At 38.9% G+C, this 246,617-nt stretch overlaps 8 protein-coding genes and 1 long non-coding RNA gene across 25 annotated transcripts in view; 5 read left to right on the forward strand and 4 right to left on the reverse strand.

The window, feature by feature from the left end:
* LOC121864177 overlaps positions 1–4,492 on the forward strand; it is a 10,990-nt gene extending 6,498 nt beyond the window's left edge. The window contains exon 2 of one of the 2 annotated variants that reach the window (XR_006088559.1): positions 3,943–4,492. This is a non-coding gene — a long non-coding RNA (uncharacterized LOC121864177). Of the gene's footprint in view, positions 1–998; positions 1,358–3,942 lie in introns of those variants that run through there. The other variant, XR_006088558.1, reaches the window with a different exon arrangement.
* On the reverse strand, positions 407–29,951 carry LOC121864176 (cationic amino acid transporter 4-like). 5 transcript variants are annotated; one of them, XM_042363173.1, is made up of 9 exons: positions 29,876–29,951; positions 6,521–6,715; positions 5,972–6,220; positions 4,520–5,226; positions 3,965–4,125; positions 2,758–2,848; positions 1,978–2,203; positions 1,402–1,563; positions 407–1,163 (listed from the first exon to the last, which is right to left on the reverse strand). In XM_042363173.1, exons 2-9 carry the CDS (start codon positions 6,660–6,662, stop codon positions 943–945), a joined length of 1,959 nt encoding a protein of 652 aa, XP_042219107.1. In that variant the 5' UTR covers positions 6,663–6,715; positions 29,876–29,951; the 3' UTR covers positions 407–942. The 5 variants fall into 5 exon arrangements, with proteins under 5 accessions (XP_042219107.1, XP_042219105.1, XP_042219106.1 ...); XM_042363171.1 differs by lacking the exon at positions 29,876–29,951 and adding an exon at positions 28,330–28,445; XM_042363172.1 differs by lacking the exon at positions 29,876–29,951 and adding an exon at positions 18,232–18,448.
* Positions 29,952–32,172: 2,221 nt separating this feature from the next.
* Positions 32,173–40,452, forward strand: LOC121864178 (mitochondrial chaperone BCS1-like). Of its 3 annotated transcripts, none has more exons than XM_042363178.1 (10): positions 32,173–32,285; positions 33,090–33,237; positions 33,349–33,560; positions 36,108–36,247; positions 36,793–36,987; positions 37,588–37,757; positions 38,258–38,321; positions 39,219–39,336; positions 39,608–39,743; positions 40,248–40,452. In XM_042363178.1, exons 2-10 carry the CDS (start codon positions 33,127–33,129, stop codon positions 40,431–40,433), a joined length of 1,332 nt encoding a protein of 443 aa, XP_042219112.1. In that variant the 5' UTR covers positions 32,173–32,285; positions 33,090–33,126; the 3' UTR covers positions 40,434–40,452. The 3 variants fall into 3 exon arrangements, with proteins under 3 accessions (XP_042219112.1, XP_042219111.1, XP_042219110.1); XM_042363177.1 differs by lacking the exons at positions 32,173–32,285; positions 36,108–36,247 and adding exons at positions 32,627–32,872; positions 34,207–34,346; XM_042363176.1 differs by lacking the exon at positions 32,173–32,285 and adding an exon at positions 32,627–32,872.
* Positions 40,453–45,319: 4,867 nt separating this feature from the next.
* On the reverse strand, positions 45,320–57,588 carry LOC121864179 (telomerase Cajal body protein 1-like). Its single transcript, XM_042363179.1, has 11 exons — positions 57,552–57,588; positions 54,970–55,511; positions 54,658–54,752; positions 53,823–53,949; positions 53,501–53,587; positions 51,760–51,890; positions 50,408–50,491; positions 49,852–49,967; positions 49,361–49,490; positions 48,710–48,848; positions 45,320–46,013 (listed from the first exon to the last, which is right to left on the reverse strand). Exons 2-11 carry the CDS (start codon positions 55,509–55,511, stop codon positions 45,836–45,838), a joined length of 1,629 nt encoding a protein of 542 aa, XP_042219113.1. The 5' UTR covers positions 57,552–57,588; the 3' UTR covers positions 45,320–45,835.
* Positions 57,589–64,830: 7,242 nt separating this feature from the next.
* LOC121864180 (diacylglycerol kinase eta-like) lies at positions 64,831–133,618 on the forward strand. 6 transcript variants are annotated; one of them, XM_042363182.1, is made up of 29 exons: positions 65,810–67,382; positions 68,198–68,685; positions 69,320–69,430; positions 104,684–104,764; positions 106,314–106,421; positions 106,781–106,883; positions 107,675–107,811; positions 108,496–108,587; positions 108,871–109,001; positions 109,272–109,440; positions 109,527–109,629; positions 110,032–110,177; positions 110,432–110,605; positions 110,840–111,074; positions 111,293–111,394; positions 111,750–111,962; positions 112,686–113,787; positions 120,630–120,854; positions 123,784–123,895; positions 124,138–124,306; positions 124,838–124,938; positions 126,667–126,863; positions 127,083–127,189; positions 127,772–127,891; positions 128,417–128,551; positions 128,939–129,028; positions 129,418–129,531; positions 129,920–130,125; positions 130,707–133,618. In XM_042363182.1, the coding sequence occupies exons 2-29, from the start codon at positions 68,626–68,628 to the stop codon at positions 130,798–130,800; spliced, it is 4,737 nt and encodes a 1,578-aa protein (XP_042219116.1). In that variant the 5' UTR covers positions 65,810–67,382; positions 68,198–68,625; the 3' UTR covers positions 130,801–133,618. The 6 variants fall into 6 exon arrangements, with proteins under 6 accessions (XP_042219114.1, XP_042219115.1, XP_042219117.1 ...); XM_042363180.1 differs by lacking the exons at positions 65,810–67,382; positions 68,198–68,685 and adding an exon at positions 64,831–64,992; XM_042363181.1 differs by lacking the exons at positions 65,810–67,382; positions 68,198–68,685 and adding an exon at positions 64,831–64,992 and having other exon boundaries at positions 112,686–113,778.
* A 17,841-nt stretch (positions 133,619–151,459) lies between these two features.
* Positions 151,460–161,630, reverse strand: LOC121864182 (secretion-regulating guanine nucleotide exchange factor-like). Of its 2 annotated transcripts, none has more exons than XM_042363186.1 (8): positions 161,140–161,630; positions 159,512–159,600; positions 158,967–159,110; positions 158,398–158,577; positions 157,695–157,904; positions 157,038–157,144; positions 156,333–156,560; positions 151,460–154,831 (listed from the first exon to the last, which is right to left on the reverse strand). In XM_042363186.1, exons 1-8 carry the CDS (start codon positions 161,162–161,164, stop codon positions 154,579–154,581), a joined length of 1,236 nt encoding a protein of 411 aa, XP_042219120.1. In that variant the 5' UTR covers positions 161,165–161,630; the 3' UTR covers positions 151,460–154,578. The 2 variants fall into 2 exon arrangements, with proteins under 2 accessions (XP_042219120.1, XP_042219121.1); XM_042363187.1 differs by having other exon boundaries at positions 161,211–161,446.
* Positions 161,631–168,377: 6,747 nt separating this feature from the next.
* On the forward strand, positions 168,378–200,633 carry LOC121864183 (histone-lysine N-methyltransferase NSD2-like). 3 transcript variants are annotated; one of them, XM_042363188.1, is made up of 19 exons: positions 168,378–168,443; positions 175,122–177,250; positions 178,038–178,175; positions 178,292–178,451; positions 178,806–178,960; positions 179,701–179,846; positions 180,649–181,573; positions 182,687–182,810; positions 183,380–183,507; positions 184,346–184,503; positions 184,826–184,976; positions 185,692–185,832; positions 187,437–187,582; positions 188,802–188,953; positions 189,347–189,503; positions 191,416–191,626; positions 196,804–196,993; positions 198,041–198,216; positions 199,354–200,633. In XM_042363188.1, exons 2-19 carry the CDS (start codon positions 175,154–175,156, stop codon positions 199,858–199,860), a joined length of 5,862 nt encoding a protein of 1,953 aa, XP_042219122.1. In that variant the 5' UTR covers positions 168,378–168,443; positions 175,122–175,153; the 3' UTR covers positions 199,861–200,633. The 3 variants fall into 3 exon arrangements, 2 of the variants coding, with proteins under 2 accessions (XP_042219122.1, XP_042219123.1); XM_042363189.1 differs by having other exon boundaries at positions 199,359–199,531; XR_006088560.1 differs by lacking the exons at positions 198,041–198,216; positions 199,354–200,633 and adding an exon at positions 193,574–193,699 and having other exon boundaries at positions 196,804–196,939.
* A 5,168-nt stretch (positions 200,634–205,801) lies between these two features.
* LOC121864184 lies at positions 205,802–216,601 on the reverse strand. Its single transcript, XM_042363190.1, has 4 exons — positions 216,159–216,601; positions 210,094–210,282; positions 209,043–209,147; positions 205,802–206,500 (listed from the first exon to the last, which is right to left on the reverse strand). The coding sequence occupies exons 1-4, from the start codon at positions 216,222–216,224 to the stop codon at positions 206,357–206,359; spliced, it is 504 nt and encodes a 167-aa protein (XP_042219124.1). The 5' UTR covers positions 216,225–216,601; the 3' UTR covers positions 205,802–206,356.
* Positions 216,602–221,826: 5,225 nt separating this feature from the next.
* On the forward strand, positions 221,827–244,534 carry LOC121864186 (cystathionine gamma-lyase-like). 2 transcript variants are annotated; one of them, XM_042363192.1, is made up of 9 exons: positions 221,827–221,851; positions 226,039–226,209; positions 232,016–232,097; positions 234,967–235,096; positions 235,272–235,577; positions 236,225–236,441; positions 237,910–238,061; positions 238,609–238,747; positions 244,363–244,534. In XM_042363192.1, the coding sequence occupies exons 2-9, from the start codon at positions 226,057–226,059 to the stop codon at positions 244,372–244,374; spliced, it is 1,191 nt and encodes a 396-aa protein (XP_042219126.1). In that variant the 5' UTR covers positions 221,827–221,851; positions 226,039–226,056; the 3' UTR covers positions 244,375–244,534. The 2 variants fall into 2 exon arrangements, with proteins under 2 accessions (XP_042219126.1, XP_042219125.1); XM_042363191.1 differs by lacking the exon at positions 221,827–221,851 and adding an exon at positions 222,019–222,138.
* Positions 244,535–246,617: the final 2,083 nt, after the last annotated feature.

The raw sequence follows: 246,617 nt of genomic DNA on the forward strand, positions 1-246,617 counted from the left end.
GTCCGATCAGAAATGTTAGGTAACGTTGGGTCTGGTTAGTGCTTGGATGGGTGACCAACTGGCCCTAACAACACCAGATGCTGCTGGCATCAGGACTCTACTGGAAACAAGCATCTCATGGCTTTGTCAGCTGTCCTTGGTCAAACTGAGTGAATATCAACTATTATAATTGTATATGAATCATGACTTGACACAACTGTTGACAGTTCTCTCAACCACTGAACTATTAAGTTGAGTATTGGTACATTCTTAAGACTCTGACAAATATATTTAAAATATAAACATTTTATTTCTATATCTTTACTCATTATGACTTTGTTTTTGATATCACATTTTCTTAATATCTGGCTATGAATTTTCATAAAATTACTACAGATCAAAAGGTCTATTAAATGTAAAATACATGTACAGACAAACAATATAAAGGAGAGAATATACAATACAAGGAATATCTTCTTCATATCACAACTAAACCTGACAATTTATCAACAACATTTATGATTTACATCAATTGCGTACTTTTGGTTATTAAGGGCAACAATACAGCTCAACATTTGGGTTAGGTTAAGAGACAAATTATTTAAATGATTTTGTTGTCACCTGAGAGAACTACATTCTCCTAGCTGATGACAAACTTAAAAGACCTTGTGATCAAATGAGAGACTTAAATCTTGGTGGAGCCATGTTATAGCAAGATGGTCAATGTTAAAATATATTACCATACACTGGACTGCCAAATTAATAATTTTTCAGGTGCTGTACAACATATCAAATTTACTCAAACAACCAAGACTAATCTATTATCCTCAGGTCTGGTGAGGTTCAGGTTATATGCTTAAAGAGAAGAAAGAAAGATTTTGCAGTCCAGTTTGTTGACCATCTAGCCTATTTACAAGTCTTCATCCTATACCTGTACCTCATATTATTAACAAAAGGGGCTATTTACAAGTCATTGTCCCCTAACTCTTCTTGATCAACAATCGGTTTCTTGTCTTCAGTGGCAGCAGAAGCGATCTTGGCGGTGACGTGGGAGAGCGTGTGCTGGACAGAGCCAAAGACGGTATTGCCTGCGGGTGTTGGTTCTGTCAGTAAGGTGGAGTAGCTGCTGACTGGCTCAGCCTCACATGAATGATGCTGACCATATATGAAGTACACCAGAAGACCTGTAGGGGAGGAGACCAGGGTTTTGATCATCACTTTTATTTATTTATTTAATATATTATCTGATAGGTTACAGGCCATACAGAACCATTAAGACATTCTAAAGTACCAATAACCATGATGACTGAGGTTCATTTGATGAGCTATAACTTATATCCATCCAAACATCAGTCCTTAACTATAACCATCCAGACAAGATCAGTTCTTACCTATAACCATCCAGACAAGACCAGTTCTTACCTATAACCATCCAGACAACAAACCGGATCCAGGTCATGGGGTTGAGGTGGACCATAAGAGCCACATTGAAGAAGATCGAGACGAGGGGAACGAGAGGGACCAGCGGCACACTGAAGCTCAAAATAATGTGATTCTGGCGATGGGCTACAATTAACACCACACCTGCCGAGTACAGTACAGTATTAGGGTGAGGGCATGAACATATACAGTATACAGCAGTTTTGTGTGTGAATCCTCTCTCATCAGTGATTCCCAAAAGGAAATAAATATACGACTTCAAATCTATGAGTGATTGCATTACAAATTCTATTTACCCTGTACAGTAATTTTTTCTAGAAATTTGAATCAAGAATATGAAACTTTAAAGTATACGTACTGTGTATTTATCACAAATCACAAACCTAACTTTTATTTACTAATGAAACCTTTATCCTCTCAAGAAAAAACTGAAGAGACTTACAATATTTAAATTTTGTTCACAATTAATACTGTACATCAGGTTGGTTTTGATTTCAGTCCAATGATCAAAAGAATGTAAGAGAGAAAAAAGTAATTGTTATACAGTACTGTACTCACTGAAGATCAATAAAAAGGTTATCAAAACAGCAAGTATAATTGCCCAGGCAGATGGGTATGGCAAAGCAAGGAAGTTGCCACCAAACTGCCACAGACAAGAGAGAGCAGAACTGGACATGGTAAAGATGACCACCGCCCAGGTCACCACCACTCCCTCCTCCCGCTGCCCCACCAGTGGTAGCAACCAGCGGCATGATGACCTTAACTCTCCTCCCTCACCATCAGCCTGGACAAAAAGGAAGGCATCATGATTCTACTACAATATTATATCACATTTTTAAGCTGCCTATTCTGGGACCTTACTTTAGTCACATATGTTCATTCAGGATAAAGGCTTCAGGTTTGTACATACACGTATATCCAGATCTTCATTTGTTAAAAAAAAAATGATATTATACTGCACCATGGAGGCTGATGATGTAAAACTTAAGTGTACTAAAAGTACTGGTTATATATAATTAGGTCTCCAAGTATTGTACCGTACTGTACTGTCGTAGGTTAAATATTTTTGCAGTTATTTATTTTGATGTGTACTATGTGTGAGAGTATAGTACCAATAAATTAAGACCTCTTTGCCATTTACCAAACTACTAAGGAAAATATGGGGGGATTTATGGAACTGTACTTCAGATCGACTGTCACTTTATAGTGATAAGGTGATCATAGATGGTCAATCAAAGTATCTGACATTTTACCATTGGTACACCACATGTACAGTATGGTCTAAAGAAATGACATTGTGACTGTTTTAGGTGGTGAAGGCCTTACAATACAACTCACTTTGCCCAGGTCATCCATGGGTGTGGTAGGTGTGGGCAGAGCTCCAGGAGTAGGTGTGGCCTGCTTGTGTGAGGGACTCTTTATGTTACATCTGCAAGAAATTATTGAATCACATTAACTATTACAAGTTGTGTGTTGTAGAAACTATGAATAAATGAAGAATAATCATCCACAGCAGATGAATCACCTACAGCAACGATAACCACCAACAATAAATCAGTCAAGCTCAAAGTATATTGTACCAAAAATCCTATTACTTGACAGATTTATTCAGATGTGTACAGTCATACCATAAATTACTATTCTCTCTTGGTTCGATGGATTTCAAAATGAACACTACCTCTCCTGTCGTCTCGATAGGGTTGGTAAGGGTGACTGCGACGTCATTTGCCTTATCCCTGTTTTTTTTTTTTAAATCCCATTTCGAAACACTAGTTTGTCATATTGTTAAGACACTGAAGGGGTAAAAGTACAGTAATTTCTGGTCTTGACTGTACATATAGTAAAAAGAGCTTTGGGATAATTTCACATGCTAGAAATTAAACTCCATTTGGATATACAGCACAGTACTGTAGACTCGTGGAGAGACTACTATTGAAAAGAATTCATTTGAAACCCTCCAACAATATTCAAACTAAATACCAATATGTATCAACCACAGGAGATGGATAATTGACATTCCCAAGCATCCTACAATGACACAATAGATAATGAAGAGGATGAAGAGGACTGTGTTGGAAGTGACAATAGACAACTTCTCACTGTCAGGATGTCTTCCCTCATACAACTGATCAACAACCACATTTTACTTCCTTACAAAATAACACAACAAAATAACATCCATAGCCTGGGACCAACTTCTTATCAGATGTAAAGCAAACTAGTAAATTGCATAAAATATTGTTCTTTAAATACAATCTATACCAATATGATTCCTTTCCAGCTTTTCCGTACATATTTCAATACAGTAGATCTTATTTACTCTCTTATTAAAATAATGTTTTCATTCAGTTGGATCTGTCCAGTGTTTGTACAGGAGGAAACCAATGTGCTGTATTATGCCTGGAGGAAGCCTGTGGTGTTTGGCTGGGTCACACTAGATAACACCTTTCTCATGTGTGTCCAAGGCCAAGTAGGACTCAAACCCTTGACACAATCTACCTACTACTCCTGTTACAATTTCAGTGCATCTTTAATCAAGGATCACCTGGAGGCGGGCTGGTAACGCAGGATGATGACGGAGGCACTGACGATGGTATATGCCATGAGGGTACCGATGCTCATGAACTCCACCAGCTTCTCAATGTCAAAGAGAAGAGCGATGAGTGCTGAGAAAAAGCCACACAGCATAAGGGTGATGATGGGCACCTGGGCAAAAAATGAAACAAGTTAACACATACCAGTACAATATAGTCAATATATTAATGTTTTTACTTAATTTTATAATGTGTGTATCCTTGCTGTAAAATTGAAGTACAGTACAGTATCAATAATTAAAGTGTAAAATAAAGTGTTACCTGACACTGTGCAAGTATTAGCCAACAAAACTGTAGTGCCATCAATAACTTTCCATAACCTTTGGCTCCAGAATGTTTTACTGTACCTCAATTGGTAATATTGTTTTGTAATTCACCAATGGACAAATAGGTACCTGTATAGGAAATTGTGACTTAATACTGTACATAAGTTCAACTTCTAAAATTATAAGTACTACACAATAAACTCCATAACTGTTGTCGATAGTTTTATACGTAATTCATACCTTTGTTTTATCCGAGACACGAGCCAACCAGGAGAAAAGGAGACCATCTACAGCCATGGCGTACACACAGCGTGGAAGACTGAAGAGCGAGCCAAAGAGTGTGGTGGTCATGCCACAAAGGGCACCCACACTCACCACATACTTGGCCCAGTTAGCACCATGGACAGCAAAGGCATCAGGGAGGGCAGCAGCAGGGTTTAGGTTGTAGTAAGGCACCATAAGGGTGAGTGTGCCACCCACCAAGACGTAACCGACCGTCACTACACTCATGGATACAAGTGTGGCTCTGGGAATAGACCTGGCTGGGTTCTTGGCCTCTTCACCTGCTGTGGCTATGCTGTCAAAGCCAACAAAGGCATAGAAGCAGGTAGCAGCTCCAGAAATTACTCCCGAGACTCCATATGCCATAAACCCATCCCCTGCTGACCAGTTGGCAATGTCTGCATATGTCATACCAACCACAATTACAAATGCCATGACACAAAGATTGATGAGGGTAAAAACTGAATTAAAGTAAGCTGAACCCTTGACACCCATAGTGAGAAAACCACAGTAGGCCAGTGTCACAGCGAAGGCCAGGAAGTCCGGGTAGGGTGCGAGGAGGCCAGCGTGCAGCACACCAATGTGGGTCATTGTTGCATTGCTCAGAGCACCATCAAAAAGAGAATCCACATAGCCTGACCAAGCCCGGGCCACTGATGCTGCACCTGTGATGATGATATAACTATTACTGTACTTCATCCATACACAGTCATAGTAACATAAGTAGTTATGGAATTCTTCATACCAGTGGTACAATTTTACATAAATCCAATATGGTCTATATAAAACACAAGTGATTGTAAGCATCTCATCAAATTTACATACCTACCTGATTTACCAACTTGCCACCCCAACTACAGGTACTGTAGTGTTAATAAACAAGTTAGCAAACCAATACTGCCAAAGATTATAGAAACTTGCAGAATTACACTTATACTATGTAGGTACTGTACAGGTATGACACTGGGGGAGTGTGAACATTAAAGAGTAAACAGGGACATACTGTAGTACAGTAGTTTAAATGATAGTGAATAACTGATTAAAGTAAGTGTATCAGGAGAAAATAAGATTATACTGTATACATGTACTGTAATATGCATAAATGTGCAAAAATTATATAATGCAAGGAGTAAATTTTATACAGGTGAGTCTGGTGATACATAAATATTAAATAAAATGTAAATTTCAGATACGTACTGTACAAAATATTTTTACCTTTATAAACACACAGTTCAGACACCTACAACGCATTATTTACACAGATTTATAGGCACAAATTTACACACATACTGAACACACACACACACACACACACACACACACACACACACACAAAACCCCTTAAACAAAAAGTAATATACTGTAATTAATAGATATACAACAGAGCCCCAAAACAGAGAAGAAACATACCTATCATATGTTCGAGGACAATGTTCCAGCCAATGACGAAGGCCCAGAACTCGCCGATGGTAACGTAGGTGTAGACGTAGGCAGACCCGGCCTTAGGCACCCTGGCCCCGAACTCGGCATAGCACAGGGCGGAGAGTAGTGAAGCAAACCCCGCCAGGAGGAAGGAGAGGATAATGGCGGGCCCGGCCGTGTCCTTGGCCACTGTGCCCGTCAGGACATAGATTCCCGCCCCCACCATGTGCCCAATACCTGCCACAGCAACAACAGGTTCAGTATATCGCTCCTCCACAACTGACAATTCTACTTGTAATTATTCATACTGTGATCTAAAATCCATAACATCCATTTCTGAACAATTCCTGACAGTGTAATATTCTTTACCTAAATTTTGGCTTAATTCCTGTTGGATATTAGTCAAAGCTCCATGTCTGGCTTATCTGAGGAAAACTTAAAATACATTCTAACCTTTTAAGGATACAAACAGTAACAAACTTACAATAAATGGGATTATCTACCAGAAATCTTACGTGAGAGTGATGCGACACGGACCTAAGAGTGTGATGTCGAGGGTGGAGAGGCACCTATTGAGTGGCGTCTCCATGACATCGGTGGCCACTTTCTTGGTGCGGGACATGCGGTTCCAAGTGCCGCTCCACCCCTCCACCAGCAGCCTCTGTCGTAGCCCCGTCATCGCCTCTCCTTCACCGTCGCTGCCGCCGTACTCGTCCGCCTCAAAACTTCCACCTGCCAGAGGAACAAGACGCGACCCGTCAACAAGAATGGCAGTCATCAGTGTTCATGTTGACAAGATAACAAACAAATGAGGTTATCAGGGGTGGGTCCAGCATTTTCATCAGAAAATTCCAACGCTTTTTCTTTAATGCAGTATTGTACTCAGACGTTTTTGTAAAGTAAAAAATAATTACCGTTGACTTCCAAAATATCTCCTAATATTAAGTGCACATGGTTTCAAAATGGCCTCAAAATGCCAATGATATTGGTCAGATTAAAAAAAAAAATCGTGGGGGCTTACATCGTCCCCCCCCCCCTTAAACCCCCCAGCTGGGTGGGCTCGCTGTGTTCGCCATGTTCCCCCTCCCACAACTTTTTGGACCCCCCTATTTATACTCCTGGATCCGCCCCTGATTATGTCTTCCCGTGTCGTCTTGTCCTAACAAACATCTTTAAATTTTATTCTAATTACAATCCATAAACATAATACGCCAGTGACTTTATAAATAACGTATTATAATTGTATAATTACCTGTATCGTACTGTACCTTCAGTAGCTTGATATTAATCAGCTGTAACCAGCAGGAAAGGTTTATTGATATAAAATTTCTCTTATGAAGAACCAAGTACAAATGGAGTACCGGGGTATCAGTTTTGTCATACAAACCACTAAAGATACAGGAGGTAACCGGCCTGGAAACACCCTGTGACATTCAGAGGGTCACATTAGACAACGTCCTAATGATCCTACCCTACTCACATCTCACCAAAGGGGATATCACGAATTACAATGGTGAAAGACACTCGCGCAACCGCTGTACCACCGTCAACCTCATAAGCTTAAAAGCCTTTTCGTGTTACAATGCAGGGTGGCCAGACAAGTGTTGATAAATCTCTTAGATTCAGCAGCTAGTAGGTTACCCTACGTTTTTGCAGGATGCTGATCCACCTTAGGGTTGGTCCACCATCGACAAGCGTTCCCAAGTGTATAGATGTACATTAATGCCAAGTGTAGAAGGGCGAGTGCTCATGGAGGGTCTAGTTTAAAACAAGTACTGTATTATGGGCTTGGGTGAGTGGAAGAGAGATTTATGGCCTGTGCTGTGGATGAGATCAGCAGAATATTCCAAAATTTTAGGCACTATATATTATGAAGATTACGAACACACTGTTAATATGAATTGGAACAAAATCTTGGAAAATATCAGCATTACTGATTGTTTATCAAACATAAAATTATCCTTGTACCAAAAAGCAATTATTGTGAACTCAAAAGTTTTGTCCAAGGTATGGTACCTATCCCATACATTTCCATTAAATAAAATTTACTCACAGAAAATTGAATCATGTATTTTTAAATACATATGGAGTGGTATGTACCAGCCAATTAAAAGACAAACTCTGTATTTACCTGTCAAACAAGGTGGTATTGGCGTAGTTAATGTGTTTTGTAAAGCAGCTGCTATATTATGTACAACTTTCATAAAAATTGCTTCAGACCATGAAAAGAGGAAATCTTTAACTCCATATTATACAAGTATAAGGACCAGCTATCTATTAGAAATGAAACCTACGGATAATGTTTCCTACTTGTCTCCACCTTATTATAGTATTGCGATCAATACTCTAAGAAGGTTAGCAAGGCATCATAACTTTCCAAATGTCAAGAATAAAGATGTATACAATATGTTAATATGGACAAAACCTGCAGTTGAAGAAAAGTATCCGCTGTTTAAATGGCCTTTTATTTGGGAAAATATTACTTGTAAATATATGGATCCTCACCAGAGAGGCTTCATATATAGGTTTATTCATGAAACTCTACCAACAAATCAGAGACTAAAAATGTTAAACATAAAACAAGATGATAGTTGTGTAAGATGTGGTGAGGTAGAATATCCATTACATGTATTTTACTTCTGTTTCCATAACAAAGAGATAATTAAATGGTTTAAAAATCTCCTGAATACAGTCTGCAATGTCAATAGCAAATTATTTCTACATTTCTTAATGTTTAATATTAACTGTAGTGATAATAAGGATAAGAATACAATGATCATGCTAATGTCAGATTACATTTACTGTATGTGGTTAAGTAGGAAAGAAAATTATAATGTTAAGGAGACTATAGCCTTTATTAAAGGCAGGATATATTATAATAAATAGATGATCAGGTGTATTTTAAAAGAAAAGTCATCCAAATATTTCACTTACAAATATGTTAATATGTAATAATATGTATACAGTATATATGTAAATTGTAAAATTTATAAAAAAAAAAAATTTCATTATTGTCTCTACAACTGGGAACTACAGTTTGCACGTGTACCCAAAGATAAACACACAAGTTTCGTTGCGGGTGTTCCTGCCTCGCGTTTTTGTGCCTGATATGATGTGTGGTCAATGTGTATGGCATGACTTTTTGTGTATGCATGCATGTGTGGATGCATGCGTCTGCGCGCCAGTGCGTGTCTAATGTAAGTACAGTATACGTGTGTAGCATGTGTACAATGAAAGACAAGTCGTGTCGTGAAATTTGGTGAAAACATATGCCGAAAGGCTAAACTTTTGGTGCGCTCTGCCTTGTGGTAGGGCTCTCATAATGTTTCAAGAGTTATATTTAATCTTCGGACAAAACCACGACACGACTTTTGTCTTTGATTGTACATTTGTGTGGGAATGTGTGTGATGATGTATATGAGTGAATGTAAGCGCATGAGTGTGGATGTACGTGGGATTGGGTATGTGTACGTGTGGGTGAGCGAGTATGTGTATAGGTGTCAAAGTGAGTACACTTGTGTGGCTGGATGTATGAGGGTGCATGTGTACTGTGCACTAAAATTAGCCTCTAAAAGCCTTATTGATCCGCGAGGGACGATCACCACCACGACCACACACCCCCCCCCTACACACACACACATGGAAGTTACCATAAATAATAGGTGAACCAGGACGGTCTTCAGCTGTTGCAGAATCACAACTAAAACCCAGGTGAAAGAAACGGTCCCGGCCCCTCAAACATTCGTGACCTAGACTTTATTAATATTTTAAATCAAACAAAATTCCTGAAATGTATCGTATCATCCTTAACTGTTATTTATCAGGATACTACAATAGCCCGAAGAAAACTAATGCACGAATATTTGAGATTTCGCAGCCCATGTCTAGAGATGGCATCCCTCCAGAAGCTGCGGGAAGGATGACGCCTCACCAGTAGCATAGTCAAGTCGACGGAGGTAGCATCGTGCTCTCGTTAAAATTTACCGCAAACCTTGAACACAACATACCTGTGGCGGCTCGGGATAGTTCGTAAATATATCTGTGAGTAATAATGTTTTAGACACTAAAAAAAAGTTGCATTCTTACCACAAGCACCACCTGTAAATACTTAAATAGAGGAACAACAAATTAATTACCAATACCCCAAGTTGAGAAAAGGTTGAATACTCGCAAAAAATTCAGTGCAAAAATTAAATACAAAATTAAATAAAACCAGGAATTTCCACACACGGTAAACCTCAATGACAGCCCAACACGAGGCAGTTCCAAACACACACACACACACACACTAGCGGTATCAAGTAAATAATGTTACCTGGCGCCACTAACATGAAGGACACAGTAAGCCTCCAGGAGAAAGTTATCTTAACAATTATTGAGGCCAGGTTTCAGGACAAACTAAAGGAAAAAAATTGCCTCATATAGTATTCTGATACTGCCAAGAAAATGTGTACCTGTATGTATGTGTGTGCGTCTCTGTAACTGTCTGTCTGTGTATAAGTAAACAGAATAATTACAAATCACTGACAGCAGCAGCAAACACTAATATAAACAAGCTCTAATACGAAGCAAGTACTTCACCACCACAAAATCAAAATCACTTGCTGAAAATTTGAGTGGAATCCAGCACACACACACACACACACACACGCCCCTACCCAAGCTGTCTCGCCGCCGAACACCCGCCTTGCCATGCTCACTGTCCTTCACTCGCCACACTCGTCCTTACCACACTCGTCTGCTTCTGGAGCGAGGAGTCTTCTGGTCTCGTACATAGCGCAGACCGAGTTACCCGTCTTAAAGTGTTGTCAATGCCTCAAGGTTGTAGCCAGACTCAACTTGCTGTCTGCACTTGAGGCGAGCACTTTATATTCCACAACTACACCTGTGACCTCTGTACACTACTAAGTTTATGATGGAGACAAAAATAAAGTATAAGTTATTAATTAAAGTTATATCGACCACTATAACTGGTTCTGAATGTCGAATGGTTCAAGGCAAGATCAGGAGGGACGAATGGTGTTTAAACCGGTAACCATAACCTGCGATGGATCAAACACGAATACTGACACGACTATGGAGCAATGTTGATAGGTTAGGTTTATTCACTCGTGTCTGAAGAATGTTTTATACGACTGAGCGGTCATGTTCGTGGTATTTTTCAAGATCGACTAATTTCCCGTCATCACCCTATGAAAACATTTACATTTTCTTTTCATGTCACCTAGGATCCACACACACACATTTCCTACAACCCACAGACTTCTTGCTATAAATAGGAAAGTGAAGGAAAACATGTTTGGTTCCTCTGAAATGTCAACAGTGTGTGGCCCCGTGAAAAAGAAAAACGTTTTAGTTTAGTTTCCCCGACAGTCCAACACGGCAGTTGAGCCTCGACATCCACATAAAACATTTCTCATCGTCACACACACACGTAGAAATTTTTGCCAGAGGACGAATTAGGGACACAAGACAAAATATAATAACCACATCCTTGAATGAGCCACGCCCGTCGTCATGTCGCGGTCCGCCGCAACCGTATCTGCCGCAACTGTATCTACCGCATCCGTATCTATACCGTGTTCTTGGCGTCCGCTGCCGATCCCTCTTGTAAAAGATTATAAGTTTTTTGGGGGAAGGAGTTAACACGTCCTTCCCCTCTTCAACTCGGCAGGGAAGTTCATCCTCCCGACAACTCCAACAAGTTCCGTGATAAACTGTCCAACAAGTTCTGTGATAAACTGAAGCCGATTATGATTTGGCAGCCATTTTCCCATCACGAGGGTCTTCGGGGACAGATTGCGTGCTCGACTTCACTTACGCAATCACGCATACCCTTAGCGTTTGAGGTTAGGAAATGTAGAATGAATTAAAAATAAAACGAAAATAATGAATATCAATAATAAAAACATGAAATCAGTTAACAAAAGAGAAGGAAATGAGCATGAAGAGTTAACGGAAGATAACAATTTAAAATATAATAAAAAAGTAGGAAAATAGTGATAAAATAGACCTAATTAGCGAGATAAATAATCAAGACTGATTTAGTTACATTTTTTACTCGTAAACTAACATGGCTTCATTAACTATAAACTAAATATTAAATAGCTCACCAGTTAAGTTTGTCATAACATAGCGAAGATGAAAACATTAGATACATTATTAATATACCGTAACAGAAAAAAAGGAATGCCCAGATTTTAAATAGCTACATATTACAATTTGTACAGATTTTGAAGTTATATTAAAAAACTGCCCCGATTTCAAGTGGGTTAAATTGTTTGTATACTGTACAGTATTAAAATTGGGACATTTGGAATAGTTACATAATATACGGCCCAGATTTTAAACAGTTTTGTAATAGAATGTTTTTATTTGTGATGGTTAATACGGTTTATATATTAAAATCTGAATGACGGCCAAGTGAGGACTAAAAGATGGGAGCTTCGGCGGCGAGGTGACGGAGAAGGATTTACCAGAGACCTAATCAACCAGATAGTGATAAAGCCTCTCTCTTTCTTTCTCTCTCTCACGCTTAAGACTGAGGTGTTTACTTGTTTCCAGATACGTGAAATCAACTAAGCTCTCAATGTTTACTGTACACTCGCCACCATTTACCCCTTCCTCCTCCTCCTCCTCCTCTCCCCCCCCCCTGTTTTCTCACCAATCAGAATCTGTCTCTCTTCCTCCCTGATGCCTCTCACTTCCTGGCAAAGGGGGAGAATGTGGAAAAGCGAAAGGGGGGGGGGGGATTTTTCGTTCACCCCACCAACACTACCAGAAGAATGTGAAACTCAGGGAATGTTGGGTTATTATATTTCTCATGAGGGGAGAGGGGAGATGCGGTCTAGATCCCTTTCCTTCCCTCCCCATCCACTCCCCCCCCCTCTCTATCTCGCTTCTAACCCAGCACTTCAATGTATATCAAGGGAACACACCATCCAATTACACTAACATTACTACCATAACCATATCCTCCCTAACATCACCACTAACACTACCATCACTTCTACCACCATTACCATACTCTCCTGAACACTACCACCATCACCACTACTACTAGATATCGCTACTATATCCTCCTCACACCACCACCATCACCGCATACGCCTTTATGATTCCCACTTTTTTCACAGATGTTTGGACACGCACGCGCACACACACACACACACACCGAAATACCCCGGTTTTAACGAGCAATTCCGGGGTCTGAGAAACAGCATTAAAACTGTTTGCACCGTACTGAGACTTAACAAACAAACGTAACACAAATTTCACTTACATCTGCTAATACTGTATTGAACCAATAGACACAGATGTTTAAGGGGGACATCTAGTTCCAAGCCTTTAATACCTGCGACTGTAGCTGATATAACATGTGTAAGCTACGAGAGAGAGAGAGAGGAAGTAAACAAACCGGTGAAGGTTTTTTTTTCGGGCAGTTTTTAAATATTCCTTTACAACGAAATCTTAAAAAGCACATTGAATTTTTTGTCCTTCTCGTTTTGGCGTCAATGGCAAAGCACAGCTACTAAACCCCTCTGGACAAAGGCGAGAGGCGGGAACTACGAGCGTCAACACAGTATACGTAAACAACTCGGCGATGCTATCAGTACGCCTGGGTGACGAGATCAATAAAGCCACTCCTCTACCCTATCTTTCTCCATGAGCAAAAAATGTTCACATGTGCGTTTTGAGAACTTTTCGCGATACTGGAAATGGGGAAAATTAGTTAATTCCGTATTAATGTGGCATGTGATTCGTGCTTGACCTGTTCGACTTTTCATTTCTAAACTTCAACCAACCTATGCTAGTTGAACCTAACCTAACTTAACATAATCTAACCTATGTTAGTCGAACCTAACCAATCCTATGCCGATGTATTGGTAGCTTGCGTTAACCTAGTTATGAAATATCCCGAAAACGCCCATAACATTCAAACTGCTGAAACTCAAGTCTGTCTATGAAGTGTCAAACTCCAAATCCAGCCTTTAAAACTTAATAACAAAATTGTATACATCAGTTATTCTTGAGGGAAAGATTAGTTCAATAAATCTGCAAGTGACTGAGAAAACATCACGTTCTTGGCCAGACATAACATAGCGATGGTTGTAACGGTCTGTACGCTGTCGACATGAACTTTTAAAAGGCTGGGTTAGACATTTAAAAAATTAGTACGATGAATAAGCTAGTTTCAATGGCCCACAATTATAGTGGGAGGATAGAGTAAGTAAGGTAGGATAGGCTGAGGTTCATTTAATAAGGAATTCTGAAACTAGGCGTCGCCACTAGTAAAAGGCGCGGCAACCCACCTTGCTCCCTCACACTTCTCAACTCTGTCTAACTTTGATGAGTTCGCGATGCTCTTATGATTGACAATTATTTAAAGGTGTACGGCAGGGAACCTTGTATACTACAACAGAACACCTGTGCTCACCGATCAGATGCTGGCAGAAAGGCAGTATACGCTCCTATAATGTGTCACTGTGGGGTGGAGTGGTCAGGCGCTCCTATGTGACACTGAGGGGTGGAAGGTGTGTGCTAAACGTGACTGATCGCTCGTGCTGTTTCTTACCGGCCTTCAAGTTCCACAACACAGTCACCAGGAACACGATAGCTATTACACATTTTCTGACCAACAGTGACCCGAAAATGGTGTATATACTACAAGTTACCCCAAAACTCACTGTCATTATGAGTTTTGTTTATAGTGTCAAGTTAAAAGTAAATAAAAATCGGATGATTGGACTCCTATTTAACGTTTCAGATACAAGCTAAATATTTACATAAGCTTGATCTGTTTATCCATCTAACTATAGCTTTGGATACAAGATAAAATGCATATCTTTTTTTTATTTGAGGATTGATCGATTTTAATAAACTAAGTGTGTGTGTATGTGTGTGTGAGAGAAAGGGGGGGAGGCAAGAGGTGGCAGGTGCGCCTAAATTAGGGAGGACTACCACCCGCAGGTGTGTGTGTTGGGAAGGAGGGAGGGGGGGGGGTGTGAAGGGGGAGTGGAACCGAGGGCAATTTTGTTTTATCTACACTCTTTTGTAACTTTACTATATTATCCTTTCACACACACACACACACGCACACAGTGACGAATACATTTTTGAAGATGGACTGAGTATTGCTTTTTGGGAGGGGAGAAGATTGATTTATATTCAGCGTCCAGTAGTGACTAAGTGGTTAACAAATACACCTTGTTAAACATTGTATGTACTTTAGGCATGTGTTTTGGTCCCTTGGTAATTGCTTAACATGGGCACCACGCAACACCCGTTCTATAAATAAAACATTCTAAATTACTTTCCGACTCGCACCCTAACTAAAAAAAAGATAACAGTATCGACATGCAATCTTTATACATTTCGTTATTCAATGTTCATTATATTAACTTTCCTAAAAAAAATTACGTAACGCCAAAACACTGAAAACGTGACCACCAAGTAAATATTTTAAGTTATAGAAAAAGCTTGTAAAACATACAACCCCAGCTAAGTGTAAAACTATTACTGCAGGACACACCAACACGGTGTGCCTCGAACGGTGGAAACGAAGGCTTTTTAAAAAAAAAAAAAAAATATATCGGATGACTGAAAACATTTACTAACATTTCAAACTCAATGTTAACTTCCACAATAATATTAAGTAACAAATATTCTGCCAATCAAAATGACATTTAGTCGCAAAATGAAAGGGCAGACCTGGTCCCCAGTTGCCATAAATACAGATAACAGATATGCACTAGCAAAACGATGGCGTCTGATTGGCTGATCCGCTGCTCAGTGAGAGACCAGAAGCAGTAAAGCCAAACATGGCGAGTGAAATAGTTTTTGTGCAAGAAACAAAATGTTTTTCGGTTATATTAAAAATAAACATACCTGTATTGCGTTTCTCGTCACTCGTGGTCCATTTGTTTTCATTGCAACTGGCCATGTTTATTACAAGGGCGAGTTTAACAGGTGTAATATCATTAAACGTGTTATTTTAACTTCAAACAATTCGTTTAAGATGTATAGCTATGCAGCTACCATAAATAAAACTAAGCCGCAAGAATTAATGGTCACCTAAAAAAAAAATACCTCTCGATAACTCCCGGGCTGTGGTAACCCAGCTTGGGGAAAGCAGGTGGCTGGTCTGGCTGGTTAGTGACGTGTCAACTGGTACTGCTACAGGTGTGTATGCCTGAGGTTAATACGCACTTATTTTTTTAATCTATTTTCAAATTTTAATATGCTGTACAGTTTAACTCCCATACAGCTTTAACGCCACACCAAATTATTGACAAATATTTTAACCTGTAACCATGCAGAAAAACGCTTGACCAAGATTTTTAATACTGTTTGAAGTTTTCCCAACTGACGTCATACCCAGGGCCGTGTGAGTGTGGCATATAGCTATTATTTCAGTGTTAAAACTATCCCTCGAATTATTATTTTTCTTTAAAGTGTCGATCTGTGGAGAATTTTAACACTAATACTATAAACATGAGACGAGAGGTTAATTTTAAACCAAACGCGGATACATGGAGAGGTTCAAGCGGTAGATGCGAATCGCGATTTTTTAGTCCTTACAAATTTAGTACAACTCAAGGGTTTAGACACACTTTCATCTTCTCAGGAAGTTTACAATGGAAACACCTGCATTGTGTGTGTACGTGCCCATATCGGTGCGTTATTCTCTCCTCTAGTGCAGCTGTTTACAGGATTACGATGTAAATAATTATGCTCACTATGGAGAATTTCATCATCAAAATGTTCAATCATAAGCGGGGTATATACACTTCACACAGCCCTACTGAAAAAAACATCATTACAAGAACATATAGTAACAATAATGTGGTATGTCAGCTTAGAAAAACAAGCAAGGTTTGACTATTACTCCATTGGTAATGATTTGTTTTCTTCGGTGGTTTTCAAAAGAAGTTTGTAATGCATCGCTGAGGAATGTTATGACTTTGAATATTATTTACTCAAGTGTAAGTGGGCCATGGTTAGGCATGCTCACACGCTTCGTCGATTAAAAACAAACAAAAATAACCGTGATTTTAACAGGGAAGAATCATTGCACACTTGTAGCTCAGCGATTTGTTCCTGTTAAAATAATCCCCCAATAAAAAAATCTACCAATCAGATCGCGAAAGTAAACCTTGAAATAAACGAAGGTAGTCAACGGTAAAGAGAAGCATTTCGATCACGTAGTTAAAATATCTACCTTATCAAATGAGAGGGTATGAGTGTAAAATACGGCGGTCGTCCTTATCACTGAATATTCTGACGGTATCTATATTAATATGTCTGCTTTAATGCAAGTTCACTGAGAGAAAAAGCTAGATTGAATACGAGTCTAAGAAAATAAAGGCGAAATGTATCAAGTACTCCATCTTCTCTTTACAATGAGCTGGGAGACCAAAGGGCTCTTCACACACCAGTCTAAACAAACTAACGTAACCTATATTTTGTACTTCGTCTGTAAAATTTTCATCATAAACCTCGTATATCATAACATCAATGTTCTATGGTGATATTTATACATTATGTAGTTATGGCGCTCAACTCGTCTGCACCATTACCATTCTTTTGTTTAAAGTAGAAATTTACACACATACACACGCTTGCACGTTATATATTTATACATCACCTAACTGCATAAGCTTCTACGTTAACAGGAAATTTTGACACTTTTATATACTCTACTTATATGTCGGATTTTGTTCAATATTCCCAGGAGAGTCGAAACCCCAGTGAACTAAGATATACCAAGCAATATTTGGTAAGGTTTAGGTGTGAAATATTTTATATTATAATCAGCTTGTTCTCCTACATTACTAAAAGCTGTCAGAATCATTCCGACGTTCAGGCAAACTACAAGTGTGCCAACAGGTGATAACGGAGTGCTTTATTGGTCGAATTAACATAACTTTAATTTTCCAAGTCTCTCGTTGCCATGATTTCACAGTGTTGCGATCTCCTACAACTTAATCCCGGGGAAGGTAAATATACAGAGAAACAACAATGAGAGTTCAGTGTTATATCTTATCCCCCATTGGCAAAACGTCTACCATTTGGTGAAAATAATTTAACTCACAATAACAACCGGATATAATATGAATACCGGTATTATATCGGCATTTCTCGCGTAGACCTAGAGCAAGGGGTTTGTCTTTGAGTTTGATACTACAGTTCTCAGCGAAGACCAGTTGCTCTCATACAAAATTTATACAATCACTTACGACACTTACCTACACTCTTCCTACAACAATAATCAACGTCTTGCCCATCTGGTCTTGTTAAACCTGTCTTCGTATGAACTAAATTTCACATCTAATTGCAGTCACTCTTTCTATAACCGCCATATCTTTGCTGATAGAATTTCTAACCACAATGATGATATAGAGGTGATTATTTACACTGAGGTAGCCGGATAGCGACAGTTACTCGCCCAAGAGCCCCGCGCACTGACTGAAACCGAGTGACATTCAACAGGAAACGAAAGCCCGATCAGATGTATACACGTGGATAGTATCGTGATAAACTAGTTCATAAAAAAAAAACTTATATCTGAAAAACTTAAATATTTCGTACGTTATCAGTTCTTTTCATGGAGTATTATTTATCTGTACCTTAAAAAAGTTTATATTTTCCTTACTATTTTTGTCCAGCTTGGTGAAAGTTTGACTCGTACGTCAGACAGCGGTGCATGGTATCGCAATCTGTAAAATGCCAAACTGCGATTGACAATATACAAATAGTCTTTTTTTTTTTTACAATTGTTTAACTGTTTATTTGTTATTAGACCTTAAAAAATAAAACTCGTGCTTTGTTTTAGGTTATCGAGCACACCTAGGATTAGCTCCTTTATACATATACACATATTCATAAAACCATACAGACACTTTATACATTAAAATTGGTCGCGCGCGCACGTAAACAAATTTTTTTCTCAACCTTACACACCTAAGTTCACTGTAAGGTTGGTGTTAGATAGCCTACTCGTACCCCATTCTCCCCCCTCCTTGATGCAACCCTCTCCACCCCCCCCCGAAAATACCCGTCTAAAATATAACGGCCATACGTTCAACTGAGAAGACTTGATCTGGAATTATGACCATTGACTGGAGTTGGTGAGGAACAATGGAACTTTTGCGAGAATTCAGCCCAGGTTATGGACGCTTTTGAAAGGGCTCGGCCAAGGATAATGAACTTGTTTCTTTCCCCGTTTCCCTTTTTTGAGGACTTCATCTGGAGTATTGTGGACATATTGAGGACATTTTATCCGGGAAGAAATAATTGTAACGGGAATTCGTCTGATACAAAGAAAGACACTTAGAAAAGATGGATTACCTAGTGAATCACCATCCCAGTTTATTTCACCATAAGATTAACCCACCTCACTGCTATTTTGGGGGATGAGCTTAGGTTAGGTTGGTTAATTTTTAGGTGAAATAAGATGGGGTAGTGATTCTTCAGGTGATCCTCATATGGACCTATGGGCCTTCAGGGTAAGACCAGGGCGTGGTCATGAACCACACCTACGAGAAGGGCGTGGCCAGAAAACCAGAGCAATGGCGAGTCATTGGTGGATGTTATAGTGAGAGCAGGGAAGGGTGTGGGCGTGGGTGTAGGTGAAGGCAGCCAAGAAGTATGGAGGTGACGCAAGGTGAAGGTGAGGCCATAGCACGGTGACACCCAGGTGATGGCAGCCAGGCGAGTGTTCTATATGACAGATATACACAGGTAATGAAGATCCCGGTAAGGCCACAACAGTTGCTACCACCTGGTGCTCACTCAAAGAATCGCCCCTTAATATTATGTAACTGCAGATATTAAAACATGTCACTGTTAAATTCGATGTACGACAATAATGAAGACCTTTAAATCTCATCAAACTCATGCTGTATAGGGACACTCATCCACAGTCACAAACAAGACACCTATTGCATGTGTGTATGAGAATCCGAACCTAGGTAGTGCTAGTCAGGGAAGCACTATAATACCTGTGTAAACGTGTCCTTGGATTATGTCACGGTAAGCCTGGCCGCCCGAGCCTTCATGGCGTGTGCGGTGGCTGAACACTTGCTGGTGCTGATGACATAGGGTGAATGTTGATAGAATTATTGACAAGTTATTTAGATACAAACCACTTGTCACTGATATCATCCAAAGGGAAACAAAATTGTAAGGTGAATTTCCTATATTTAGGTAATTCGTAGCAGTGCTGTAATTTTAAATATTCTTAACGCACACACACACACACTTCTTTTTGCCAAGTAGCTAAGATGGATGGATTGATGCACATGACAGAACTACAAAACCCACATGGTGATGATGGTGACGATGCAGACATACACACTACCATTCATTCAAACAAAACGTCCCGCGCGAGTACATCTGGCACAAGGGGAGAACATCGGTCTTATTGTCAGGCGAGTGTATACCTGTCAAGATATCTGTCAGAAATATGAAGAAAATATAACGACTGGTAATGAAGTCTGAGAGAAAGAGGTGTTATTATGGTATCACTCCCAAAAATGGTTAACAGGGGGGACTGGAGTATTCTCTATCTTAACCCATTAAAATGTCTAGATTCCTAAACTTGGTCAGATAAAATGAATGGGGAGAATCTTGTGTCAGTAGCGAAGAGGATATAGAAAATTATGGGATGTGGTGTGGGTCATGTAGCGAGGTTGGTGGCGCCAAAGGGGTCTCGCTTGCTTGACTGGTTTGACTCCCGAGGCTGCCAGGTAATGATCATCTGTTCCTCGCTACTGACCAAGAGTTCCTTCAAGGTCTAAGACTCTAATTTGTATATAGTTGACATCAGATGGATAAATGGTTGGAGTGGAGGGACGTAGGCACCAACCCTCAAGAAATTACGTCATCTCCATCGATTACCTGTAAATATTTTTTTTTATGTTGTGGTGGTGTTGTGGGTGGTTGTGTTGTGGATGCTTGTGTTGTTGTGGGTATTTGTGGTAGTGCAGTGGATGGGTGAGTCCAGTTAAATGTCAGGGTGTTATTAACGTAACGAGGCAAGTGGGTGATGCTCCCTGAGGATGGGTGAGGGTGGGTTGGTAGGGGTGTTGGGGGGGGGGGGAGGACTGGCTGCCTCTCTCACTGTATACCTGCCTCTCACAGGTCGATGGCGTGGTGCCTCTCCCACGCACCACCGCCCTCTCCTCACCTCTCCCAGCTATGGTAAACAGGTTAAAAAAGAGCAAGAAAAGTCCTATTAATTTTTCACCCTACGTTAATTATTGGTTTACGTCGGGACTCCAGGTGTGAAGATAATTAGGTTTCGTCTCAGGTAATCTCATGGAAGAATTCGCAGACTTCGGCCATGTTGAGGAGGAATAATTGATTTTCGTTATGACTGGTCCTGTGAAGGCGTTATATATTTTGGCCTCCGTTATCAAACACCTTTACCCTCACTACATCAAACGTATCACCCCGCCACACACACACACCAAAAAAATAAATAAATACAAAAAATCGCGGGACAATATGTGGCAAAACTGTCCAAAAAATTCGTTCAAGTTTTATGAAAATTATTGGAACCTTCACGTATATGTTTAATGTTGTATTTTAAAGCAGCCAAGATATCATCATGGTTATTGTAACACAGTTTTGGAAGACTGGAAGTAACACAATAATTGACTGTGCCTGAACGTGACCAGCAGGAAAATTTTATAATTAAATTTGATACAAAAATACTATGTGATATTTTGAGACGAACTGAAGTTTTCACAACGCTTTCTGCATTTGATGTTATCTTTTCTTTCTTTCTTTCCATTATCAAAAGCTCCAGGGATGATGATGATGATGACAAAATAAATAATGATAATGATACTACTACTACTAATAATAATAATAATAATAATAACAATAATAATACTAAGAACAGACAAACGCAGTTGAGAAGTGAACTTATACACTGTACCAGGACTGCGAATTTCCTCTAAGTAGAACCCCCCCCCCCCCACGGAGGATTAGAACCCAAACACTTATCGTCTTAGTCTACCTTTCACCCTTTGAGAACATAAGCACACTTGCTTCACACATGTTCATGGAATTTCACAGCGGCGTCGTACCTAGAGAGAATAAGGTAGGCAGGTCCTTTGCACTGCACAGTCAAGCACGGAGCAAAGTTTGTCATAGCAGCGCCCAACACACCTGTGCTATCGTGAACACACAAAGTTTTCCCGGAACCTCTGACCTAGGCTGTGTTGATAATGGTCGTCTCTGGCCTGAACTAAAGACTATTTGGTATATAACTGTAAAACCCGCAATTACTCTCGTTAGGTTTTATTCTCAGAGCAAACGCAGTGTAGCGACGACTGACCAATTTCCAACAATTTCTTATTTTACTCGTAGCTGAGGTGAGATGGGCTCTGCTTTGTTGTGTCCAGGGTACTCCCAGGCAACCCAGCTGTGAATTGGTATCTTACTTTACAACTGAGGAAGCGGCAGAGGTCGAGTGCAGTGCCGGACACGCTTGTCTCTGTACCTTCAGGCCCATGGGATTCACTTCATTTTAGTGTCTCTTGGGGAAAAAAATATAACAATAATATCCACATTTCTGATCTTGTGTGTCTTGATTAAAAACTTGCTCCCTAACTTTCTTTAAGGCGTCATATTACCTGTGAGATAGTTAATAACTAAATATGATGAGGTTGACGTCATAATGTTATTACTACGCTTTAACAACTTGGGTGTTTCAAGGCGTAACAAAATAATTACAGCACACTCGACCATCAACAAATAAAAATTAAGAGAGACAAAATTAAGATGAAAATATAACACAATGGCGCGTCAGCAGGTGCAGGGCCAAACAATGAAGGGATAAAATCAGTTTTTCCCTTGATAAAATCTGGGTTAAAAATATTTCCCACAAAATTCTACGTCAAGATACAATAATAAGCGTCCAACTATCGAGAGCTTTAATTATCTAATCTATCTATCTATCTGTATGTTTATCTATCTAATCTATCTATCTATCTGTATGTTTATCTATCTATCTATCTATCTGTATGTTTATCTATCTATCTATCTATCTATCAGAGTCACAGGTCAAGGCCACAGGAAGGTTAAAAGCAAAAGTCTTTTCTGGGTCCAAATTCCCTTATCGATACAGATATGTCCATGAAACTCAACATAAGTACCATCACCAGGCACGACGCTCACCACCACCATAGTTGCATACCCGCGTCAGACAACAGTCACAGGTGAAGCTCAACGCTCAAAACATAACCTATATCCTAATCTAACCTCACCTAACCTAAAGTATATATCCTAACCTAACCTCTAGCCTAACCAAATCTAACGTAACCTATATCCTAATTTGACCTAACCTAACTTAATCTAACCTAACATAACCTAACCTACATTCTAATATAATCTAGCCTAACCTAACCTAGCCTAACCCATATCCTAATGCAGCCTAACCTAACCTATCCTATGCTATCCTAATGCAGCCTAACCTAAACCCACCTTGGCCAAGCCTAACCAATATCGTAATGTAGCTTGAACTAACCTAACCTAACCTAACCTATCGACATATTCTCACCCAACCATAACAAAGATGTCCGTACATCACCACTACACAAAGCCAATCACTAAATTCATATAGGTCAAGGATCAAGGTCTTATGAATCTCAAAGGTCAAACTGTTAGCTAGAGCGTGACCCCTTGTGCCAGAGTAGATTTATTAATGGAATGCGCGTGACTTGTGTATTGTCCCTTGCTGAAAGATACACAATGGCAAAGGTCACTACTGTAGGTGTACTTATGGTTCAAACATTGCTTGGATGGATCACCTGAAGAATATCCACCCCAGCAACTTATTTCACCTAAAGATTAACCATCCTAACCTAACTTAATCCCCCCCCCTCCAGTAGTGTTAGGATGGTTAATCTTAAGGTGAAATAAGCTGGGGTAGAGATTATCCAAGTGACTTCATAAAAATATTTGACAGTTCACTTTAAGACCTACGTATGTACAGCGGTTTTTCTTAGTTCAACTTGTTTTGGTATACAAGTTGTGGTCCTCCTGCAACTCTCTGTTTTGAAACTAGGAAAACAAACTTTTCCATTTCTTTTTTCCTCCATTCTGTGACCAGTATCAATAAGTGAGGAGATGGAGGAGCGGCATCGTATTTCAACGGAACTGTAGACCAAGACGCGCTATCTTGAGAAGTTATGACTATTCTATTTATAAAAGACGACTGGCAAGTGACACTATATATTTTCGTTGTTTTCCGTCGTTTAAACATTAGGGAAGTCAGATAAACGAGGCTACGAAGATTAATAACGTTAAGTAATACCAAGAAGGATACTTAAATCCCTAGAAACAAAGAATATAATAAAGAATTCTGAAATAAAAGAATGTTTTAATGCCTGGCACAGTTGATATCCCATACGGCCTAAATCCAGGTTATTGTTACAACTATTTTCTGCGTTGTGTGAGTTTGTGATCCAAGATGATATTAAATGTTCAGAAACACAACTGGTTGAATATATTACAAATATTATCCTCGTAATTATCATAAGAATCTGGTAGTTTTCCTTGACATACCTTTATTATTGTTGATGAAGGTGAGTGAAATAAAATTCTTACAGTTTCGCTTCAATATACTGTACTAATAGCACCGCCCACGACGGTTCAGTAATACGAGAACTTTCTGCTATAAAATTAGACTATAAACCTTTATGATATATTTACGGAAATGATTACATCCGATTTTTTTAAGGCTGGATCACTTGGATTTTCTTATACAACTAAAATCCTTTGATAATATTTGATACAGAATTAATGATATTCTAGTCGACTGGATAAACAACAGCAACGAGCCTATGTGGACCTATTTGTGTGTGTGCGTCAGTTTTCCCTGTACTGTATACAATCAACATGTCCAGGTTAGAGGCGACGCTAACACTGAACTACACTAGGCTCTCTGCCACACTTGTCCACTCATCATTACCAAACTTTAGGGCAGGCCGAAGGTTTGAAGGGTCGGGCACATCTGTTACCCTAAACTACTTCTGTTAGGGCTGTGGTCTGCTGAATATGTTATCAAGGTTTAGTATTTTGGGGGAGTATTTATATATAAACTCAACTTCTCAAACCCTCTTCTCTCTCTCAACTTCTCAAGCACTTTTCTGTTAGTGCTGAGTTTTATTGGGAAATAGCCATTGTGTACAGATGTATTCAAGTACAGTATTGTAATGACTGGACACGGACCTCATCATAAGGCGAGGGTCGATGCAACCCTCTGTAGTGCAGAGGGTTGCATCGACACTAGAATGTTTGCGGTGTATACTATACACAGCAAACATTCTAGTGTGGACACAGCGCAAAAGTTTCTTTGTACACGGTAATGGCTTTCACATCACTTTAATCTCATCTAACCAACTTACAAGTTAAGTAACCTAACTTAACTAACCTTTCCTAAACTACCCTAACCTAACCACCCTATTATAAATTCAACATAACCTAGATTTATTCCCGCTCGACTCCTTCGATATTTGCCCAAGTGCTACTCAGATGCGCACGATCAGTATAACTTTTCAACACTTTTTTCCCACCAAAATCTGTACATATTCCTATTGCACTTTTTTTCTTTAACTGTTCACAACTTCTGTGTTCGATCGACAATAAAACCATTGAATCTCACCAAGTTTTCGAGTGTACCCCATCATTGTGAAAGTTTTATCTGATCAACACACACTGGTGCCATCTAGTATGTGTGTTTTTTTTTACGATTTTATGGTTTGTCTCGTCAAGTCCAAGGTTCCATTTCATAATATACAACAAGATGCGTTATTTTCGGCATGATAGGTACAGTATGTGTCAGCACCAACATGCCGATAACGCCGCCGCTGATAGAGACACCTGGCAACCATCTCATATTTACTACAGTTGGTGACCGAAGTCTCTCCCCCCCCCCACAAAAAAAGTATCTTGACTAGGTTAGGTTAGATTTAGGCAAGGTTTGATTAGGTTAGGCAAGGTTCGGTTAGGGTTTTTTCTGTGATTTTTTCCGAGATTCCTTGGGTTACAAACGAATTCTTTCTCTTCCTCTCGAAACTAACAAGTAGCAGGTTTAGAGGAGGTACAGAGGCTTGCATCGACCCTCGCCTTATGATGGGGTCCGTGTTCAGTCATTACAATGCTTGAATACATCTGAACACAATGGCTATTTCCCAATAAAACTCAGCACTGACATAGAAAAGTGCTTGAGAAGTTGAGAGAGAGAAGAGGGTTTGAGAAGTTGAATTTATATATAAATACTCCCCCAAAATACTAAACCTTGATAACATATTCAGCAGACCACAGCCCTAACAGAAGTAGTTTAGGGTAACAGATGTGCCCGACCCTTCAAACCTTCGGCCTGCCCTAAAGTTTGGTAATGATGAGTGGACAAGTGTGGCAGAGAGCCTAGTGTAGTTCAGTGTTAGCGTCGCCTCTAACCTGGACATGTTGCTCCCCTCTAAATCTATTATGATTTTGAATTTAACTTTTCCATTTATTTTTTATTACGTTGTAATAATATTAGTGCGTTTATTAATGAGTTTCATCGTAATAATTAATAACATAATTGCTTCACATTTTCTAAATTGTAAGTCTTCAAATTTTACGAAAATATATCACTAATTACTGATGACTAGTTTATATGTTAGGAAATTCTGATCAAATTAAGACTTTATTAATTCGTATGTGAGCATTATTAATTGCAGCATTGACAAGTATCTAATTTAAAAAAAAAAATAAAATAGTGGAAATTGTTGAAGCTATTAACGTCCTCGGGTTACACAAGCTATTAAGTTGATAAGACTACTGACATGCTTTAAATAAACGAAACTTGTGTCGCTACACCAAATTCACTTTCTCAGAATACAGGAGAGAGACCAAGGAGGGTAAAACACACGCTGTATCGCTCTCTGGTGGCTCGAAATCCAGATTTCCAAGTAATCCCTCCGCTCATTCACGACTCACAGCGTTCACACCATACATAAAGGCACCACATGACACGATTGACAAACAGACGATAGGAACAACTTCACACCATATGATTTTTTTACTCTGGTATAATCGCACGCATTTAAGTCATCATGTACACAAGAATTACAAAATAATAATTAAAAAAACATGGAACCTCATAAAATTATATATTAATTACATTTGTTTACAGTGTGTTGAGAGCACCTGTAATTAGTGGCAGACGAGAGGATTTAAAATTGTAGTGTCTGGTATTTCCACCTGGGTTGTACCTGTACCTGCATTTATACCTGTACTGTAACTATATGTATTGTACCCGTACTTAGCCTAATACTTATAAATGCACCGACACTGTACCACATCTAAACCTATACTTGTATCTTCACTGTATTTTTAATATAAATATATATATATATATTTTTTTTTTATTTGAGTAAACACTTATGAACAAAAATTACAAGTGAAATATTACCTCCCATGACCCAGCTGGCACTGTAAGATCAACTCCCAGGATGGTACAATACTTAATTGAGATGAATTGGTAAAAAAATCCCATTTCTGATAAACCCAAACCCAGCATATAGCCCAACCTAACCTATCAGATCACTTGAAGATCAAACACCCTAGTTTATTTCACCTGAAGATTAACCACCCTAAACGCTGCCTCGGGGGAGTAGAGTAGTCTAGGTTAGGATGAAATAGGTTAGGTTAAGTCAGGGTAAGTTAGATTAGGTTAGGTTAAATTACGTTAAGTTGGGTGGGTTATTAAGTTAGGTTAAAATTGGTTGGAGTGGTTAATCTTCAAGTAAAACACGCTGGGGGTGTTTAATAGTCAAGTGACTCAAACACCAAAGCAAATACATTTAGGTGGAAGCAATTATGACCTCGAGTACCCCTACATAGTACACACATCTTGCACGCACACAAAGCTACCCATACTCTAAGATATCTCCATTACTGTGCTCATCCTCTGCATCTTATTTAATAATTACCGTAATAAAGTGTTCGTTTTGTTTAATGTCAAAATTGTGGAGGGAAAATGTGGTAGGATAAGTTACGTCACTGGTATATCCCCCGAGTCACTCTGTTATGACGTGTTTATTATTGCAAAAAAAAAACGACGCCATAAATGTTATTTTTAGCTTCAATGAATGTCATGATCGATGACGTCACGGGAGATGTTTATTGTTATTATTTCACCCCTTTGCAAAATTAAGGTATACTTGGCCAGCTGGACCTCTCCATATGGTTGAATGGCTAGGGTTGTGGCAGCCAGGCGTGGGGAGGCTAGCATCAATGGCAATATATGAGGGTCACTAAGCTGCCAACACAAGAGTACTAACCGCTGGAGAAGAGTGAGGTGTGTTATCTACCACTACCACCACCACCAGGAGACCGGGGAAACACAAGCAGCAGAAGGTACAGCTGGAGAAGCACAGTGAGAAGGCGTCTCTCCCAGACCGCCACTGACACTGGCTCGCTGGGAGAGGCAGAGAGAGTGGGGGAGAAGAGCAAGAATGAGAGTTCCAGCGAGATAGAGAGAGAGAGAGAGCGCGGTGGGTGTAGGTGAACGAGGAGGGGGGAAGGAAGTAAGAGAGGAGAGGTGAGAAGTCTTTGTGGCGACAGGTTCGTACTCTTCTCTCTACTGAACCGAAAATGTTTATATGTGTGTTTATATATCTCACTGGGTGTCCCTACTGCTTCTTAGCGAATGGCGTGGCTCACACCCAGCCCTGGGGCCTCGCGATCGATTAGTTTGGCCTCGATAGGGAGGGAACCACCTGTTGAAGCCAGCCTCCTGGTGCTTGTCCTAGACGTGAGAGGTCAAATGGGCTCATTTAGAGGAAAGACAATATTTGCTCGACAAACACCCATCGTCCACATGTTAGTTCCGTGTGGGCGTCGTTGTATAAACTGCGCATTGAGAGAGACTTTACTGTTGTGCATGGGTGTTGAACATACAGTACGTCTACGTAGTTGCTTTGATGGTGTCATATTCGCATTGTGCAAATGTAGTCGTTTGAGTACACTGATTGAGGTGTGTGGGCGAGAGAGCGTGTGCTTTGTATGTACAGTACAGGGGTATGTATGCATGGGGTTTATTGTTTCACCTGCATCTACAGCCAGGTAATACTGACGTACTTGTAAGTGAAAGAACTTCTTTATATTTCCCAGAAAGCATTTTTCAATGTGAAAAATAAATAAAATTTGTACTAAGAACTTTAAGCATTAAGACAACCTAGGTATATAAGTGTAAAACCTGAATGAGCGAATATTGTTTTCGCGTAGTTACATATACAACACTGAAACCAATAATCCTTCAACAGATACCAATTAAAATTTCCATGCGTTGTCCTAAACTCTAGAACCAGCGTGATAACCTCAACTGTGTAGCTCAAACCATTCACAAAGTGGCAGCAGAGAATGACGTCACCAACTCGCCCAGTACCCGGCACTCATGCCGCCATCCTTTACAACCATAACAACAACTAAAACATGAGCCCCCAACACACCGTTCTTTGTCATCGCCGCCAACAACACCCAGACATGCAGCTCCTTCACCTATTCCTCCCGCGAAAAAACATGGGTGCAAACACAGCCAAATAACATCTCCTGATTTATAATCGATTATGTTCCTTTGTACATTATCTTCTTCAGATACCAGTGTCCTCAAGTCTGAAGCTCAAAAGAATATTGGGTGAAGTTCTATTGTGTGGGCGACTCACGTTAAGCCTCTCGTCAACATCGTCTAGTTGAGACACCGCGAGCAAATCAATGCGCTCCCCTGGGAACATCCACCAGAGCAGACTAATATCTTTCCCCACACTTCATCGGCGTCACATATAAAACAAAGTCCGTGAATGTTCTTCTCCTTAACTCCAACTTTACCTTTGGCATTGGTGGTTCTGGTTCCTTCAGATAGTATTATGGGATGAAGTGGAGCAGCAAACCTGTGTTATTGTAGGCAGGGGTGAGAGTAGTGCCACCACGGGGTCATTCATTTCACGCACGATTAAGTGTGTGAATTAAGCTTTTGTCTAACTTAAGGATAAAGGTCATTGGACATTTGGGGAAACAGACACTGGTTTCCTCAGTCATTACCAAACTCCTCACTCGCCTGGATATGTAATGTAACCACTGTGTGTGTGTGTGTGTATGTTTTTATAAGACTTTATGGCACTAATTCAAGTCCCTCTGCGCTGTACTTCGTCCAGTGATATGATGTGTTTTTGTAGGTTGTATACCGTACAGCAGTCATGGTAGGGACCGACATTCTTTCACCTCTGCTGCCACTTGCTGTGATTATGTGGTCAACTACTGTACGACGCAGTGTCTTATCTGGTGTACTGCCCAGAGGAGGAGGTAGTGGTTATAATATAAATGGGTGTTAATTCAACTTGGATTAACATGACGTAAGTAACACAAATATACACCATACAATAATATATTTTTTTCTGGTAACGGAATCATAACAAACCAACGAATATAGTATAGAAATTAACACTAGAAGAATGCAGTTTAATAATAATTTTAAGTACGAAGGCGTCCTCCATGTGGCTCCTATCTTCTAATTTAAACGTACCGAGTGCATCTAAACTTACTGATAAAATCTATGTAAGATTTGGTCACTTTGTGGGTCTTTTTTTTATCCAATTAAGAAAATCTGCGGCCTACCTTTTTCAACATGATCTGCCCACTGCCATTCAAAAAAGTATCTTGTAATAATATCTTACTCTTTGGCCGGGATCTTAGCCAATCGTATGTACTCGTGTTTTATTATTTTGGCTGCTAAGATATTATGGAATCAGAAATAAAACGTGAGACCAAATGAGGGATATGTTAGTTTACTTGGTGAATGGTATCACTTTAATTGAAAATAATTTATATAATATTTCAGTTATAATTAAGGGCTAACTATTTCATACATTTTCAAGAGTTCTGTATTAAATATATATTTAACAACTATTTTTATTTATTGCCTTGTCTGTTGTGTGGGTTCAGTACTGTATTCAACTCTTTGTTTCATTATATACAGTGACTTACGGGGTCCCGGTGTGCTTTGACACTTGTACCAGCCGCTACCCTGACCAACAACCCCAGACCAGCCACCGTTTTAACAATAGGATTATTCAAACTGGCACTTTCCTTTGTATAAACGCATTTTGTTGATAGTTGTGCAAAAGCTTTAGAATTTTCCTCTTGGGTTTATATCATACATACATTCACCGGTATATACAAGTACACACATTATATATATATATATATATATATATATATATATATATATATATATATATATATATATATATATATATATATATATATATATGCGTGTTGCAAAGCAGAAAGGTACAAGCTGACCCAACCGAGCATTTCAGGTTGACTCCTACACTAGCACTGGACCAACCTGGCTACGCCCTTAACTCGTGAGACATAAAGGCAAGCATGAACTTAGCATGCTTCCCTGTTGGGCGCTGTAAACGCTTCACCTTACACAAGGATGTAGGGGAGGTGCCCAATAAATGAAAAAAAAAACCTGGCCAAGGAATATTACAAGGACCTAACACTCCCTTGTATTTTCTTACGACCCCGAGACATGCGCCATCTATTGGACAAGCCGGAAATCATAAAAAATGGTCCTTACTGTTGCGCGAAATTTTTTATTAACGGTAACACAAGTATTTTCCTCTTGTTTTAATTTCGATACCATCGGCATTCATTTAATTATCTAATTTTATTATTTATTATTTCACCACTTATCACCTCATTAAGCGTTCGGACGGTTTGTCTCTTTCTTTGTTAGTATTGTTATGAACAATATTGTCCAATGTTAGTACAGGAGGAAAGTGGAGTACCCAGAAGAAACTTGATATAAGTATGCTACGTTCAGCTTAGCCAGTCTATACATCTATACAGTAATGGTAAATATGAGCATCAGCTATCAAGGAAATGAAATTTAAAGGTGGCTCATTCAGCCAGGCTGAATGGAAAGGACCTGGAAAGTGCCACTAAATTACTGACTTTTTTACTCACGGATATATGGTGAAATGATAAATTAAATTGCAATTTAAGTCACTGCTTCTGAATTAACCACATAACTATAAACTTACCTTTTCCTGTCTTTTGAGAAGAAATTAAACCTTAGCTCTCTATCATATCCCTTTCTTTTCCCACAAACAACACACCGGTGGCGAGCGTTTGGAGCCATCTTTATATCTGCCGCCACCGACCCGGCCAACAGTGAGGCACAAACACCAGCCATCCAACGCCACCTCTACGACAAGCATCCAACTAATAGGTATTTATTTTATCTTTTAAGTCTAATAGTTCTTTATAATAATCGTTACACTGGACCCATGGGTAATAGCCGTTACTGGCCTTCCATTCAATATAGATATAATCATCATTATGAATCAGTGAGCGTAACAACAGTGAACACTTGTAACTGTTCAATGTCTATTTGTTTACCTCCATGTTGGTACTAATTCCTTCTACGGCTAGTCTCACAGTTAAAGTACAATTTATAGTCAAATTAAGTTATCATAGCTATTTTTATATTATATTTTGTCATTTTTATCAAATTCAGTTCCTGTCTTATAATTAAATCAAGTTAAATATATTATATATTAGTTTACACGAGTTTGTCTCCACCTCATGGGTAACTAATGCCGACGTCCTTAAAGATCCGGCGAAGGAACATTTATGTGAGAAATTGTAACTGTGATACATTATGAAGTTTATTTACATCTATCCCTGACGAAAACCTCAGTAGTAATCATATAAGGTCAAGAGCTACCTGGGATGTATTAAAAAACAAGATGAGTGAACAAGAGGCAGGAAGTAATATCTACACAGACAACTAGTGCTGACCTGTATGTTCTATTGGTAAGTTTACAGATATTGGTTATAATTGATGGAGCCATTCAGGCTATCACTGGAGGGCAGTTGCATGGATGAACCATTAACTGGAAATATAGTAATACTAGACGTGAGCAGTCTGACCTTGATACCCTGTTAATGATATTGTGTAATGGATAACATGTACCACAACGCCAGTGAAGATTATAGTGCAATATACTATTCATGAATTATTATCTTTCAGAATTATCGAAATAATTGTGAAAATTTGGTGCACAACAATGGGTTTTCAAGACTTAATATCGTCACTCTCAGATAATCCTTACTTTGGTGCTGGCTTTGGGTTGTTTGGAGTTGGAGCTGGAGCAGCAGTTTTAAGAAAAGGATATATGGTAAGAACATTAATAAGTTAAACAGTACATTAATGGTGATATTGCTTTGTAACCATAACAGAAAAAGTTGTGCACAATCAGTAAAATCTTTTATAATTTCTGTTACAATAGATGGGGATGATCCTGTTCCGGCGGCACTACATGACAACTCTAGAGGTTCCGTGCCGTGATAAATCGTATCATTGGCTGCTTCAGTGGATCACCTTAAGAGGTGCAAGAAAGACACAACATCTTAGTGTAGAGACAAAATTTCAAGAAATTGAAACTGGTAAAATTACCACTCGTCATGATTTTATACCCAGCGTTGGTGAACACTTTTTTTGGTGAGTAGGAAATTTTTGTTTCAGTCTCATGAGTAACTTATTGAGAGATGAAAGAATATAATAAAATTATGTTCCATGTGGATTTATAGGTTGTTACCTGGCAGTCTGTTTACATTGATGACCTGAAATGGTTTAAGGTGCTTAGTTTTGACAAGAAGCTTCAGATGACTATGAATTGATTTAAAAGATCTATTAGCAAAATCTTATTCATAGAGGCTTTATAAGGTTTTTAACCTTTAATTTGAAAAAGTAAAAATCCTACTCAAGTCTGCCCTTTCAGTTTGAAGTTAGCTCTGAGGGTCTTTGTAAAATTGTTAGGAGTTATTTTGGATTTCATTTGTAAAGGGATTTCGTTTCATCTATCTTCACAAATGGCCATTTGGGGTCTTTCTGAGGAAGCAGTGCACTGTTTTACTCTAGCACTGTATCGAGTATCTTTCCCAAGCAGAACAGGGAGAAGGCCAGAACACTGTATTGTTCTCACAGTTGTAGGCTTTGTTTACAGTACTATACTGCACTGTATACTGAATGGTTACTGAAGTAATTATATTTTTCTAATTGTTAAAATACTGTTGTTGAACCTATCAGTTTACCGGGTAATTTAGATTTATAAAGTTTGAAGACTGTGATAGGGTGTCACCACCAGGTATGGCGGGACATGGCTGAAAGTGGAACGTACAAGAGAACAGCACACACTAGACCTCCAGCATGGTACCCCTTGGGAGAATGTAACTTTTACTGCATTTGGAAATCAAAGAAAACTCTTTCTTGATATCATTTATGAAGGTGTGTATGCATAGAGACCTTATAAATTATTGCATTGACTATCTTGTTCATAAATACACAACTTGTGAAGGCATATTGTAGAAATAGGTTTACACCCGTGTATATTGTTTTCCTTTACTCTACTGTACCTTTTTACAGTTCTGCATACAGTGCTTATCACAAATATTTCTACTTATGTCCAAAATCCAGACAACTCATGTCATATAGGCTGCTGATAGAGGAATTAAGGTATAATGCCCCTCCTTCATTTATGTAAGCGTGATTTCATTGACACACTTGGTTATGCCAATCACTGTCCACTTGCCTCCACATTACACCATCCCCTTATTTTGGGTGGCACGGTGTAGCAATTGTTACTCTGAGCAAGCCTTAAGTGGGCCAACCCTTCTCATTCATCATGCTCCACACACCAAGGTCTATCTCTGCCAGTTAGATTCCATCCTCTCATGGGTGTTCGTCAACTGACCAACTATCACCGCCATCTATACTGTACCTATTTTTACCGCTCTTATGACATTAACCCCTTAGGTACGAGGGGTTTCTTAGTGTTGAGTAAAGTCATCGGGTGTTACCCAAATAAAATTAAGTGGCATCCAGTATTGAAGAGGTTAAAACAATAAACATAATATATAACAGTTCATAAAAATATGATCTAAGCTATAGTAATGAATGATTTATGGGGGTCTGTGTGCCTCTTGAAGGTTTTTGCCTGTGGTTTGAATTTTTTCTTTTAAAATAGCATTGTGAAAAACAAAATTTGCTGTAAGAATCAAATATTTTGGTAATACTGTACATATTAAATTGCTTTACCCTCAAAATCCAAACTACAAATGTACAGTAAACGAGGACTTCCTGCACTTAAAAACCTTAATTGGTGAAGTACATAATACATTAAGAAAAGACAGGTATGGATATGAGGATGAAATACATTAATATACCTGTACAGTATAAGGTTATTCAAAGAAAAACTGGCATGTTACAGGGTTCTCAAGAGGTCAGAGAATATCTTGACCAAGGTGGTTGAACAGGTCTTTTACTCATACTGTAATAGTTTGGGTTTGCTACACAGCTTCAAATGAGCTTTGCTTTAAGAGAAGAAAGTGTTGTGTCTGTGGATTCCTGGGCCATCTTAAATGGTCTCCTCTTTATTCAAGTTTCTCTACTAAGAGATGCTTCCAGTTTATAGGTCTTCCTTTATGCTTAAAAGTATCAGTAGCTCAGGAGACTATAACACAAAACAAACAGGAGTAGTGTGAAACATCATTACATATGAAAGCTCAGGTTAACATGTGAGAGATTTAATGGCACACTACTAAATTGTGGTGTACTGAACTGGCTCTCTGATCATCAGTCTTCCATCTGGATACATAAAGCTGTTATTGTTTATTCTATAAACTCTTTATACAGTACAGTATTTAGTTGTATTTGATAAGGTTTGGGGAGACTGGTGTTAGCTTAAAAGTAAATAATATACCAATTCTAATGCTGTTTCCAACCCATATGTAATTAACTTATGCAGTAATGATAGGGTTTTTCTCTGTTGATTTATAACTGTCTTCATGTCCTTGGTTATTTAAGGTAAGTTTTAAATGTAGTGTAATGCCATACCATTCATACACATATTCCTTCCATATTTTTCAGAGGACCTTAGTGAAGTTGACAGTTTAACTTATAAATATACTGTACAGTATAAATTTAATTAAAGAATTTATTTTCTTTCAGGTAGTTGTCAGTGAAGAGATATTAATTTATGTATTTCAGGTATAAGAGAACTTGGATCCGAGTAGAACGTTCAAGATCACAACAAACTTTAGACCTCCACATGGGTGTACCATTTGAAACTGTTAAACTTACAGCCTTTGGCAAGAATAAGGACCTGTTCATTGATATTTTGGAAGAGGGTTAGTGTTGGACTTGCTTTTTTTCTCCTTAAATTAAAGAATTATCTGAATGACTGACTGTTTAGAGCTGACTGTCATGGGAATTCATGTGTTGAACCTGAACAAATGCCTCAGATTACAATCACGATCTGCACAGTAAGGAGGTTGTTCCAGCTCTGATCTTGGAGACAAATAAGTCTTCTCCTTGTGGTAAACACTTACATTGAGCATTCTGTGGACATCCAGTCCTTGGTAGTTCTGTAGGTTTTAGATGGTGTTGTGAGGATTACTGTGTTAACCACTAAAGTGTTTGGTTAGCTACCCATTTTATTTCAGGGCCACCACCTCCAGTTTGTCAATCAGCTTATCTTTGTGAAAATATACGTTTCATAATTACAGTACAGTATTTAAGACTATAAATTGATTTATCAGTGGCATTTTAGTCTCTATATCGATACCTGTTCTTCTTTATTATTTGTCAGTGACTCTTCCATGGTTACTCATTCCTTCCAAGAGGAAACTTCCAGTAGGTGTGGTTTATATTGAAATTTTCCATTTCTTGACAGCTCGTGATTTGGCAGTAAAGCAAAATGAAGGGAAGACCATAATGTACACTGCCTATGGCTCAGAGTGGCGGCAGTTTGGCAATCCTCGAAAACCTCGCCCACTCACCTCTGTTGTACTTGATGAGGGAGTCTCTAATAAGATTGTAAAAGATGTTAAGGAGTTTATGGATAATCCTAAATGGTACTCTGACAGAGGTAAGACAAACATAGTTCTTCAATTTCCCATTTCTCACACACAGTACTGTACACACAATACTGTAACTTAGTACTTGTTCTGGCACAAACACAACAAACTCCCAACTATTTACTCTTACTAAGAGTACATATTTTGACACAAGTATATACACAGTCATGTATTGGGACAGCTTTAAACCTTGCTTCAAATTTCCCTGGTGGCATCCAGGGGTAGTATGCCATCAGGTAATCACAGCTAACCCACACGGTTGGAAAATGGCCATAAAATAGTAAAGATGATGCTGATGATCTTTCATTGTTATTAAGTTAAACACCCAGTACATTTAAAATTCACAGAGTAGAGTAATATTATTGATAGCACAAGGTGTGTAGGGAGGGAGAGAATAAATGAGTAAAAACAACAGTAACAGCAAAAACAAGAAAACAAAAATGAAAATAGCTATTGTATATGTGTATGTACAAGTATGCATGCTGCATGTACACTGTACAGTCATTCATTTCTTTATGCTATAATTTTATAAATGAGTAAGCAAATTTTTAATAGTTAACATCTAGAGCTTACTAAATATGACCTTCTTAAACGATATTGTGTTTCCTCAGGAATCCCCTATAGGCGTGGTTATTTACTTCATGGTCCTCCTGGGTGTGGCAAGAGCTCTTTTATAACTGCTCTGGCTGGAGAATTACAACTTGGCATTTGTGTTCTAAACCTCAGTGAGCGAGGCCTTACTGATGACAGACTTAACCATTTGTTGGCTCTGGCACCTGAGGTTTGTGGATTAAATTACTGTATTTACTGACATGCTGCTTTCATCTAGTTACCAAGAGTAATTCATTGTTTATCTAGATTTCACTTATCCAGATTTTATCTCAATGTTAGTACAGTACTGTAGTACAATACTTTATTTTTATGCCAGTCATCTGCATCCCCTTCAATCTGTTCCCTTACTGTATTGTACAGTGTTAATGATACAAGTTGTACAATTTGTTATGTATTTCAAGCCAGTAAGTGATAATTTTTAGGAGTTTTATCATATGACCAGGTTCAAGTAAAACTTCAGTGACCTCTATCTCATCAGCCAGAACTCCCGGTGACCTCTCATTCCCATATATTCCTACATATCTCCTAAATTCTATCAGAATAAAAAAAGATCACTGGGATTTTTTCCTCCACGAACCTGCCATATGAATAGATAGATGTCACTTGTCAGATTAAAGTTCTTATATTTATGCCGAGATGTGAAAGATTGAAGATATTTCGTCTTTACAGAACACTATCATTCTACTGGAGGATGTTGATTCAGCTTTTGCTAGCAGAGAAGAAACTGCAGATAGTAAGTAATGACTCTGTGTGAAATACAGTCTCTCCTCGACTTACGACGGGGGTCCGTCCCGACGACCAGGTCGAAAGGCGAAAATAATACATAGAAATTCTAAAACGGGTGTCTCTTTTTCTTCTCAGCACCACGAGAACTCTCACTTTTATGCTTGCCAGCCATTTTAAAGGGAATTACAAATGAAAATTTTGTCAGTACACAGCGCGATCACTAACGTCGGGACTCAAAAATATGTAATGTGAAAAATATTTTATACGACCATGGTCGTCGAATGTCCGGGTTGTCGTAAGTCAAGGAGAGACTGTATAGTAACACCATCTTTGCCCCTTCATATATTGTTTATTGTCTTGTGAGAAAGATGGCATTAAGAATTACTTTATCACTGAACTACTGTACATTCCCTAAAGTAAATGTCATTTATAACATAAGCAGATCAGTTTGTTTCGATACACTTATGCATGTACAGTTTATTTCTATACAAGAACTGAGTAGCTGATCAGTACTCACTAATGTAGACCTCTACACTCATTTCTACTGTTATTTCTGTAATTATTACCATTGTTTTTACCCCATTTAGGCCTACACTCCTCAAACTTACTTGATCAAACTGGCATTCATCATTCACCACCTTAAAAATGTTTTTATTACATACCTTTTCCTTTAAATTCCAGCGCTCTGGTTAGTAGCCAGTCACTCGCTCGGCTCCCGCCAAGTTGCCAGACACCACTATTTGAACGAATCATACTGAAAACAGTGATATCGCTTCTTAGGCCGATTGTACTTCACCAAAGTCCATCACATACTTTAACTAGCTACTGACGACTTGACACTAATGCATTGTAATTTTCTTGTAAATATCACATGGTTATTAATGAGAACCAAATCTTCTCTCAGTGAAAGCTGCATACGCTGGCCTCAATCGGTTGACCTTTAGTGGACTTCTGAACTGTCTTGATGGTGTTGCATCAACAGAAGCAAGAATGATGTTCCTGACAACAAATTATCCTGAAAGGTGAGCTGTTCATAAGTTGTTATAAGACATAAACCTATATTCAGCTGATATACAAACCATACTATGATTTAAATGTCATAGAGCTGCAAGGAAATACCCTGAGTTGAACAAAGTCCAGGACAGTACTCGAAAAATGTCTGATTAACCATTTACGTTGGATGAGTAAAGCTTTCTATCGCCTTCTTGAATATCCCAGAAAACTTCAGCAATAGATCTAGTCAGAATTCTAAGCTTAGACATTAAAAGTACAACTACTGCACGTTTGTTTCAGACTTGACCCAGCATTGATACGCCCAGGCCGAGTAGACATGAAGGAGTATATTGGATACTGCACAACTCACCAGTTGGAGACAATGTTCTGCAACTTTTATCCTGATGTTTCTGGTCTAGCTTCAACCTTCTCACAAGTTAGTAACCCTGTAGTTCTTAATATTAGTTTTACACAACCAAGTTAACTCTGATATCCACTAAGAATTTAGATGTCAGTAGCAAATTATGTGAGTTTGGATATACAGTAGACTGGAATGTGAATGGAATTAGTAAAGTAACAGGAAGAAACTAATATTCATCTCATTCTTTGTGGCAGGAAACAGATTTGTTAAGTGTGTGTGAACCAAAGATAAAAATTATTAAAAAGTACTTTTAAATGGAGCAAGAAATGTAGATTTAGACCTTGTAGATGATAATGGCTGTGTAAGAGAAAGTTTTAGACTCCGGAAGATGACGAGAAAGTGGCGAGAGAGAATAACTGTGTGTGCCCGAAGCAAAGATAGAGATGTACGAGGGAATCTTTTTGGGTGTGAAACTTGACTTGGGATGCAAGAGGCAGAAGCAAATAAGAATGGAGTGAAAGATACACTAGAGAAAGTCATCAGAACTCAATGAACTGTTATTTATGTTACTTCTTCCAGGCTTCAGGAAACTTGGGAGTTCCACTGAGTGCAGCAGCAGTCCAAGGTCACTTTATGATTTACAAAGAAGATCCTTTAGGAGCTGTACACAACGTTATTCATATGGCCACTGAAAATGTCATCAGGAGAGATACCATACCCATGAATAGAGAGAATAGTGTATTTGATATAAAGAAAAACTTGTAAAAAAAAAAAAAAAAAATTATATATATATATATATATATATATATATATATATATATATATATATATATATATATATATATATATATATATATATATATATATATATATATATATATATATATATATATATTCTACAGATTGGGTTTTCAACAGTGTTTTTTACAACTCATTGTTGAATTTCCTTGTGTTCTTTATGAAATAAAACATTTTTAAATACTTCTTCCTTCAAACCAGTATATATTTTCATTGTTAGAAATAATAAGGCTCAATATACTGTATATATATTTCAGAAGCCATTATATTGTAAGCCAAAACAATGTCTCCCCCATTCAGTTCTACTTTTTTCTTTAATAGTGACCACTGACCCCTGTAAAATGCTCAAAAAGATAAAAACTATAAATCAATTTATGCCGCTGTCTGTAGACAGTAACAAAGCATCTTTGTATGGAGTCAAGTAAATTAATGGAGGTATAGTTGGCATAAAATCCCTAATTTGTGCAATTCTGAGGACCTTCAAAAACAGTAAAATGATAAAAACCTCCCCCCAAAATTAGGGTCAGTAATCTGCCCATTAACCAGAATAATTGGTGTGGAATGCTTCCGGTTATGGAGATGACGCTTCTTATCCCCTGAAAAAATTGCACATCTACGGAATTTTCTGAGCTTTGGCTAAAGTTTCCACATCTAAACTACACATCTGGCACAGAGTACCATTGTCATGGAGACTTAACTGCAGTTGGACAGCCACAAAGTAATATTTATTTATGCAGGCTGCCAGTCCCTCCTCCCTCCATTGTCTGGCCTTGGTGAATGTTGTTTTTAATAAAATATAATTATCAATAAGTCATTTTTATTTAAAAAAAAATATACAGTACTGAAAATAAATTTTTTATCTTTTCCTATAATTATGACTGAGCACGGAGTAGCTATGTTGTGATGCAGGCTGGCCTGATGGAACCACAACAATAATAAATGACACTCATGAGAGCAAGATACTTTTGTTCTTAAAATTTTTAAATAATTTATTCCCAAGATTTGTGTCACATTACAGTAGTAACCAATCACAGCTCTGAACCTACCCACCCCTGTGCTCAGCATGATAAAATTGCTCCGAAATTCGATGAAAAGCACGGGACGGAGATTTTTCTCAGATTTTCTTGGAATGCTAAAATTTTATTTTCCAGGTAGTGGGGTATGCTATAACGAATCTAATTGGTTCTAGAACCTTGTTCGTTATAGGATTAATCCGTCCCAGGCCCCCAAATACAACCACTTAACACTGAAAATTTTCTGTGGAAAATGTAAAAAATACGGTACCTTATCTCACCTTAGTGTTGTTCAGCATGCAGGACAGGAGGCATAGGGGGAGGAGAGAATTACGGAGAAGAGGTGGAAGGAGAGGAGTCATCCTTCCTAGCCCTCTTTGGTGACTGTCTTACAGGCATTTTGTCTGTAGGGTCTTTGCAACTTTTTTTAAGAAAGAATCCAGGGTTGGCTGCTTCAACCTTGATTTCTGGACCTTCCAAAAGTGGTTCATCACATTGTCATTAAACACACTGATGGCCTTTTCCACAGAACCAACATCAGGATGATAATCCTCAGCAAGCTTAGACAGTTTGCTCCAGCAAAAGAACACATCCTTGAGATCTTTGGCTGGAATGATGCAGCTTTCCTCCTTGTCCTCATCCTCCCCTGACTCCTCAGAAGTTAAGCTCCGCTTCAGTGTCTCATTTTCCCCTTTGTGAAGCTCAAGCAGCTCCTCAGTGGACAGCTCCTTACTGTGCTCTTCCACCAACTCCTCAACATCATCATCATCCACTTCCAGGCCCATGGAATTGCCCAGAGACACAATTTCATGTACAACAGCCTCTTCCTCTAACTCTTCGAAGCCTTCAAAGTCTCTTTGAAACACTCATTCAGGCCACAATGGCCTCCAAGCAGCACAAAGACACCTCATAGTAACCTCTTTCCAGGCTGACGAAATTAAAAACACAGCGTCTGCTATATTGAAGTGACTCTTCCAAAATTCCTTCAAACTAACATCACTGGAAGAAGTGGACGCAAAACATTTTCTAAATAGTGCCTTTGTGTACAGCTTCTTAAAGTTAGAAATTACCTGTTGATCCATGGGCTGGATGAGAGGTGTTGTGTTGGGTGGCAAGAAGTGCACAGTGATGAAGTTGAACTCCTCTGGCAATTCAACCATCAAATTAGGAGGGTGGGCTGGTGCATTGTCCATCACCAACAAAGCTTTCAGTGGAAGATTATTCTCCCTGAGGTATTCCTGAACACTGGGTCCAAACACCTCAATCACCCACTCAGAGAAAAGATTCCTGGTCACCCAAGCCTTTGGATTTGACCGCCACTTAACACCAAGGCGGTTCTTCCTCATGTTTTTGAAAGCTCTGGGATTTTCTGCATGGTACACAAGGAGTGGTTTTATTTTGCAGTCACCAGAAGCACTAGAACAAAGAAGGAGGGTAAGCCTGTCTTTCATTGGCCTATGGCCAGGGACAGAAGTTTCCTCCCTTGTAATGTATGTACGGCGAGGCATTTTTTTCCAAAAAAGTCCAGTTTCATCACAGTTGAATACCTGCTGAGAAACAAAGCCTCCCTTTTTAATCACATTCAAAAAAATTTCATGGTGTTCCTTAACTGCTTGCTTATCTGCGCTAGCAGCGTCACCATGTCTCACAACACTATGTAATTTATTTCTCCTGAAACCAGTAAACCACCCCTTGGTACCGCTAAACACTGGCACATCACTATCACTTCCACTGGGAGTCTTGGCTTTAAGGTCCTCAAACAATTGTCTGGCCTTCTCACAAATTATAGCTTCACTAATGCTATCACCTGCCATTTCTTTCTCCTTTATCCACACTAAGAGTAAATTTTCCGTCTCCTCAATCACATTACACCTTGCTTTGCTAAGTCTAGAGATTCCCTTAGCCACTTGCACAGTTTTCAACTCCTCTTTATTCTTCAAAATCGTACATATAGTCGATTTAGCCATCCCATACTCATCACTAAGTTTCGCAATGCTTGTTCCATTCTCATGTTTCTTTATGATTTCTTTCTTAGTTTCAAGGGTTATGAGCTTTCTCACTCGCTTTGGACGATTCATTGTTACAATTGTACACTTGTATAACAAAATATTTATACAAATAACTCGTATTTCTACATCAAAAGACGAAATTTCAACAATAACAGTGGTGCACTGGCTACACAATGAGACAAAGATGGCACCTGATGCTCTTGTTGTGGGTCGCGGTGCAACAATATTCATGCGCCAGACAAAATAGTCCCGTATTCATCCGCGTTTGTTGTAGGAGTTGCGTTCGTTATAACATTCTCAATTTTATAGGTAAAACCGTTCGTTATAGGAATATTCGTAGTAGGATCCGTTCGTTATAGCATACCCCACTGTAATGGAAGATTCCGGCTAACAGGGAGATTACTGCAGTCTACCATGGTTGACTTATGGCAAAACAACATACCAAAACCCACAAAATTTTGCAATTTGAGGATTACTGTTCCTAAAGAAAAATTTTAAAATGCATTAATCTCGCTTTTTTTTAAAATCATTGTGTGGGGTTCTGTATATAACAAGGTACACTGGTGGATCCACATTTCCTCAATGAAGGGGGCCACTCAAGTCCAGGAGGCAACAGGGTGATCACTGAAGAAGTAATGCCGTACAGGTGCCCTCTGAACTGACTAAAAGCATCTGGTGTTAGCCAAATAAAATATTAAGTGGCTATCCCATAGTGTAGGGGTTAAATATCTCGCCCTCTTACACAAGTAGAATACAAAATATATACTTTGCACACCTTTGGATAACAGTTCAGCAAACATGAGAATCTTAAAAACTAAAGAATGACATCACATGGGTGGCACTGGACCGTTAGGATCATGAACCATAAGTTTTATGTATGTTCTGTACAATACAATATTTATGTCTGGACTCCCATAAACACAAATTATCTCATACACAAAACATTTTGTTACAACCAAGGTACCAATGACCCTATTCTGTATTAATAAGTTAGACTACACAATGAAATACAATGTATGTGTATAATATGTACTCACCATCCCCAAACCTGGTTCATTAGCCTACAGGGCCCTTGATATTCCACCCAAGAACCTCTGCTTACCAAAATTTATTTATACCCAGGACTAAGACTCAGAAACATAGCAACAAAATGTTTTTCCAATAGCATATAACCTCCACCAGTTCAAATCATCCATGTTAGAGGAGGAGGGGACGCCAACAACAGTATACAGTGGTCCCTCGGTTAACGAACACAATTCGTTCCAGAAGGTTGTTCGTTAACCGAAACCATTGTTTCAATGGGTTTTTGGTTAATTGGTTCCAGCTCACGGAAAATTACCTAAAGTACAAAAAAAAAAATGCAGTAAAGTACACTTACTTTTCGGTGTGTATGTAGAAGGCTCCTGGATGATGATGCTGATGTGAATTTGAAGTGGGAGGTGGAGGAGGAGAAGGGAGAAGAGAAGGAAATGGGGGTGGAGGAGAAGGATTTTACCGTTTCTTGGAAGGTGAGTCACCTTCCATGAAAAAGAGTTTATGTTCAAGAGTCTCAAACAAGATGTTCCCTCCACTGAACGGATACACAAACTGACGCTAAGCTTGGTGTGTTGAGTGACTGCTTGGCGAGCTAAAAACTAGTTTCCCGTACTTCAATTATATTCAATAATTGTTAAAATGACTAAAAAATTTAATATAAAACTTTTAAAATTATTGAATAGTACAACCTTCTTGATATTTACTCAAATGGTAACGAATTTAAGCCCTAGAACCGATTACTGTATTGGCGGACTAATACTACAGCTGGTGAGCAGCCGAAAGCAAGCGAAAACATGTTGGGAAAAATTCGTAAGGAATTCGTTAACCTAAGTGAAGATTCTTATGGAAGGTAATTCGTTAACCGAGGGACCACTGTACAGTATATATACACATGTATAAATGTTACCAAAAAAATTTGTGTAACCAGTGATTTCAAGAAATCCCTAAAAATTTTAGTAAGTTCATGTAATTACGTGAAATCCCCGGCCCTTCAAACCAGGGATTTATTGAAATCCCTAGGAATTTTAGGGATTGCGTGAAATCACTGGTTACGTAAATTCCCGGTAACATCTAAAGAAAGAAATTTTATTCTTATTATTAAACCAAAAAAATAATGAAACTCCTTTGTAAGTTGACTAGGAGCAAATTTTAGCTTGGCTACTCTGAAATTAGAAGTATTTGAACTTTTCATAATTTAGTGCAGTAGCAACTGCTTTACAGGCTGGCACGAATTACAACATAAGTCATTACCTGTACAGTATATGAGTTTCTCCTTAGCCTGGGAATTTCATAACGTAGGGTCACTTATACATCAAAATCCTCGAATCCACCACAACTTGACTGTACTCTCTCGGACTATCTTTTGACGGGTAAACAATGGTTTTGGGACATCACTTTCAGAACTGGAATCCGATTCATATTCTGATACTGGTTCTGGAAAATGTCGCTGTCCAGAACTAGTGGCTATGATGGGACAATATGGATTTATGCTGCAAGAGGGGAAAAAAATCACTAAATTAATGACAAAAATAAAATTAACAAGATATCATGAGAAAATACTTATTTATAATGTACAGTCAACCCTCACTTTACGCAGTTAATTCAACCCACAGGGTACCGCGGAAAGTGAGAAACACGTAAAGTGAACAACATAACATATGGGATTAATTGAAATAGAGACCGGGCCGACCCCCAAACTCCACTTTTTGACAACACACAACTATGTTGTAGTAAAAATATTATCCTAACTTTATGATGGTATGCACACACAATTAATAATTAAGAGAAATATCAATAATATTAGGTTTTTTAACACTTACATTAGTAGAAAAGATGGCTGGGCACACGGGGATGGGCGGTTGGTTCCGAGGCAGAGGGCAGATTAATTGGCCCTCACCTGTATCACTTGTATCACTATCCACCACAGAGGCTTGCAGGGCCTCTTTGTCAAACCCCTCAAAGTCCATATAAGTCCATATCCTCACTATAATTATCACTATCACTGACTTGGGCCGGCTGTGGTGGGTGGCGGGTGAAGAACTCGGTAATGTTTTGACGACTGGGCGACCTTGTGCACACCATGCTCGCGCCGCTTACACAACATGGCGGATGACGGGAGAGGGAGGGAGAGATGGCGGGAGGTTTGGATCAAAAAATGGCGCGGCTTGCCAGCCGCTCTCCGCGTAAAGGGGTACATGCACCGCGGAATGTGAGCATTCCTGTTTCGGCAGGGGACCGCGTAAAGTGAGGGTTGACTGTATGCCTCTCCTATTTCTAATAGCAGCATACAATCCTTTTTTTCTTCACATAACCTAACCTAACCTGATAATAAGACCTGCCAAAAATTTTAAATTGCCAATTAATTGTTTCGCTGACTTTAATTGACTTTAATCATCCAGTTACATTATCATAGTTTTTGGTAGTTAGTTGGAAAATAATATAATAAACATCTGATTATCTTAAAAGCCAAATATGTCTACCGGTACTGTTACCACCACAGTAAGATAAACAGGAGAGAGAGAGAGAGGGTGAGAAGAGAGGCAGTGCTGACAACGTGTTTGTTGACGTGTCTAATATGAAACAGATGGCCCTCGCCTCGGGCTGCGATTGGGTGGCAATTGCTCACAGTAGTCTACCAATTCTTGCAGAAAAAACAACAAGCTGGTCAAACCCAAGACCCTAAAACGTAAATACAAACTCTAAATAACTTTAATAAGTATATTTATGTGCTGTAATTTGATATTATACAACTTGTCTCCTGATGTATTGTAATTATTGATTGTCAGACCAAAGCTTACAGCCCAGAATTATGTCACATATAACAGCAAGTACACTACAGACCTCATGGTACCACCACATTCCGGGTTGACACACCTCAGGTCGACCCTAGGGACTTGACCTCGCCCGCTAATGACTGAGTTAGCCGGGTGACCTACAACCTCACCTAACCAAGACACCTGGGCAGGACCACACCTGCACACAGCTATCCAGATCAAACCAGTTTAGTGATAATTGGTTAGAGGTCAGAAGCCAGCTGGGCCGACCCCATATAAAGGCCCTACAGTCCCGTCCACGGGCATTATCATCATAATTATCATTCCATTGGGATTATCATTCTGATTCTGGTTGCCATTCGAACATTCGAACATTACTCTGGAGATTCTCAGAGTCATGCTTGTCCTCTCCCCAGGTCGGGAGGGGGACTTCCCGACCAGACCCCAGCTAAGCAGAAGCCTCCCATAGGAGGCAGCCCAGCCAAGCATCCACTGGGCCTACGTCAGGGTACACGTGAGTCTTATCAGAACGATTCCTAGAGTGAGTTACCTACTGTGGGAAGTGTATTCATTCAGGTGTGTCCGAGAGTCAGTGTCGAGTAACGTAAAACATAATGTGTTAGTACCCCGATATAATAGTGATATTAATGTGTCCATGTCACTGAGTGAATTAATAAATAGTTGTATCGAAGAGGTGTTTAACAAGTTGTCCCTTTAAGAAGTAATATATGTGTATTGACATACGAGATAAGATAAGCTTATTGACGCTGAGTAAATAACATCCTGGCCACGCTACCAAGTTTCCTATCTTTACTCTCTATTCTTACTTATATGTGTAATCATCTCCTCTCATTGTGTTCTGTCTCATTATAGTATCAACAGATGTAACATGAGTTATATTTAAGATATTAACAGGCTATGTACTGTATATTGATTGTATTATTCATACTGTGTCCTGAGATAACAGCATTTGTTATATGTGAATTGTTCTTTGACAGGTTTTGACCGAATTATATGGTACGAGTCAACGTTGAGGGTTTATTTCTCCAGCAACAAACCAATAACGCTCCTATGAGCGTTAACAGATATTTTATAACCTATTTCCTGACAATTCGACACATCATATACAGCATGCAAACGCCTTTCTTGTTCATACACTCCTCTAAGACATTTTACTTATCTTTTGTCTCTAGTCAAGGCTGAGGGTGATTGTAACAAACACATTTCTGATATAGATGATGAAGATCTACCAACATAGACTTAAGTTTCAATGTCTTATTCAAGCTGATGATTGTTGGAATGTGGATTAGGATTCCATAAGTTTCAATGTGATGGCTGGACAAAAATCTGACAATGACTTTACTGAATCTATCCTTGTACAATTTGTGTTAACTTATCCAGCCATTACATACCTTATTCCATTGGTGCAGTCTCTGTGGGCAGTGAAAGATGATGAAGGCTGATGGACAATATGGGTGTATCCATACTTCGTAGTTTCATTGATACCGTGTTCCTCCAGATCCCATTTTAACACTTCACCTTTGGTATTTCCTGTCACAAGTTAATCCCAACTTAATTTTGTAAATATTCTCAAACACTGAATAATAATAATAATAATAATAATAATAATAATAATAATAATAATAATAATAATATAAGGATTTCCAAAAAAGCAAATGTGGGGAACCATAATATACTATAATTTTAAATTATTGGATACCTTGTACCTACACAACTAGAACTGTTATGATAGGTCATCACAAAGCACTACTGCAGACACGATTGTTCAAATGGTGAAATAGCCACTAAGGCCTTTTCCCTCAATGCCAGTAGATTATGGTAAATTGTAAGAGAGAAAAATGAGGAACTAATCCTATCTTAAACTGAGCATGGTTAGTTTAGGTTAGGTTCATACTCTCTCTGTATCAATGGTGCAGATGACTATGGACAGCTATGCAGTATGCAGCTAGAGAGAGAATGATAACCCACTTGCTCTACAAATAGTGCACATTATGGGAAAAATAGCATATTGTCTTTTTCTAAGAGATAAACTTAATGCTTACCTGATATTAGAAATCTACTATGCTGTGGTTCCAAGTCAAAATATATTCTTTGGTTAGTTGAAACTTCTCGTTCATAGGCACATAATAGCTTTCCAGGATTTCTCATGTCCCAGCACCAAATTTCATTATTCTAGAAGGAAAAATAAAACAAGAGAATATCAGCACAACACAGCTACCCAGACTTTTGAAATAAAAAATTGCATGATTAAATTTATAATTAACTAAATCATAAAATGGAGGTGAACAAACAAGTTAATACAGTAATCTCTCTGCAGTCTGAGGCAGCACCAGCTTCTAATCTCCCTTTTAGAATGTTCTGGGTATTGTGGGGGAGTGAGCTAATGCTCTCATTAAATGCTAGCTACCTTACTTTAATATTTCTAGAGGCTAAATGTGGACATTGTGAATATGGATTATATAAAAATCATCACAAGTTTGCATCAGCTAAAAAAAATCACACATGCCTGAACTCACACACAAATATAAGTTACCTTTCGGGTTCCTGAGAAAAGTTTTGTACCATCTGCAGAAAACTGGACATGGGTAACCCCAGATGGGCATCCCTCTAACTGGCAAAAATGATTATTGCCATTTAGATTATAAAGGCCTGCCAATTATGAGAGAAAATATTCACATTACTAATGGTAGCTGTCAGGTATAGAGAAGCCTGCTTAATTCAATCAATTTACAAACAAAATTCTTTTACAAAGTCTTATTTACATAAATTAATTTCCAAAATAGATATAATTTATCATTGTAAATGAAGTCTTATTTAGAATCCTGAAAATATCCGCCTTATTCTACAGCATGATGGGGATGTCTAAAAGTATTGCATGTAAAACATTTGTGGTGTCTAAAAATGTAAACATTTTGTGGCCTAAAAGCTTGTAACATACAGGTATTCTTGGTGGCCTGAAAACATGTGAATAATCTTCAGTATCAGAAAACTTGTAAAAATCTGTGGTGTCTGAACACCTGTGATAAATGTGTGGTAACTGAAAACACATCTGTAAAATTTAAAAACCCTTGAAAACACTGTTCACTGACCTATAGTGCCGAGGTAAGTGCCAGCAGCAAAGACACTTGGCAACGGTGGGTTAAAGGCCAAGCATGAGATTATACCTGACTGACCTGGAATAAAAATAACAAAAGTTAGTTCTTGTCAAAGTGGGTTGGCAATAGCAAGGGTATCGAGCTGTAAAACCTGCTTTAAATTTGCCAGATGGTAACTGGAACACTATGCCACAAGGAAATCATGACTAACACACAACAATGATGATGATGTCTCTCATGTGGGAGTAAATTTCAACAGTTGACCTTCCTTGTTTTGATAAAGATATTTTTGTTCTTAGTTTTAGATTGGCAAGTGAGGTATCAATAGAAAGGTTACTTCTTGTAAAATACAATGAAAATACAAAGAAAAGCATCTTTAGAAGAGAATTGGAATGATGGGGGACATTTATCTATACTGTCATATGTTATGTCTACATATATTAACCACCTAATAACACCAACCTTTCCTGTAGTCAGCCATGAGGACCAAACGAGTCTGAAACCGACCCCCCTATTTCCCATGTAACCAAGGTACAGTAGTATTCTGTTTACATGGATTTACTTTGTGCAGAGTTTTCCAGGAGCCTAACCACTATCAATCAAGGGTTTATTGTACAGTACAGTATTTAGTTCTATCTTATATACTTTCCTGGTGTATTGTTTAAAAGATGCTCCATCAGTGTGAGTATTTTAATTTCTAGTTTTCTTTGCAATAAGCATCAATTCATTGTCTGTGGACCGATCTTCATGATTTATCTCAGGGTTAAACGTGAAAGGTATGAGATGAAATGATTTATAAAAAGAAGGGCTGCATTTATACAATCAGTGAAAGAAATATTTGTGGCAAGTTAATCCATGCAAGGTACAGAAATTACTGCATTTAGAAAACTCTCTCAAAATCAGTTACTTTATACAATATTTTTACTTAAAAGACAAAAATATAATTGAAAACTGAGAACAGGAGATTATGACTGAAATGAGCATGCTGTCTGAGGTACAATAGCAGCTCTAAATAATGCCAAAGGAAATCTGACTGCGAGAGATCAGATGATATAAAATTCTACACTAGACACAAAGCGTACTCCATAAAATATCCATTACTAGTTACCAGGATAAACTATTCACAAGTCAACCACAGTAAGATGATTCATGATATAAAAGTTAACCAAAAATTACTATGACATTATATTACACAAGTCAACCAAACTGAAGGTACTGTGAAGAAATTAAACATAATTAAATTTACTAAAGTGAAACATTACACAGGACAACCACAAACAAATGAGATAGTTACATATTTATAGTACACAGAATTATACAGAGCTTATTCCAGGCTACCCACGCACTTTCTATTTTGCTAAAGTATCTGCCGGGCCGATTGGTGTCGAAAACACGAATACACTTGTTGAAGCCACAGAGAAGTTGTGATCCATCCTCATTAAACCCAACACAGTAAGCTGCTACCACCTGGTCAAGACTGTTAAATACAAATCGAACATAAGTAAGTCAATGTAATCTTAAGAGAATAATTTGACACACTATACTGTACCGTAAATTATATTTATTCTCCCTACACACCTAACATGATGACCCCAGAACAATATTATTCTTACATCACAATCTTTGCACATCTCTGTAAATTTCATCTTTTCTTTCTTCTTCTTGGTGAATCACATCAACAATGCACACATGTACACAAAATGACATCAGACCTTGAGCCTTAAACTGGTACAATAGGGGCAATGAAGCAGAGCAAGTCTTGTGCCTTATTAGGGAATAAAAAGTGCAGTACAAGAAAGCTGCTAACATCTTAACCTGCCATCTCACATTTACTCTTACTGTTTATTTCAACCTTTTCTGACAAAGTTACTACAGTAAATCTTCATTTCTACATGGGTGTTATGTCCCACTGGGAATCTATTAAGCAATAGGAAAATGAAAGTTAGGGTACAGGAAACACCAGGACTAAATAATACTGTAGCTTCCACCATAATACTGTACTGCCCTTATATGCCAGTTATGAAATGAAATTTCTGTGTCAAGTTAACGAAACTTAAAAAAAATAAAAAAAGGTTGACAGGGTGTGAAATAAGGAATTTAAAATACAGGAGTCACCCTGTTTACTGTTCTTTCATAATTAAGTTGCTAATGAACTAGAGACGATATCCGTTTGGCATCAAGAAGTTTGCTTTTTATGTCATTGGCCATCTTCGGTCAGCATGTACCTACTTTGTGACACAGAGTGCACAAACATGCAGTGTTTCCACCTAAGTCCTTGTTTACACATCCATGCTTATGCTTGTGCTTAAAGGCAAAACATAAGATTCTTTGCTGTTCAGTGCATCTAAAGCATTAAACAGTATACCCCAACATCATGTCTCCAAAATGTGTAGTTCAAGTTTCAGTACAATGCCTAGTATCAAGAAGACAAGAAAAATAATTAGAAAAGAAACAAAACTGGAATTCCTAAGATGGTATGATGCTGCTTGAGAAAAAACAAACAAAACAGAAGCACATTCCCCTATTCTATTACAGGAAAAATTATTTATGTTCTGTAAAAGAATCAGTTTCCAATGATAAGCTGGGACATCTTGTAACACGAGGAGGATCAAGGTACAATACTGTACATGTAATGGTTTTAATCAGTAAAAGTGGAGTAATGCAATGAAGCATTAACACCAAGATGGTTTACACACAACATACAATTAGCATCAAATTAAAATCATTCTTGCCCCAGTTAAAATGGCTGAAGTTTGGAGTTTTCTTAACCTTAGACACACACATAATTGTTATAGTCCCAAAATTGAACTAAATAATATGATAAATGAGTTTCCCAAATGTACAGTCACCCACAATAGTCCTATCGTCTCTCCTGCCATTTCGCGAATCCCGAGATTTAGACTTGTGAACCCTAAGCAGTAGACACTGATGCATCATTCTGTCCATAAATGCTTCAGATTCACGAGTCTCGTTCTCAGGATTTGTGGTTCGGGAGGAGACACAAAAAGACTCTTATGGGTGACTGTACATCCATATAAAAAGCATTTAATAATGGACTAAATCTTGCTAATCTAGTACTGTACTTACTGGTCATATGAATGATAACTACAGATGAGGCAACCAGTCCATGCATCCCATAAGTGGACTGGTTGATCTCTACACGTCGAGGCAAAACTGAAATATAAGCACGAAGAATATCCAGTGTTTCAATCATTTTTACAAATCTCAATAAAGACTGAGAAGAACAGCCAGAACATAATATAATCCCTGAATTAATGCAAGTGTTGTGTATTGTATATAATAATAATAATAATAATAATAATAATAATAATAATAATAATAATAATAATACTGTAATAATAATAATATCAATAAAAGGATGTAAGCAAGAGAGGGTCATTACACCTACCAGCATGTGCGAGAATCACTGGACTGCATGAGAGGATACCATGTGTAATCGTATAATAATTCCTTCTCTTGGATGGTGATAGCAGCCTTTGAGTATTGTTCACACTCCCCCATAAACCATGATTCTCCTGTAACCATAAATCCAGTTTTAAAATTATAAACAAGACAGACCATCAAGAAATGTTAAAAGATTCATTCTACAGCTGAACCATCAAACAAGAGAGGTACCTTATCCTGCCCCTCTAAAGCTCTGGCATGACCTATACATATTCTACTCAGCTTAACTTAACACCAATCCTGTCCTTGACACTCACAACAAACAAACATAAAGAAAGGCAGACATTTAGAGAAGAACATCCCATTAATACAGTAAAAGTAACAATAAACTGCATGGCTGGTTTTAGATCCAAGATAAAATAAGAAAGATGAATTATACCAGTGAAACAAGTTGAATGATAACATGATTTCCAATATTTCTCACAATTTTATGAAGTAAAGATTCAGTAAATAGTACAGTTTGGAGAACACTACAGAGAGAGGTGAGAATCTCAAGAAGACATGATACAGTAATTTCCAGAAATGGTATATACCGTACTGTACTAGCCATAATGTATTGTACAAGAAAATACATGTATTGAGGGAGCATTAACTGATACAGTCATTAGAATGTAGCAGTTCTGTATATACAGTACTATAATAATAAAAGGACTTGTCTGTTGGTCTGTGTTCCAACCATTGTGTAAAATTCTCTTTACTATATACAGCTCAATACTTTGTCATCACTGCTATAAATAATCTATATCACTCGTACAATATATCAGACAAAAAATCCTTACTCTGAAAGTCTCCCTGAATGACTGGTGTTGGTAGATTCAGAAGGCGCAATTTTTTATCATCACTCCCAACCAGGAGACAGGAGCCATCTGGTGACCTTTAAAGAAAACACGACAACAGATTGTAAGTACTGTACTATGATTTTTTAATTTATTCACATCAAGGAGGATTAAAGGACTGAACCTGGATATTTCACTTCATAAGCGAGTTGGGACTAGGCAACTCACTTTAGACACCAACAAATCTATAAGCTTTAAAACAATAATAAAACTCACTTCAACTGATCGTGTATAAAATCAATGTTTAAAACTAACCATTTACAACCTTTAGTGAAGTTATCCTCTGGGATACTGAACTCCTCTTCATAATTTAGTGCCATCATCGGAGAAGTAAAGTTATATGTCATTAATGGCTGGTGGCTGTAGCCTTCCTCTTCTTGCACCGCCTCTTCATTACCGGCTTCTATCTCTATTCCTGTATTTCTTCCTTTATCATATTCTAAATAGGTAACTTTAGAAGGACTTGTTTCAGCTGCCTTTAAACTGCTACTATTTCCTACACCTTTCTGCAACTTTTCCCCGGGTATCATTGAAGAGCTAATCTCTAAACTCCTTTCTTTTTCATCAAATAGTTCATTTTTGCTATTAGAACCTGAACTCCTCTCCAGTTTCAGTTTCACCAATTGTTGTGCAGATTGATCCTCCTCCTCAGCCAACACTATATCACAGGAACTGGGTGGCGGCAATCCTAACACCTCATCAAGTTGTGCTAGAAGTTGGAACTTCTGTTTCTCCAGTTCCACATTGACTTCAACATTCAAAGAGTCAGCCTCATTGGTGCTGCATGTGTCATCCATCTGGAATACAAACGTTATAGCGCATAAAGTCCCTTGACACTTCACTGCATGATGGAGGTTTTCAAATTTAGCATTCACCATTGTATATCACTTTATACTCTCATTCATAATTCAGTACAGGAGAGCATAAATGGTTACAAGACTGTACAAAACTATCCATAGTTGCCCTCACTTGTTGATACCTGAGCTATTAAAACAACGAAAATAATATAGCAGACAGAGTAAAGGATATTTGTGAGCCTTACAGTCAAAAAGGGCATTTATCAGAATACCTGTACTGTACCTGTATATGAATCGCAAACCACTGACCCCAACCTGTACTGTTTGTGTATTGCTTAAGACCATTAATTCACGATATCATGATGGAGTATTTAAATGGAACAACTTGGTACAGAATAACCAGCGGGCAGAATGACCAGACAGGGGTACTTGTGGACCAGCTATATAGGGAGACAAATTGACGGTTATACTATAATATACTGTGCTGTGCTGTGCCCTAAGAGCCCTGCAACTTTACAATAATTTCTACAGGTGAAGGATTTCCAACTTTCTTAACTTTCATTTTTGTAATTTTTAACAGGATTTTGTTCATAGCAAACACTTTCCATCACCTGAAGACACTACATTTGTGCTTCATCTGTTGACAATTATTTCCCAATGACCAACTGACACTACCCAGAGACCCTTCCATATACTGTTACCTTGGTATTATTGCGTTTACACACCGTTCATTCCTACCACTAATCTATTATCATATTCGAATAAGACGTCTAATTATAAGATAATTTTCATCGATTACATTACCGGCGGAAATGTATAATAACGGAGATAGCATATCTAAAATTTTCTCTATTTTCTTCCATTAATCTTCCTCCATTATCGCCTGCCTCACCTCCAACACTGCGTGTGTCCTTCATAAATCATCATGAGCATGCGTTCCCATACATGTCACGCAGCCAATCAAAAGTGTTTTTGCTTTTGGAACCAATTAAAATGATTTTGGGTTTAATTTGCGGTACTGTATATTTGGCCCAGTCAAATTCGAATTTTATTTTGGGTCTCTCATATTTTGATATTCAAGTTCAGTTCCAACCATAGAAGTCTGTGATGGGTGTCACTTAAAGTATATGGAACTGATTGCGAGTTTTTGGAAAAAAAACCTAGAAACAATTGCATTTTTTCGATCGCATGGTGTTCTTCCAACCTCAGTAAAGTGTACTAAGAGCAAGACTGAATGTAAATATCGCAAAGACCAACATATGTGGCGTCGAGTAAGAATCCCAGAATGCAACGACGAACAAGAACCAGGCCAATAAGGTCAGAAATAGGTGATTCCATCATATGGTGAGAGTAGGTTCGGTTAGGTTAGGTTGTTGTTGTTTTTTTCTAGTGTTTTTTGGTGCATTTTACCATGATTTTTTTCGGAAAACGTCCAATGGAAAAAAATCGAAAAAAAAGGCTAATTTCTGCCAGAAATGAAGGTAATATTCGGTCTAAACACACACAAATACACTAGAAAAATATATTTTTGACTTTCTAACAGAGAACGGTGTGACAATGCAAATAATAATGAACAAATTTTGAATTTCTCAACTTCTTTCAGAATATTCTTTAGGTAAGAAATAAATTATCTAATGTATTTTTTTTCATAATGTTGCTGCTTCTTGAGGGAGTGTCCTCGAGTATTACCCACATCGACTTGGGGACACTTGGGCAGGGGACACATGGATTGGGGGAGGGTGACACATTATCCTGTATCCCAAAGTTCATAAGACGGACAAGAACAGCACAGACAAAATACATCACACAGAACCACAAAACTTTGAACAGATGTACAACCATTGGCCAGTTCACTACACTACCAACTAACAATATATATATATCTATAAAACACCCATCCATCCTATGACCTCTCTATCCAGTTTAACTACACCCACGTGTGATATTTTAGCTATGATATCAAATAAATTAAAATTGCAATATTATTCCTCATAAAATTAGGGAATGATTATGAAAACAAATAGGAAAAGTTTGTTCCACCTTGGCGACAAACTCAAATGTTGTTGATAATGGTGGCCGACCGAGACAAGACAATGTTACGCAAATTACCTCGAAGAACATAAAATTTTTATTTCAGTTTAGTTAGGTTTATTTACCATAAAAATAAATTAATTTGGGATTATATTATAAATTACAGTAAATTAGTATTATTTTAAGTAGATTTTGTTCTTAGGTTTCATCTAAAACTTATTTAGTTCAGAGGTTCCGTTTGTTGTATAATTTTAACACTGGCTTTCTTTATTATTAAATTGTTGATAAAGTAAATCACAAAATGAAACTAAACTTATTACATCAAACTATTATTAGATCATATCAAATGATTGACATATTATTTAATTTGGATCAATTGGTTTTGGTTTGCAAAATACAGTGTACTTAGCAAATGCTGCAGCTTCTGAGAATGGGGTACTACTTGGAGCAGAGACGCGACCGAGAACAAATTCTGGCTTGAATGTACTGTAATGTACAGTAATACTGACACATTCCTTGATAAGAGAGAGGAGTTTGAAACACTACTGAAGGTACACCAACCAGATATTGTAGGGGTTGTAGAACTGTTGTACAAGAACAGAAGAATCGACCCAGAGGAATGTGTGTTCAGTATTGCTGGATATGGCTGATTTACAAACCTTTCTCAAGAGACTTACAAGAGGGGTGTGGTTATCTATGCTAGGCAAGACCTTAGAGCCAGCCAGGCGAGGGTACAGGGAGAGGATGTTTTTGAAGAGTCCAAGTGGTGTAAAATTAAATTAAAGGGGGGGGGGGGGACCCTCTCGTCGAGTGTCTCTACAGATCCCCAAACTGTGGCCCACTAAATCAAAGGAACTTAAGAGCCTTAATAGACAACGTTTCCATTAAATAAAATGTACTCACAGAAAATTGACTCGATGTATTTTTAAATACATATGGAGTGGTATGTACCAGCAAATTAAAAGACAAACTCTGTATATACCTGTCAAACAAGGTGGTATTGGCGTAGTTAATGTGTTTTGTAAAGCAGCTGCTATATTATGTACAACTTTCATAAAAATTGCTTCAGACCATGAAAAGAGGAAATCTTTAACTCCATATTATACAAGTATAAGGACCAGCTATCTATTAGAAATGAAACCTACGGATAATGTTTCCTACTTGTCTCCACCTTATTATAGTATTGCGATCAATACTCTAAGAAGGTTAGCAAGGCATCATAACTTTCCAAATGTCAAGAATAAAGATGTATACAATATGTTAATATGGACAAAACCTGCAGTTGAAGAAAAGTATCCGCTGTTTAAATGGCCTTTTATTTGGGAAAATATTACTTGTAAATATATGGATCCTCACCAGAGAGGCTTCATATATAGGTTTATTCATGAAACTCTACCAACAAATCAGAGACTAAAAATGTTAAACATAAAACAAGATGATAGTTGTGTAAGATGTGGTGAGGTAGAATATCCATTACATGTATTTTACTTCTGTTTCCATAACAAAGAGATAATTAAATGGTTTAAAAATCTCCTGAATACAGTCTGCAATGTCAATAGCAAATTATTTCTACATTTCTTAATGTTTAATATTAACTGTAGTGATAATAAGGATAAGAATACAATGATCATGCTAATGTCAGATTACATTTACTGTATGTGGTTAAGTAGGAAAGAAAATTATAATGTTAAGGAGACTATAGCCTTTATTAAAGGCAGGATATATTATAATAAATAGATGATCAGGTGTATTTTAAAAGAAAAGTCATCCAAATATTTCACTTACAAATATGTTAATATGTAATATGTATACAGTATATATGTAAATTGTAAAATTTGTAAATAATAATAAAAAAAATAGACAACGCGGCGATGCTCAACCCTAGCCACCTCCTTATCATGGGGGACTTTAACTTTGGCGACATCGACTGGAGAAACGAGTTCACCCCCAAATGACTTGAATAACCCTGCTACTCTTTTTGTTGAAACTCTGAGAGATAATTTTCTGTTCCAACATGTTAGAGACCCGACACATACTACAGAGGGGAGCAAACACCCAAGCCACTAGACCTCATTATTACAAACGAGGAGGGTATGGTTTCCAACACGGTTTTATGCCGGGGTGCTCCTGCTTAACACATTGCTCAAGGTATTGGATATTTGGTCCCATATTCTGGAACGGGGTGGTAATATCGACAATATATACCTAGATTTTGCCAAGGCTTTCGACAGTGTACCCCATGAAAGGCTGAAAATCAAACTGGAAGGGTACGAAATTCGGGGAAATGTCCTCTCCTGGATAGAAGACTTTCTACATGACCACAAGCAGTGTGTGGCACGAAATCATCATCTATACCTGTCACAAGCAGGGTACCACAGGGCAGTGTATTGGGCCCACTGCTGTCTGTTTGTTTCACAAATGACATGCCTGGTGTTGTACACTCCTCCATAGAAATGTTTGTCGATGACGCCAAGTTATTTCGGGAAATCAACAACTATGCGGACTGTGAAGAGCTGCAGAAGGACCTCTGTGAGCTCCAAGAATGGTCGAAGAAATGGCTGCTGAGATTCAATGTCACGAAGTGTAAGAGGATGCACCTGGGGCGTACCAACGGTAAGGAGGCGTATCATATGTCCCATCGGGATGAAGAAACTGCACTATTTGAGACTAAATGTGAGAAGGACCTAGGTGTGTATATTGACAATGAGCTGAAGTTCTCGGGCCATTGCGAGAAGGTAAATCAGGCAAATAAATGGTCTTATAAGAAGGTCGTTAAGATATCTAAACGGTCCTATGAGGGCTTGAAGTGCCACCATTTATGAGGGCTGCTACTGCCACCCTTCATGAGGGCCTGTGTGCCAGTAACAATTCCTTTTACTCTTATATATCACCATTGGTAGCGTGACGATAGGAGGCTCGTGGGTAGGTGTAATGATAGTATCAAGCAATAGGGAAGAAATAACGGTAAATACTGTAGGTAAATAATATACACAATTATACAAATACAAAGTTTATTTAAACATGAATATGAAATTAGAAGAAAGAATTGGTTTGTACTAACAGACGAAATCTATTACTAGGCCCTCAGGCTCAACATACTCACACCATTACTGGGTGGACATATTCAATACCCTTCCAACCCTACTGGGTGGACATACTCAATAGCACAACTAGGATAGTCACTTAGCACCATACATACTAGAGCAACTGCCACTACAACACTCAGTCGTCAGGAGTGATACTCAAGCAACAGCCATGGGGTCCAGCCACCATGGAGTACTATCCGACGAACTCTGGAGATCCCAGTGGGTTAATTCCACCACACAAATATAGCCCTACTGAGGTAGACACTCATCCACCAATGATGGGGGCTGGTAGTGGTGTGTGGCTTGGTGGTCCGGGGTCACCTCGTGGACCGAGCGTTAGGGCCAGACGAGCCAGCTATGGGGGCTATAGGTGGTCTGAAGTGTCTGACGGCCGGGTCTCACGAAGGTAACTGATCCTACTGGACCTCGGACATGTCCCCAGACATAGTGGATACAACATCCACCCTACAGACACGGCCTAGGCTGCGTTAGGGACCTGTATGGATGAAGGGACGGGCACTTACTAACTGGTGACAACAACAACACGTTTCAGGGGACGTTAAAGACGTAAATATGACTTTACTCAGAGCATATCAACTACGTTACTGTAACACTTGCACAATCAACTATTAATTGGGTCAAATCACTTAAAGAAGGGCAAATTACAACACAGCGTGGAATGGCATACCTGTATGGATGAAGGGACGGGCACTTACTAACGGTTAAAATGCCCGCGGCGCCCTCACTCAAACTAGGCCAGGGAGTCCAGCTACTCCTATTCCAATGAATTAATTTACGGTACCCTCTGACGTTGAAATTGAGACTATGAACTCATTTTCATTCTCTACTATTATCTTCACTAACAATGCTCTGACTCAGCTATCGAAAGCAAAATTAAATTGATTACAAAGGAATGGATGGCAACAGGTCCCAGCATACAGCGTCTGCTCCCATAGACAAAGGCGGGGGAAACAGAGAAAACGGGGGACGTTTCCACTGGGGGACTCGGAAGGTTTTGTGGACGTTTGAGCGTAATATGAATCCTTAAGGTTTTCAGGTTAGCTCTTATCATGACCATTACAGTCCGTCCTCGTAACGATCTTCAAGAGTGAAGTGCTTCCCCATCTGGAGTACTGTCACCCCGTCTGGTCCCCAAGATATGCTAGGGACTGTCAGTTGGTTGAAAATGTTCAAAGGAGGGCCACCAGACTGGTGCCTGCACTTCGGCACCTCGACTACCCTGAGAGATTGGAGCGCCTGAACTTGCCTAGCTTATACTGCAGACGGGCAAGGGGCGACCTAATTGAGGTGTAATTAGCATCTCAGGGGGCACTACTCAGTCGAGTGTCCTTACTTGAAGCTGGCGGACGCTCGCCCCACAATGGGTCACAATTCAAGATTGAAGAAACCGCAGGTCCAGAAAACTGTGAGGGCAAACTTTTTCGGAGTGAGAGTTGTGAACTCTTGGAACAATCTACCAGAAGGTGTTATGACGGCACCGAGTGTGAGGTCTTTCAAGACCAGACTTGACCAACACTGGAGCAGGTTCAGGTACATTCAGGAGCCGGTGCATGCCCAGTACTTGCCAACATTGCGTAACAGAGACGTGATCGATCGCCCATGCGGCTAACGAGCCGATTAGTGGTGAAGAGGATAAAGAAGAAAAGATTGCGCCATCACTCGTGAATATGTCCTGGGTTCAATCCCCAGCCCGGGTCACACGATAGAAGGGTGTTATTCAGTGTGACTACCAAAAACGTCACAGGTTTTCTCCTGGTACTCCGATTTTCTGCTGTACTGACACTGAACGATAAACGTTAAGTAACAAATAATAGACCAACTACCCGGGCAAGTAAGCTGATCATTGGTGAGGGTCACCTGATATTTAGGCACCTAGGGTTTGGTTACGTTAGGTTAGATTATTAACTAAAGTCAGTCTGTGGCGCCTTTCCAAAGGAGACAATAATAAGCCAGTTAAAATTCAGAATATTAGGTGGCCAGGGGTTGTAAATTGGCCTGTTACACCGGAAATGAGTTGGCCCTTAATTAAATGAACCACAAGACCCCGGTTACTGGCTTCTGTATCTCGCGTTCGTTCTTTCCCTGACTGACTGGTACCCTTCAGTCACTTCAGGATAGAGAAAGAGTCTCCCAGTCATATATTTCAAGGAGATGACATCTACATAGAAGCCCCTCCCACAAATGGAAGCAATGAAATGAAGCCGGACAAAGGTAACTTACTGTAAAATGGTACTGTGACTTGTATTTTGTCCTATCTACATTGGGGTTTCCTGCATCCTCTATATTCCCCACTGTTAGTTTTGTTAGTGTAGAATCACCCTCGGGCGCTTTCGGAGGTGTGCCGTAATCGATAACTTGATATTAAATAAGGCCTAAAGTCAAAGCCATTAGCAAAGATTTCTTACCAGAACTAAAGTGTAGTGCTGACAGTGATGATAAATACAGTTTATGGTCAATATGCAAATACTCTAACGGAATTCACATAACCCTGGATTTAACTACAAGCGTTTAGTTTTTAATTTGGCCGAAAAAATACGTTCCTTAGCAAAAGCGATTCGTGTAGTTTTTTCAACCGTGAACTGCCATGGTAAGTACTGTAGACATGTGGATTCTTTAATGTATCTGAGCTAGTGGGGGACTATCACTGAGGCATTAGTAGATATGATGGCTCACGTCCACTGGCTGGCTAACTGGAAAGGAAAAGTTTCGATTTGAAATTGTCATAACTATTAATGATCAGCTGAATTGAGCACTACTGGACTTAAACGAAGATCCTTCAGATGGTCCGCGTTACACAAGACTACCATTTGATTTCGAACGTCCAGAGAGCCACCAAATTAAGTACTGTATTAGCACTCAGGCGCCTTTACTTGTATGGACATAAAAATATCTTCACTTACCTAGTTTATACTGTAGGTGGATAGAGGGCGATCTAACAAGAATGTATAAGCACTTCAAACGACACTACTCACTCAGATTACATACATACCGGTATCTGGAGTTGGATGCCCTTTAGAGATTATTTGATTTTACTTCTCTTCGTCACTAATAGGAAGTTAAAGAAACTGTCAGTACTGAAAACTGGCAGGGGTAACTTTTTGGAGAATGTTGAAATAGCACGAAATGCGAGTTCAAATCAAGACTTGATTAACACTGGCACATAAATTATTATTATCATTATTATTATTATTATTTTTATTATTATTATTATTATTATTATTATTACATTTTCGCCCTCCAGGACCCGATGTGGGTCAGTAACCGGGTGGGCTAATCCCAGCGAAAAAAAAAACCCACACATTTAAGAGCTCGTAGTCTTGCCCAATATTTGTCAAGAGTAATAACGATCAAAACAGACTGACCACCCTACTAGCTATTAGACTGTCAGGTGGCGAAGAGGAGAAAGTAATGTAAAGATCAGTCTAAAAACTAAACACCTTCTCTTAGTCATTTTTTCAGCAACCTCATCGATTTAGTGACTGATTTTTATTCGGATTATTTCTGCCCTTCTTATCCCTCAAAAACATAAATTTTCCGGCCCATTGCCTTCGGCTTTATTATTAAGACCATAACCTTAACACAATTGCCTCTTGATCAATAACATCAACTGCCCCACCATTGAAGAATCTTGCCGATCAATGGCGAAGAGGATAAAAGTAAACTGCTGTTCCTAGAGAGAAAAGATATCAATAATGATTACCATATTCTGGCGAGTTCCTGAAAGGGGAAACAAAATTACGCACCCCCAGTGTTATATACCCGGAAATGTCTCCTTTTGTGATAAGGCATCACATCACACTCAGTATTCTGGACTGGCTTGTATGACACTAATTACATGCATCGGGAAAAATCATGGTGTTTCTGTCAAGACTCACGAACAAACACTTTGCTTGATAAAGAAGTGGTACACACAGTATATTATTTTCTTATGCATTTGTGCAGTAGTATTTTGCGTAACTGCAAAAGTATTTCCAGTTATTTTAATTCACAATAGTTTACTCAAACATTCAACTTCGGTATTATCCATTTATCGTCTTAGTTCGATAATATCCACTATACTGTGGTCTAACTACCCGGAAACCACCTGTCAGTTACAGTAAAAAGACAGAGCTTCCGGGAGACTCATATTATTGCCAGACACTCTCGCGTGGCTACTATGGCAACACCACCACTAACTTGACAGTGTAAATATGGCGACGGGGGGAAGTGAGCTTCATGCTAGTGTGCCGGGAAAACCTACAGGGGCTTACGCCGAGGGGGATTCCTCTGAGAGTGAGGGTGAAACTGAACCTGCTAAATCTTTCCACAGGAGAATTTCAACTAACAAAGAAATAAAATGTAGTGTAAGTAGACTGGGATAAGCGTGAGTGAGAGGGTGTCGCCAATCGCTTATGTTCCGTTCTCTTATTGTTATGTATGAACATCTTACTGAATGATTAACTGATTTAACAAACTAACATACAATTAACCAAAGAATTACCAATAGTGAGGTTGTAATGGATACAAAAATCAAATAAAAACAATGGAATCCCTTGAGGTAGAAACATGGTTGGTCGTGTTTAAATACTCAACTATTCACGAGTTAAAGTAAGTGTGGCAACTGTTAGGATGTCTGTAAGAAGTGGTAACGTTATTTCATATAGTCTTTCAGGAGTGTATTCCAGTGGGGTAACGAAATATTAACTGTTGCTACATGACAAGATAATGGTGATATAGTCTGGGTGTTTGATGATGGTGATATAGTCTGGGTGTTTGATGATATAGTCTGGGTGTTTGGTGAGGGTGATATAGTCTGGGTGTTTGATGAGGGTGATATAGTCTGGGTGTTTGATGATATAGTCTGGGTGTTTGGTGAGGGTGATATAGTCTGGGTGTTTGATGAGGGTGATATAGTCTGGGTGTTTGGTGATATAGTCTGGGTGTTTGGTGATATAGTCTGGGTGTTTGATGTGATATAGTCTGGGTGTTTGATGAGGGTGATATAGTCTGGGTGTTTGATGATATAGTCTGGAGTGTTTGATGAGGGTGATATAGTCTGGGTGTTTGATGAGGGTATTATAGTCTGGGTGTTTGATATATAGTCTGGGTGTTTGTTGATATAGTCTGGGTGTTTGATGACATGAGGGGTGGTATAGTCTGGGTGTTTGATGATATAGTCTGGGTGTTTGGTGATATAGTCTGGGTGTTTGGTGATATAGTCTGGGTGTTTGATGAGGGTGATATAGTCTGGGTGTTTGATGAGGGTGATATAGTCTAGGTGTTTGATGAGGGTGATATAGTCTGGGTGTTTGATGAGGGTGATATAGTCTGGGTGTTTGATGATGGTGATATAGTCTGGGTGTTTGATGAGGGTGATATAGTCTGGGTGTTTGATAATAGTTTATGTCATATATGATACACTGAGTACTACCAGGACTCACTGAGTACTACACAAGACTTACTAAATACTGCCAGGAACCACAGAGTACTGCCAGGACACACTGAGTACTACCCAGGATCTACTAAATACTGCCAGGACCCACAGAATACTACTAGAATATACTGAGTAATACCAGGACACACTATGTACTGCCAGGACCCACTGAGAACTGGCAGGACCCACTGAGAACTGCCAGGACCCACTGAGAACTGCCAGGACCCACTGAGAACTGCCAGGACCCCCATGTTTATTCCTACCAAAGTCAGATATATACTGCATTTTATTTCAGTGATGGTTTGGTGTCATTCACCCAAGGCATGGAGGACACTTGAAGTTGTTTTTCAATGCTCCATCATTAGATTTACTCTCCATACATTAAAGCAAACAATTTGGTAAATTTCTCATGGAAAAGCATAAATGAATAAGTGTAAATTCTTCTTGTGTATTGTCTTTGAAGTGTCACCACCAGTAAACAGTGATACCTTAGGGTGACTCGAGGGCTACTAGCCATTGTTAATGACTATAAAAACAACCTAACATGAACGTAAGAATGGTTACTATAGGAAAACTTGACATACAGTAGGTACTGTACTGTGCTGTACTGGTGATAACTTTTGTGGTAATTAAGTATTTATTCTTTTTTCGTAGAAGAAAAAAATATGATAACATTTTGGTTTTGGCTGAAAAAAAGTTAGGCTCACAGAGAAGTTAAAATATATGATCCTCTGTTAATGTTTACATGTTCCGTGACTTCTAGTAAATAACAGTAACTACAGTACTGTATCTCTAAATGTCTGATTTTTATCAGTAAAGGAGCACTGCCACATGATGCTAAACTTGAATATTACTGATACACTGTACTGTACTACGAGTGCTCAGGCCTATAGTTGAGAGACTCCTTTTCTTCTTTGCAGTTTCTGTGAAAAGTACTGAAGCTATGTAGTTTACCCATGAGAACTGTGTCAAGTGCAGTACACTATTATAGTACTGTACTGTAGTTTAAGTTTTTTAGATTTAGTTGGTTGTGCTATAGTCCATCATTAATGTTAAGCCACCATAGTAAACAGGAATTGAAAGCTTGACGTGGTGTGATACAGTATTGTCTATGGATGTGTAGAATGAGGTCCAGGTGCCCAACCCACCTTGTCTGGGATATATTCAGCAATTTTTTTTATTCATTTTTTTAACCAGGGCATAATTCTTTCTGTTTTTTCACTTTGGAGAGAGACTTCAAAACCTTGCCCGTTCTCCAAAGATGCTGATTGCAGGTGCTCACCACACACACAGGTTCAGCTTGTGAGCTGCACAGTGGAAGTAAGTGTCCAGGGGTTGATATACCTTGTACAGTACAGTACTTAAATCAGGGTAGCAGCACCTTTGCAGGGTTTAGCCTGCTGCATCATTGCTTTTTCCAATGCACTTTCATAAGTCAGACACCGCAACCTTCATAATGCCAGTATTGGCTTCTCTAAGCAAGTTAGCATTGAGTTGTACTCATAGAATGCTGCCAAGTCTTTCATGATCTGCTTATCAGCATCCACAAACCTCTGAATCGGGGACAGTGCGGTACCTGCTTACCGTGCCGTAGTATTGCTGATGTCTTTGGCATCATCTGTCAGAAGTGCCATAACTGTTGAAACTTATTTACAGTTCTTTTATGAAAGGTCTGGCCGCAGACATGGAAGTTAGTTTAACGGTTTCCTTTTTTATTTATTTTTTGTATAAAAAATTTGTGATCTCATCTTTTTGAGAACTAATCTATGGTTGAAAGTTTACTTGCAAACATGGTAGTTAATACAGTAAATGGAAATTGGTAAAAAACTGTGAAGCACACCAATTTCTTATTCTTTGTCCTGTGAATATATTATAACAAGTGAAGTTCATCTTGGTGTGAACTGTTTCTCTATTGTATGGAGTTCACATCATCGTTATATTAAGTGGGGAAAGTGTGTGCTCCTCAACATTATGTACCTAACCTTCATGAGGTCAACTGTTAGTATACAGTACAGTAATCTTGACAGTAGGACTCATGAGGATGGTGCTGCCACTACACAAAGGCAGTTAAATGTGTTTCCCTTTCCTTCCTTAGCTGGGAGTAAATTTTTATAGGGCTCAATGTTCTTCCTCAGATCTACCCTTTAAACTGAGCTGTTGGTGATATAAACAGCACCACTTCTGGGACTCTTGTTTCCTTCAACTAAGCTAAGCTATTTTGATGTGTTTTAGCTTCATTATCTTAGTGTATAATTACTGTACTTTGACTTAAATATATTGTTTGAATGGAAAGGGTTGATTTTTTGGATAATTTTTTATGCAAGATTTTCAGAACACTGTTTTAAAGTACTGTACCCCTGTACATTAATCTGTAAATTAATGTGTTTGCAATATAGTTTTAGAGTTTACTGTAGAGAGTTTGTAGGTTGTTTGAGGTAAAGAGTACTGTAGGGATATACTGATGGGAGAAAATAAACTTAAGGACACATCTGACCCATGGGATGGGTAATGAGCTAATGTTGACCAGGGTACATGTGTGTTTACCCAGTCTCTAGGGACACCAATGAATTTGTTGTGCCGCCAAGCAATGGGTCCTTGTAGGTGGAGGCAACAATGGATAAAGGTGAGTGGAGAGCTCAGTCCTTCAGAATAGCTTGGTGCATAGAAAGTAGACTAGATCCAGGGATACAGTATTGTCATTCATTTCCTGTCTTTTCTTATTGCTCTATGTATATATATTACTGTACTACTTGTGTATTATTTTTAGACACTGTATCCCTATTCACTCCTGTAGAATGTATTTGTGGTTGCCGGTAGTAGCTCATGTTTTTGTGAGCAAAATGTATATGTATAAAGTGTACAAAAGTAATCCTTGCAGAGTACTGTATAGAGGTTGGAGACAGTACGACTGGATTAGAAATATGCATGGGAGACTCTCCTACACTGTTCCTAAGGTTTAAGCACATGGGCTACAGGCTGGCTCTATGTTCACATGTTCGATTACGTCATAATTTTGTAGTTCTCTATCCTAGAAAAATTCTTCAGATTAGAAAGACTATGGAGATGAAAGATCTGTACCTTCTGTATATTGAATTCATCGTTTAAAATTTAATTGTTGTGATTTTGTGATTTTACTTCATTTTAAGATACAGTATGATTTTTCTCTCTTTCTCGTTCTCTCCTTCTCTTATTCTCTTCTCTCTCTTTCTCTTTCCCACACCAACCTCTGAGTACATTATATCCTTTCTCTTTTGCAGGTTTCCATTAAAGAAGGCTTCCTGATGAAACAGACCTCGTCATTTCAGCGGTGGCGTAAACGATATTTTAAACTCAAGGGACACAAGCTGTACTATGCAAAAGATACTAAGGTGAGTACTGTAGCTACCTGTTACTTGATTTGTTGTACCTGTATCTAATTTAGCCGAATGTTATGAGGCAGGTTAGTATGTTGGAGAGTGTTATCATGGGGCAATTTACAGTAGTATGTTGGAGAGTTATGAGGCTGGGTAGTATGTTGGATGTAAGTTATCAGAAAATATCACCGACTATTGCTTCACGTCATTAGCTAATCGGTTGTGAAGATATGGCAGGAGTCTCTTTTGCATTCATCATTACGTGCGACCGTGTTCATGGGGAAATACTGTAGCTAAGACTAGTAACGTTAATTGTACGATTTGTCCTTTCCTATGAGGTGTTTAGTTCATACAGGTGTTGTAGATGGTGTACAACATGGTAATCTCCCCCTTAGTCTCTTCAATAGGGGGGGTCCTCTTTATGTAAACCACCTGTACTGTAATGTGTTGTTTACCTGTGATTGAAAATTTTGATTCTTTGGGTTGGAAGAGATTGATTCTTGGAGGCCATTGATGTGATTGGAAAAAAGATGTTATTTATTTCTTATTATTATTCAAAGTAAAATGCTTTGGCTTTGATTCTGTTTTCTGGCATACACTGAGAGCAATTTGATAGCTAAATACTGTACCATATACTGTACTGTATTTTGCTATATGAACACTAAAAATGAATACCTCCCATAAGCTCTTGAGTTGATTTAGAAATACATGTAATATCAATACAGTGATTTAGACACCTCTAACACACCTGCAGCAGCTCTCTCTTCTTACCAAGGAAATGATCTTAGCATAAAGGGAATACTGGACAAGAGGTCTCACCCCATCACTATCTTGTCCCAAGGAAACAAGACCTCTAAGCAAGATCTGATGTGTCCTAAGTAACACAGCTTGGATACAATGAAGCACATAATCAATATCAGAACAGGGTGTTTCACAAGTGCAATAATGTTTGTACAATAGATGTGCCACATAAAATGGAATTAAAGATTTAACCCTTAAACAGCAGCCATCATCATTGGAAGTTAGTTGAACGGATGGTGGTCTTCATCCTTGGCCATTTTTGGGGCAAAATAGGAATCCTTAGCCACCGAATAAGGATGAACAACCAAGTCCATCATTAGATTTGGTGAATACAATATTGAAACACAGGCTTAATCCATGTCACCCTCCTGGCTGTGGTAATGACCTGGGATCTTCAAATACATTGTTGTAGATATACAGTATTAACGGAGGGAATCTGAGGTAATGAAAATAACAAGAAGGTTTCAAAGGTCACTCATGTTGCATTTGTACTCATTGAGCAGACAACATATCTAGACCTACTTGCAGATTCTCTGAAAAGTGTGCAATTGATCTAACCATGAAAACTACAACCTCTCAGGTACAATTCTTCTGGCTAAAGAAACAAGGATTATTATAGGCATCTCTGCTGAAAATCTATGTAAGAGTGGTCAGTACCTCAATCACTAAAGGATTATACAGGTTGTACCTCTGTAGTCCGGCATTCTGTGGTCCGGAAACTCCCGTGGTCCGGAACGATTTTAGTTTGTCCAATAGGTAGATAGGTTTTTGCCCCACAGGCCCCAATGTGGGTCAGTGACCTTTTGCCCCAGTGGGCTAATCCCCTTAAAAAAAAAAAACAGCCGCGGGAAATTAAGGTTTGTTTACATCCGGCAGTTCGGCTGCTCTCTCTCTCTCTGCTTGTCTGTACAGAGTACAACATTTAACCCTTCAATATATATGAGCAGTAAATAAGTGTTGCTTTCATATTCTTATGTAGAGTAATGACGATATATTTTCACATGTGCGCACTTACATACGCGCAGTCTCACATTTTTTTTACCATTAATGGTTAGCTACTTATATTGTTCCATTTATTAACATTAAATAACATTACAGGTACTTCAAACAATCATATTATTTTTTTACATTAATTTTACTACAGCTAAAATCAGGGTCTTATTTTCTTCAGTTTTATATGTAGAACCAATCAGTCACTGGTTTCGTAAGCTTTAACATAAACAATGCCGGCAGCTGTCTTGTCTCCTCTAATATTCCACGTATTATTAATAAATTGTATTGTTAATTTTGCACACGCATACATTAATTCAATAAAAACAAATTCAGAAACATTAATTAAAATATATATGAATAGTAAATAAGTGTTGCTTTCATATTCTTATGTAAAGTAATGACGATATGTTTTCACGTGTGCGCATGCGCACTTACATACGCGATCTCTCTTTTTTCTTTACCATTATCGTTAGCTACTTACTATTGTTCCATTTATTAACATTAAATAACATTACTTAAAACAACCATATTAATTTTACTGCAGCTACAACCAAGGTCTTATTTTCTTCAGTTTTATATGTAGAACCAGTCAGTCACTGGCTTTGTAATCAACGAAAACAATGCTGTGTCATTTCCTCGTGTGTTTTAATATTCTACGTATTATTAATGAATTGCATTGCTCATTTTGCACACAAACATTAATTCAATAAAAAAGACATTCAGTAATAAACAATAATGAATCTTTTGTACATAAGAGAAATGACGCTGTTTACACGATTATGCACGTCGTCTGTACGTTGGCGGGCCGTTCAAACCCGTCGAAATTCAAGTTTCCGCCGTCAAAATTTGTATTTATTTATTTTTTGGTGTGTTCCAATAAAATACGTTAAGAATTAAAAACTCGCGAAATTTGAGAAGCTACTATATGACATTTAACCCTTCAATATGTCTTCAAAGAGACCATGATGCAGAGAAAGTGGTGCTAGTGCTTCCAAGCATAAGCACAAGTCACTATCTATCCAGGAAAAGGGTGAATTTCCATGGTCCGGCACCGGTCAGGTCCCGAGGTTGCCGGACTAGATAGGTACAACCTGTATATATATATGGCTTTCCTGAAACACAATCTGGTTTTTGGCAACCTTTATATGATGGGTCCTGGGCCTCACAACAGAAAATACCTGCATTAAGGTAGAGCATCAGTGTAAACCTCCCTGATAACTCCTAGAGCTGCAGTAAGCCCTACTATGTACTCCTTGAAGCATTATCTAGATGGGGCATGACACTTAACATTAGTAGGCAGATTTTTTTTTACAAATAAACACTGCAAAGAGAGACCAGACACGTGTCATTATCAAACTAATTATCAATATAACCCCTGATTTGGTGGCTTTTTTCTGTACTGTATAAGATTAAGGAGATGAAGTGCCGCAACACAACAGATGACAACAGTGTTCCATCAGGGAGTACACATGACTTCCTTGTATACATGGTGGCCAACCCTGCAGTATTACAGTAGGAGCTGGCTCTTACCATGAATCCAAACTTCATTAAATAAGTTTTTGTTTAGTGATCTGATGAAATCTTAGGAGGGCGGTATGAAGACTGTAAATATGAGGACTAGGACAGTAAATAGTCTTCCAGCCTTAATCTTGTGACAGAAAAGATGGACTAACAAGAGTGAAAGAAACCAGATGCTGCCAGGACAGAAAGCAGTTTACAGTACAGTATTTCTAAGAAAAATCAGGAGCTTTCTTGTAGCTTAAAAATTGTGAAAAATGAAGGAAACAAATAATGCAACCCCAAGTGTTCCAGCCTAAGGAGAAAGAGTCCACATCATAAGCACTCCTGAACAATACTTAGAACAAACGCTAGTCACTTGGTATTGTCTGCCATAATAAACAGATCCACTAAAGGAGAACAAACAAACCACTTTCAGAAAACAATTCCATGAAAAGGATTCTTAAACTAACCTCATTCAGAAGGTACCACCTTATACCTTCTTATTCCTCAACAAATTATCTGCTTAAATTTTCCAAGTACAAGCAATATCCTCGCCTGCAAAATAGCCTGACATTGCACTCACTGCATTGTTCATTATGAAAAATACAAAGCTCTCTCTTTGTGATGCATGTCACAGCCAACATGGTTTTTATAAAGAATACTGTTCAATAGTCTCTTACTAATGGATTCTATATTACATAGTAACAAGAAAAGAAGGACCCATAGCTCCCTCAAGTTAATGCAGGGATTTTTTTTAATTTTGACTGACACTTCCCCACCATTTCAGCTCTGTTTGAGGAATACTGAATACTGTACAGCTCCCAGTCCAAACCAAAGAGGGCTCTAGCCATTTTAACTGGCTAAGTTTAACTCTGGATTTTGTTTCTGTTCCTCTACTCTATTGAGATTAATCAGATCCAGCTTGGTAACTTTACAAGCTGCAGATCTTGATGAAATGAGAATAAACCAATAATGTAGATACGTGAAGCAGACTCTGGACACAGTGATCTTGTGACTACAGGTATTTTCCTCAGGCTTACCACCAACACATCCTGGAACTGTTTACAAAAAGTTCCTGAAATCTTATACCTGTATACAGTATATTTATACAGTATTTGTTTGTACAAGATGTTCAATAACATCAAATGTGCAAAAAAAAAAATGTACTGTAATGTACTACAGTACTGGTATACGATTTATGGTGATTTATAACAATTGTGTAAATCAGTTAAATATAAATCAATGGTTTACTGTATTCTGTCTTTTCTAAAGTTGTATTTTAACAGTTCAAAAGAACTGTGGGATACTTTGTATAATTACAATTACAGTACTGTATCTATCACATTGATTCTCCATCATGTACCCATGGATTCAGTGACTGAGGGGAAGTAGTGAAACTGCTGGAGGGGTTGGCACTAGGCCATTTAACCATCTGGGGACACTGTTTGGGTTGGTGAGAGTTTGGGAAGTGTTGTGTTGTTGTGGTCAAACAGAATGGGAAGTACAGCAGGTAATGATTGACACCATCCTCTTGCCCTGTGAAAAAAAGATGATAAACTAAGAATGAGTTGTGTACCAGTATGAGTCAGGCTTTAATAAGGTCTTCTTATCATTTATGACATCAACTCCAGTGATTTATGACTTAAGAGATGCCGTGGATGACACCTGAGTCACCCCAACACATTTTTTTAATTGCTCCTGCTTGGGATTCACCCTGGCCTTAGGGCAGTTATAGAAAAGTTATTGGAGAACAATGCTTGAGTCTAAAGCAACAACAAATAGTAATTAGTTCAATACTTCATAATCTTCACTTATATTAGCCTGTGTTTATACTGTACTGTTTGATTTTAAATTATGAAAAAAAATCAAGTCCCAGGTTGCTGATCTGACTTTCTGCCTCATTTACACACAATTGCAGGGTCTCAATTGTTTCTCTTACTATTGACAACACAACATACATATATTGTTCCTCACTTTTGTTTTTTCATTTTGTATTTCTTTGTGGTTCTTTATTATTATTATTATTATTATTATTATTATTATTATTATTATTATTATTATTATTATTATTATTATTATTATTATTATTATTATTATTATTATTATTATTATTATTATTACATTTTCGTCCCTCAGGCCCCGATGTGGGTCAGTGACCTGTGCCTGGGTGGGCTAATTCCCATAAAAAAAAAAAAATCTGAAATGCATATACAGTGGGGTATGCTATAATGAACAGATTCTACTACGAATATTCCTATAACGAACGGTTTTACCTATAAAATTGAGAATGCTATAACGAACGAAACTCCTACAACTAACATTATTATTATTTATTTATTTATTTTTATTTATTTTTATTACAAGTATTAATGATATTCTTTATTTCAGGGGTTTAGATGCATATTTATGCACTTTTTTACAATTTCTACAATTTTATATTATTTTTCAGTGTTAAGTGGTTGTATTTGGGGGCCTGGAACGGATTAATCCTATAACGAATGAATGCTATAACGAACAAGGTTCTAGAACCAATTAGATTCGTTATGGCATACATATATTTATTGAACCACTTTATACTGGATGCTGCTTTTACTTTATAATTTGCTCATGTCAGCCAAATTTATTCAGCACAGAGAGACTCCTTGTACCCAAGTGGTTCAATAACTACAGTACTTCTACCATCCACTTTACTCCAGACGGTGCTTTTATTCTTTTACGTATTTGGCTGATACCAGTCGATTTTATTCAACACTGAGACCCCTCAAATTGAAGGAGTTAAAAAATCCTTTTTTATATTGAGAACCACGGGGAAGTGTTGGTATCATAACCATTCACCGAGTGTACCGTTGCTAAAGATTAAACTTAATGAATCAGATTATTTGACCTGAAGGAGGTATAGTATAATCTACAGTACAGTATAGCCAAGCACTTCAATGGTAAGAAAAACATTTAAAAAGAGTTTGTATATTTATATTTACTACGTAGGGGGAAAATGTTTGAAGTCTTCAGAAAGCTACATTTTTGGAACCGTTTGAGCTCAGTCCAGTGGCACCATGCCCGTCCACACACAGACTAAAAGCTCAATGTTCATATAATCAATAGTTTTTTATTATGTCTTGCACCATAAAACAGGACATATTATCCTCTTTAATAGTTGTGTGTCTGTTGTCTGTGTGTCTGTTGTCTGACATAGCTGCCACTAGAACACCTCTCACTGGGTTAGATCATCTTGACCCTTGTGTCCTCGATCACTTGGGGCGGGAACCTCGTGTCAGGGAATAGCTAGTGGGTTTAAATAGTGCCCTGATGGGAGGCAGGTGAAAGAGAAGGCCAGGTAAGCTTTCAGTACAGGTAATCCCTACTGTTTTTATCCCCTCGTCCCTATATTGACTGGCTCTGGCTGCTAGTCCTAGAAGGATAAATATGTTGGTGTGGGAATAATGGTGTTGCTGTGGGTGATGGGGAGGTGTGGGTGTGTGGGTGATGGGGAGGTATGGGTGTGTGGGTGATGGGGAGGTGTGGGTAATGGGGAGGTGTTTGTGTGTGGGTGATGAGGAGGTGTTGGTGTGTGGGTGATGGGAGGTGTGGGGGAGGTTTTGGTGTGTGGGTGATGGGGAGGTGTTGGTGTGTGGGTGATGGGAGGTGTGGGGGAGGTTTTGGTGTGTGGGTAATGGGGAGGTGTTTGTGTGTGGGTGATGTGTGGGGAGGTTTTGTGTGGGTAATGGGGAGGTGTTTGTGTGTGAATGGGAGGTGTTTGTGTGTGGGTGATGAGGAGGTGTGGGGGAGGTGTTGGTGTGTGGGTGATGGGGAGGTATTGGTTTGTGGGTGGAGGGTGTTGGTGTGGGGGTAATGGGGAGGTGTTGGCGTGGGTGATGGGGAGGTGTTGGTGTGTGGGTGATTGGGAGGAGTTGGTTTGTGGATGATGGGGAGGTGTGTGGATGATGGGGAGGTGTGTGGATGATGGTGTGGTGTGGGGGTGATGGGGTGGATGTGGGTGATGGGGAGGTGTTGGTGTGGGGGTAATGGGGGAGGTGTTGGTGTGGGGGTAATGGGGGAGGTGTTGGCGTGGGTGATGGGGAGGTGTTGGTGTGGGGGTAATGGGGGGAGGTGTTGGTGTGGGGGGTAATGGGGAGGTGTTGGTGTGTGGGGGTAATGGGGAGGTGTTGGTGTGGGGGTAATGGGGAGGTGTTGGTGTGGGGGTAATGGGGGAGGTGTTGGTGTGGGGGTAATGGGGGAGGTGTTGGTGTGGGGGTAATGGGGGAGGTGTTGATATGGATTGATATTGAAACATTTTATTTAGCCCAAAGAACACAGAGTCGATTAAAAAAAATCATATTACCGTGACTGAGCCAGTTAAGAGCCTGAGCTGCACCTGATATATACTGTACATTTATCTCAAGGAAGTATTATGTAACATTTAGTATCATCTGAAATAGTATACATAGCCTGGTGGTAATAAGAACATATCAGAATGTTACCACGGTTATCACTTCGTTATTTATTCATTTTATTTATTTTATTTTATTTATTTATTTTATTTTTATATACTGTACATAATTTACAGTGGAGTTGATAAATATGATAAGGGAGGGAAACAGTACAACATGGGTTGTATTAAGGTGGAACAACAAGACGGAGCTGTCAGGATTATGTCTAGTTGGCAAATATATTTATTGCAATGGTAATTTCTATCAATCTACAGGATAATTTCTGATAAAACGGTTTTGGTGGTACAGTAAAGGCAGGTATATAAAGTAGGTGATGGGGGAGGTGTTGGTGTGGGGGTAATGGGGGAGAGGTGATGGGTAAGGGTGGATGGTGATGGGTAAGGGTGGATGGTGATGGGTGGGGAAGTAATAGTTATTTTAGGATAGAAGCAATGAATTGACGGTTGAGGGAGGAGTTGAATCTACCTGTAGCTGGTGGGTGGGTGGGTGGGTGGGCACAGGTGAGAGGGTGTGGTGGTGGGTGGGTGGGGAGGATAAGTTCGTGTCGGCTAATTAAAATGACATGACAGGCTTCACAGGAGGGTGGTTCTCGGTGGCTGTGGGGATGAAAAGAACCGTATATAGTCTTGATGAGGTGTTGTGACCCGAGATGACGCAGCCAGGTGGGGTCGATGATGCCTCCAGGTAAGGTCAGGGAGGGGTGGTAGGGGATGAAGGGTGTTAGGGAGGGGTGGTGGAGGATCAGGGAGTGGTGGTGGAGGATCAGGGAGGGGTGAAGGGGTCAGGGAGGGGTGAAGGGGTCAGGGAGGTGGTGGATGATCAGGGAGGGATGGTGGATGATCAGGAGGATGGTGGATGATCAGGAGGGATGGTGGAGGATCAGGGAGGGGTGGTGGATGATCAGGGAGGGATGGTGGAGGATCAGGAGGGATGTGGAGGATCAGGGAGGGGTAAAGGGGGTCAGGGAGGGGTGGTGGAGGATCAGGGAGTGGTGGTGGATGATCAGGGAGGGATGGTGGGGGATCAGAGAGGGTAAAGGGGGTCAGGGAGGGGTGGTGGAGGATCAGGGGGATGGTGGTCAGGGAGGGGTGATCAGGTGGAGGATCAGGAGGGGGATGGTGGAGGATCAGGGAGGTCAGGAGGTAAAGGGGTCAGGAAGGGTGGTGGATGATCAGGGAGGGTGGTGGATGATCAGGGAGTGGTGGTGGAGGATCAGGGAGTGGTGTTGGATGATCAGGGAGGGGTGGTGGATGATCAGGGAGGGGTGGTGGAGGATCAGGGAGTGGTGTTGGATGATCAGGGAGGGGGTGGAGGATCAGGGAGGGGTGGTGGAGGATCAGGGAGGGGTGGTGGAGGATCAGGGAGGTGGTGGGGGTCAGGAGGGGTGATGGGGGTCAGGGATGAGGTACCTGTAGTTTGGGATGTACCTGGTGTAGAGGGGAGGTGGGCGTGTTAAGTTTCGTCGGTGGTGTAGGGCGAATGTGGACCACACCCCCTCCCCCACCCCCCATCCACCTGCAATAAGGATCAATAACTGCGTGGGTGTTGGACCTGTGGCGGGGTGGGCGAGTGGGATGGGTGGGTCGTGGTGGGCTGGTTGGGTAGGAGGGTAAGGAGGAGGAGGAGGAGGGGGCGAAAGGATACGATCGTAGTGTCGGGCGGATGGGCGGGGCGGGAGAGAGAGAGAGAGAGAGAGGAGGACGACGAGGAAGAGAAGGAAAGAGGGAGGGTGGACGAAGAGGAGGTGGGTGAAGGGTGAGGGCTAGCTGGGAATGTTTGGACAGGGCTGAGTGAGAGGAAAGGGTAGCAGAGGCTGAAAGGTCTGGAGTGTCATGGAGGGAAGTAGGTATTGTGAAGGAGAAGAATAGTTCCCGGGAAAAGTAGGCCATCACTTGTGAGTTGAAAACAAAAGACGGTTCACGAAGAAGGGGAAGTGCTATTGGTGCAGGGTAGAGAAGGCGGCAGGAGCACAGTTAAAGAGGTAATGCTGGAGGAACAAGAACTCGACTGTCGGACTGGGGAAAAATTCTGGTATTTTTAGTCGCCAAAATTGGAACTAATTTCTCACATGTTCAGGCGATTGCTGCCTTCTGCGAATTTCTTTTCCTTAACGCAGATTTTATTGAAATGATTTTGTTTTTGTATTTTGCATCATATTAATGTTTGGAAAGTTAGGCGTCGTTCGATATTAGAAGAAAATGAATTAGGCTTCATGGGGAATTATTTATTGGGAAGAACGGTAAAAACCTTATATACTTGTAAAACACATCGGGCGACCACTACCTTAAACAATACACACATGCTGCTATATACCCGAGTTAGATGTACAGGGTGGTCCAATTAAAGTGAATCAGTTTTAGGTTGGTAACACTGAGTAGGGGTTTGAGTGCATTTTTTTTTTACAGGGATTAGCCCACCCTGGCACAGGTCACTGACCCACATTGGGGCCTGGGAGGCGAAAATGTAATAATAATAATAATAATTCATGGATGACATAACGTTCAAACATTACTAACTATTGTTTTCAAAGGTTTTCAGAAACTTTCTTACTGCTTACATACAGATTTTGTCCGTTTCGTGAATTTTTATTTCATTGTTATTATGGTTCACTTTAATTGGACCAACCTGTACCTAGAACACTGTATTTTTGTAACATCGTCTCGCTGATCCTTCCCAGGAAACATTGTCTTCCAGGAAAAGCAGCAGCAGGCGTCATTAAGAAAGTTTGTCATCTAGTTTCTTGTTTGTCGGTTTGTTCTCGGGGCCAATAACCTGAGGTGGTCATGAATTCCGGTTTTTCTCATCAGAAGTTACCTAGACCGTCCGCATTTGTGGGTAAGGTTGGGTGGGATGGAGGGATCACATTTACCCAAATTTCCCTCATTGTGTATGTAAAGGTAAAAAAAAAAGGTGATTGTTACTTAAATATAAACAAGTGAACTAGTAAAGTCTCCCCCCACAATAAACAAGTGAGCTAACAGTCTTCCTTAGAATTAAGTGATTTTGAAACATATTGTCTTTTAAAGGGACAGTCCTGTTTTCGAGTCCGTGGAGGGGTTCAAGGCTGTAGTATGGTAATGATTTTGGGAGCCTGTTGACGCATTACAATGTGTGTGTGTGTTTCTCTCTGTCACACACACAAAGTAGGTAGGCTGTCATTGACTGAGGAGTGATACTAGGGGAGAGAGAAAGAAGAGGAGAGGGAGACAAGAGAAAGGAGAAAAATAAGAGAGAGAGGAAGAAGAGGAGAGAGAAGATATAAGATTAAAAGAGAGAGAACCAGGATTCGTCAGTAGGATAGAATCTAATTTGTAAGTTTAATGGAGGTAGCTTAGAGTGAGAGAGTGGGCCTAATGATCTATCACTCCCAGACCTTGAGTTTGTGACGTGCTCAAACCTGTCGGAAATTGAATCTTACCTCCTGGAAATTGAAATCGAAATTATAAATACAGTTATTCGACAGAATCCTGTAATGACAGGAGAGTTTTTACGTATAATTTACTTTTTTCAGCTATTTTTACATGATTATAGGGACGATGTTTGAACGTTATGTAGAGAATTAGCTGAAACCTTTGATGGTAAGGGACAAACACACCACTAAGCGTAGTGGCTTTTCCTTGAATGATTTAAGTGTTTGATGTTTGTGGAGAAAAGCTTAGTAAACTATAATTCATGAAGCAGCTCACTCTGCCTTACGTGGAAAGATCAACACAGCCTTGTCAATCCATATCTAACGTGTGTCATATACGTGACTTTCGTTAGGGAAATAGCACGTTTCCAAATTTAACATATGATCAAAGGAAATATTGCATTATAAATTTGAACCAATTAATCATCATATACTGTACAAGATATTAATTCTCATGAAAATTCACTTGTCAACCTCTCAAAATTTTCATCGCCGCTGTCGCCTCCATGTTTTTGGCGCCAAGGCTGAAACACCTGTTGGAGAACGAAGGAACTTGTGAGGGAAGGTTGTAGGGCTTTTCAGTTTAACAGATTTATTGACAAAGCTTGGAGTACAGTTTGCCTATTCTGAGGACAGAGGTTCATTCACAAAGAAATAAATCATACTATTCATTAACAGTATATATAGGTCAGATTCATGTTGGTGATGTCACTGGCTGTGGTGATGGGCTTTACCTTTTAAGAGATGGGAAGGAAATTGTTAGCCATTGTGGAGTGTTTCCATTACTGAAATGAATTATAATAAAATAGCGGTTTTACTTGATTGCCGACGTTTAGATGCTTTTCGATGTTTAATTTGGTTTTCGATGTGTAGTGTTGGGTTTTGTTGCTTAGTTTAGTTAATTGATATTTCGATGGTTTTTGTTGTTTAGTTGGGTTGTTGATGTTATTGGTAGTCGATGTTTTGTTGGTTTTCGATGTTTAGTATTGGTTGTCAGTTGTTTTTTTAGGTTGATGATTAGTTTTATTTTCGATGTTTAAATTAAAATATAACCCGGCTTGTAATGGGATGGCTGTAGTCCGCCAATTAGCTCTGTGGCCGACCTCATTTCCATAGCTTGTTAAAATGGTGATCTGGGTGCAGTGTTTATGCTGAGTTCACCCACCTGTCATGTACGTTAACTAGCACCAATTATCCTATTCATTGACGTTCACTTGAAGTTACTGAACCTGCGATTTTATTTATGACTCGGTGTACAGGTGTGGTGTGTGTGTAGTTACGATGTACATGTGTGTAGGTTACGATGTACAGGTGTGTAGGTTACGATGTACAGGTGTGTAGGTTACGATGTACAGGTGTGTTGATGGCCTCTGCAGCTTTAATAATTATGTTTACTTTGGTTCCCGCTGAATAAGAAGAGTATTGTGTGTGTGTGTGGCGCCCAAAGCCTCATCACACCTGGCGCTCGTTCTGGATCAGGTTCTGGTGTCCTTTCAATGGGTTTTGATTCAACCTGCACTGTCTGTCTGTGTGTTTGTAGTGTTGGTCCGCTTGTGGAATGTTAACTATGATTGTTGGTTTTCGTATTGGATATTTATTAAGTGTTTGTTGTCCTTGAATGTTTCGCTGACATACCAACAGTAGATTAACGCTGTACTGTCACGTTCTCATCATTGTGGATCTAGCTGATTTTTGTATACAATTATATATATTCTACCTTGCATGCGCGTTCCGAAAAAAAGTTTGTTAACGTATAAATTTCTATAGTTTCATAACGATTAACTTTAGAATACAAGTCAAACCCTCACGTACAGCCGCGCTCACTTTAGTTATTAACAGTTCGATAGCCACCAAGGTCACAACATTGTCCGCAGTGTGTCGTTTTTTTTCCTCCGTTTAAGATATTTTTAACAAGACTTACCAAGGACATGTGATACCACTATAGACAAAAGGATGAAATAACATTAAAAAAAATTCCCTAGTGTGTGTCTGGAGGTAAAATCACAGGAAAATACAAACATGTCAACATTTTGTTGGGTGTGTGACTGTGTGACGCTCCTGTCGGTATTAAAAGCAATAATAGAAGCATAATTGAAAGTAGTAGTCGTAGTAGTAGTAGTCGTGCATATAGTTTGATGAAACTTCACAAGAATAAGTAAATAAGTACAGAAGGCCATATTTCACGTGTTTGTCACTGCTGTATAGGTCAGACACGACAGCCTGCTCGACAATGTAAAATTGTGTATCCATATTTGCACTTTTGATGGAATTTCAGATGAATATATATCATCACTAGACAAGGGGCAGAAATTTAAATTCAGGTTTATGTAAAAATTCAACGCGAGTAAATATTTTTTTTAGTCAGGTTAAAAAAATAAACTTATTTTTACAATCTATTCTGTGTTCTTAAAAAAAAATTACGGCAAGACAAGTAAAATATATTGTATAAATAAGCTTATTTTTTAACAACTGTAGCAAAAATATTTACTCGTGCCTTGAATATCCTAACCTAACCTCATCCTCCCAAATAGTGTTAGGTTTGGTTAATCTTAAGGGGAAATAAGGTGGGGGTGTCGATTCTTCAGGTGATCCACGAATTTAAATAGAGTACATGCATTATAATTTTATCAGTAAAAGCACCGTATCTATTATCACAGGCACACGGGACTGGTAAATGATGCGCGCCGATTAAAACTGGTGTAATTTTAATGTAATTAACTCTCCTATCACATTAAGCATTGTTTCACTACCAGATTAATTGAAAAAAAAAAGGATTGCAGGATTTTTTGTTTATATCTACGTAATATCTGTTGGAGTCGAGTATTAATGATAACGGTGGTGATGTAGGCAGTAAGGTAATGATAATAATAATATACAAGATGTGTTTACCTTAACCACTTGTTTCTATTTATGGCTACCCTGAAAAACAAAGATCAAAGACTGCTTCCCATGGATTTTAATTTTGAGTTGAGTTAATTAGAGCTTTTTTTTAAGGTGTTTTGTATAGAAGCCTGTCCAATGTTTACCCAGTCGTCTAATTAAGGGCTGTTATAAGCTGCGCCAAGGTGGAGAACAATATCCGTCCCTTGTTTTGTATTTTAAATTATTGTTGTTGAGCCAAGGCCATTCTAGACGCTACCTTGTTGGATATAAGCGTAACGAACAGCCATTCGTCTTTCTTTTCATCTGACATCAACCGTTACTTTTTATTGTTCAGTATTTGTGTTATTAATGTATTGTAGTTCTTCGTTCTTTATAACTTTTATGTAATTTTATTGAATAGAAGTCTACATACAGAGCGACTCAGGGATGCCAATCGTATATAATGAGGCTATCTCTACAGGGTGTTATGATCGTCTTTTGTTTTTGTGCTGACAACACTGTGCTGTAGATGCTCATATTTTTCCGGGTGATCGGGCTCGATTTTACACACTAAAACCCCTTTGATAATTTTTCTGTTAATTGGGTGCGCCGTTTCCATGTCAACACACACACACATACAGTAGTTTTAAGTTTATTTTTAGTTCATCTTTCATGTACCGTTGTCTAATATACTATAGGACTACCTGTCTGTCTGTCTGTTCTGGGCAGCCGAAACGGCACAATCTTTTTTCATCAAACTTGGTGGAAAGATCGCAAAAAATTCGTAGAGTGGAACAAACCTGGTCCCATGTCGATGGTTTCTTTAGGAAGACATTAATTAACCATTTTATTTACGATGGAAAACGACGCAAGTCTACGGACTTGGCGCACCCTCATTCGCTGTACGCTCGCCAAGAGCACGAACGTTCAAACTTTCACTGGGCACAAAGGTGCCGCAGTACGTGTCACTGTGACTCGTAGATCTAGCAAGATTTATCGCTGCTGTAACGACGTTTATATTTTGTTTTTAAGAAGAGTTATACATGGGATGACTATTTAGGTGATGTCATAAGTCACTTTATGCCAGTGTCGTCTAATAGCAGGGTGTGTTACCTTAGACAGTTGATTGGATGGCTAGTGGGAGGAAGGAGGTGGGTGGGGCCGAATGATGGTGATGTATTATTGAGGCCCACTAAAGTTGTCCCGGCCTGAACCGACCCCTCCCTCCCACACCTCTCTACCTGTGTTAGTGTCTGTCTGTCTGGTGGCCACATACACTCCACACTATACTACACTTAACATGTACATATATAACTACACTATACTACACTACATTACACCATTCCCACTAAATTACACACACACACACACACACACACACACACACACACACACACACACACACACACCTCTCTTCATATTAGTCCAGGCTTCCATAAGGGGGTTCCCCTCGCGTCACGCTCAGTCTCCTCCCACCTCTGCCTCAATGCTCTCTACCCGGACACAATCCCACACAGTCTATACCATGGAACAAAAGCCCCATCCTGAAAATTTGTCAAATCCCATCCAGCCCCCCCCCTCTCCCCCGAGTGGCTTTGTGTTTTCACTGTGCTCTCCTCCATTAGTTTCTTCAGCTATATTCATTTCCCCCAACACCGGCTATAACAAAAACAACCTTGGCTATACATATATGAATTTTTATATCGTTACGGGTGGGGAAATTTTTTATATCGTTATGGTGGAGAATTTTTCTGATTATTATTGAGTGAAGGAGATGAAGAGTCTCAAGTATTACAGAATTGTTTTATTAGTATTTATGTTTATTATTTTCTTCTGTTTTTTATTGTTTTTTGTTATGGTTTAGGTTCCGAGTTTGTGTGGTTTTTAGTCACGGGTTTATCTTGGTATTTATGAGACGCGTACACTCCAGTGAAACCTCTATATAACGGATTTCTCTCTTTCCAGTGATATTCCCATATAACGGACTTTTATATAACGAACTAGCCTTTACATAATGTCCGTTAGAAGGAGGTTTCATATATAATGCACTTGGATGTAACGGATATACCTATATTATAACGGACTTTCATCTCTGTATTAATTCGTCATGGTGTAAGAGCGTGTGGGTTGGATTATCATGTTATTCACTATAAGGTGCTGTACATTATTCATGAAGTAGGTTTGGTAATACATTATTGACTTTGATTTATCGATAAATAAATTGGCAAAACCTTTGGAGGCTTATTTTGGTTATCAACATGACGTCACCGATACCACTTAAAAGAGGAGAATATTTTAAGGAGTACTGGAAATGTTGGTGATGGTGGTGATGGTGGCAGGTACAGGTGAGTGATTAATGAAGGGGAGAGTGGTGGTGGTGGTAGTGATGGTGGTAGGTACAGGTGAGTGATTAATGAAGGGGAGAGTGGTGGTGGTGGTAGTGATGATGGTGGTAGGTACAGGTGAGTGATTGATGAAGGGGGGAGTGGTGATGGTGGGAGTGATGATGGTGGTAAAATTTAGACGGTGATTGCTGAAGGAGTGGTGGTGGTGGTGGTGGTAGTGATGATGGTGGTAGGTACGGGTGAGTAATTGATGAAGGGGGAGTGGTGATGGTGGTGTGATGGGTTTGGCGTGACCGTGAGGATGGGAGGGACTGGAGGCAGTGGTGTTGGGGTAAGGTGAGCTAGTGGTGATGGTGGTGGGTGGAGGAGGGACAGGTGATGGGGAAGGATAGGTCGGAGGGAGGGAGGGACAGTTGGTGGAGGACAGGAGGGAGGTACTGGTGGTGGAGGACAGGGAGGAATTTTTGGTGGTGGAGGACGGGAGGGAGGGACGGGTGGTGGAGGACTAGAGAGAGAGGGACTGGTGGTGGGGAGGACAGGAGGGAGGTTTTGGTGGTGGAGGACGGGGAGGGAGGGACGGGTGGTGGACGGGCAGGAGGTGCGAGTGGTGGAGGACGGGAGGGAGGAGGGACGGGTGGTGGAGGACGGGGGGGGAGGGACAGGGTGGTGGAGAGGACAGGAGGGAGGTTGGTGGTGGAGGACTAGGGGAGGGACAGGTGGGTGGAAGACAGGAGGGGGGAGGGGACTGGTGGTGGAGGACAGGAGGGAGGGACAGGGTGGAGGCAGAGGACAGGGGGACGGGTGGTGGAGGACGGGAGGGAGGGACTGGTGGTGGGAGGAAAGGACTGGGGGTGGAGTCTGGGTGGTGGAGGGCCGGCCCAGGGGGCAATGAGTGGCGTTGGAGGCACTGGAGCTGGTTGGGTGCTGTTGGTCCGCCACTCTGGGACGGTAGGAGCAGGCAAGCAGGCAAGCGGACGGGCGCTGCCTCATAATACACCCCAGCATCACCGTCCAGAACAGTGTCGCCTCTCTCCATGGGTGTGAGTGTTGCTGTGTACCAGAGCTTCTACACACGATAGGAAGTATTTCGTGAACACTCTGTTGTCACCCCCTCGACTCCTGAGAGGTGACTGACAGTTGTAATTACTTCACACTTGCGAACAGGGACAGTGCATGGGGGGTAACTGTCCTGGGCTGATGCTGTGATCTTGACTATTTTAAAAGTTGAGGATAATATAAACGTGATCTATACCAGTGACTTTATCGGTGACACTCGCGTTTACTCCACCTGCCTCTGCTGTTGTTCTCACCTGCATTATACACACAGGTGAGTCAAGAATACCTTATACCCCCTAAATAAACTCTTCGGTAGCTATACAGGTTATACATTAGATCATTCAAGGTTAACATTGGCTATAACATAGGACCATTAGACAAGCATTGCCTGTGTGTGTGTGTGTGTGTGTGTGTGTGTGTGTGTGTGTGTGTGTGTGTGTGTGTGTGTGTGTGTGTGTGTGTGTGTGTGTGTGTGTGTGTGTGTGTGTGTGTGTGTGTGTGTGTGTGTGTGTGTGTGTGTGTGTGTGTGTGTGTGTGTGTGTGTGTGTGTGTGTGTGTGTGTGTGTGTGTGTGTGTGTGTGTGTGTGTGTGTGTGTGTGTGTGTGTGTGTGTGTGTGTGTGTGTGTGTGTGTGTGTGTGTGTGTGTGTGTGTGTGTGTGTGTGTGTGTGTGTGTGTGTGTGTGTGTGTGTGTGTGTGTGTGTGTGTGTGTGTGTGTGTGTGTGTGTGTGTGTGTGTGTGTGTGTGTGTGTGTGTGTGTGTGTGTGTGTGTGTGTGTGTGTGTGTGTGTGTGTGTGTGTGTGTGTGTGTGTGGTTACACGCTAGTCATGTTTCTAACGCCCCATATCAAGACCAGTATGACGTGTGTTAATAGAGCTGTTCCTCCTGTGTGTGTGTGTGAGAGAGCTGCGATATCTTTCCCAGAATAACACGAGAAGAAAGTGTGTTAGGAGAAGCTGTACGCGAGGGAGGATCCGGGTGTGTGGATGACCTCTATGTTACGGGGGTCTTGTTTAGATAATTCTCTGACACACCATCACAATTAGTGTGTCCCTCAGTGTTGTCAATGCCTATGTGCCTCCCCCCACCCCTACTGTACCTTTCTCACCACACCATATCACCTCCACCCCCACTGTACTTCGCCTGGCCGCACTGTTTGTAAACTTTGTGGTCAACCGACTCTCACACCCTCTTTCACCACATCCTCATCTGCCCTATGACCTCCCCCTACAGGGGTGGCATCTCTTCCCTCCCTGATCAGATATCCCTCCTCCTAGTGACAGGCCTGGCACTTGACATGATTAGGGACCTGCCACACTTTGCTATAAATATAAATTGTACCGGGAATTTTCCCCCCAGTACACTCGTCATTCTGTCACTTTATGCAACTTGCTGACAAAACCCATGACCCTTCAGGCCTTTTACGCCCTTAATGCACGAGTCATAAAGGCAAGCATGAACTCCGCATGCTTCCCTGTTGGGCACTGTAAACGCTTCTGCGCTTCACCTTGCACAGGATGTAAGGGGGTGCCCAATAAACTAGCCCCCTCGTGGACAATCTGTAATCTGACCTTACATTGATTTTTGGATACTGCTGTTTGTTTGTTTGTACTGTCGTTGTTATTATTATTATTATTATTATTATTATTATTATTATTATTGCTTTTGTTATTGTTGATATTACTATTATTATTATTGTTATTATTATTATTACTGTTATTGTTATTTGGATTATGTATACATTACTGTTATTACAACCCGTATATAATAAATGTTTGTTTTGTTCACTAGGTGTTTGTAAGCCTTCCCAACCCTCCCCCCCTCCTCCACACATTGACTATGCATGGAAAAAGTCAACGCTACAATGAGTTTTTACCTGCAGTTACTTTATATGAATAATTCGATTTCTGCCGTAGGTGTGTGTCCGCCTGTCTGTCTGTCTGTATTTCTTTCTGCTTATCTTTCTATCATCTGTCTGTGTCTGGTCGCATATTTTGTGTGTGTGAGTGTGTGTGTGTGTGTGTGTGTGTTTGTTTGTTTGTTTGTTTGTTTGCTTGAGTACGTGTAGTTGCTGTATGTGTGTGTGTGTGTTTAATCTAACATAATTTTAATGGTGACTGTACACATGCATATGAAGTGTGGACAGACATACGGACAGACGGACAGACGGACGTGTTAGTTAGTGAGTCGTAACCAAACACGGCCCACACACAGTCAGGTTACAGAGAATAGGGGGGTGGGGGGTTTCAACTCCTACGCTTACAACCTTGTATGTGTGTGTATGTTTGTATGGAGTGTGTCTGTGTATGGTGTTTGTATGTGTGTATGTAAGTATATGTATGTATGTATGTATGTATGTATGTATGTATGTATGTATGTATGTATGAGCTGATAACCCGTTGAGAGCGGTGTAAGGGATATACTTTAGTCTGGCATATCACCTTGGTCGCCACACAGATAACCTGACCTGACCTGACCTAACAGACGTAATTCGATTTATTTCAACTCGGGAGACGTTTCGTTCGGTGATATACTACGTGTTCGAGTTTAGGGTGTGTTGGTGCAGTGAAACCTATATTTAACGGACTATATGGGGGAGGGAAATCCGTTATATCGAGGGTCCGTTAGATGTGAAACCTCTACACCACCTCCGTCACCCCCCGGAGAGACAGAGAGGAAGGAAGAGACAGAGATAGAGACAGAGAGAGATAGAGGAAGAGACAGAGAGAGAGACAGAGAGAGAGGAAGAGACAGAGATAGAGACAGAGAGAGAGGGGAAGAGACAGAGATAGAGACAGAGAGAGAGAGAGGAAGAGACAGAGATAGAGACAGAGAGAGAGGAAGAGACAGAGATAGAGACAGAGAGAGAGAGGAAGAGACAGACAAAGACCATTGTGTTGTGTATATATAAAAGAGGTTGGTTCGTTATATGGAGGTTTCACTATACAGTAGCGATCCCTCCAGCCTCGTATCGTCTAATTATAACTTCCAATTTTTAATCATCTTTTTCAAATCATTTTCTCCTCTGAACAAGAATAAATTACCTTTATCTGGAAGTCTCTAGAGCGCCCTAATTATAGTCTCCGTAAGGTGAAAACTCTATTTAACGGACTATGTGGAGAGGAAAGTCCGTTATATCGAGGGATTATTAGATGTGAAACCTCCATAAGAAGGATAACATGGAGAGAGAAGTCCGTTTTCGGGAGGTTACACTGCACCACCCAAATCCTCGACTCCTTAGTAGGGAAGTAATCGATTCATAACCAAGGGATATATTGAAATTGGGGGGGTCCAGGACACAATTCTCTCTCTCTCTCTCTCTCAGCATTATGTATGCACTTCTCCTTTAGAACCAGAAGAGAGAGGAGAACAGATTGGGTGAAGATATAGGTAAGAGAATTAATGAATAGGTGAGTGAGTGGTGAGAGGGAGGGGGGTGACTGGATGGAGTGAACGTGTAACAGAATGATGAAGAAAGTTAGTGAGGGAGTCCGTGTGTTCTCCTGGGAGGGGGGAGGTATACAGCTGATTATCCACCACCCTCCCTCACCCTCCTTACCCTTCCCTCACCTCTCTTGCCCTGCCCCTCACCCTTCCCTCTTCCCTCACCTCTCCTCTTCTACCTCTCCTCCCCTGCTTCCCTCACCACCATCACCCCCCCCTTCCCTCACCACCATCCCCCCCTTATATCCACCTCACCATCTTTCCTCTTCTATTCCTGCCACTCCTTCCCTCCCTCACCACCACCCCCTCCCCCCTCACCCCTCCCCCCTATCGACTGGCATTTCGGAATTTCTCAGTTGAACTTTGGGTGAATCATAGAGTAATAATTTAATGGCGCTTTGCTTCTTCAGATAGAGACAGAGCGAGTCAGGAATGGCATGGCTGAACTCCCCATTAGACTCTAACCTTACCTAACAGATCCTTATAATAATCTATAGGTTGGGTAGAGTCTCAGATCGATACTGGCGACATATTGGCCCCAGCCTCCTGTGTGTGTGTGTGTGTGTGTGTAGGTCCAGTGAAACGTGTACAAGTATGGCGTCTCATGTGTGTTTCTTGTCGGGGTGGAAAATGTGAGAAATATTATATGGTGTGTGTGGTTCTGTCTCCACGATTGGGACAGAATACCACATATAAACATTTACTCTGCCAACCACCCACCGATCACCTCAGCAGTAAAGCCCTCGAGTATAATACCTTGATAACTAACATATAAGTCTCTCTCCATCTTGACTGTAATGTTGGCCAGTAAATACAGGTCATGAACGATGGTTGTGACTGGTTGTGGTGACGAGAGAAGCCGATTGGCTGTCAAGGCTTTTCATGTATCTATAAAACACTTGAGGTAGTTATTATTGTTTTTATTTTATTTTATATCTTAAAATAAATCTCTTGTAAAAAAATATATAACGGTAAAATATATTGTAGTTTATTCTTTCTGTGTGATCAATGTTTATTTTTATTTTTTGGGTGGTTGGGTTAAGATTGTGTATGACCCCTGATATAAGCTAGTGTTGTGTAGTGTGTCGTGTCGTGTGGTGCTGTGTTGCGTTGTCTGGTCTGTTGTGTTGTGTAGTGTGTCGTGTCGTGTGGTGCTGTGTTGCGTTGTCTGGTCTGTTGTGTTGTGTAGTGTGTCGTGTCGTGTGGTGCTGTGTTGCGTTGTCTGGCCTGGCCTGTTGTGCAGTGTGTCGTAATGTGTGGTGCTGTGTTGCGTTGTCTGGTCTGGTCTGTTGTGTTGTGTAGTGTGTCGTATCGTGTGGTGCTGTGTTGCGTTGTTCGGTCTGTTGTGTTGTGTAGTGTGTCGTATCGTGTGGTGCTGTGTTGCGTTGCCCGTCTGTTGTGTAGTGTGTCGCACGTGTGGTGCTGTGTTGCGTTGTCTGGTCTGTTGTGTTGTGCAGTGTGTCGTAATGTGTGGTGCTGTGTTGCGTTGTCTGGTCTGCTGTGCAGTGTCGTGTCGTATCGTGTGGTGCTGTGTTGCGTTGTCTGGTCTTTGTTGTGTCGTGTTATGAGTGTCTGTTCTACACCCATCAACTGGTATTATTGCTTAACAGACGTCACTTATGCTCGAGATGGTATGTACAGTACGTGTGTTAGTCTGGTAATTTATTGGTAGTTTTATGTGTGTGTTTGTGTTTTTTCTTGTGTGATTTCTTTACGTTTTTTCCCGTGTGTGTGTGTGGGGACATATATGTGTGTCTGTGTGTGTATTTTGTGTATCTATGTGTATTTATGTGTCTCTGTATGTATGTGTGTCAAGGATGCTATCAGTGTGTGTCTGAGTGTTGTCGTGGTAAGGGGAGAGTGATGAGGGTGTCTACGATACTTGAAGCAAGACAGAAATAATGCAATCGACTCTGTGTCTGGAGGTATGGGGGCTTAAATGAGCCAGTTTTGACCTTGGGGTGTGTGTGTGCGTGCGTGCGTGTGTGTGTGTGTGTGTGTGCGTGTGTAAAAGTGCGCGCGTGCGGTGCTGCGTCGTAAAGATAGCCGCTAAATTGACTTTGAAATTGAATAGTAACTTTGGAAACGGTTCGCCCCCATTGTCAGTTACCGGGACAAAATTGAAACACGAAACTTAGTTGTTGTGGGTGGTGGTGAGGTGTGGTGATAGCGGTGATGGTGGTGGTGAGGTGTGGTGATGGTGGTGGTGGTGGTAACATAAGAGAACACAAGAAAATAAGGAGTCTGCAATAGGCCGGCTGACCTGTGCATGGCAGCTCCTGTCGAGCGGTGGTGGTGAGGGTGAGTGGTGGTGGTGGTGTTGATAGTGGTGGTGGTGTTGATAGTGGTGGTGGTGTTGATAGTGGTGATGGTAAGTGGTGGTGGTTATGGTGATAGTGGTGTTGGTGACGATGGGTGGTGAGAGTGCAGACGGTGGTGAGGGTGTTGTGGTGGTGTACACTGTTGGGGATGGACTTGTTAGCAGCGATGAAGAAAAGATATAGGAAAATGACCAAGTATATATCAATCCCTAAGCTAAGGTGTGTGTGTGTGTGTGTGTGTGTGTGTGTGTGTGTGTGTAATAATAATAATTAACGGTTTATTTGAAAATTCTGCAGCCCGAAGTGCTTGTAAAATATACATTGGACATAAATGACTTATTACATACATTGCAGGTTTACCAAAAGCCTTCATTAGAGAAAGGTAAAGGAACATACAGATTAATGTAGGTGTTGAACAGCAAACTCGTAGTGTAGTAACTCCCTCCCAGATGGTGTTAGGAGGAACTCACGTGGTGTAGTAATTCCCTCACATATGGTGTTATGAGGGACATGTGGTATAGTAATTCCCTCACAGATGGTGTGATGGGACTTGACGTGGTGTAGTAATTCCCTCACATATGGTGTTATGAGGGACATGTGGTGTAGTAATTCCCTCACAGATGGTGTTATATGAGTGAGGTTTGGTCCCAGGCCTTCCTATCGTAGACGGATTAACACTTCGGTGGTTGTTGTTGGGTCTCGCGGGGGCCGTTATCACTGGGTACCTGGGACCTCACTGTGTGAAGGTTAACTTGGGTACGACTGTTACTGTTGAGTTGTTCTCACTGACTTAAGCACTGTTCACCACTGTTTAACACTGGTTCCGTTCCTTTCATAAATGAAATTGTAACTTCTGGCGAGAACTTGTTGATATTCCGGTGGGGAGGAGGGTTCAGGGGAGGGGGTTGGTATGGGCCAACTTAACAGTTGACCTGGCTGCTCCGAGAGGAGCGCCAGGTACGTCTTGACCCTTCGGTGGTCAAGGATGTAGAGGATGTGTGTGTGTGTGTGTGTGTGTGTGTGTGTGTGTTTTTAAGATTAGACACACCAGCGTAATTGTACCTGATTATGAGACAACCTAACCTTTGCACGATGACAACAAAAGGACTTAGAGAGAGAGTCTGTCTTTAATCTGTCGATAGAAATAGTTCTTTTGTTGCTTTTCCTTCAGGGCATTAACTGATTAGGTGGGTCTTGACACACACACACACACACGTAACTACATAATCCCATTGTTACATATTTTGAACCCATTTCATTGGAAGACTTTTGGATTTACTGTATCTTTTATGTATTTCACTTGTATCATCGATTCCATTGTTGTATTATGTGAGTTTTGTAATTTTATTTTGTTTTCGTGTTTTTCGCTGGATTTATTTTGGATTCTATTTCATTACGGTGTTTTATTGTGGTTGTGGCGTTGCTCTTTTGTTTCACATTGGTTAGTTTTTTTTTTATTTTATTGTTATTTTTATTATTTTTATCATTATTATTATTTCGTTTTATAGTCCGTAAACTTTTTCGACTGAGGGATTAACGTGTCCATTGTTATTTGTTATTTTATATGAATGTTTGTCTTTCTGGCCCACGACTAAATTTTCCTGTTGGCGATATTGAAAGTTTAAAACGTATTTATTGGAAGGTGAGGTTTGGTTAGGTGAGGTTAGGGTAGGTGAGGTGAAGTTAGGGTAGGGTAGGTGAGGTGAAGTTAGGGTAGGGTAGGTGAGGTTAGGTTAGCACTGACTGTAGGGAGAGTTAGGTATATATTAATACTAGCTTATTATCAGGAAGGGGAAGACCGGTTATGAGGGAAAGCAGGTAGGTGAGGTCAAGTGACGTTAATATGGTGGGTCAATAATTTTCCTGGATGGGTTAGTGTGTGTGAGAGAGAGAGAGAGAGAGGGAGAGAGAGTCGTTGAAAGTCAGAGTATGTGTGTGAGAGAGTCAGTCAGTCAGAGCGAGCGAGAGTGTTTGTGTGTGTGTATGAACTGAGAAGAGGGACAGGACATTGTTGGTACGAGTGTAAAGGCTCCTAGACTCCTGCAGGCTCAAGTCCTTCCCAGAAGACTCCTTAAGAGTCTTCCTACAGACGCACCACCGTTAATATAGATTTAATATTCCTTGTGCAGGGAGGAAGGTGAGAGAGGAGGTCATCATAAAACTACATCTTGCGCTTGAGACCTCACTTGGATTACGCATTTCAATTCCTGTCACCTTATTACAGAATGGATATAGAATCCCTAGAAAGAATTCAGAGGAGAATGACAAGGCTAATCCCGGGCATTAGGAACCTTGAGTACAGAGACAGGTTAAAGCATCTTAATTTGCACTCCCCCGAGAGACGTAGAGTGAGAGGCGATATGATACAGGTGTATAAATGGAAGTCAGGGCTGAGCAAAGGGGACATTACAAAGGTACTCAAACTATCCAGCCAGGAGCGAACTCGTAACAATGGCTTTAAATTAGACAAATTTAGATTTAGGCGCGAAATAGGTAAATACTGGTTTGGTAACAGAGTAGTGGATGAATGGAACAAGTTACCAAATATCATCATTAACTCGAATACGATGGATAGCTTTAAACATAGGTTGGGTGCTTATATGAGCAATAGGGGTTGGGTATAAACGGGACTGCCCAGTATGGGTCAATAGGCCCGCTGCAGTTTCCTCCATTCTTATGTTCTTATGTATGGAGGAAGGTGAAAGAAAGGGGGTACTAGGGAGGGAGATAGACGGGGGCGGAGGCTGCTATCTATAGTACTTTTAATTATTCACCTGGGTTGGTTGTTAGGTATACGGGTCTGGTTTTGTTGTGAATGTCGTCTCCATCCGTCCGTCGCCCATCATACATCACCTGAGGGGGTAAAAAAAGGTGGTGGTGGGCTGGTGTGTTGTGTACGGCTGTTATGTGGGTCTTGGTATTGTGTTGAGGTAAAGTATGGAGAGAGGGAAGAGGGTAGGGTGGAGGGGGGTTCCCATCGCGGTCTTCAGCTTGTAGTTCTATTGTTGCATCCACTTGGCACCTCAGCCCACCAGATCCACCTCACCCTGCCCACCTCAGCCCACCACTTCTATTCATCTTTGGCTTTATCAACCCCTTAGTCCTTATTGAACTCTATTCTTATAAGGGACGGCTGAAAATACCAAAGGCCACTATAGGTACGTGTGTGTGTGTGTGTGTGTGTGTGTGTGTGTGTGTGTGTGTGTGTGTGTAAGTAGGTAAAGCTCAGGTAGAATGGTTTAACTTCCATGTCTCGTATGGATGTCTGTATCCTAATTGGTCGTGTAGGTCAGTCTAGGTTAAGTTAAACTAGGTTCGACTTGGTTAGGTTAGGTTAGGTTAGGTTAAAAGCTAATTGTAGAGTAGCGTAGGTTCGGAACACAGACAGTCATTGAGTATACTGGTGGTAGAATTAGAGTTCATTCTTTGAGACTCAGTAACAGGAGATGACTGAGGTGTACGAGGAGAGAGGAGGAGGAGGAGAGGGTATAGTATAGTAGGAAGGGAAGAGGAAGAGGAGGGAGGTCATAGAACTACGAACCTATTTTAAGATTTTTTATTTTTTATTTATTTTATTTTTTTTAGATGCTCTATTTATTTGTTTATTTGTTTGGTTAGATTAGTAAGGGTTAAAGAGGAGAGGGGGGGAGGGGTGGGGTAGGAATCAGCTGTGTGTTATACTGTTTTGAGGTTAAGTGAGGGAACCTGTCAGCTTTAAAGAGCTGACTGGCTGGCTGGCACAAGCTGGGGGTGTGGGCCTCCTAAATTGACAAAAGGTGTGGCGGTGAGAGAGACAGTGAGAGACAAAGACAGATACATAGAGACACATATAGACAGATGGACAAACAGATAGGGAGAGAGATATTAATAGGTACACTCACGCCCTCTACCGGGTGTTCTTGGAAGCATCACTGATTGCATTTGGGTTTAACGAAGACAAATGTTGAACGGCTGACAGGAAACACCACCAATACGTATATCTGTGGGTTGCTGCCTACCCTGATGCACGCTCTGAACCCACGCCCTGACCCCCACACCCTGACCCACACCCTGACCCAATGACCCATGCCTTGACCCATACCTTGACCCATACCTTGACCCACACCTTGACCCACACCCCGACCCACGCCCCGACTCGCGCCCCGACCCAATGACCCATGCCTTGACCCACACCCCGACCCACGCCCCGACCCACACCCCAATCCATACCCTGACCCACGCCCAACCTATACCCTGACCCACGCCCTGACCCACGCCCTGACCCACGCCCCGACCCAATGACCCACACCCCGACCCACACCCCGACCCACGCCCTAACCCATACACTGACCCACGACTTGACCCACTGTACACACACACACACACAGTAATAAATAAGCCATTCTTGTCATCTTTCTTCCCCCGCCTCGCTAAGACTAAGTAATATATCACATTATCATTTTCCTCCAATAACTCCCACCCTCTCCTCTAACGGACCCTCGATATAACGGACTTTTCATCTGTATTGTTAGTGAGATGGAAGGTTTCGCATCTAACGGACTCTCTATATAACGGACTTTTCATCTATATTGTTCGTTAGATGGGAGGTTTCGTATTTAATGGACCCTCTATATAACGGACTCTCCTCGTCATATAGTCCGTTAAATAAAGTTTCCACATCTAACGAACCCTCTATATAACGGACTCTTCTCTCCATATAGTCCGTTAAATAGAGGTTCCACTGTACACACACACACAACGGTAATAACCCAAAACGGTGCAGGATTCGCGTATTTTCTGTTCTTCCCTCAATACCTGTGCGTCAGTCACCTCACAATGGTGTTCTGTTGGAAGGTAATTAAATGCTATGAAAAGATTGTTGATTAGTTTTGGTTTACCTGTGTTTGTTTGTTTGTTTGTTTGTCCTTTACGTTGTTTTTATGGTGTTTTATTTTATTTTTGTATTTTTTTTCTCGACTCGTCTGATTTGTTAAACTAAAATTGGAAAGGATTTTTTTTTTAATTCTCAGAACTAATTACTGTCTCCAAGGGTTGCCAGTGTTTGGTTACTGTCAAGTGTAGTGTGGTGTAGCAGACAGACACGGACAGACACAGACAGACACGGACAGACACACACAGACAGACACCCAGACACCCTAAACTAAACCCAGTAATCCTATTGTCACCGTCAACTTCACTCTCTAACCCCCAATCATTCTTTTAGGGAAATATTTTATAAACATCTTCAAATACTAAAAGAAAATGCCGCCGTTTCCTACACTGTGTTCCAGCCAGTCTCAAAATTTACACCTACGATCATTTACCTTCATATTAAACCTAAGACATTTTTAAAGGTTTTGGAATCTTTTTTTTTTTGAAGATGACAAAGGTATGAGGGAGAGGTGTGTCTGTCTGTCTGTCCTTCGTAATGGATAAGCTGGCGCCGTCCACACTTGGCCTTGATGACGACACACACCCACACCCACACACCCACACACACCCCCACACACACACCCCCACTACCTCGGCCATATAAAACAACCACGACAGTTAATATAATCACCGACAATAACAAACAAGAGAAAGACGTTAGCGTGTAGTTAAGGGCCATTAGACCGGAGCCAATTACCACCGGAGCCAACCAGGACTGCAGCCCGTTTACCCCGCAGTCACTTACCGGTGTTCCAGGATGGTGGTATAGTGAGTCTCGGTGATAATGAGGTAAATGAGAAGGTAATGTGTAACTAAATACCTTTAAGAGAGAGAGAGAGAGAGAGAGAGAGAGAGAGAGAGAGAGAGAGAGAGAGAGAGAGAGAGAGAGATGTTGCATGTGTATTGTGTGCGTGCATGAGTGGGCCATATATGTGTGTGTGTGTCGTGAGGCGTGTACACTGTACATACATCACTCCAGGTTGCTGACGTTGTTAAATATTTCACCATGAGAAGATCAGGGCAGGAAACTCCTTTTGTCCGGAAGAATAAACTGCTGAGTGGAAAATTCTGTGAGTGGCTCTGCAGAAACTCGCAAAACTTGAACTCTGGCACGCACACGTGTATGAGGACAGCCATGCCATCACACGCACGCGGCCTATTCAAGTACACACACACACACATACATAAAATATTAAACTCACGTACACACATGCATTTATACCCCCCCCCCCACGCACACTGGCCAGGCCATCTTGTGTTTATATCTCAATACGAATCAATAAACTTCACACAACGCCTCTCTATTGTCCATCATTCTATATAGTGGGGGTGGGGGGAGGCTTGTGGTGATGGTTGTGCTGGGTGCATGATAACTGTAGTCAGGTTGTGTTGCTGTGGTGTTCCATGGTGTAGAATGAAGGTGAGGGAGGATAAGGAAGGGGGAGAGAGAAGTAAGATATAGGGAGGTGAAGGGAAAAGGGTGGGGTGAAAGAGAGGGGGGGGGATGGTGAGTATAAGCAACTCACATCTAGAACACACAAACATTGGAGGCACCTCGTCCTCTGCCGCCCACAACCGCCCATCCACCCACCCACCCTCGCTCTTTTGGCAAATCTATCACAAACCTGAATATTTTTTTTAATAGTTTATCTGCGTCCTTATGGTAAAGTAACCCGAACGCTTCAGTCCAACTTTGAATTAATGTATTAAATTTTTCATTTTGTTTCGTCTATTGTTATGTTTCAGTTGTATTTATTTATTTATTAGTTTTTCACTTATGTTTTAATTTGTTTGTTTATAGTTAAATGCGTTGATCAGAATGGCGGGAATTGCAAATGAAATTCAACACCAGCAAGTGCAGCGTACTTAATATCGGAAGAACAAATACTTATAATGTATACAGCCTTAACAACATCAACCTAGAGAAGTCGACTTGTGAAAGAGACTTAGGGGTACTTGTAAGCCCGGACCTACGGCCTGGAAAACAGTGCATTAATGTTCGAAATAAGGCAAACAGAGTATTGGGTTTTATATCTAGAAGTGTAAGTAACAAGAGTGCAGAGGTCTTATTGCAACTATATCTTGCGCTAGTCAGGCCGCACCTCGATTATGCGGTTCAGTTCTGGTGCCCTATTATAGAATGGATATCAATTCACTAGAGTCGGTGCAGCGAAGAATGACAAAAATGATTCCGGGATTAGAAACCTTCCATATCAGGATAGGTTAAAGAAACTTAACTTGCATTCCCTAGAAAGACGAAGAGTGCGGGGAGATATGATAGAAGTATTTAAGTGGGTGAAAGGAATCAATAAAGGGGATATAGATAAAGTTCTTATAATATCCGAGCAGGATAGGACTCGGAGCAACGGATTCAAGTTGGATAAGTTTAGGTTTAGGAGGGAGATAGGAAGAAACTGGTTCACAAATAGGGTGGTGGACGAGTGGAACAAGCTTAGCAACTTTGTAGAAAGTGCTGGAACTCTGGAAAATTTCAAAAGGAGGCTAGATAGATTCATGGATGATAGAGAGTGGTAGTAACTCTCGACAGGAGCTGCCATGCACAGGCCAACCGGCCTATTGCAGACTCCTTATTTTCTTATGTTCTTTTATTTTAGATTTATTTATTTGTTTATGTACAGACTAAAATTCATTATATCGGTTGTATTAGAAGTATGTAATAAGGACTTGGGTATAAATTATTCACGAGGCAAATAATTAATTAGAGCCGAGATCCTTAAAACAAATGAAAGTTAATTGTGTTTCCAGAGTTCACCGACTGAGGGCGCCATGTATTATTCAACATGGCGGCTTGGCGGGTTAATTTAAACTTTAATTCAAGGACCCGGAATATAAAATTAGAACTACAGATGCTGTTCAGAAACACCACAATATTACGGAAGTATTTTTAATTAATTTGCGTCTAAGAAAAGTTTTAAAATATTACCTTAGAGGAATGAGTTATGGTATTTTTTTATTTTTTGGCGGGAAAGTATGTAGAGTTTGGGTTATAAATTTATAGTGAGATTTCCATTGAGTTCTTTATTGTGAGGCTGAGATTTACTTCCTGCCCTATAGTGAGGCCCTAACGTTATATAACGATTTTTTTGGTCTGATTTTAAATGTGTGTGTGTGTGTGTGTGAGTAAAGTAATGTAAAGTAAAGTAAAGTTAAGTTGATGGGCGTTATGGTGGCTTCCTCCCCTCCCCCCGCGCCCATTAAAACTTTCCAGGGCCGTTACGCTGGTTAGGACTTCCCCCTTTCCCCCTCTAATGATTCCGGGAACCACAGAACAGAGTAGGGTATAGACCAGCGGTGGCTGAAACCTGCGGCGGGGTACCAGGGACACATTGTGTTAAACCATCGTCCATTGATTTGAACCTTTTATTTATTTTATTTATTTTTTTGTAGGATTTATATTTTTCTAATAATATTTCGTTAATTTGGTGATGATTTTAATTGATTTGACTTAGTGCCGTAATGTATTTAAATTCATATATAAAGTAGGGCTAATATTTTTTCTGATAACCTCGTCAAATTCTTCTTCAGGTATTATAATATTTCTTGTTTTTATTAATTGATGACGATTATATTACTAGATATATATTTACTAGGTTATGAAACATTCGACGTGTGTTTAATGTATGTTTGGCCATTCGTGGGTGGCCATGGTTAGTGGACAGGTCAAATTTCAATCAGGTGGCCCTCTCACTACCCTACAGGTTCTTCTACCATGGTGCCAGGTGAGGGAGGGGGTGAAGGAGGGGAGAGAAAACCACAATGTCTCACTGTCCGTCTCGTCTGAAAGCCTAACCTAACCTAACATGACCCAACCTAACCTAGCTTAGCCTAGCCTGACCTAATCTAACTTAACCTAACTCAGCTTGACCTAACCCATTTCAACTTGATCTAACCTAACCCACCTTGACCTATTGTGACCCCCACTTGACCTATTGTGACCCCACTTGACCTATTGTGACCCAACTTGACCTAATGTGATCCAACTTGATGTGACTTCGCCCAACTCAACCTCACCTTTTACGCCCTGGCCCGCTTTCTCCAGACCCCCTACCGCTCGATACAGTCCCTCCAAGCCTCCCTCCAAGCCTCCCTCCCTCCCTCCTAGCCTCCCTCCCTCCCTCCCTCTCTCCTAGCGTCCCTCCCTCCCTCTGTCCCTCTCCTAGCCTCCCTCCCAGCCCTCCCTCCCTCCTCTCCCAGCCGCCTCCCTCCCTCCCACCCTCCTCCTCCCTCCCTCCCTCCTCCCTCCCTCCCTCCCAGCCTCCTCCCTCTCTCCCAGCCTCCTCCTCCCTCCCTCTCCTAGCCTCCTACCTCTCTCTCCTAGCCTCCCTCCCTCCCAGCCTCCCTCCTCCTAGCCTCCTCCCTCCCAGCCTCCCTCCCTCCCAGCAGCCTCCCTTCCCTCCCCCTTCCCTCCAGCCTCCCTCCCCTCCTCCCTCCCTCCCAGCTCCCTCCCCCAGCCTCCCTCCCCAGCCTCCCTCCTCCCAGCCTCCTTTTCCCTCCCCCTCTCCCTAGCCTCCTCCCCAGCCTCCCTCCTCCCTCCCTCTCTCCTGTAGCCTCCTCCCTAGCCTCCCCTCCCTCCTAGCCTCCCTCCCCCCTCCCTAGCCCCCTCCCCTCCCCAGCCCTCTCTCTCCAGCCTCTCTCCCTCCTAGCTCCTCTCCTCCTAGCTCTCTCCCTCCCAGCCTCCCTCCCTCCCTCCTTCCCACACCCCAGCCACCATCACTATTGATTTAGTATTACTTGTCCTATATACTTGCAGTAGCATGGCGATAGATATTGTATTATTTTTACTCTCCTGCCGCCTACTGTATCAGAGCTGAACCGTAATCTATTTATTTTTCTTTCTTCCTCTTCCTTCCTCTCCCTTTCTTTCCTTTCATTTCTTCCTTCCTTCCTTCCTCTCATTCCTTTATTTATAGGGTCTCCCATTTCAGTCCTCACCTCTTCCTCATTTTAACTTTTTTTTTTTTTTTTTTTTTTTTTTGAGAGAGAGAGAGAGAGGAAGGTGAAAGAAGATTAGAGGTGGGGGAAGGAAGTTATAGTTCGGAAATTGAAGAAATTTAGGAGGAGGTAAGAGAGGGCGGGCTGACCGCCTAGCTAAGCTAATAGTGTGTTAGGGTTGTGTCATGGGTTAGTTATTGTCTGTCGGTACAGGCACTAGACATCCTACCCTGTCCCATACATGGGTGTTTTGAGGGCCTTATTTCATATTCCGCCGACCCTACTGGCGGATGCTGGTCTAGGGAGGTTGTCTATTGCCTGGCCGTGTAGATCGGGGGTGGTAATGGACCTTTTGAGATTTGGTAACTTTTTGGGAACCATGTATGGTTGTTGTCGTTATCTGGTGGGAGTCTTTGAAGGAGTTCTTGCTCTGATCGTTCTATCTTTTGCCAGATTCTGCTGGCCAGGGTGTGCAGCTGCTGGTTGATGGGTTTCATTCTCAGGTCTATGTATCTCGGCTGTGGTTCTGGTGAAGGGGTATCTTTCGCCTGTGACGAATCTTAGGGCTTCATTTTGGATCACCTGTAATTGTAATATTTGAGTGGTGCTCCTAGTGTGTTCCTTCCCCCTTCTCTCACCCCCTCCCCTCCCTCTCCCTTCCTTTCCTCTTATTTGTGTGCCCTCACCCCTTCCCCTCATCTTAACTCCTTGTGTGTGAGGCTTTCCCTTTCCCTTCGTCTCACCGTAACTAATTGTGTGTTTGTGTTAGTTCTCTCTCTCTCTCTCTCTCTCTCTCCTTGGTTCCAGTTTAAACCAAGAGTGGAGACTCGGTTAGTAGGAAGTGGTGGTGGTAGGAGGTGGTGGTGGTAGGAGGTGCTGGTGGTAGGAGGTGCTGGTGGTAGGAGGTGCTGGTGGTAGGGAATGGTGGTAGGGTAATGAACTCTCTCCACACTATTATTATTATTATCATTTAGTGTTATTGTTGTTGTAGTAGTAAGAATTATAATATTAATAGCAGGAGTTGTACCAAAGTTATTGATAGTTGTTGTTGTTGTTGTTTATTGTTGTTCCTTCGTGATCACACCTCAGTAGTGACGATGGTTCAGTGGTGGCGGCGGTGGTGTGTCCTTGTGTTCCCTTAATACAGTTAAGAGAGCGTGGCGCCTAACTCCCCGCCAAATACAATTCTCGCCCATTGATTGAATCCTCGACAGGTGAGTGTGTGTGTGTCCTCCCTCCTCCAGGTGAAGTTAGGCTCCTCCTTTCCTCCCCCACGTGAAGTTAGACTCCTCCTTTCCTCCCCCAGGTGAAGTTAGGCTCCTATCCTCCCCCAGGTGAAGTTAGGCTCCTCCTTTCCTCCCCTCCAGGTGATTTCCAGGTGATTTAATACCGCGTCGTAAGTGAGTTTAGTTCCCCGTCAAGTATTAACTCGGTCTTAACGTCAATTAAAATTGTATAAGGTCGTCGAAACTTGTGTGTTAAAGGAATATCCTTCCTTCCTTAGGCTTTAGTAAGCCCCTTTATAATATTTATACTGTATATACTTGTCACACTTGCCAGATGCTTCTGGTGTCATTGTACAGGGGTACCTAGTGACAGCACTAGGATCCCGCTTCCTCTATCAAGGAATAAACAATTGAAATTGAAATTGAATTGAACTCTGGTATTTAATTATCTTACCTGAGGCAACATAACAATAACAAACCCGCATAGATGTCGAATGAAGGCATTTAGAATTTATTTATTTATTTTTGGGAGAGGTATTTTAATTTTTAATTATTTATTTTATCTTAGAATGAATAAGTTTTTAGGCTCTGACCCCTCCCTCGCTGTTCCCGCGTTCATGAGGAAAGAATTTGTTGTAAAAAACCTGAGAAGTTGTGTGTGTCTCTCTCTCTCTCTCTCTCTCTCTCTCTCGTCAATTGTTACAAGTCCAAGGCGTCTCAATTCTGAAGGCGGGGTGATTTATGAGTTATTTATTGATTCTAGGGTCTTTAGTTTTATTCATTTTGTTGTTATTGCTGTTAATATTATTGTTGTTGCTGTTATTATTGTTACTGTTGTTGTTGTCATTATTATTATTATTATTATTATTATTATTATTATTATTATTATTATTATTATTATTATTATTATTGCTGCTGTTGTTATAAATATTATGTTGTTGTTTACACTGAGAGGAACTTACATATAAATTACATTTGATCTCTGTGTCTTGGTGTTACAGAGCGTGATATTTGACGAGATTCACCTGACCGATTTAAGCGTGGCCGAGTGTAGCACAAAGAACATTAACCACAGTTTCCAGGTGAGTGGGGGAGAGTGGGAGTGAGCGTGGATGAGTTAATGTGGGTGTGAGTGAGTGTGGGAGGGAGTGAGTGAGTGTGGGAGGGAGTGAGTGGGAAAGTGGGATTGAGTGAGTGAGTGAGTGAGTATGGTATAGTGAATCTATGAATATGTGTATGAAGAGAACCCCCTCCCTCTCCCCCGTCTCTCTCCCCCCTCCCTCTCTTGTAACCACCAGCAGACCCTCATGATAAACAGTGGCTACCTCCTGTGTATTGTGACATGACCCAGATATGCTTACCATGCTGTGGCCTGGGGGAGGGTAGAGGGCAGGAAGGGGGTGGGGGAGGGAGAGAGGTTTAGAGGGGCAGGAAGGGGGTGAGAGGGAGAGGAAGGGGTTAGAGGGGGGCAGGAAGGGGTGAGAGGAGGAAGGGGTTAGAGGGGCAGGAAGGGGGAGGGGTAGAGGAGGAGGAAGGGGGTTAGTGGAGGATAGGGAGAGGGAGGAGGAAGGGGGGTAGAGGAGGGTGGGGAAGAGGGGTAGTGAAGGGTGTGGAGGGAAGAAGAGAGGGGTAGTGGAGGGTAGGGGGAGGAAGGGGGAGCGGGTGGGTGGTAGGAGGGAGAGGGGTGAGGTCTATTAGCAAGATAGTGGATGGTGGAGTGGTGGATGTGTGTGCACAGTATCTCGTGTCGTGCTCTCAGCTTCTCTCCTCGTCAACACACTGCTATACTCTTTGTTTATACCTTCACCGACTGACCGTCCACCGTGACAAACTGACAGCACATCGGTCCACTAAATCCTTCTTCTTGGTGTTTGATTCCTTCCCATTTTGTCATTATAGACGATTGGAAACAGTGTGGTTGATCGTCTTTTGTCTTGTGTTTATTTATCTGATGACTGGTGTTGTGCTTGACGTTTTCTGTGGGTGGTGGATGATTGGCACTCCACCTCACCCCCCTCCATCACCCTCCATCACCCACATCATCCCTCACACCCCCCCTCCCGCCCTCACCTCTTTCACAATTAGGGAATAGTTCTCGGGTGACAGGTAATAAGAGATCCGGGCGGTGTTGCGTAATGCTGTAGCTGGCCCTGCGTATAAAGTCAGAGGTGAGGCACTACCTGGAGGCCAACAGGTAATAAGGTGCCTCTTTCCAACCCTCCCCCTCCCCCCCCCCTCACACCCAATACAAGCCTTCTACCATCCCTCCCTCATAAGGCCTTGGTGAATTAACTTCCTTGTGTTTGTCTTCTCTAACTGATGATGTTGCCTACTGGTGTTGTGTGGAGGATGACCCTGAGTTGTGTTGTGTGGAGGATTATAATCTCAGTTATATTATGTTTTCTCGGTAAGGTTAGCATCAAAAGCAGGATTTATCAACATCAAGTTAACCCTCAGAGAACCACCATCATTTTAATATTTCCTCTTATTATATAGCTTAGTCCTCAGGCTGGGGAGTATACATACAGTAGTTTCATTCTTACGTGTTGATTATATTTATTTATTTGATAGTTTTCCTTTTACAATATCATGTTGAATGAAATTACACAAAAGTCCAATTGTTTCCTGCAGTGCATTACCCCTTTCCGAAGTCTGGTACTGGCTGCTGAGACTCGCCGCGAGATGGAGGAGTGGATTACAGCTCTGAAGTCGGCCAACACCACCACACATTACTATGAGGTACAGTACTCTATGTCGCTTCACTCTTGACTACAGTGTCTCTGATCTTTATGTCTAGAGAGATTTTTACTCGCCTTTCAGCATTGTTATAGACATTTGGTAGCACAGTTATAGAACATTATACACATACTCACTACAATGTTGCCTCAATGTTCACAGTGCAGTAGCCACAGTGAGTAATAACAACACAGCCACATGTAGCACAGAACAGTGTAATTAACAGTTATATAAGGTTTTAACTATACTGTGCTACAAATAGAGTTATAATTATAGACTAAAACCCTTCTAAGTCTATTACGATATGATCATTAGCAAAAGCTGTATAATTATTTCTGTTTTTGTGCTTTTTCACCTCACAGGGAGCAGACCAAGTCCACTCTCTATTATCAGGGCAACACAACTGGTATGCCACCTCCCATGCGCGACCCACCTACTGTAACGTTTGCCGGGAGGCCCTCTCAGGTGTGTGTGTGTCAGACTGTTACAGGATTTTGCTTTGAAGGAGATAAAGTCTTGACCTATTATTGGCTAAAGATATAAAGGACGTAGTTTGTTTGGTAAAAGTTATATAGTGTTAAAAGAGGAGGTTTATATCTGGATTTTCTTGTGAATAGAACATTAAAGGGAAAAGCTTCAAGTCATGATTTTCTTTATTGAACTGTCTGACTTGTTGTAATGATTAACCATGGGTCCTTTATCTGTCTGTCTGTGTCTCCATTCACCTATTATACCTCTATTTTTCCCTTAACTAGGTTCAATTTCCTATAATAAAATCCGTACTTTTTATATACCAAAATAACAACACTAATGGGAGGATAATGATATAGGTCGATGAGTTTCTATTTTGTAGATAGTATATAACCCAGGCCAGATATATCTTAAACTCTTTAGGCATTGTTATATTAGTACAGTATTTATTATGAGGTGTAGATGCTGATAGGATAGAGGACTTGTTTTGATTAGTTAAAGAATATATTTGTTTTAGTTACTTTTGAAATGATCTGTTCTGGCTGTCGAGGTTAAGAACGGTTCCAGATTTTAATGTTCCTTCAGTTTGGGAAGAGATTTTTTGGATGTGTTTTTGATGTATTCCCTTTGAGGTGATGATTCTTTTTCACAACATGATTTAATTTTAGTATTTGTACATTATAAACTTTCTTATATTTGTTATTATTTAAAGTAGATACAGAGGATCATTTTCAGTGCTGTCTTTGAAGAGTAAACCCTAACCAAGATTATTTTTCTGGTAACAGGAGTAACATCTCATGGATTAAGCTGTGAGGTCTGTAAGTTGAAGGCCCATAAGCGATGTGCAGCCAAGGCGCTCAATAACTGTAAGTGGACCACCTTAGCCTCGGTTGGGAAGGACATCATTGAAGATGAAGAAGGGGTGAGTTTTGAAGGCTGTTGCTTGTATCACTACAGTAAACCTATTCCTCTGTTTATAAACTTTCTGTATATAAAGTGAAATAGACAGAACTAGGGGCGTTTATTATGTAGAAAGCAAAACTGTATGCACGTTTAGGAAATCCCTCACAGGTATGAAGTGAGGTTATGTAAAGTATACTGTACACTAATGTTTTACCCGCCAGCAAGTGTAAATCTATACTATACACTGTTGGTGGCCAGGAGTGTTTTGTTCATCTCGGACACATAGTGGCGTACAGCTGCATCAGGGATAATACTTTTACCCTGCAGCACATTATTATTATTTTATTGTTTTATTATTTTATCATTTATGTACAGTACTCTATATCTTTTTTACCTTCACTATTACAGTACTTTTTTAATGGAATTCATATTAGATGCTTATTAGAATTATACTTTGGCCTTTTAATAGGGAGGTTATACACCCCCTGTTCCATGTGTACTTGTGAATGATACTACCATCACATAGTTAGTTAATATACTTCTTAGACCTTGTATTGGCTTAATTTGGGGTACAGTAACTGACTTATGCAAGAAGCTTAGGGTGTACACGTAAGCTGATAAGTGGTGAAATGATTAATGAAATAGAAATATACTTTTTATTTATTTATTTATTTATTTGTTTATTTATTTTTATTTTACGCAGATCCTGGCAATGCCTCATCAGTGGGTGGAAGGGAACTTACCTGTGTCTGCCAAGTGTGCTGTATGTGAAAAGACTTGTGGTTCTGTTCTCAGGTGAGTGAGGACAAGTGATGTATTGTATTGTGGTGAGAGAGCTCCTCTCTCTCTCTCCTTCCTTCCTTTCTTTATGTCTCTCCCTTCTCCCTCTGTCTCTATGTTATTTTTAGTGATGCTGTTACAATCAGAAGTTGATAGTCATGGTGGGGGGGGGGGGTTGTAATTGATTGAGATGAGTTAGGAAATATTTGTTAATGACTTATGTGCTGCGAGTTAGGAAAGTGTTAGCACATTAATGCCCTCTCATACCCCCACTCCCCACATCTCATACTCCCTACAGGCTGCAGGACTGGCGATGTTTATGGTGTCGAGCGATGGTCCACACTGCATGTCGACCACTTCACCCCACCCGCTGTCCACTGGGTCCTTGCCGCGTCTCCATCGTCCCGCCAACCGCACTCACCACAATAGGTACAATACAATCCATTACTTGCATTTTATTTTTACTTTACACACAATAAAAAAAACATTGGGTCTTGGAAGGTGTTTACTTTTTTTTAAACTACCAGGTACATTAATCTTTGTTTGGCATTTCATTATTTTTATTTTACTGAATATGTCTCTACTGTATTATTATTGTTGTTATTATTATTACTACCCAGTATGATGTTGTTGTTGTATTCCAGTACAGTATCCTATCTATCTATCTATCTCGGTGTAACATAGTAAGTGTTGTCACAGGGACGGACGAGTCATGGGAAGCGACCAGACCTCAGGGCTGCTCGCCACTCTTAGTGTTCGTCAACAGCAAGAGTGGTGACAATCAAGGTGTGAGGTTCCTGCGGCGGTTCAAGCAACTCCTTAACCCGGCACAGGTGTTTGATTTGATGAACGGTGGACCAGTACTAGGGTGAGTACCGTTAATTTTATTCTCGATTAAGTCGATTATAGACCATATAATTTTTTCTGTGGGTTTTATCATCCTTCTTATTCCAGGCTGCGTCTCTTCAAGTGTTTCAACCCATTCAGAATATTGATATGCAGTGGGGATGGTTCGGTGGGATGGGTCCTGTCAGAGATTGACCAACTGCACATGACAGTAAGTTACCTTCACTCCGATGTTACTTCCTCAAAGTGTGAACATTAAACCGTGGCTGTTGATAGTTGGTACAAGTTGTGTTTGAGGTAATGAGGAGTAACCATTTAACTTGAACTGTAAGATATTGTAAAGCATAAATTGATTCATTCTGAGGAAATCTATTCATCTGGAGTTCTCTCATTCTTTACTGTGGAAGCAAAAATACATAGTTATTCATGTATTAGCAAATTTAAATAAGAAATTAAGTTAACACGAATTTTGATAAATGCATAATTGGTCGTGTAGGTAAATGCATTGTATTTCTTAACATATTTGTTAGACTAAATTTTTTTACTCAACTAGTCATTTATGTATTTGTTTATATAAAGTATTTATTTATCTGTGTGGTTATTTCATTAACAGAATCAGTGCCAGATTGGTGTGCTGCCACTGGGCACGGGTAATGATCTAGCTCGGGTGCTTGGCTGGGGCTCTGCGTGTGACGATGATACTCACCTTCCTCACATATTGGAGAAGTATGAGAGGGCGACGACTAAAATGCTCGATAGGTGAGTCTAGGGAGAGCCCATAATGAGAAATGATCCAACAGTATTACCTGGTCAGAAGCATGTAAACAAAACACTTGCTAATGAAGTCATAGATAAACCATTTTCTGCCCACAAATGGTCCTGTGAAGGAACTACAGACTTGCCAGCAGGAGTATCCATTGTTTTAATTTCCACATTGATTTAGAACACTTACTTAAATGAATGCTAGATTGAGTCATCGTTCGGAGGTGCTCACTTACAAAATCTCCTTCCAGATGGAGCATAATGAGTTACGTGAGTCATGTATCGCTGAGTCCTGAACACAAACTGGAGTCGTTTACCTCGCATTCCCTGCTCTCTCAAGTGGCTGCTTATGAAGATTCAGTCGGTGCTCATCTAGCGACTCTGCTTCAGTCAAACCAACATTCCGTTGTTATATCATCTGCAAAGTAAGTTGGTTACAGTATACTACTGTATATTTTGAATAATCAAATCTCTTTTTTTTTTTTTACTCTGAGACAAGGATCAAGGACTGCTTCATGTGGATATGTTTTATTAGTAGTAGTATTCTTAAGTCTACCTAGTGCTTGTCCAGCCATTTCTATACAAATTTTGTTAGTGTGTCTGTTTTATTCCTTTCTTAGTATAGAAAATAATAAAACTGAATAATTTGTCTCTTGCAGAGTGTTGTGTGAGACAATCAAGTCATTAATAATGAAAGTGGGCAGGAGCTGGGGGGAAGGATCACACACAACTGAGAGTACAGACACACAGGTGATAGAGGACTCCCTGTCAGCTAAATGTGCCGTGTTGAATGATAAACTGGACCTACTTCTGCGAGCACTACATGAGGAGAGCATAGCATCCGTGTCTTCTGCTAGTTCTGCAACACCCGAAAGTTCATCAGTTGTAGATGAGGTAGTGTATATGATCTGTCTATCTAACACATAAAGGACATGTAACTCTTCACTTAGAGAACAGATTTGCTTACAATGAGCCCAATACCGTACCTCTGCAGATAAGCTCATGAATTAGTGTTTTTGTTATGCTTGCTTGGTGTTTTGGCTGAGCGGTTAGTATAAAAAGATCATTATCATTCTCCTAAGATAGTTTCATTGTGTTTATTCCCATTTCAGAGTCCAGAAACGAGCGAGGATCTTGATACTGTAGATAAGGGCAGCTTGTGCAAAGAGAATAAAAATGCTTCTAATATCCAACACAGGAAAAGAACGAAACGGGTAAGATTTTTCCCTATAAATCTAGAGGCACGTGACATGTACGATACAGTTGCTCAAAAGACTAACCTTAAAAAAATTACATTTGACAATGAGACACACTGGACGAACGATTATGCCAACCTTACCGAGACAACAGGAGTCGCAGGGTTTATTCTGACATTCATCGACCCCCCCCCCCCCAGTGAAGATAGTTTTTTGAGTGACTCTGCATATATTTTGTATGTGTAGGTCAGCTTGTACTTGTAAAGACTGAGGTAGGAATAGCTGTTAACAGTTGAGTAATGCAAGTCTTTGCAATTAATGTAAGAAAAAAGTTGCTACAGAATTACTCAAACTGTTTTAATTTTACTTACAGAAATGCTTCATAGAGAGGGATGCCTTGATGTCCAGAGCTAACAGTCTGAAGAAAGCTGTAAGAGAGATTATAGAACACACAGAGAAAGCAGTGGACGACCAAAATGCCCAAACAGCTACTCGTCTTCCCCCACCAACCATAACATTAGAGGCATCAGAGGACATGGGAGAGGAGAAAGTTAGGAAACAAATAATGTCATGTTCAGGACTACAGGTACAGTCATGCTCACCACCTAGAAGTACAGTGCAATGTATGTTTATTTAAGACTTACCGGTAACTTTTAGAAGTACTGTATACGGTGTGTGAAACCCGGGTGGTATTGTCACCGTCAGATGTACAGTTTCATGCATTTATACCTGATGCAGTGGCTGGTACATTTTGTAAGATGTGGCAACTCTGTGGAATGTTTATCTAGCATCCTTAGTCTGGCTACAATTACGAGATTCTTCAGGGCCATTCCGGGAGTTTAATGTGGTATGCAAACACACAGTTGCCCCATCTCACAAAATGAACCAGTCACTGCACCAGGTATAAGTTCAGACGGCTGTAGTTAGAGTTAATTTTTTTAATAACTTGTTCACAATTTTTTGTAATTTTAAACTGTAAAAGGCTGAAATAATGTTGAAAATATATTAACGGATACAAGGGTGTGAGTCATACGTTGTTACATAATAATACCATACATGTTATATCAATATTATATGAAAGGTGTACAGTACAGGGTTCTTCAAAATGTTATAGAGATGCAGTATAATTCTGCAAGTTGATGGGATTCCATGAAGTTTAGATATAAATTGATGTTAATATGTAAAATACGGGAGTTTATTATTACTGTAAATATTCTTCTTTAAAATATTGTGTTGTGTTGATCATAGAGGTAAAGCATTGTTATTTCACGGCTGTTAGTGTATTATTTTTTTCTTCATATTCTTGCAGGTCCTCCCCACCATAGAGGGTTCATCTGCAGAGGTGTCACCGTGTCCTTCCCCCACTCCTATGGCGGCCATACCACCCTTCGTGTCCTCTATTACCACTAACTTCCCTCTCCCACCTGCTTCTCCTCTCCCAGGTACTTCCTCTTCCCATGCCAAATATTCCATCTCCATTCCCAGTCACCAAATTGACTCATCCTCATCTACATTCCTTCAAATTCCTGGAACTATTTCACTTCCTGTTAGTTCCAATGTGGACGACCCCAGTGATCAGCTAAGTGTAAATTACCAAGCCATTTCACCCCTCCCCGATATCCGTAGAGAGAGTCACGGCGAATTTGAGTTCCCACCTACTTTACCCGTACCCAGGGAGTTTGCAGATCTCTCGAGGAAGAACAGCATGCAGGAGAACAGAGATGCGGCCGGTGATAGGTGCCCCATTCCCATTGAGGACATTGAAGTTCGTATACAGTCGTCCACAGACAACCTGGTGGACGTTGGCGAAGATGAACCGTATACATTTGAGGAAAAATCTATAACGGAAATTAGGGATTCTTTAGCAAATTCATTAAATAACTCCATTGACATTGATGAGGAATGGGCACAAGCAGAGGAGGAGGAGGCGAACAAAGAAGATAATGTGGATGAAGAAAAAGTTTGCATAAAGGAGGAAGCAGAGGAGAGTGAAGGTGAAGAAGATAAAGAGAAAACTGAAACATTGGACAGTGATGAAACAGATGAAACGGTAAAAGAAACACACAAATATGAAGCTAAAGATGATGATGAAGATGATGATGGTGTTGCTGATGACACAACACCTGAGGGTGACACAAGTGTTATAGAAGACATTGTCACAGATGATAAAGATGGAGTGAATTTTGTTAGCAGATATGAATGGGAAGGGTCATTACCTCACAGAGAAGAGCCTACTGGAGAAGAGTCGCACGATGATATACACACGCCAGATGTTCCCTTGGCTCAAGAAGAGATCTCTGAAAGTATCGATAAGGAATTGGAAGTTGAATTGATGCCACCACCCTCAGAGCGAATTGTGGAGGGAGCTGAGGCTGGGACTGAAGATGAAGAGGAAGAGAAAGGTGAGGACTGTGAGTAACACTTTCATCTATTTTGAATTATGTAAAATGAATACTACAGTAGCCATCCAAGAAAGTTGCATGTACAGTATACTATATTTTTATAATTTTGAGAGAGAAGTTTTTAACTTTATTTTATGCTGTTAGAGAATTGGCTTGAAATTTATTATTGGTAGCATTGTAGAAATTACCTTGTGCAGTAATAGGAATAAATGATATAGCAAGTTGAAATACTACAATTATGTGAAACTTGTTTGTGATAGATATCAAGTACTGTACTGTAATTCTATACTCAGTCCATTGGAAATTCACTTATTATCTTTTATGCTTTGCAGTACATTATTCACAGATATTATTATTATTATTACATTGTTCTTATTTTTTACATTATGACCATCCTGGGGACCCAGTTTATTCAGCTTGCTAAGCCTCAGGGGTAACCAGATCCTTAGAGAAAAAGTCTTAGAAACAGAAGTTGTCATTTGAAACATTAGATCTCAGGTTATTGTAAAGTCAGTAGAGAGAGTCCCTTTAGTCACTTGTTTTGGCCACAACTTGGGACCACAACAACAAGCCACTTTATTCCCAGACTTAATAGGGGTAGACACCTCTGCTCGGAGTACACTGGTTCCCAAACAGACCTGTAAAGTACCTGTAATTCTGTCTTTGCCCTTGATGTCTTTTAATTATATTTTTCTTTATTTTTGCACCACTGAAAGTACATTTTATAGATATGTGTTCCATAAATATAACATTTTTTTTGTGTTATTGCTTATCACTAATTTGTTGAGTGACCCTTGAGGTTACCATACACTGAACACTCTGACAGACTCTGCCTTGACTAGTGGTTTGACTGTGTCCTGAGGCAGCATCAGTGAGTCAGTGTTTAACAAAGGCAGAACCTCACTCACCATCTGGTGGTACTTTTAAAGAGGCACAACTCTATGGGCCACCAGGACCAACCCCCAGAACTGTTCACATGACCCAAAACCTTTTAGCATGGATCTTTGAATTCATTCCTTACAGTTTATAACTTGCTGCCACTTGGAAACAGCACGTGAATATACACACCCTGGCATCCCACACTCCATTCATTCATGCAAATTACACTTTCTTAGGTGTCCATCCCCCCTTACTTGTAGTGTAGCCTTCACCCCAACCTAACTAAACTACAAAGATTGGGACCCAGTCTTAATAGCCCAATCTTAAGGGAATCCAATCCTAAGAGGCCCCAGTGGTTAGTTTAAGATGGGGCCTATTAGCACTAGGAACCACTTGACCTACAACCCATCTTTAGAGTACAGTACAGAGTATGTATTTGTGTCACCTCTCAGTGATTGTCTGTACTGTACTGTAACAAACCTTTGTGATGAAATACAGTGAAGCTCCTAGACAGTCTTTCTTGTTCAATGATGAATGATGTGATTGTGTTTGCCTCCATGTGTGTTTGTACATGCATGTATGCATGCATATGTGTATGTATGTTTGTATGTGTGTGTACATTTGTAGCAGTATGCATATGTAACATATATATATATATATATATATATATATATATATATATATATATATATATATATATATATATATATATATATATATATATATATATATATATATATATATATATATATATATATATATATCAGTGCATGCAATTTTGAATGTAAGTGTTAAGTGTTAGAGTAATGGATGTCAGAGATAGAGAAGCTTAAGATACTGAAACGTTAGCATCAGGTATTTCTCTTGACTGTTTATATTAAGATTTGTGAAGTTTTTAATATCTCATGACTGTTGTTTCTTACCATTCTTTATCAACATACATAGTGAAGTTCTTAATAAACAAATACTACCTACAGAAGGTCTCGCTTGCATTTACATTATACGTTTGGTGTGTTAGGCTTGCCATGTGCCTTTATGCATTAATATTGTATATATACTGTATATGCCTTTAGGTTTGCCTTTGTCCATTAAAATATTACATTTTTTTACAACTCTCTTTTAAATTGTGTTGCCAACTGCCCACCGTATTGGTCCATTATCACAATGTTGTTCAAACCCTAGAATAATCACTTTGTCACATCCTCCAATAAATATAAAATGTCCACTGCTTCAAGTCCTTCCTCTTGTGGGATTAAATATGGACACATGGACTCTCCCCTCAGTCACTCTCTCAAAGTATTTTACCTGATGTTATTCTGTTTAATTAGTGTATTAAGTGTAATGGTATTTATGAACATCTCTCATTTAGCTTGACTATTATCTTGTTGTGGGGTTACAGTACTTTTAACTTTTATTTACATTTGTCACCTTTTACCAATTCTTCCTATTTATGTCATTTACAAATTTTTAGCTATTTACTGATATCTTTTTGTTTCCTTTAGTATGTAGGTTTATGGTCTGTGTTACTTTAATGCATCTCAGTACATTTCAGTTTTTATTCCCTAATTCATGTCTGTAGCAAAATGTTTAGTGTTGCTCATTGTTATATAAGTCTGTGAGGTGTTGGTAGTGCATTTGTAACAGATTTTCATGTACATTAACTAATTTTTTTTTCTTTCTTTCTCATTTTTATTCTCTTGTTATTCTGGCATGTTGTTTGTTTATTCCATGTTGGACTGTTCTTATCACATACTGTACATGGTCTTCCTGGGTTAAGATTTAGTGATTATGATTTGATATATATAATTTTCAGGTTATGTTGGAATTATCAAGTATGGCATAGAATTTTTTTTACCAATTGTTAAAAAAAAATATTCATTAATTTTTCTGTCATGTGAAATAGTATAGAGGAAATTTATTTTATCTGTTTCTCAAATCTTTCAGTTCTACATTTGGTTATTTTTTGTGTGTATGTGTTTCATCTTTCTGTAAATTTTTGTATTTGGTGATTTTACTTAGACATTCAGAGCCATGACCTAAAATGCCCCTAAGATACACCTATCAGATCAGGATAAAATTTGAATATGATGTTTTTGTAATCTTCCAAACCTAGTTGCTTATGCACCCTGAATGCTTGAATGAACACACCCATTAATTAAGCAAATTCATTCGTGTTAAAATATTATCCTGAATGGGAACTCAGCACAAATTATGAAACTGACACAGCAGATCAGATAATTTAGGTGCTGCATCAACAGCCTTCCTGATTTGACAACAGAATTTTCAGGAACATTTCTACTTGTGTGACTGAGACAACATTCCAGAAAGAGAGCAACATAATTAGAGAACTTGGTAGCATGTCCCCCAACTCAACTACAGACTGGACCCTCAGCAAGGCACATTGTTTGACAGTTATTATCTCTTTAGTTTACATATAACTTAAGCTCATAAGATTTCCTATATATGATGTCTAAGAGGGAATAATAACAATCACATAAGGTGGCTGAGGATGGGGAGTGTTGCTCAGTCTTATGTAAATTTATAATCAACCCATCCCATATGATTGAGGCTGGAAGTGATGGCGCGGGTGGGTGTGATAGGATGTTACTGTATACGATGACATTTATTGCATTGTCCCACAAGAGTTGGCTCACCCAGTGAATCATTGTACCACTCCAGCTATATAATCAGCACTACCTGTTTTAAGGAGTTAAGGTTGACCCAGGAGAGATACTACTTTTAGTTGTTAGTTGATTTTCTAAGTTTTGGGAAAGTTTCTCCAGTAGACAAGTTGAGTGATCTAGGAACCTTACAGTCAAATCAACAGGCTGCAGTAGTTGATGCAGTACTTGAGTGTCTTATTCATGTCGTGTCTGGTTATGTAAAAGGATTTCAGGGTCAATCTTACATGTTTTTCAGGTGAAAGGAATCGACCAAACCCAACCTAAGATAATGAAAACTGCTGTAGAATTATTAGGTTGGGATGGTTTTCTGCTTTAAAGAATAATGAATAGTTTGGCTGTGTTATTCATAGTAATATCCTAATATTGGCTACCTTGCCTTCTTACACCATTACACATCACATTTTTTAATATTTATAATGATTCACTGTTTGCCTTTGTATTACAGTATAGTCTGGATTTACGCGGTTTTTGTTTACGCGTTTGGTCATTTACGCGGTGCCTTGCCAGAATTAAATGTTTTAATTACGCGATAAATATCATTATTTACGCGGCAAGCGGCTGGAGAGGTCCAAACGCGCAGCGCCATTTTTTACTCACGCGGTCCATTCTTGACCATACGTGGGAAGCGGCGCGTTGAGGGGTGCGCATTAGGTCGCTCTTACGTTATAGCTGACATCATATGACGTATTGGACTGTGATTGGGCCACGCATCCTTACCACCCACGCATTCCCTCCGCCGCTAGCTGTGATTGGTCTAATGTAACATGACGTGCCCTGCCACCAGAAGTCGCTGACCTAGCCGGGCCAGTCTCATTGTTCTCAGTCCGCGTATACAGTTCTCTCTTGTGCCCGCTATTCCCCTCACAATGGCTTCCGCTGGACCCCCACCACCCGAGAAAAACCTTGAATTACTTTGCCCAAGCCATGATTATGTGAAGGAAATCATCGAGTTGGGGGAGAAAATTAAGCTCATCCTTGACAACGACCCAGACAACCATCGGTATGAAGTGTCTAAAAACCATCTGATGAAAGTTATGGAGCCGTATATCAAGATCTATCTCGACATCATCAATGCTAGTCGTCAACGTAGTATTAAGGACTTCTTCGCCCGCAACCACAACCACAGCCAGCCCAAGTCAGTGATAGTGACAGTGAGGATATGGACTTTGAGGGGTTTGTCTGGGAGGCCCTGCAAACCTCTGCGAGTAGTGAAAGTGATTCACCGGAGGACAACTAATCTGCCCTCTGCCTCGGAACCAGCTGCCATCCACGTGTGCCGACCCATCTTTTCTACTAACGTGAGTGTTAAAAAACCTAATATTATTGATATTTCTCTTAAATATTAATTGTGTGTGCATACCATCATAAAATTAAGATGTTATTTTTACTACAAGGTATGTATTGTGTCGGAAAAAGTGGAGTTTGGGGGTCAGCCCAGTCTCTATTTCAATTAATCCCATATGTTTTGTTATTTCGTTTACGCATTTCTCGTTTTACGCGGACCTCCACGGGTTCAATTGATCGCGTAAATGCAGACTATACTGTACTGTATATACTACTTTTCCTTCACACGTATTTACACCATCCGATGTCTGCCGTAAACTCAAGGTCACCAGTATGATCATTGAATTTCCAGATTGTCAAAATATTTTATTATTTTAAGTCGATCAAGATTTTTTCCTTAATTTGGGCTGCTGACATTGTCCAAAGGTCTTTTACCACTATACTGTTATCATTAAGCTTAAGAAGTAAGAGTGTATTAACACATTGTGAAGACAAATCATCAGTAGAATATTTTCTTGATTGTAAATTTGATTCTTGGGCTTGACAGAATAAAGGCAGGCATTAGATGGTGATATCTTTTTTAATGAGTAGTTTTGTTACACAGTAGTGCCTATTTTGTCACTCTTTTCACGCTTTTTCCTCACAAAGAGCAGCCTCCTCATCCTCCTAGCTCAGGTAGTGAGACTAGCCTAGTCCTCTGATCACAAATCATTGTCACTTTCTTGAAACTGTTTACCAACTCATTTTACATTATCTCGTCTTTTTCCTACATCACCAGTTCTTCATCACGCGCATCAGAACGTGGAAAACACTGTACTATCATAAGTCAGGAAGAGCTTGACCTATCTTTTCCATCAGACAAGGGATGTTGCTGCTGGTAATGATAGTTGGTTTTTGGCACCATAAGCAGCTTCATCATTTTGCTCTCATTCTGGCTGTACTTCTTCAAATTTTCGTTCAGATAACTTAATTCGAGCTTCATTGTTTCCTCACTATGACCTTGCTCCAGTGCCGGATTTAGACCTGTGGAGGCCCATGGGCAGCCTCTTTGTGGAGGCCCCCCTCATTATAACTATCCAAGAGGGTGGGATGGCGAGTGAAGCGAGCCTAAGGATGTGGGAGTTCCGGGGGGCGCTGTAAGCCCCCCGGGAAAATTTTGAAATTTGAACACTTCTTTGGAGAATTTTGAAGCCATATGCAGTTATATTAAAAATATTGAAAATATACAGTTCATAGGAAAACCAGGTATTCATGAATTTCAAGGAGTAGCTAGCCTAATTTCTATCACACTTCTTGCTGAACATAGTTTTATGTGATGGAATAGATAAACATGAATTTTAAAGAATGAAAATAAAAATAATCCAAATGAATAAACAAATAGATAAAATATTGTAATACGTGGAGGCCCCCAGATTGTAGAGGCCCCTGGGCAGCTGCCCACTTTGCCCACTCCTGAATCCGGCCCTGCCTTGCTCACTGGCTTATAAATCTTTCTGTGTTATCCGGGCTCACTGTCCCACTGTACCCACTCTCTCTCAAGTGGTTACAAAGCTATTGAGGTCTGTGCGACAACCTTATTTCATATCTTCCAGTTGCTTGATGCTTCTGAATGTATCAATGTTGCCTTGTGATCTTAGGAATCACAACTTGTACTCTGTTATTTTTATCAGGTTTACTTGTTCCCTTTCTTCACATGGCCAGTGAATTGTCTGCTACAGGAATGACATTTATTCTCTTATCTTCAGTATCAGTCAGTATATGGTGTCCAGTTAAAATTGTAGCCCTTTCTCCTCCTCCTCGTCAAGCATTTTCATATAACTTTTCCCAAATCATAAGTCTACCATATTCACACTTTTCTTACCCTCATCACTCCAGACTTGTGTGACCATCTGTCTGTCCCTGTATGGCGTCAGTAATATCATCCTCAGTTTTCCTCATCCTTTTATCGTGACAGTTTTCACCCCATTTCATCATCCTCCCTCATAGTCCCCCGTTCTCCGTCAGCTTCGCGGCGCATCTCTTCAGGCTCGACCCTAAAAAACCAAGGAGGCCGCATCTCCACTTTGAGCGTGGCCTCCTCCACCTCTGGACGGGACAAGAGCAGAAGTCCTGAGCGTGGAGGGCGAGGGTCAGGCAGCCGAGGGTTAGCTAGGGGTTCTGCAGCTGCTCGATCATCTCGCAAACACCTCCCTATCATCAATCCACTTGTCTCACTACCCATGTGGCCAAGTATGTTGACCATGAATTAAGAGGCCACTATAGTGTTGCACATAGTCTGATATCCCAAGTGGGACACTGGGTCAGTCATTGCTGCATGGAAGCCCACATTTAATTCCTTTTGTATTTTGCTTTGGATCTCTGCAGTTTACATACTTCCACCTGCAGAGTCACAGTAATGACTCTGAATTCCCTCACAATGGAATGTCTCAATCACTGACCCGAAAGAGATATCAGTTATTAAATACCTAATATAAATATGATTTTGTGGTTGTCATCTTCATAGATTTAAGATTCACCATATTTTAAGATTACAGTTTTATTATCTTGTAAAATATTGGTAAACTGGAGCCTGGATTTCAAGATGATACGATGATTACTGTACCTTTAAAGAGTGTGATAAATATTAATTTTACTCTTGCTAGGAATACAGTATAGCCTGGATTAGGATGACCGTAAGAATAAGAGATATGTGATAATTCTACATTGGTGTTGACTCAACTCTGAGTCAACACCAATGAAGAATTATCACATATCAGCCCACTACAGTATATAACTTATCTTTACTACTTTTGACGGTCTTATGTTAAAAACAGTAATGCAAGTAGAACTTCATACACATAGCCTGTAAGGAATTACAGTATTTAAAATTTGTATTGAAAAAAACTTGTCCAATATAGTATATTTGTACAGAACTTTCTGCAAATTTACTTTTTTATACAAGAGACAGCAGACTCAGAGGGTGTATGGAACCTCCATTAAACCTGCCATGGTAGTTAAGCTTCATAGATACAGAAGTACAGTACATTATTTTTATTTACCATTATAGTTAGCATGTAAACATACCATACTGTGCTGTCCATTTTCGTTTTAATGTTTGTTGTAACCGTAAACTTCAGTCGCTAGCTGGAATGAACTAAATGAACTAGTAAACCAGAACAAACCTTATATAGTGATGCCAAATCATTACACCCTTAAGGTAGAAGAGAACATGTGTTAAATAGTGTTACCGTGTGGGATGTGTAAAGTTCAGTATACTGTAACTCTAATATCAGTTTGGAATGATTTGTATAATGGCCGCTAAAATCAACAGGATCAGAACCAAAGGAACTGTGTTAACTATGGCAACTGGTGTTAAGTTTTTGTAAACCTTCTTTCCCTAAAAGTTTAAGTGAGAACCTACTGTATGTTGAATGGAAATGGTGTTCAGATTAATCCCATTACAAGTGGTTAAAAGATTTGGCATTAGACTAGAGGATTTATTGTTGCAGGTGGCTGGTCATATACTGCTTTGCTTAAGGTTGTTCACTTGTGGAATGTGTTGATAATGGCTACTAATAATTATGTATGCTTTTAGTCTTTAATACAGTGAATTGAAAGGTTAACTAAAATACTGTTTTCTGGTGAATGAGTTCCTTAACGTTTTGGTCAAGTTAGGAAAGATGTATGTATATGTGTTCAGGCTTGTTGATGTCTTGTTCTTACTTACTGAAGAAATAATTACTGTTCTTCTGGACATCGGTAAATGAGTTTGAAAGATAGTGGGAGCCACATAGTTTATCTTTTACTCAAAGCATAGCCTAAACTTCCCAGAATGGATATAGAATCCCTTGAAAGAATTCAGAGGAGAATGACGAGACTAATCCCGGGCATTTAGGAACCTTGAGTACAGAGACAGGTAAAAGCATCTTAATCTGCATTCCCTTGAGAGACGTGGTAGTGTGAGGGGAGATATGATCGAGGTGTATAAATGAAAGTCGGCTAAACAAAGGTGATATAACAAAGGCACTCAAACTATCCAACCAGGAGCAAACTCGTTGCAATCGTTTTAAATTAGACAAATTTAGATTTAGGCGCGAGATAGGTAAACAGTGGTTTGGAAATAAGAGTAGAACAAGTTACCAAACATCATCATTAACTTGAATACGTTGGATAGCTTCAAACATAGGTTGGATGGATATATGAGTGATAGGGGTTGGGTGTAAACGGGACTGCCCAGTATGGGCCAATAAGCCCGCTCCAGTTTCCTCCATTCTTATGTGATTTGCGCTACCGGTACTAACCTATACGATGATATGGAAGACTCCTAGATGTCTCCAGGGTTTTATCATATAAAAGTCTGTAATAAAAACAACTGAGGATTGATGCTGACATGATCCAGGTTCTATGAGTACTGTACTGAGTCACATAGTCAATAAACATGAGTGCTTTACACATTATTTACATGCATGATATGGAAACTTACTCCCTGATAATATTGATTATTCTTATGACTTTTTTTTTTTATTTTTTTTTAATGTTTTGCACCTTCTAGGAGCTACAGTTGACATTGACTTAAATAAATTTATATGGAAAGATAAATATCAGTTATCTCTCTTGCTTATCTTACAGATTTTGTTTGCAGGAAAATTAGAATTGCAGTTGACTATATATGTACAGTAGTGTAATATATTTAGTACTCACATTAATGCCTTCTTTACTTAATGGGGGAATAAATGGTTATTTTGGTATTAATTTAGAAGATTTTAAACTAACACAAATACTGTAATTGCAAGATACACTAATTGACCTAAGATGTCTACAGCCTTCTCTGTCTGTTGTGTGTGACTCTGTATATTTGTATGTATGTCTGTGTGTGTTCGTTAGTATGTATCAGTATATTACTATGCATAATTATTATTACAGTACTTAATTCATAGATGTACTCGAGACATCAGGAATTGGTTGCATTTAAAAAAAATCTGACTTTGATGTTTAATTTATTTTTAAGTCATTAACACCATAAAGTTAACAAATGAATGTAAATAATCCATGTAATGTGTGTTAGCTTAAAAAATTTGGATAGTTGTAACATATTTGATTCTTCATACAAATATACTTCTTTGTTGTTGTTGAGGTACAATACACTGATATAGCATGTAATACTCTGTTGACATTACAGATATAGCTGCTGGTGCGAGCTCTGGCGGCCTTATCAGCAAGGTGCTCCTGGCCAATGCTGACGCTCTCTGTGCTGCTGCCTCGCCCCTCATGGATCTTGATGACTCCTCTTTGTATGTTGCCCACCCACCCACCTGTCTTCCTGCCTGCCTACTGTCTTTCAACTGGCACAAATTTAGTCTATCTTTAACCATTCTCAGATATTGTAGTTCAAATATTTGTTTTATCATGTTAAATTGGCCCCCCACACCTAACCTACCCATGAGGATGAAGATCTATAAGAACCTATTTCCAAATTAACTTGCCACTAATAGATTCATTTTTCCTTCTTCTGATTTTTGCCCTCACCTTACAGAGAAGGATATGATGAAAGGTGCACTATGAACAACTATTTTGGTATTGGAATTGATGCAAAAATTACATTGGACTTTCACAACAAGAGAGAAGAACACCCTGAGAAATGTCGATCAAGAACCAAGAACTTCATGTGGTATGGTGTTCTAGCTTCAAAGGAGTGGCTGTGTGTGAGTATATAAACGATATTGAGTTCTAGGACATTTCATCACCAGTTGAGTATAAACTTAACCTAACCTAACCATGGTTTTATCGCCTCCAGGAGATAAAGGAAGAGGCAGCATATTAAGGGTTGGAGGGGGAGTGAATCTGCCAGGAGATGGGATACAAGCAGACTTGTACCATATTTACACAACTGAGAAGAGAAAAAATATATAAAAATTTATATTTGTCAAACCTACTGTTCCATAAAAGTGAATTCGTTGAACTGTTGGTCAAATCAATTGCATTATAGTAAATCTACATTAAGTTAGGGATACTTAGATATCTATGGTTGTGTACAGAGAGAAAGGGAGGGAGAGATTTAAGCGAAATAAAATAATATATAAATGGCTTCCCAAACCCTCCACACCTCCACATAAGCCTCATGAAACACCTGGTCCTACTTCTCCTCTCCCAGTATGAGGGGGTAAAGTATTAAGAGGTGTCTTGTATTCTGTAAGAAATATTTACTCAAAATTGTATGGTTTTTCACACTAAAGAAGACCTACAAGAACCTGGATCAACGTGTACAGCTGGAATGTGACGGAGAACGGATTCCCTTGCCGTCACTGCAGGGGATAGTTGTACTTAATATTCCCAGGTGGGTCTTGAATATATTGTAAGGGAGATTTGTGTATATATTTTTCTATTGTGTTGGATTCATTTGCCAGTACCTTAGTTTAGCCTTCTTCAGATACTACAGTCCTAGTTATCACATGATTATACAGGTTGACAACCCTTTATCCGAAATTCCGAAAACCGAAAAGCTCTGAAAACCGAAAGGTTTTTTTTTTTTTTTTTTTTACATGGCTTAACCCACCCAGGCATAGATCACTGACCCACATTGGGGCCTGGGGGGTGAAAATGTAATAGTAATACTAATTATAATACAGTGACCCCTCGTTTAACGAACACCTCGGTTAACGTAATTTCGATTAACGAACTGCCTTCCATAAGGATCTTCAATTCGGTTAACGAAAAAAAATTCGGTTAACGAAGTTCTTACGAACCGACCTCAACATGTTTTCGCTTGCACTGACCGGGCAACCAGCTTTAGTATCAGTCCGCCAATACATTAATTGGTTCTAGGGCTTAAATTCCTTACTATTTTAGTAAATATCAAGAAGTTTATACTATTCAATAATTTTAAAAGTTTAATATTCAATTTTTTAGTCATTTCAACAATTATTGAACATTATTGAAGGTAAAGTGACTAGTTTAATGCGCGGCATCCAGCCTCTTAACACAGCAAATAGGAGTTAGTGTTTTCACTGGAGGTAACATCTTGCTTGAGACTCTCTTCAACTAAACGCTTTTTTCTGTGTTTCCAAGCAAATTATTGGTCATTTTGAAATATATTTTACATATTGACAATATATAATGCAGTGCAGTGTTGATTTAAAGAAAATAATCTTGAATTACACCAGAGAGCTAAAATTTTATGGGTGAAATGGTGCCATGGGGTGACTTCTCTTCCACCCCAATGCCTTCTCTTCTTCCTTCTCCTCCACCCCATTCTAAATCCCATCATCATCATCATCATCATCATCATCATCATCATCATCATCATCCAGGAGCCTTCTACATACACACCTCAAAGTAAGTGAACTTTTCTACCATTTTTGTTGAATTTAGGAAATTTTCGGTGAGCTGGAACCAATTACCCAAAAACCCATTGAAACAATGGTTTCGGTTAACGAACGACCTTCTGGAACGGATTGAGTTCGTTAATGGAGGGGTCACTGTATTAATAACAATAATAATAATTATAATAATACCTGTCATTATTCATAATAAATAAAAAATTTAATAAAAAAATACACCAAAATAAAATAATAATGATAACAATAATACTGTATTAATAAAATAATAATAATAAATACAAGAATGAAAAAAAAATAAAAAGTGAGTAACATGACCTAGACCTATGAATTATTATTATTACCTGTATTATTATTATTATTATTATTATTATTATTATTATTATTATTATTATTATTATTATTATTATTATTATTATTATTATATTTTCGCCCCCAGGCCCCAGTGTGGGTCAGTGACTTGTGCCCGGATGGGCTAACACACACACACACACACACACACACACACACAAAAAACTAAACATTCTGAAAACCGAAAAATTCCGAAATGCCTCTGGTCCCAAGGATTTCGGAGAAGGGATTGTCAACCTGTATTAGTTTTCAGTCTGTATTTATCTGTTGTTCCTTGGTTCATCCAACCTGCCAAAATATATTCATCTCTGATAAATTTGGTAAGTTTTTGTCATGTCGATTTTTCCATCTTTGATCTGTTCTGTGTTTTGTTATAGTTTCATGGGAGGCACCAACTTTTGGGGAGGAACCAAAGAGGACGACTGTTTCCTAGCACCAAGTTTTGATGACAGAATCCTTGAAGTTGTGGCTGTGTTTGGGTCTGCACAGATGGCAGCTTCTCGTATTATCAACTTACAGCATCATCGGATAGCTCAGTGCTCCAGCATCAAGATCACAATCCTTGGCGAGGCAGGTAATGTGATATATTAAATGGTAAAATGGGTATTAGAGAATTACTGTATAGAAATATGAAGAGCACAGAAAGTGGTTGGCTCTTAGCTCCATGAATATCAGTTTTCCAAGATTGTATTGAGTACTGAAATAAGTATTGGAAGATTGTTGCATTTGTTTGTACTCAGATAAGTTCCAAATTGGTAACAGTTAGCTCCTAAGCCAGTTGTACTGTTTACAGGTGAAGAAGGTGTGCCAATCCAGGTTGATGGTGAGGCATGGACCCAGCCGCCAGGAATAGTTCGTATTGTTCATAAAAACAGAGTTCAGATGCTCTGCAGAAGTCGGGTAAGCTATACATAATGAACCATGGGCTTAAATTTATGAGAATTTGCTACATTTACACTTACTACTCCTATTGATGTACCTTTGTTGTTATTACAGTTTGTTCTAACAGAGTACAGGCACAGTGAAACCTTGTAGATTCTTAACAATTAGATAGGAAAGATTAAATTGGCTGTACAGCTATCTATTTCTCCATTTTGTTAACTTAATTTGAACTTAATTGTGGTATAGGATTTAGTGTAAGTACTGTAATTAAACTATAGAATGGTTGTTTACTAACTACAACACTAGAAATTGTGAGAATACAAAATGTAACCAAACAGAGGAGTTTTTTTACTTGCAACATCAGAAACTCATCCAGTACCACACTTAACAGAGATGGTGTATCAGTGTATAAGCCAACATTGTTATGGTAGGCTGCTATGTTATCTATTGTACAGTAAATCCCCTTTAATTTACCTCATTCCTGTACACTCTTATTACAAGTCTCTCTAGTCTAATGTACAAATTAAACTTCTACAATATAACTTTTACGATTTTAAGCAGCAAAAACTTATTACAGTAATTCCCGTTTGTCATTATCAGGACTTAGAGGTGTCGCTTAAGGCTTGGGAGGAGAAACAGCGCAGTAGTGGAAGCCAGACCGAACAGTTAACTCTACTGGCTGATGAGGAGTTGCCTGTCCTCGCCTCACTCGCTTCTACAGTAAGGATATTCCAATGACTTATTTTTTATGACTTCCTGATTTGGACATTTATGTTTTATAGGATTTAGACATGACAGCAGTGACAGATCTGATTCCTCTTTAAACAGTGACCATTACTATTTTTTTATAAGTGCAGTACTGAAGCCACTTAGTAAACCCTTTTTTTTAACAGAACCGAGTATTAATAATTGTGTGTTTGGCAATGGAAGTTTGGTAACTCCACCTCTAAAGAGTTCTGAATCAGTCCCTGGACAGAGTGCACTATGATGGCCAATATAACTAATTAACTGCCATTCAACCTTGTCTTAACTAGTCTATCACAAATAAAGAAAATTTAAATTATATGATTTAGCTGTGTGATAATAGTTGAGAATTGTGAGTTGATGGAAAGATGTTAGAGGACAAGAAGTTTTATGAATAAAGTGTGTAGCTTGATGAAGGTAATGGATTGTATTCCATAAGTGCACTGACCATGAAACAACTGTTGAAATAAGAGTGCTAATACTTTGTTTATATTCCTCCAGGTTGCAGACATCATCAGCTGTGTTCGTATGGCAGCAGTCAACACCCCTTCTGTGGAGAATCTGCTTGGAGAATTAGCCTCGTCGGCCACCACCTGTTTAGAGAAGATCTGGCGTGATGGAAGAATAATTGAGAGTGTAAGCTTAGGGTAATGCGTCTATACGGTATTAACGACAGTGGGAGATTTTATCATGAGTAGCCAATCGCAAGCCCATGTGAGAAAATATGGGCCGTGCTTAATTTTTGTATCCAGAATGATGAACAGACTACTTATAGATTGCTGTTTAGTCATAGCAAATTGATTTCATGTTTTATGTTAATTAATACAGTATTATTATTATAGAATAGTACGTACTGTACTGTGACTTATTTTGCTATTTTATTTCTTTTTGTTTGTTGGTTTAGCTTTTGTTGTAAGTTTAAAGATGGGATTTAATGTATTTTCATATATCTAAAGGCTGTAAATATTGTAGTGGGAATGAAGACATTTTGAGTTATATAAGAAATACTTCTCTCTCCCACAGCCTAATTTACGAATGTTAGCTACGGAGTTGGTAAATAATGTACGTAATCTACATACAGAAGTTTCCAGCATGCTGAAGGACGAATCTTTGGTAAGTTTCTGTCAATAAATGTTGCTTAGTATTGTAGATTGTAACTGTCTGTTCTGCATCCTTCAAAGAAAGTATTTTGATGAGAACTGATGCATATAATAAAGAATGATGTCTGTCATGAACATATTCCACATTCATCATTCCCAACAAACATTCACTGTAGTGGGAACTTTCATATATTCTCAAATGGCTCGATGAATACACTTTTCCCTCTTATATGTTTTGATTATATTTTATTGCTGTATATTGTAATGTTGTTCTAGGTAATTATATAATAATATCTTTGTTATGTCATATTATTTAGGTTTACTTGAGGAAAAAATAGATGTCATATTTGCAACAGATTTCTACTTTTCTTTTTCCTTTTTCCTTTTTTTTTTGTCTTACAGGAAATAAACAAAGCAATGGAGGAAAATCTTCAAGGACCACTGGCACATCTTGATAATGTATTGAAATATGCGCATGAGAAAGACAGCGTAATGCACTTTGTCGCTGATGATGAGGTAAGTCTTTGTTTGTCTGTTAGTGGGTGGGTGGGTGTTAGCTATTATTATCAAGAATGTAAATTAACCTCACAATAATTTTTTTTTTCACTTTACTGGCCTGATTATTGCATAGGACAGTATGAAGCAGCTGAATTTTATTTATTTTTTTTTTAACTTCTGCAACAGTTTAACACACTACTTTCTAGCACAGTATTTATACCCTAGCATTACCGAACACTGATGGTTAGGTTAGGTTAGGAAGGCTGGAGCACGTAGTTTGCCAGTTTTGATATATGTGATTTTAATTGATGCACAGCAGTTATTTAATTTTAATTGATGTGTGTGATTTTAGATGGTGTGCTTATAGTGATTAATAAACCTGTTCCATGGATCTCTCTCTTTATAGGGAGACCGGAAAAGGGTCCATTCAAAAGGGATATTTAAACTGAAGCTAAAGAGAGAGGGCCGTCGAGGAGGGTTCGAAAGGGAAGTCAGAGAATGGGGCCCGGAGGAAGTTGGTGTATGGCTGGACACCCTTCAGCTGACAGAGTACCAGGAATCCTTCATTCGTCATGACATACGAGGCTCTGAACTCCTCAACTTAGAGAGAAGGTATATAAGATTTTTTTATGTGCTTTTACGTCAATATATTTATCTTCATTCCCGACCTTAGATCATAGAACCAGATAATTCCTATAACACTGATTAACTTGAAGTGAAAATTTGACAGACACATTTTAATATACACTTGTTGGGGAGGAAATTATTTATATGGTACAGTATCCACACTAATATAAGTTAGTGCAGAATCATTTTATTGTGTTTAGTGGTCAGTCCTTGAACAGGTGCTAACAGGCTAAGTACTTGAAACAGCACTGTGGTAAACCTTGGGATGTAGGTGAGATTTGTGATTATAAAAGCGAATTGTGATTATTAAAAGATTAAAGGAGGAATTTTCAACCTCTTGCCACTACTGTCCATGAGGGTAAAGATTATTTCTGAATACTGGTGTTTAGGGCTGTAGTATTAGTTAGGGAAGTTTACTCCTAATTCAGACTAGCCTTAACCACTCACACCAAGATCTCCTGGGTCTTAATCCAATGACCAAGTGACCACATATCCTCACTCTACTTAATATTGAACTTTAAATTGAAATATCAGAACCAATCCTCAAATTTTCTTATTTCTTTCAGAGACCTCAAGGAGTTAGGTATAACTAAGATTGGCCACATAAAGCGTATCCAGCAGGGCATCAGGGAAATTAAAGAGAGTAAGTCCCACGGTTAAAGATGGAAGAGTGTGTTACCGGTAAGTCAGATATGATCGTCTAGCTGTACAGAAATATGTGATCCATTTGGAACCTTCGTACAAACAAGATTGTGTTGAATTTTATTTAACAAAAGCATGAACTTCTCCCTCTCGCTTAATATTAATGAACTTTCACAGTAAAAAAGTATTATTACTGAATGAAGCTCCTGATACCATTTTAATGTAGAGTATCTAACGTTGTATGAAGAGATGCTGCAGAACTCATGCACTCTTGATATGCTTAGCACTTTTAAATTTGTTCGTATAAGGATTCTACTTTGGAAACTAAATAGTCGAGGAAATGAGACTTGAAACATGATTTTATTCAGTCTGAAGCAAGTGTGACAGTGGTACATTACTTTCTGTTGCTCATATCTTGTTGAAGCCAGATTGGAATTGTCACTTCTTAATGCCACAAATTTTATAAAAGAATTTTTAAGATATGATTCAAGATACAGTATACTGTACTGCACTGTATCCTAATATAGGTCTTCTGTATCCAAGGGTAAGCTAAAGAAAAAAGGAAGCTAATAAAAGTGTCTAATTCATTATTACTTTGGATATGGCAACTCAGTCTAATTGTTCTCAACCAGCGCCATTCAGGTCACGAGGATGTGGTTCCTACTTGGCCATTACCTTTGAATAATTCTACCAAACTATAAACCAATCGACGAACAACCATGTCTTTAAGACAACCTAGAGTGCAGGTAATTGGACTAGAGTGTTATCGGTTTGACATAAAACTTTTCATTTCTTTTAAAGATACTGAGACTTATGCCAAATTTTAGCTTTAATGCTTTGATCAACAATTGTCTCTCGAGCTTTTGTTGGGTACTGAAGAGCTCCATTCTATTTTTAACCACCATTAAAGCTCTCTCGTTATATTTGTGTGGGTATTAGTTACACGAGGGGTAATAAACTAACTCACAAATGTAAAACAATCAAGAGTTTATTGCCATTACTTTGTCTCTGGTTTGTTGATATGATTTTGGTCGAGTAGGTTTTGAATGGTGAGGCCTTACGCTTCCTTCAAACAGTGATCAAGATGTTTTTATTGTGTTACTTTGCCAGTTTTTGTGTATGATTTATTTTATTTTTTATTTTTGTATTGGTCTAATGATATTTTTCCATTACAGGATTTATAACAACTCAGTATTATATAAGTACATGTATTACTTGTTGTAGGAGGCTGCGTATGTTTTGTCCTTGATGGGCAGCCAGACAGAACTGATTGATTTAATACAAGTTCTACTAGTCAGGTATAACCAGCCGAAACTTCCCTCCTCGGTTTTTATTGAAGTGACACTTTTTTTAATATATCTTTCTGTTAATTCCATTTTATTCTTGTTACATTTAAAAAGGGAGTTTGCAAATATGACTGTGAATTTAGTCTCGCTGAAACATACACAGAATTTGATTTATTTTTTGTTATTTTTCATGTTTGTGATTGTCTACAGAATGAATCACATGGCTTTGGTATGTTATTGACAGTGAGAGTGATGTTATAGTTCTTAAACATTCTCTTGTGAAATAGTCATCACATTTGTATGGGATGACTGTGTTTTATATACTGTATTGTACTTGATAGTATTGATATGCTATAAGCATTAAATAATAAAGCTAGGCTAGTCATGGTTTTATAGTACTGTTGCCTTCTCTATTATTATGTGAAGGCTTCAGCCAGTTATGCAAATGGATACTGTCGGCTATAAATTTCTTAATATGTTTTCTTATTTTCAGCACTTTTTTATTTTCCGGTACTACTTGTACTAATTAAATGTATATCAGAATATTAAGTATGCCTGTTTTAAGGCTCCTTACCCATTATCATGGGTATTGCTTAATAATATTGATCATGTCCTATATCTGTATGTGTGTCACCATCTTCTCCAGGTGACAACACTGTGCAGATATTATATTGTGTAGCACTGTCATAGTGGCCAGTCTCAACCACCAGTTTCCATAACATCATCTTGTCACATTTTATAGTTTTAAATATTATATGGTCAGTAACTGTTATGTTGCCAGTAACTTATTATTGGGTTGTCTTGGATGTAGTTAACACATCTCCATTTTAATTTTTCAAGAAGAACACTTTTGAATAGTTGCAAAATGTTTTCTTGGAAATGACCAAGGAACAATTATTGTGGCTGCCATTATGAGAGTAGCTGATCAGTCCTTAGTTTTTATATTCATTTCACATAATACAACAATTATTGAGGTGTACTGTATATAATTTAGGTCAGCACATGATGCTGAACGGCAGTGCCCTATACTTGTGATGTAATTGTTAGCTTCTCAGACTGTTTCTGTTTCTGGCTGTTTGTTTAAATCATAAAAGAGCTGTGCTCTCCTTATACTACAGTAACTAAATTTATGAGCAGTTATGCTTATACATCTTCAAGCACTGTTTATGAGTATATATATATATATATATATATATATATATATATATATATATATATATATATATATATATATATATATATATATATATATATATATATATATATATATATATATATATATATATATATTATAAAAGCAGTGTTAAGTTTAGTTTTTCTATTTCTTGGCATAGGCCTAAGGAGAACCATACATGGTATACTCATCAAGTCTTCATGTTCCAACCCAGAAATGAATCCTTAACAGTGAGCGGTTGGTTCATTCCTCCTGTTGCAGCCATTACAACTGGTGACAGATTATCTCATGTAGCAGTGGGTTTGATAAGTATACTGTACTGTATACTGGTCATCTTGGCCTACCTCAGCTGTGAAAAAGATTTTCAAGATCAGCATTTGATATTTTTCTTTGATAATAAACCTTTGTCACGTGTGTTCACTTCTCAAATGGTCCAACAACTTAGGAAAACACATTGTATATGCACTGTTACAGATCAGCAGTACTTGTTGCGCATTGCTGTTGTTAGTCCATATGTTGTTTACTCGGTACAATCCACTCCATTACCTTGTTGTGTTAAATATATGGGTCATCATGTTATAAACTGGTGAGTCTGTAATTTATACTGATACATAGATCATAATTAACAGATAGCAATATCTGTATTTAAGCATATACAGTAAAACTTGCGTCTATCTTGGTTTGGATATTTAAAGCTGAGTAGCATTTTATACATTATTCATTATTAATCAGCTTCTCATTATGACACAATTTCAAGTACCGGGTATACAAAATGTTTAATGTATTATGTTTTAAAGACGTGAAAATTTTTGTTTAATACAGTAGTGTGTGTAAGAAATTCCACACCTGAATTAATGTATGGTAAGTGGAAAGTATAACCTTGTTTTATGCAGAGCATTAGTGGTGTCATGTTTTGATGTTTGTCTGTGTAGTGCTGTACAGCAGTTGCTGTGCAGCTGGTGCTGTGCTTCATCTCAAGAACTGCACACCTTTTAAATATTTGCCCTCTTGTTTCCTGGCTGTAGCAATGGTCCAGTATCACTGAGCATTATTCTGTCTTGCTACTGGTTCATTATACCTACTCCTAATAAGTAAGGTTGTGTAGTTTTGTGTAACTGATAGTGTGACACAAGTGTTACTGGATCATTATGTGAAGCCATGTAATAGAGGCAATAGCTTGAGTCACCAGCACTGACCAAGGCAGCTATAACTTTCAGCCAGGGAGGGCGAACTAGCAAACTACTAGTTTTTCACCTCAAGTTTCCTTCATCATGTTATACAAATATTTCAGGGATGTGAAAGAGCATGTTACTAAATGAAGCATATTAATTTTTTTTTCATATCATGCCAAGCTAGATGATTCTTACTGAATGAGTAAACACATGAAATATATTGTTAATACACCTCTGTCTCCAACACTATATGATCATGTTTTCTGATGAATGCTCATTACTACATTCCTGTCTTTATTTTTTATACATAAGCAAGGCTGTTAGCCCATCCCCCCTTGTTGATTGAGCCAATATGTGTATAATGATTCATTCCATTTCCACCCAGGCTATTTTAAGGCATCACAGTATTATAGATGTCCATTAGTTTCTATTTCATACTAAAAAAAAGGAAAAAAAATATATTATTAGAATTATTTTTCTATTAAACAACATACTGTGCATGTTGTGTATTTTTTGTAATGCTTATATATCTCAACTTCCAATACAGTTACTGTGTTTGTATAAGAATGATCTTCTGAAAACTAACATGTTTTCCAGAACTTTTGTCATCATAGTTATGGTGTATGATCTGTGCCTCAATCCTGTTGTTGGTGTTATCTTTCTATAGCGTTGATATTTGTATAGTATTATCTTTCTATGGTGTTGAACTTTTCATGGTAATTATTTCTGTAGTATTACTGACTATGGTGTTTCTAAAAGAACTGCAACTCTCTCTCTCTCTCATGTTGATAGAATAACTTGGTACCAATTCTGGTATTTACTGCATAATTTTGATCTTTTTTTTTTAATGTTTTTACGATGGTAGTGCTAACAGCGTGTTGAAATTTTTATAATGCAATGAATATTGGTCTGTCATGTTAGTAGCACAACAGTAGTAGGTGTTAGATATTTGTGCTGACATAATTGTTGTGAATACTGTTGAGTTCCTGTAGGTAATTTTGAAATGTCATCTACCAACATAACTGCATTTCATGGGCCTTATTTTTTATGTGTGAAGGAGAGATTCAGGCTAAAGTTTTCCTGGTGTGTCTCTCACCACCACACAATCTCTTACACTTCAGCAATAACAAATCACAACAATAATCAAGCAATTTTACAGGATTTCTTGCCTACCAAATAGATATGACTCTTTTCCCAATTTAATTAGAAATGAACCCATTTGAAAAGTAAGAAAATAAATGTATCAAAACCATAAATTAGAATTCCCTACAAAAGATACTTTCAGTGAAAAGTAGAGAGATCATGAAAGTAGCAAAAGTTATAATAACAAGGTTGGAGATAAATGAGCTACTGTCAGATAGAATTATAATTTAGGTGCTATCAGTTAGAAGTGAACTGTCTGCTTGTTCAACAAAGGTACAATGAAAATATATTCTTCTATAATGACTTACAGTATAGTAGTGCCTCCTGGGGTAACAGTGTGTCAGTAATCTTCAACTTCTTATTTTTGACCATTACTGTACTCTGAAATATTATTGAAAAAATTATCATCTTGAATTTTGTTTTGTGTTTTACAAGAAAAGAGATTGTATTACATAAATAGTATGATGATCAGCATGTTCTTGCAGAAACTTCATATTAAGCTGGTCGTTCTGTTTCAGGATTTCGTAGGTTACGGTAAATGAGGTGTTCTTTAAGAACCATTATCAGGTAGAAGTTTATTTGTGAAATGCATTGTTTTATGAAGTGCTTGCCATGAAAATAATGGGTGGTGAGAACTTTGTGATTTGCAATGTAGTGGTAATTATACACTATGTTGAAAGACATTATGATATGCAATGTCATTGTTGCAATACACACTTCTGAGGATTTTTTTTAATTGATAAAGGAACATCGTGGCCCATGATAGTATAAAAGAAAATGCATTTCTTGGTGATAAAAACTGAATACACACAACTAATAAGTTGCGTGTATTCAGTCTTGCAAAAATTAATCATGTTATTTTCTCATTAGTGCTTACAGCCCTTCCTCACATTTTCTACACCTCGTGCACCACTCATATGTGCCATTTCCTTCCTCATTTTGAAGTTTGTGTGTATCTGATTCACCCCAACACAAAAGTGGAAGAGAAAGAAAGAATAGATGGAAGGGCTTTTAACAATAGCCAAATATTCAATGGAATGTTTAAAGTTTTTTTTTTGTAACATGTGACATAATATTCAAGATATGTCTGAAAACTTACAGAATGTTCTTGGGATATAAATATAGTTAAAATGGTAATGATATAAGAAGTATGCCTGGGAGGTTAGAGCCTTGGCAGTCCTCAGGATGATGCATATAGTAGAGGAAGTGGTGCTAGTGTGTATTAATGTATAGTGTGAATGGTAAGGTAAGGGTTAATACAGTAAGACGTTGCATTATAAAACTAATTATTGCATCAGATGCCCCAGAACAGTGGAAATTCCATTACAGTATTATGATTATTTTGGTACTGTACTCCCCTCCCACTCCAGGTTAGGCTAACTTTATTTCATTTCACTGTACAGTGGCTCCTCGGTTAACCTAACTCAATCCGTTCCAGAAGGTCGTTCGTTAACCGAAACGTTCGTTAACCGAAACCATTGTTTCAATGGGTTTTTGGGTAATTGGTTCCAGCTCACCGAAAATTTCCTAAATTCAACAAAAATGGTAGAAAAGTTCACTTACTTTGAGGTGTGTATGTAGAAGGCTCCTGGATGATGATGATGATGATGGGATTTAGAATGGGGGTGGAGGAGAAGGAAGAAGAGAAGGCATTGGGGTGGAAGAGAAGTCACCCCATGGTGCCATTTCACCCATAAAATTTTAGCTCTCTGGTTTAATTCAAGATTATTTTCTTTAAATCAATGCTGCACTGCATTATATATTGTCAATATATAAAATATATTTCAAAATGACCAATAATTTGCTTGGAAACACAGAAAAAAAGCATTTAGTTGAAGAGAGTCTCAAGCAAGATGTTACCTCCAGTGAAAACAGAGAGAGACTGAACGCCTGTTTGCTGTGTTAAGAGGCTGGATGCCGCGCATTAAACTAGTCACTTTACCTTCAATTTGTTCAATAATTGTTAAAATGACTAAAAAATTGAATATTAAACTTTTAAAATTATTGAATAGTATAAACTTCTTGATATTTACAAAAATAGTAAGGAATTTAAGCCCTAGAACCGATTAATGTATTGGCGGACTGATACTAAAGCTGGTTGCCCGGTCAGTGCAAGCGTAAAACATGTTGAGGTCGGTTCGTAAGAGTTCGCGAATTTTTTTTCGTAACCGAATTGAAGATCCTTATGGAAGGCAGTTCGTTAATCGAAATTACGTTAACCGGGTGTTCAAAACGAGGGTCACTGTACTGTAGTATCCATGAACATATTCCTCTAATCAGGATATGTGACTAACTAACCTAACATATACAAATAACTTGATATAACCTAACAGAACCTTTACAGTATTTACCTAACTTGTACTAACTTGATATAACTCATCTTAATATAGTATCCGAAATCAACTTGATCTTGAATCATATAAAAATTAGAGGCAATAATTATAAATATCAAAACAATTAAATTATAGCAAATGTAATGATAGATTATAACTTTCAAATGCATTATGTGTAGGTGCCATTGTAAGTAAAGGAATATTGATGAAATAACCAAGAAATTGAGATTGCTTTTGAACAGTACAGTAGTGTAAACCACTCCTTCACCAGGCAAGCTGACGCTGGGTTGGTGTGTATGTCTGAGGTGGGTGCTCGGTGGCAGATAAATTGCACTGCCCTCACCCCACCTAAGTCACATCACACCTGCCAAACCCTATACAGTATACAATATTACCCCGCTTTACGCGGTTTCACTTAACGCGATTTCTCATATACGGGGTGCCTCGCCAGAACCGAATTTTCACTTAACGCGGTTCATCTACTCATATACGCGGGAAGTGGCGCGGGCACGATGCGCACAAGGTCGCCCAGTCATCAAAACATTACCGAGTTCTTCACCCGCCACCCACCACAGCCGGCCCAAGTCAGTGATAGTGATAATTACAGTGAGGATATGGACTTATATGTACTTTGAGGTGGTTTGACAAAGAGGCCCTGCAAGCCTCTGTGGTGGATAGTGATACAATTGATACAAGTGATACAGGTGAGGGCCAATAATCTGCCCTCTGCCTCGGAACCAACCCCCCCATCCCCGTGTGCCCAGCCATCTTTTCTACTAATGTAAGTGTTAAAAAACCTAATATTATTGATATTTCTCTTAATTATTAATTGTGTGTGCATACCATCATAAAGTTAACAGAATATTTTTACTACAACATAGTTGTGTGTCGTCAAAAAGTGGAGTTTGGGGGTCGGGCCAGTCTCTATTGGAATTAATCCCATATGTTCTGTTGTTCACTTAACTCGGTTTTCACTTAACGCGGTACCCTGTGGGTTCAATTGACCGCGTAAAGCGGGGTACAACTGTATAACTAAATTCCTTTTTTGTAAGGATATACACCATTAACGACAATGCCTCTCCGTACTACCGATTATTCCAAAATTTTAATAATCTTTTTATGTTTTTATTATTTGCAGGTACACAATTGATTTACATTTATTGTAGGGTGTAAGTTGCCTGTTCCCTTTCCTGTCATTGTTGTTACGTATCTCACATCGCTCTCCCCCTTTATTTTCTGTCTTCCTTATAAGTTTTGTTCCCTTTGATTTATCACACACAAAAGTGGGAGAGAAGTAAAGATAGTATATAGAGAATGAGTCTGGTGGTTGTGGGTATTAATGGTACAGTATAAGCTTGGTCATTTTCACTGATGTTAGGAATTTATTATTTTCCTGAAATAGTGATGCTTCCAGATAGATAATGTCTTACAAGTTAAGGTTTAACATTACTGAAGGCTCTAGTCATGGTATGGTTTATATTATTTACCTCTAATACCACATAGCTTCACTCAGAACAACATCTGCTTAGATCACTTGTGAACTAGACTTAATAATGAACAATCATATATGGTACTGTGCAGTACAGAATGATCCAGCAGAATACCTGCCATGAAGTTAGACCAAAATTATTATCGAGAATGAACATGATTTTGATAAATACTAATGGGTTTCAATAAAGATTCACTGAGAGAGGTGCTGGTACAGTACTCTGTAGAGAATCACTGAATACAGATAAATAATCTTGAAGAAGCAAGCAAGGAATAAAGGCTGGAGGTTGTAAAAGTATAGAGCAATTATGAATGTGGGGTACTATAGGCCCCACTTATTAAAGCAGGGTTCTATACAGGTGAGTGGATTGAGATGCCTGGGGCACAAACTATTGATCCATATAAGAGGATACAAGTGCCTATCCGCTCTGCCACCACAACCCAAGATGATCATAATGAGCCTTAAAAGCCTATTTTCTCAATGATATAAAATAATTTAGGGGACATATAAGAATTTCCTGGTTTAGGAACTCATCCCTATATTTCTCATAAGAAGATAGTGTTTTTAGAGAGCAATTTGTTAGAGGTGACCAAACAGAACTGAATCACATGATCTGTTGAGTGCTTGCTCTACTTGCAGTCCCTTATTCCCAAGTGTTCTTATGCGACTGATTATTTTCACTTGTCTGTTTTCACTTCCAGTCACTGGAATCCTGTTTTATTTATCCAGTTTACACAAACTTCATTGTACTTAAAAGGCATGTGAGGTAATCAGAGGTGCAGCATATATGAAAACTATTTTGTTTAGGTACAGTAGTGTTACATAACTGCAGTGTTGATAACTACAATTTAAACTTTGGAGAGTTAAGAGAAATTTGTATCATTGTTACTTTAGAAGTACAGTAATGTAATATATTTCAGTGTTGGGTGTTGTGTTCATCCTGCCACTTCACATCTCCATGCACAAGCCATTTCACCGTGCAAACACAGTACCTCACTCCGTGTGTCCCCTCCCACTCTGCCTATCTCCTGTATTCTTATTTTATTTCTCCTTTCCATAAGAACACGTTACCTCTGAATACCACACTTGCCTGGTAACTGCGTTAAATGATTCCTTATATTCTCTTGTCTCACTTTGCCTCACATTTACAGCTCCACAACTTAAGCTTACAAAAACCGCTTTACTCTTCATACTCCCCAACCTTGTCATTCTAGTCTTACCTTTACATCAGAGTAGATTGAATTATGCCATGCAACCGACTGATTCCATCACTAGCCTGTCTTATAATTATCTCGGATATCTTAATGCATCTCTAAGAAGCATATTTTATTAGGCTGATGATATGAGAGCTCCTAATGGTTATGAGCTGTTATGAAAAGACCATGTGGCATTTAAAGTACAGTACGTACATGTACACTCATATTTATTGTTTGTGCTGTCCGAAAATTAACTCCAAATAACTCTACAGTACTGTATTTATTCTGGAATAAATCTAGGATTCATTACCCTCCTACTCATAACTAAAGTAACTCAAGTAGATTCCCTTGATAATGTAATTGAGCTAAACACATCATCACTGTGACCACTAGTACTGTAATGGGAAGATAAGGGTTATAATTTGAGAAAACCACCATTTGTTTATAAGATCCTGTACAAAATAATCAAGTTGTTAGTGCTATTACAACAATGTACTGTATCTAGACGAATCTCCGTGTGTGTGTTTTCCTTTTGTCCCTTTCATTGATGAGGATTTTTCTCAGTCATGTGGAAATATGTTATGTGGTACTGTTTGCCTGTCCCCTCATCCATCTTACTGTTTTACACACCCACACACAATTTATATACAGTATGTACGTATATCCATTTGTGTTGATTGTTTACTGATCGTTCATGGATGGCATGGAAACACAATATTGCACAGCTAAACATGAGTTGGTTTACAGCACTATCCAAGTTTTGATATAGACCCTTCATAGCAGTTTTTCTCCCATGCATCTCCAAAGCATTTTTTTATTAAGGTTTGTGGCGTGTAACACAAAACTTTACCGGATTCTTTCATTCTGCAACACAGTGTTCGGAAATTGTAATTTTAATGGTGTTTGAACCAGATTTTCTTAAGAATACCAAACCATACATTTTTGATACTTGTATTTGGTATGTTTTTTAGGTACTGTAGATCATATTGTATCAGTGCATAGAAAACAGGGCACAGTTAGATTCCTCTGTAGTCATAGTAAGTTTAATAGTGGTTAATAATAGATGAAAAATACATGTGTTTTCTATCACTTAAGACACACAGTATGGCATTTATTGTATGTTTAAATAAATGTTACCTCACATTTGTAGTGATAAGTAGAATTGTCAGAAACATTTTGTTAACTAAGTCTTCAAGTGTCTTTTACGTACATATATGAATGTTAAAATACTTCTATTTCATCTAAGACGTTAGTGGTGCCAAATTTGGAATACTGTAACTGATTCACATTTCTAATAACAGTTTTAATTTCTGTGTTTACCTAGCATGGAGGTTTTCATTTGAAGATGCATACAATACTGTAGTAAGATTTCACTGTAGTATGGTTGAAGATGGGTATAACACTTTGAAATACTGTACATGATTCGCTCTAGTTCTCAGAAACGAGGAGCAGTATCTCCCAAATGATGACCTCTTTAAACTAGGGTAGTTTTGATGTGGAGGCTGCAGAAGTCACCTGATTTTATATTTGTTAGGATTTACATCTGTGACTAATGACTATGGGCAGTTAATAATGCTGTAGGTGTGTATAACTTTAATCTATATCTTCCTAAACTACTCCATTTTATACAATTGTAATACTGCATGAACAGGTTAGAGGTAACTCCATGAAGAGAATACAGTATTTCTTTCTTTATGGCAAATTCAAGAAATGCATACTGGCCACATGTCTTTATGAAATGTAAAGTGCACACATACGCTTATATGTTAGAGGAGTGCCAGTACTCTCGTAAAATGTGTCGGAGAGAGAGATTAGAATATCACGGAACAGGAGAGGTAGTTATACGTTTCTCCACGTGTGGTATTCACTCGGACGGCATCACCATGATGCTGTACCTGTTCTGTCAAGAGTTCATACATTTTCTCCATGATAATGAAGAACAACACATTACCCCTTTACTGTACTCTCATATATACCTGGTCTTCTTTTTTTATCATCTTACACATTATCTTCATGGACGTTAAGGCTGGTAGAGACTTAAACATATTATGTCAAATAAAACTCAATCTTTTAAGGTATTATGTAACTACTGTATGTGGATATTCAAATTGTTATTGTTGCCAGTATTTTACAATGTATGTGTCTGTAAAATTGACAAAATAGGGACTTGATAAACTGCTAGAGGGATTCAAATAACATAGCAATAGTAACTTTCGTCATTTGATGATTTGTTCAGATGCTAAGAATGCAAGTGTGGACATGTTAGCAGAGTACTATATAAGCTTGCTTATCTGAGCTTAGTTTTGTGGTGTCATACAGTACAGTATTGTTTAACGCAACATCATACGTATAGATACTCTGGAGCAAGTGTACCTGTGTTTTGTTTTATATCAATCCATATAAACATATGTACTGTACTGTACACTAATCTCTTAAAGCATGAATCATATGAACATGGATATACAGGTAAACCTCTATATACGATGTCTCGTTCAGCGATATTTCACTTTAATGATGGTCATGAATTAAAATCAGCTAGCTATATACGATAAAAAGAAGCCGTTTTAACAATATCCATTGGTTGGAAATTTTTTTATCTCTAGTGCAAACTATGGGTTGTTATATACTGTACTTAATTAATCGCTGTCTTACACGGAGTCCAGCAATGTAAATTATATTTTTCTACGTCAAGGAAACAATATTTAACCCTATTACACCACCATAGGAAACACATCTCTCGCTGCATTTGTCAGCCACAGCAATATCTACCTGTGTGCCACCACACGCCCAACCCGCGCACTACAGTCCTGCGCTTAGGTTCTTTGTCAATCGCATCTGTCCATCATCACGTAGCAATACGATTTTCATTCAGTATCGTCTCCACTCCACCTACAAGAGTCCTCTTGGCCTCAAAGGAGACATGTGATGATGACCAGACTTGTTCTTCATAATGTGGTGAGTGTTGTTTGTTTTCTATTGATTTTATGAGTGTAGGAATTTTTGTCGGTGACACGTGCGTTTGGGGACTGGCTGGGGACATACCCCTTTGAACCCCATGTTATAATGATCCTGTTCTACGATATTTCACATAGTGATGGGTTTTTCAGGAACCTAAACCCATCGTATATATCGAGGTTTATCTGTCCTGCTTGAAGCTCTGAAAACATTTGAATGTAGTTCAGGCAGATATGCTCTTGAAAACACATCATTGTTTTATGCAGTATTTTAATTATTGAATACAAAGTTACTTCAGTTTCATCATTTATATATATTTATTTTTGCATAACATTTTATATTTTTTAGTGTTTTACAATTAGTTAATATGATTATGAATCTTAGTGATGTTAACTTTTTTCTCATTCAGATGGGGTCTGTTATTTAACTTTGTTGATCCCTAGTGATACTGTGGAGGAACTGTTTTATAGTAATATTCATTAAATGATACAGTGAAACTGACATAACATTGGCATTCTCTGGGGTAGCATTAGGGTAAAAAGATGGGCTACTGTATTCAGGAGAGGGTGGTAGATGCCAACACATCATAGCCACTGATCATTATCAAACTTCTGTACACAGTGTTAGAGACCTAAGAGAATCACTCAAAATATTTACTGAAGTCTTCATGTCGATTGAACTGTAAAATGATAAGGCTAAATTATTCCACATCCATGCATCAAGGAAAAAGATTCCCCCTAAAATAAAGAGATTGTCTAGACAAGTTTACAATTGAAAAGTAGAACTAGGGAAGTAGGGAAAAGCAAGAAGGCTGGAAAGAGAAACACTAATAGGAATGTAAAATACCAGTAGTTATCATTACAGGAGGGTGTGGTGCTTGTGCTGGCCTGACACCTGGGTTACAGTGCGAATATGACCAAAGAATAGAATCATCAGCAAATAGTATTCTTATTACACGAGTTGATCCATTCATGACTGAAGCCGGTCCATTTAATCAGTGGAAATAATATTTGTCTTTTCAAGTTTGTTTATAACTCCTGTACTAAACCAGTAGTCTTGTACCTTTTGTCTATATCATACCCAAGTCTTTCCTAGCAGTTAGGTCAGCCATAAGATTTTAGCAACACAAATGAGTGATTTTTGTCTTTAATTTGCAGTTCTTGTTTGTAAATACAGTATGTATAGATGGTACTGTATTTACTTATTTTAATTGTTATAATATTTATACATATTTCCCTTCAATAGTATACAGTTAAATTTTTTACAAAAAAAGACAATTTTATTTTAAATCAACTATGAAGCACAGTGTAATGAATTAGTCGTGAACTGCAGATACAAGTACTATACTGTACTGTACTGTACTGTACTCTGAAACTTGCACATTTTCTTGGGTGCCATACTAACCACAACTTAAGTCATTAAACAGTGCTATGATTTACAACTACTGTACTATTTAGTTGTTTGCGTACTGCTTTGTTTAGGCTTACAAGAGGTAATTCAATATTTATAGATATCTGCTGTCAAGTTATGTTGACAATGTTTCGGACAGTGTTATTCAATATAGCTACAGGTACTTTGATAATGTTTTAGTCAGCACAATCTTTACTCCACTTTTGAAATACACATTATTGGCGGCTTATTGTACTGTATGCATATAATTAAATTGGATTTTACCAGAAATGACTTGGTCTAAAACAATTTACTTTTTACTTTAATAACTACAGTACGTACTGTAATTGGGCGACTGATAAGCAAGTTTTTATAGTATTTATTAAAGGCTTCGAGTTTTAGGACTCTCACCAAAGATAAGAAAATAATTCTCCTGTAGATCCTGTGCTTATATTTTTATTGTAGTCTTAAGCTAGTCTGTATTGGTGTTTTTATTATATGTATTGTTTTACAGGTTAACAGTCATCATTATTTCTGTAAACACTGAACTGTAGTACTTAATCATTTCTATAATAGATTTTAATTAGGAATACTTTTTGTGATGTAGAATTGGTTTCAAATGAACACGCAGTATTGTACAGGTTACATTATATAACTTCTTCCTTGCTATTTGCTCTGAAAACTAGTGTTGTACTGTACACACCTGTGCTGGTCCACTTATACAGTAAGGAAGGGTTAATTATGGTCAGGATTCACACATTATGATATATTGTCAGAAAAATATTGCTGTATTGTGGTATCCTTTCTTCACCTCTTTTCAGTTTTGACATACAGTTTCTATACTGTATATATGCAACTTTGTATTAAATTGTGGGAAAGGTGGCAGTAGTTGTGTTCTGTCTCTTGGTAGGCGATGGTACTAAAATATCCAACAGCTGAAAACACAAACCAATAGAGTATAATTTAACCTAAGGAAAATTTTGGTCGTTTTAGTGACAGTGTTTCATGTTCTGCAGTCTTGCATGTTTTAGTACTTCAGCCAACTTAGGAATTGAACCAAACTTAAACAACAGGAATATCAGATAAGTCAACATTTTTTTTCCTTTTTTACATTCCATGACATTTTATCATTGAGAGGTTTCTCATAAAGTTACTGTAAATGTCTGGAAAATTTAATCTGTTTGCTTGATTCTTCATATTAATGTTGACAGCTGCACAAAATAACGTTCAATAATATCATCATCTTACTCTTGACTACCTGCATGCAAGTGGGGATAAATTTGTGAACTTTAGGTATTTTTTAAGGTGTAATGCCATATGGAATACAAATTAAATTTATTAACTGCAAAAAGGCACATTTTGAAGTAACTTTTCTTTGATAACTGTAGTATTGGATTGAGTTTCAAAGTTTCTTAAAAGTACCTGTAGTCTGTTTAAGATATATAACACCCAGTATTTTGAATTTTATTTAATATCTAGTCCAAATCTTCATCATGTTGGCATTGTAATACTGTACATAATAGTATTTATGCAGAAAACTGGATAGAGGGTTTGTGTACTTCAGTAATGTACAAATGATTTTCTGTAGGTGATGTACTTTATTGTTTTTGTTATTAAGATATTATTTGTCCAGTGATATTATACCAGGATCTCAGAGGCTATTATTAGCACACTATGTAAATTTTATCCTCAATGTTTGTCTTGTGCATTGACCAACACTCTAAATAATATACGCTTGTCTACTCTTGCTTGAGAGTGTGCCTTCCCCCTTGCACAAGTCAATCCCTATAGATGTCATTTGGTCTTCATAGATTTTGCTATTTGCCAGTACTGTAGCATAATAATTCTATACATTTTCAAGGATCTTTCTCGTCTATTTCACTTCCTCTACAGGGTGTATAATAATTTTTAAGTCATCTGTTATCACCTTTTTGGATACTTCTGTATATTTCTTCAATAAATGTTTTATTCTATATTTGACAAAACTTTATCTTGGTTACCTGTTCCTGGAACTCCAGAATTCCTAATGGCTTTAATGTATCACCATAATATTATTGCAAAAACCTTTCAATGTGCTGCTGTAAGTTTTTGGACATTAAGAGCCATAGTTTTTTTTTTTTTTTTTTTTTTAAGCCTGGTGACTTTCCTCCAAGTCCACCATAATGCCCTGGGTGACGTTCCTTTACGTCCTTAATTTTCGCTGCATAGTTTGGATGTCCAGGCGGGACAAAGTGTTTTGTTTGTTATTAATTTAATTCGCAAATCAACTCGCACATAATGTTTGTCCTAAATCTAGTGGTCCAGGTACCCACCAACTATCATGATGGGTGCACGTCCTTTGACCCTCCTCACTCCTTCACACCCTCGACAATAGTGCTATTCATCAAGTCGCTTAATTTGAGTGGCAGTTATATAGTGTCGGGTGACGAAGACAGTGATGGGAAGGAAACAGACCCAGATGATGTAGTTTGTTGAGGCAGTCAGTGGTGAGGACAGTGATACAGACAATGGTGTTCATTCCCCCTCCCCACCCCACTAGCCACCCCCCCAGCGAGGTTGTGGACTTAGGGGAATACATGCACACTAGCCACAGCAGTATGCTTGCGCAATACATAATCTCTTGAATTTGGAAAATTATCCCCCATCCCCGGAATTTCCCGAGTAATGTACCAGGAAATTTTTCCAGAAAATGTGCCCCTTCAGAAAATTTTTCTCAAAGCCGGAATTCCGACTTTGGGAAGGATTTTCCGTGAAAATTTCAATCCCGGCTATCGGATAGTTCCGGTTAAGAGGGATTCCAGCTAATGGAGATACAGTATTACTATTCATTTTCCCATTACAGCCCCAAATCTGGGGTAAGCTGTTACACAAGCCAGCATCATCGATCAGAAGCAAGTACAGGTGCTACTGAAATATTCTCATTTTAAGAAAGTACAAAATAAATAATACCTAACATTTTGTATCAAGTAACTGTGAAAAGTTTTCCCATCCCTATCACATCAAATAAATGAGCAGGAAATTCAAATAAGTGGTAAATATGGTTTTAATTTTATTTTCTGAAGGCAATAAAATTATCCAGTGGCAGGTTTTTTTGCACAAGGTGGTGTCTGAAACCCAAAAACCTTTTTACAGACTAAATAAAATTCATGAGTCATATAATAAATAATCTCTCCGGTAAGTTTTTCAAAAGTTCCTACTAGGAAGACTGAAAAGTTAACCTACATGGTTAGCATATCACTATTAAATACGAAATTACTACTCTGCCAGTATACAGTAGTAAAATGTATAACCAAATAATAACTTGAATCCATGTACTACCATTTCAATTATACAAGAGCACTTCAGACCCACTTTAATCATATCTCATGTTATCTTTTAATATTTGCCATTACCCACTACAGTACAGTACCGTATATTTTCCTATTCTAATTGATCCTCTCTTTCTCCTGGGATTTATTAAGACACTTTCATTTAACATTTCATTATATATGAGAGAGAAGAAAACACTTACCTCTCTGGGCAATTATTGCTGAACCAAATTACAAAATTAACTTTGGTAATTGCTAAATGTATTGTTGATGGTCCACCTTTAAACTTTTTCTTTACAGATTATGCATCATAAAAATAGGTTCTGAGGTTTTGCATGGAAGAAACGGTTAAAATAACAGATAAAACTATCTGACAGAAATGTATATTTCCCATAGGTTTATAATTTAATTCTTAAATATTATTGCATATTATATCAACTACATGTACTTCCATTGAGGGCAACTGAAAGAAACCATCAACCTGGATTTTAAACCATGTTTTGGGCACATGCAAGTCCTGTAGAAATGAGTTTAATATTACATAACAGTATCATACTTTTTCATGTAATTTCTTGATGTTATGGTGTTCATATCATGTCTTTCTTCCAGCATTCGAAGTAGATTGGCTAATGTAATATCTTTCAAATACTTCAGCTACCAACTGTCTTTATCACTTTACATAATAGTCACCATCATCAATAAATATATGCAGTACAAAACTATGATGGCATGAAAGGAATATGAGCTACCTCAGCATGTACACAATTGTAAAAAGTAACAATATGTTTAGGAAAAGCCAAGGATAAAGGAGATAAAATGTAATGTATAGGGAGAGTCAACTCATTCTCTGAAGGATACGGCAACAGTTGAAGAAAGGATACCATACTGTTCAATGAAATCTGCTGCAGAGTGAATGTAGTTAAAGAAAAATCATCCAATAGAAGAAATACAAGCTTTCTTATGGATATCTAAGCTCTCAACTATTTGACATATATGAGCGATTACTGCACAGTATTCCTAAGGCAAGAAATTATGTGATACAGTTCAAACCAGAATTTTCTAAATGTCATACTGGTGCAGTCATAAGCAGACACACTTGGGTGACGATATGGTCCCCATATTCATTGAATAATCAAGCTACTAAGTCTTCCACAATAATGTCTTTGTGGATATCTGACACCAACCGATCTACTACCTAGATAAACTTTTGATGAGCCATGGAAGCTATTTATCAATATTTTCCTTTTTCATTCTTTGACTTATGTTATGAACGTCAAAGGATTTCCTACAGTTGCAAAGAAAATTTCCAACATCATGAGCTTGGAGGTGAAAGTTTTGAAGACATACAAGTTGATGATATAGAAGAACTGTTTGCACGCTCATCAAAAGGAGTCTACAAACGAATACAGTAGTTTGTAGAAATTATAGCATCTAGTAGAAGCAAGGAAAAGGACAAACCTGCAAAGTTGATTCTCACAATGAAGACTCGACTTCCTCTGCTTTGCAAGTGAGTTGGTAGACTTTGGGTTGGACATAAACCCCATAATAAAGAGGAATATTAAGTTTTAAGGCCCGTCCACACAATCGAGCAGTGCCCGACGGTCACGCGCTAAATGCCCGTTATCGGGCAAAATTGGTGGGCAAACCAGCGTAGTGCTCGTGCCAGTCGTTGAGCGAAATCATGGTCCGCCTGCCTGGTGGTTTGCTGCCGGATATGGAGCGACGACTCTGCCAGACAAACGAGTTGACCCTGGGACCCCTTCACAAATATTAATATGTTTTAATATCATTTTCATTATTAATTATCGATAAAACCGGAGAACGGACATTCCTATAATATTGTCATTAATATTCAACATTACACAAGCCTGCAATACAAGACAGGTGTTATTATTGGAACCTCACGTGACTGTCAAAAACAGCTGATCACTATGCCACCGCTGACCTCAGGGGTCGGGGTCCTCAAGTCAGTGAGGTATGAACAGAGATACTGACAGAACGTATGCTAACACTTTGTAAAACCCGAGTTAAGTACAGTACTGCAAATGTGATACGTATATGTTCCCAGCTCGGTCCAGATGTCCAGTGTATAACCAAATAAGCTTATGCAATGTACATTATTGGCGTGACATTAAACGGGAGATTGTTTATGTATTGTGTAATGAGGACATTCGTGTGTGTTCTTCATTCCTGCCACTCTCCTCACTCTAGTCCCATAGCTTCCTGTCTATGCATATCATAATTCTAACATTATTCAATGAATTTTTATGTACTACAAATCTAACCTGCAAGTAATCTTCTTTGAGTACTTCATACATGACTTGACAAGTTGCAGGTATTATGCCAGACAAACTTTGTTTTGATATCCTCGTTCTATACTGAAGTGACGTGTAGGTGCACCCAGTTGAAAGATGTATGAGCATTGCCTCTAGACGAGCCTCTGCGGATATACTCTCCCTCATATAGGTACCCTGTTTTTTTATATATGGTTCCACTTTTGCTAGAAGTTTGTAAAATGTGTTGGGGTCCATTCTCATGTAATTGATGAAGTCTTGCTCATGTCCATCTTGCAGTTCACGTAAAATCGTGGCAAGACTTCCCACTCTTTGCACCATTACCTTTTCTGCATTTGGTTCTTCTTTTTGCACATAGAAGCAATTATTATAGTACACAACGCTATGCTCTTCGCTTTAACTGTCCGGCGATTATTCCTGCGACACCATGGTGATCGTACCGCACCCGCCACTGCCAACCACCTACTAGCTACCGGCGCCAGACTATGACTGCCGCCAACCACCCCCGTGTGTACAACACACAGGCTTTGCCCGGTAAACGGGCAAACCCCTCCGGGCACTGCTCGATCGTGTGGACGGGGCTTTAAAGGCTGCTTAGCACCTTACAGGGAGGTCTTGAGGCTTGCACATGAATTTAGTATGGAAGTCAATCACTTCCTATTGTAAACCACAAGAATCCACTATGGGTTTTTAGTTACAATTCCTGTCTCCTCTAATACTCATTACTTCCCAAGAACCCACTCCTGCCACCAAAATTCTATTTAGAATGGGGTCTAAATATGTTACCATCCACAACCATTTTCCCTAACTTATTTTGTCATATATTAAGTTTGCCCAACTGTTCTCAAGGAGTCTAACCCTGCAGTGGACAATAGACTCATATATACTGCCATCCAATATACTCAAGTGCAAATAGAGGTTTTATTGAAAGACTGCAGTAAATACCATATTCTGGATGTATTTAAGCTAAATGCTTCAGTCAGCAATGAAATAAATTTATAAATTTCCAACTTACGACATTTCTAAAAACCCTCCAACTGAAAAAAAGTAATCAAATGTATAATTATAGTACAGTACAGTAGTGATCCCCTCTATAAATGTGCAACTTAATACTTCACAATTCATAAGCATTCTACAAACATAGGGTTTTGTAGAAGCCCAAGCAATTTTTGTTATGAGTGTTGTGGAAAAATTATTATTCTACCAGCCACTTTGGACATGCATACATACCACACTACTTGGGAAACTGAAACAGTAGCAGTCACTGTGCATCTCTACCTACACAGAGATGCAGCCAACCATCATGCCTGCCTGTTGTGCTACCTCAACCCACTTGCATCACCAACACCATCATCTACTATCTTCAAAGTTTTTACTTGTTTAAAGTGCAAATTGTTCCAGTAGACAAACTTTCAAGGCACTAAGGCCAGCTGCCACCCACTGCTTTGACCATCATCATCCACTATTAAATCCACAGTATTAACAAGGTAAATTTACTCATTTATATTGTAAATTGCATTAGTATACTGCATTTTCAATGTGAAAGCTCAGCTCACTTTAATAATATCTAGATTTGCTTAAAATCTTGTATTATAGGAGGATGCATAAATTCTCAAGGTACGTGAACCTCTCATAAGAAGTTAACTTTGCTCATACAATTTTGTTAACATACGACCCTCACCCTATTCTGTACCAAACCTTGCCTTCTGGTTACTTTTTACATTCATCTTACACTATTTCCCCCTTACGTTTACTGTACTTGAGGTTTCTGGAACCCTTGACCCACTCAATATACGTACAAGACAACTAAATTTAGATAAGAGCTAAATAAAAATAATGCTTAATATGTCTTATCAAATGGATATTACTTCCAAATTAATTTCTAATGAAAACTGCCTTCAAACAAGAGGTTAATGAATACTGTAAAATGAATAGTGAATTATTTAAAAAATAAAAGGAAAGCCATAATACAATCACTTATTTGTATTTAATAGTGTAAGTAAAATGATAATTGCTTCACTTACTTGACTGCCAAACCAACAACAATAATTCTTCAGCATATTCTCAGAACACTGATGTCAGTTCTTTTTATACTTGAAGGAGAGGAATGGTCAGTTCAATTAGTGGTAGGCAAGCCTTTACATGAATCACCCTACTTTGACTGCAGGAAGAGACAAACATAATTGCAATGATAAAAAGACATTAAGAGGATTCGCCCCTTGCTTAACTGATTTAAGAATTAAATACAAGTTCGGTACAGTAATCCTTCTGCATTTTGGCATAATTGGGGCTCAAGCCTTTTGAATTTGGGATGATTCTGCATCAGGTAGAATTTGGCAAATACAGTGCTTCATAATGCAACAAGTAAATCACCGTATAAAAGTATATAAATCACATACAGTATATCACAAAATGAAGGAACATTTGATGACAACTTTGAACAACAAATCACAAGAGCACAATGTTGGCTGGGCTTCAAACTACTGTAGTCAGGAGTTGGTGAAACATGCGTTCACAAACGAATATGTACTGTAGCACAAGTATTCACACGTGAATGGAGGTATACCTATGTACAATATACTGCAAATACATGTTGTATTTCTATCACACATTAATGACAATATGATGAAAATTACTAAAGTTATAGATTATCAAAGAAGTAACTTTTGGAATGGTTACAGATTGGGCACAATAGGTCATTTATTTTATAGAATACATACAGTATTTCTTCCAATTTGGAGTACCTGTCAGTACATATTAAAAAAATTTTTAATATTTCTGTAAAAATTTTCAGAACCATCAAAAAGTTTCAAAATAGGAAAAATTCAGAAATGTTTAATTACAGAGGGATTACTGTACAGTTTATCTGAAGAGCCTACAAACAATGGTAGGGAAAAAACCCAGGTTGTGAATGGTCCATATTACTTTACAAACAAAATGAGTGATAAGCGGGGAGAATGAAATATTATTTGCATCTCGCGCACACACACACACACACACAAAGCATTGACAAAGAGAAGGTACAGCAAACAAAGTTTATGCTATTAGATAAATAATAAAAATATAAAAACTACCAACATAATTCCAAAATTTATAAATATTATCTACGTAACCGTATTTATGAAAACGCATAATGAAAAAGCATCAATATTTTCCTTAAGATTTCTAATATGCTTTCATACAGCTTATCAAACTGGTCAACCTTTACGTTAAATTAAATACTGCGTAAGTGATTGTTTACCGCAAATTCCTATCGGATCCCACACTTTTCCCTTCACTGCCGATTTGATTTAAAACGGTAATATATTAATAAAAGTTTCATTAAGACCTGAGTAAGTTTAAAATTGTCAATACAAATGAAGAGATTCCTTCAAGAAAAATCATTTCCCTTCTATGTTATGATGAATGAAAGAGAATTGATGCATGAGAATACTAATGTACAATTTTTAATCATGTTTACAGTTTGCTTACATTTTAAAGGTATTCCAGTGCAGGACAAGTTCTTACAACTGATGAAACATATGTACATATAATGAGAACTATGTCTGAATATATGAATAATGCTGAAATATTTCTCCATTGCCCTTGTTTTAATACTGTGAGAAAGACTTCTGGTCTTATATACACCATAATTGCTCAGTGATATATCAAATCATCCAGGACCTGCTCGGCCAAATCTATAATCTATTGAATAATGATACAAAACCTTCAGTCCATTCTTGATTAAATAAAGTACCAGTTAAAACCAAACTGGATGAAAATAATGATTTGTCATCATGTATCTACATTTACAAACAAATGAACCAAGCATTCAGTATTTACTGTACTATGATTGATGCTAAAGCAAGGTTCTCAGAGCACACAACAGACCCTAGCCAGCAAATTTCCAAACTTGAATATAGTAAACCGGGTTTAGAGCAATTAAGAATCCACACTTGCCTCATCAGCTTGAGATAAAGCCTCACAGTCACCACATCAACACACCCATCACAAAAAACACTCAAAATTTTCATCCGAGTATATCTAAAGGCTCTTTTTTTTGCAGAAAATACAAACATTAAAAAAGCTTAACAAGTGCAAATGAGTGTCCTGAGCCAGCTCCTATGATCTGTAGGTTTCCTGGAAGTGGAACTCTTGTTGGACGATGAATGTTGGTTGTCGTACCATCTCCACAATTGCCATGTTCATTCCATCCCCAGGAGTATAGCAAACCATCTTCACCACTATTTCCAATTATGGCAAGATTATGCTCTGATCCACATGCCACACTTCGTATACTCTTGTTAAGGGTCAAGCAATTTGGGATATATCTGTGAAATAAATTACATTCAGCATTTTTATTTTCTGGTGTCTTTCTCAGCAAATGTCATCAAAACCTCTCTATATTCTGTGATAACTATACACCATAGACATCACAGTATTTCAATGAAATTCAATCCTACAACAGTACTGTACAAAATAAACTAATTATTTTGTAGGATTATACAAAAATTGCATTCCTGGAAAAGATGACATCGCATAAAACAATATACTGTAAATGAAACACTATTTTGCCACAGTTAGGATAACAAAACATTTAGGATACATTCCTGGGAACATCTCTTGGTGAAAAATTCGCAGATAAAAACTTGTAAACACCAAAATCGATATCACATCACCATAGGAGGTAGGCTAAGGTCCTGGTGATGCCCTTGGCTTATTTTCTGTCGTTTAACTGGTGTAGCACATCCAAACAGTAATTATCTCTATATAAATGATTTTCCCAGCCTTCGATAATGCACAGCAACAATATCTCTTGTTGGTTGTTTTGCACTCATGATTGCAGGGATTTGCTAATGTTTAACAGGTTGAAAAACTCTCGATAAATGTTCAAGACACAACCCAGCCTTAACCAGTGTGGCGCTAATGTCAATTGGGAGTACGAGATGGAGAGATAAAGTGTTAAGCTTTATTAAAATTCCTACCCAATGTAGTTCACATGCAATGTTGTACATTAAATAATTTATTTTTTTATAATGAAGACAATGTTATAATGAACCAATGCATTTTAAATCAAATTATAATTTCTAATTCATTAACAACATTCTAGTGAAAAAATGGAAATAGGAGCACTATATTAATATTTTCTAACACAGAAGCTGAATTACAAATTTAGTAGAGGAAATAATATATAATGGCTGAATAGTACAGTACAGTACAGTAGATAAACTTTGTGGAAGTGCAGTAAAGCCCATATGTCTCCAGGATGGACTATTTATACTGTATAACTTCACATCTCTCGTGGTATGTTGCATTGAACAGAATATTAATAAAATACATTAATATTTTTTTTTATTATAACTGTACTCACTGGTATCTAGAATCATCATCATCGACGGTTTATGACCATTTTCGAAACTTGTGTCAGTTAGCTGATGAACTACTTAAATGTATTAATGCTTTTCTATTTTTTCTTTTAAGGAAAATTATTTATTTATACATTATTTAGTACTTGTTTCCCATATGTACTTTTGTTTACTTAGCCAAATGTGTTGGAGGGTATCATCATACATATGGCAATACTGGCAGGAATTAACCAATTCACAGCACACAGAAAACCCAGAGAAGCAGGCACACACTCTTCCCATAATGCCATATATGAATTGGGCAAAGTACCGGTAACAAGTTTGTAAGAAGAGTATTACATGTAATTATCTAAAATGGATGGAAAACGGCACTGAAGATAAAAGTACTAGCAGTAAATCAATGAAACAAAATAACTCGGTAGTCCTTCAAATCATATACTGTACTGTACTATCCTGCAGTTCTTACCTGCAGCGTTTCCGAAGAACTTCACTGGCGGCGGTATCTGAGCTAGAATCCTCTTTCTCGTCCTCTGATGGTCCAAGCTGTCCATAGTCTGCCCTGCCCCACACATATACAGCACCGGATGTCACACCAGCCACACAGTGAGTCCATCCAGCTCGCAGCCATGTTACACGCTCACCACCAAAGTAGTTATGAGGGATTGTCAGAGGGCACGTGAAGTAGGCTACATTCCTGTGAAATTGTGAATAAGTCTTAATACATGAAGGACTGATCCTGAAATCCTATTTTTTTGTGGCCAAGACCAGAATAAGTAAGGTATCTCCAGGGTAATGCACACACTAAACAGTTGGTTTAGACTCTGGAGATCTGACATTAGTTGCTTGCACTAACAAAGGATTAGGAACTTCCTCTATTTCAACTACAGTATAGCCCTCAACAGGAAATTAAATTTAAAGGTTTTCCCCTTGAGGACAATAGACAGAAGATTGAAAAAGCATGGAATGACTGTCAAAGATTGTTCAAGGAAGATCTCCAATTTATAAACATCTCTGGAGCATACTTTTCAATCCCCAGATAAAGTATCTCTTCTATTTATTCATTTGCAAACTTTTCTTCGCATTTTACAGCTTGGAAAATGTTTGACAAAAGCCTAAAAACTACTCTATTGTATACCAGGAAACAGTTTAAGTGATAAATGCAGATCCTTACCTTGGGTCATGTGCAAGCTGTCCCCATTTGTTATCTCCCCAAGCCAGAACTTGACCCTCTGCTGTAAGAGCATATGTTGTGTTCTGTCCACAGGAAACACTTAACACCTATGGGAAACAACAAGATCAAATTTAAATTAATAATCATAATAATTATCATTTTCACAAGTTTAAAACGAAACTGCAGTAATAATCCTAACAGTATGAAAAAGAACAATAACCTTACATGTAATTTGTAGTTTCAGTTGTTCTCCCTTTATTTGTTTACTTATTTCTCCTTATTTATGCTGTAGTACTTTAGTCTCCTAGCTGTCAATTTATTTCACTAATAAAACACAATGGAAGTTTTACCCACTGCCACACATGTACATTAGGAAGAGTAATTAATTCAGATGCTATTTTTCACAGGAGCATATTACTATTATTAGAGCTACAGTTCCACATAGTACAGTAATATCAGTAAGCACACATCTTGGCATATCCAGCAATCGTAAGCTAACTGTTAAAATTTTTTAAACAAACTATTTTCTTAAAGATGGATGTTGCTTTACAAACATAGTATTAATGAAACTATTTTTTTTTATTAACAGCATCTACACACCCTATTAAGATAACCTTGCAGTCTACAGGAAACTTACTCGAGATGGTAATATCTCACCTTCCCCTCAATGTGGTCCACAACTCTTGGGGTAGGCTGTAGTTTCACCAACTGTCCTTCACTGTCAATGTGTCCAAGCTGTCCACGATGACCATGACCCCAGGTGTAAGCTCTCCCATCCCGTGTGGCTACAGCAGTGTGACGCAGTCCAGCAGACACACTCACCACATTGGTCAAATCCAGGCAGATTGGAAGGCTTGTGAAAGGCACCTGCGGTAAGAAAGTGGAATATTTGTTTTTGCTAAACTCAAAACTTCTATAAGTTACGGTACTGTATATCAAGCCTCATCTCTTGCACTGTCAAGGATTGGTCATGCAAGATCACTTATTGATGAGCAGCTCACAGACATTTGATGCACAAGATTGAGACAATGCTCAGAGTTCTTCTTGTATCAATTATGTACACCATGTAGTTGAACCATACATTAAGGTGTATAGGAGGAGAATCAATGACCTCTTCCTATGGACAGCAGTGGAGATTTCAGTTGTGATAGGGAACCATAACTTATTCACGAATTTGTCCAAGTCTATGATATATACAGGTTACACTTGGATTAATAACCCAAGACTCCAGGCTATGATCCATGAAGCAGCTAAAGAAGGGCGTTGGTCATAAAAATAAATAATATAATTTTCCTCAAGACAAACGTGATGTTAAAATATTTCATACTATACAGTATACCATTACCAGCTTCAGTCTCACCTCATCCTTTGGAAGCCCCAGTTGGCCATGACTATTTGATCCCCAAACCCAGACTTGTCCAGACTGGCTCAGGGCAATAGAGTGAGCCCATCCACATGCAACTCCAATCATGCGATGGCCCTCCAGCCCTCGAATGAGTTGGAAACCTGGCACAGCACGCACTTGAGTCCCATCACCAACCTGTCAACAAGAATTACACATACAGTACATACAAGGCCTCTCTGATGCATACGACTGGTATAAGAGGCCTTGGAGACACATTTAATAAGCCCATCTATGTGTGGAAACTAGCTCCCAAATGTGTTCACCTAACTCCCGAGCAAGTGAGAAAACTGTCCAAATTGTTCCTTCTAAAGAACTTGTTTCACAAATGAGACCCAATCACTGGCTCTTAGTTCCATTCAATTCTATTTCAATTAAAAATATTTCGCTCTACGTGTACCAAATGGCTCATATCATATAAACATGGATATCAAGAAGACATAACATTTATGTAATCTTAACAATACAGAAGCTATGTGGAGAAGACTCGTATACTCAAACTAAATATAAAAACTACAAAACTTTACCTGCCCACTGGTATTCCAGCCAGCACCAAATAATCGTCCCTGAGCAGTGAGTAGGAAAGTATGACCACCCCCACCAACAGCAACACGTATGGAAGGTTCACTTATGTTATCAGGGAGGTCCTCTACACGTGTGGGCATCGTCACCTGTCAAACATAAGGGAATTAAATCATGTACCGGGTAGTCTATCAGGTCTGACCGAGAAGAATGCTCAAGCTGACACGTGGATAAGGATAGAAGATTCTTATTTTTTAGAACCGCAAGTGCACTATTGACTAACAGGAGGAAACATATGTGCACAGTATATTCTGCAGATGATACAAGGAAGGGCAATGGAATTTTCTAAGACGAGTGAGAACCCGTACTAGGAAATCAACTTAATGATTCAACTAAGATGTTTATACTGTACTAAATGACTAAGGACAAAGGCAAATTGGGGGGGAATATGGCACACTACATTATGACAAACTACATTAAGTACAATACTATGATTAATATTAACTTTGAGAAATCAAGACAAACATTAAAAGTGGACATTTTTACACACCTGCTCACTGACAAAGCCCAGGCCTAGCTGCCCATGGCTATTGGCCCCCCAGGCATATAAGGCTGTCATTTTCAGGCACCCCGCCTCATCTGCGGGGATATGGTATTTACACTTTTAATTTAAATATCAGTGAAGACTAATAATTCAATTTTACAAAAAATACATTAGCACACTTAAAGAAAATAATTACAGAATACAGAGCAATTCTTGGGTAGTCATAAATATGCAGGTAATTTTTTATTATAACCTTTAAACACACGCATCAATTTTTTTTTTTTAATTACCCATTCAAATTTTTGTCAATAAAAGGACTACGTATGTTTAAGGCTAAAAGAACAAATTTGCTAACTGAACAAAAAAAGAAAAGAACACAACGCATTATGGTGTAGTGGATTCCGCTTTCAAAATACTGTAACCAGAAAACAAAATTTTGCTACAGGTTAGATTAGGTTAGGCTAGGTTAGATTAGGCTAGGTTTGATTAAGTTTGGTTAGATTAATTTTGGTTTGATTCGATTTGGTTAGAGGAATTTCAAGACTGTCCAAAACGCCTTGTAGCTGTTGGAAAAACGCACGACACAAAATTTCGCTTTCTGGTTATATTATCACGACGGAAAAATGATGAAATTCGATCATTACAGTACTATGTCGTTGGAGGTTGTCAATGTTTACTCTCTTCACGGCTACAACCATTGCTCTGGAATCTCTCTGACAACCCATAAACTGAGATTTTTCAAACTTTCCATAGCACATATCACCTCTCCAGAGGATTTAAAAGCTGCATCACCTATGCATAATAACATCATGAGCGTCATCCGCCTCGACCAATCAGAACGAACGCCAGATAAATAGCAGAAGTAATTAAAAGATCCGCAACCGGACAAATAACCGAGTAAATGTAAACTGTACCACACTGTAGGGCCTAGAGTTGCAGTCACCTAAAAAATATACTTTCTTATCTACAGTAATAAATCACAAGAATTAACCTAACCCTATCAAACCTAGTAATAATATTTAAATCAAAGTTAAACATTGACACAACTAATGAAGCTACAGTAACAGAAGGGGGTAATCTTTTGTGTTACTTTACGGTACTCTACTAGCCTAAGAAAGTTTGATTGGGGAAGAAACAAAGCAAAAAAATTAATACAGTTTGTAAAATTCGTAGACAAATATATTTATCAGATTTTGTAGATTTGTCTGTTCTTTGATCAGTCATTCCAACACCACATAATAAATAACTCTTATGTAGAATAATCAGCTTTAACCTATGTAGAATAATCAGCTTTAAAACACTTCCCTGGGTTGTATTTACTTATTGTTTATTAATACTTGTATAATTTCACTGTCTATATTAATGCTGAACCTCTGTAAACGTGCATGATGATTTTATTCAATATACTGTATGTCACTATATAAATAAAGAAAAGAAAATATTACTAAGTGCGTAAGTCATTCTAGGCGTTTATTCTTTAACCTAAGTAAAATATACACACTGATACATATGTCAATGTATCCTCTTGTGGTTAACGAAAAATAATCCAGTTTATTCCTTTTATATTATCTTTAAAAGAGTTGAAATGTAATGGTAGTATGGATAAAGAGGTGATGGTGTCCTATATCCTCAACCTTTGTGGTAGATCGAGCACGCCATCACTTGGTCCTTTTTTCAGCCTTATCGTATCAGCATAGTGTCTCACCGTAAGTAAGGGCGTGGTTTCTTATACATGAGGCACTGGAATATGTCCTTGACTACGAGAAGCAGCCATCTGTTTATGAGAGGATGGTGGTGGTATAGTGGTGGTGGTCCTCTTGGGGTGTTGTCTCACCTACCACCATCATTCAGACACTCACTATACCTGCCTCAAAAAGGTTCCATCTTAAACCCACTAACTAACCGAAGCCCCAGGACCCGAATCCTTTTATAGAGATAAATGTTAGTTTAAGTTTTATTAGTTCATGTCTAAAATGTATTGATTTATTGGTCTCGTTTTCTCATTATTTTTCCCGCGTTTCGCCTTTTGTTCTAAGATGTGTTTCTGTGCTTTTAACTGAAAGATCCACACATATTATGGTGAATTTTAGTAAATTGCACGATTTGTTGAACACTAGTAACTGTCATTGTCATAGTGTCACTCTTCTTCACTTTGTATTTAATAATATCACTACATAAATTTTTTGAACTTATCTATATCAGTGCTGTTCTGATGTCACTCTAGATCATTTCTTTGTATCATCCCTTAATTAAGTCAGGTAAATACATAATCACATATCCAACTGCTGGGAAATAAATGTGGGACTCTTCCTGAACTTCATTGTGGGGTACAGTATTCTCTTCTTGTAGCTGACCCTGTATCCAGTATCCACCTGTAGACACACTCGCAATTTCACATTCTAAGCAATCGTAGTGGAGCATTTTTATTATTATTATTATTATTATTATTATTATTTGTATTAACATGTAACTAGGTGAAAAAGGTAATGAAAATAGGTACATTATATAAAGTTACTGAACTTATCCGAGAGTACATTATCAAATCTTAATATACTAGGAGCCTGGACGCAATTTTTTAATTAGTATACATTGAAATACGAATTAGTTGATGGTAAATGAAGTTTACATATTACGTAACAAATATTCAAGAGGCAACTTTTCACGGTAAACTTAAGAAAATAATGCGCTTAGGTGGGGCTACAGCATCACCAAATAAAAGAAGTTACCCAGGCACTTCTGAATCCCGACGCGGTTATCGAGCACACCACCGGCGTTGCCAGAAAGTTGCCAGGTAACACCATTTAAAACTACATATTGCAGTGTTTTGTTTTATCATTTTATATTCCTCATTGAAATAATTTAAGTCTTTAATTACATGTTTAAAATATCATAAACATAAATTAGTCATGATTAGTATTTATCAATGGACTGAATAGTTTGTTGATTATTCCCTTAGTTGAAAAGTAAGCAAACAGGTGGTGAAGAAAAGTTATTACTGCGCCTCAGCAACTAAGGTCTTTAAGTGTATAACAAGGTTAAAAATTATGAGAATTAGAAACCATCTGTGTAAGAGGAGAGACATGTGAAATTGAAAGGATTAAAGTGTATAATAGCTATCAATTCGCAATGAACATTTGTATGCGTCTTTCCACAAATACCTTTAAAATCTCCTTGGCCTCTTACCACACATCCTCCGTATACTATATTCTCACAATAAGGGAAGGTTCTCCTTGATGCAATTATTCATTCTAGTGACTCCTGTACCATCAGGCGTGTTTAGTGTGTGCATACAATCCCCGCGCCTCACTCTGTAGAAGCAATAATTTGGAATTTAGTAAAAAAGTGACCAATTTAGTAACAAGTTAAAGTTGAAAGAAAAAAAATCCCCTTTACTCCTACTTGGTCGTTATGAGTAGATAATAATTGTTCTTAGGAATCGAATTAACATAAGAACATAAGAAAATAAGGAGCCTGCAATAGGCCGGTTGGCTTGTGCATGGCAGCTCCTGTCGAGAGTTACTACCACTCTATCATCCATGAATCTATCTAGCCTCCTTTTGAAACTTTCCAGAGTTCCAGCACTTACTACAAAGTTGCTAAGCTTGTTCCACTCGTCCACCACCCTTTTGTGAACCAGTTTCTTCCTATCTCCCTCCTAAACCTAAACTTATCCAACTTAAATCCGTTGCTCCGAGTCCTATCCTGCTCGGATATTATAAGAACTTTATCTATATCCCCTTTATTGATTCCTTTCACCCACTTAAATACTTCTATCATATCTCCCCGCACTCTTCGTCTTTCTAGGGAATGCAAGTTAAGTTTCTTTAACCTATCCTGATATGGAAGGTTTCTAAGTTCCGGAATCATTTTTGTCATTCTTGAGGGGGATGAGAACGGGATGACAATCATCCATGATAATTCACAATAAAATTACCACCCTCTCTTTACCTGATTAGAATACGCTGCCATCAGCCTGAATGTCTTGGAAAAAATCCGAGAACATAAAAAAAACATGAACCAATCATATTATTCTAATCCAATTAAACAAGGGACGTGTGTTTGGTAACATTTGAAGTGTAGAGGATATCAGTCTTTGAGGATGAACATTTAGAAATCACGTTCAGAGAAATCTCAGCGTTTCCGTCGCAGTAGATTCCAACACAAATTACACAACACTCGGAATTTGAGAAGAGTGAAGCGAAATAATTAAAAATAAAGACAGAATTTTTCGTTGATGAATAAGTTTAGCTGATTGTAGATTAAGGTTTATGGAATGAAGACAGGTGCTCAGCCAGGAATCTTTCAATAACTGATTTCAAGGGGGTTTGTTTAGCAATTGTTCCAAGACCATATATTGGTTTGGTAGGGGCACACCGGGTTATGATTACAGCACAGTTTGGATGTAGTGTGTTTTTTAATGGTTTGTTGAAGAGTGCATATGTAGTAAATGGAAAGACGAGGAAGGTTAGCCCGTGACAGTGATCGTGACTTGGAGGACGAATGAGTGATTCCAGCAAGCCTTTAGACTAGAGGGTACGAACTTTCTCCCAGCTGAATAAAATCGTTTTGCGTTAGCCAGAATAAAATACCCAAATGTGGGGCTGCCCTCTAAGGGGATGAGGTTAAACTATCCCTGGGCGTACGGCTGTAATAAGAAATTATCGCTGTCACAGAAGAGATAGAGTATTACCAACACCAGCAACTGTATAAATATAGGACTACCTCAGAGCAGTGTACAGTATTGGGCCCACTATTATTTCTCCCGTATTTTATGATCAGTCAAATGTTTCCCAGGCTGGCAGACATTTGACTACTAGTCCCAGCACATGTTTATGACTGAAATAATAATGATAAAGTTAACACAGTACACTGTAGGATTAGTCTAAAGTATATCAGAGCAAATATGACGTTTCACTTCTAGGACTTCAGCTTACCAACAAGCTAACATTAAATTTTATATCAGTTATATCATACAAAACGTACAGGACGAGAAGGAATATTATATACAAATATATTATCTCCTTTACTAACTGTAGAGTTAATTGGTCCGAAATTTCACTGAGACTGCTATAAATGTGTTTTATAATCTCTATTAAAGGGATATAAATACCTTACGAATCATTGAGCCAGATGAAGTGTTTCAAATAGAAGAAAAATGGGAGGGGAGGAGGAGGACACTCAGACAAGGATGTAATTTCTGACTAAGTGCACGTGTACTAAAGTTAGTCTGGGGGTTGTGCAGTTCATATTAAACACAAGCTGGTGCGTCCTGCGAGAAGCACAGTGCATGCCTTGAGCCTCACAAGTGTACTGTATATCATTCTACCACCTCATGTTTACTAACTACAAAAGCTAACTCACACCAGATACATCAAACCAATAAGAAAATTACTTACAAACATCACGCGTAAACAACCACACTTGACGTATGACTTTGTTCATTGTCGGTTTTACGCATTTTCATTATAGGATAGGGATCACCTGAAGATTAGGCACCCCAACTACTGTCGCCGATGATGAAATACCCTATGTCTACCTGAGTAGGGGTAGGTGAGGGTAGCGTTAAAGTGTTTCATCATCATTAGGTGACATATGCTAGGGTGACTAATCTTCAGGTAATACGAATGTTTATGTTGTAATATCCATCATAATCGCTTTTTTGTCACCCTTACACACCCCATCACCCTCACACACCCCCATCACCCTTACACACCCCATCACCCTCACACACCCCATCACCCCCACCCCACACACCCCATCACCCCACACACCCCCATCCCCACCCCCCACACATCACCCCACACACCCCATCACCCCACACACCCCATCACCCCCACACAACCCCACACCATCACCCCACACACCCCACATCACCCCCACACCCACCACCACCCCACACACCATCACCCTCACACACCCCCCATTTCACCCCACACCCCCCCATCACCCTCACACACCCATCACACACCCCTTTCACCCCATCACCTCACCCCCATACCCACACCCCCATCACCCTCACACACCCCATCACCCTCACACACAATACCCCATCACACACCCCATCACCCCACACCCCCATCACCTCACACCCATCACCCTGCATCACACCCCACCCCACACACCCCATCACCCCACACCCCCCATCACCCTCACACACACCCCACACACACCCTCATCACCACTCACACACACCCATCACCTCACACACCCCATCACCCTCACACACCCCCCATCACCCTCATCCCACCCCACACCCATCACCCTCACACAACTCCATTTCACACACATCATCTCACCCCCTCCTCACACCCCATCACCCCCATCACTCCCTCATACACACACCATCACATCACACCACAGCCATCATTACCATCATCACCATCTCACTATACCCATCATCACACACCCCATCACCCTCATACACCCCATCACCCTCACAAACTCCATTTCACACACACATCTCACATACCCCTCCAGTCATCATTATCCACATAAATTTCTCCTCCAATCATGTTTCATCTCCAAGTAAATTGACTCCCATACTCTCCAAGACGACAAAATAAACCCTAAAATAACATATATAATGTCTATTATCACATCCTCTACCAATCGTCTCCACATCCACACAAGTTTCATCCGTCCCAAATTCACCTATGCCTTCCATGCAATCTTTTTTCATTTGTGATCCTTGTTCATCCTGTGATCTTTATTCATATGTGATCTTAGTTCATCTAAAGATCTTTGCTCAGTCTGTCCACCTATCATCACTTGGGCGTTATGTTGTAATGAGATCATCTGAAGATTAGCCACCAGCTCATTTCACTCTAAGAATAACTAAAATTAGGCTAACTTAACGCTAACCTAACCCAGTATAACCAAATCTAACCTACATAAGCTAGCTTAACATGATCTAACCTAACTCCCCCAAAGGCAGTAAAATTAGGGTGCCTAATCTTTACTTGATTATGTAACTTTACTTCCCAATACTTTTATTCATATCTAACGCATTATATTACAAATTTCATTATGATTTTGAAGGTAACTTAAACCAGGCTACGTTTCACTGAGAGGGCATTTGTCTTTACCCTACGCATTTGTGGGAATAATATATACAGAACTAATACAGTATTTTTATTTTCAGACTGAACCAGTAGTGAAGATAATGTGATCCGTGCCTTAATTAAATCTCGCTCTTGATAACCCAAATACTATAGAAATAACCTAGTCAGTGTAAAGGCATGGACAATCTTTGTACATCAGTTAAGGAATTTACTTAAATAGCCAACAGTATTTTTAAGTTACCCATGTTAGTTGAAAGTTAGACAACGTACTTTTTTGTCCATAAATGTGACTATAGGTCGACAGTCTGTGGTTTTTACTTTTATCGGCTCGTTTAGCGGCTTGGGCGATCGGTCACGTCTCTGATGGCAAGTACTGGGCATGGAGTGGCTCCTGAGTGTATCTGTACCTGCTCCAGTGCTACACCCTTGAAAAGTTGAACTGAGACAGATAATACCTTGAGCCGCTCGATCGCCTTACAACCCATCCTTGTGATAATGAAAGGGCTGATGATATTACCATACAGCACAATGATTAATTTCTTTTTCATACAAGTATCGTCGACGTAGACTTATTGTCCCTCCCTGCATTAAGCTGGGATACACACTCACTTATCTGGCCAATCTTTGAAGCGGAGTATGTCCCGCACTTTTTTTACTGGCAACTGAATAACATCCCACAGCTAACACCCCTTTAAAACACTTTGTATCGCATGTTTCACTGTCGCTGACCTGCTACTACAAGGAGTCATTAACCGCAAGTGGATACTGAATGCTGATACCCGATGATTTAGGTATAATCGTTACCCACACTTCGAGGGTGAAAGGAGCTAGCAATACAATATTAGAAATGTTTTTGGCGCACCTGAGCTGTGCTTGTCCGCATGGTCTTGTTCAAGATTTGCAGCTCCCGGTGTGTTGAAAACACACGCTCACTCTTCATACTAGGTTCTTCTCGGGACAAAATGTGAATTCATAATTCTATTGATTATTTATACGCCATAAACAAACGTAAAATTCTAAAAAAAAATCATTCACCACTCGATCTCTTGGAACAAACTGCAGCCCCCCCCCCACGCCCTCCAAAAATGCAGGCAGAACATTATTGATCAAAAACTTTATTTGGAGCTGTATAGACAGGATTCGTCTCTGGTGCAACAAGTGGTAAAAAATATATTGATCCGCTGAGCTTTGTCGCTGCCAACCCAACTCGTGAGTCGCCCGTTGTTGGCTACTTCAAATTAAACACAGCCTCGCTCTCTTATCTGCTGGGTTATTTTACGTCATTAAATTTTTTTATTTTAATTTTTTTTTTAGTTTTATTGGCATTGTGTTAAAATATAACACATTTATATTCATAAATTAATTCCTTTTTCTGCTAAAATTATGAAATTTACTACCGTAGATGATGCAACATGACTCTCCACACAATATTTTTATATAAAGCAAGTCTTAATATAGATTGCTTAGTTACCGTAAAATTCGATACATTTATTTAGGATAAATAAATTCTCATACTAATTAGAGCATTTTCGATATATTCTGATAACCTATATTATACACGCTATCAACCAGATTTTGAATTCAAACATTAACAAACTACCAACATGAAAAACAGGATCGATATTGGTAATGGAGAGAGAGTATATTATAGGTGATGGAGACAACAATGTAGTGTGGGTGATGTAGGTTATGGTTGGGGACTGATGGAGGTTGTAGTGAGGGAGGGAGAGGGACGCACACTAACGCTCACGTTTTCTTGGCATTTCAAACTTGGCGGCGGCTCAGCCAATCATATTTGAGTTTGGTTCCCGCGCCGCCAAACACCAATGGCTGTCATAGAGGATCGACGGCGACGTAAATACAACCTTTAAAATCGGGTATGTTGGTGGTATTTATTATTAGAGGGAGATAACAATAGTAAGAATGAAAGAGGATGATAATAGAGGTCTGATTTGGTGGTAATTAGAGGTTGTAGGTATGACAGGTGAGGTAAGAACGCCACCAGAAAGTCTCTTAGTTGGAAGCTGGGGGGGACTGAGGCCGCTCATCTGCACACTATTTCACTTACAAATCGAAATGGCGGCTTAGTTTTGGCATTTTAGTAGTATTTTCTCGTCGCATTTTCATAGTTTTTTAACGTTGATGTGAGAGAGTGTGTAAAATTACCCTTAGGTAGAGTTGAGTTAAAAATGTTGAAGGAATATGGTGTGAAGAGTGAAGTTGGGAAAAGTATTAGTGCTTTTAAGTGACTTGCAGTGAACCCCACACACGGGCGTCCATTACCCCACAGCACACACACTGGCGCAAGCAAATCCCGTACTCTCGTGTTCATCTAATTATTATTTACTTATTACTAGAACAAAATAATAGTATTGTGGTATACAAGTTGAGTGGTGGACTGACCAAGCCACAGCACTAACATTAACGTGAACTGCAGCTTTTATAACCAAGATCATCAGGGAAAAATTCGCTCTGCTGTTTTTAAATGTAAGTGAAAAATACAATTATGGGTGGAATTTGATTTTAAAAGATATTAAAGGGTTAAATGATTAAAAGGAGGCGAATAATTCAAATACATTGCTACTTTGCTATATTATGGAAGGTAAATTTGGATAGGGTTATTACTGATATTTGTGGTATAAAAAAATGTTTTTAAACCTGCATTATGTTTCGTCAGCACCATTTTGTGTTGTGCTCAGCCATAATGTCACTGGAGTTCAGCCAATGAGTCGTGAGAAACAACTTTAGGTAAATTAACTATAAGAGTAAATATTCGTCCATTGGCTGTTCTACGGTTTTGGTATGTGAAGAATATTTTTTTTACGTTTTTCGTTGTTTTACTCAAATCTGACCTTCACTTCTTGTGCAAATTAGCGGTTTTGGGAAAAAAAAGAAGAAAATTTTCATTTTAAACAGAAACATAATTTGCACAAAAATGGAGGTCAGATTTGAGTAATACACGCCAAAAAAAGAAAGAAAAAAACACAAAAGAAAACCTATTCTCATACCAAAGAACCAACCTACCTACCCTAACCTACAAGGAGGACACAACTGTCTCCAAGTTAGGAGTATAACCCCAGTTAAACATAGCTGGAACCTGCAGACAGCCAATGGACCAATATTAACCAAAAAGAAAGTGGACGAATTACAACTCTTATTTAGTTTTTTTTTTCCAAGTTTTTGTGATGAGTAAATGTGGTCTGTTTACACCTGGATGATGCTGTGTTTATGTTTTGTTGAAAATAAGATAAAATGAACCCTAACCAACCTACCTAGCCTAAAATAATGTTCCCATACCATAGGGTATGTAGGTTTGGTGGTATTTTACTCTCGGACAACACGGGAATGCTAGGAATTTTATCTTTACTATAGGTAGTTTTGACAGTTTTAAGACACTTTTCTTCTGTGACTTATATCTGCCTGGGGGTCCAGGGGGGTGCAGGTCCCCCACTTAGGAGGTTAGGTTAGGTATTTTTTGAGGGAAAAATCATAGAAGAAAATTGTCTTGGTATTGTGTGAAATATTGATTGCAAAGATAAAATTCCTAAGATTACCGTGTTGTTCGAAAGTAAAAATTTACCCGTTTGGTTGGCTCATCTTATATACTGTATGCTGAAACTTTGGTCACCATGGAAAGTATACGCTGTAAATCCTTATTATTAGGCAGAGGTTATTTGACTGATATCTAGCTGAACAACCACCGGTTATTTGACCTGTATCCAGCTGAATACCCACTGGTTATTTGACCGGTATCCGGCCGAATACCCACTGGTTATTTGACCGGTATCCGGCCGAATACCCACTGGTTATTTGACCGGTATCCGACTGAATACCCACTGGTTATTTGACCGGTATCCGGCTGAATACCCACTGGTTACTTGACCGGTATCTGACCGGCTAGATATAACAGAAGATTCAGAGAGGGTTGTAAGAACAGTATATTTTTGTGAAACAAATTTTTGATCTAGTAACAATGACTCCAAGAAACTCATAAATTATAGTGTAATGCCCACGGCCATCCTTACCAGACTCCCATTAAAATCATACACAATTCCTGTGGGTCCCGGTCAAATAGCCGATGGTTATTCGGTCGGGAATCCGGGTCAAATATCCACTTCGATATTATGAACATATGGAAGAATTTATAATCATTTATACAAAAATATACAGTTATTGGCGGTTTTTCGTGTACTGAAACGGAAGCATTAATGTTAGAGCTTGTGTAACTGTGTGTCCCCAATATAAAAGTTTGGATTTAAGGAATAATTGTTTGTGACATTTTCCCCGGTCATAAAAGACAGGATTTTATTATGCGTTATGTTAAGGTGCCAGCTCCGCCTAAATATTCAGAACAAGGGCACAACTAAACTAGTATGTATACAGTAGTCTTCTGGAGTTGTTCCTTATATGGTTGTACAGTACCGCTTTTGTGAATTGATAAAAACCAATCCTGTTCTGTACTGTTATGTTTGCTCGTAACACCAGACGAGTTTTTTAATGCCCTGGATTATTTTCCTTTAATTAAATGTGGGCTATGGATGGTTATATCGGTTTGTTAGGTGATACATTGGTAATAAGCTTGTCTCTCATCAATGTGGCGTGCTGTCCATCTTCATTTGTTGTGGAATGTAACCCTACTGAAAACTGTAGCTTTTCAGATGGTCAATTTATAGTAGTGCACCGTTCTTTCGGTCTTTTTATGTTAGTGCGCCGTTCTATCTCTCGGTGTTAGAAATGTGTTTCTCCCAATGTTTAGACAATTTTAAGACATTTTTCTTCTATGATATTCCTAATTCTGAAAGAAATATAACCTACCTTAACCTACCCCTTTTTCTGTGCACTAACATAAAGAGACCCAAATGACACTGGTGGTTACCTTTTGTATTTAAGTAGTATGGATCCATGAGGGATTTCTTTTGTTGAACCTCAAAGGAATAGAACAGTAACTAATAAAGCATTTAAGTACAGTAATGTATAGTTGTTCGGTCAGCACTTATAACTCTGGAGCTGTGAACTACATGCAAGGTACTGTACATTCAGGGTCATTTTATGGTGCCCTTGTTGCAATGTTTGGAGAGGAACCTATTTTTAGTTTTAGTGTCTAGAAAGGAAGTCAGGTTGGGCGATCAGAGGAAAATGTGCCAAAGACTATGATGCGATATATTTTCTGAATTGATGACATACAGTAACTAAACTTAGCCAATCTTATCTAATCTGAAGGTCTTACATTATCCCTTGGCTGTGTGTGGTTGGTCCATATCGTCTTTGGTCAGATATAACTAGTAAGCACGCCCTTATAAATACCTGTATCTAGAATGCCTCCTCATTTTTAATTCTGTAATATGATTTTGTCTGGATCTTCACAATAAAATGTAAATTTGTGGAAGAAAAATGCTTAATTTCCTGAATTTATGAAACATTAAGTTGGGGAACTACTTTTTCATTCTCCACAAGTGAAAAATTATTATTGAACTGTCTCATTGGCACGGTATTGGTGAGTGGTCTGAGCTTGCTGAAATTAGAGTTATTTTACTTTTAATTAGTTGTCAGTAACTTTTATGCATTGCCTGCATAATTAGGTACCCCGGCCATTAACTTGACAGCTTGCATAGCTGGGTACCCCGACTAAAGGTATTAGTATAATACTGTACAGTACAGCCAATACAATATCATCATTTAATTCTAAACCTCACTAATATTTTTATGACTTCATTATTGTTTATCGTGTAGTTTTCAAGTTCCCTGTCTAATTCTGCCACAATTACTCTTAGAAAAAAGTATTTGCTGTTGAAGTGCAGGTTGGGTTAGGTATAGTTTCCTTTAAAAATATAGTGTATCGTTAAAGACTACTGGAGGCCTCGTGTTTTATACTGCACATATGTACGGTATATTGTTGGGTTAATGAAAATGAATATCGGTATTTTTATCTCCAATTGTTACCCAGTACTGTGTATCTAACCCAAAACCACACATGGAACATTACCAATTTATCATAAACGTCATAAACATACATACAGGGTATATAAATCTTGTGAAAGCAGGGTACCTGACCACCAGGTTTGTGTTACATGCTTGCCATTTTGTTTATAAATTCTTGTTAATTCTCTTTGCTCCCATACTAGACTTACCCGGTATATTCAGTGTAATACAAGAAATTGATGAACATAAATTTTTTTGTTATTTTAATGTCTGCAGACTTACATGGCAGATATTCTTTAAAATTTTCACACAAGTTTACTTTGATTCAGCATGTATGCAGTATAGACAGTGAAGTGAGAAAAGTGGTCTCCTATTGAAGTACATACATACACAGAATAATATATTGCGCTTCACTTACTTCACAGTGACTCTTGGTCCCGTACCTACAGTACTGTATATTGAGTACTGTAGCAGAATTCATCGACGTGTTCCATTCTTGCAAAGGCCACACGAATACCATCACACGCATCACACTTAGTCAGGAACCATCTGCTGTCTACCATTTACACCACTGCACCACTTGAGTACCCACCTCTCACGCTCACTGCATATTATTGGATTAGTGTACGTGTTGCCAACACTCTATTGTACTTGCAGAGGTGATGGTATTTTCCACTTTCCACAACAGGTCTTCCATCCACCCACTCACACACACTCAATGTGTTCATTTTGGAACTCGTGTAAAAAATAAAACGTGAAACAAATGACGTCGTGCATTCACCAGCATACAACCAACACTACCCAAGAGGTTTCCTTATATGTACCGTACTGTACCAATGGTTCTTTTTAACCATGCAATTAGTTTCTTACCTGTGTGAGATTTTATAAATGTGAAAATTGGTTGCATTTGTAGAAAATTGGTTTGTAATGTTTATTTAGTCAGTTTAAAGTTTGTGATACAGAAACTTCACAAATAGAGTAATAGCTGTCTTGTTAGGGTGTTGCATGTAGAGAGGCTGAGATAGTTGGGGTATCTGGGGACCGACTGGGACAAGTGATTCATAAATTTTAATATGAAGGTAAGGAACTCCAGCTTGGGGTAGATCAAGAATGACTTGGAGTAGAGGTAGGAACATGGTGAGGGAGGCTGCAAGTGACTGTGCAGTAGGGAGAGTTGTCATTGGGTAAAGACTGCTAACCCACATAAGTGTGGAAAATGGGAATAAAACAGTGAGGGTAATGGGTTTGACTACAGCATGTCTTAATGAAACTGAATCCTGTTCAACAATTTCTTGCACTTCCAAGTGATTTGCACAATTTAGATATGCCCAATCTCCTTAAACCATTTTTTGGGACTGTTACTTAACCACTTGATCATACGTTTAGTCAAATTCGGTGATATAGTTGGAGAACCAATTTGATCCTTTTCATTGATTCTTATTTAAAGTGAAGTTGATTTTATGATAAGCTTTTATTTATTGTTAACTGGCAAGTTTCCAATACACTTAAAAGTTGGATACCATTGTATTCCATCTTTTAAAGCTAACCTAGCCCATAAAAATTTAAACAAAGTTATTAATATTTTCTTTGGAGAATATACAATTGTGTTGGCAATGAGTCAGTACTCCTAGCTGACTCCTCACTGCCTACTGGAGTAGGGTCACATTTTGTACTCTGGTTCAGGTGTGTCTTGCTGTTAGTGATAGTGTTGGAGAATTTGGCAGGTGAAATAAATGAAAGCCAGAGTAACTTGCTTGAGTACCTCATATTCATCTATAAAGTGTGATAGTAGGAATTGGTCTTGGCTGACAAAACTTATTTTGTTTACCTACATAAATGTTCATTCATGATCTGTATTTTTTTTACTTGTGTGTGTGTGTTTTAGATCGTCAAGTGTATACAGTACTAAGTTGATACTCTGTCGGTTCCTCAGTATTACAGCAGTCCACTTGACTTATTCCTTATTGGTTGCATCTTGTAAAAGTCAAGTTCAATTGATCCACTTCAGTTGTTTTGGAGCCTTCACATGAGCACAGCAGGTACAACTAAATAACCTGAAACTGAGTTCCTTTTGGTGCGATCCTGTTGGGTTTAACTGGTGTACAAATTAAATTAACCTTTCTGTCGGGAATTGATGTGATCATATTTGACTAATTTTTATATAATTAACAAATCCCTCAAGGTCTGTCAGTTTGTGAAGGGTCAGCCAGGGACTACATTTATGGTAGATTGAATATTTGTTATAAGTGAATTACGTACCAGTATACTGTGTGTGTGTTGTGTAGGGGTCAGCATACTCGTCTTGCAGCTGAGTGGCTGTGGGTTTGATTCCCAGGCAAGGCTAGTTTCTCTATCATATGCCCCCATCTATGTTGCTGTAATTGGGAACCTAGATACAGTATTAATCAATTGGTGAATCGGGCTTCTAGGGTGATGGTTAACCAGTGCAGTTGGCAAGTTTTTCCTTAACCTTATGTCATACAGGTCATTAGCTCGGTGTGGCCGTTGTTGTTGACAGCTTCGTGTGTCTAGGTGGCCATCCATCCCTGAACATGAGGGGCTGCCGTACTGCGTGTGTTTGTGTGTAATTAATGTCTTATGTGCTGTGAATTTATTTATTTATTTATTTTTTGCAGAATATCTAAACAACACGGCTTTTGAGGCCTCGATGGATGATGTCTCCTCCGGATCTGGCATGGGTTATGACACCTTTTACTTCACATCAGATGTATCAAGAGAGTTAGAAAGCATGTCACATGGCTCAGCAAGATGTAATAGACCAGAAGATGAGGATCAAGTAAATATTCACCAGGAAAACAGTATGGAAAATTGGATTACAAATGATGAGACTAATAGTGACCAGAAAAAATTTTGTGTCATCGATAATCATATGGGAATAGGAGACGATTGGTTACAAGGCAGTGTACATGTGAATGAGAGGACAAAGTCCAGTGCAGAGGATGAAGATAATTTTAGTGCAGGAGATGAGGAAGAAAGGTACAATGCTGATGATGAAGATAAGTTTAGCACAGAGGAGGAAATAAAATACAGTGCAGAAGAGGACGACATCACCTTGAGCACAGAGGAGGAAGCCAAGTATAGTGCCGACGAGGACGAGGCAAAATACTGCGTAGAAGACGTAAAATCCAGCGGAGAGGAAGACGAAGTTAAGTATAGCACCGAAGAGGACGAAACAAAGTACAGTGCAGACGAAGAATGCAAAATAAGTACAGAGGAGGAAGGCAAATACAGTGCTGATGAGTTAGATGATGAATGGCTTGGAACACAAGGTCACGTGGATGGTCAGTTTGAAGAGAGGGCCAAAGAAAGATGGGTGGGTTGTTCTGAGTATGGTGTAGGGAATACTGAACAACAGTGGCAGAGCAGTAGTGAAGAGGTAGAACACTCTTCAACAGAAAGTGAAGTAGAATTAAGTGAGGAGGATCAAGAGGAAGTCATAAACAAGGGTACAGGTGATCTTCCTTCTACCTCATCTGTTAGTTTTGGTGAAGCAACTGTTGCTCAGCCTGTGCTCTGTTTTGATGAGTATGGGAACTTAACCACAACGTATCATAGTCCAACAGTGAATTTAGTTAAAATGCCAAACTTGAGTACAGACAAAATGTTGCCAGAATCCAAAAATATTTCTGTGTCATTACCGACAAATGAACCGAACAAGAGGAAAAGTGGTTCTCCCTATTGTGAGGAGTGTATTGAGGAACCTTACAATGGAGAAGTTAAAGCCTTGAGAAGTAGATCAAAGGTTGGCCAGGAAAGTGGGGAAAATGTATTATCTGACCAGGAATTAAAACAAGCTTTCAAGGAAGAATTCATGACTGCTGCTACTAGTCGCTATGGGAGAGCAAGGAAGCGTAAGACTGAAGATGGGTTTTTCTTTGGGACCATAAATTTTAATGAATTAAGAAAAATTACCTCAGGTAGTCCAAAGAAAAGCAAAGGCTCAAGTTCTAAGAATTCCAGTCCAGAACAGAAAATGAAGCACATCACAAAAGAGGACCTTAAAGATAAGCTCAATGTAGATCAAGTAAATGAAGAAGTTATTCAGAATGGTACAGTCAAGTATGATGAGGGAGAAGGTGGAGAAATAAGAGGGAATATTTCTTCAAGCAAAGTACAAATATCTGAAACCAAAGATGAAATATTAGTACAAACCTCGAGTGTTGGGCAGAGTGATAGTAGTGATAAAGACTTAAGTAAGTATATTAGAAATAAGCACGACACACACAGAGATCTAAAGCTGAAGAACGACACAGCCTCTAATGGTGGTTTTGGAAAGAACGCTAATGTAGAGGAGCAGATGAACATGAATTTTAAGCCGACAAACTTTGGCACACAAGAGGGTAATTCAACAAATGTGGATACAACAGAATCTGGTGACAGCATTGATGATGTGTCGGATAGAGCAAGCATTTATGACAGACGGAGGAGACTAAGCCTCCGAAAAAGATCGTGCTCAGTAACGAGGGTTACTGAATCACATTCCATTGTTAGCTCAGACAGGTTGCTTAGAGGAAGATCCGACGTGTCCAGGATAAAGCGTTCTCTCCAGGCATGTGAGCAAGTGGTTCCTCATAAGCGACCCAAAAAAACAATCCCAGAAATTGAGCCTCCGATGTATGTATCAAATTCAGTTTCAACGGATTCTCAAGACTCTCAGGAGGATCATGGGGAAGATCCAGAGTCATTGACTAGACCTCCCTCCACCCGCAAATCATCTCAAGAGTTTAAAGCAGAGAGTGAAGAGGTGAGTAGTTTTCTTATAGTTTTGACTGTTTTAATATTTTGTAGTGGCTAAATGTAACATAAGAAGGAATGAAAGGTACCAGGTATTACAGTGAAATTAGAAATCAATAATTAAGCAAGATTGAGAATTACTAGGTAACAATATTGGATGGAAAAATTGCAGAAATGTTGGGGGAGATGGAATAAAATGGATGACAATTGGGTAAGTTATGTTTAATATAGGTGGAAAATACCAAGAGATGGGTAGAATGTTTTGACTCCTCCATTTAAAAGAAAGGGTGGTGTAATATTATAAGTGTTAATTAAACCAAGACAGGTGTTTGATAGTCAGTGTGGAAATGGAGGAAAGGTAGGCTGAAGAGGTATGGACATGTGTAGATACTTGGGAATGAGATGGGTCAGAAGAGTGTACAGTACCTTATTTCAGAGATGGGTGAAGGATGAAGAGGTGAAAAGGTTGGGTATCTAAGAAGCACTGGTGTGTGTGTGTGTGTGTGAATAACAGGATAGCATAGCAGCACTTGGGTTATAGAGGGAAGGGCAATATTCCTTCACATTTTATCCACATGTTCTCATAAAAATTATAGATTGGGATAAATGATTTAGCAACCTTGACCATTTTATGATTATTCTCACTTGCCACAATATCATGATATATTCTGACTACTGTTGATTTGCTTTTTTTTTTTCCCTAAGGGATACTCATTCAATGTTCATGGCTTCGTAGCTCTCGTGTATTATATAAAGGTGTTTCTTTATACTATTTTCTTTGTCTCTGTACTTGATAGCTCGCATCAATAACAAAATCAGGAAGAATAATACGAAAACCCCAGCTGATGGATATATCAAATGAGGACAAGCGGCAGAAGTTGTCAAGGGAACAGCAAAGACAAAGCGAAGCACTGCTCAGCTCAAGCCTAGATGAGGTGAGCTCCTATAGTGTTCAATTCATGGGAATATCGTAATAGTAAAACCATTGAAGTACAGGTATGTAAGCTATGATACAGTACGTGTTATACTAATTCAGATTAATGTTTCCCAGGAGTTTGCCCACTCTGGTTTAAACATGCGTGCACTCGAACAAGAGAATCCATGTAAGCACTTGGTTGGTGACCTGGTGTGGGTCCACATTCGGGGAAGTCCCTTGTGGCCTGCCATGATATCATACGATCCAATTCTTGGCCAGTTCAGCAAGATATCATGTGAGTATTTCTATGTCTTTGGTGAATGTAATTGGTAAAAAAAATTTTAAAGTCATATAATGGTTGGAAATTAAAGTACAGTATGAAATTTATCTGTATTTTGAAGAGAGAAGTGCTTTAGTCATATTAAAAACTAATGCTTATATTGACATGTAAGCTGTGTGAGTATCATTAAATTCCACTTTTAACATGACTGAACCACAAACTGCATGCTTGAATGTCATTTACCAGGTTTTTATTTTTTGTTTTACTTTATAGCATGTGTTGTACTTGGCTTCATGTATTTTTGTGGAAGTAGAGCATAGTTGAATTAATATGATCATGTTTATACTTAGTAATTAAATCTTTTGACAGTGACACAGAATTGGCATAAGGTACGCAGTATTCGCATGTACCATGTACAGTTCTTCAGTGACAACGCTTTGACCTACTGGATTGCCCCAGGCAATGTTCTGCCGTTTGAAGGTTTTGTGAAATTGAAAGAATTCCTCAGTGAACTAAAATGCAAGGTAAACATATTCATATCTGCTTATGCTCTTGAAGCAGTGTAATGCACACAAAAATATTTCAGTTTTAAATGTATCGCTGTTTGAAATATAATGTAGTAAAGTGTAAACTTTGATACATATATTACTTTTTTGAGGGGGTCAGCAGGTCTTCATCACTACAAATCCTTAGGATTTGTGCTGATAGAGATTTGTTAAATCACAATAAAACAAGGAAGTTAAATGGTGAAGAATTGATGTCATAATTTTAAAACATCAAGATACTGTACTGCCCTTTTCTTAGAACTTGGCATGGGCCGGTACAGTAGTATAGTAAACATAATGGTTGATAAGAATGTTTGAACATGTATGTATTGTGAAGCATCAGATAATATTTTAATTAAAAAAAACAATGGATGTGAGTTGTAAGGCAGTAAGAAAGAACACATGTCTGCTGTGAACCTTTGAAGGAGCAACTTTAGTGTTGGAACTGATTCTCACACCACAAAGGGTGCTGGTTTATTGACATTGGGCTTTATTATATTTATCTTTTATTGTCTCAGGTTCAAGATACTGTACAGGAATAAATACCCTAATACTTTTCCCTCACTATTTCCTGGTCATGATTAACAGCAGCCGGGGAAACTTTAGTATTTATGGTTTCAGATTTTAATATTATTTTTCCTTTTATAGTTATTTGCAGTTTTGTGTTAAAAAGTGCATTTCTTACATGACTAAAATCTTTGGTTTTTCTTCTTACAAAGTTGAAAGGGATGAAGAGGTATAAGCGACTGCAGACAGAAAGCCTCTTGAAAACATTAGTGCATATGAACAAGATATCATCTGGACAGAAGCATGAACGTTGGATTAAGGCCATCGAGGAAGCAAAGGCTGCTTCTTCAATGGATAGGTAAGCGTTTTCAGTAGGGTCTGGTTGCTGGCACAGTGGAAGTAGGACTGTATCAGGGAAGTTCGATTTTGCCATAATTGATCAGTATGTCAATTGATGGAGGTTGTTGTAGTAAGAGTTGAAAGTAAAATTACAGTAATGAGGAATGCAATGATAAGTAATGATGAGGAATACAAATGGGAGATGAGTGTTTATGTTGGTAGATGGCTGTAGTGAACAATTCTGATGGGGGGGTTGAATGAAGATAAGTTTGCTTGGGATATGAAGAACTGACATTATATATATATATATATATATATATATATATATATATATATATATATATATATATATATATATATATATATATATATATATATATATATATATATATATATATATATATATATATATATATATATATATATATATATATATAATAGAGGAATTGCTGTGTTTCAGGTGTTCAAGAGTACAGGTTAGCAAGATAGATACTCTATTTGGTTAACACTGTAATCTAACTTATATTTGCAATGGCCTGGCCAGTTTTAGTTATACTGTATTAGGTGCTGAAGGTATTCTTCTGATGATGAATATTTCTTTTCAGACATTTATGTTGGTTGTCACTGTTTTGGCTCATTGTACTTGTTTGAGCTATTGAGTGGATTACACTTAATGCTTTTGTTTATATTGGGATAGCTTGGGCTCCTGGAAATGTATAGGTGTTCCGCTTTGTCTTGGGAAAAATATATATATATATATATTTTGTTAGGGAGTACTAATTGATGTGTGTCACCCTGTTACCCTTCTCTCCTATTTTCAGGTATGAAAGAATACAAAAGTATGCCTTAGAAAATTCAGAGATTGAAGATAAGGAAGACATACACAGATTTGTTAAATCATCTCCAAGAAATCTTTCATTACTTAAATCAAAGGATCCATCCTTTGAACCTAAACCAGAGAAGAGGAAAAGAGGTCGCCCTAGAAAAATCTCACTCCAAAATGAGTTGCCCATCTTGAAATCACTCAAGTCCAATGGTGACTCAACAGATGGGGAGTTCTCTGGTTTTGATGAGAATTCCTCTTGTGAAGATAAGAAAAAAAAACTTAACATTGTGTCCAAATTGAGTATGGAAAGTGACTTTGCTGTCTATACCCAAAAACATTTGGAAGAATTCATGTTAGAAAATCCTGAAATGTCTGCAGAAACAGCACAAAACAAATTGAGATGGAAATGGAAGAAGATGTCAAGTTCCCAGACTGCCAGATACAAATCTAAGTTTACGTGTGGGGATAAGTACATGTTAAAAGACCCAGAAGTGAATATGCTGAAGAGAAAACATGACATTCCTTTTGAGGAAGGTGATGAGTGCGAAGAGAATGAAGGACTTTCTGCTAAACGGCAGAGAACAGAAGAGGAAGTAGAGAGTATACGTGGTGTTTACAAAGTAGTGCGTAATGAGAAAGTGTGTTACCGGTGTGAGAGTGTAAGTAACAAGGCTGGGGCTGATATGATCCGTTGTAAAGGACTTTGTTGTGGTGTTTTTCATCTTAGCTGTTTAGGTTTAACTGCTATGCCAAAAAGGGATTTTAAATGTGAAGAATGCCAAACTGGGCAACACCCATGTTTCCTGTGCAAATCATTTGTTGGTGTAGTGCAGAGATGCACTGTGCCTTTCTGTGGCAAGTACTATCATGAGGAGTGTGTTCAGAAGTGGCCTCAAGTCTCCAAACAGCGGCAACAGGAGGTAAGTTTGCTGTGTATAATTTTCTTTTCAATTTATTTACATATGTATTTTCATACCATAGCCTTACCTTTTCCATATTTTGTTCACCTTAGAAAGCTTCTAGCTGAAATTGTCTAATGCACAGCAGTCTTTAACTATTGTCTAGGTACAATTCAAACCATGGCATGTACTGTATATTAGAGCCATGAGTGTGTCTTCCATCAGTTGCAGGGTTCAGAATCTATTTGATGATTTAAATCTTCCAGAATGTCTTAATGGAGATTGAAATAGTTTGGTTAGATATAAGGCTAGTACAGTAGTTACAACGAAAAATACTGTATTGTGTACATAAAGAATTTTGAATTATTTGCAATTTTTTAGATATACAATACAGTACTGTAAACCATACGTGACTCATGCCAGTTAACTTACAATATTTTGTTTTCTCAGTTTAATCATGAGCAGTTGGAAATTTGTCATTACAGCTTGATTAAGAACATTTATATTTTAGAGTATTGTATGTTGATATTGGTTTTGATATTTAAAATTTCATCTAAATGTTTTTACAAATACCGTACTGTACAGGTATAAGTACCCAGTAGCTACTAACTCGGATAAATACAATTAAATTTTGACGAACTAAGCTAGTGCTTATTTACTCTATATACTGTAGCTATACTCTGGTACAAGGACTGGGTTGTACAGTATTATATAAGTTTATTTTCTGATGCTATAGCATTAGCCTGTGACCAGTGATTCACATTTGAGACAGTTAAACCAGTATCCTTACAGGGAAAACAATAGATAGCTCCTTATTGGATGCTGGTGTAAATTTTAGACAGATTAAATCCTCAGAGTTTCTGACTAATTAGGAAGAAACCAGTCTGGCACCCCTCGTGACCTTCACCTAGGATACTGATTTCATGCTCATCATGTGCACCAGTGATTGCCTTGTTCTCTACTACTACCTAAAGACTACATAATATGATATGAATATAGATTAGAAGCTACTTCCCTATATTTTAATGCTGAAGTATTTGTTCAAGGAAAACAAAGAACATAAAATAAAGATACAAAGATAGTTTTGATGGACTCATAATATAGCTATATAATATCCTAATTTTTTTTCTTCAGAGGTTTGTGTGTCCACGTCATGCTTGTCACATGTGCGCTGCAAATGCTGATGATATGGGTGACCCAGTGGCAAGAAACCCACCCTTTACCCGCTGTCTGCGATGTCCAACTACGTATCACACAGGTCAGTTGTGTAATGGTTATTTACTATCAACACAGGAAGAGTATGACTGATGGCTGCTGTAGATGTAGTGTACACTGAATTGTAATTTTCTATTTATATCCTTTTATGACCATTCCATGCTTGTGTGAGTTATCCTGAGACAATACTGTATCTTCCAATCTCTCAGTGTTATTTTTGGCTTATACCCAGCACCCCTCCCATCAACTTTCATACTCCAGTGTCTCTTGACTCAGTAAGTCTCCCCATGCCTGAACCATCTCAACCTACCTCAATACAAAATCTAGAGGTACTTTCAATACCCAGTTGTCCTCATGGCTCTGTATAAGGTTACCTGTTTTAATGTCATGTAATATATTAAAATGGGAATTAACTGAAAGATAAAGCATGGTGAAGCAACTACTAAGGAATGACGTAGTGTGATTAACTATCGGGACAGAACTCTCAGTGGAAGACTTGGTACTCATTTCATTCTTCCAACGGTCGTGTTTCCTGGGGCAACATGGGCTAACCAGTCATCTACCGAAGATCTCATTTGTCATTTTGGTTAATTTCATGTTCTTCGTTCCTAGGTGAGGATTGCATAGCTGCAGGCACAGAAGAAGTATCACAGAACCACCATATATGCACCAAGCATCTTCAGCTCCCAAAGAATGGCACTCATCATGTCAATGTTAACTGGTGCTTCTGCTGCTCGAAGGTTTGTATATGTTTTAAGTAACCAAGTAATGTTCTATAGTCTGGTTAATTCCTCGTTTGCTCCCATGTAAGTCTGAGATTTCTTGATTACAGTTATCTGTATCCATTAGGTAAGCAAATAGGTCTTACAGGGGACACAATAAAGATCATTTCTGGGTTAATATACTGTAGTACTTAAGATAATAGGTTTAGAGTAGGAGAATTGTGTGGGATCGGGTAAAAAGGTATAATGAAGGAATGGTTATTTAGCAGAAAGTAGGTGAACTATGGTAATTGATGTTTAGAAAATGAGACATTCTGTAGGTTGTTAGAAAGGGTGATGGGCTGTAAAGACATAGTTTGAATTTTAAAAGAGGGATATTTAATTGAACTTTTGAACATTGTTTGATAATTAGGAAATGTGTTATCATTCATCTCCCTCTCTACCACTTGTCCTACTTTAGTTGTCTGTCACCATTTTTTCCATGTATTAGACCTTGTGTTCTTAAGAAGTGTTCTCTGGATGGGGTTTTCATTTCTTCAAAGAAACTTGTAATGCAGATTTGTTGTTTTACTATTTGTTAACTTGTTACCTTTCCCATAAGTCTTAAACAATTGAAGAAAATTTAATCAAACCATATATCATCTATATGATGTGTTGCATATGACAAGTCATGGCCCTGCATACATGTATACTTAACATTTCCTTCACTTTTAATTTGTTGTGATGTTGTATTGTGTCTGTGTTTGTAATTTTATATTGGTTATTTGGTGTTTTAAGAATACTGTAGTAACATTTTGCTCTGTAAAGATTGTATGCACTTATGAAAGTTTGTTTTAAATTGTTGTTTCTCCTACAGGGTGGTTCACTTCTTCTCTGTGACCAGTGTCCAGCAGCCTTCCATGCTGACTGTATGAAGATAACTGCTCCAGAAGGTGGTTATGTCTGTGAAGATTGTGAATTTGGAAAATTTCCCATCTATGGTGACATTGTGTGGGTGAAGCTTGGATTGTACAGGTATGTATTTTGTAGTGCTAAAACCTGAGGTAATACAATTCACAGCAGTTTTTTCAATTCAACTTCATGGAAAATAATTATCGTTAAAAAGGGGGGGGGGTCTTAGTACATTTGAGGCTCTAAGATAAGCTTCAAGTATAAATTCCTGTTTATCAAATTCAGTAAATTGATAGATTTTTCAAATTTGTGTGGTTGCATTATGGTGCATTTATTTAGTTTAGGAATACAGTAGAATCTTCAGTAAGAATTGTGATTTATATGTTTTGTTTTTAATAGAATAAATAACTATTTAATTGATATAATATGTAATTGTGTGTGGCAGATGGTGGCCTGGTCAAGTCTTGCATCCAAGATTCATCCCAGACAACATTGAGAATTTACAGCACCAGCAGGGCATGTTTTGTGTTCATTTCTTTGGCTCCAATGACTACTATTGGGTTACCAGAGGACGAGCTTTCCTTTATCAGGAAGGGGTGAGTGCAGTTTTAACTATCTCCCTACATTATCAAGTCTTGTTTGTTATTTAGTATATCATCACATCATAATCCAGTATCTTCACTCCATGGAACACATTGAAAAAAAAAAATCTTTTTTGCCCTCCATTCCTCATTAAATACATCATCATAATTTTTCTCCTCTTCCTCATGACTCAGAATAAAAGAGATTTTTGTCATCATTTAAATATGTTTGCTGTCTGTTACACCTTTGTCACTTTGCTGCAGTATCTCATCCAAATTAAATCCAGACCTGCACACACCTTTGATAAATCTGGTCATGGTTGCTTCATGGATTGTATTTTCTCCTTGATCTCCTCAAAGAATTTCTCTGTTCTTAGACCTTATTTGTTTATTATTTGGTAATGTTTGTCTTGTGAACAGGAGCTTTATTTGGAGACAGTTTTTCCTATATAGTTTTTCTCTTAAGAAATGCACTTTAGGCTGCCAGGTTGTGGCTTAGTAAATGGTTCTTATTTATTTTTTTATTTATTTTATTATTTATTTTTACAGTGGTACTGAGTTTGCAGTACTGTATAGTTTTTCTTAATGTTAAATAAAGCTTCCCAGTTTTATTATCAGTTAGAAAAAAGCTAATTGTGTCATTTCATAAAATATTTAATGTATAAATACACTAGAAACAAGCAGTTAAATAGCATTGGGTTTAAGGTATTTCTTACTGTACTCTGAACAGGATAAAGGATCAAGGGCACAGTCGAGTAAAACATTAGAAATGCAGTTCCGGCGAGCACTTGAAGAGGCAGCTGAAGCATACAGAGCCCAGAAGACAAAGAAAACTCAGCGAGAGATCCGATGGTCTGAGAAGGGCAACCTGGTATGTTATGTTTTATTCAGAATATTGTATTTAATTTTGTAATTATATCAGAATTAGTCTTTCTGTCACCACTTGATGGTTTCGTGGTACATTTGAAAGTATAAAGTTATGTATTGCTGATTAGGGAAAAGTTACACAAGATATGGGTTATGATGACAGGGTGGGTGCCCTATACACCAAGAGTCTGAAGGTTCATGCCCAAGATCTAGTCAATGCAGCTGTGACCAGTGAACCAGATGATACCAGCTATATTCAGAAACAGTGTGTGTGAAAATATAGCAAATTAGGCTACTTTCATTGATTATTATCATTACTTGGAGGTATTTGGTGTGGGCAATGAGCATTGTGACACAGACCTCGCCCTAAAAGGCAAACTGGGGAAAAAGCTACAATTACTGTATTTTGCGGCAAAGAAGACGCACCCTGATTTTGGAAATGTAATTCTAGGAAAAAAACTTTATACTTACCAACTTTGTTCTTGTTCGCAAACTTAAGCCATTTCATTTCATGAAGCGAAAACACCAACAAGCAGTTCCTTTTAAGTCATCCACCCCTCTGTTTGCTGCAAACCTTCTTGCTTCCAAAATGATCATCTAATTAGTCAGCGCAAAACCCAAGTTTCTTTGGTCTAATATCCATGTTTTCAAGTTTTCTTCTAAGTCTGGCTATTTTGCTGGTTCTATATGAAGATTATGCTTCTGTTTATTTATTTATTTTTTTATTTTTTATTCTTCCTCCTGCTTCCTCCACTGGCGAATCATCTCAGTAGGTGGTGGTCTGAAGTTTGTCTGTTGACCTGTTTCCATGTTCTTTGGCATATCGCACTACTTCAAGTTTAAATGCGATATTATATTTATGTCTCCTTGATACACCTGCCGTAGATGAGGGAGATAATTTGCAGGAATGTAAATGGCTTGTGACACCAGTGAAGGCCTGGTAGTGAATGAACAAAGTTCTAGACACTCAAGTGTGAAGAAACAAAAATTCCTGCGCTTTGAGGCCAGCAGACAACCTTTCGCAATTCCTCAATAGATGGCGCTGCCGCACCACTGCCATTGGTAAACAAACCGTACAGCAGCGAGGGTTGTGTAGCTGCAGCCGTTTATTTTTTATTTTTTACCTACTGAGTAAGTAAATAATTATATTTTTCACAGTATATCAACAATATTAGTTAAATTAATTGTTTTATAGTATGGAAAATACTTGTAATTGCTAAGTAATGAGGTCACAGTCTTTGTAAGGGGCTGATTTCAGTTGACCCTAAGAAAACCTCCGCTACAACCCATCAACTAGTATCGTGGAAGACGCATGGTAATTTTCAAGGCATATTTTTATAATAAAAAGTGCAACTTCTACGCCACAAAATACTGTATGTCATATGACCCACAGGTTTGCAGGAAGTGAGGAGTTAGTCCTGTGTTTCATGGTCATGACTAATGTATTCCCTCTGGCCTTCAATGGTAATGTTTGCTTTAGAATATCTGAGGTATTTGGTTGGAACAGAGATATTGTGAATCATTGCATTAATACTGTACCAGTCTACACTGATCCAGGCCCTTTAATAAAATTGGCATTCTAGATCAATTCTTCATTTTTCTCCTCAGAAACCACCACCATATGTTAGGATTGATTCCAACCGTCCTGTAGGCAACATACGTCTTAGCAAGTTGGACCTAGCAGCTGTTAACCGTTGTGATTGTGATCCATACTCTGAGAATCCATGTGGCTCTGATGAGAAGTGCTTGAACAGGTTTGTGTAATGCTCTTTATGTTTTAGGAAAATATCTAGCACCCTCTCTTCCTTGGAAGACTTGATTTATGTCCAATGTCGAACTGAGAATATGATTTAAATCTATAGTGTGCACGGTGATCAATGTGTGATAAGAAAATAAACAAAATCAACGGGAGCACCATGATATGCCCCGGAACAAAGTTTAATTTTCTGTAAAATTGGATTTTTTCAAATTACATTGTGGTCTGTTCAACAAAAAGAGAAAAATCTGCTGCTGTTCTTCACACAAAGCATTTTAACTAGTTTTTGTAATATCCATGTATCCTGTATCTATTATGTACAGTACAATGGGGTATGCTATAACAAACGGATTCTACTACGAATATTCCTATAACGAATGGGTTTACCTATGAAATTGAGAATGCTATAACGAACGAAACTCCTACAACGAACATTATTATTATTATTTTTTTTTTTACAAGTAATAATGATATTCTTTATTTCAGGGGTTTAGATGCATATTTATGCACTTTTTTACAATTTTTACAATTTTATATTATATTTTTCAGTGTTAAGTGGTTGTATTTGGGGGCCTGGAACGGATTAATCCTATAACGAACAAGGTTCTAGAACCAATTAGATTCGTTATAGCATACCCCACTGTATAGAGTAAGTCCACGCTTAATTTCGTAGTTCCGTTCCTGGAAACTGCGACGTCAACGGAATAAATTTTCCCATAAGATATAGATAAAATATGGGAGTTATGTTCCCCAGCCTCCCTTTGCCCCATAAAATACATTACGTATACATAAATTCATGGAATTTTTATCGAAAATAGTATATATTATAGATCCCAAAAGATAAATAACTAAATCATTTTGTATTGTACTCACTGTTGGGTGGAGGTGGAGCGAGTGTGTGGTGGGAGGAGGGCGGCGAGTCACTGAGACCCGGAGGGTGGCTCCTCCTCCCGCTCTGACTGGGTGAGTGAGGGTGATGCACCGTACAAAGTAGTCCGTGACGATGTTATACTGAATTGGTGGGACGTTGTTCCGATTCATGGGTATCTAAAGAGTAGCGACGTTATAACGAAACAACGTTAAACGAGGACTTACTGTACTACATCTGCATTCAGTTGCAAGGGCCAAAAAAATTTCCCACAAAAGTTGTTAGCCATTTCATTCTATAAGAAATGTATATATGTGTTTGTGTAATTCCTCAACATTTATATTTGCAGAATGCTCATGTTTGAGTGTGTCCGTGAAGTTTGTGGAGCCGGGGACAGGTGTGGTAACCAGAGGTTTCAAAAACGCCAGTATCCCAATGTGTGCTCCTTTAGGACAGAGAGTAGAGGATGGGGTCTCAAGACAAACCAGGACGTTAAAAAGGGTAAATATAATATTATTGTACTGGTGTTGATTACAGAATATGTGAAAGCTGATCCCTATTGCCTTATGAATATATATGTGTGGATTGGAACTGTAAAGTAATTTAGCATATTCTTTGGTATGACAAGGGAATTTTGTTCACTATTTCCTCTCACTGAGGTTTATGACCCCTCGTGTAATGCTTGACCCTTAGCTTTCTCATTGCCCACATTACTATAAAGACTACACTCGAAAAATATTATTTTTTGGGTCTACCTGGACATTATTTCCTTTCAGCTTAAAGTATAAACCTAAAAGATTTATATTTTTGATGAGGAATATTCTTATAATGGCATTTAGAAATTGGGCAATTGCTTCTAATAATCGTTTCTTCACATATTCCTTTTTCTTTCAGGAGAATTTGTGATTGAATATGTAGGAGAGCTGATCGACGATGAAGAGTTTCATCGTCGTATTTTAGAAATGCATGAAGTAAAAGAAGAGAACTATTACTTCCTCACCATTGATAAGGATATCATGATTGATGCCGGTCCTAAGGGGAACTTAGCCAGGTATGTTGTGTGATTTATTATAAAGTACCTTTAACTCCTACTGGATTATCATGGATGCCTGGAGAAAATATTATGGTTGCCTGCCTGTCAAATGAAGAGTTTGAATGGGACACGGTCAGCCTTGAGGCATCGAGCCAGTTCAGGAACCATGTCCAAGAATTTAAAGAGGATGGGTGCAGAAAGACAAAATGGTGAATGTAATGCTTGCTGGTAACCCTGGAATAGTTGCAAAAATATTGAAAGCATCAGACAATGTTGGTGGGATAATGGTGAGTGAATTGATTAATGCAAGCATCGGGGATTACATTGTTCCAACATGCTGTTTTGGTAAGAGAGAGTGGACATTAATGTAATGCAGTTTGGGTTCACTGTATGAAGTGTGATTATTGTTTGAATGTCGTTAAGTAATAGTAGACATGGGTCAGGTGCTGCAGAATTCAGGAATGCATTGATATTTTTTTTTTTTACACCTAATCACAGTTATGGAGAGTTTGGGAGTATAAAATAAGTCACGAAACAAATGACGCCATACATTCATGAGCAAGCAACCAACACCAAAGAGTTGCCCTGTACCAATGGTTCTTTTATGTCTGACCATATGAATTTATATATGAGATTTCATAAGTGTGAAAATTGGTTGCATTTGTGGGAAAATGGTCTCTAATTCATTTATTTAGTCAATGTAAAGTTTGTGATACAGAAACTTCACAAATAGAGAAATAGCTGTCTTGGTAGGGTGTTGCATGTAGAGAGGCTGAGATAGTTGGGGTATCTGGGGACCGACTGGGACAAGTGATTCATAAATTTTAATATGAAGGAAAGGAACTCCAGCTTGGGGTAGATCAAGAATGACTTGGAGTAGAGGTAAGAACATGATGAGGGAGGCTGCAAGTGACTGTGCAGTAGGGAGAGTTGTCATTGGGTAAAGACTGCTAACCCACATAAGTGTGGAAAATGGGAATAAAACAGTGAGGGTAATGGGTTTGACTACAGCATGTCTTAATGAAACTGAATCCTGTTCAACAATTTCTTGCACTTCCAAGTGATTTGCACAATTTAGATATGCCCAATCTCCTTAAACCATTTTTGGGGACTGTTACTTAACCACTTGATCATACGTTTAGTCAAATTAGGTGATATAGTTGGAGAACCAATTTGATCCTTTTCATTGATTCTTATTTAAAGTGAAGTTGATTTTATGATAAGCTTTTATTTATTGTTAACTGGCAAGTTTCCAATACACTTAAAAGTTGGATACCATTGTATTCCATCTTTTAAAGCTAACCTAGCCCATAAAAATTTAAACAAAGTTATTAATATTTTCTTTGGAGAATATAATATTGTGTTGGCAATGAGTCAGTACTCCTAGCTGACTCCTCACTGCCTACTGGAGTAGGGTCACATTTTGTACTCTGGTTCAGGTGTGTCTTGCTGTTAGTGATAGTGTTGGAGAATTTGGCAGGTGAAATAAATGAAAGCCAGAGTAACTTGCTTGAGTACCTCATATTCATCTATAAAGTGTGATAGTAGGAATTGGTCTTGGCTGACAAAACTGATCTTGTTTACCTACACACACGTCCATGCTGAAGTTCTCTATTTTTTTGCATCTTCCATTATTATAATGATCCCTCTCAATAAAGATACAGTACAGTGTAGGTGTGTGATCTGCATCAGACCACAGGGGAGCTGTCGGATAATACCCAACAAGTGTGAGGTCTTTCATTAAAAAATTCTGCAAGTGTTTTTTCATTGTTTGACCTATTATGGTTATTATTTATTTCAAATACAAGGTGTCAACTTCACCATGCTTTTGTGCCTTGATACTCATTAGATATTGTCTTTGTAATGTAGTTTGTATAAATGGTAACAGTATTACTTTTTCCATCCCTAAAAGGTATCCTTTCTTCCTCAGGTTCATGAACCATTCATGCCAACCAAACTGCGAGACTCAAAAATGGACAGTTGGTGGGGATACGCGAGTGGGACTATTTGCAATTGAGGATATTCCTGCTGGTTTTGAACTCACTTTTAACTATAATTTGCAATGTGTGGGGACAGAAAAGAAACGATGTTGCTGTGGTGCTCCAAACTGCAGTGGCTTCATTGGGGTCAAAGTACAAAAGGTATGAAATATGCAAAACTTTGTCATATTTATATTTTTTTTTACATTGTACATAAGATTGTGAGAGATCAAACAAGTTGAGGTTTACCCAGCAGTAAACAATGGCTTTTACACAACCAAGACACAAGAAATGACCTGGAGTCCACTAGTATCTGACTGTCTAATGTGAAAACCACTTTCTCATGTTTTATTAGATTTGAGCATTTTTTACTTCCTTGTTCTTCTGTTGTCACTACATTGATGCAACCAGACTACAGTACTTAATCTTTTACTGGCCTAAATCCTACATACTATGGAACAGAGTAGAGTAAATGGAAATCGGAGTCACAGTGACAGGTTGACGTAGTGAGTAATTTCAAAGCACACAATTAATATGGATGTCTTTGTTCATTCTGTACCTTCAGTTTAAGTTGTTTTTCCCCATTCTATGTAGCTGGGAAGGAACTAAAGGTGATGAAACAAGGGAAGGAAATGAATGAACTGTGATACTATACCTGTTGACCAGAAGAGTTCTCAACAGTAGAGTTACTGGCCCAACCATCAACCAGTACTTGAGCACTTTGTAGTTAAAATCATGAATAGAAAATTGTACAACATACAAAGGGGAGATTTATGTTCACAAATCCTTGAACTCTCCTTCACAAGGGACACAAGTGTTAAAAATTAAAGGATTATATTTAAGGAGTTGAGATTTTTTTAAAGTGTGAAGGATGGCAATATGGCCACTCTTTGCTTTTTGCACCCTCTTGGTATTTAGGAGGTATCCCATGTTTACGACACAAATCGAAGGTTGGCCCAATGGGGGTGAAGCTGGCCTTACGTCGGAATATGAAAGCTGCGGCTAGCCCGCCCTCTTTGAAATTTTTCTGTAGGGTATCGTAATTTTTCATTTGCGAATAGCGAGGTATTCCTGTACTGTACTGTAAAAAATGTATAAATTTTGGCTATCTAGAAGCTATAAATACATAATAAATATGCATAGAGATTGAAAATTATGTAGTGGGTGGTCCAGAGCATCTAGTCCAGTGTGCAAGCTTGGGGTGTTGAAAATATACTTCTATATAAGCTTGATCGTTAGACTTGAAATCAAGCTGTTCACGATATCTAAATGAGTGTACAAAGTAAGTTTCGTACGTGAGTTGACATAATGCTTAGAATTTTTTCCGTTATGAGCACGATCGTTTGATCTTCGTGCACAAATCGTATTCATAATGTTTTTAACCATTTAAGGGATGTAAACAAGTTTCACCAAAATCCAGTGGAAATTGAATAGTTGTCTTAATTACAAAACTTTAACCAAACCATTAACTGCGGCACTTAAATATTCCAAGATTGCTTCCATAACATCATATTGGAACTGGTAGACAATAATTACAGGGTTTGCTAACCACCAATATGTCAAGTTTCATGAAAATGTAGACACACACACAGGGCCATGGCTATGAATCATAGTGGTCCTACACGGTGAGCTAAAAGTATATTAGTTGTTGACATTGAAAATTTGACTTAAATAGTATTGTATTCTTTAATGGATGGACAATTTGTTAGATTATACATTTTTATTTATTTGATAAGTGTTTGTAAAGACATTTTAATAAATTTAGTTTCCAATGGATCTAAACCTGATGCAGGTGCAGTACATTAGTACAGATATTCCAGCATCACAAAAAGTGGCTTTTTACTTAGTCATATATATTCATAAAAATATTCATATCTATATACAAATGCTGTTATGGTATTTGAGTACTGTATACTGTACATACTTTTTCCTCCCTAGAATTTGCATAAGAATACTTCAAAAATTGCTTTGAAATATGAATGGCTCATTTATGGTCTAGCTAGGAGGAATAGTCTGTCTGCAGACACCAAAGTGATGCTGTGTATTGCTATGTTATTCTTGCCGACTTATAGTTTTAATTACATTTTGTTTTACTGCCCCTCTTCAAAGAAAGGGAGAATAATAGTAGTACCAGAACCTTTCACCATTGAAGGTGACTGACTACAAAGGCTTAGGTCACCAAGCAAAAGCTCCAGAGCAAGCAGACGTTCCCGCATCTGGATAACCTGCCAAACGGTAGGAATTGGTTCGTTGGGATACATTGTACAGTAGTACGTCACTTTACCAGACTGATTATTTCATAGGATGGTCCAGACCTAGAAATTCTGGTAAAACAAAGATTTTGCCACAATATTACCTTCACACTGTTAACCTGTAATGGGCTGACTTGTGTTTGAGAAAGTGTTTTCCTTCGAGCAAATTATATTTTTTGAGCATACAAGGTAGTACTGTATTACATTGGTATTAACGCATAAACATTTAATACAAACCCTAGGTTGAGCTTTACTGCGCTATACTGTAGCAGATGTTGTTGAGGAGGTATTGGAGTGGGGTTGAAGGGATGTGAGAGTGAATACTCTAAGGCAAAAACAAAAGTATTGGTTAGTGTTGTATGTGAGGGACCCATGATACAAAGCCCATTAATTAACACTAATTACTCAAATTAAAAAATAATGAACCCAGATCATTAACTAGCATATAAAAGAGTACTTCTATGACTTTTGACCTAATGACAAAATGATGGTTAATAGTTCAGTTGTCATTTTTGTGATAAAACGCTTTTTCTCTGGAAACTGTAAAGTAACATGTTTAAAGCTGAAAGAGTTTATATCACTGAGTAAATGTAAGTAAGGGCGATTTAAAACTTACGGGCACAATGTATTTGAAGTTTAAAATATTCTGTATGTACTATATTAAATTATTTCAGAGCTCGTTAATTGATGCTTGTTTCTCGAATTTTAAAATTCTGAACCCAGATCTGTAACCAGCATGTAAAAAGAGTACCCCTGTGGCAGGGCTTGATCTAAACACTTCTTGGCATTTTCTGGTTTATTGCAGAGTAGCAGGTACGTAGATACACAGGTACAATCTGAGAAAATATATTGTGAATTCTCTCCAGTGGTAGTAAGTAAACTGCCACTCTCGGGGTGTGAGAGAGAGCGAGCTGGTGTTTGCTAAATCAGCTGACCCTGGCTCGACCCTTCAGAAAGATGCAAGCCAAGTGATGTGGTCGTGAATAACTTTAGTGTATTATTCATTGGGTGTATTTATATAAAGCGAAGGTGCTGTTACAATAGTTCAGTTGTAATTTTAGTGAAAAATGCTTTTTCTCTGGAAACTGAAAAGTAACGGGTAAATGTATATAAAGGCGATTTAAAACTTACGGGCACACTGTTATAGAAGCCCGCACACACAGTTTACCCTTAAAAACAAGTTACTGTACATGGGTCTTAACCTTAAGAGTGGTGAAATTAAATTGATAGAATCTGTGTTACATTTATTTAAGTGTGTGGAACATGTAAATATTTTTCAGGAATATAAAGTGAACACAGGACACCAGAAAATCATGATTTGGGGAGAGGAAATATAGAACTTTGACAGGGAAAAAATTCTTCCCAATTTTTGGTTAAATGGAAGTTTGAGTCAGTTATTAGTAGAATTGGTTTGTTAATAATATGCTATTAAACTGAACCACATAATGATTAGCCAGGTAACTGAGTCTACTGTCTTCCTGCACATGATTAATGTTGGCTCTTAACATCACTGGTACAATAACAAGTTTGCATCATGACCTTTGAGTTCAAACATTAGTGTTATACTGTATATACCTGATACTTTAGGTTCATAATCCTAGTATCTGTTGTATCCTTGTATAGGTCACTTGTTACCTTTCAAAATTCTCAAGTTGATGGCACTGTTGGTCCCAAAGATGTTTACAAGAGAGGTTCTTCTCTAGTTGTAGTACATATCTTATGCTGAAGTAATGTCAAAAGAAGTTCATGTGCAGTACCAAAATAAGGTGAACGAGATTTTCTCTTTACTTATACCGTACAGTGCTTTGTTATTAAATAATACTGTAACTATAACTAAGCACTTTTTGTAAAGGGTTTTCTTTATGATTGTGCACCTCTGAACTGATAATTTACAAATCCCAAAACACTGTATTGTAACTTGACATGGCTCACCACAGTAATGGTCTTGTCTCTCAATCTTAATAACAAATAAAGAAAAAAATCATCTCTGGAGAATCCCCAGTTAAGTCTTATGTTCTGGGTTTGCAGACGTCCGGTAATTTGACATACTACTGTTTGACTCTGTAGTCCAGTTGGGCAATGCAATTCTGTCTGTTTCTCTCTGAGGCCAACCAAGGGCATTGTGCTGCCTTAAATCTAAATGATCATAATGTACTATATTTAAAATTATTTTGTATATTTTGGATTTGACTGGCAACACGATGGTTGGTATCGCAGTGGAACTAAGGATGCCACAAGAAAAGGCCAACAGTCTGATATTAAAGGTCCAGGGTCCTAGCTTGACTCCTATTCAGAATTCTCTTGTATGGATAATTTCAATACTGGATGGGCAAAAATTCTACCTATGGCATACAGCCTGGGGGGGGGGGGGATGCTGTAATTCATATTCATTATAGCTTGAATACCCACCACCACCACAAAAAAAGCTAAAATTTTATATTTACAGCATATTAAACATTCACAATGATTGGCCAGTGTTAGAAGTGGGAACACCACTTCACCACCTTTAAAGAACCGTATCCCCAATTGGTTACTTTGATTCTCCTTATACTGTACGTTGAATGTAATCAGTTTTTGACAGGTGCTCTGCAAAAATCTGGCATAATCCTTATGAAGGACTCAGAGAAGATAGAGAGAAAGTAAGCATGGAATAAAAGATGTATTTGGTGATGAAACTTGTTGAGATAGGAAACAATTGTGTTGAATGTGGGAAAATGAGAAAGAATGTTTAAAGGGGGAAGGATAATATGGTAAGTTAGTATTAGAGGGGAAAATTGTATATGGGAAGGGTGATCTTATGAAGGTGTAAAGGAGATCAATAAACCAGAGACAGAGTACAATACAGTACATGCTCTGTGTCAACATGGTGTGAAAACAACCCAAAATTTTAAGTAGTTATATGGATGAATAGATAATGTGAGGAACTTTCACTAATATTTCGAATTCAGTTAAGTATGTCAGAATATGTCCCACTATCCAGTCTTGATTCCAGGCTAGTCCATTGTTGTACCATTAAGAATTTCTTGTAGTGTACTTCATTTGGTACACATGCAGGATAATAATGTATATTCTTTATTTATATAACAGGCTGAAGTGTCAGGTCCAAAGAGAGAAAAATTGGGTAAACAAAGACGAAAGCGTCGGCGACGTGAAGCCAAATTGTCTGAAGATGAATGCTTTAGATGTGGTGGCCCTGGTGATCTGATTCTTTGTGATGTTGTTGCTTGTCCCAAAGGTTACCACCTTGAATGTCTAGGACTAGACAAGTTACCCAGAGGTAAGAAATTCTTATGCAATTGGCAGATTTTTATACCACATGAGCTGCTTTTCTCTACTTTAACACTTCACTTCTATATCCTGTTTTTGTGTTTTCTTCTACTCACCGCCTGACTTTTCCAGGAAACTCCTCTCTTTGGCCATGACATAAGAGCTACCTGGCTGACCTATTGCTACATAACTCATTTACTCTCTTGCCTGTATCCCCTCCCCTGTTCTCTACACTAAAGGCTCTGCATCATCTGCGTAGAGACATGTTAACAGTGGCCATACTCTACCTTCCAGCTACTGCTCTGCCTGGCTGACATTTGCCCTTTATTATTATTATTATTATCGTCTCCCTTATTTCTGTAAGAAACATTTGTAGTTTCTCTTCTCCATCTCCCAAAATTAAATTGGTTCATTTCCATCCTTATATCACAAAGTTTTCAAAACATTCCTTCCACCGACTTATTGTTTCTCATGTCACTATTTCTCCCATGTATCCATAATGCTGCTACTGTCACCCCTGTCTCCCAAGAGTTTATATGTTGTTAATGCAATTACCATAATGCTATACACAGGTGCTTCACTGCAACTCATGGATTTATTTGTTGGTTCAACCTCTGTTAGTGCTTTAAAGCAATGCTTGAGGAGAATGTTTTGCTGTTAATGCAGGTATCCTAGAGCAGGGGTTTTCAAACTATGGGTCCCGACCCTTCAGTGGGTCGCAAAATAAAAATGGGTCTCGAAAATAAATAAGAAAATAAAAATAAATGCACCATAATTTAGGCTTGGTTATTGTAATGTACACTCCACAGTCTAGGAAGCGACTGCAAGGAGAGCATTTCCTGATTCATTCTTTACCTCTCATGTCAGTGTTTGTCTTTGATTTACTCATTTCATATCATTACACTTAGGTTTAATGGGTCGCAATTCAAATTGTTGTTCTGGCTGTGGGTCGCAGTAAAAAAAGTTTGAAAAACACTGTCCTAGAGGACCTTAAACTAAAGGAATTGTTTTAAAATTTGCATTTAATTTTTGTAACCGAGTGTTTTTACTTTTATAGGTAAATGGATATGTCCATGGCATCACTGTGATGAATGTGGACAGCGAAGCGCACGTTTGAATCGCTGTGACTTCTGCCCAAATTCATTTTGTCGGCTGCATCTTCAGGGTAATCTCCAACATTTAAATGGTATTGGCACTGTATGTCAGGATCATAATTCAGATGAGTTAGAAACGGTGAGTTGAAACCTTTTTGAATCGTGATTATGTGAATAGATTTGTTTCAAAGTTACAAGTATTTTCTTTGTAGTAGAGTAGTATAAAATTAAATATAATCAAGGATTTCCTTTTGTTGGGTACACATAGTTACACTGATATCTGCTAGCACTTGTAAAGGCCATTTTGAAAGTATTATATAACATGTGAATTGTTGAACTAGAGCCTGTGGATTTTGGTGTGCAATGTGTAGTTTTGTTTGTTCATCCACTAAGTATTTGGTTTGTACCATACGTTAGGATCTTGTAACTGTGTCATCAATAAGTCTGCTGGTTATAACAACAGGCTGTGGGGTCCCAAGTTAGGGTAGGATAGGTTAGGTTACATTTGTTAACAACTGTCAGAATGATCTAAAGAAATTGGCCAACTGAACCAGATACCAGTTGCCTATTTAGCAAGGATGTTTTGCTGTTGTGACTTAGTGGATGGCTAGCTAAGCATTATCTGATGTTAGATACTTAAATAGGGTGTTCTATGGCTACACAGTCCATTGTACTTATGTACTAAAGTTTAAGATTTTTCTTGCAAGACAGGTTAATATATTACTAACTGAGGTGTTTACTTAGATATTGAACTGGGACCACAGCCATGCACTAATTAAATGCCAGGAAACTTTGGGTGGCAAGTGTCAATATATAAATGTCCATGCCTCAGAATACAGCCCAGCCCAGCCCACTGGACACTGCAGGCTCTGCCAAGGGGATGTTGTAGGAAGGAATCATTCAAGATACTGAATTTCTTCTATAGATCATAAAATGGAATTATATTCAATTATTTGTTTTTTGACAACCTGTATTTTGGGACTTTTATGTGTACTGTATCTTGTATTAGGTTCATCAACTTTTATAGACCTCAGTATTTGTCATTTCCCTTTATTCATAGCTTGTGCGGTCTATGTCAGTATAATTCCTCACTTTCTCCCATCCCCGTGATTTTCCGGAAAAATCTGGCTTTGGGAACAATTTTCCAAGTAAATTTCCAATTCTGGCTGTTGGAGAGTTCTTGTTAAGAGGGATTCCAGCTAATAGAGATATTATTGGAGTTGATTTTGATTGTTTCTTGTGTAGTCTTTGTAAACTTAGACCATGTCTTTTTCAGCTCAGAGGTCAGATGGGAACAACAGCAGTGACTGAAAAACTGCTTCAGATACCAAAGAAGACAGCAGTTGAGAACAGTGCTATTATTGACACTGAAGAAAAATCTCAGTCTGTGATGAACAAAGACTCCTCTGATATGATGCTGCAGTGCTCAGACAATAGTAACATTCAAGCCCCTTCCATCCCTGTGTATGAAAATTATATAGACTCCAGTTCTTGCAGCAAAGCTCAGGATGAAACCGGGTTACAGTTGCCTCAGGTCAATGCTCTTCCTCTTCAAATGAAGACGGGTACTGGAAGACCTTCAAAACTCTCCGGTGTTCGAGAAGGACATGAAAATTGTTCTGCTGTATTGAATGTTACGGGCAGTGGAGGAGACAAAAAAACACCGAAACAAAGACAGTTCAAGCATAAAAGGACAAAGAAACTCTTTTCATTTCACAGAAAAGGTTTTGGGCGTCAGAAACGTAATCCAGAGAATAATGTGAAGCAGGTGAATGAAGCTTGACTATTAGCATTGTAATAATTGACACAACTAGTTTTTATCTTCATTATTAATTGTGGATGATCAAAAATGTAGTAATATTGGTGTTATGTACTGACTTTTTCCTCCTAAAATGATATCAAACCAAATTATAGTTATGGATTTTTTGTCTCGACAGTGGAGAAACTGCAGCACAAGTTGTCTGGTTCAATGGTAGGGGTATAGTTGCGTAGAAGCTAGTCGAACATCTGTTGTGTGCAGGTGAACACAAAACTTAATGATGATATTTATTGTGTAAACATACTGCCATTCATCATTTTAATCATCATTTATTTTAGCCATAAATATCAGTTACTTTTCCTATTCTTTTTTTTTTTTTTTAGTCTTACATTGATTTTCTAATCTTTTTTCCTTCATGGCTTCATGTAATTTATGGAACTTAATTTTTGAATTACTCCTCACCTTTCTATATACTGTACAGTATATGATTGTTTATGCATATGTGGTAGTGTATAATTCATATTATTATTTCATTTATTTAAGTTTAACTAAAAACTTTAGTTTTTTCCAGAGGTTATTGTAAGATAATGCTTTATTTTGTCTTTTAACATAATGTATCAGATTTTATGAATAGCATTTAGGTATTTGGGTCAAATTGAATAAATCCAAGTATTAATGTATTAAACAGTTCTTCATCATTTTTCTATTATTTTACAATGCACACTTTCTGAAGTACTTTCATATTGACCGTCAGAGTTGACATACTGTCTTTGTGGACAATAAACTCCCTTTAATAATATGATTTTTATGAACCTTGAAATGAAATTTTCCTGTACACATTTATCAGGTCAACTGTGTTATTCATGGTAGGTTGTAGAGTTTTCACCTGGCACTTTACATCTCTAACCCCTTGTGTACGGGTCCCCCTCCGAGCTGAATAAAATTGTCTGGCATTAGTCAAATAAAATATTTAAAAGGGTGTTCCTATGATCAAGGGGTTAAATGTGCAATGAAGGGGGGTACCTATGTATATTTCCTTTCCTGTTACTGCATATGATGGCTGTTGTAGTTTCTATATATTGATAGATAACTGACTTTGGTATTATAGAATGTTACTGTACTTGCCCCATTAGGTTTTTTATCAACTATATATAGCTCGAGTCTGGGGGCAGTTTTCAAGACCATCGTTGGTAATGTACACCCTGTACTCAGAAGTGTGGAATATTACAACAGCTGTAATCGTCTTTGTCCTCTTAACTAGCCAGATTTTTACTCTCCCTTCTTGCACTGTGTCTGCCTTTTTCATTATGGCAGTGGTGTTCTTTTCTTACCTATGAACCACACTAGATATTCACTGCGCTGAGTTATTGATTGATCCAGTGGGGATTCTACAAAATACCACAAGAAACTTTTCATGATATGATACTCCTGAATTTTACCATAGTCCATTCTGGTGTTTTTTTAACTCGACGCCTGTCACAGTGCTATTATTCATAGTCATTGTTTTATGGCCCCACATTTACATGGGCTATCTGATGGCTGCTCTCCATACTGCACAGTTTCTTGTCTCTCTTGTCAGGTCCTAAGTGTCACTTCTCTCCCTTGGCTCTCCTCCTCTTCAGATTTAGACTGTCATAAAAGGAAGTAAATGTATTGCTCAGTCATACCTAATGCTTGTTTGTTATCTGTAATGCCATTGCTATGGTCAAACAGGCAGTACCCCAAGTGATGAATTTTCAGGTGTTAATAGTGCATCAGTTCTTTATTGTTATCACAGAGCAGAGTATATTATACCATACACACAAGTTAAGAGAAAATTGGTGAAAATATTTGTTTTTGAAAAATTAAAGCTTTTTCCTGTGTTTTAGGACAATTTGTAATCAATTTCTTACCATTTTTTTTCTTCTTTTTAGAAACTTCTCAAGTGATGTCTCAAGATACCAGCATAAATTCAGATGTGATAGTCTTCATAATGCAGTAGTGTATTGTGAATTAGTAGAAAAAGGTTCAGACATTATTTTAAAAAAAATATTCAGTACCTGTATTCTTGTAGATAAATACAATTAAAGAAAATAATTAAAGTGGCAAATCACTCTACTGATTTGTGGAGAGAAGAGGTTTGACTAATCTTAAAATTCCTCTAAAATATCAAACTAATTGATATCAGAAGATCTAGAATAAAATATCAAGAAGCATTCAGTAAGAAACACAACATTATATACATATATATATATATATATATATATATATATATATATATATATCTTGATAAAATCACACGGGAAAATGAAAACAACGGAGTACCTTAGCTTTCGTCTTTATTCAAGACATCTTCAGAGGCAACTGGATTACATGGACAGAGAGAGGCTTAAATATACAGGGTGACCTAAAAACATGAGGTCAGGTCATAATGATGACATCCACTAATCCCCACACCAACATACACGTAGAGGAGCTTAAGAGAAGGGTGATGACGTGACTAGACAGGTCAGGTCAGAAAAAAGGGACCCACAAAATAACTATCATACATCAAGATCAAAGGTTTTCAAAGCATTTTTAACCTTGGGCCACTGACAAATAAATTTATGTAACATATTATCAGTTTTGAACTGACCATCACTAAGGTTTATTGATTTTAATTCCTTAATCAAACTAGCTTCAACCAGAAGTCTTTCTGTGACACAAGATGATTTGAATACTTCTAAGCTGTTTTCCCAAGCAATGGGGTGATTATTATTCCTAACATGAACGAACAAGGCACTGCTTTCAGATGCAGTTCTGATATTATACTTATGTTGTTTGATTCTGAGCTGCAGTGTTTTACCTGTCTGACCTACATGAATTGAAACACATTCGTTCTATTGCACAGAAACTTGGGTACCCTTCAGTGTTTGTTGATCAATGTTTTAAAAGGGCTAAAAAATCCTTTCATTCCTCTCAAACCAGACAAGTTCCTACACTTAAGAATATTTTGACTCTGCCCTATCGTATTGAATTTGTCCCGTTAGTTCGGTCCCTCAAGCTTCTAAATATTAATGTTGTTTTCAAGTATGACTCAACCATTACCAATATGTTAATAAGGAATAGCCCAAGTTTGAATGTAAATGGAAGTGTTTATTGTATTCCATGTAGCAAATGTAATTGTAATTATGTAGGTCAGACAGGAAAAACACTGCAGCTCAGAATCAAACAACATAAGTATAATATCAGAACTGCATCTGAAAGCAGTGCCTTGTTCGTTCATGTTAGGAATAATAATCACCCCATTGCTTGGGAAAAAAGCTTAGAAGTATTCAAATCATCTTGTGTCACAGAAAGACTTCTGGTTGAAGCTAGTTTGATTAAGGAATTAAAATCAATAAACCTTAGTGATGGTCAGTTCAAAACTGATAATATGTTACATAAATTTATTTGTCAGTGGCCCAAGGTTAAAAATGCTTTGAAAACCTTTGATCTAGATGTATAATAGTTATTTTGTGGGTCCCTTATTTTTGACCTGACCTGACTAGTCACGTCACCACCCTTCTCTTAAGCTCCTCTACGTGTGTGTTGGTGTGGGGATTAGTGGATGTCATCATTATGACCTGACCTCATGTTTTTAGGTCACCCTGTATATTTAAGCCTCTCTCTGTCCATGTAATCCAGTTGCCTCTGAAGATGTCTTGAATAAAGACGAAAGCTAAGGTACTCCGTTGTTTCCATTTTCCCGTGTGATTTTATCAAGATATATATATATACACATACACACACACACATATACATACACACACACGACCTACGACCATCCGGACATAAGCCTCAGTCGTACCAAAATTTTGTCAAATTACGTATTTTCGATTCCCAACGTTAAGTGATTGCACTGTACTGGCAAAATTTTCGTTTGTAATTCACTATAAAATGGCTGGCAAGCTTAAAAGTGAGTTTTGTGGTGCTGAGAAGAAAGAGAGACCCCCATTTTAGATTTTCAATGTATTATTTAAGCATTTTCGACTTGTGACCTAGATTTGGGTCCCTAACCCCGTTGTAAGTCGAGGAGCAGTGTTATACTGTATAAGTTATAATCCTGAATTTATTAGCACGGTTGGTCATAGGATACTGGGAACTTCCCCTCTGTAGGATAACAGGTTTTAAGAAACAGATCACTCATATTATCCATGAGGAAATGGTAGCCAATAGATAAAATGAATAATGGAACCCCATGTTTTTCTCAGTGTCTATAACAGGAGGTTATTAACTTACTGCATTTTATGACTGGGAGTGAATAGGATTTAGGAAACTTTCTACTTAAGAACTGCCAAATGGAGAAAAAAATGTGGATAACGGTTATATTTTCAAAATGGAAATTTACAAACTGTGTTCATGAAGTGCCAAGAAACATTAAGGTTACATCATTGTAGTAAAATGAGTTAGTCCCATTGGCCTTTGCAACCCATTAGGGACAGTGCAGATTCCGCACACTAAATACTAAGCTTTTGGTATAGTACCAGGAGGCATTATGGTTGCTATACTGGGCCAACCTCCCTTCCCCAGGTATGTTAATGGGAACTTTTCTGTTAAAGTGGGAAGTAGATATAAGGCAAAACTTTTAATTAAATCTTTCTATATTAAATCATTTGGTATTTTATTCTTAAAGTGTGTATCAGAATTCAGGGATGACCATTGAGGGAAATATTTCTAAGAATGGCAGTATCCAATAAGGTGTACTGTCAGGATGGCACATCAGGGAAAATAATTCATGTTCACTACAGTATACTTGATTATTATGACATGAAATTTTGTACAACATTATCACACTGACAGATGAACTACTACACTCACACTGACAGATGAACTACTACACTGTCACACTGACAGACCAGTTACTACACTGACAGATGAGCTACTACACTGTCACACTGACAGACAAGTTACTACACTGACATGAACTACTACACTGTCACACTGACAGACAAGTTATTACACTGACAGATGAGCTACTACACTGTCACACTGACAGACAAGTTACTACACTGGTCACTTGGCCAGACAGGCTACTGCACTATCATACTGCCAGACGGACTCCACTACAGTGACACACTGCCAGACGGACTCCACTACAGTGACACACTGCCAGACAGACTCCACTACACTGTCACACTGCCAGGGCTGACAGTGTCCTAGCTGGCCTGCTGACATACAAGGCTAGGAGTGCAGAAGTTCACACCAACGTGACCATGAATAAAAAGCTGCAATAATATAGTCCATTTAGAATTTTTTTCATTAATTTAGTAGTAATGGTCAACATGCTATTATATTTGCACAATTCATTCACACTTGAGTTGTACATACGTAGTAATAAACAAACAGATTACAGAAGGCACCCTTAAAACACAAATAACACCATAGGAACCATAAAGCAAACTGATAATAAATAGTATGGAATACTCACAGGTAGCAGGTGACCAACTGGGTCAGGAAAAAAGTCAAATGACCAGCCATATGTTACACCCCACACTATGACGCTTCAGCACTGTCACACCACCAGGGGACCCCACTACACTGTCACACTGCCAGAGGGACCCCACTACACTGCCAGGGGGACCCCACTACACTGACAGATGACTTACTGCCACTGCCACCATTTGGAATAAAACGTTTATTCTTCCTTTATTTTCTTCTTAATTCTCCTTTCTTTGTTCTTTATACTTGTGAGAGAGACAGAGACGGGGGGGGGGGGGTTGCCGGTTTGTCAGACAGCCACCCTGACACAAAGGGGAGATGGAGGGAGAATGGATGGGGAACATGATAACTGGGAATAGGGATAACATGCGATAACTAAGACACTAGGGGACACAGGTGATAATTATGTTATTACTCATGGGTCACTTTATCACTATACCACCAAGACACTTAAAATAAATCAACTTTTCTCAATAAGGGGATGGATGAATTTGTGGCGAATATGATGAAGAAAAAAATACACTTCTTATTGGTTACTGTTTTTATTGAAAACTATATTAAGATTGACAATTACACTTCAAAACAATAAACCTATTCTCCTAGCTAGTGAAACGGGTCACATGAAGTCACATGAATCACAATACATTTCGTGAAACCTAAAGTGTGCTTACTTATACTGTATTACCTCGTCATGTTAAATCCTGGTGACATATGAAGCCACATGTTCATGACATCATGCCTCACAGGTTCTCCCTATTGGTTCAGGCTTAAGGCCCTCACACTGTCATTGGTCAGTTTGAGTGGGAACATTTGGACAAGCTCTCTGTTTCTCAATTGAATTTTCATACATATTTTCTCGAAAATAAAATTAATTTATTCTAAAATCATGGTACTGTTACAATGAACTACTACACTATTACACTGACAGATGAACCACTACACTATTACACTGCTAGATGAACCACTACACTATTACACTGACAGATGAACTATTACACTGCTAGATGAACCACTACACTATTACACTGACAGCTGAACTGCTACGCTATCACATTATTAGGTCACTGTGGCAGAAGGATAACTAAGCAATGACACTGAGCGTAACACGACGGTTCTCCAGTTGTTCCCGCTGCGATTCCTTCACCTGTTCATGGTGTCGCGTCAGCAAGAGGTAGGTGGTGGCAGCGCTAGTAGCGAACAAAATTGCGCTGATGAGCCCCATGGCCTGTGGGGCACAAACATACTCACAGCTCATTAGAAATCGAAGGCATTTTTTCTAAGGCCCCAACAGAATTTATGAATGTAATAACTGATTATGTGGTATAATAACTGCTGTGAAGTTAAAAATGAGCAGTTGGTTATGATAAAAGGAATGCACTATCAGGGTAACAAACATGAGGAATGTGTGAGTGTAAGGGAGGTAAAAAGGTGTATGAGGGAGGTGAGATGTGAGCAAGAAGATTTAATAAACCAGAGGAGGCATGAAATAATACCCAAGAAGCTACCACCCGGTCGGTGTCGCCATCATTGTTGAATAAACATGCCTGTACATTGTGGTGCTGCTTCCAAATTGTGCTCCATTGTGCCATCCTGCTCAGCATATACTGTACGGTAGATGTACCCAGAGGGACGAGAGATTCTATTGGTAAGTGTTGAAGTTGTAATTCAGTTATATTAAGCACATAAACTTTGTGATAAACCTTTAAAGCATACACTTGAACATTATATTATTGAATACAGTATGACACTGTCAAAGACTTCAGGTCACCTGGCTTATTGTATCATGAACTATGTAGTTACTACATTGAATCACGAGTGCTTGAGGACATTATTGCTGTCTATCCAAAATTTGCTGCTGGCCCACACTGATTAAACAGCAAATAAAATATGATTTCTACTGTGTATGAACCACTGTCCTGCTTGGCAGTGAGAAGTGATAACACCCTCAGTGTCAAGACCTGACTGAATTACTCAGAATAGGCAAACTGTACTCCAAGCTTTGCTAATATATTTGTTAACCATAAAAAATTATGCAGAAGTGCCAGTTTAGTGTAGGCACTGGCTTCATGTCTTCCAGTTTTCCAAAATATCACGAGAGTTAAAACTGTATTATGTATTGCACCCACAGTAGTATTTAATAGTTGTTTTTACAAAATAGAGCTGCGAATATAAGAAAAGATACATAAGAACATAAGAATGGAGGAAACTGCAGCGGGCCTATTGACCCATACTGGGCAGTCCCGTTTATGGTTCCATGACAAAACCCCAACGGGGTTGTCATTTGTCGACACTAACCTAACCTAACCTAACCTAAGCTTAAAAGTGTTTTATTTTATATATGAGACTGGGGTTTTATCCGGTCACCCCCGTTTATACCCAACCCCTATTGCTCATACAAGCATCCAACCTATGTTTGAAGCTATCCATCGTATTCGAGTTAAAGATGATATTTGGTAACTTGTTCCATTCATCCACTACTCTGTTTCCAAACCAGTGTTTACCTATTTCACGCCGAAATCTAAATTTGTCTAATTTAAAACCATTGTTACGAGTTCGCTAATGGTTGGATAGTTTGAGTACCTTTGTAAAGTCCCCTTTGTTTAACCCTGACTTCCATTTATACACCTCTATCATGTCGCCCCTCACTCTACGTCTCTCTCGAGAGTGCAAATTAAGATGCTTTAACCTGTCTCTGTACTCTGTACCCGGGATTAGTCTTGTCATTCTCCTCTGGATTCTTTCCAAGGATTCTATATCCATTCTGTAATACGGTGACCAGAACTGAACTGCGTAATCCAGGTGAGGTCTCACAAGCGCTAGATATAATTTTAAGATGACCTCGCTAGTCTTTTAACTAACACTCCTTTGTATGAACCCAAGTACTTTATTAGCATTGTTACGAGCAAAAACACATTGTTTACTTGGCTTAAGATTCCTACTTATCATTACTCCTAAATCTCTCTCGCAGTCGGATTCCACAATGGCATCGTTGTTCATCTGGTAACTGGTTTCCCTGTTTACATCTCCTATACTGAGTTCTTTACATTTGTACACACTGAATTTTATCTGCCATTTTTCCGACCATTCGAAAAATTTGTTTAGATCTTCCTGTAGTTTTGCAGAGTCCTCGTTAGATTTAATTACACATCCTATTTTAGTGTCATCAGCAAATTTACTTATGTTGCTGTCTATGCCGATATCTATGTCGTTTATGTATACAGGTACAATAAATAATAATGGTCCAAGTACTGAGCCTTGGGGAACTCCACTAGTGACGTTGCTCCAATGCGATTTAGTGCCGTTTATGCTCACTCGCTGTTTCCTGTCCCGTAACCACGCCCTAATCCATTTAAGGATATTACATTTGATGCCATGCGCTTCTACCTTTCTAATTAGTCTTTCGTGGGGGACTCTGTCGAAGGCTTTGCTTAAGTCGAGATATACCACATCATAATTGTGCCCCTCGTCCACCGATTGGGAAACTGATGAAAAGAATGTTAATAGATTAGTTAGACATGAACGCCCGCTTGTGAAGCCATGTTGGGAATCATTGATCAACTTGTGCTTCTCCAGGTGGTTTCGAATAGAGTTTGAAAAGCTTTGTTTTGCATCGACCAATATGATTGCTAGCTCTTCCCACTGGTTTCACCAGTCCTGCTTGGAGGGTAACGTCATGCCGCCTCCGTGTATTAAAGCTCCTTGGATGTATGAGAGGAAGATGTGAGTGTATTAGGCAGACATGAGTGTATGGCAGAAGCAATACTCACAATGGCTGCCACGGTGATGGAGGTATTGGAGCAGGCCTGGTTGGTAAGCGTAATGATGGACCCTACCACCATCAACACCAGGGCTGCCACGTTGAAGATCACGTCCTGTACCAAATTAATCGTGGTTTAAAATTTACTGCAAACGGTACCGCAAAAACATTTTCTCGGCGATGTCTTACCTAACCAAGAGTAACTTATGACTAATCTAATCTAACCTTAAACAAGACCTTTCTATCCAAACCTAGCCAAGACCACACTAACCTATCTTAACCAAATACATCCGTAAGAATTAACTTACCTAAATCAAGAATAACTTAACCCTAAGCAAGATTAACCTAACTTAACCTAATCCAGGACTAACATACAGTAACTTAACCAAGCCTGATCAAACTTAACTAATTCAAAATTAACATAACCAAGACTGACCTAAATCAAAAAGGACAGAAGGGCAGAGGTAAGTCTAAACTAGTACTGTACTGTACAGTACCTGTAATTGTGCCTCTACTTCTATTTGTACCTGTCCTCATACAAGTACTTTTACCGTATCCATATTAAAATCTGTACCTGTACTACTGTGTGTACCTGTACTTGCATTACATAAGAACATAAGAAAATGAGTCTGCAATAGACCGGTTGGCCTGTGCATGGCAGCTCCTGTAACTGTACCGGGTTAGTAAAAGAAAAAAGTAAGTGGTGTGTGTGCGCGAACATGAACATCAACACTGTAAAACCAAGCTGAAATTTACACACACTGAACATGAGGCAATATTGTTCTAACACTGGCCTATGGAGACTGGTCCAATGGGCACCAGTACTGATAGGCCCTCCATCCAAACTAACGTAACCAATATGCTTAAGACCCAGTCCTAATAGATGCTTGACTGGGGCCCATATGATCTGCCACTGTAAACAGATTGGAGTGAGAAACAGATTCAAGGAGAGATAGATGGAATGAATTGGAGAAGTTGGAATGAAGTGGAGTGAAAGATTGAATAGATATAAGGAGGGAGAGATAGTAAGAGTAAAAAGAACGAGGATAAGGTAGACTCACGCCCTTGACCCAGGTAGGGGTAGTGAGGGGGTTCCTGCCTCCGGCCAGCACCAGCATGGCGGTGATGTAAGAGACGAGGGTGAGGGCCACACACACCCCACACGGCAACACGAACAATGTCACGTAGCTGGCGTTGCTATCACATTTGTTGCTCACCATAAACAGCACCATTCCCGTCACCAGCACCACCTGTGGGAATACAAGTACCATCAACACCACCAATAGTTTCATCTCGTACCAAATACACATACACACACACACACACACATCCCGAATAACAATAATTGAAAATCTAATTAAAGAATACGATAGATCAGGGTGTTAAGGATTATGATAACTCAGGGTCTAGACAAGAAATACGATAGTTCGGAGTCGACGTGCGAATTACAAAGCAAACTCACTTCAACAATACTACACAGGTAAAAGATGTGAATGACGTCGTAATTACGAAGAGACTGTAGTATAGGTTCGGGTATATACATAATGGAGTTCTTAAAAGATTGACAAATACAATGAGTTCCCGTTCTTCTTCCCAAAAGGGTGTAGTGGACGTCTCCCATACAACTGCGTAGCTGCAGGCCACCTGCGACGTCTTCCCTAGCAACCAAACTAGCGCCCCAGAGGGGGGCGTCACCAGATGCCGCAGTATCCTAGCAACGGAGCCAAAGACCAGGGACTTTCTCGGGTTTTCCCAACGTGACTCACGCTTGACTCTGTCTCTCCATTGAGATTCATTCTGGCCTCTCTTCCTGAACAAGCAACACCTCCTCCTCCGCCGCTGCCTGGCGGCCCTCGCTTCTCCTCCGCCTGCCTGGCGGCCCTCGCTTCTCCTCCGCCTGCCTGGCGGTCCTCGCTTCCGCCAGCGAGCATGGCGACCCACCAGCTGTCCTTCTCTGAGCTTCCTCACCAACCAGCTCTCATTCTGCTCTCGGTTCCTGAACACGCAACACCTCCTCCCAGCAAGCTCCTCGCTGTCCAGCTTTCATTCAACCAGGAGGCCAGCAACAGGCAACATCTTCTCTAACGAAGCTCCTGCACAAGGGGTACTCAGTAGCTTGGCGCCATCTTAAGCCTGGGTGGTGAATTTGATAGTGATAATAAGGATAATAAAAACAAAAATCTTTTGATACGGATCTCTGAGAAGACTTACCTAGGATTGATACTGTGTGTGATAAATTTAAGCTGTTTTTAAGTTCATTTTTTATACGTATCTGGGTAAGAGGGTCAGGCCAGGGGTTCCATGGTGATATGACAATGATTTCGTTGTGAGGTATGGGATGTTTGGGTTCACACTCAGGATGGGATGGAGAAAGGAAACTCACAATGTGCTCACTGTATACATATTGTATTGGATGTACAATGCAGCTTGGTGCTGGGAAGTGGCAGCGTGGTTACAAGCGTGATGTAGAGAGAGCTGGTTGGTGAGGGTGCTCAGAGGAGGACCAGCTTGTGGGTCACCATGCTCGCCGGCGGGAGCAAGGGCCGCCAGGCAGCGGCGGAGTTGGTGGTGTTGCTTGCTGCGGCTGTAGCTGGAAGAAGAGAGAGGTCACCACGAGGTCAGGTCTTAAATAGCGGGGGTAGGCGTGGCTTAGTAGTTGACCTCCGTGATGTATGGCGGCGCTGGTTGACCCAGACCACGAGGCATACACTGGGGAATTCGCGGTGTCTGCTACTCAGCGACAAACAGCGTTTGTAGGGGAGAAATCCACTACAACGTTGACTTACAGAGGCGCTTAAATGTTTTCGTTACACACACACATTATTGTACCAACTTTGAATCACTGAATATGACCCCTGTTCGTTTCTCTTAATATATACTGTATAGGTTAAAGCATCAATACAGGTACTATGATTATACGTTCACATGGAAATCAATATATATCTCTGAGTTATACTTTAATGGACTAATTTTCTTAATATACACTTGGTTCTGGATGTCATATCGATATTTGTGGATAAAATCTCTCGAGTGTATACAGTATTTGATTATCTTGTACCGATTCTTCCGACTGATCCTTCTGATTCTTTAATTTATACAAACGTTTCTGAATAAACTCTGTAATAGTGAGTTCTCCTCGTGTGGCCTAGCTATAGATTCAGGTTATCACACAGGCATCAGCGTGTCGTGTGTACCTGTTGACACATGACCTACTGCAACTCTGTAGTGGATTCCTCCCCTACAAACGCCGTGTCGCTGACTAGCCGACCTCCCGCGAATTCACCAGCCTGCACCTCGTGGGCAAGGTCAGGTAACCAGCGCCCCCGAACAAAGCAGAGGTCAACAATCAAGCCACGCCTACCCCCGCTATATAGGGGATGGCCCAATTCAGCGCCGCCAATTCAGCGCCGCCGTTTCAGCGCCGCCGTTTCAGCGCCAGCCCATTTCAGCACCAGACTATTCAGCGCCGAGACCTTTCAGCGCCTGTGCGTTCCGTTCAACTCAGAAGCTATCTGTCTTTCATTAACGTGGTTAGGTTAGGTTAGGTTGGTCGTCCATACCGGAGAGGAACTGGGAGAAGACAACAATTGCTTCCCACAGAGATGTTGAACGGAACGCACAGGCGCTGAAAGGTCTCGGCGCTGAATAGTCTGGCGCTGAAATGGGCTGGCGCTGAAACGGCGGCGCTGAAACGGCGGCGCTGAATTGGCGGCGCTGAATCGTACCCTACCCCGCTATATAAGACCTCACCTGGCCGTGACCTGCCCTTCCTCTAGCTACAGCCGCAGCAAGCAACACCTCCTCTGAGCACCCTCACCAACCAGCTCTCCCTACTCACGCTTGTAACCACGCTGCCTCCTCCTAGCACCAGCCACCAAGCTGCATTGTACAGTACATCCAATATAATATGTATACAGAGAGCACATTGTGAGTTTTCTTTCTCCATCCCATCCTGAGTGCGAACGAATATCACGAAACCCCACAACTTAATACTCATCATTAGCTATTGAGGAGGAGGTGCTTGAGTGATGCATATTCAATACATAAACTGTATAAGAATGTGGGTACAAGGACCAGGATGATACAAGAACCAATAAACACGAGGGACAACGGGGTAGATAAGTATACCCTTGTGGGGCCTCCGTCGTGCAGGGCTTGAGGTCTCCCAGGGGCCTCCACGCGACCTGTATCCTCTACTGGAGATAAAAGTACGCGTCTTGTTACAGGGGAGTTTGTGTGTACTTTTCGTTGTACAGTTCCAGCTTAAACAGATGGATTATGGAAACTGGGATTGTGATGATAATACAGAAATTATTCCATCTGACGACACTTTTCCCTTTCTCCTCCCCCTCCCCAAGAAACAGACTGATATCTTTAAATTTAATTGACTTAATTTAGTAATGGACAAAGGCGCCAGGCTTATATATCCAGTTGTTGTGTGTGGAGGGCATTGCCTTGCCTCTACCTCCATCATTTGGGCCTTAATAAGGTGTTGCCTCCCGGGGTAGGGGAATGACCTGGGTACCTGCTCCCCCTCCCCCATGGCCCTTAAATATGAAAGTGTTTTCTAGGAAATGTATTCTCATCTGCTCTATGCAGTATATCCTGTATGTATCATCAAGGTGCTGGTGGTTGGGGCCTTCCAATGGTATAGTTGTGCGTCCACTATCGTCCGCCGCCCGTCACTAAGTCACCGTGACGCATCATCCTAGTACCTGAAAATGCCCATAGGCTCGCCACCACCACCACCATCATAAACACCGGTACTGCCTACATAAGACAAATGACGCAACACCACCATCTGTACATCCTGGCAGATAATCCGTTACTGTCCCACCACCCTCCCTGAGTCACCTGGCCACTCTCACCATTTCGAGCTGGTTGGCTGACCAAGGATCTGAGATAGAAGGAATGTGATCATTACGCACCTTCCTTACCCACAAAATATTCATGAAATGTCTTCTCCAACCTTGCACTAAACTGGCCATAATTAAAAAAAACAATAACCTAATATTTTCACGTATTTCATGTTTCGTATTTTTTTTAACCGTAATGTTTGTTTTCAATTTAATGACGCGTTGAAATAATTGTTTCTCTCCTAAATTTGCCTTTGTTACACCTAGCCATTATTTTTTTATATATATATCAATCTAAGTTATAATTTTTCACCTCGTCATCCTCCGATTTCTTGATATTCCTCTCACTTCAAGAGCCCTTTTCTCTGTTTACAATTAAATTAAAACAAAATTCTTAATATCTATGATGACCAGTTATCACGTCTTTTCACGACATAACTTCAACCAGGAAAATGTAACAAACTGAACTAACTTTTGAGAACCCGAGACGTGAAGGAGGATGTGTGTGGATGTGGGAGTGTTATGTGAGGGGTTGTGTGGGTGAGTGTGGGGTGGGGGATAGTGTGTGTGTGTGTATGTGTGTGCGCAGCGTGAAGGTGCACACACAGCCAACTCAGTAAGAACGTCACAATCTCTCATAATTATCTCTTTGCCTCGTGATTTGTTTACACATGCACACTCAACTATCGTTTTATGGTCGACTGTGTCAACGTTATCTCGAGATACACAATTTTTGGGTCTCAACTCATTCTCGGTTATCTTGTGTTATCTGTCATTATACATTACTAATTCACTGAGCCTAGAAAATGTTGAATGTTTTGTTACGTTCATAGTTCACTTACCCTAATAACTAGCACCCATTATCCGTTTTACTTATCCTACGTGTTCCTTCATATAAACAACGATTATTATCCTATTATCCTGCATAAGTAAATATAGAATTCTTTTATACACTGTTAATGTCTCAAAAATGGGCGAGAGATATGGGTGATTAATATTCTCCAAGATGTGCAATATTTGATAACAAGGGAAAGGGAGGAGGACCCGTCTCTTGAACCCTCAACCTTCAGGTGACTGTGTAGTTAGATCTAGACCACCACTCCTCCTCCCCCACACTTCCATTTCTCTACCATACTATCTGATAAAATAGGCCCTAGTGTTATTGAGCCCAAACCTAACCTATCCTTTCCTAATCTATCCTTACTTTTAACTATTCGGACTAGAGTTCGCTTCTAATGGTTAGGTTAGATTAGACGAGGTTGATTTACCGCGCAACCTACTGTACAGTCCTCCCTCTCCTCGTGCAAGTGGATGTGCTGACAAAAGGGTTGACTGATACGTGGGCGTGTTGACAAGCTGGTGTGCTGACAAGTGAGTGTTTGGAACAAGACATCAAGGGTACGCGAAAAAGGGGCCCCAGTTCTAATAATCCTCAAACTAAGTATTAGGACTGAGGCTAATGGGCCCTTATTATAATGACTGATTAGGTTAAATCTATTAGGATGGACCCATTTAACCTGACCTAACCTAGCGTAACCTTAATCTGAATGGAAGAGCATAGTGCTTCTGGGTAAAGTTATATGACCCTGAGTCATCCGTCTGAGCTTAGGATATTTTATTGTGGGGATCAAGTAGTTTGAATAGTGACGGTGTTGGCTGATCCGTGAGTCACCAACTCACCACCTTCGCTAGTTCAGTCTTTTCTCGTACAGTGAAGTTAGAGAAACAGTAAACATAGCGAGAGTCTGGAGGTCCTTTTCCTCAGATGGCTTCACCAACACGGTGCAGTATAAGGGGGGGGGGGGATACACCAAGGGTTATGCGACCGACCGTCCACGATTGAAATCAGGAAGTTGACAGAAAAGTGCTAGACTAGTGTGACGCCGCCTTTGCATAGGCTGAGTCTCGTCTTCGGCTTCCAGGTAAGGGCTTTCTCAACATTCTGTTTACGAAGTTGAAGCACCTTTGTGTCGCCCATCTCGCAGTGTACCACTCTTCTCCATCCTGTCTATTTTGTCTTCTTATTTCTTGAGTTTCTTCGTTCCCAAATTTCTTCATTAATTTTTCATGTATTTTCTTTTTTTTTCCTTGACTAATTATTTTGCCCAGTATCCAAACTGGATGGCGTAATATATATGTTTTCTTTCATATTGTGGTAGCTTTATTAGTATTCCTCTAATATTCCCTAAAGTATACAACTTATATCTCTTACATAAACACATACACAGAGCGCGCACACACACACGCACAGAGGGAAGGTGTTGTCTTACCATCTCAATAATTTTAAGGATAGCTGGCGGTGACACAACGAACTGGCTTCGACGGTAGATTTCCATCCTTCTGCTTTATGTTAAAACTCCTCCAGCACTGTGTTGTCACCCTTGGGACAATAACACCACTCTGACACCACCACACCCACTTAAAAACCCATAGACCAGCGACGCTGACATGAAAGTTGTCCCAAGATGATGAAGCACTGATTGAATTTATGGTTTAGAATTTAGACTACTTTGTTGTTTAAATGTTAGGCCTCGATGTTCAGCTGGCAGTGATAGGAGGCTGGACACGTTACATTCTCACTCTCCAGATCGCTGTTCATCGCAGGATCTACGAAGTATTTTTCCTCTCATATGCCGACAGGAGTCTATAGTCACTAGTTAACCAGTTGATGGCGTACACCCTACCACCAGTACCTCCGTGTGAGTGACCAGCTGATACGTCTCCTGATAAACCTGTCGGGGAAAAAACACCCAGCCCAATGACGCCATCCACAACTGTTAAAAAGGACGAAACTCTAATTAGTATTGAAGCGAGGATGACGACTATAGGCAGTGGTTGATATGCCGACAGGGGTCTGTAGAAGAGATAAGACGCCACTATCACTGGGTCATAATCGTTTACCAAGAAAAAATCACATTTATCTGCTGATAATTTTAATAATGACAAATATCACTTTTTTATTGTTGACAGGACACAATGTTGAGATTTGTCGAGTTTATTTTTTTCTATCTTATTTAAAATTAGGTTACTTCTTTGTGTATTAGTTGCAATTATCATGACCAATACGATACTTATCAAGATCGTTGGAACATTTAGAACAAGCAATGGCATCCACGTACGTCTACTGCAGCGGCTATCACTAATAACATATGCACTTCATTTAAAGAAAGTTAAAACGCAAGAGTGTTTACCATAATCCATAAGGTCTGGGTGACTTCTAGAATTACCTAAGATTAACCCCCCATTTTATTTCACCTGGTGATTAAACACCCTAACGCTATTTGGGTGGTTAGGTTAGGCTACTTTTGATTACGTTATGTTAGCGTTAGGGTGATTAGGTTAAGTTACGTTATATTAGGGTGGTTAATCTCAAGGTGAAATAAGCTAGGGGCTAATCTTCCTTTGATGTGACTCTTATAAGGATTAAGCACACTAATTACGGCTACGCTGCCTCCTTGTGAACCTTTAATTCCGTATTTCGCAAGACTCACAAGCATCATATTTATCTAATCTACTTTAGTTATTGAAATACAAAAGTAAGACATAGTGGATGGCATACATTCACATTATTACAGATATTACCATTTGTTAAGGTCATGTCTGGTGAAATATAAGAACAATGGACACAAGATCCTGGGAAACAAAATTAAGGCACGTGATAAGACTCACTTAAGCCTCACAACACAATCCTGGCAAATTATACACCAATAAGAACATTTCAGTTATAATTGTATATCTACTACTACTGAATATAAATACTGTAGTTTAGTATTGTGGTGAATAAAACGTAAACAAAAAATGAGGCTTTTAAAATAAGATTTTGATTGTTTCTCGCCTATATTCCAGTGCCTACAACTGAACGGTATAATCCCAGAGGTTTCATTAACGCTTTATGAACCCTGTAAAACATCTTAATTTTGCTTAGTAACACATCTAGATATAAAACCAAGTAATCTTATTACCATCATTATCTGGTGCCCTTATTATAGAATGGATATCAATTCACTAGAGTCGGTGCAGCGAAGAATGACGAAAATGATTCCGGGACTTATAAACCTTCCATATCAGGATAGATTAAAGAAACTTAACTTGCATTCCCTAGAAAGACGAAGAGTGCGGGGAGATATGATAGAAGTATTTAAGTGGGTGAAAGGAATCAATAAAGGGGATATAGATAAAGTTCTTATAATATCCGAGCAGGATAGGACTCGGAGCAACGGATTTAAGTTGGATAAGTTTAGGTTTAGGAGGGAGATAGGAAGAAACTGGTTCACAAATAGGGTGGTGGACGAGTGGAACAAGCTTAGCAACTTTGTAGTAAGTGCGGGAACTCTGGAAAGTTTCAAAAGGAGGCTAGATAGATTCATGGATGATAGAGAGTGGTAGTAACTCTCGACAGGAGCTGCCATGCACAGGCCAACCGGCCTATTGCAGACTCCTTATTTTCTTATGTCCTTATGTTCTAACACAACATACATACTGTAGGTTAACCGTCTCCCCGGCCCCACCCCACACAACACGCCCTCAGTTCAGTCTACTGTCCTGGCCATGTATATTGTTTCTCACTCTTGATCTTTTTTCCATTTTTGTATTTCTTTATGGTTCTTTATTATTATTATTATTATTATTATTATTATTATTATTATTATTTCTATTATTATTATTATTATTATTACATTTTCGCCCCCCACGCCCCGACGTGGGTCAGTGACCTAACCTAACCACACCTTCCCTGGTCGTAAATCCACCCAACTGCGGTATATGCTCAAACTTAACTGCCTTGAGCAGATTGATGATGTCGCCTCTTCTCTTACGACCTCCCTCCCTCCTATGCTCGTCTACTGTGATGGATCTGTCATCACGCTGGGCTGCGGTGGGGCAGCTGTATGGATTCCTGAGCGCCAGGCCCGCAAGAAAATCAGGGTCCACGACTGGGCCTCCTCCACTGACACTGAAAGCATAGCCATCCTCGCGGGCATTCATGAGGGGGCGACCTATGCTCGCACTGAACGCCGGAACCTCCTGATATAATCAATGACAGCACTTCTGCGCTAGCGAGGCTCAATTTACCCTCCCCCTCCTCCCCTGCCGCCCAACACACCCTAGCCGCCGTCGCCAATCTAGAACAAACTGATGACATCCGTGTCAAGTTTATTTGGATCCCGTCACATATAGGAATAACTGCCTGTGACACTGTTGATCGACTTGCCAAAGAAGCGACACAAGAAGATGATATTGAAGCCACCCTCGCCCTCTCCCTGAATCATCTCAAATCTCGCATACACGCCACACAACGAGAAGCATTCGACGTAAAATGGACACACCTGAAACAAAGGGGCAGCGTCACACTATGCCAATATGACGCTGTAACCGGTGACTCCAACCGCCACTACAAAGAGTATCAATCTGTGACTCGATCTCAACAGATTATATACATGAGACTGCGCCTAGGGTACAGGTACCTATGGGAGTACATTGGCAACCCTGAGCCTAGCCGCACTGTTTGTAAACTTTGTGGCCACCCCGACTGTCACACCCTCCGTCACTACATCCTCACTTGCCCTATGACCTCCTCCTACAGGTCCCCAGCCGTTACCAACACCTCTTCCCTCCCTGACCAGATATCCCTCCTCTTAGTCACCGGCCTGGCACTTTACATTATTAGGGACCTGCCACGCTTTGCTATAAACAGATGAAATGTACCGGGAATTCTCCCCCCCCCCCACACACACTCATCATTCTGTCACCTTATGTAACTTGCTGACAAAACCCATGACCCTTCAGGCTTCCACGCCCTTAATGCATGAGTCATAAAGACAAGCATGAACTCCGCATTCTTCCCAGTTGGGCACTGTAAACGCTTCTGCGCTTCACCTTGCACAGGATGTAAGGGGGTGCCCAATAAACTAGCCCCCTCCGGGGCAATCTGTAAAAAAAAATCTGTCCAGTCACGCTGGGCGTTCCACGGCACTTGTCTTGTAGTGGATTTCTCCCCTACAAACGCTGTTTGTCGCTGCGTAGCCGACCCCACGAATTCCACAGTGTGCCTCGTGGTCTAGGTCAACCAGCGCCGCCATACATCATGGAGCGGGGGTCAACTACTAAGCCACGCCTACCCCCCCCGCTATTTAAGACCTGACCTCGTGGTGACCTGCCTCTTTTCTACCTTTCCAACCAGCCAGCAACACCTCCTCCTCCTCCGCTGCCTGACGGCCCTCGCTCCCGCCGGCGAGCATGGCGATCCACAAGCTGTCCTTCTCTGAGCACCCTCACCAACCAGCTCTCTCTACATCACGCTTGTAACCATTCTGCCTTCCCAGCACCAAGCTGCATTGTACATCCAATGAGAACCCAAACATCTCATACCCCACAGTCTCACATCCGATCCATGACGTGTCCTAGTAATGATTTTCATCAAAATTATTGTTCGTAAATAAAACCTGTACTAATTGATCTTTTAAGAATATGTTAATCAATCATAATCAAGATCTAAAAATGACTAATGATTTCAAATAAATTTACTACAGAAATAGTGAGGCACGATAATTATTATCAGTGCGCGATAACCAAGTCCTTGTTAGAAATACGTAAATACGTGATATTACTGTACATCATATACGTCATTCGGTATTATTTGTCTATACATTAGGATAATTATTTTGTGAATTTGTCCATGCTTTATATTTTGTAATATGATATGTGTATAGTTTTCTGCCTCTTGGGAGTGATTAATTAACAAAAAAGTCAGCCAACTGACTACACATTACCATCAAAGAAGTGTGCTGCACATGCCGGGAACTTCATTTTACTTTACAGAAGCATGCCTAAGCTTGATACCGCATATCACCAATTCCAGGGATCACAAACCAAGTTAAAACAAAATAGCCTTTCAGTAAGCTACTGGCAGGTTGCCTTGTACAATCGCAGTACTCTTAAGATACCAGTTCACTCTCTATCGTCCCGACAGAATTAGAAGATCAAAACGAACATAAATTATTTAAGTTATTTTTTTACTTGAGTAAATAGTGTTAATGCTGCGACATAAGTCGTAAATAACACTAATCCTGTGGTAAGGATTTTTCAATCATGCAGTGACTGGCTGATGGAGAAGAGAATATTTTTTGCAGTACGTAACATCCCTGTCCAAGCGGCTAACGAGCCGATCAGTGGTGAAGAGGATAAAAGTAAGGGAAAAGAGGAGGATGCAATTACTATTAACCGAATATTGTATTCGTCAATGAGGTACAACAGTTTTAAGTTTAAAATACGATACTTTCAACCCTACATGTGGCTCGTCAGCTGTTGGCTAGACTTCCCAGGGGGCCAAGCTCGCAGCTGGCGCAGGCTTGCCAACTTAGCGCTTTTCACGTTAGATCTAGAGGTTTTTTTGGGTCTCATCTAGCGCCAATTGTTTTCATTTTGCGCCATTGCGCAAATTTAGGGCCTTTTCATTGGAAGGGGATTTTCAGTGCTATTTACTACAACGTAACACAAGTTTAATCCAGTGGAAAAAATTGTATCATACAAAGTGGACTAATACTGCTAACATATTGCATTTTGGGGTTGAAGTAGCTAATTACAAAGACTTCAGGTGAAAATCCCTAAAAAGAGTTATCAGAAGTTGCCCTATCTGCCCTCACCTTGCCACATTCAAATGCTGATGTAGAGCGTTCCTTCAGCCGCATAAACCTAATTAAGCCCAAGCTTTGCTATAGGATGAACATCTCAACACTGAATGCAATAATGTCTGTGAAGTGTGGCTTAAAGAGTAATGAAAAGTGTTGTCCTAGCTATGAATTACCTATTGATGTTGTCAAGAAAATTGGCACCATGGAAACATACTGCAGCTCTTCAGCAACACAGCAGTTGACGAGCCACGTGTCAACTTACTCATGACCAAGCTGTCTGTAGTATCTACTGATACGGAAGAAGACTGGGATACTTCTGATCTGGAGTAATCGTGGTGAGTAATTCTTTAGTGTTGCACGAAGATCATTTGAACCTTTTTCGTGTTGAATAAGTAATTTTAAGCCTACATGATATCAAACCTAGGTTAGATACCTTGAGAATTCTGCAAATTTTTAAATCTAGCGCTTTTTACGTGTCAGTTTAGCGACTTACGGAAATCTGATTTGGCAACTCTGCTCGCGCCGGCCATCAGAAGGCACCAACTCTGCGACGTGTGAGGACGTTCACTGACTCCATTAGCTCCGTTCTCCTCCCCCCACATTATTCAACAACCTTTAGACGGTAAGCGTTTTTCTGTGTGGCGGATGTTATTTTGATGATCAAATATTGTTCCGTTGACAGTAAAATAAAAAAGAATAGAGAGCCGGAATATTAACCAGTTCTCTTTTTAGACTGTCAACAGTCGCAGTCCACGTCTTATGCAGTAATTCAATTTCAATTGTTTATTCCTTGATAGAGTAAGCGGGATCCTAGTGCTGTCACTAGGTACCCCTGTACAATGACACCAGAAGCATCTGGCAAGTGTGACAAGTATATACAGTATAAATATTATAAAGGGGCTTACTAAAGCCTAAGGAAGGAAGGATATTCCTTTAACACATAATTATTTACAAAATATCTGGCCAGTATGGGGAGGATCATCGTGTCTCCGTCAGGGGGTCGAGGAGTGGTGTGGTCCAGCAGGCGTCACGGAAGCGTTGTGTGGGGTGATGCAGTATAAGTAATTTTTTATACTTATACTTTTATCCAATTTATTAATTATATAGCCTGGTATATTGCTTACCATTAACTGTTATCCTTGTAATAACTGCAGTAGTACACCATTGAATGCAAGTAACTTACATTTAATATTGAGTAAAATTGTCTGAATTTTCCTATTTATTTTCCTGGATTTACGGACTTGAAATTGAACCTTGACAGTCCTCATACATTTACTATCGCGTTTATTATTTAGCAATCTTTTACGGAAATCAACATTCGGGTTTAGATGTAATTTAGAAGATTTCCTTTTAAGTTCGTAAATGTTCTTTGACAAGATCTGTGTAGAATGTTATGTATAATGACTCGCATGTTGGAATGGAAGGTACAAGTGTTAATCCTGTAGTTGAGTGCTCATAGGCGGAGGGGATGATGATCTCTGTGATTGGTGGAGAGGAGGGGCTTGGCCGCGAGTTCCAGCTTGTGATAGTATTGCGTAAATGGAACCGCTGAATACCACTAATATATATATCCTATAAATAACATCTACATGTACTTTATTGATAGAAATTTAAAATTTTATGTAGTTACTATTGCTTTTTAGTACTGTACTAGATTAGTCTGCCATTGTGATTTATTAATAACTATCAGTTGGCTATATATATTGTGGTGTACAGTATGTGGCCAGTTGTCAATTCTCAGGATTGAGGTAGAATAGAAACTCACAATGCGTTTTCTTTATATATATATATATATATATATATATATATATATATATATATATATATATATATATATATATATATATATATATATATATATATATATTGTTGTACAGTGCAGTGCTAAGGAGTTACTGGGTGAGGAGTAGTTTGCTCAGAGGTCCTGTTGGGCGAGGAGCTTGTTGGTGAGGCGCTGTAGAGAGTTGTTGCTGGTGCAGTCGGTCATAGTACTACTGAGAAACCATTGCCCAACTCGACACGCACCTGACGTTTGACCTGACGTTTGACCTGACGCTCACCTGACAGGGTCCTGCCCCCTCCTCGCCGCGTCCAGGCAGGTTGCTGCTGCCTCAAACTTATAACCCCAAATAACGCAAGCGGTGTTAAGCCACTGCACCTTTCCTCCCCCTCTAGAATTCACTTCAATCCTCTTTATCCTTCCCCCGCCACTAGCATTTATGTCATGTTGTACGCTGATTGGCTGGTAAGCGGACGGCGGGGTCAGTCGGCAGTTGTAGGGGAGAGTATCCACTACAATATCCTTGAACACAAGAGCCAATACTCGTACCGATATATCATAAAAAGTAATTGTCAAAATGCTTATCATGCTTATTAAGAGATGGTCAGATAAGGAACAAAAGTTAGATAAGATTAAAACAAAAGACAACTTGAGCCTAAGGAGTGACTTGGCAGCCTTACTTTACTTTGAAATAACTTTGTTAGGCAAATTTTTACCAACTTCGCTGAATTTATCAATTGGTGAATTACTGTAAGTACTATTGTGTACAATATTTTAGTTGTTTAAATTTTTTGTTTCATTATTGTTTATAGATTTTACCTACTTTTATTATTAGCGAAATGTAACAAGTTAATTGCAAGTTTATATATATATATATATATATATATATATATATATATATATATATATATATATATATGTATATATATATACTGTATATATATACTGTATATGCAAGTAAATCACTGTAGGTGCGCGTGATCCAAGTATATGCTGATAACCCCAAGAAACAAGAAAACACGACGTTACGAAGTTTCCAAGCGCTTTCGTGTAATTCACATCTTCAGGGGTGAGTACAGACTAAGGAGAAATACTTGAGAAGGCTAATATATACAGTAGAGGAGAGTGAGATGAAGTTCCTTCCGCTACTGTATATATTAGCCTTCTCAAGTATTTCTCCTTAGTCTGTACTCACCCCTGAAGATATGAATTACACGAAAGTGCTTGGGAACTTGGTGTTTCATTGTTATATTATATATATATATATATATATATATATATATATATATATATATATATATATATATATATATATATATATATATATATATATATACTGTATATATATATGTGTGTGTGTGGATTTACTTGCTATTAAACATATTATTTAGTTAACAAAACAGCCCAGGTAGTGACTGCAGAATCCAGTTAAAGGGTTTCAAGGGGTGTTAAGATCATGCTTGTGGACCTTGACTTAGTAGTTTCATCTGCTGTTGTAAACTGTATTGTATGCACTTGATAGTAGTGAAAACGCTGAAAATTTTACACAGTTATTCAAGGTTTAGTTATGAGCAGTTAAATAAATAACGAACATCTTGGTTTATGCCAGTCTTGGCAGCTCGGTCCATCTAATTACCCAAATGTACCCAAATATAGTCGCAATGAAGTCAAATAATGGTCCTACATGAATAAATCGGACTGCTAATCACTTCTCGACTAGTATTTGGTGTCAAAGTCACAAAAAATTGGAAAACTTACTTTAATCTGAGTTAATAGATCGCGTGCATGTACCGAGGTAGCGAGGAATTACCCAAATGTAGCCGCAATGAAGTCAAATGATGGTCGTACAAGCGTAATTCGGGCTGTGAATCACTTCTCGATTATTATTTGGTGTCTTATAAAGTAAAAAAAATTAGTAAACTTAATTTAATCTGAGTTGTGTTAGGTTAGATTAGATAAGATTCGGTTTGGTTAGGTTAGGTACATGCACTTGATCTATTAACTCAGATTAAATTAAGTTTACCAATATTTTGTGACTTCGTGACACCAAATACTAGTCGAGGTTAGGTTAGGTCAGGTTAGGTACATGCACTCGATCTATTAACTCAGATTAAATTTAGTTTACCAATTTTTTGTGACTTTGTGACACCAAATACTAGTCGAGAAGTGATTGGCAGTCCGATCTATTCATCTAAGACCATTATTTGACTTCATTGCGACTACATTTGGGTAATTCCTCGCTCCCTCGGTACATGCACGCGATCTATTAACTCAGATTAAAGTAAGTTTTCCAATTTTTTGTGACTTTCTGACACCAAATACTAGTCGAGAAGTGATTGGCAGTCCGATTTATTCATCTAGGACCATTATTTGACTTCATTGCGGCTATATTTGGGTACATTTGGGTAATTAGTCGGACCCTTGGCAGCGAGCTAGGATACATACCTACATAGAATATTGTTACTATGCTTCTCTCCTTCCTATTGCAATTTTCTTCCCACCTTAACCTATTACCATGTACTTTCCTACGTTGCTCCTGTATTAATTATTCCTTCCTTTTCACCTACCTTCAACAAAGCAATTTCTTTCCCACATCCATACAAAGTTGTCTTTTCCCTTCCATAATATTTTGCCTCCTCCACCCAGTTTCCCAGTACTGTACATAAAATTTTGAGTAGACAATTCGCATACATTCAGTACTCGTCTAAAATGTTTTTTTTCTCTCTCTCTCGTACATTCCAGGAGACATCTTGAGGCATCATGGAAGATTTGGGATATTTGAAAAATGATCCAACCTTCTCATCCCGGGCCATCCATGATGGCAACGAACCCGAACAGTGGAGTCACTTAGCTGTTGTTCCACCGATTTCCACAGCTACAACTTTTAAACAGAATGGTCCTGCTGACTTCAAGGTAAGTTGTTCTGTGCCTTATAAATTTATCATGCAACTTTATTTGGGTTTCTAATAAGCATTGAATTTAACCACTTCAGATTTGTCACTTGATGGTAGTATGTTTGTAATTTCATCATTTGCTTTGTGCGATTGAGACCTACTCGAAGAGAACTTCAGAAAAAACAAGTTTTTATATTTATTAATTAATAAAATAAATAAATTAGGCACTTGCATACAAGATTCCATTTTGCATGTGAATGCAGAGATGTTACCTGTAATCTCGGTCAAGATACCATATCTTTACTTCATCATTTAGTTCTTATAAAAGCATTGCAATCTGAACCTAGTTTGTTTCTATACATTTTTCCTCATTGCCCCTGGTGAGCTCATACACTGTTTGGGCAGCCGACCAGTTCTCTGTTATTTTTATTTTTTTTTTTTACGGGAATTAGCCCACCCGGACACAGGTCAAACGACCCACTGTTGGCTCTTGAATGTACTGTACCTGACTATGTGCCAGTTTCTGTTAAACTTTACTTTTTACTTAAATCCTCTTCACCAATGAGCGGCTCATTAGCCGCTTGGCCGGTCGGTCACTTCTGTTACTCTCATTCTTGGGTGGCATCTCAACATACAGTACACTAGCAGATTTGTACTAGTCACTACCCTGTATCGGGATGGCTATCTACTACCTTCAGATGTGAGCTCTTGACTGGGTTATGACCTTTGAGGTGCTTATAAACTTTTGTTAAATCAACCCTTTCCCCTCAATAATATAAATGAGGCATTTAAAGGTGCTCTAACCTCTCTTGGTACTGAGGTGCACAAGTGCCAGTACCAGTTTGGGTGTTGTCAATCAGTTGGCAGTCTTTAGCATATGTCAGACTAAACAGTACTGCAGGTGGGGGAGCACCACATTATTGAAGAGCCTTATGAGGGGCAGACCATCTAGATACTGTACAGTAGTATATGTAAGGTCTTTAAACAAGTCTTGCCAGTTTAGTAGAATGATTCATCTTCTCACAATGATCCGAGAACTTCATTTTTTTTTTTGCCAACATACACCCAGGTCTTTTTTTATTATTGTTTCAGTTAATGATGTTTCCTCTTTGTGTTAGTATGCGGGATATGCCTCTTTACTATTTCGACCAGGTTGTATTCCCTTGCATTCCATAACATTGAATTTCTGCAGCCATTCCTTTGCTTTTATTTTTTTACCAAGAGGTACACTGGCACATGGCCCCTGAAAATTAGTGTACAGTATGTAAAATTTTCTCTGTGCTTTTAGTATTTGAATTTTACTAAGAGATGATGCATAAGATTCATTTATGAATGGTAATTAATATAAAACAGTAGTCTTTGTACAGTACAATATTATGATTGATGCTAATGATTATTTGTTATTGAAAGTATGAAAAAATCTGTTTTGTATACAGTATAAAGCACAGTATTAATAACCTAAGCATGTCTAAAACAACTTGGTAAATGTGCATGATGATTGCTGAGAGTCTTAGAATCAAGGCAGCCATGACCTAGTGGCATTAATCCAAGATACTGTAGCCCTTAGGAAGGAAGCTTAGTTCTGGAAGCTAGTGAATCAGATGTCACATTATACATATACAGTGACCCCTCGTTTAACGAACGCCTCGGTTAACGAAATTTCGGTTAACGAACTGCCTTCCATAAGGATCTTCAATTCGGTTAACGAATTTCTTACGAACCGACCTCAACATGTTTTTGCTTGCACTGACCGGGCAACCAGCTTTAGTATCAGTCCGCCAATACATTAATCTGTTCTAGGGCTTAAATTCCTTACTATTTTAGTAAATATCAAGAAGTTTATACTATCCAATAATTTTAAAAGTTTAATATTCAATTTTTTAGTAATTTTAACAATTATTGAACATAATTGAAGGTAAAGTGACTAGTTTAATGCGTGGCATCCAGCCTCTTAACACAGCAAACAGGCGTTAGTCTCTCTCTGTTTTCACTGGAGGTAACATCTTGCTTGAGACTCTCAACTAAACTCTTTTTTTCTGTGTTTCCAAGCAAATTATTGGTCATTTTGAAATGTATTTTACATATTGACAATATATAATGAAGTGCAGTGTTGATTTAAAGAAAATAATCTTGAAATACACCAAGAGAACTAAAATTTTATGGGTGAAATGGTGCCATGGGGTGACTTCTCTTCCACCCCAATGCCTTCTCTTCTCCCTTCTCCTCCTCCACCTCCCACTTCAAATGCACATCATCATCATCATCCAGGAGCCTTCTACATACACACCTTAAAGTAAGTGAACTTTTCTACCATTTTTGTTGAATTTAGGAAATTTTCGGTGAGCTGGAACCAATTACCCAAAAACCCATTGAAACAATGGTTTCAGTTAACGAACTTTTCGGTTAACGAACGACCTTCTGGAACGGATTGAGTTCGTTAACCGAGGGGTCACTGTATAATGTATTTGATTCTCGCTCAGCTGCAACCAGAGACCATATTACCCAATCATTTCTGATGTCTACATCAATTTCTCCTTGACCTCGTTCGCTATCAGATTAGTATTGTAGAAGAGAGAGCCTATAGAGCACCAGTACTTTACCATAGTAGTGCCACTTCCAGTACTGGTGTCAAGTCAGCATATCCCTGCTTGATTCTAGGTAGGCCGGACCTCAGTGTCAACCTGTGGTTCAGCATTTTATACCCCAACAAAGGTGCACCAACAATATTTTTAATTAATTCTACCTGAGAGTTGCAATGTGTGTTTCCTAAAGAGAAAATTATGCAGCAGGAAATGTATCACCTTGTACAGGTAAAATTAAATTTATCTTTTAGAGATGGTCATTTTCTATGTTGTCTATTTACAAAAGATCTACTTGTGGAATCCTGATTAATCATAAGGTTTAGCAATCCAAAACTCGACCTTGTGAGTGTAATAGCATGGGCTGTTAAGTGTTGTGTTTATAGTGTTTTATATGCCATATAATATAAATGAATTTGAATCTTTTGTAGAGTGGCAAAAAATAAAACCCAAAAGGAAGAAACACTTCCATAAAGATACTGAAGTGTAGGTAGTGTAATTCTCAGACCTCTTGCAGTGCAACGTAGAATTGAGTGTACATTGCATGTTAACAAGAGGTTTCAGCTTGTGACCTGCATTGTGATAATGCTTTGAACCCCCTGATTTGATATGTCCATTCTAGGGTGTTGATGGTTGTATTCACATTCATCACAATGACGGGAAGTGTTTAGCAATATGTAAGGAATTACAGCCAGTCATTATATCAATAATATTGTAATATATTCAACACTTTCTTAACAGTAGGTGTTCTCACTTGAGGGTCGTTGATGCACCTTGAAATTTGACATAAAGAAATTTAGGATCCAGATATGTGTTGGAAAGATAATGATTATTAGTGCAGCCTCTGATGATTTGGTGTGTACTGCATTGTGCATGTACACAAAGGACCATTCACTTCCCCTGATCATAATTGATGGATTGATATTAACCCTCTCAGCCTCGCACGACGCCATTGTGGAGTCGAACATATAAGGTGAAAAAATTGCCCTGAGCCTCTCTACGCCAACGTGGCGCCACGTCCAATGGGCTATATTTTCAAATAACTTAAAAACTTTTCAGTGAAACTGACAGAACTTTGGAAGCCATTTGACACGTTGTTTTCTTTATGTGGGCTTTATCACCTTCCCTGAGACGGTCTTGGTCGTCGTGTGCATGGCAGCACAGTATGAAGCCAATGTGGCTCTGGCCAATAGAGCAAGAGGAGGGTGTGCCGCTCGGCCCTTTAATTATTCCATCAGTTTTTGTTATATTATTTTTCCTTCCCATGATATTTTACATGCTTTGTTCTTTATTTTGGTTTATAGTACATATCAATGAACACTAATATAAGGAAAATGTGAATGGAAATTGAGATGTTACTAAACATTTTCCTACTTTTTCAACTTACAACTCTACTTGAAAAAAGTGGCTTAAATTTCAAGAATTTTGAAATTTTTTATAGTTGCATACAATTTTTCAGACAATTTTACACCAGAAAAGACACATTGACAATTGATAAAACAATTCCATGGTAGTGAAATGAGCTCTAAAAAAAAAGTCCTAGGTAATCAATATTTTTTTTTAATAGTAAATGGCTGGATACTTTCCGGACAGACCTCATATGTGTCTCAGGCTCCGTGGCTGAGAGGGTTAAAATTATATTTTCTAAATCAAGGCCAGGCTGGGAAACTGTTATACAGTACAACTAAGTCGAGAGGGTTAGGAGGTTAGCTTCTCTTTCCATTTATAATCCGAGCCCTGACAAGGACTCTGGATATGGATGTTGCCATTTGAATGAGAAGACTGTTGTGGTATTATAATACCAATGCTTTGTACTGCCCCAAGCACTTGTCAGTATATGCAAGACCATAGCAACAACATAGCCTTCAGTGCCAGCTATTTGGCAACATGCCCTTAGGAGGTGGGAGGGTAACTAGGTCTACCAGTCTACTTTTGTTTATTAAATGGGAAAATGAAGGATTGCATTATTTGAAGTGAACTTGATAGAGGTAGAAGAATGAAATAAAAGCTCTAGCTGCTGTGCAGTACCTGTACACACTCCACTTGGAGACAAATCAGTAAATACCAGTACATTAACAAGCAAACAATAACTTGCATGCACTCAGTCTCACACACACACTATATATATATATATATATATATATATATATATATATATATATATATATATATATATATATATATATATATATATATATATATATATATATATATATATATATATATATATATATATAAAACAAAGCCTAGGATTGCTTTTGTTGTCCTTGTGGAGCCATGGTAGCACTTCCTGTTCACATGCAGAGGTCCTAGGATTGCCTTTGATGGATTTTGTTGTCCTTTTGGTAACAAAGGCAATCCTAGGCTTTGTTTTATTTCTCACAATGCCTGTTCATTCGTCTTATTCTTAAACAACGTGAGCCTTCACCGGGGATTGCCCGTGCCAACTATGTGGTTGTAGTAGCATTTTACAGAATCCAGCTAGAAAGCGCAAGTCTACCAATATTGTATATTTCAACAGTCCATATATGTGCAGATCTCAACATACAAACAATACCTCACTAGTCAGTGTGTGTGTTTTGTAACTATAAACATCTAGGTAAATTATTTTGAACACCAGAGTAACTACTGTATACTACAGTGATGTCTCCGTTAGCCGGAACAATTGGTGCAGGGCACTTCCGGGAATGAGAGGTTTCTGGGTAACGAGACGACTCTCAAAACGGGAAAAAAAATCCCTCATCCTCGGAATTTTCAGAAAATGTGCCTGATTTTCATCTCTCAAACCCGGAAAAAAATCCCCATCTCCAGAATTTTCCGGGTATCGGGAAAATTTTCTCGGAATTTTCCGGAAAATGTGCCCCCTGGAAAATCATTCCCAATGCTGGAATTTCCAGAAAATTCTGGATTTGGGAATGATTTTCCGAGAAAATTTCAAATCCGGCTATCAGAGAGTTCCGGGTTTGAGGGATTCCGGCTGACGGAGATATTACTGAATTAGGTTTTAACTTTCATGGGTCAGATCTAAAGCAATTGTTTTGCAAAATGGTTTTGAAATTTATGGGGCTAAGCAGCAGTCACCTTAGCAATTTAGACAGTCATAGCTCACAAATCTATGACCATTTCTTAATGTGAAAAAGTTGAGATCAGTTAAGCATTATATTGAGTATAATAAACTTTGTCACACATTTAAAGTGGTTTTTATAAATTTTATTTGAAAATATAATTTATTGTTTTATGTTACAGATGTTTGAGTACAGTCGCTCAGGTAACCCTACCAGAAACTGCCTTGAGAAGTGCCTGGCTTCAACTGAGAATGCTGAGTTTGGTAAGTTGAAAGATAATGAATTGTAAACATGATTCTGTACTGTACATAACCAGACATCTGGATAAACTGGACCCAGTGTGGCCACAAGAAAGATTTTAAGGTAGATGTGTCGAAAACTTTCCTCACAAAGATTTAATTGATGTAGATGTGTGATTTTTATTAGGACATGGGACCTAAAGTTCTCTGATATGTAATTGGACCTAACTCCTGTCTCGGTAGAACCTCTGTCAGGATACTGCTGACCTCCTGTACTGTATTATGCTGTCCAAAAAGCCAATTGTCCGTATCTTCCGGTGAATATACTAAACGTGTAAAAACTATAATGATAAAAAAAATACAGTGCCGTATTTTACGGCAGTGAGTACAGCTCCTCCCCGACTTACGGCCACCCGCACTTACGACCTGCCTCGGTCGTACCAAAATTTGGTCAAATTACGTATTTTCGAGTTCCAAAGTCAGTACACAGGCAAAATTTTCGTTTGTAATTCACTTTGAAATGGCTGGCAAGCTTAAAAGTGAGTGTTTTGTGGTGCGGAGAAGAAAAAGAGACACCCATTTCAGATTTTATATGTATTATTTAAGCATTTCCGACTTACGACCTGGATGTCGGTCCCTAACCCCGTCGTAAGTCGGGGAGCAGCTGTATTTAGAAAAAAACATTTGTGTGTATTTTCCTCCTGTAGTCATAGTTTTCTTTAATTAATATATACAGTACCAGTAAATGTGAGGACTAGATAAAAATACCAATAAATAAGTTACAAAAAAAATACTATACAGTATTGCCAGACCAGTAAATAAAAGCCAAATGAAAGTTTAACAGTCGCCATTTACATACACTCCCTGCTTCGCCATAGTAACGAAGACCAGCTGGAACGCTGATTCCCAAACAACGCCCCCCCACTGCTACAATCCTCCCCTCCCCCACTGCTACAGTCCTCCCCTCCCTCACTGAGCCAGCCAACTCGTGTGCAAAAAAATGGATACTGTATTCCCCTAATGTGTTTACCCTTAGGACAATTATTTTTTATACTATACAGTACTTTATTTTTTTCACAATATGTACTGTATGTAGGATGGTGTGTGCATGTAACAATAAAAATAAATGAAGACAGTTACGTACAGTATATCTACCTGAAAATACGAGTTGAAAAACAACCATAACACCTCACAGCATGGCCCAGTAGCCTGGTGGTTATAGTCACAAGTCTAACCTGGCTACAATGACATGATCAATCACTATTAAGCACTATTCTATCAGTAAACACTCATACTAACACTAAATCGTCAGTGAAGTTGTCAAATCCTCCAGTTCCGTCTCCACCTCCTCCGCCGACTCAAGTCCCTCAGAGTTGCTGCACCCGAGCTCCTCAGTGTTTACACAACATTCATACTTCCCAAGCTCACCTATGCCTCCCCTACCTGGTCTTCCTCCCTAAATGCCACACAACGTAAACACCTAGAAAAAGTGCAAAAGAGGGCATGCAAGATTATTCTCTCCCCTTCCTACTCCAAATATCAAGAAGCGCTCAACACACTGACCCTTTCGACTCTCACTGACCATCACCACGACCTCATCTGCAAATTTGGTAAGAAGTTTCTACACCATCCTCGACACCGGCTCCTACTACCACCTGAGATCCCTAGCCCTAGAATTGCTGTTCGACACCACAACCGCATCCAGCCCATATGTGCACGTACTGATCGCTATAAGAACAGCCCAGTCCCAACCATTGTAAAAATTATCAATAACTTGTAATAAACCAATGTATTCACTCCCAGTAAATACTACTTCTTGCACTGTCACTATGTTGAAATGCACTGTAGTTCTAGCTTTTCCCCATCTAGTTATTATATATCTTATTTGTATCACTTATGTTACTTGTATATTTTTTGTAATTCGAAACCCATTCCCCAAATATGTAACTGTATATTTTCAGCCTTCTGGCTGCCAAGCTCTTTCAATAAACCGTTAATTATTATTATTATTAAATCCAGTGAAATATGGCAGGGAGGGGGAGGAGAGTTACAAGAGCAGACGATGCACTAACTAGCAAACGCAGTCACTCACCCCCCCCTTACTGGTCCTGCTGGCCACTCCTAAGTTTGTCCAGCAGTTGCATCTTCTCCACAAGGGTCATGACCTTTTCTCTCTTCACTTGTTTGGGTGCCTTCCCATGGCTGGATGAAGGTGGTTGAGGGCGTTTGAGAGCCATCACAAGTGAGAGGAGCACACGCATGAGATGGACAAATGTTTATCCTGGACTGAGGTGGAGAGAGTGTACGTGGGCCACCCTCCCAGGACGAGACACACCGTGCGGGTTGCCACAAAACTTGTGTGCTCCCTGTTCCTGCCGCGAACATGCTGCCAACTTTAAAACTACCCGCAGACATTTTTGGGCAGATCCAGGGTGTCATCTGCGAAAAATGAAAGGCTATGAATTCAAAATCCACAAATTGTAATGGCATGCTGTACTGTACTGTACAGAACATAATACTCTACCCTACAGTTGATCAGCTCTTCTGCCTTAGGAAAATCAAGGACTCAAAAATGTCTAGATTAATATACTACAGTAAGTCTTTTGGTATCCAGGTTTCAAAGCTTGCTTATGTTAGCTGATTCAGGTATCTATTGAATTTTCATAATCAAATTCTCATTTCTGATATGTTTTTGCATTTACTTTAATTCTCTTTTAACCACTGGTGTACAGGGTCCCCTGTTGGAGCTAGCCAAATAAAATATAAAAAATGGCATTCCCAAATGAATGGGTTCATAAAAGTAAATTTTTTGTTGATGAAGTTTCTCGTTTTTCATATTCATTTCCAATGCTTTGTGAACTCCTTTACCTAATGAATTATTTTCCATTTCTAGGCTTGGCCTTTGCCTCGGGTTTGGCTGCTACCACCACCCTAACTCACACCCTTTCTGCTGGTGACCATATTGTTTCTATGGATGATCTTTATGGTGGCACCAATAGATATTTCAGGCATGTTGCCACAAGGTAAAGCAACTTTACTTGTGTAGTAAATATACAACATTCAGTGTTGTATATTGCTACTCTAGTTTAGATATAAACTAGGTAGATATTTAATTGAACATTTGTTGATGTAAGATAAATATTAATTATACAAAGATGTAGAAGATGATCGATTTTTTAAGGAGTTGGTCATTTTCAGATTTGGACTCGAGATAGACTTTGTTGATGCTTGTTATCCAAAGAAAGTTGAAGCAGCCATGAAAACCAACACCAAGATGGTGTGGATAGAAACTCCCACCAACCCCACACTGAAGCTTGTTGACATTGCTGCTGTGGCAGCTATAGTAAAGAAACATGGAAGTTCATTCCTGGTTGTAGACAACACATTTATGTCTCCCTATTTTCAACGACCTCTTGATCTTGGAGCAGATTTGGTTCTGCACTCAGTAACAAAATACATAAATGGCCATACAGATGTCATCATGGGAGCCATCTGTACAAATAGGTAATGCCTAATTTTTAAGTCTCAATTTTTTTTTTACTTTGATGCATGTTTGTCATAATGAAGAAAATTTATACACATACATTCTTTATGTATTTGTTTTCATTACTTTGCTAAATATACAGTTATTTTGCTGGGGTCCAGAACTTCACTTCCTCAACAAGGCACCAAACCTGGTTTCCCCTCATCATTTATGCATGTCCTTCACCAAGACGTCTACAGATTTACACACACTGCTCTATCTTGAATATGCATCTCCTTCACTTCTTGAATATGTTTTACCCCATACTACCCTCTTCTTCTTAGTCCTTCCTTCTCCCTTCTGCTGTCCACCTTAAAATAATATTCTTTACTAATCCTTACTCCTAATTCTCTTAGCACTGTATGTCCATACAACCCAAGTAGATGTTGTCTGCCAGACATTACTTTCAATTCCTCATTCCCTTGTTTCTGTAATACTCCCTGTACTTATTGTCCGTTCTGTTCACCTCACTCATTCCTTCTATCTGTCAATTCTCCTTTGCTTTCTCTAGCATAATTAAGGGCGAGTATTGACCTAAAAACCTGTATTGCATTAACTATTTTGAAATATAGACACCCAAAATTGCAATGCATTTTGCAACATTCACTTAATTTTATTGTATCACCAGGAGTGACTTACACGAGCAACTTCGCTTTCTCCAAAATTCTATTGGACCTGTTCCTTCTCCATTTGACTGTTACTTGGTCAACCGGTCCCTGAAGACATTAGCTTTACGAATGGAACAACACATGAAGAATGGTCTGGCTGTTGCCAAGTTTCTGGAAACACACTCTTGTGTTGAGAAAGTTATACACCCTGGCTTACCTTCTCACCCTCAGCATGAGGTAACCACACAAACATTCATTATTATTATTAGTATTTTATTTATTTTTTGTTCATATGGTCTTCAAGCATTTTTACTTATATTAACAAAAGTTTATTTCCTTTTGTATTTTCCCTCTTGGGATGGGGGCACAGTGCTATATGTACACTCGGTAAAAAAAACTACCATACAGGTAGGGTCCGATGATTTTCCAACTGAACATTCCCGTTGTCTCGCGATGGTTGGTAAGCCTGAATGTGAGACATTTCGTACTTAATTTGGTAGACCAAAATTAGCTATTTCATTGAGAATATTGAATTACTTTGTTATTACAATATGACTGGAAAATGTCAGTATATCTAGATAAGATAAACTGTATGTTATATTAAATGTTCCACACACACCGTGGACTACAGTAACCATGGAAGTGGATGAGTTGCCATATAGGAATGCATTATTTGTTTGGCAGAATTAGTGGATATAATAAAGGTGTAAGATTAATTTGCAACCGAATTTCGAATCTGTATTTGTATTGCTTCTTCACTTTGGGCTAATGCCACATTGTCATTTTTTATTCGTATTGAAAATATACCATGCTGTACTGAAACCTCTGAATAGCTCCACAGTTCATATAACATACACATTCTTTATGTAAGATATCAGGAAATGTTGGTAGCACTAATTATGTAAATCACAATATTAGGCTGCTGCAACACCACTCACAATGTGTATTAGACATGGAGAAATGAGGATTAGAGTTCCGATCAAGTTTCAAATTGTGTTAGTGTGGCAGCACTAACTCTGAGTGCCGATCACTTGTTTCGAGCACACGTGATCAAACTCATACACACTCAGGGCTACCAATGTGAGGAATGCCTCAGGGGGGGGGGCTTTTTGAAACACTTCGTTTGTAGTGTCAGTTTGTTTCTCGCAGGAATTGTAACGGTAGTTTTTTACCGAGTGTACTTCAGTAATTTATAATTTCAAGAATTTTTGCATGTATACATTTCTATCTTCTCTTCCTTAAGTACAATTTCTTCAAAGTCGACTGTTAAAAGGGTGGGGTGGGTGCAAGTTTAGGTGACTGGATAAGGAGTACTGTACAGTGGTTCAGTAAAGGAAAAACTATTGCTCTAAGTTTCACAAAAGGCTATACTTCTATAGGTGATTTTGGTGAAATTTACAAATCCTTTTGATTTGTCAGTCACTAATGTTAAGGCCTTGTGGGTCCTAGATTCACACTTTATTGTACTGTAGTTGGACAGCCTAGTTCTGGTTTCATTCAAGATGAGATTTAAAAAAAATAATCATTTTGAGTTTGCAATTAAATTCATTGATTTAAAGTCAATGGAACTCAAATTAATCCTTAGTTTTGTAATTCTTTCCCACTACTCTACAGTAATTATGGCAGTTGTGAAATAATGTAATTTTACTTGTTACAGATCATTGTCATAAGAATTTTAATACTGTAAATTTATTCTATTTTGCAGTTATCCAAGCGTCAGTGCTTTGGTCACTCTGGCATGTTGAGTTTCTACATCAAGGGAAATGATTTGGAAACTTCTAAGAAATTCTTCAAGCATTTGAAGGTGTTCACCCTTGCTGAGAGTCTAGGCGGATATGAGAGCCTCTGTGAACTTCCGTAAGTTACCTCAACATTATTTTTAAAGAACTGTACAGTAAGGTCCCACTGAACCAGTAACTGATTAATGAGAATTGGTTTAATAAGTTTAGTGTTGTGTGGTAAGAAATTCTATTTGATTTCATGGGCAAAATTATAAGAGAACCAGCTTGCATTATCATACGTGGGGGGGTCTAGTCATGCTGTCATTGGTTGAGCATCCAGCTGGATTAGGGCACTCTTACTCATTTTCTATTTGCTGAGATAAAGTCAGTGGCAAGCTGACCCAACCTAGCTATCCAGCGAGTCTTGATGCCTTTGTGACAGATTTTGTTAAAATTGCAGATAAAGGTACTGGTGTAAGGATCTGGGTTCACAATCTAAAATTTTGAGTAATGTGTTAATTAATGATCTTTGAAATAATTCATTACATTGAGAATATTTAAAATGTCAATTACCGTATTTGATTGTGATTGATGGATAATTATGTATTATATGTACTGTAATCAAAGCATAATTTTTCTGGAACTTTAGTCTAATAAGTAATATGTGAAATTGTTTTATAAAGGTCTGTGATGACTCATGCATCTGTACCAAAAGAGACGCGTGACAAACTTGGCATCACGGATGGTCTAATACGGATCTCATGTGGCTTAGAGGGCACTGATGACCTTATCAATGACCTTGATCAAGCACTTAAGGCTGTGGTGAGTAGTAACTTGAAAGTATTTCTAAAGTCTTAAATTTCATTAAATCTTCAAATATTGGTACAGATTCCATAAAGTTTATTTCAAGAAGTTTCAGACATTTTCAGAATATGAATACTGTACAGCATTTGGCAACTATTTACTGTGTAAGAAACGGTTTCTTGTATTTAAAAGTGCGGATTTTCACTTGGTGCGAGTACCATGGGAACACATCAGCCATGTTAAGTGGGGCACCCAGTATAATTTTAAACTATTTAGCTCTATTCTTACACACAGCATATCATACTCCAGCAAGTCTGTATAAAACTTAAAAATTAAGCTATACTGTAGAGGTAAAGGTAAACTGACCAGAGTCCTGATTTTCAGCAGGACAGTCCAGAAAATATCCCACTGTTGGAGCAAATCTTAATAAATGTTCCTCTTCACTAGTATTACTGCCAGTTTGTAGTCACATTTTTGTTTTCTTTGCAACATTACATTCTTGAACAGGTGATTGGCATTGACTGTAGATCTCTCTAGGTGAAGTCTGACCGTCTGTCCACACCAGGACCATATGCATACACATTGGCCTCAGAGACGTCAGCCATAGTTGCCTTTTAGCAATTTTCCATTTCCGAGAATATTTTATTAGACATTTATGTCTGTAGCTGTGTTTTTCTTCATTTGTCATCTATCTCGATTTCAGAGCATCAATATATTTATCCTTTTTCGTATTATTTACTCATTTTCATAATAATTTTCACCAGTGTATTTTTTTTGTATGATTTTATAATTATTTATTTTGTTTATTTGGTTTCATTTTTGCATTATGAGTATAGATTTTACAGTACTGTACTTATTCATTTATCTCAAAAGTATATCGGCGTAACTGTTACGCCGTTGACGCTATACGAGTTAAGCTAGAGGGTTCTTTTTTTTTATCGTGCAGCTCAATTCCTCTCCTAGCGAACTGTGAAAACTGGAAGTTAGTACTGTGAATAGTTATTATTTTATTGTGAGTTGAATGAGAATAACTACCCGTGATGTACAGTTGTTTGAGCTTCAAACCAACAATAATTGCAGTTTTCTGCAAAATTTTCTTATTATTGTGGGCTAATACTGTAAAACAAGTTAATGATCACTAAAACAGCACTCGTCTTACCCCCAAGAATTAAATAATAAAAAACTCGTTTGCCTATATCGGTATTTATCATTCTGTCCCTATTATTAGCCAAAGATTTATAGTATTGTTAAGTATAATAGTGTGTAATAATTGGAAACGCCACTACACCCCCCCCCTAATGTTATTAACATATGAATACAAAGGTGGAGAAAGTTTGCATAATCTTTGATAAAAACAGTATCATGACAATAGTATTACAATCTTACTTTAAGTTCTTTCGTTTTATTATCCCTGAAGACCATAACAACTTGAAGGAATGTAAATCCTGAGGAGTGCGTAGAACTCTAATGGCCTCTTCATAATCAATCACTTACTGATCAAAGTCTTTCTCTGCCCTCTCTAAAAATCGCCACACAGATTCTTCATCCATTAAATCGTTGATTATTGATGCCAACAACAGTTCAGTTTGATTATAAGATTGAGGTATGGGCCCACTTTCACTATCATTCGTTGGGTCAGGTTCACTTTCATCACTATCAAGGTCAATGCATGTCTCGTCCCTGTCCACTTCTACCTCCTCACAGTCCGTGAGTGCTACCTGGTCTGTGGAACTCGTTGCTGATTGGCTGGTAAGCTGACGGCAAGTGATCAGTCAGCAGTTGTAGGGGAGAGTATCCACTACAGTGTCACTGTTTGTGTTACCATTAGACACACTCATCATTTTCATCTTCACTTTCACTGTCATATATCATCGTCAATACTTGCCACATTGTCTTTTAACTCGTCATAGTCGGCAATAAGATCTTGGGATGCTTTGTAGCACGCTAAAAAGTTATTGTGTGCATTCCAAGTGGTATTGTCATTATGATAATCACTTTCATCATGCTGTGAGTCAATTTCATTGTCGACAGGTAAAAGATCTTCCGATGGTTCATAACGTGATGTATGTTTTTTCTGTAATAATGCACGTCACCTGCACCATCGCCAGTAGCACTTGTATCACCATAATCAACACTAAATTCACCGCCAAAATCACTATCACAAAGCATTACTGGGGTGTCGAAGAAATGGCTGCTGAGATCAATGTCACGAAGTGTAAGAGGATGCACCTGGGACGTACTAATGGTAAGGAGGTGTATCATATGTCCTAACGGGATGATGAAACTGCACTATTTGAGACTGAAAGAACTAGGTGTGTATGTTGACAATAAGCTGAAGTTCTCGGGCCATTGCGAGAAGGTAAATCTGGCAAATAAATTATTGGGTCTTATAAGGTCATTCAGATATCTAGACGGTCTGACCCTCATAACGATCTTCAAGAGTAAAGTGCTTCCCCTTCTGGAGTACTGTCACCCCGTCTGGTCCCCGAGGTATGCTAGGGACTGTCAGTTGGTTGAAAATGTTGAAAGGAGGGCCACCAGACTGGTGCCTGCACTTCGGCACCTCAGCTACTCCGAGAGATTGGAGCGCCTGAACTTGCCTAGCTTATACTACAGACGGGCAATGGGTGACCTAATTGAGGTGTATAAGCATCTCAAGGGGCACTACTCAGTCGAGTGTCAATAACTGGAGCTGGCGGACCCTCGCCCCACAACGGGTCACAGCTCAAGATTGAAGAAGCCCCAACTCCAGAAAACTGTGAGAGCAAACTTTTTCTGAGTGAGAGTTGTGAACTCTTGGAACAATCTACCAGAAAGTGTTGTGATGGCACCGAGTGTGAGCTCTTTCAAGACCAGACTTGACCAACAATGGGGCAGGTTCAGACACATTCAGGAGCCGGTGCATGCCCAGTACTTGCCAACAGTGCGTAACAGAGACGTGACCGATCGCCCAAACAGCTAACGAACCGATCATTTGTCGAAGAGGATAAAGGAAAAGGAAAAGTAACAGAGATGTGACCGATCGCCTAAGCGGCTAAAGAGCCGATTAGTGGTGAAGAGGATAAAAGCAAATAAAGCACTGTCGTCAAACACAAGCTCAGGAATAATGGACTCCTGAACCCACACCAGAAGGCCTGGCCTCATTCGAGTCTTGCTTTAATATCGGGCAGATATTGCACAGCACTTCTCATGCCCGTGGAACACGAATAACATCAATGTTATGCCGAAAAGTTATAAAAAATAACAGTAGAACATACACTTAACCTGATGCTAAAATACGCGCCAAAACTAAGGAGGAGGAAGCATCTGGGCATGCGGATTGGCTGCCTCGGAGGATATAGTCCGAGGGAGGCACGCTGACATTGGCTCGCGCTCCTCTCGCACTCAACTTTATGTTGCCACTTTCTGAAACTGAGCGCACAGCCAGATCCGTAGCTCCTGGCCTGAGGCGAAATCACCTTTATTTTTGTAGGACTTTCTACCATATTTCTATTCTAGCTAGAGCAGGGGTGGGCAATTATTTTTGGAGGGCCACTTCATGAATGGTGGCACACTTCGCGGGCCACAGGTTAACAGTAACGAGCCAGTATTGCTGCTATGTCCACCCAACTTCCAAAATTGTCCTTTCTGTAATTAATAAGATTTTTTTTTCCGATTGCCAAATGCAGTGGCGAGCCACAGAAATAATTTGGCGGGCCAAATGTGGCCTGCGGGCCGTACTTTGCCCACCCCTGAGCTAGAGGGTTACATCCAATGCCAACATGTAGAGGAAAGGTGAAAATAGTTATATCCATCAAAAAACGCATTTTTGCCGGGGTGTCGCTACACCCCCTTCTGACGCTGAGTGCCGCATCTAAAATCATGTCTATATTATTAAATTTGCCCATTTTATAGACAGCATTAAGCATTTCAGGTTTTATAGTTAATACAATATAGTTCAATGATATCCCCGTTAGCCGGTACAATTGGTGCAGAGCACTTCCGGGAATGAGAGATTTCCAGGTAACGAGACGACTCTCGAACCCGGAAAAAATCCCTCATCCCCGGAATTTTCCAAAATTTTCTGGGTAATGGAAAAATGTTCTCGGAAGTTCCAGAAATTGCTCATTACATGATCTTTCGAACCCGGAAAAACTACCCCCATCCCCGGAATTTTCCGGGTATCAGGAATATTTTCTTAGGATTTTCCGGAAAATATGCCCCTCGGAAAATCGTTCCCAAAGCTGTAATTTTCCGGAAAATTCTGGCTTTGGGAACAATTTTCTGAGAAAATTTCATTTCCAGCTATTGGAGAGTTCCGGGTTTGAAGGATTCCGGCTAATGGAGATATTACTGTCCTTGAATATATAATATAGGACAGTAGAGTATTCCAGTATTTAGGTGTAGTGGGATTAGAGAAATAATTGTTGGATGCAATGTTTATCACAAAACAAACCTTTTTCTCATCTGTTATGCATTAGTGTCACAATGCCAAAACCATGGGTAATAGGCCAGTCATCATTTTCACGATAAAATGCCTTTTCTCTGGAACTGAATACTAACGTGTTTAAAGCATAAAGATTGTGCATATTACTGAGAAAATGTACAGTACAGTGATCCCTAGGTTAACGAAATTTCGGTTAACGAATTACCTTCCATAAGAATATTCAATTCGGTTAACGAAATCGTGTCAACATGTTTTCCCCTGCTTTCGCCTGCTCACCAGCTGTAGTATTAGTCCGCCAATACAGTAATCGGTTTTAGGACTTAAATTCGTTACCATTTGAGTAAATATCAAGAAGGTTGTACTATTCAATAATTTTCCAAGTCTTATATTAAAATTTTTAGTCTTTTTAACAATTATTTAACATAATTGAAGTACAGGGAACTAGTTTTTAGCTCACCAAACAACCACTTGACTCACCCAGAATGGTGTCAGTTTGTGCCTCTGCTCAGTGGAAGAAGCTTCTTGCTTGAGACACTATTGAACATAAACTATTTTTACGTTTTTACATTACAATTATTGGTCATTTTGAAATTTATTTTACATATACTATTGACAATATAGTGCAGTGCAGTGTTAATTTAAAGAAAATAGTGGCGGCATGAAGCCTGGGTGATTTCTCTTCCACCCCACTGCCTTCTCTTCTCCCTTCTCCTCCACCCCCACTTCTAATTCCCATCATCATCAACCAGGAGCCTTCTACATGCACACCTCAAAGTAAGTGTACTTTACTGCATTTATTTTTCGTTTGTATGTAATTTTCGGTGAGCTGGAACCAATTACCCAAAATCCCATTGAAACAATGGTTTTGGCTAACGAAATTTTCGGTTAACGAACGACCTTCTGGAACGAATTGTGTTCATTAACCGAGGGACCACTGTATATATGAGTGATTTAAAACTTACGGGCACGGCATAATTGAAGCTTTAAATATTCTGCATGTATTATATTATTTGAAAGCTCATTAATTAACACTAATTACTGTACTGGCAAAAACAAATACTTGTAAACACCTTATCATTTAGTTACCTTGCCACAGGAGTAGTGCCACGGTGCCACAAAAGCAAGGCGAGCACGGTAGGGGGTAACATGACACCTGGAGGCCACTTAACATGTGATATACTGTATCCACCTTTTTTTTTCCCTCCAGATATTGCAGTAGTCCTCATGTTTGGGCATGGTAACTACAGCGTCTCCTCCTGCACTGTTGTTAGTCATAAATGTTGGAATTATTTGCTAAACAGTATTAAATCTTGATAATAATGACGAGGTCTCTTGTAAAGCAAAATACTGTATTAATAATAATTTCCAACTTTTAAAAATCTGATTGTTTTTTTATCCTTCTTCCTTCATCATTATTAGAGCATGATCTAACTTATCAAACAGACGTCACAGTTGGAAAGATGCTGTTCAAACTGCTGTTGCCATCCAAGATATGACACCACAACAAACCTAACAAGAAGAACCTGGACCATAAGCCACGCCCCTCTTCTATACTCCTGTACTAATAGCCGATTGGTTTATAGAAAATTCAAACTAAATGTGTTCACAATTGGTGAGCAGACCTGTTATTATCTAACATGTTAAATATCTGAACTATCAAAATGCAAATGATTTCCAAGCATTAGCACTTCAAAGAGGATGTTAGAAAATTTTAAATTATTCTCATAAAAGGTCAATATAAATACGCAATTTTACACGCACAGTCTGGGGGGAGGTAAAATGCCCGGGGGAACCAATCGGCTATTTGTAGCTATAGGCAAGGGGCATGGCTTATGGGTCAGGTTAGCGTGAAAAGGGTAAAGCTACTTTGTCTTCCCAATCATATCCAGCCAACCTGTGCACCAACCCCATGTAGCTATTTTGTCGTCCAAATCCCACTTGGCCATCTTATCCTAACTCCATCAGTCATCCTGTCTCTCACAATGTAGTTTCAATATTAAGACACAATTTGGTAGAGTAATCCACTAAATCTTGAGTCACTTGCAGAAAAGGAATACATTTGTACAGACGGTTCGACACAGCACTGATCCACATTGTGTTCACAGAGGAGGGTATTAGAAATAAACTGTCCAGTCTATAGGTCCATAAGAGTCCTGGACCTGACATGGTGCATCCTAGAGTGCTAAAGAGAGTTGTGCAACGAGCTTGCCGAGCCCCTGAAGATCCTGTTTTGTAAATGCCTGGATGAACAAAAGGTCTTCGGTGAATGGAAAGTGGCTTATGCGAGTTCTATCTTCAAGAAGGGCGATCGTCACTCCACAAACAACTATAGACCGGTGAGCCTGACCAGTATAATATGTAAATTACTTAAGAGTATTAACAGAGATGCCGCGATGAACATTTACTATGAAACAACCTTGTAAAAGATTGCCAACACGGTTTTATGCCAGGGCGCTCCTACTTAACACAATTGCTCAAGGTATTGGATATTTGGACCATATTCTGGAATGGGGTGGTAATATTGACAAAATTTAGCTAGATTTTGCCAAGGCTTTCGACAGTGTACCCCACGAAAGGCTGAAAATCAAACTGGAAGGGTACGGAATTCGGGGAACTGTTCTAGCGTGGATAGAAGACTTTCTACATGACCGCAAGCAGTGTGTGGTGATTAATGGCACGAAATCATCATCCATACCAGTCACAAGCGGGGTACCACAGAGCAGTGTATTGGACCCGCTGTTGTTTGTTTGTTTCATAAATGACATGCCTGATGTTGTACACTCCTCCATACAAATGTTTGCCGATGACGCCAAGTTATTTCGGGAAATCAAGAACCAAGCGGACTGTGAAGAGCTGCAGAAGGACCTCTGTGAGCTCCAAGAATGGTCGAAGAAATGGCTGTTAAGATTCAATGTCACGAAGTGTAAGAGGATGCACCTGAGGCATACCAATGGTAAGGAGGCGTATCATATGTCCCAATGGGAGGAAGAAACTGCACTATTTGAGACTAAATGTGAGAAGGACCTAGATATGTGTATGTTGACAATGAGCTGAAGTTCTCAGGCCATTTCGAGAAGGAGGTAAATCAGGCAAATAAATTATTGGGTCTTAAGAAGGTCGTTCAGATATCGAGACGATCCCTCGTAACGATCTTCAAGAGTGAAGTGCTTCCTTATCTGGAGTACTGTCATCCCGTCTGGTCCCTGAGATATGCTAGGGACTGTTGTAGTGGCTCCTCTCCCCTACAACTCCCAACTGAGCTCCGGCCGCGCGGCTACCAGCCAATCAGCGTACAGCCAACTACACCGAGAGACAAGGTTTATGCAGAGGACGTAGGGGTACGATCGCCGACCTAGTCTCGACCTTCAACCTCCGGTTCAGGATCAGAGCGTTTCACACCTTAGGCTTAAGCCGCTGTGATTGGCCCTCTCGCTATGCTCACCCCAAATCCTGATCCTCATA

Source organism: Homarus americanus, unplaced genomic scaffold (assembly GCF_018991925.1).
Source record: "Homarus americanus isolate GMGI-L3 unplaced genomic scaffold, GMGI_Hamer_2.0 scaffold26351, whole genome shotgun sequence".
Taxonomy (NCBI): Eukaryota; Metazoa; Arthropoda; class Malacostraca; order Decapoda; family Nephropidae; genus Homarus; species Homarus americanus.

Bases quoted from the DNA above. Each gene is read 5' to 3' on its own strand.
- LOC121864176 (XM_042363170.1), bottom strand. From the start codon at position 10,758: ATGTACGAGACCAGAAGACTCCTCGCTCCAGAAGCAGACGAGTGTG. The intron at 6,221-6,520 runs GTCCGTGTCGCA...TTGCTGTGGCAG, and splicing joins CCTCGACATCACACTCTTAG to GTATTGGGCACATGGTGGGG. The intron at 2,204-2,757 runs GTGAGTTGTATT...CTTTTTGTCCAG, and splicing joins CCATGGATGACCTGGGCAAA to GCTGATGGTGAGGGAGGAGA.
- LOC121864178 (XM_042363178.1), top strand. From the start codon at position 33,127: ATGGGTTTTCAAGACTTAATATCGTCACTCTCAGATAATCCTTACTTT. The intron at 36,248-36,792 runs GTTAGTGTTGGA...ATTTCTTGACAG, and splicing joins CATTGATATTTTGGAAGAGG to CTCGTGATTTGGCAGTAAAG. The intron at 39,337-39,607 runs GTGAGCTGTTCA...CGTTTGTTTCAG, and splicing joins ACAACAAATTATCCTGAAAG to ACTTGACCCAGCATTGATAC.
- LOC121864179 (XM_042363179.1), bottom strand. From the start codon at position 55,511: ATGGATGACACATGCAGCACCAATGAGGCTGACTCTTTGAATGTTGAA. The intron at 54,753-54,969 runs GTTAGTTTTAAA...TTTTCTTTAAAG, and splicing joins TTCACTAAAGGTTGTAAATG to GTCACCAGATGGCTCCTGTC. The intron at 53,950-54,657 runs GTAAGGATTTTT...TTATGGTTACAG, and splicing joins CATTCAGGGAGACTTTCAGA to GAGAATCATGGTTTATGGGG.
- LOC121864180 (XM_042363180.1), top strand. From the start codon at position 64,840: ATGGCGACGGGGGGAAGTGAGCTTCATGCTAGTGTGCCGGGAAAACCT. The intron at 126,864-127,082 runs GTAATGTGATAT...TACTGTTTACAG, and splicing joins CACAATCCTTGGCGAGGCAG to GTGAAGAAGGTGTGCCAATC. The intron at 129,029-129,417 runs GTAAGTTTCTGT...TTTGTCTTACAG, and splicing joins TGCTGAAGGACGAATCTTTG to GAAATAAACAAAGCAATGGA.
- LOC121864182 (XM_042363186.1), bottom strand. From the start codon at position 161,164: ATGGCGTGCTCGATCTACCACAAAG. The intron at 159,601-161,139 runs GTTGAGGATATA...ATATCCCCGCAG, and splicing joins GTGCTCGATCTACCACAAAG to ATGAGGCGGGGTGCCTGAAA. The intron at 157,905-158,397 runs GTGAGACTGAAG...TTCTTACCGCAG, and splicing joins TGGGGCTTCCAAAGGATGAG to GTGCCTTTCACAAGCCTTCC.
- LOC121864183 (XM_042363188.1), top strand. From the start codon at position 175,154: ATGGATGATGTCTCCTCCGGATCTGGCATGGGTTATGACACCTTTTAC. The intron at 185,833-187,436 runs GTATGTTATGTT...TTTTCTCCTCAG, and splicing joins GGTCTGAGAAGGGCAACCTG to AAACCACCACCATATGTTAG. The intron at 188,954-189,346 runs GTAAATATAATA...TTTTTCTTTCAG, and splicing joins AAACCAGGACGTTAAAAAGG to GAGAATTTGTGATTGAATAT.
- LOC121864184 (XM_042363190.1), bottom strand. From the start codon at position 216,224: ATGGAAATCTACCGTCGAAGCCAGTTCGTTGTGTCACCGCCAGCTATC. The intron at 209,148-210,093 runs GTGAGTCTACCT...AATTTGGTACAG, and splicing joins CCCCTACCTGGGTCAAGGGC to GACGTGATCTTCAACGTGGC. The intron at 206,501-209,042 runs GTGAGTATTGCT...TGTGCCCCACAG, and splicing joins CCATCACCGTGGCAGCCATT to GCCATGGGGCTCATCAGCGC.
- LOC121864186 (XM_042363192.1), top strand. From the start codon at position 226,057: ATGGAAGATTTGGGATATTTGAAAAATGATCCAACCTTCTCATCCCGG. The intron at 235,097-235,271 runs GTAAAGCAACTT...GGTCATTTTCAG, and splicing joins TTCAGGCATGTTGCCACAAG to ATTTGGACTCGAGATAGACT. The intron at 235,578-236,224 runs GTAATGCCTAAT...TTGTATCACCAG, and splicing joins GGAGCCATCTGTACAAATAG to GAGTGACTTACACGAGCAAC.